Source organism: Pelophylax lessonae (genome assembly GCF_965119305.1).
Source record: "Pelophylax lessonae genome assembly, chromosome: 7".
Classification (NCBI taxonomy): domain Eukaryota; kingdom Metazoa; phylum Chordata; class Amphibia; order Anura; family Ranidae; genus Pelophylax; species Pelophylax lessonae.
Genome location: NC_138774.1, coordinates 189,935,646 through 190,224,003, shown reverse-complemented (window position 1 = coordinate 190,224,003; position 288,358 = coordinate 189,935,646). Strand labels below are relative to the sequence as shown.

At 43.6% G+C, this 288,358-nt stretch overlaps 2 protein-coding genes across 3 annotated transcripts in view; one reads left to right on the top strand and one right to left on the bottom strand.

Moving 5' to 3' along the window:
• The first annotated feature begins 63,509 nt into the window (after window positions 1–63,509).
• On the top strand, window positions 63,510–207,649 carry ADAMTSL2 (ADAMTS like 2). Its single transcript, XM_082262776.1, has 20 exons — window positions 63,510–63,962; window positions 64,086–64,190; window positions 87,368–87,486; window positions 93,650–93,792; window positions 96,776–96,851; window positions 98,081–98,183; window positions 98,889–99,034; window positions 99,137–99,260; window positions 102,415–102,495; window positions 103,076–103,251; window positions 106,604–106,934; window positions 108,835–109,204; window positions 144,920–145,023; window positions 151,313–151,439; window positions 155,951–156,164; window positions 168,750–168,905; window positions 172,913–173,083; window positions 173,929–174,105; window positions 203,539–203,683; window positions 205,800–207,649. Exons 3-20 carry the CDS (start codon window positions 87,370–87,372, stop codon window positions 205,916–205,918), a joined length of 2,880 nt encoding a protein of 959 aa, XP_082118902.1. The 5' UTR covers window positions 63,510–63,962; window positions 64,086–64,190; window positions 87,368–87,369; the 3' UTR covers window positions 205,919–207,649.
• Window positions 207,650–219,294: 11,645 nt separating this feature from the next.
• Window positions 219,295–288,358, bottom strand: part of FAM163B (family with sequence similarity 163 member B) — a 163,894-nt gene continuing 94,830 nt past the window's right edge. For both annotated transcript variants that reach the window (XM_082262779.1, XM_082262780.1), the window contains exons 2-3: window positions 233,256–233,371; window positions 219,295–220,042 (exon numbers count right to left, since the gene is read on the bottom strand). In XM_082262779.1, the coding sequence (XP_082118905.1) occupies window positions 219,659–220,042; window positions 233,256–233,348 (477 nt within the window). In that variant the 5' untranslated portion in view covers window positions 233,349–233,371 and the 3' untranslated portion in view covers window positions 219,295–219,658. The remainder of the gene's footprint in view (window positions 220,043–233,255; window positions 233,372–288,358) is intronic.

The window sequence follows — 288,358 nt, the reverse complement described above, 5'->3', positions numbered from 1 at the left end:
TGATCCTGCCAGCTGCACTCTCCATTACAAACTACTTCCAGCCGTGTGCAGTCTGCAACTACCACAGCACTCCTGGGTCCTAGTGCTCACCTCCTCTGGTGTTCACCTGCAGAGATATATTCCTACCATCAACCCTCATCTGGGGCACAGCTGGCAATCCCTGCTACTTTGGGCTTCGTGCTTCCTGTTACCACCTTCAGGGACACCAAGCACTCAGCCGCAAGGAGAGCCCTCTCGGCATTTCGGCTTCAGGACCAGGTACGTGACAGTACCAGTCAGCCATAAAATGTCTGAAGCCGACAGAGGTGCGTCTCCGCTAGAGGCTTTGTGCCAACAAGTTACAGCCCTCACACAAGCCGTACAGAATTTACAAGAAGGCTATATGCAACTAGAAGGTCGCCTGCACAGCATACCCTCTACGTCCTTTTCTGCTTGCCAGAATACCGCACATGAGGTCTCTGCTCCAGCCTCTGCTGTTTTTGAACGCACCGCTGTCATACCCACAGTAGTGGTACCTCCACCTGAACCAAGGGTCCCCATACCCGAACGTTTCTCCGGGGACCGAAGAAAATTCAGAGCGTTTAAAAATGCTTGTCAGTTATACCTAGCTCTGCAGCCACGGACTTTCTCCCTTGAAACTGTCAAAGTCGGTTTCATCATCTCCTTGCTGACAGAAGAACCTCAATCCTGGGCCCATCATCTTATGGAACAAAGTAACCCAGTCCTAGACTCAGTTTCAGCCTTTTTTGAAGCCATGGCACAGCTGTATGATGACCCCCAGCGAATGGCTTCGGCCGAAGCGGCCCTGCACACACTCCAGCAAGGGAATCGGCCTGTAGAGGACTATACGGTTGAATTCCGCAAATGGTCAGCAGATACAGACTGGAATGAAGCCGCACTCAAGTACCAGTTCCGGCTTGGTCTGTCCGAGGCGCTCAAAGATGAACTGGCCCGGGTGGAAGCTCCCACTACCCTTGAACGCCTTATACAGTTGGCTATACAGCTTGACCGCCGATTACGGGAGCGGCGCTTTGAACGGACTCAATCTTACAAACCTCCAGTAACCACCACTACACCCATGCAATTCGGCCTGTTGCGGCCTTCCCTGACCCCTGAAGAGAGGATCCGCCGGCGGCAAGCCAACCTTTGTCTATACTGTGGCGGTACGGGACATTTCCTTCGAAACTGCCCTGTGAGACCCAGTAAGTTCCTGTCCTCTCGTCCCACATATGCCTCGGTCGCTGGATCCTCCCCCGCTCATATCATCTTGCCTGTCTCACTGCAAGTGGCAGAAGGGGAAGTCAAATTCCGAGCCATTGTTGATTCAGGCGCCTGCAGTTGTTTTCTGGATCTTACATTAGCTAAGAAATTACAGATTCCACTTAGACCTAAAAGACTGAGTCTTACTGTTCACCTGGCAGACGGCACCATTCCCAAGTCGGGGCCCATTACCCAAGAGACTGAACCAATTCTAATGATTACTGACTCTGGACATCAAGAGTTCCTATGTTTCGATGTCCTCTACTCCCCCTTGTTTCCGGTAATACTCGGCCTTCCCTGGTTGAGGGCCCATAATCCCAAGATTGACTGGTCTAAAGGGGAGATCATGTTCCCTTCAGCCTACTGCCAGCAGCATTGTTTCGCTCCTGAACCATTGGACTCTCCCAGCTGCCTGACCGTTCAGGCAGTCTCAGATATCGGTCAGTATGTGCCTACTAGCTATCATGACTTCCTGGATGTGTTCGATAAGAAGAAAGCTGATGTGTTGCCACCTCATCGCTCTTATGACTGTCCTATTGAACTACTTCCAGGTGCAGAAATTCCTTTTGGTCGGATTTTTCCATTATCAGAAATAGAGCTGGAGGCTCTACGACTCTACATAAACGAGAATCTGGAAAAAGGATTTATCCGTCCATCCTCTTCCCCTGCAGGAGCAGGAATCTTCTTTGTTCAAAAGAAGGATCATACACTCAGACCTTGTGTAGATTACAGGGAATTGAATAAAATTACGGTCAAGAACCGCTACCCGCTACCTCTCATACCAGAACTGTTTCAACGATTTCGAGCTGCTCGAGTTTTCACTAAACTGGATCTACGAGGTGCATACAATTTAGTCCGAATTAGAGAAGGCGACGAGTGGAAAACGGCCTTCCGAACCCGTTTTGGACATTTTGAATACCTTGTGATGCCTTTTGGACTTTGCAATGCCCCAGCCACTTTCCAACACCTTGTAAATGACATCTTTAGAGAATTTCTGGATTACTTCCTTATAGTCTATCTTGATGATATTCTCATTTTCTCTGCATCTCTTGAATTGCATCGTGTGCACGTAAAGAAAGTCTTGTCTACCCTCAGGAAACATGGACTCTACGCCAAGGCAGAGAAATGCGAATTTGAGAGACAAACCATCCAGTTCCTAGGATTGATCATATCCACTGATGGTATCGCTATGGACCCCCAAAAGGTGTCTTCCATCCTGGAATGGCCTGCCCCAGTGGATAAAAAAGGAATCCAAAGATTTGTGGGGTTCGCCAACTTTTACAGGAGATTTATTAAAGGGTTCTCATCCATTATTGCTCCCATTACCCAGCTCACACGTCAACATTCCCGATTTCAGTGGTCCCAGGAAGCCCAGGCGGCCTTCAATAAACTGAAAGCTCTTTTCACCTCCGCTCCAATACTTCGGCACCCAGACCCTGCTCTGCCTTATGTCTTGGAGGTTGATGCCTCCGAGGTCGCCACTGGGGCAATCTTGTCACAACGTATGGGGCCTAAAGCCTTGCTCCATCCGGTAGCTTTTTTTTCTCGGAAGCTGAGTCAAGCAGAAAGGAATTATGATGTCGGTGATCGGGAGCTACTGGCTATCAAAACAGCCTTAGAAGAATGGCGATATCTTTTGGAAGGAGCTGCCCATCCAGTGATGATATTTACAGATCACAAGAATCTGGAATATCTTAGGACTGCTAAACGCCTTAGGCCTCGGCAAGCACGGTGGGCTTTGTTCTTCTCCCGATTTAATTTTCATATCACCTACAGGCCAGGGTCAAAAAACGGCAAGGCCGATGCACTTTCACGAATGTTTCCAGAGACCCCTGAAATAGCCTCCTCCAGTACCATCCTTTCACCACAAAACTTTTTGTTGTTGCAACCTGATTTAAAATCAGCCATCCAGCAAGCTTCCACTCAGTGTCCGGAGTCTGAAGTTTGTTCCTTGAAAAAACAAGACAATTTTTTCTGGCAAAATAACAAGATCTTCGTTCCACAAGAAGCAAGGACCCTAGTCCTGAAGGCATGTCATGACCATCAATTAGCGGGTCATTTCGGGGTACACAAGACCATTGAGCTCATTCAACGATCTTTTTGGTGGCCAGGCCTGAATCAGGACTGTAAGGATTATGTTGGCTCCTGTACTACGTGCCTTCGTAATAAGGGAAGTAACACCAGAGCCTGGGGCCTGCTAAGGCCGTTACCAATTCCTGATTTGCCCTGGAAGATGTTGTCAATGGACTTTATAGTGGACCTGCCTCCGGTTGAGGGATTCACATCCATCTTTGTAGTCATTGATCGATTATCTAAGATGTCGCATTTTGTGCCTATGGTGGGCACACCTTCAGCCACAGACACGGCTCAGGCTTTTATTAAAGAAGTAGTGAGACTTCACGGCTTGCCCAAAAGCATTGTATCAGACAGAGGTGTGCAATTTACCTCCAAATTCTGGAGAACCCTTTGCAAAGCTTTAAATATTGATGTCTGCTTGTCCTCAGCCTACCACCCACAAAGCAATGGTCAGACAGAGAGGACCAACCAGACCTTAGAGCAGTATCTTCGGTGTTTCTCCACCTTTTCACAGGACAACTGGGTATCTCTGCTCCCCTGTGCTGAATTTGCCTACAATAACTCAGTGCACGCGGCCACCAACCAAACCCCATTCTGGGCTAACTATGGCTTTCATCCATGCTTTTTTCCAGATTCTCTGCCAGAAACTGATGTGCCCGCAGTACAAGATAGATTAACCTCCATCTTTACGAATTACCAGACCCTGCAGGAGGCAATACAAAAGGCCCAGGATGACTATAAAAGGAATTATGATAAGAAGAGAAGGGAGAACCCGGCCTTCAAGGTTGGTGACAGAGTGTGGCTGTCTACGGCCAACCTAAAACTCCCCTGTCCTTCTCGTAAGCTGGGACCAAGGTTCATCGGACCTTTCGGAATTAAAAGAATCATCAATCCTGTGGCTTTCGAACTTTCTCTTCCGCAATCTTACAAAATTCACCCAGTCTTCCATGTGTCTCTTCTTAAACCTGCTGTTCCAGATCGTTTCCCAGGAAGGGAGAACCCACCGCCACCTCCAATTACTATTGGCGAGGAAACTGAATTTGAGGTGGAAGCAATACTGGATTGCAGAAAGCGAGGAAGACATATTCAGTATCTTGTTAAGTGGAAGGGATATCCACCTGAGGAAAATTCATGGGAGCCTGAGGTAAATATTCATGCCCCCAGGTTACTGCAAGAATTCTTCAACAGAAACCCTGAGAAGGTGTCACGTTTGGGCATCCGGAGGCTGCCCATAAGGGGGGGGCACTGTCAGGGAACTAGCCGCATGAATACGCACGCACGTATTGCAAACGCACGTCCGCTAGGGCGAAGACGTGTGCGTGCTGGCCCACAAAGTGGATGTCCAATCCCAGCACCCTCTGGCCTTTAAAAGGATATCTGTGGCACATGAACATTGCTGACTGGTCTTCAGCTTCCTGTTTCCTGTTTCCTGCTTCCTGTGTTTGTTGCTGCTTCTGATCACCTGTTGACAACCCGGCTTGTTCTTGGATTCCTCTTGTCTCGCTCCCAGCTCTGACCTCGGATTGTTCACGGATCTTCTCTTGTCATCTGCCCTGTGTATGACCCCGGCTTGCCTAACCACGACTCTGCTATCTGATCTGCTGACCTCTGGCTTACTGACCTCTGCTTCTGTCCCCGACTACGCCTTTGGCTGTGCCTTGTCTGCTGTGATCTGCTTGGTGCCCACCTGCTGTACCCAGCCTGCAGAACCTGCTTCCAGTACTTACCTGTTGATCCTGCCAGCTGCACTCTCCATTACAAACTACTTCCAGCCGTGTGCAGTCTGCAACTACCACAGCACTCCTGGGTCCTAGTGCTCACCTCCTCTGGTGTTCACCTGCAGAGATATATTCCTACCATCAACCCTCATCTGGGGCACAGCTGGCAATCCCTGCTACTTTGGGCTTCGTGCTTCCTGTTACCACCTTCAGGGACACCAAGCACTCAGCCGCAAGGAGAGCCCTCTCGGCATTTCGGCTTCAGGACCAGGTACGTGACAGCGGGTCACCACTTGAGAATGGCAGAAGGACCCAGTGTTCCAGAAGCTCTTTAGGGAATAATTGCTAGAGCTGCTTCTAGCTTTGCAGCTGTTTAGTATACTGCAAGTTTCAGTTACTCCTTGTCTGATCTTTCGGCTGATTGCCTATTATGCTAAATACCTCCCCAAAGTCCTGATTTCTTTGGGTCTGTCCTGGTATTTGAACTAAATCCAGTGGTCCTTCAGACTTTTGGACACCAGGTGCTAAACGCTCGCTTCAGCACCCAACATAGATATCAAACCTCCCACCATCATGTTGTATGCACAGGGAAAACAGATGTAGAGCTACTGTATGTGTAGCTAAAGAAATGTATATAGATGCCTGTGTGTTATGTGATATACATAATTTCAAGCAAGGTGCATCCATAAAGGTAAAAAAATCACATATAATAAATAATAACAATCAAACAAAATCCAATGAGTGAAAATATACACAATGATGTGCTCAAATGTATATCCAGCAAATAATGTGATTATCCAACCAAGTGCTGAGTGCACATGCAACAGTGCAACAATAATGCTGTGAATATCCAACAAAGTGATAAATCCACGTATGCCAGTGCCAGAAAAAAGTTGTAATATATAAAATATGAATAAAAAGATGCCAATAAATAAATAAAAAAAAGTTAAATGTTAATGTCCTGTGGGGTGTATTTGGTGAATCCCTTCACCAATAGATGACCAGAGGTGTGTAATGGTCATCTTCGTTAATGTGCCACCAACCCAGTGCTCACTAGCCTCTGACCTCTCTTTTTCTTGTGGTAAGCCTCTTTAAATAAGCGGGATTCTTTGGGGAGTCCTGGATACAGGTTTCCCATGTGATACAGCTCCTGCCACTATGTGGTCATTATTTACACTGTTCCATCCATAATATCTCTTGGGTGTGGGGATAGAAATAATGCTCTCATGCTCTCATGGTGTAGTAATTTCAATAGTTTATTAAAAAAGAAGCATAAAAAGACTCACATGTCAAATCTTAATGATCGGCAATGTTACAAGCATTTGGGCCATGTGGGTGTGGACGTCACTTCCGCTTCCGGATATGTTCCATCTCTGCCCTATGCGTTACGTCACGTGCTTCGTGACTTTTTCAGGGGATGAAGGAGGAAGTATTGTAGGATCACAGAGTGGCAGGAGCTGTATTGCATTGGGATATCTGTATCCAGGACTCCCCAAAGAATCCAGCTTATTTAAAGAGGCTTACCACCTGAAAAAGAGAAGTGAGAGGCTAGTGAGCACTGGGTTGGTGGCACATTAACAAAGACGACCATCACACACCTCTGGTCATCTATTGGTGAAGGGATTCACAGAATACACCCCACAGGACATTCACATTTACCTTTTTTTATTTATTTATTTGTTGGCATCTTTTTATTCATATTTTATATATTGACATTCTTTTCTGGCACTGGCATACGTGGATTTATCACTTTGTTGGATATTCACATCATTATTGTGCACTCAGCACTTGGTTGGATAATCACATTATTTGCTAACAAGTTGGATACATCATTTGAGCACATCATTGTGTATATTTTCACTCATTGAATTTTGTTTGATTGGTATTATTTATTATATGTGATTTTTTTACCTTTTATGGATGCACCTAGCTTGAATTGATGTGTATCACATAACATACAGGCATCTATATACATTTCATTGCTCTTAGTCCCACCCCACACTATAAAAATATTCTTCCCATTGAGGCCATTTGCAGTGTGATATTAGCGTGGAGAGAGAACAGAGGGCTCTGTTCAATGCTACTAGCGAGTTAGTGTGCTAAATGGTACTATTGTCATTCTTTTGGGAGTGTAGAGTGTCAGTTTAGTGCCAATTAAGTTATAGTGCAGTGTGAGTGTAGTCTGACCATTTTTACTTTAGTGTCACATTAGTGTGAATCTAGTGATAGTACAGTGTGAAAGTAGTGTGACTGTTCATTTTTACTTTAATGTCATTTTTTTTTTTGTCAGGGCAGGTTTCCTGCAGTATATTTCAGTGCGTTACTGTATGTTTACTGCAGTATATTGCAGTTCGTTATTGCATGTTTACTGCAGTATATTGCATTATTTTACTGCACATTTAATGCAGTATATTTCAGTGCATTATTGCACGTTTACTGCAGTATATTTCAGTGCGTTAGTGCACGTTTAATACATTATATTTCAGTGCGTTATTTCAGGTTTACTGCAGTATATTGCAGTGGAATCATGCATGTTTCACACAGTATATTTCAGTACATTATTGCAGGTTATCTACAGTATACAGTATTGCACTGAGTTGGTGCACTTTAACGCAGTATATTTCAGTGCGTTATTGCAGGTTTACTGCAGTATATTGCAGTGCGTTAGTGCACGTTTAACGCAGTATATTTCAGTGCATTATTGCAGGTTTACCACAGTATCTTGCACTGCTTTGATGCATGTTTAATGCAGTATATTTCTGTGCATTAGTGCACATTTAATGAAGTATATTTCAGTGCGATACTTCACTTTTCACGCAGTATTTTTCAGTGCGTTGGTGCACATTTACCGCAGTATATTGCAGTGTGTTTTTGCACGTTTAATCCAGTATATTTCAAATTTTTCATTAACCACTTTACCACCGGAGGATTTTGCTGTCTTCCGTCCAGGCCACTTTTTGTGATTCGGCGCTGTGCGACTTTAACTGACAATTGCGCGGTCGTGCGACGCCATACCCAAACGAACTTTACGTTCCTTTTTTTCCCACAAACAGAGCTTTCTTTTGGTGGTATTTGATCACCAGTGCGCTTTTTACTTTTTGTGCTATAAACAAAAAAAGAGCGTTTATTTTGAAAAAATAACAATATTTTTAACATTTTTTTATATGAAATTCCCCCCAATTTGTTTTCTGCTACCTATGTTTGGTAAAAAAAATCATGATAAGCGTATTTTGATTGGTTTGCGCAAAAGTTATTGCGTTTACTAACTACGGGAAAGATTTCTGTCATTTTTGGTGTTTTTTTTTTTAACGCGTAATGGCGGTGATCTGCGATTTTTTTTGTGGGACTGCAACATTGCGGCGGACAGATCGGACCCTTGACTGACATTTTTGACACTTTTGGGGGTACCAGTGACATTACTGCAGTAATCAGTGCTATACATATGCACTGTTACTGTAAAAATGACACTGGCAGTGAAGGGGTTAATTTTATTGAAGAGGGAGGGGTTAATGTATGCCTGGTGCTTACTGACGTGTGGGGGGGGGGTGACTGAGTGACAGAAGGACAGATCGGATGTTCAGCTATGCTGAACACTCCGATCTGTCAGTCCCTGTCACTTAGGAGATCCGCCCGCTGTGTTTACACAGGCGGGCGGATCTCCTCACTCGATTCCCCGACGATCGGGGCAGAGCAGCGGCGATCGCCGCTGCTCCTCCCCTGGCCCGACTCCTGCTGTGAATGAAAACACAGGGGGCCTACAGGGGGAGGAGTCCAGCGATGTAGGTCTACGTCGCTGGACGGGAACGAGCCACTTTGCCACAGTACGCTCCATGTGAGCGGTCGGCAAGTGGTTAAGAGTACCTCTATAGGGTTATGGTGTGAAGGCACCACCGACACTCAAATCCCAATTTTTCTACTACTGTTTGACAGGTTCATATCATTTAAATTTTTGACAGTATATTTCAGTGCATTACTGCACGTTTAACGCAGTAAATTGCAGTGCGTTATTGCACGTTTCCCGCAGAATATCGTAGTGTGTTACTGCAGGTTTAACGCAGTATATTTCAGTGCATTATTGCAGGTTTACCGCAGTATATTTCAGTGCATTAATGCACATCTAACACAGTATATTTCAGTACATTAATGCACATCTAACATAGTATATTTCAGTGCGTTATTGCAGATTTAACACAGTATAGTTCAGTGCGTTGGTGCACGTTTACCGCACTATATTGCAGTGTTACTGCATGGTTAATGCAGTATATTTCAGTGCGTTATTGAACATTTACCCCAGTATATTGCAGTGCGTTACTGCGCGTTTAACGCAGTTTATTTCAGTGCATTATTGAAGCTTGACCGCAGTATATTGCAGTGTGTTAGTGCACGTTTAACACAGTATATTTCAGTGCAGTATGTTTCAGTGTGTAAGTGCATTTTTACTACAGTATATTGCAGTGTCAGTGCAGTTTTACTGCAGTATATTGTAGTGTGTCGGTGGAGTGTGTCTGTGTAGTGAGTACTCCTTAAAGTGCACCAAACACCACTTTCCATTGATTAAAGTGCATCCCGGTACACATTCCCCATTTTTACTGTATTACATTTTGTTATTGAGCTCCCCCCTCATGTGTGGTAGGCCAACAAGGAAAGGCAGACATTCCCATGGCATTGTGAGGGGGCCAGCAGCGTCTGTGTCCACAGACAAAGGTGGACGTGGTCTTACCTAAGGCAGGGCATTATTTCCTCTGTTTAGTGATGTTGCCTGTGCTATCCAGCCACAGCATGCAGATGAGGTGGTGTACTAGCTTACTAAACCATCTTCATACTTCTCATCCTCCACTACCCAAGCAGAGACTAGTGCGCAGTCCACCGCAGCTGCCATAGCAACTTATTCTGCCTCCTTATCCACCACCAACACCCAAAGCCAAATTTTTCTGCCACTGTTTAACAGGTGCATATCATTTAAATTTTTGACCTGTTACTTCTATCCAAAGTCTGTGAAAAAGACACCAGAATTTATCCCAAAAAACTCTAATCTTGTACACCTACATGTACACTTACATTCTCCAGTGCCTATGCGGCACCCTCTAAATTGTGGCCCCATCATACAGACTGGCTCCCCAAGTGTTGTTTACAAAGTATAGAAAGCTTGCAGAAAAATGTCATTTTTTTGCCTTTATAAATGTCATTATTCCTGCAGCAGGTTCTATACAGGGTACAGATGTGCCACTTTACAGGTAGACTAAGGGGACCCCCCCCCCCCCAGGCACTATATTTAAAGACATTTTTAATTTTTATTGTTATTTCTCATTGTTATGGTTTCATTTTAACCATCAGTAAATCACTGCTAATTTAAAAATTATGTTTTTTATAAACTTTGTGTTCATTGATACATGTCCCCCAGGGAAGTACCCGGACCCCCATACCCTTTGTGTGCCCAATTACTTGCATATAAACCTTCAAAATTGGTTGTTCCAGTTTGGGTCCCATAGACTTCAATGGGGTTCGTTATTTGGTTCCGAGCCTTTGCAATGTTCAAAAGTTCTGCCGCGAACCAAATGGGGGGTTGTTCGGCCCATGTCTACTGGTAAGTCTCTGTCTATATGGGCCACATGGCACCACAACACTGTTTGTTAAAATTTTACTCTGGAGCACAGAGTCTGTTTCGGTTTTGGAATACAGCACTGAGTGGATTTGCAGCACTGCAATAAATTCATGGACACAAATATTGGAGCTTTTTAACTTGTTGGGAGTTGTAAACAACATTGTATTTGAAAGCTTTATTGAATGTATTAATGGTATGTACATGATGTAATGTCTGAATATTTGGGAAGTGAAAATAAGAAAAAAAACATTGGTTATTGTCTAGGCTTTTTATTGTTTTTGGGCTATAGCACTGCCAATCACGTTGATGACATTGCAGCATTAAACATAAAAAAATAATAACAAATTATTGATAAACTGTAAAAAATAATTATAAAAAAAAAACAGCTAAAAGGGCTCACTCTCACTTTTTCTCTGTAGAGCAATCCAAGTTCAGATCTCTTTTCACAGAGTATTGCACAGTTTTAAACAATAACTCACCCTAGCTCCACCGCACTGTGGGAAGATAAAGAGCTAAGTGTCGGTGCTCAGGCAAACCAAATGTTATATGAATAAAGCCGGCACACGAAAAGGCTTCTTCCAAGTAAAATTCTTTATTCCAACATGGATAGCGGTGACAACATGCCAAAACCTGACGCGCTTCGGCTTTACGCCTTCCTCATAGCATCATCATGCCGGCTTTATTCATATAACATTGCACAGTTTTAACCCCCTAAATGATGGAATACAGCACCGCAATTGCATGCAATGTGCATGGTTGTCAGTGGTGTCGGGAGGCGGGGCTGACCCGGGCTATAGCCCCGAGTGGGCCCCCAAAAAGTCTTGGGTCTCGTATCGCACATTGGGAATTTTTAGTCCCAAGGACTGGGGTTGGTTGAGAACTCTGGCGGCTTTTATCTGTGACTGCAGTGGGGTCAATCCTGGGGAGCCCGGGCACCAAACCTCAAGTGCCAGAGTCCTCCCCTCCCTCCTCCTCTCCTTGTTTTACGTCACACACAGCGGGAATCTCCCACTGTGTCATGGAGCTTAGATCTAAAAACGTTTGGCAGCCGCTGTAACAAAGTCCTGCCTCCTAGACCAGCTCCTGTGATAGACGGAACACTGATCCAATTAATTCAGTGTGCGTGTTTCATAGGATCCAGCCTAGGAGGCGGGACTTTGTTACAGTGGCCATCGGGATATTCAAATCCAAGACCTGACCGTGACACAGCGGGAGATCGCCGCTCTGTGTGTGATCCATCTAGGTACTGGTAGACTGCATTGGTGGGCACTGGTAGGCTGCACTGATGGTGGGCACTGGTAGGCTGCATTAATGGGCACCTGTAGGCTGCATTGATGGGCACTGGTAGGCTGTATTGGTGGGCACCGGTAGGCTGTATTGGTGGGCACCGGTAGGCTGCATTGGTGGGCACTGGTAGGCTGCATTGATGGGCACTGTTAGGCTGCATTGGTGGGCACTATGAGGCTGCATTTGGTGGGCACTTGTAGGATGCATTTGATGGACACTGATGAGGCTATATTGATGGGCACTGGTAGGCTGCATCTCATGGGCACTGATGAGGCTGCATTGATGGGCTCTGGTAGGCTACATTTGATGGGCACTGATGAGGCTGCATTTGATGGGCACTGGTGAGGCTGCATTAATGCATTGATCTCTTGTATCATGTCTGCAGTCTCTGATCATATGTTGTGTCATGTCCTCAGTCTCTGACCATCTGTTGTGTTATGTCTGCAGTCGCTGACAATCTCCTGTATCATGTCTGCAGTCTCTGACCATCTCTTGTATCCTGTCTGCAGTCTCTGTCATCTCCTGTACCATGTCCACAGCCTCTAACCATTTCTTGTATCTTGTCCGCAACCTCTGACTATCTCCTGTTACATCATGTCTGCAGTCTCTGAGGGGGAGCCTGGAGAGGAGTCAAGAGTAGGAGTACTGTCGGATCTGTGTGGACTGTGGAGAGGAGGATAAAACCAGAGCCACCAAAATGGAGCTGTCTGACTGAGCCCTGCATGATACACCTGAAAGGAGGTCAGTGACAGCGCAACTAGGCCAGTCTGGGGGGGGTCACTGATGTAAGGGGGAATGAATACATTAATGTAAGGGGGCACTGATGTAAAGGTTTCCCCTTATAGCCGTAACCCCCCCCCCCTTACCTTAGTGTATTATTTTTGCTGGAGGTGGTCTCTTGTCACCAGAGTGGGGGCATTGGGTGGAGCTTGGCCTGGACTTACTTTAAAATGTGGGAGGGGTGATCAAATTTACGTTTGGGCTGAAGCCCCTGGTCTTTTTCCCACCTGGCAACATCCCTGGTTGTGAAACAGTTACAGTGAGGCCCCATTCACTGGAATTGGTTTTGTTCAGCGGGCAGTAATGTCTGATTAGCACAAAAGGGGTATAATTCCTGCTGTGGCAAATGTACACCCCTGGTTGCTACTTTCCCAGGTAAATTGAGTTTTGTGTGTGTGTGTGTGTGTGTGTGTGGGGGGGGGGGGGGGGGGGGTCAAGCCACAAGTTACTTATTTTTATTCTTTTATTAAAAAGTCACTGGCAATACTACACTACTGGATCTTCTTTGCATATACTGTTAGCTTTTTTATGCATGAGCTGCAGAATATGGAAATGTGACCTGGGTGCTGATGACCTGTTGCCTATATGATTAAAGCACTTTTGACCAACTTTATTATTTTAATGTGTCCACCACATCAAAGGAGGAGACCCCCGTGGGTGATACTCTTTGGTGGCAGTCCATGTTGAAAGATTTTTGATACTGTCAAATTATTACCTTCCTTCACATGAACTTTATTGGTGTTCCTTTTTTTCTTTTTTGTTTGGACACTTATAATCCAATTGGAACTGTTTTCACGTTTTTTTAAATTAAAACCTAATTACAGTACATGATATTTGGGATTGTTTTCACGTTTTTTGCTTTTTTTCTGCTTATGATTTATGATGATTGTGTAATTTTTGAGCTTTGTTATGCATATGCACATTTGAGTCTACATTTGGTAATTTATATTAATAAGCTCTTCACAGTTAGTAGGTATAAAAAGTGTGGGTCGCTGTGGGGTTTAACTGCCCCAAACCTTATGTGTGAACGAGCCCTCCCCCACAGCCACAAGTATACATGGGCCCTTGCGCACTTACCACACCAGTGCAGCCAATTACAGTGGCCCTAAGCACTTCCACACTAGTCACAATGTCAGCATTAGGCCTCAATAACACAGGGCCTATCAATGCACACCCAGTGCAAGGGCCATGTTTACCCATGCATAGGTGTTCCCTGCATCCTGTGCTGGCAGTTCCATTCATGTCTATTGGGATACAGTGGCTGCACAGACACATCCACTGCTCCCAATCTGACATCCTTGAGGTGCAAGGCCTGAGCACAGACAGATTGAAAGCAGCAGCTGTGTCCTCCGAAGCAAATGGCTGGTACTCAGTTTTGAAGTTCACACCTCCCCTTCGCCCGCAGCCTTATGGGACACATCACAGGTCCGAGAAGACTTCGGAACCATCCACAAAACGCACCAGGACTCATGCATGCTGGGTGTTTCAACTTTCCTGGAGCTCCAGGGCCTCTAAAAATGTGACAGTCAGTCAGGAAGTTAGATGTGTAGTTTAAGCTCCTAAAAAGCTTGGATTTTGGACCTCTTTATGCGGTTAGTCCCACACGTATCCACATACTCGGATGGGGGGTGTCAGTATGCAGAATTTTTTTAGGTGTAATTTCAATCATGCCTGTGTTGTTTGTGAGAAATAACTTATAATGATTTTTTTTTTTTAATTTCTTCATTTTCCAAAAAACCGTGGCAAAAAATTACAAATTCAAAAGCTGACCAATTTTCAAATTACTGTATATACCATAATTTGTAGACTCTATAAGTTTCACAAAGACTTTATAATTGTGGGTCATTTTTTTACCACTGAAATGTAACAGAATATATTTTGGCCTACTTTTATGAAGCTCAGGCTCAGGTAAGAAAAAGAGGGGGGTCGGGGGGGTCTGGGGGGGTGCTGGAGCACAGACGGCTTTTTGCATTAAGGTGAAAAACCTTGAGGCTTTGCAACCACTTTAATTCACTAGGACTGTGAACCTCAAACACATAGACACCCAAATGTCATCCCTTATTACCAGCAAAAGAACATAGTTACATAGTTATAACAAAAGAACTGCAGCGCTAAAGACAGTGCATACCGTACTTACATCATGTGACAAAAATGAACTTAATAAAATAAAATTCCAAACACTGTGCCTTACTTCTCATGAGTAGGTGCAATAAAACCCAGTGTGGGCAATAGTGAATATATAAATACTCCCAGTGCTAATAAATATGTGAAAATAAAATATACTCCACTAATAAAATTATATAGGTATTGCGGTAAATCAAACATTATATCTAAGAATTTGCTAAAGTCAACAGTATCATCAGCAGTAATCACCATGGGTTTTCAAAAGGACATTCTTGTCAGACCAATCTGTTAACATTCTAAGAGGAGGTGAGCTGTGAGCTAGATACGGGGAGACCTGTGGATGTGCTGTATCTGGGTTTTGCTAAGGCATTTGATACAGTCCCCCACAAACGATTCATTTACAAAATAAGGTCTGCAGGCTTAGACCACAAGGTTTGCTCTTGGATAGAAAATCGGTTAAAGGGGCGTGTCCAAAGGGTGGTAATAAATAATGTGTACTCCGACAGGTCTGGAGTGATAAGTGGGGTGCCCCAAGGCTCAGTCCTGGGACCAATTTTGTTCAATCCATTCATAAATAGCATAGAGGATGGGATTGTTAGCGCAATCTCAATTTTTGCAGATGATACAAAATTAAACAGGGCAATAACTTCACATCATGATGCAGAAATCTTACAGAATGACATGAACAAAATAACAGAGGGGGCAACTACATGGCAAATGAGGGGGAGAAGTGTAAGGTATTGCACTTGTATACAAAAATTATCCTCAGCCAGAGCCCCCTATAGGGGGAGGTGCCACATCCCAGGAGAGCAAATACAGCAAAAGAAAGGGGTTCCCCTAAGGGGTTGGGACTTTTAAGGCACTCAGAGTAGTATGAAACAAGTATAGATATAAAGTTTTTTTTAAAAAATGTCAAAATTGTATTAAATTTAATAAAATTTTGACATTTTTAAAAAAAACTTTATATCTATACTTGTTTCATACTACTCTGAGTGCCTTAAAAGGTATTGATTGCACTTGGGGACTAAAAACATAAACGCAATATACGCATTAGGGGGGAACCTCTGGGGGAATCAAGAATGGAGAAAGATCTGGAAGTCTTAATAGAAGATAGACCAGTGGCGTAGCGTGGGTTGTCAGCACCCGGGGCAAGGCAAGTAATTTGCGCCCCCTAACCCGCGGGATTTTAGCACTCGAGTCTCTTCCACTAGATTAGTTAAAGAAACCCTTACCCCCTAAGCACATGTATTGTTTGTTATGAAAATACTGATGTAATTAAAGTAAAATGCATCTAAATACAAGTTTGAATGACCAGCGTGCCCCCTTTCAATGCAGAGAGACCAGCGTGTCCCCTTTTAATGTAGAATGACCAGCGTGCCCCCTTTCAATGCAGAGAGACCAGCTTGCCCCCATACAATGCAGAGAGACCAGCGCGCCCCCTTTCAATGCAGAATGACCATCGTGCCCCCTTTCAATGCAGAATGACCAGCGTGCCCCCTTTCAATGCAGAGAGACCAGTGTGCCCCTTTTAATGCAGAATGACCAGCGTGCCCCCATTCAATGCAGAGAGACCAGCGTGCCCCCATTCAATGCAGAATGACCAGCGTGCCCCCATTCAATGCAGAGAGAACAGCGTGCCCCCTTTCAATGCAGAATAACCAGCGTGCCCCCATTCAATGCAGAGAGACCAGCGTGCCCCCTTTCAATGCAGAATGACCAGCATGCCCCCTTTCAATGCAGAGTGACCAGCGTGCCCCCTTTCAATGCAGAATGACCAGCGTGCCCCCTTTCAATGCAGAGTGACCAGCGTGCCCCCTTTCAATGCGGAGAGACCAGCGTGCCCCTTTTCAATGCAGAGAGACCAGCGTGCCCCCTTTCAATAGAGAGAGACCAGCATGCCCCCTTTCAATGCAGAGTGACCAGCGTGCCCCCTTTCAATGCAGAATGACCAGTGTGCCCCCTTTCAATGCAGAGAGATCAGCGTGCCCCTTTTCAATGCAGAGAGACCAGCGTGCCCCCTTTCACTACAGAGAGACCAGCGATCCCCCTTTCAATGCAGAGTGACCAGCGTGCCCCCTTTCAATGCAGAATGACCAGTGTGCCCCCTTTCAATGCAGAGAGACCAGCGTGCCCCCTTTCAATGCGGAGAGACCAGCGTGCCCCCATTCAATGCAAAGAGACCAGTGTGCCCCCTTTCAATGCAGAGAGACCAGCGTGCCCCCTTTCAATGCAGAGTGACCAGCATGCCCCCTTTCAATGCAGAGTGACCAGCGTGCTCCCTTTCAATGCAGAGTGACCAGCGTGCCCCTTTTCAATGCAGAGTGACCAGCGTGCCCCTTTTCAATGCAGAGTGAACAGCGTGCCCCCTTTTAATGCAGACAGACCAGCGTGCCCCCTTCAATGCAAAGAGACTTACCTGCAGCGGCGGCTTCTCCTCAGTTCCCCGCGTTTCCTAGAGTCCTCCCCCCTCCTCCTTTCGGCCAATCAGGAACGGGTCTTGGACCCGCTTCCTGATTGGCCAGGAGGAGGATCCATGTGACCATAGCGAATTTTCATTCGCTATTGTCACACAATGGGTGGGCTCGGGGCGCACTGCTCTGCGCCCCGGGTCACCCTTTTTTGAAGCCTATTAGAGCGTCTCTAAAAAACCCACTGTGTGACAGCGCCAGGCTGCTGACTCACTCACTGCTAAACTGACTGAGCAGTGAGGAGAGGTGGCATTGGCAGGGCTTAGTTTGCAACGCCACCCCACCCTACACCAATGGACAGGTGAGGCACAGTCCAGCCCCTCCCCGCCCCGCCATTTTCAGCCATAGGGCGGCCGCACTGGACATCTCCCAGCCTAAAGACGGAGGCAGCCACAGACAGTGTGTGAACTGTGTATGTCATAGTCAGATAGACAGAGTGACACTGCGGATGCGCCCCCCCAGATGTTGCGCCCGGTGCGGCCCGCCCCCCCTGCACCCCCCACGCTACGCCACTGAGATAGACTAAGCAATAGCATGCAATGTCAAGCTGCAGCTGCCAAAGCTGGCAGAATATTGGCATGCATTAGCAAGGGGATAATTCCAGAGATAAATCTATAATCCTACCACTTTATAAAACACTGGTCCGGCCAAACCTGGAGTATTCTGTCCAGTTCTGGTCGCCAATACTCAGAAAGGATGTGCTGTAACTGGAAAGAGTCCAAAGAAGGGCAACTAAGCTAATCACGGGATTGGAGGACCTAAATTATGAGGAGCGTTTACAAGCGCTCAATTTATTCTCCCTAGAGAAGAGACGTCTAAGAGGGGACATAGTGATTTACAAATACCTCAACGGTGATCTCAGCACAGAAAAAAACTATTCAGTCACAAGGAGTGCAATAGAACAGGAGCCATTCAATGCGATTATAGGAGAAGCGTATTAACCTCAGGCTATGCAAAGGGTTTTTTTACAGTAAAGGCAAGAAGTGGTGGTAACTGCTGGGAGTATGGCTACTTTTAAAAGACTCTTGGACATACATCTCCAAGATCAAAACATTCAGGGGTATGGGATATGATTACGTCCACACACGCCTACACAGGTTAACCCGGATGGACTATTGTCTGTATTCAACCTCAACTACTATATAACTTTGTATGAAAAAGTCCATCTGGCTCAACCAATAAAAATAAAAAAAAAAACTGTAAAAAAAACCCCAACCATACAATCCTATATTCACAATCCTATACCCGCAGTTGATCCGCAACACCAGGTAAAAAAGGTCAAAGTAGTAAGCTTTTTGTTTTGCTGTCCATTTGGTGCATCTTTTTGCCTAAAATGGGACTTATTGGCACATTTATCTAAGTATTTTTAGTGGTAGATATGTATTAAACAAGCACAGCACACTTTTTTTTATAATACATATTGATTGGTTGAGCATTGTTTCACCTGCACAATAGCTTTAGCTTTTTGGTTTTTCTTTCTTTATTAATCTACTCATCTCATGACTAACTACAAAAGCAAATATATAGAAGAACAAGTATGAAGAATGTGAACATCATACCAAAATGGTATTTACTGGACTGGGAATGCAAGAATGAGAAAGCATATCAAATTTGTAAAAAAGATTGCTATTTTGATACAAAATATGTCCTCACTAAAAATACACTTTAAAGAGTAGCCTAATTAAAGGGATGGGATGCAGTAAGGAGAAAGGGTCAAGTTATGCATCATAGGTCAAATGCATGGGTGTTGACAGTAAAAAAAAAAAAAAATTAGTTTGTGCACTAGGCTCACAACACTGAAAAATATCATATTTTTTCTTAAATAGCAGCGAAGGCTATTAAAGCTGTTCCATGAAAAATATATGGTTTTCCTTTTTAGACATGGGTGATTTTGGACATTTTTTCTTTCACAATTTCTAGGTAAAAAAAAATCATTATTTAGCCTGTTCCGCAAAATGTATTTCAGTCAGTGGGGAAGGTGACATGCTGGTGCTGTTTGTGGGCTTTAAATGACTTTAAATGGTGGAGTGTATTTTTTATTTGTGGTTTGAGTGTGTTTTCCTTTTGTTGTGCATTTCGTTGATTTTTTTTTTTTTTAGAATATAGAAAAAACATGAAAAAATAGCAACTTCTGCACTTTTAACAGCGGGGACATAAAATTATTTTAATTTTTTTATTATTATCTTTATTATTGCCTTTATTAAAATGAATGAATGGGCTTTGCACATAAAATAATTTCTGTCCAATGAGACATGTACAGTAAATCATTAGATTTTGACCTAGAACCTTATTATGGACTTCTTTTATCAATAGTCTAGAACAGGTATTCCCAAACTACGGCCATGCAGCTGTTGCAGAAGTACACATACCATGAGGCATTGTAAAACACTGACATTCACATACATGACTAGGCATGATGGGAATTGTAGTTCCTGAACAACTGGACCGTAGTTTGGCAATCCCTGGTCTAAAATGTAAACACAGAACATTCATTAGACTTCAATGAAAATGCTTGTAAATGCTTCAATCAAGCCTCTGTGAGCATTTTGTTTAGACCTATTTTAGGCCTTTTTTAGCCTTGTAAGAACTGGTCTCCTCCCCTTAGTGCTTTCCATTGGCTAAAGCAAAAATGCTTGAAGCTTCAATACACATGTAAAATTACAAAACCTAGTACAAACGGAGTGGGCAGCCCGTGTGTATGGCAGCCAATCTGACAAAAACTGGCTCCCAATCGGCCACTGGCTGAGAGCGCTGACCAGGGTGTTCTGCTGGGGGGGGGGGGGGGGGGGCCGTCTCCTTATCAGAATATAATAGCACAGCAGGGGAGATCACTGTGCTAATTTCAGATTGTTAAAGCGGTAATAAACTGCAGTTGGTGAAAAAAATAACAAAAAAATCCCTGCAAGGAAATGTCATAATGTGGTAGGATGCATCACATAATAGCACATTATGAGAAACTCACCTTCTAACGAAGCCCTCCAGTTCCGCTCTGTCACCGTCTATCTTTCAGGGTTTGCAGCTACTGGCTATATGAGTGGCTGGTGGAGCCATGACGTCACTGCCAATTATGGCACAGGCTCTTCGTTTCACATGTGGATTATTTTAATTCAACTGTGCAGGTCACTTTTACCACTCCCAATTGTACCATATGGTTGTCTTTGGCTATTCAATCATCATTTTAAACTTTTTTTTTTTCTTACTGATTTTTTTTACCTTTTCACCATTTATTTTTAATAGTGCACATCACCACCCATTTACACTCCTTTTACACTCACAACACATTTACTATGTACTATTTGATTACTGTATGTATCAATGTAATGGATTTGTATACTTCGGCCAACTGTTTGGCATTATGACACCTTTTCCCAGTTTCATTGCTGGCATATATTTAATAAACTTGTACTATGTTTTTATTACTGGTTAAGTGCCGCTTCATCTAAAGTCCCATTGGGCAAAACTCTGCAATAGTGTGTACGATTTTTTAGGGTGTCACCACTCTGGATAGAGGAACAATAGAGACACCTTTGGACAACAGCCATTGTCAGTCTGGGAATAGGGTATTGTTTGATGCACTAGGAACATTTTTATAAACTTGACTAATAAATTAAAGCCGAGCTCCAGTTAGCACTTTTTAATCAGTTACAGTTACAATATTTTTTTTCAGCAGTATTTTTGTACAATTCATATAGGTTTCATAGGAGTCTATGCAATAGGGCTGACTTACTAAAGGAAAAGAGAATGTTCATTTAACAAATAAAGGGAAGTTGTTAATCGACCCCATTGTCTTAGAAAATCATCTTTTTCATAACTGGAGTTCAGCAACCATACAGATTGCACTAACAGCAACAATAGCCGAAAGAGCGTGTGTCACAAATCTTTACAGATTTACACTTTAAAAATACTGTATATTGTACATCCACAATTGTCCCTGCCCCCAAGGAGCTTACAATACATACACATACAAGGGTCAATTTAGACAGAAGCCAATTAACCTACTAGCTTGTCTTTGGGATGTTATATGTTCATGAACATTAAGTGCAGGAGGACAGTAAAATCTAATCAGCTTAACTATACAATGGTTACTAAAAATTCATGAAAGTATACCTCCAATTTCATCAGAACCTCAAACATACTATTGTAAGGGGTTGAATGTCCGCCCAGAAAATAAAGACATTCGTTTTGTCTCACAGATGTATCCAAAAGTCCAGTTGCTGCATGAAAGCTTTATTTTGTCTCCGAAACGGCTCCCGAAACAACATCTGGATAAAATATTCCCCGTACAGTGATCAAAGTCCCTGGACGTTGTTTGTGAATGAAATCGCTGCATTGTCATGTTCTGTTCAGCATGTCACGGGTCACCTGACATACGTGTGGGATATGGATAACTCCTGCGTGAGCAAATCGAAGAACTGCCGCCAAATCACACATTTCCGAGAAATCAAACCTGGAATCTTCCGACACATTAATGTTAAAAAATGTGGCCTGTTCATTGACAATTCAGATTCCATTTATAATCGTCCATTTAGAAAAACACGATAGCTCCAGTCCAATTACTCATTAGCTACATGACATAAAACACTTCAGTAAGCCCACATTTTGTATGATATAAGACTCTGTTCTTTCTTTACAAGCTTTTCCCTACAGCTTCCAGGCTGGCAAATTTGAGGCTACATACACCCCCCTCTTACTATGTCCTTGAGGCCCTTGAGGTATTTTTTCAATTAGTGACATAAAAAACACAAGGAAAACGTTTAATCCAATGAGCACCCATAACTCTCAGTTTGCAAAATATGCTGGGTGGTCTAACAAGGAAGCCCAACTCTTGTCTTCTTGCTTGTTGGCTGCCTGTGTAGAACTGACTAGGGCAGGTGGTCTTGCTACTGCTGGAAAAAAAGGAAGGGGTGTTTTCCACCTCTATGAGTAATTCAGGTGTTTGTGTAAACTGATCCCCCCAAACTTCAGAGTTATTTTGAAGGTTTGGTTTATGAACTTGAATAAAAACTGATGTTCTGCTCGGAACATGCCACCTGCTGGCTGCAGTGATAAATATGAAACCGCTATATTGGTCATTTCATATTTGCCTGATTTTTACCCTATAAAAAACAAATTAAATAATATCATTTAAAACAATTTTGTATTTCTGAAATTGAAGCCGAACTCCAGTCAACAGGACTGATCCCACACTGCAAGGGTAAATTGTCCATTTAGGTCTAGGGAAACAATAAAGAAAATTGTATTTACCTGATCCTCCCAGCTGCTAGGCCAGTCCCTGCAGCATCTTCTTCCCCACATTCCAGGGGTCTAGGATCCTGACGTTATCAAGACCAAAGCATCAAATCGTCCATGGCCGCTGATAGAGCGGGACCACCAGTCCTCCTGTAGGCGGCCTGGGCACACAGGGGGGCCCCAACAGCATGGGGAATTGGTGCTGTTGGGCGGAGGTGCAATTACAGAAGGAAGCCCTCTCTGCAGCAGCTGAAAGACAGTTTCTTCCCCTCCTGCCAGCTTTCAGCTACTGCAGGGAGAGACACAGACACAGGGCATCATTCCTGTAATTGTTTCTCTGACACCCATCAACCCCCTCCCCTGTTCTACCAGCTCCTAAATCCCTCCCCTTGTGCCCCCTATCACTTTAAAGCCCCCCCCCCCCCGCTTCCCTGTCCTGTAAAAAAAAAAAAAAAATTGCAATTAAATTTGTAGGCATTTTTAACTTTTAAAAAATGTAGAAAAACAATTAAAAAGGGCTGATTCACCCAGGTTCTCTGTTATGTTTGTGTCTGCTAATAATGAATGATTTTAGTGTATTTTTAGTGAAAATATTGTCTTGACATATTCAGGGGGGCCCAGCCAGGTAGGCTGTATGGGGCCCTGTGATTTCTAACAGCAGCCCTGCCTGCAATAAACGTGATGAAATCAGATGACAGTCCACAACTGGAGCTTCTGGGAGCTCTGTCTACCAGTAGAGCTGAGGATAAGGTAAGGAAACCTTTTTCTTCTCTCCCTTAGACAAAATGAGAAAATAATGGGCACTGCCCCACTGCAAGGGATCGTTTTTCATTTTCCTGGAGTTGGGCTTTAACTACTTCAATATGGGCACTTTTACCCCCTTCCTGTCCAGGACCATTTTCAGCTTTCAGCGCTGTCACGCTTTAAATGACAATTGCGTGGTAATGCAACACTGTACCTATAAGGAAATGTTATCAATTTTTTCACACAGATAGAGCTTTCTTTTAGTGGTATTTAATCACCACTGGGTTTTTTATTTTTTGCTGAATAAACAAAAAAAACAGGAAATTTTGAAAAAAAAAAAGAAAAAAACAGTTGTTCTTCACTTTTTCTAAAATTTTGTAAATAAATACTCTTCATAAACTTAGGTCAAAATGTATTCTGCTACATTTCTTTGGTAAAAATAACCCAAATCAGTGTATATTATTTAGTCGGTAGGAAAGTTATAGAGTACACAAAGTATTGAACACATCACCATTTTACTAGGTAAATATATTTCTAAAGGTGCTATTGACATAAAATTTTCACCACATGTCGGTAACAACCCATGCAATCCATACATAGAAAACCAAAAAAAATCAGTTCTGAAATTAGGGTATGTGTAAGAAATGGAATGACACAGGAAAAAAGTATTGAACACACTAACTGAAAATTATTTAATACTTCGTACTAAATCTGTTGTTGGTAATGACAGCTTTAAGACGCCTCCTGTATGGAAAAAGTAGTCCCATGCATTACTCAGGTGTGATTTTGGCCTATTTTTTCACACAGTCTTTAAATCTTGAAGGTTCCATGGGCCTCTTCAATGAACTCTGATCTTTAGTTCTTTACATACATTTTCTATTGGATTCAAGTCAAGTGATTGGCTCCGCCATTCTAGCAGCTTTATTTTCCTTCTTTGAAACCAATTGAGAGTTTCCTTGGCTTTGTGTTTGGGATCATTGTCTTGCTAAAATGTCCACTGTTGTTTCATCTGGGTAGATGACAGCAGATTTTTATCAAGAATTGTGACAGGAAGTCAGGTAAATCTGGGAATGTAGTCACTGAGAGGAGACACATTCCCACCTGCTTTGAAAAGTTCACTAATTATTATAGGGTGTCGGCTGCCAAAGGCAGCAGGAAGGTGTAAAGAAGTTGAAAGGCCTTCAGCTGTTCAGAATGAGGAGAGCAAGGCCTCTATAATTTGTCCAGAGAAAATCTATTGAGTGCTGCCTCCTGTCGCCGTGTGGGCTGGGAGAGGAAGGCAGACAAACGGCTGCATCCTGACGCCATGTGGGTAGAGGACAGTCCTGTGTGCCCCCTGAAAGCTGAGTGAGCATGGGGAAGACCTCCTGAAGCGGTGTGCGCTCAGGAGGGTAAAAACGAGTGAAGACGTCTCAAAGGTGAGAAGACGAAGTGTTTCTGTGTGAAAGAAAACAAAGGGACATGTTCAATGGACAATGTTTGTGCTGTGTGAAAAGCAAACAAATGGACATCTGAGTGTCTGCTGTAGGATCAGCAGTGTCGGCCCAACAGTAGGTTGGGAAGACTTCTTAGGCAGGTTCCAGCTGTGAGAAGGTAGCCGCCCACAGAGGCAAGGATTTATTTTGTTTTATTTTATTTTGATGTCTTGCTGCATACAGCCTGGTGAAGAAATTGACCTAATAAACCAAACTATTGTTTTCAACCACTCCTCGGCTATCTCCCTGTGTGCCGACCCCCCCCCCCAAAGGGGTCACCCATACGCCTACCACCGAGCTAATCCCTCACATATGGTGGAGGTATGCAGTGGGCATAAGCAGAGATCCCTGCAAGGAAGTGCAAATGTTTGATGAACTTTATCTGGTGCATGAGATTGCACAATCTATGTGTGCAGGAGAGAAGATCCTGACAGAAAAAAAAAAAAAAAACGTGTTTTAAAGAGACAGGGGTCTCAAAATTTTTTGATGAACTTTGTTGTGTCTGGTGCAAGTGACTGCACAAACTGTGTGCGCAGGAAAAGAGATCTTGCAAGAGAGAGAACAACTACATGTGTTAAAGAGACAGTGGTCTGAAAATTTTTGCTGGACTGTGAAAAATTTGTTTGTGGAGTTATTGAAGATGGGGCGATCCAAACGCCTGAAAAATGCAAAGATAGATGAAATGAGAGACCGGATTCTATGGATGGAGGGGATGCTACCATTTGAACCAGCCCCATCCATGCCTAAAGAGAGTCTACTAAAGAGGAAGGTTGTTGTCCCTAGCAACACTGATGAAACTGCTATGGAGACGCAGTGTGCTCAGATGAAAAGTAAGCTCAAAATGGAGGAGATGTTGAAACAACTGATTATATCAAATACAGCTCAACAGCAGGCAAATGCAGCTCAACAGCAGGCAAATGCGGATTTTCAGCGGAGCTTTGCAGCTCAACAAAAGGCTCATCAAGAGAGCATGGCAGGCTGGAAACAGAGACGCCAGCAGCCAATGGAGGCCATCGGTTTGGAGGAAACCGAGTATGTGTGCAGGGCTGAGTTGGATGCCTTGCAACGGAAAATGGAAGAAAAGGAACAAGCCTTGGAATTGCTTAAAATGGAGCATAGAAACTTGCAGGAAACAAATGAACTACTCAAGTCTCATGTGTTACAGTGGGAAGAATCCACTGCTCTTCTTTTGGTCGAGTTGCAAAAACGCAGAGAGACTATAATGGAGAAAGATACCATCCTCATGGAAAAGGAAAGTGAAATTCAGACTTTGCAGAAGCAAAGTATGGCTGATATGTTGGAGTTGCGTAATCAGCTGGAAAAAAGTCTTCAGTCTTTGGGAGCTACAAAAATAGACCTGCAGGAGTCGCAGGAACAGAATGTTGCTCTGAAAGCGACATTGTCTCTCAGCGACAAAGAGAAAAGTGAAAGAGAGGCTAAATTACTGAGTACTGTGTATGAGCTCACTACTTTGAGCAATGTGGTAGATGAATGGCGTGCGGACTGTGAAAGTTGGAAAGGGGAAGCCCAACGTGTCCAGCAGCAGTTAAAGGAGAAAGAAGCCTGTGTGGCAGAATTGCATTCTTATTCCCAGATGCTAGCCAATGAGGTGAAGGCTCTTATGCAGGGAAAAGGAGATTGTGAACATAAGAGGGAAAAAGTAGAGGCACAGCTTCTGGAATCGCAAGTCAAGGTGTCAGAAGGTGACCGATTGTGTGCTAAGCTGTCAGAGAAGGCAAACCGACTGCAGGTTGAGTTGGACAATGTTACAAATCAGCTTTCTCAAGCAGACAGAAAATCTAGAGAAATTGCGGAAGATTTTTCTATCTTGGAATCGCAGCTGCAAGACACGCAGGAACTCTTACAGGAAGAGAGGTGTCAAAGGCTAAGTTTTAGCACAAAGCTCAAACAAATGGAAGATGAGAAAAATGGCTTCCTGGAACAATTAAAAGAGGAGGCGGAAGCAAAGAAAAACCTATCAGAGCAAGTCGCAACATTGCAAGCTCAGATAGCGGATATGAAAAAACGCATGGAAGAAAGCGTTGGTTCATTACAGTGTGTTGAAGATGTGAAAAAGAAGTTTGATCAGATGCTTGGTGAAGAGAAGACTGTGTCTGCAAAATATGCAGAAGAACGCGCCCGTGCAGAAACGGAGGTGCGTGATAACGAGAGCAAAGCCCTGTTCTTGGCTCGCTCTTTGGAGGAAGCTCTAGAGTGTAAGGCTGAACTAGAAAGTGTTGACAAACAGCTGCGTACAGAAATTGAAGAATTGGTCAGCTCCAAGGATGATGTTGTGAAAAGAGTTCAGGAGCTAGAAAAGTCTAAGCGAGCCTTAGAACAGCAAGTAGAAGAGATGAAGATTCCGTTGCAGGAACTGGAAGAGGAATTCCAGGCAACAGAGGATCTGTCCCAAAGAGGGGATAGTGTGCCTGATGCAGTTTTTAAAAGGATCAGAGTTTTGGGGTCTGTCCTGAGTGAGCCTCAGAAATGTGATGACATGTGGCTTGAATCACCCCTGTGGAATAAACCGTTCCTTCAAAAACTTCAGCAAACAAAGGAGCTGAGTAAGAAATGTGATGATTTCTCAGTTCAGGCTGAAAACCTAGTGGGGAAAACTAAGGCTGTTGGTGAAAACGTGAAGAATAAGTGCCTTTCAGGGAGTGTTTCCAAAATGGAACTGGTGAAAGACGGGTGGCAGAAGTTTGATCGTGATCTTGAGATGCATTCCATGTGGAATTCAGATAGAGAAAAAGAACTAGGTGACCTTGAGCGGTCAAATAGTTCAGCAGAAAGTGCATTGAAGAAACCTGTAAAAGAATGTGTTGCAGTTCCATGCTTCTTCACTGATGCAGAGAGGAGGTCTATAATGGATACCACCCAGATCGCTGGGTTCAACTGTGTTGTTGCCTTTGACCCCTATGTTGGTGGAAGGAAAGTTGATGATGTTCTGGTTGGCTTCTTCTGTGAAGAGTTTGGCAAGAAATATAAACTGAATATCAAATCAAATAGTAGGCCTTTACTGCGACTCGCTCAGGAGGGCGAAAAGTTTAAGAAGTTGATGAGTGCAAATGCTTCAGATCTGCCTATGAATATGAAATGTTTGGTGAATGATATTGATATCTCTGGGAAAAGGAACAGGGGTCACTTTGAAGAAATGTGTGACAGCCTGTTGTCTCAATTGGAAAATCCTCTGCACAGCATCTTAGAGCAAGCAAAGCTCAAGAAGGAAGATCATTCCCTTTTACAACAAAAAGTCAATGATTGTGTACAGCTGTATGGAGAGGCAACTCAAGTCACAGAGGGATGTCAAGAGTCCCTACTTGGAACAAAGCTTAGTGAAGCAAAGGTTCTCAAAGTTTTGTGGAAAACATTTATGGATTGCAGAGAGAGGCGTCTTAAGAATGTTGAAGACATTAAGACTAGCCCAATTGAGTTGCCTATGGATCACGGTCCTCCATGGTGGATTGGACAGACGGTTATGAGGGACAAGCTGTCTGACATTTATGAGAAAGCTGTCAATGAAGATGACAGAAACGAGAAGGAGCAAAATGATGCCAAAAATGCAGTTGAAGAATGTGTATATGAGATGAGAGACAAACTGTGTGGCATTTATGAGAAATCCGTCAATGAAGATGACAAAACAGTTTCATCCGGAAGCTTGAGGATAATAGGAGGCTTATCAGTGAGTCAGCAGTGCCTGACACATGCGTGCCTGGAAATATGTGTCCCAACCCTAGGGTTGAAACAAGAGGGGGGGGTATGTGACAGGAAGTCAGGTAAATCTGGGAATGTAGTCACTGAGAGGAGACACATTCCCACCTGCTTTGAAAAGTTCACTAATTATTATAGGGTGTCGGCTGCCAAAGGCAGCAGGAAGGTGTAAAGAAGTTGAAAGGCCTTCAGCTGTTCAGAATGAGGAGAGCAAGGCCTCTATAATTTGTCCAGAGAAAATCTATTGAGTGCTGCCTCCTGTCGCCGTGTGGGCTGGGAGAGGAAGGCAGACAAACGGCTGCATCCTGACGCCATGTGGGTAGAGGACAGTCCTGTGTGCCCCCTGAAAGCTGAGTGAGCATGGGGAAGACCTCCTGAAGCGGTGTGCGCTCAGGAGGGTAAAAACAAGTGAAGACGTCTCAAAGGTGAGAAGACGAAGTGTTTCTGTGTGAAAGAAAACAAAGGGACATGTTCAATGGACAATGTTTGTGCTGTGTGAAAAGCAAACAAATGGACATCTGAGTGTCTGCTGTAGGATCAGCAGTGTCGGCCCAACAGTAGGTTGGGAAGACTTCTTAGGCAGGTTCCAGCTGTGAGAAGGTAGCCGCCCACAGAGGCAAGGATTTATTTTGTTTTATTTTATTTTGATGTTTTGCTGCATACAGCCTGGTGAAGAAATTGACCTAATAAACCAAACTATTGTTTTCAACCACTCCTCGGCTATCTCCCTGTGTGCCGACCCCCCCCCCCAAAGGGGTCACCCATACGCCTACCACCGAGCTAATCCCTCACAGAATGTATTGGTACATTTTTCCATTCATCCTTTCTTCAATGATATGAAGTTTGCTGGTACCATATGAAAAACAGCCCTACACCATGATGTTCCCACCTTTAAACTTCACTGGTGTTTTCAGGGTGATGTGCAGTGCCATTTGACCTCCAAACATGGTATATATTATGGCATCCAAAGAGTTCAATTTTGGTCTCATCTGAACAGACTACAGTATATTCTCCCAGTATTTCACAGGCTTGTCTAAATGTTGTGCAGCAAATGTTAAACAAGCTTCAACATACTTTTTCTTCAGCAATTGAGTCTTATGTGGTGAGCATGCATACAGGCCATGGCAGTTGAGTGCAATTAATATTGTTTTCTTTGAAACAATTGTACCTGATAATTTCAGGTCTTTCTGAAGCTCTCCACAAGTGGATCTTGGTTCTTGGACAACTCTTCTGATAATTATTTTCACTCCTCTGTCAGAAATCTAGGGAGGAGCACCTGGTCATGGCCAGTTTATGGTGAAAATTATGTTCTTTCCACTTCCAGATTATGGACCCAACAGTGCTCACTGGAACATTCAGATGTTTAGAAATCCTTCTATAACCAATGTCATCACTATGTTTTACAACAATAAAGTTGCGAAGGCCTTGAGATAACTCATGAGATGTTTCTTGTGTGACAATTGGTAATGAAATACCTTTTTAAAGGCCATCAGTTGAGACTGAACCAGCTGATATTAATTTGCACTGACGAGGGGCACGATTGTGTTCTTATTACTGATAGATTTCAGCTGGTGTCTTGGCTTTCTATGCCCTTTTGCACCTCCCTTCCTTCATGTGTTCAATACTCTTTCCCTGTGTCATTACATTTTTTTATACATAACCTAATTTCTGAACGTATTTGTTTTGGTTTCTTTGTATGTATGGATTCCATGGGTTGTTACTGACCATGTGGTGAAAATTTCATGTCAATGGCACCTTTAGAAATGCACTATATTGTCGAAAGTATTGGGATGCCTGCCTTTACATGCACATGAAATTTAATGGCATTCCAGTCTTCGTCTGTAGGGTTCAATATTGAGTTGGCACACCCTTTGCAGCTATAACAGCTTCAACTCTTCTGAGAAGGCTGTCCACAAGGTTTAGGAGTGTGTCTATGGGAATGTTTGACCATTCTTTCAGAAGCGCATTTGTGAGGTCAGTCACTGATGTTTGACGAGAAGGCCTGGCTCGCAGTCTCCATTCTAATTCATCCCAAAGTTATTCTATCGGGTTGTTGTCAGGCCAGTCAAGTTCCTGCATCCCAAACTCACTCGTCCATGTCTTTAGGGACCTTGCTTTGTGCACTGGTGTGCAGTCATATTGGAACAGGAAGTGCCATCCCCAAACTGTTCCCACAAAGTTGGGAGCATGAAATTGTCCAAAATGTCTCGGTATGCTGACACCTTAAGAGTTCCCTTCACTGGAACTAAGGGGCCAAGCCCAATCCCTGAAAAACAACCCCACACCATAATTCCCCCTCCACCAAATGATTTGGACCAGTGCACAAAGCAAGGTCCATAAAGACATGGATGAGCGAGTTTGAGGTGGAGGAACTTGACTGGCCTGCACAGAGTCCTGACCTCAACCCGATACAACACTTTTGGGATAAATTAGAGCGGAACTCTGGTGGACACAGCCGGTGACAGATCGCACTGCCCGAGAAGTGCATTCAAGGAGGACGTCATATGACATCCTCACAGAACAGTGTTTCCGCTGGCCATCATTTTACTATAGAACGGACGGGATGGTGTTAAAGTATATCTAAAGTCAACACATTTTTTGTTCTGAATAGAGTAGGGAAGCCTTAGAAATTCTGTTACCTTTTAAAATTGCTGTCTGTGTCCCCATCGGGGAGAATCACCCTCAAGGCAAAGCCCAAAATATTACAGTTGTCACCAGAAAAGGAGGTAAGGGAAAATGTTTCAAATGGGACACCAGTTCTAATGACAACAGTGTTATGGGAAATTTTTCCTAAAGGCATTGTACACTTTCAAATGTTTATGTTGCTTTCAATCTGTATTAAACTCAATTTTTTATTTATTTTGCATGTGCCTCCTGTAGGTTTATGCCATGATATGCACCACATATTAGCACATTATGGCAGACTTACCTGTCATAATGTGCCCTCCAGAGCTTTGCAGTCACCTCTCCCGCTGGTCTTGGAGCTTCCATCTTCGTCCGGCATTCCTTCTGGGTTTCATGTGTTTAGCCATTTGATTGGCCAGGCCGGCATGAAGTCATTTCCGCACAGGAGTCGCATCACTACAGCACAGCCCAGATCGGGTGCTTTAAATATACGCTGAGCTGCAAAAATGTGGTTCAGTGTATATGACAGCTGACAGGCAGGGCGGAGCACTCTTGACAGAAGAGACTGATAGGATCTGCTTATTAGTAAATTTGAGAGTTGAATACTGCTTTAATACTTAGATATTATTGTAGTTATTTTCCTTGTGCTGTTTGTTTGCCCTACCTTGTAATAATAAGCTCATGTGCTGTGCCTGTATTTTGTAGCGTCATGACTGATCAATTAACTTATGTCCATATATCAATCCACCCAGCTTGGCCCTAGGGACAGGCAACTTATTTTTTTGGATCACACATTCACCAGTGCATACCTCTTCATTTTCTCTGTGTTGTATCACAAATGTGGGAGTGCTAATGTGAAGAAAATGCATATCTTCCCTTAATTGCTCTGCCTGCTTGTGGCTGTGTTAAATCTAATTTGTTTAGCTCTCACCTGCAAAAGTGCTAGAGTTAGAGACCCAGGGATTGTGAGATATATAGTTTCTTCACAGGAAATGCCAATTCTTCAGACCAAAGACAGAGATTGTGCATTTAACCTTTTTTTTTTTTTACTAAGCCTAAATACAGCCTATTAATTGTAACGTGCCTATGCACACAGGCGCGTAAACAAGCGACGTGCATTTTTCAGTAAAAAAAATAGAAACATTTTTTGGTCAGTATTTATGCCTCATGCATGTTTACATATTGTACAGAACAAGAACGCAAAATCGAGCAAACGTATATACGCGGAAACGTGCGTAAATACGCGAAAATACATTTTAACCACTTGCCGACCGCTCACATGGGTACTACTGCGACAAAGTGGTTTGTTATCGTCCAGTGACGTAGACCTATGTCACTGGAATCCTCCCCTTTGTGGGCGGCATCATTCACTTCCGCGTACGCTGCCGGCGTGCGTTCCACAGTGGTTAACAGGAAATGACGTTGTGCGATGCTCCGCTGCCCGGAAGTGCGTCATTCACTTCCGCGTACGCTGCCGGCGTGCGTTCCACGGTTATTCACTTCCGCGTACGCTGCTTCCGGGCAGACGCACTTCCGGAAGACGCACTTCCGGGCAGCGGAGCATCGCACGACGTCATTTCCTGTTAACCACCGTGGAACGCACGCCGGCAGCGTACGCGGAAGTGAATGACACCGATGTAGATGTAACCAATGCTCCTAATAATCCAACGCTTGTGAGTAGTATTCTGTGTGATATTTTTAATAAATTACCTACGGGCTTCACTATTATGGCTCCTTTTCTCCTTTATAACATATGGTCGTGATTAAGTGGAAAGGAGTTGAGCTAAAGGCATCCTAAAGAGGCTGTGCTGGATCCATCCATCTGTCCAGGGGATATTGTATGAGCTTAAGGCTTTCCTTTTTTCTCTATTTGGTGAGTGCATCCCCATAGGGGGCCTTCTTCCTGAGAGCACCTGGGCACTTTTTGTGGAATATTTGAGCACTTTTCAGCACCTTAGTTCCTCTGAGGGAACCATCTTTTGGACTGCACTTTATTCATAATTTTTGTTTGCACCAATATATTTGATTGTTTAATGGACATTTAATTGCACTTCACTTATGCACTTTATTTTGGATGAATTTTTATCTATTTTTTAACACATTGTGCACTTTATGTATTATTGTACTGTATACACTGATTGTTGATTTTACCTGCTAGCGCTGCCTTTTATGAATTTTAAAATTTTTTCAAAATTGTCACTTTTTTTTGTTTTATAGCGCAAAAAGTAAAAATCGCACAGGCGATCAAATACCACCAAAAGAAAGCTCTATTTGTGGGGAAAAAAGGACATAAATTTAATTTGGGTACAACATCGCACGACTGCGCAACTGTCTGTTAAAGTAACACAGTGCCGAATCGCAAAATATGGCCTGGTCAGGAATGTTGTAAAATCTTCCGGTCTTAAAGCGGTTAAAAATACGCTCATTGAGAATTTTTTTGTCAAAGACATGTAGCTAAATACATTTTGGCCTAAATATATGACAAAAATTGAATATATTGGATATTTTTTAACTGTCAAAGTAGAAAAATATTGTTGGGAAAAAAGGATGTAAATTTTGTTTGGGAACGGCGTTGCATGACCGCGCAATTGTCAGTTAAAGTCGCACAGTGCCAAATCGCAAAAAGTGGCCTGGACGTAAGACAGCAAAATCCTCCGGTGGTAAAGTGGTTAAAAAAAGTCAGAAAAAGTAGATGCTCAAACAGGAGTATCATGTGCAAGAGGCCATACAGTGAAGACTTGGTTTACAGAGCATTGAAAGCCAAAACCGTAGAAGTTTTGCAGTTATCAAAATGCCAGGTAGAGATATTGGAACAACGTACAAATATGGTACATCCAAAGAAACAAGGAGAACAAAAGGGTAAGGATAGGTAAGGAAGCAGGAGAGAAAAATATGGCATCACAAGGGAAAGTGAGAATTGTGGGGTAGGGGTTAGGGGGAAAAGCAAGGTTAACATAGGGTTAACATCAGGCCTGCACCCCCTTAAAAGCCCACTCAGGCTAGGCCACACAAAGGAAGTTATTTGACATTGTAGAGAGTGGAGTGTAGGAGAGGGAATTGACACTGCTAAAACCCCAAAGTAATGTAGTATCTTGGGGAAGTACAGTATCTCACAAAAATATTGTATTATGTGACAACACTGAAGAAATGACACTTTGCTACAATGTAAAGTAGTGAGTGTACAGCTAAGTGAATACCTAGGTAAGGGAAAGAGGTTGTTCGCCATTGGAAATTAAAGTTTTGCCAAATCTGGGAGAGGGACGCTTGTGGAAGGATAAGATTCAATGTCTTTAATTTATTTTCATTGACCTGCAGGTCTGAGATTTGCACATATTTAGATAAGGTGGACATGTGGGTAGAACTCCATAGGGAAGAAGTAAAGGGAAAAGTAATTGTGGGGGTTTGCTATAGACCACCCAACGAAAGGGAGGAGGTAGAGCTGGAATTTATATCACTGTTGGGTAAAGTGGCAAAACTGGGATCAGTCATCATATTGGGGACTTCAATTATCCCGACATTGACTGGGAAGAGGGGACTACACACTCACAGAAGGCCCGTCTATTCTTGTAAACCTTACAGGACAACTACATGTCTCAGTTGGTGGATTCTCCTACTAGAGAAAATGTTGTGCGGGATCTATTGATCACTAATGACCCAGACCTAATCTCGGAGGTAGGAGTCCAGGACAACCTGGGCTCTAGCGATCACAGGATGATCACATTTAGCGTAAATAACAATATAACAAGGCAAGTGGGGAACATAAGAACCCTAAACTTCAGAAGGGCAAACTTTCTCAAATTGTGCTCAATGATGGAAAGGGTAAACTGGGACCAAACCCTAGGAACACTGACCACAGAGGAAAAATAGGAATGCTTTAGGAACATATTAAACAAATGCATCTCGCAGTGCATTCCTATGGGAAATAAATTTAGAAGAGACAAAGCGAAACTTGGCTGGCTAAACCGTAATGTTAAAAAACTTATTAGGGGAAAAAAAATCAGAGGGCACATTATCGGCTTTTCGATCAATACAAGGAGGCAAATAAGAAAAGTAAATACGAAATCAAAATGGCTAAAATCAACTTTGAGAGACAAATAGCGGAGGATAGTAAAAAGAACCCAAAGAAATTCTTTAAATATATCAACAGCAAAAAAACGAGGGCAGCGCATATTGCACGTATAATTAATGATGATGGGAGGATGGTTACAGAGGTCACTGAAAAAGCAACAGTGCTGAATGCTTTTTTCTCGTCAGTCTTTACACAGGAAAAGGAGGGGTACACTGGCCATGACTGTATGGTTAGCAGTAATTCACAGGACTTGCCGCTATGGCTAACAGAGGGTAAAATCAGGGAAAGGCTGGATAAAATTAACACATATAAATCACCAGGCCCGGATGGTGTACATCCGAGAGTACTCAAAAACTTAGTAAGGCTATATCTAGACCACTGTTCCTGATCTTTGCTGACAGTATTATGACAGGAAATGTTCCAGGGGATTGGAGGAAAGCTAACGTGATACCGATATTCAAAAAAGGGCAGAGGCATGTCCCAGGAAATTATAGGCCTGTCAGTCTGACATCGATAGTATGTAAACTTCTGGAGGGGATGATAAGGGACTATATCGTAGAGTTTGCTAAAGACAACATCATCAGCAGTAATCAGCACGGGTTTACAAATGGGCGTTCTTGTCAAACCAATCTCTTAACGTTCTACGAGGAGGTGAGCTGTGAGCTAGATAGGGGAGACCAGTGGATGTGGTGTACCTGGATTTCGCTAAGGCATTTGATACAGTTCCCCACAAGCGCTTAATTTATTAAATAAGGTCTGCAGGCATCAACCGCAAGGTTTGCTCTTGGATACGGAACTGGCTAAAAGGGCGTGTCCAATGGGTGGTAATAAATAGCACATACTCAGACTGGTCTGAGGTGGTAAGTGGGGTCCCCCAAGGCTCAGTCCTGGGACCAACCTTGTTCAATTTATTCATAACTAGCATTGAGGACGGGATCAGTCGTTCTATATCAGTTTTTGCAGATGACACAAAATTGGGCAGGGCAATAACTGCACAGCATGAAGCAGATATCCTACAGAATGACCTCGACACAATAACAGAGTGGGCAACATAATGGCAAATGTTTAATGTGGAGAAGTGTAAGGTTTTGCACTTGGGACTAAAAACATAAAAGCACAATACACTTTAGGGGGGGAACCTTTGGGGGAATCAAAAATGGAGAAGGATCTGGGAGTCTTGGTAGAAGATAGACTAAGCAATAGCATGCAATGTCAAGCGGCAGCTGCCAAAGCCAGAAGAATATTAGCATGCATAAAGAAAGTGATGTATTCCAGAGATAAAACTATAATCCTTCCACTTTATAAAACTCTGGTCCAACCACATCTGGAGTATTCTGTCCAGTTCTGGTCGCCAGTCCTCAGGAGGGATGTGTTGGAGCTGGAGAGAGTCCAGAGAAGGGCAACTACTGTAAAATAACTAGGGGATTGGAGGACCTTAATTATGAAGAGCGTCTTGAATCGCTTGATTTATTCACCCTGGAGAAGAGACGCCTGAGAGGGGACATGATAGCAATTTATAAATATCTCAATGGTGATCTCAGCATAGAAAAAAAGCTATTCAGTTGAAAGGATTGCATGAGGACTCAAGGGCATACAATGCGATTAGAGGAGAAGCGTTTTAACCTCAGGCAACGTGGGGGGTTTCTTTACTGTTAGGGCTACAAGATTGTGGAATTCTCTACCACAAGAGGTGGTTTCTGCGGGAAGTATGGTTACTTTCAAAAGACTCATAGACGTACATCTCAAGGATCAGAACATTCAGGGGTATGATAGATGATTACGGCCACACACACCTACACAGGTTGAACTGGATGGACTATTGTCTTTATTCAACCTCACCTACTATGTAACTATGTAACTATGATAGTTGGGAAGGAAATGCGTGGGTCAGTTACAGTACCTACATAATAATGCAATTGTTGTTTTTTATTATTATACAGGATATGTATAGCTACAACAGTTTACGCAGCACTTTACAACATAGGGAAAGACAGAACTATTACAATACAATTTGATACATTAGGAATCAGAGGGCCCTGCTCATTAGAGCTTACAATCTAAGACATTTTCTTCAGCGAACAAGCCAAGTTGGCTGTGGGTATCAGCCCTTTTCTAAATTTAAAGTGGTATATGCAGACAGAGCAAAGCCACAAACATTTTAGAGACCATGGCAACCCTGGCTGGATATGATTGTTTCTCTGTGTCCTTGAATAGTGTGTAGCAGGTTTTCCAGGCCTGTGGCCTGATGTGGGTCTGCCATTGTTACCGGTTACCTTTCCAGCCCGTGTGAGCTGCGGCCCTGGATGTAGAGACTGAGACATGGACAACTCTGGCATCTTGGTTTTGTTGGTTTATTGTAGATAAAGGGGATGGGAGAAGGGAATGAGTGGGATACTCCTCTAGGCTTCAACTATGTACACTTGGGACTTGGTTCCTGAAAAATGCCTGTTGGCGCTTCCTTGACGCCAGCCTGCACCAGCCAATGCTCACTAAAGCCCCATACACACGTACCGATTGTCGGCCGTAAATATTCGGCCGCCGACCGATCGGCCAATTGTAGGCTTGTTAGTATGATGCTTCCGACAGCCGACAGCGCATTTTCGGCCGAACAGAATCTGTCGTGCAGACTTTAAAATATTTGTTGGCCATCACCAGAACGGCCGATTGTTCGCCAGTCAGTACAGATTTCGTCCGACAGACAGCAGATTAGCAAGACTGGGCATGCTCAGAAAAGAAAAAAGACAAGGAAAGTTAACCATCACATGACATCACTTCTGCAGTCGGCTGTTGTTGACCAACAAAATTCGTGTGCAGTCTTTTGCAGTTTTCAACAGACACGACAGCCCTGGACAAAAGACGGCCGATCGTTCGGCCGACGATCAGTACGTGTGTACGGGGCTTTATTCTGCAAATACTCTGTAGCTTAATAGAAGTGCTGAATCCTTGACTCAAAGTCCAAAAGATCCAGGACTGTGAAATTATAGAGCCACCGACACTGTTACACTGCAACAAGTCACTGAATACTTCCCTCCCGCCTTGCTCTGGCTTGAGGTAGCATATTGTAGAACTCTAAATCCCAACTGGCACACTCTGTACAATTCAGGGCCCAATAGAAGGTGCCCCCTTTAACCTTGAACCTTGAATTATTCGGGATTCACTGTCTATGCACTCCCCTCTGTAACTTCAGTGTCCTCAACCTAGGTACCCCCTTTCCACTAGCTGGCACTGGATCCCAGAACCTCTTTCGCAGTGGTCCCCTTTAACTCTGGCAAACCCCCAGGGGCAATCCTCAGTACTCACAACCTGTGTAGGCTTTCCTGGGACTGGAGCCCTCTCTCTCTCTGCAGGTTCTCGGCACACCAGATCCCCTCAGCTTAACTCAGCACTCTCTGGATTCTCAGGCTACACCTCGAGACATCTTCTTTCCTCAGACAGGAGAAGAGACAGCCGCACTCTCCATCCTGGGACCCTGCTCCCGCCAAAGACATTGTGTCATGTGCTACCCCCAAACTTATACCCACTCCCAGAATCCTTTCCAGCACAATCTGCCTTCTGGGTTAGTTACAAGCCTGGATGTGTCCCCTGACTGGGTTTCCTCCACGGCCCTATGAGAAACCTCTCAAAGGAGCCAGTGGGGAGACTCCCCCCTTCAGCAGGCACACCTGGAAACCATGACACCCTGACTAAATAAATCGCAGCCCTGCTGTTAGGCAGACAAGGCCCACTATACCTTTACCTAGCACCTACCCGTAGGGTGCTACAAGTGTTTAAGCAATATTGATGGGGCTGGGGGAAAGTGTGTTGTTATGGACTGTGTGTTGGAGCAAGTGTCAAAGTATGCATATTTTATATTATTACTGTATATGTAAAAAAAAAAAAATGTTTCTTTGTATTGTTGTGTTAAAGCGAATATGCAAGGTTAAAAAAAAAAAAGTGCAAAATGTATATAATATTTTTTTTAAATACAAGCTGGAATTCCGCTATAATGAACAAATGTGGTTGCCCCTAAATACATGTAGTGCTCAACCCCAAATCAGTCAGTGTGTTGATTGGATTGTTCTGTCTTGCTCCAACAGGGACCCACCCAACGAACCCAAGACTCACTGACACACCTTGTGAATTTTATAGGGCTTTAATAACATATGAAATAATGCCCTGAGGAAGGGAACTGGTTAAAACAATTGCAGCGGTAATATAAATAATAGAAATATTCCACACTGCCATCTAACTCCAATAGTTAACTTTCAGGTGCTGCAACCAATAAATATGTTCCCACATAAAAGTGCACATTTTTTAAATTTGATATTAAATGTGTTTTGTTTTAAATGTGATAATATTTAAGCTTCACAATTAGGCAGCGCAACCACACATTATTTTTTATAATTACAGCAGTAATATAACCCAGTAACAGGGACAGTAAACAGGCAGTGTAAATTTGACAGGTGTACAGACAGGTATACAGAGGAACCATAAATGAGCAGGACTACAATATGGACCATAAAAATTACCACAAGGGCTAGGTTTGGGCTAAACTACAGGCCAGTAGTATTAATCCCAGTCCACCTGGTGTTGGACAGATGGTTCAAGGCAAAACCAAAGGGGCAGCATTTTCCCACTGAACAGTCAAACAGCAAAAGTCAATGACCAAAAGGCCTCTCACTGCTGAAATTGTTCTCTGACTCTAAGGCAGACCAGTGAAGGTCAGCGAAAGGTCTTCTTTCATTCTGGTGTCCTGCAACGATTCCAGGCCATCCTCTCCTTGAAGGTCAGGTACAGCCACAGACTTTCACTTAAACACAGTTGCAGTCCCTCACCAGATCATCCACAGTCTTTTATTGGATTGGCCACAGTCTCTCACCAGGTCCCAACACATGGCATGCAGGTCCCAATCACAGGCTTTCAATGGAAAAAGCCAATCGAACAGGCAGCCCAGCAAAGATCACAGAAACAGTCCCCCAGAAGTCTTTGCACACAGGTTTCCTGAAAACTGAAGGCTCCTCCAGCATCTGAGGACACAGCAGGCACTACCATGTTCTCAATGGTAGCAGTCTGTGTTCTGTCTCTGCAGTATCTGCCGTTAACTCAGCAGCAGTGACCTTGTTATGTTCTGTAAGACTCTCCCCAAGTTTAGGCTTGCTCTCTCATTCAAGTACTCTTGACAAGTGTCTCTCTCAAGGACTACACTCCTAAGCAGCTTTTCACGTACCTGATCCGAGGCCGAGATGCAGAGAGGGCTCCCCTTGCGGCTGAGTGCGGCACACCCCTGGGGTTGAGACAGAGAGTGTAGCGCCCACAGAAGCACCGGTTGCCGGCAGGGTCCTGATGGTAGACAGGCAGAGTGCTGGGCAGGAATAGACCGGACAGTCCAAGGAGGAACCAGGAACAACCAGGCAGTAGGTGTAAGACCGTCCGGGGGTCAAACACAGGGCTCGGCAGGAAGCTGCAACAGGTGCAAGCCAAAGGTATAGCAGGAAGGCCAGAAGCAGACAAGTCCGTGGGAAAGCCAAGATCAGGTACTGGAGGGCAGGTAGACAGGAAGCAAGTCCGTGAGCCAAGTCGAGATCACATAACGGGAGAGCCAAACTGGAGCAGGGATGGTCAGACGAAGCCGAGGGTCAAAGCCAGGAGAGAGAGCAGACAGGTCAGGAACAAGCCGGGCCAAACTGGAATCCAGGAAGTAGCAATGCTCAGGAAACAGGAAGAGCTGAAGACAATCCAGCAATCTGATGGGCTGAGCAGAGTCCTTTTATAGGCCAGTGAATTAGTCTATGGCCTGAGTCCATTGCGGCCATGGGAAGTACTGGCAAAGTTGCCAGTTGCAGCACAGCCATTTCACTGATAATGAGTCTATGGCCTGAGTCCATTGCGGCCATGGGAAGTACTGGCAAAGTTGCCAGTTGCAGCACAGCCATTTCACTGATAATGAGTCTATGGCCTGAGTCCATTGCGGCCATTGGAAGTACTGGCAGAGTTGCCAGTTGCAGCATGGCCGTTTCTCTGACAGTGCCCCCCCTCCCAATGGGCAGTCTCCAGATGCCCAGCCAGGCCAAGCTTCCCGGGAATCTCCTGTGGAATTCCTGTACCAGCCTGGGGGCATGCAGGTTACTAGCGGGTTCCCAGGAATTGTCTTCGGGGGGGTAACCTTTCCATTTAATAAGATACTGAGTTTGCCTCTCTTTCTTTCGGCAATCAACTTCAAATTCCGTCTCCCCTTTGATCGAGACAGGAGGTGGAGGTAGCTCGTCTCTCCCAGGAAATGGACTGGGGACAACTGGTTTGAGCAAGGAGATGTGGAAAACTGGGTGTACCTTAAAGGAGTCGGGAAGTGGCAGCTCAAAAGCCACAGGATTGATCACCCTCTTGACTTCAAACGGACCGATGAACCTTGGCCCGAGCTTCCTGGATGGGAATGAGAGTTTAAAGTTCAAGGCTGACAGCCAGACTTTGTCTCCAATCTTGAGATTCGGACCCTTCTTTCTTTTACAGTCATGAAACCGTTTATAGTCCTCTTGGGCCTTACGCATGGCTTCCTGTAGGGTTTGATAGTTGGTTTGAATGAAGCTGATCCAATCTTGGACAGCAGGAACTGATGCTTCCGGAAGGGTGTTAGGCAGAAAGGAGGGATGAAATCCATAATTTGCCCAGAAAGGGGACTGGTTGGTGGATGCATGCAGAGAATTGTTGTAAGTAAATTCCGCACAGGGGAGGAGCGAGACCCAGTCGTCTTGGGAACAGGTGCAAAAACATTGTAAGAATTGTTCTAGAATTTGATTAGTCCTCTCTGTTTGCCCATTGCTCTGAGGATGGTATGCAGAAGAAAGAGAAACGTCAATGGACAGGGATTTACAGAGATCCCTCCAGAACCTGAAGGTAAATTGCACTCCTCTATCTGAGATAATGTTGTTGTCTGGAAGACCATGTAGCCTGACTATCTCCCTTATGAATATGTTGGCTGTGTCCAGGGCTGAAGGTGTGCCAACCATGGGTAGAAAATGGGCCATTTTGGAAAGGCGATCCACTACCACCAATATGGTGGAAAATCCTTCTGAAGGGGGTAGTTCAACAATAAAGTCCATAGATGTCTTTTTCCAGGGTTGCTCAGGAATGGGAAGTGGTCTTAGCAAACCCCAAGTCTTGGTACTTGACCCCTTGTTACGTTGGCAGATGGTACAAGAGCCGATGTAATCCTTGCAATCCTGCCCAAGGTTGGGCCAACAAAAAGAGTGTTGGATAAGCTCCGAGGTCTTCCGTACCCCAAAATGCCCAGCAAGTTTACTGTCATGAAATATTTTAAGAACTTGAGGTCTTACTTGGGGAGGGACAAAGATTTTATCCTGATGCCACAGCAACCCTTCCTGTTTTTTCAGGGAGGGTACTTCAGGATCCAAGCAAAGGGCTGAGGCCTGTCGGATTGCCATCATCAGGTCAGGCTGGATAAGGAGAAAATTATGGGCAGAAAGGATGGTATCAGGTTCTGATGTTTCTGGGGTATCTGGAAACATCCGGGAGAGAGCATCTGCTTTCCCATTCTTGGAGCCAGGTCGATAAGAAATATGGAAGTTAAACCTGGAGAAAAACAGCGCCCATCGGGCTTGTCTGGGTCTCAAAGTTTGGCAGTCCTGAGGTACTCCAAGTTTTTGTGGTCCGTGAAGATCATAATAGGATGGGTGGCTCCTTCCAATAGATATCTCCACTCTTCTAGTGCAAATTTAATGGCCAACAGTTCTCGGTCGCCAACGTCATAATTCTTCTCCGGAGGTGACATTTTCCTAGAAAAGAGGGCCACAGGATGGAGGAGAGATTTGGGCCCTTGATGTTGCGACAGGATTGCCCCGGTGGCCACTTCCGAGGCATCGACCTCCAACACATAGGGCAGAGCCAGATCAGGGTGTTGTAGGATGGGTGCAGAAATAAATAGCTGTATAAGTTTGTCAAATGCCAATTGGGCTTCCTGAGACCACAGAAAGCGTGATGAAAGATGATGGAAGAAAATTTTTTCACAAAACACCTGTAAAAATTACCAAAGCCCACGAATCTCTGAACACCTTTCTTGTCACAAAGAGCAGGCCAATCTAGGATTGCTTTCACTTTTTGTGGGTCCATTGCAATCCCATCGGTGGAAATAATGAGTCCCAAAAACCAAATGGACCCCTTTTCAAAGTCACACTTCTCCGCCTTGGCATAGAGTCCGTGTTTTCTCAAGGTAGAAAGGACTTTTTTAACATGAACCCGATGGAGTTCCAGTGAGGCAGAAAAAATGAGGATATTGTCAAGGTATACGATGACGAAGTGGTCAAGAAACTCCCGAAAGATATCATTTACCAGGTGCTGGAATGTGGCTGGGGCATTACACAGGCCGAAGGGCATGACAAGGTATTCATAATGTCCAAAACGAGTTCTGAATGCGGTCTTCCACTCATCTCCCTCCCGTATCCGGACAAGGTTATAAGCTCCCCGCAGATCTAACTTGGTAAAGAGCTGGGCGGTCCGGAACCTCTGGAAGAGTTCAGGGACAAGGGGGAGTGGATACCGGTTTTTAATAGTGACCTTATTCAGCTCTCTATAGTCCACACAGGGTCTCAAGGTGCCATCTTTCTTTTCCACAAAGAATATACCAGCACCTGCAGGAGAAGAAGATGGGCGAATAAACCCCTTTTTCAAATTCTCATCGATATAGACCCGTAGGGCCTCCAGTTCCTTTTCAGAAAGGGGGAATATCCTTCCAAACGGGATCTCGGCTCCAGGAAGCATTTCTATAGGGCAACCGTAAGGCCGATGGGGAGGAAGGACCTCGGCTTTTTTCTTGTCAAAGACGTCCCTGAAGTCCTGGTAAGCAGGTGGGATATCCAGGAGTGGCTCAGGTGTTGGTTGAACAGACAAGCAACTAGCAGGCCCACTAGGTCTTTGAGGGAAGCAATGCTGCTGACAGTAGGCAGAAGGAAAGGTGAGTTCCTTCTTGGCCCAATCGATTTGGGGGTTATGGGCTTGCAGCCAAGGAAGTCCCAGGATGACGGGAAACATGGGGGAACAAAGGGCATCAAAACGGATGAATTCCTGATGACCGAAGTCTGCTGTGGTGAGGATGGGTCCAGTCTCTAGGATAACTGGTCCGGAACTGGGTATGAACCCATCGCCGAGATGGACCTCGAGCCTTTGTGTCTTAGGGATAAGAGGAATATGGAGTCTCTTGGCCAAAGAAATGTCCAGAAAACAGCTGCAGGCCCCAGAGTCAACGATGGCTCGAAGTTGGACCTCCCCTTCCGCCACCTGTAAGGAGACCGGGAGAATAAGGTGAGAGAGCGAAAGTCCAGAAACTCAGCAGTTAAATGGGGGCTGAGAATAGGGCTTACTGGGTCTCACGGGGCAGTTCCGAAGAAAATGTCCAGCCCCGCCGCAGTAGAGGCATAGATTGGCTTGCCGACGTCGTAGTCTCTCATCAGGATCACCTTCAGATGCTGCCATGGGGGAAGAGACCGGAGGTGCAGGTGGAGCAGAAGAGATCTTGAGAAGCATCCAGGTAGGCCGGAATGTTTGGAGACGCTCCGAGCATCGCTCCCGCAGACGTCTATCAAGTTGAATGGCGAGTTGTATGAGACCCTCAAGGGTAGTGGGGGTCTCCACTCGAGCCAACTCATCTTTTAATGTCTCAGAAAGTCCTTGGCAAAACTGATACTTGTGGGCAGCCTCGTTCCAATCAGTGTCAGCAGACCATTTACGGAATTCAACCGTGTAGTCCTCCACTGGGCGCTTGCCCTGTAGCAGGGTGTGTAGGGTGACCTCTGCGGTGGCCTGCGCTGGGGATCGTTGTAAAGCTGAGCCATAGCCTCAAAGAATGTGTCCACAGAGTCCAGAACAGGGCTCTTCTGTTCCATTAAGTTATGAGCCCAGGTTTGGGGTTCTTCAGACAGCAAAGAGATGATGAACCCCACTTTCACAGAGTCCAGAGAAAAGGTCCGGGGTTGCAAGGCCAAGTATAGCAAGCAGGCGTTCTTAAAGGCCCTGAACTTCTTTCGATATCCAAAAAATCGCTCTGGCGTGGGTACTCGTGGTTCAGGAGGCGGGACTAGCATGGAATAGGCGGAGCTATTGTGTCCTTGTGGTAACGGGGATGAAGAGGTGCTGGCAGGCGATTGATTGGAGTCTGTAGGAGGCGAAACGGCCAGGTGTTGCAGGCGACCTTCCAACTGGAAATAACCCTCCTGGAGTCTTTGCACTGCAAGAGTGAGGGCGGTGACTTTCTGGCACAAAGCCTCAATTGGGGAAGCACCTCTGTCGGCCTCTGACATGGCTGGGTTGTACTGTCACGTACCTGATCCGAGGCCGAGATGCAGAGAGGGCTCCCCTTGCGGCTGAGTGCGGCACACCCCTGGGGTTGAGACAGAGGGTGTAGCGCCCACAGAAGCACTGGTTGCCGGCAGGTTCCTGATGGTAGACAGGCGGACTGTAGCAGAGTGCTGGGCAGGAATAGACCGGACAGTCCAAGGAGAAACCAGGAACAACCAGGCAGTAGGTGTAGGACCGGGCCGGGGGTCCCATTGCGGCCATGGGAAGTACTGGCGGAGTTGCCAGTTGCAGCATGGCCGTTTCTCTGACACAGCTCCTGTCAGTCTCCGAGTTTGGTGGGCAGGGCTTTAACCACAGCACCATCCAGTGATTGTCCTCTCTCTAGGCTCATAGAGTCACACAGTCCAACTGTGGCAGGTGAGAGGAAAAAAGACTTGGTTGTCACACTCTGAAGCCCGAGTTGACAGGCATCTGCCCCTTAAAGGCCGCCAGCGGGGCTTTGTAAATATATACTTGCAAACTACACATAGAAGAAAGATTTTTCATACATTAACACAAAATGATAAGGTTACTTAGATTAGGCTGATATCTTTTTCACATACACTATGTTTATTACAAATTAAAAGGATCATACTTCCCCTTTAGGTCAAGAGGTAAATCAGAGTGCCTCTTTAAATTTTTCTTTTTAAATTTACACCAGCAATTTGCAATTAATGATACTCTTCCTGGATGTTATTGTAAACGAACTTTCAGTCTTTCAGATCTTTCAGAAACCCAATATCATACTAACTAACTAAAAAGAAAATAAAAATATATATTTTTTGTCAGACATATATTTTAATATTGAATAATTGTATTTAGTACCTCCAGGGGAAGATTTAGTCCCCTCTTCATGTGTTCTACAGAGGTAAAAAGACTGCAGTTTACAGACCTCAATAGCTCAAGCTGCAATCTACATACAGAACTGAGTGACTTCTCGCTTATCAGACAGCTCAGTTCAACGTTTCAATCAAATCGTTTTTAATATGAGTCTGACATGGTTTACAAAAAGAAACCAACATTTTTATCCCCCCCTCCTCCCCAAAAAAAGGGAAATCTTTCCACACATTTAACAATTTCTCCAATAGCGGGGACGCCCACACAAAAAAACAATTAGTTATAAGCAGATGCTGGTAGAAATGAAAGTGGTTGTAAAGGCTAAAGGTTTTTACCTTAATACATTCTCTGCATTAGGGTAGAAAAAAACATTCCAAGATTAGCTCCCTCTTCCACCCAGCCCTCCCTAACTACTTACCTGATCCAGCACTGTGCCCTAGAGCAGCAATTCTGCTCTCTCTCTCCCTCTCCCACTGAACATAAGGACAGCCATTTGTCCCATAATTTATTGAACTTAGCTGGACAGCTACCCTTGGTGTATATTATGTTTTTCCTCGTCAAAGTATTATTTATTGCCTATCATCACATAAAGTGAGTTGGGGGTAAGGGGGCAATCCACTTTTGTGCAATAAGTTATGGGTCAGGAAAAGGCAGCAATGTACTGGCACTTGTAAAATTGAAGGAATTAGCTTCTCATATGAAAAGACACATTGAAAACAATATTTATCGTGGATAAAACTTTAATGCAAAATGTCTGTAGTGTAGAACTCTTTGTCTCTAGAGCATGTGCATAAGGGTACCTAGAGATTGTCCACACTCAAGTACCTGATGCATATGGTCGATGACCAAACTGGAGCAACTTCTGGGGTGTGAAGCATGACCTATGAAGTATGGAAAGCTGCATTAATTTTTGAGAAGGTAATCGCAAAATAAAAAGAAAAGACTCCAGAATTTTGGACCAATGCTCATCTGTCAGTTCCCCCAAGCCTTCGACCTATTGTGATTTCCATGGAAGCTCTATTATAGACTCTAAAGCTGCCACGTGAATACTAGCATATGAATTGAAAAGTAGACCTTTTGTGGAATTTTCAATTTTATTCTATAAAGTAAAGGGGCAGTATCCCACACCAAAGGGGTGATTCTGAACAGTGTAGACAAAGCATGTCTTAGCTGTAAGTACTGGTAGAAAGTTGGATTAGGCAGGGAGTATTTAAGACACTGAAAAGATATCAGCATAGTAGTGTTGCACAACTGAGCCAATCTAGTAATACCGTGACTCCTCCAACTGCCAAAAATTTTTTGCTGGATGAAAATTATCCCATAAAAGTATAAATAGTAAATCCAGTACAGTATAGTTTAGTAGCGACCATTACCCACAGTTTCAACAGTAAGAATTGATTCAGACACTTTGGGACAGCTCGAAGCAACCAGCCACCAATGCTTCAATATGAGTGGAGTACTGGTTATTAACTTTGATATATTAGAGTTCACTCCCTCAAGAGTAGCATAGCCCATTAGATGTTGCAATTGAGGTGCTGGGTAGTAACTCCAAGAATGGGGTAATGCCAAACTACCTATATCTTTTGGCAGCTGTAGCTTACAAAGGTGCATTCTAGCTTGTCCCCTTTTCCATACCACGTCCTAAAAGAGTGTGTCTATTTTCCTGAACCATGTACCTGTAATCCACACTGGAGAATTTTGTAATATGTACAAGAGTTAGGGAATCCAAATCATCTTAATTATATTACACAGCTACAATTTTTAGAATATATATAATAAAGATTAAAAAACAAGTCAAATTGTCCTCAAATCTGAACTTTTTGGACTGTTTTTTCAATATTTTGTAAGGCTACTTCATATGACATACCACAAGCCCCTAAAATTGCTCTTTTATCGATACTACTAGGATCTGTTTCCTGAATTAAGAAGGGTCTGCTTCGCTTTTTCTTGTTGTCAAGTTATACTACATGTTTGAAAGTCTGCGACAAGCCCTACAATTGATGAGTGGGCTAAGGAATTATATCATATCATGAATATGGAAGATTTGACAGCCCAGTTGCATGAAAGAACTGAGACCCATTTTGAAACCTTGTGTTCTTGGTTGTTATATATGGACTCTAACAATTTGAAATCATATCTGTAGCCTGCACCTGGCTGTCATAGGCTCTGATTATTGTTTGTCATGCATGCAGGCTGCCAGACGCGGACTCAGAATCCAGCGTCTCTTCTTACCGTGACTTCTTCCTTTTTATCTTTCTTTTTTTTTCTTTCTCCTTCTGGATCTTCTTCACTTCTTGTTGGTTTGTTTTTCCCCCCAAGTCATGCATTCTTTATGATATTGTTTACTGTTTTGGGGAATGAAACTACTCACCCAAGTAGTTAGATGGTTACTAGGGATAGACCGATATGGTTTTTTCAGGGCCCATACCGATATTTTGGTCACAACATATATGAGCTTATATTTTGTACATCCTATGTCAGGGTCCGAGACTAGTCTTCTCTTCCTCCAACCATTAGGTGGTGATGCTCATGTAAGGGTAAAATGATGTCACATAGCATAATTCCTTTTACAAATGTTTTTGAATATGCCAGAATATGAGCACTATTTGGAATATCGGCCAGTTCCGGGGCCGTTACAGGTATATCGGCAAAAGTGAATATCAGCCCTCCGATAATCGGATCCCTAATGGGTCCACCTATTCAGTGCCAATTTGCTATATATGGTATTTCATTATATATGTTCTTTTATGGCATTGTACATGTTTTGTATATATCAGATACCCACGGCCAATAGTTGGATTGTATATGTTATCCTTATGCACAGCTCTTTACTGTTTCTATCCTTTGTACGTATTGGTGAATAAAAATATTTGAAACGCAAAAAAAAAAACAAAAACAAGTATCTATATATAGATAAAAAGTGTATATATAGACAGATGTATGACAGTAGTCATACGTAGAAACATAAAAACTTTATACATAAAAAACACTGACTCCCAATACAATTATAGTTTTACTTTAACCCTTTCTTTTATTGAAAAGTACAGCTCCGTAACCTGCCTGTAATGATTACTAAAACTGTGTTCTGTCCGCGCATTATTCTCCGCTAGGAAATTATAATGAGGGGAAATTATACCATTTGGCAGCTCTGAATAGGTTTCTTGTTTGAGAAAGGCAATCCCTAATAAAGACGGGGAAAAGACTTTAGTTGGTTTGAACTTCTCATTCTGACCCAATTCATTTCTTCCACATTTTAATTTTATTAAATCTCTTTGTCCATTTTCACTATTGATTTTTCAAGGATAAAAAGGGGGCCTGTTGGTAAAAAGTGAAAGTAGCTATGCCTCTCTCTCTCTTTTTTTTTTTTAAATAAACATTTCTGATTTTTCAGTTTTTATAACACTGCTTCAAAAATATTCCAGTAAAATTGGTTTTGCAGACAGATTTTAACAGTTTATATAGACTTCCCACTCTTTCACTAAAAGATTTTGAGAGAATTTGTCAATTCTATTAAGCCAGGAAGCTGCAGGAGGCACTTTTTTTTTTGCTTTAGTTTTTACTGTCTGCTTTTCTCCATTTTGGTTTTATACTTTAGTTTGGCAATTCCACTTTCAGTTGCTGCTTCTAACCAGAGAAAACAATCAATTCATTGAGAACGTGTTGATCATTGATTATCAGACTCAGACAGTGTAAAGCAGGGTCCACAAATAAATTAAACCTTTATTGGAGGCTGCCATGGTCTCCTTCTGGTTGATTGGCTGTTATGCTGATTCTATTGCTTCAGTACTGACCTGGAATGAGTATGCAGGAAAGTCAGTAAAATGTCACAACAACCATTTGTTCTGGTTTAGTTAATGTATTGAAGCCATAGAGGGATGGATGGACCCCTGGGCTCCTTCCCAGTTTGCGTCCCCCCCCCCGTCTTGGTGGTCTATTGCAGCCTAGGCTGGGGTGGACATACCTTTTTAGGTTACATGGGGTTCTGCAGGGGCGATAGGGGTGGGGGAGGAGTGTGCTTCCAGCAACCGAACAATCGTTCCTTGGGAGGGAAATGGGCTTGGTGGGGGCACCTGCCAGGGCCACCCTTCCTGTTGGGGTCTTTTTTGTGCTTCGTGGTTCCCCCTGCGGCCCCCGGGAGCTGTGTGGTGCCGCACGGGGCCACCATTTTCTTGTAGCCTTATGTGCTACAGATCGGTGGTCATGTTTATTGCAAATAGCGGCAGCCATGTTTTTGGAGTCAGATAGGCAGTGATTCAGCGGTCAGCCTCTAGTGCTGATACGGCGATATTACTCTTCCTGATCGCCGCATGGTGTGCAGATAGTCGGGCTGTGAGTACCTGACCGATGGCGGTGAGTGCCTTTGTGGGGCTTTCTCTCCCTCTTCCTGCTGTTGCAGTGATAGTGCTCTGTGCTGGGCCTTGTAGTGCCACAGCGTAGTGGGGTGTCCTTTTTGCAGTGTTTTACACTACTTTTTGGGGCTTCCCCTCTTCATTCATGGAGTCCATGGAGCATGTTTAACCACCTGCCCCCCCTCTCAGAGGATGCTGGGCCCTCTGGGGCCTAACAACTATCTGCACTGATGGCAGTACTGGAGTCCTTGATGTCCAAAGTAGATTTGGTCTTGGGCAAGCGCCCTCGCCTTCACCTGCTTCTTCTGTCTTCTCAGATCCAGAGTCTGATTCGGCTGCCACGGACGCAAGTTACCCTTCGGGGTCTGCGTCCACGCACCCTGCGTACTCAGATAGTGAGGATGATTCCTCTGGCCCTCCTGCTGATGTGAGGAAGGTGGTTCAGGCTGTCGCTTATGGAACCAGGTGTGGAGCTGGGCTGCAGAGGATCCAGTGTGCTGACCAGTGGAGCTGTTGGGCAGAAAACTTTGGGAAAAACACTATAGTAAGTACTGAGGGATCTGCTCAAGGGTCTTTCTAGGAAAGGAGACCACTCAAGAGAAGTCAGGGGATCAAGGAACCGGCTCACACAGATTGTTACAGGAAAGGGCGTGCAAAGTAGTTAACTCTGAAGATTAGGGACAAAGGGGGTGCCAGGAAGGGCCCTGAAGTTGTTCAGCAGTACAGTCTACCTCAGAGTACAGCTTACCTCAGGATACAGTTTACCTCAGGAAGCTTTATCACTTCATTCACAGCCAAGGGAAAAGTGAAGCAGCGACCAAGCCATGACTAGCTATATTCAGCATTACTCAGCATCATACAGCGTTAATCAGCGCTATTCAGCTCTATTGAAGTTGTCCCAGCCTACTGTGCATAGTTCTTTAAGTTGGAGTATCCGACTCATTCCCTTCTCCTATCCCAGATCCAAATAAAACCTAAAAAACCAAGATACTGGACTGCTTCTTGTCTGAGGTAAAACACTTGGAAAAATGCCAGACTGTTCTGTTGTTGCTACTGGTAACCCAGTGGGAACCCACACGCAGCAGCTCCCATGAGAGTAGTGCTACAGGTGTAATAACTGAAAGGGAAGGGAGCGCTTCTGGTTGAGGCTATCTTGTAAAGTAACAGATGATTTGTATTAATAAATGGTAATGCGGAAGTAAGTGGGGATATCATAAGTAAAGCTCCAGTCCAGGAAAAATCTAAGTTAATCCAGTTTATTAATAAAAAAGATAAAACATCAATAGGACAATGTCACTTGTAAGGGTGTTAGGCTGAGCCCGTGTAATTGCCCCACTGCTGTTAGATCTTGTGTAGCCATAACCCCATAGAAAGCAGAGATCCGCACCTTAGCTGGAGGGATGATCCGGACAGTGGATGTTCCATATGACCCGGAAGATGGAGCGATGCAGTGTGCATCTACATGCGGCTGAATGAAAACAGTGGCGGCGCAGGCGATGACGTCAATCACCCTCGCTCAAGGAACAGACTCAGACGGACATCCCCTTCAGTGTAGAAGCAAACGGTTCCATCAACATGACGACATGTTTCACGCTCCGCGCTTTGTCAAAGTCAGGACCTGGAGGTCCGGTCTCTGGAAGAGTCCAGGCTACTGATCAATGTACTGGAGCTCTGAGCAATCTGACTTTGTCTGGATCATTGGACAAATAGTCTCCAGGGGTGTCCTGTACAGATTCAAGCGGACAATGCCAAAGGGGGCACATGATGTGTCCTGGTGGCTCGGGAAGTAGCCAGCATTCTAAGGGGGGCAGAGCGATTCATTTCAGCCCTCTCTGCTGTACATAGTTTGGTCATCCTAGTAGCCAGGTCTAGGCCCTGACGGTTTTCTTTCAACAAGCGTTGACCACAAACTCATTGGTGCATACCTTTCAACAGGGCGTAAGTAGCTTGATTCCCCCAGTGCGGTCTCCATTGGCACCGTGGGACCTCAATTTGGTGTTGTCAGTTCTCCAAAACCCTCCCTATTAGGGAGATTCCAACCTTACGTTGTCTCAGAAGGTGGCCTTTTTGGTAGCCATTACTTCTGCGTGCAGGGTGTCTGAACTGCTGTCTTGTCTACCTTACCTGGTGGTTCACAGAGTTAAGGTGGTTCTTCATCCATGTCTGTCGTTTCTTCCACAGGTCATCCCTGATTTTTATCTGAATGAAGACATTGTGTTGCCCTCCCTGTGCCCCAACCCTAAGCATCTAAACAAGCAGACTGTGGTTCAGGCTTATTCTTTTAAGGGTCAGGTTTCTCCTTTTTCTGTCAAGGTGCACTCTACTCGGGCGTTTAGTGCCTCCTGGGCCTTCCCCCAACAAGCGTCAGTGATGCAAGTTTGCAAGGCAGCCACCTGGTCGTCTGTACACACATTCACTGAGTTTTATAAAGTGGACGTGTTGGCATCTGCGGATTCATCCTTTGGCCGAAAATTTTTGCAGGCTGCTGTTTAGAGGACTTGTCCTCTTTGAGGGTGTTTTATTTTCAGGTGAGCTCCAGTTGTTGACATTTGACCTCCAAGTTACCTATTGGTTGGGTTTAGCCTTGAGGAAGTTGTTTTGTTCTGCTGTTCCCCTTCCCCCCCCCCCTCATGTTTGACACTGCTTTGGGATGTCCCTATGGTCAAGAAGATGAAGTATTGTGTCCGTCAATGAACGAAAGAGAAAATTGGATTTTTGACTTACCATAAAATCCATTTCTCTGATGTTCATTGACGGACACAGTGCCCGCCTCTCTATGGAGTTGGGTTTGTTTCTTTTGACACTGCTTGTTACAAAACTGAAGCCCTATAGCAGGAAGTGGAAGTATACCCCCAGGAACTGCCCCATAGGCGTGCTCAAGCTTTGTTCTCTGCCTAGTTTCCTACTCCTGTAGGGGGCAGTATAGCCCTACGGTCAAGAAGATAAAGTGCTGTGTTTGTCAATGAACAGCAGAGAAATTTTACAGTCAAAAATCCAATTTTTATAACATCAGCATTGTAAATCAGAAAGCAATAGTTATTTTTGACAATCCAATATAACCTTAATTGGAAAATCTCCTTTCATGTTGTGAGTCCTCCCTGTCTGCTGGCCGTCCCTTTCCTTAACTTCCTGGATTCCCTGCATGCTTTTTAGCTTCTCCTCTGTAATTTGCATTTAATTTCTAAAAACCACATATCCCATGGACCGGTACCTAACTGACTTCAAGCAGTGATTTCTGTACTGAATCCACCTCCTGAAACTCCTCCTCTGGACACCTCTGTTGTTCAGAAGACAGGCCCTGTGCTTGTTCACAAATTTCAAGATCATCCACAGTAATAAGAACAGGCTATAAATACGTGAAAATCAATGTGAAAATGAAAATATGATTTTACATTTTGACCATAGATACACGGTAAAGCCTCTAAGTTTGGGGGGGGGGGGGGTTCCATCTAGGAGACCGGGTTGAAATCTGCTTTTAGACAACTGTCATTGGAACAGGCATCCCCACTGGAAGATCTCTTCTGACATCGTCTTCTGATGACACCTGTAAAATTTTGAATTTCTCATCACTTTCTGTCCTGGGGACGATGGTCCCTAGGACAAATAGAAAGGGTGAATCTCCCCAGTGTGGACTTTGGCAACAATAGAAACTTAGGTTATATATATATAATTTATTCTAATAATTAAAGAGACACTGATGCTGTTAGGTAATGTTTCTGCTTTATAAAAAATACTACACATTTTTTAAAATTTCACCCAAAACCCTAACCCACAGCAAAAAAAAAACAAATAAAATAATAGTAATTTGTCACATCCCTTGGAGGAACCAATGAGTAGAATTATAAACTCAAATAATAGAATTATAAAATCAAATATTACAATAATATCCTGAAATTGTATCTGATTATATCATATTAGCGTATCATGTTTTGGTGGTGTGTTGTATTAGAAATTTTCAGAGAAGTACAGGAGTATTTTTAGCTTATGATTGGTCATTCTGGAGAAAGTGATACCCTGATGGTGAATCTAATCATAATGGTAGAAGGAAGGATGTGACATCCTGGTGGGGAGTGTAATCAGAAAGGTAGAAAAAAGATCAAGAGAAGAGTATTTTCTACCATACTGAAGGTCATGCTGGAGAGTCCTGTATTACAGTGTTGAGGGTAAGCAGATCGTTGTAGAGATATGTCAAGAGCAGAGAATTTGTTCCTGTGTAGAAGAAAAGGTCAGAGGTTGTGATATCTCATAGTAAGTGAAGTCAGAACGGTAAAGAGGAGGTCAGAAGGGGAGTTGTTTTCTATCTCATTGTAAGATTCCGGTACCCTTAATCACCACTTTCTCTGTAATGCGTCCCACCTTTCTCTTCAGGTGGTAAGCATATACCTTTAAGAACGATGATGTCACTGCTGAGCGCCGCAGAGCCGCTATTTCAACCGCCGGCGGTCTCACTCACATTGTTCGTTCAACCTGCCTTGTTATCCACATGCTTTCAAGCCTGTCTCTCGATCGGAACCTCCAGCTATTCCCTTTACCTGGAGCAGACCGGAACCTCGCTACTGATCCCTGTATCTCGCTACCGGATCATTCCTTATCTACTGGACCTCTCTAAACGACTAACATTACAAGTGATAAGTACCCCGCAGGGGAACCCTCCATAACCTTATTGCACTATCTACCTATGCACATTAAGGACAGTTACTACCTATCCATACTATCCTATCATCTGCACTGTTACATAGATTGCTAGCTCTTGAGCCTACTACCATCTATCATCTGCACTGCTGCATAGATTGCTAGCTCTCCTGTCTACTACTATCTATCCTTGCACTGGGTTAGTCTATCCTGTATTTGTCATCTGCTGTCCTCACCACCTGTTAGCATACTCGATACTAACCTATCTGCATTCCTAAATACCATCTTGAACTCTCCTATACAAACCTGAGTGATTACCATCCTTGTCACTGTTCACACCTGTCCCTTCAGCACATCACCTTCATACAATCATATACATCCTATCACTCCAGGAACATCTCATTGAGTGTGTATATATCTGTATGTTGAAGCTGACAGGCCCACGGTGATGAGTCCGGGAGAGTTGGATCTGGTATTCAACACATCTCTACATGACTCCTGAGTGGAGATTTTGCAGCTGCAAATCCAGCCTATACTAAAAACGCAGGAGCGTTACAGATTGAACGAACCTTAAAAATGGATTCAGCAGAATTACCCACTCGAGTGACACAATTAACACAACAAGTAAAAGCGTTAATACTTGCTCTGACTGACGTACAAGAAAAGAATCAGACTCTGACACAGCAGGTAACCCAGCTCTCACGGCTTACTGCTGTTCAGCCTCCTGAACCTAAAATAAACCCTCCTCTAGTGTTTACAGGTGATCGGAAAAAATTTAGTGAATTCAAAAACGCATGTCAATTGCTTTTTTTGTTAAAACCTCGTACATACCCCACTGATCAAATAAAAGTCTGTACCGTTATTTCATACTTGACGGGTGATCCACGGGCCTGGGCAGACTCTCTCTGAGAATAATGATCAGATTCTCAACACCTATTCCTTATTCCTAGCGGAACTCGCTAGTTTATACGGTGACCCCAATAGGCAGAGTACTGCTGATATTCAGTTGAGGGCCTTAAAACTAGGAAGGAGACCTGTAGAAGACTTTGTATCTGAGTTCAAAAGATGGACCCTTGATTCAGGGTGGAATGACACATCTTTGCGAACTCAATTCAGACTCGGGTTATCAGAAGCTGTTAAAGACGAGCTCGCCCGAGCGGATTTACCTGGCACCTTGGAGGCCTTGATACAACTTAGTATCAACATCGACAGACGACTGCGAGAAAGAAGGGCTGAAAAGATGGGAATGCCATTGTCTAGTCCTTCTCAGATTTCGGCCGTTGACCCTACTCCCATGGATGTAGGAACCATACGCCCACCTTTAACGACTACTGAACGAGCTAGAAGAACATCCAGAAATCTCTGCATGTACTGCGCATGCTCGGATCATTTGATAAGCACCTGTCCCCTTGTCCGCAAAAAAGAGGGTGAGTGTTCACATGTCTTGCTGGGAGGATTAACGACTTCCTTTTCTAACCCCTATCTTTTTGTTCATTTAATATTACAGTGGGACCAAACTAGGATCACCACCAAGGCTATGGTCGACACTGGATCTTGTGGAAACTAAATTGATACACGCTTTGTTACCTTAAATAAAATACCTATTATTTCAAAATCTAAGCCTGTTTCTGTTAGTTTCATTAATGGTATTCCACTGTCTTCTGGTCCAATCACCAACCAGACACAGGCACTCCTTGCCACTACCAACGAATCACATGTGGAGACCATCACCTTTGACATACTATCCTCACCCCATTTTCCTATTATTTTGGGACTTCCCTGGTTACACACACACCAACCAATCATAGATTGGAAAAAACGGACTTTGGTTTTCCCTTCTCACTATTGTGAGAATACGTGTAACCTCCCATCTTATGGGAAGATTCTGTCTGTGGTGTCAGATGAAATTGCACCACTATGCTATCAGGATCTGTCCGAAGTGTTCCTTGAGAAAAATGCTCAAGTGTTGCCTCCCCATAGGGATTACGATTGCACTATCGATCTACTCCCTAACAGCAAATTGCCTTTCGGTCATGTTTATCCCCTTTCACAGGATGAACTTTCTCATCTCAAGGAATACTTGGATGAGAATTTGACAAAAGGGTTCATTAGACCCTCTACTTCTTCCACTGCTGCAGGACTTTTCTTTGTCCGCAATAAGGATTCCAGTCTCAGGCCTATTATCGATTATAGGCAATTAAACACGATTACGATAAAGGATCGCTATCCTTTGCCGCTCATCGCTGAACTTATTGAACAGGTGCGTGGGGCTACTTATTTCACCAAATTAGACCTGAAAGGGGCATACAACCTAATCCGAATCCGTGACGGGGATGAGTGGAAAACAGCATTCAGAACCAGATACGGACTATTTGAATACCTTGTGATGCCATTCGGGCTATGTAATGCTCCCGCAGCTTTCCAAAGATTCATAAACGACATCTTTAGAGACTTACTTGATGTCTGTGTTGTAGTATACCTAGACGATATACTTATTTATTCTCGATCTATGCCTGAACACATAAAACATGTAAGACTTGTGTTGTCCAGACTGCTCTCACACAGACTATATGTGAAATTAAAAAAATGTCTATTTCATAAAGAAGAAATATTATTTCTAGGATACTTCATATCCAAAACTGGAATTAAGATGGATATGAGTAAGATATCCTGTATTCTAGACTGGCCTATACCAACAACTCGTAAGGCCCTACAGCGATTCCTTGGATTCTCGAACTTCTATAGGAAGTTCATCAAGAACTTTTCCGCTATTGTGAGACCTCTCACACAACTGACAAGTATAAAAAAAACATTCAAATGGTCAGAAGAAGCAAATCAAGCTTTCTGCTTGTTAAAATCAAACTTTACTTCTGCTCCCATACTACGCCATCCAGACCCATCCCTCCAATATATTCTAGAGGTAGATGCGTCAAATATGGCAGTAGGAGCAGTTCTCTCCCAACGACCAACAAACACTTCATCACTCCACCCAGTTGCTTTCTTTTCAAAATCACTAAGCAGCCCAGAGGTGAATTACCCAGTGGGTGAAAAGGAGTTGCTTGCCATAAAACTGGCACTGGAGAATTGGCGACATCTGCTCGAAGGTACCCAGTTATCAATACTCATATATACAGATCATAAAATCCTTCAATACCTCCAGACTAACAAGACTCTCTCCCACCGGCAGGTACGATGGTCATTATTCTTTTTAAGATTTAATTTCCTAGTGACCTACACGCCTGCAGACAAAAATAAAAAAGCGGATGCGCTATCACGATTAACCGAAGATAACTGCGCCGAAATCCCTTCCATTCCCATAATACCCTATGAACGCATTATTGGTGTTGTCCGTTCCTTGAAGGAAGAGATTTTGCACAGTATAAGAATGGATTCACCTCCACCACAACTAAGTACTGATGCAGAAGGCTTCCTCTATTACAATGACAAACTCTACATACCCCCTACTATGCGCACCAAGATCTTGGAGTTATCGCATGATGTGCCCATGGCAGGACATATGGGTATAACGAAAACCTTTAATTTGCTCACCAGGCAGTTTTGGTGGCCTGATATGAAGACATCTGTACAAAAATTTGTTTCTTCATGTGACATCTGTGCAAGGTCCAAAATTGACACTACAAAACCATCTGGACTACTTTGTAGTCTACCAATACCCCAGGTTCCATGGGAAGTTGTGTCCTTAGATTTCATAGTAGAACTACCACCCTCTAAAGGATTTAATACCATCCTAGTGTCAGTGGACCACTTGACAAAGATGGCACATTTCATTGCTATCCGTAGACTACCTTCATCTAAACAAACAGCGGAACTACTGATGAAACATGTGTTTAAGTTGCATGGAATTCCAAAAACTCTTTTGTCCGACCGTGGTTCACAATTCATCTCTAAATTTTGGCAAGCACTTTGTCAAATTTTACGCATTGAGCGAAAGCTCACTTCTCCCTACCATCCTCAGCCCAACGGACAGACTGAAAGAGTCAACCAGTGCATTGAGCAATATCTACGTTGCTACACATCATACTTGCAGGATGATTGGGTGGATCTCCTTCCTCTAGCAGAATTTGCTTACAACAACGCAACCCACAGTACTACGAAGCAAAGTCCGTTCTACTTGAACTATGGGTTTCATCCCACTCTTCTTCCACCACGCATCCTGCCATCGAGTAACCCAGTAGCCTCGGATTACCTTACCCAAATAAAAGACTCTTTGGGTTTACTCAATACCACTATATCACACGCTCACAGTCAACAAAAAAAGTACTACGACCTTCGTAGAAGACCTTCTCCTCAGTATGCAATTGGGGACCTTGTTTGGCTATCGACAAAGAACTTAAGATTAAAAATCCCTAGCAAGAAGCTTGGACCTTTATTTTTGGGACCCTTCCCAATTAAAAAACTTATCGGAAAAGCTGCAGTACAGCTCACCCTACCAGCAGATCTCAAGATCCATCCCATCTTCCATGTGTCGCTAATGAAGCCCCATGTTCCTAACCAAGGAATAAGGCCTACCATCTTGCCTCCACCTCCAATACAAGTTGAAGGCGGAGAAGAGTATGAGATCAAGGAAATTTTGGATTCTCACATCCATAGAGGAAGACTCCAGTATCTCATAAGATGGAAGAACTATGGACCCCAAGACGACACCTGGCTAGATACCTCTGATATTCATGCGCCTAGACTTATACGGAACTTTCACTCGAAACACCCAGAGAAACCTGTCCTATAGGCCTTCCGGAGCCGGCCTTAAGGGGGGGGTACTGTAAGATTCCGGTACCTCCGGTACCCTTAATCACCACTTTCTCTGTAATGCGTCCCACCTTTCTCTTCAGGTGGTACGCATATACCTTTAAGAACGATGATGTCACTGCTGAGCGCCGCAGAGCGGCTATTTCAACCGCCGGCGGTCTCACTCACATTGTTCGTTCAACCTGCCTTGTTATCCACATGCTTTCAAGCCTGTCTCTCTATCGGAACCTCCAGCTATTCCCTTTACCTGGAGCAGACTGGAACCTCGCTACTGATCCCTGTATCTCGCTACCGGATCATTCCTTATCTACTGGACCTCTCTAAACTACTAACATTACAAGTGATAAGTACCCCGCAGGGGAACCCTCCATTACCTTATTGCACTATCTACCTATGCACATTAAGGACAGTTACTACCTATCCATACTATCCTATCATCTGCACTGTTACATAGATTGCTAGCTCTTGAGCCTACTACCATCTATCATCTGCACTGCTGCATAGATTGCTAGCTCTCCTGTCTACTACTATCTATCCTTGCACTGGGTTAGTCTATCCTGTATTTGTCATCTGCTGTCCTCACCACCTGTTAGCATACTCGATACTAACCTATCTGCATTCCTAAATACCATCTTGAACTCTCCTATACAAACCTATCAAGTGATTACCATCCTTGTCACTGTTCACACCTGTCCCTTCAGCACATCACCTTCATACTATCATATACATCCTATAACTCCAGGAACATCTCATTGAGTGTGTATATATCTGTATGTTGAAGCTGACAGGCCCACGGTGATGAGTCCTGGAGAGTTGGATCTGGTATTCAACACATCTCTACATGACTACTGAGTGGAGATTTTGCAGCTGCAAATCCAGCCTATACTAAAAACGCAGGAGCGTTACACTCATGGAGGGTCATGATGGATGCTCATGTTGGACATGTTGAAGGGTGTAATATCCAGGAGTGTAATCAGGCAGGGAGAAATAAGGACAGGAGTAAAAACATAAAATTTTTAACTAGCCCCTAATGGGACTTTGTCGGCAACCACACAGATTACGTAAAAAGATCTGTGTGAATTTACAAATAACAGAGGAAACATGGATGGTCAGAGAAGATAATAATCCTTATAGGGTAAAGAGAAGGACCCCTTTGAGGGTTGATGAATGGGTGATGCCATTGTCCTTCTTTGGCTCTGTTGGATGTGGGCTTGCCTTCTTCCCTTCTGCACCATGAGTCCACCTGTTGGATGTTTCCGAGCACCCTAGATCAAGTCACAGTTGCATATGGCTGTGGTACACCCTGATGAAGAACATGGTAAAATTTCAGTTCGAAACATGTTGGATAATGCCAGTTGAAAGTTTACTGTGGAAATCACCTCTCTGACAGCAAATGACAACTGGTTGTACCACTAAACATCAAGTGTGCTTATGTGATGTAGATCCCCTGTTATTTGTATGACATATTTCTCCAACAAAAAACTGCTTTTAAAATGCCACAAGTCTTGTGGTGTTTCATGATGTGATTTATTAAAAAAAAAGATACTAAGTTTGTACTTTTTTAAATAAATGTTTATCTTCTTGTATAATGGGTGTTCTTGCAGAGAAAGTCCCATTAGAGGCTAGGTAAAAATTTAACATTTATGTAACAGGGATGGTGGCAACCAATACCTGCATTTGAAGTGGTATAACATTTTTTTGTATAAGGACAACAGGAGCAAAGTATTTTATACCTAATGGAAGGTCAGGTTGGAAGGTGTAATATCCCTATGGTGAGTCTAATAAAAAAGGTAGAGAGAAGTCAAGAGCAGAGTATTTTCCACCTTTTAGAAGGTTAGGTTAAAAGGTGATATATTCCTGCGGTGAGTGTAATCCAATGGGTAGAGCACATGTTGGGGGAAGAGTAATTGCTACCTTATAGAGGGTCATGTTGGAAAGTGAGATGTTCTGGGGGTGAGTGTAGTCAGAAAGGTAGAGGCAAAGTTGGGAATAGCGTATGTTCTACCTTACAGAGGCTCATGTTGGAAAGTGAGATGTTCTGGTGGTAAGTGTAGTCAGAAAGGTAGAGGGAAAGTTGAGAATAGCATATTTTCTACCTTACAGATGGTCATGTTGCAAAGTGAGATTTCCTGTTGGTGAGTGTAGTCAAAAAGGTAGAGGTAAAGTTGAAAATAGCGTATTTTCTACCTTACAAAGGGTCATGTTGGAAAGTAAGGTGTCCTGGTGGTGAGTGTAGTCAGAAAGGTAGAGGGAAAGTCGAGAATAGCATATTTTCCACCTTACATAGAGTCATGTTGGAAAGTGAGCTGTCCTGGTGGTGAGTAGTCAGAAAGGTAGAGGGAAAGTTGAAAATAGCGTATTTTCTACCTTACAAAGGTTCATGTTGGAAAGTGAGGTGAACTGGTGCTGAGTGTAGGCAGAAAGGTAGAGGGAAAGTCGAGAATAGCGTATTTTCTACCTTACAAAGGGTCGTATTGGAAAGTAAGGTGTCCTGGTGATGAGTGTAGTCAGAAAGGTAGAGGGAAAGTCTAGAATAGCATATTTTCCACCTTACAGAGGGTCATGTTGGAAAGTGAGGTGTCCTGGTGGTGAGTGAAGTCAGAAAGGTAGAGGGAAAGTTGGAAATAGCGTATTTTCTACCTTACAAAGGGTCATGTTGGAAAGTAAGGTGTCCTGGTGGTGAGTGTAGTCAGAAAGGTAGAGGGAAAGTCGAGAATAGCCTATTTTTCACCTTACATAGAGTCATGTTGGAAAGTGAGCTGTCCTGGTGGTGAGTAGTCAGAAAGGTAGAGGGAAAGTTGAAAATAGCGTATTTTCTACCTTACAAAGGTTCATGTTGGAAAGTGAGGTGAACTGGTGCTGAGTGTAGTCAGAAAGGTAGAGGGAAAGTCGAGAATAGCGTATTTTCTACCTTACAAAGGGTCGTATTGGAAAGTAAGGTGTCCTGGTGGTGAGTGTAGTCATAAAGGTAGAGGGAAAGTTGAAAATAGCATATTTTCCACCTTACAGAGGGTCATGTTGGAAAGTGAGCTGTCCTGGTGGTGAGTGTAGTCATAAAGGTAGAGGGAAAGTTGGGAATAACGTATTTTCCACCTTACAGAGTGTCATGTTGGAGGGCGTGATATCTCAGAGGTAGGTGTAATGAAAAAGGTGTAGAGAAGGTCAGGAGAAAAGAAGACTTTTTTCTACCTTATGTTTTATAATGCCTTGTTGCTATAGTTAACATCTTACAGTTCCAAATGACCAATTTATTTTTTGCTCCAAAGAATAGATAGTATTTCAGCCCGTGAGTATGGTTACAGTAACAATTTTGAAATCTTTGACACGTCTGTAAGAATCTATTAATCAGCTAGTAATACTTTTTCAAGTCCAGGTGAAAACTAAAGGGTAGTGATGAATATTTAAACTTCTCAGTTAAAAGTTTTTATTTTTTTTGATACACATTTCCAGAAAGTCTGCAAAATGCCTCGACTGCTGGAAGTCCTGGTAGTGGTTAATGCTTTTGTTTATAGGTGACGTCAAAGCTGACAGCAAGACAGACTTAAACAAAAAGATAAAGACACCACAAGCAATAGGAAGAGAGGGGATGTTCAGCTGGGATGGAGGGTGAAAGGAAAGGGATGGAGGGGAGGGTGTTTTTTTTTTTTTTCTTCTTTTTTAGAAAAGGGAGGGGAGCACTCATGGAAGGAGGAGGGGGTTATTATAGAGACTAAATGATTGCAAAAAAAAATGATGAAGGAGGAGAAAGGACAGGAGGCTGTAGTGAGTGTCTGAAGTGTGAATTCCTGACAGCAGCTATAAAACCTGCCACAGGCAACCGGCAGCAGCAGTGACCGCAACCGCCAGGAGAGAAGACAGTCACTCAGGGACAAACAGACAGAGCAAGGTAGTTAAAGGGGCAGACCCTGTCACAGTTCAGTTCATTAAAGTTCTACTAAGGTCTGTGTGTCATCAGGATAACATTGAATTGTAGATTTTGCCATTCATTTTCATATTTTATACCCTTCAGACAGCTGGGACTTGCTGTGTCGCCTTCCGTCAATCATTCTGGTTGTCCACTGCATCACCGGATCGATACCTCTGTAACCTGGGATACTCTTCAGAACACTGTCAGGTAAGGTACTCACTGAAAATAAAAAATGAATATTAATATGTTCTAATTATTATTATTCTTTGATTGTAAAGCTGAATGACCATAGTCACACTTGTATAGTATGATACAGCAGTTCAGTGATTATGTGCAAAGTGCAGTAAGCCACGGAAACCAACCAAATTTGGCTTTACTGACGTCAGTGCAAGGATGAGTTCTGAATGGTTGTTATAGATAACTGCACTCTGCACGATGCTTTTTGCCTTTATGAAGCCAGCCTGTATGCTTTCTAGTTATCGGAATCATTGTAAATTTAGGTAAATCGTTTCAGGCAAAGCTTTCAGAACAAAACGCAAAAATGAAGTTTAGCTTCCAGAAAATATTCAACATTTCACAGGTTGGTGTGGAATGTGATATTTTGGAAGTGACACAAGTTTTCCTTGTACTGCGGTCTGGATCGGATCTGTCTAGTGCGTCCCAGCTTGTAATGCTACGCTTAGGTGCCAGCATTTTCCAGTCATTTCCAGGGACACTTTGCTGCATAGACGAAACATACATCCAAGTACAGCTTTATCAGGGTGATAAGCTCTGTTCTTCCCTGGTATGACATAACAATGCAGAGCAAGAGTGTAAACCAATATTTGTATGTATTTTATTTTTTTGCTTTTCAATAAATGCTGACCCAAAACTGTACACAGCCACAAAATTCATAAATCAACCACAAAAAGCCCTGGTCAGCTCACCATGATTCCTACAGCACAGAATCATGAGGCAAGAAACTCAGCCAGGGGCTCTGTGAAATGCCCGCAAAGAGCTCATTGACACGTACTTCGATCTCTGAAGAACAATCCGTGTTTGGATTGCTCTTCAGAGAGCATTTGACAGGCAGTGAGAAGACGTTGCAATGCACTTAGTTGTGGGGTGCATGCAGAGCGACCCCATTCACTTGACTAGATAGGGGATATTATTCTTGGTGTGGTTGCGACATGTGTGCACCCCCAGCCACTGCCTCTGCAACTAAAGGAGTTGGTGGCAAAAGTGCAGCTCAGCCTTGAGGTTTAACAGCCCCCCAACTCTACGCACAAATGAACCCTAACTCTCAATATTAAATACAATTCTGAAGGTAGGTAGACCTAAGCTAGCCAAACAATAAGTGAATTATGTCCAGTTCCTAATTAAATGGTCAAAATTTGATCACTGTGTGGCTCTATTGGAATCATTTGACTTGACATCCTTTAATTGAGAAATTGAAGGAGACAGGTAAAACAGTACCTGTATCCAATCAAATGCAGACACTATTTGGGGTAATCTGACAGCCAACATCACCAAATGTCAGAATACAATAGCCACAGTGGGAGATTCAACCATATGCATTGTTTAACATGAATGGAGAAATCTGTTTGATTTCTTTTGTTCAGTACGAAAGCTGAACAATATAAATCTATCAGTGTGTGGCCAGCTTAAGTGGACTTTTTAACTTTGCCACAGATGCAATGTTTCTTAGAGAGCATTAACATTTCACATAGTTAGTGTTTTATCAATTAAAAGACATTCATCATCAGTACCACTTGTGGTGTTCTCTATGATGGGTGTCATTTTTAGTACTCTGTATGTATGGATACTGCACAGTAGCACTTTTCTCTTTGTGTACACTTTGTTTGATCCTCAATATCTGGTTTTATTCTGTATGTATGGATAGTGCACAGAAACACCTCACCTATTCTGTATTTTGGGTGTAATATTCAGTATCTGTTTTATGATGTGTGCATGGATACTGCATATTACCTCTTGTTCTGTATGTCAGGTGTAATTCTCAATATCTTTTTTTATTCTGTATGTATGTATTGTGTACATCTCTTCATATACTGGGTGGAATTCTCAGTCTCCACCCTTATTAGGCATGTAAGGATGGTGCATAGCACCACTTCTCTTGCCCTGTATGCTGGGTGTACTTTTCAGTATCTGTTCTTTACTCTTCTTGTGTGGAACTGTACAGGTCAGTACCACTTCTCTTGTTGTGTATATAAGGTGTAAATCTCAGTATGTTTTCTTATTTATTATGTCTGGACTCTGCACAGTAGCACTTTTTTTGTTCTATATACTTGGTGTAATTCTCAGTATCTGTTCTTGTTCTGTATGTAGGTACACTGTACAGTAGCACTTTTATTGTTCTGTATGATCGTCAGTTTATGTTCATATTCTGTAAATACAGTTCTGTATGCTTTGTGTAATTCTCTGTATGACTGTTTTTTTCACATGGATGGCCAGGGGGCAGTAAACACAGGTGGTTGACCCTTAGTTTTACTGCCCCCAACCGCCCCCCTAAAAGCGGACATGGTGCCGCTTTGCTGAGAACATATTGCCGCCACAATGCTTTGCATCGCAATCTGGCAATTCTAAAGCTACATGCCAAGTTTGACAGCCTGTCAGACTCTCCCATGTAAGTAAATGCTAATTCTCAATATAAGTTCCTTTTCTATATACAAGGATATTGCATAGTAACACTTGTTTAGTTCTATATGCATGTTGTTATTTTTAATATCTGTTCCTATTCTACAAATGTGGAGACTGCACAGTATCCTTTCTTTTATTCTGTTCGTTGATAATATCTCAGAATTGTTTCCTATTCCATATGTATGAATGCTTTACATTATCACATGTCTTGTACTGTATAGTCATTCTTATTTGGGATGAATAGATGCTGCATATACCACTACTCTTATTTTGTATTGCTGGGTGTAATTCTTAGTATTTGCTCATAGGTATGCACAGCCTATTGTATTAGGGTGTGAACCCCAAAGCTCAAACTCAGAGCAACAGAGGCAGTGGCTAGGGGTGTACACATGTCATGGCCGTGGTGCTATGCTTGGCAGTTATGGCAAAAATGAGAGTGAAAAGCACATGTGAATGAGTCTTTAATTTTTTTTAAATGATCTTTTAAAATTGTCTTTTTTTTACGTTTTTTGATTTTTATTTATTTTTTTAATTGTTTTAAGTTTTTTTATAATTTTATTTATTTTTTACATATGTTTTAGTTTTTTACATTTTTTTTCAAATTCTTTATTTATTTTTAAAAAAAATTTTAACTGCCCTTTTGGGGGCTTTGGTGAAATATCAGGGTTCTAAACAGACCCCTGATGTTTTACATTTGAAACTGAGAAAGGGACTGAGGACAGGATGGAGGTGCAGATGCTAGAACTGATTCTCCTGCAGCTCAGCCAGAGGGAGGGAGAGGAGGAGAAGCTTGCAGTGCTGCTGGAGGAGGTACAAGAGGATTGGTATCTGCAATAAGTCAGTACAGCTGGTCCTCCTGGTCAGCAGGTGCCCGGGCCCTCCTTTTGAATGAATAGAATATGGGCCCTGTATAGGAGGACATGCTGTATTGCCTTATCATCGGCCCTGGCACACGGGGTGATTTAGGTGTGACCAGGCACATCCGACACACCTTCTGTGCAAGCCTATGTATCTGCTCATGCTCTGTATGTGTGCGCACTTCTCCCCTAAGAGCCACTGATTAGGATAGGTCCTCTGTTCTTTGCCTCAAACTTTTCCTAAAACCTCAGCCCCTCTAACATACTAGGTGGGTTGTATAAACATACAATATCACAGTAAATTATTGAAAATAATAATTAGTACCCAGTTTTAGAGCTATATCAAATAAAACAGGCACCTAACCAGGTAGCAAAAGCAAACTTATTATATTGTAACCCAACATGGTTGGTAACCAGGCAAGCATAAAATAGATTAACAGTGGTGATAACACTTTTTAGCATAAGGACCAGGCGCAAGATGACATTTGGCATCCAGATCAACATAAACAGTATCAAGACCACCTCAAGTGCTGCAGTAAGCAGTAGTAAAGTTTATTCTACCAAGTGCTGGAACTATACTGTGCATTTATGGTCCAAAAGCTAGTCCAAGACTGACTGGGTATGCACGGTCCAAAAGTAAAGGGGAATGGTAGAGGAGGTAGGGAGCAAGGACCTGCACCACTGCCACCGAGAGACTGGGGCATCCACTCACCTTCTGTTTCCCACCGCTGCTCACCAGAGGCCTTCATGGAGAGACAGAGGGAGCCCTCCTTCTACAGAAAGAAGTCACATCAGCATCCTGGGGACTGGTGAGAGGGCTATTTTTCTATTGCTGCTGATACTGCTAGCAGGGACTGAACCACTGAGAGCAGGAAACCAAGTGTACCCAATCCATACTGCACACTATACCCCACTTTTTCCGAACCTAGACTGCACCTATGCCAATCTTTACCAAGGTAAAATGAATCTTTACCACATCTGAACCATATCAATCTTGCACCTGTGTTGTGACTATACCGTACCTATACTGTACCTGTACTGCATGCAGATTAACTGGGACTGTTGTTAAAGCAGAACTGCACCCAATAGGGGAAGTTCTGCCCCCCCCCCACTTCCCATTTGGCACATATTTTTTGGGGAGGAGTGGGTACCTGGTTTTGACAGGTACCCGCTCCCCCACTTCCGGTCAGATCGCCATGGCAATCTGAGACCCTCTAACATACTAGGTGCATTGTGCAAACATACAATATCACAGGAAATCTGTGAAAATAATAATTAGTACTGTACCCAGTAGTAGTAGTAGTGCTATATCAAAGAAAACAGGCACCTAACCAGGTAGCAAAGGCAAACTTATTATATTGTAACCCAATATGGTTGGTAACTAGACAAGCATAAAATAGATTAACAATGGTGATAACACTTTTTAGCATAAGGACCAGGCGTAAAATGACATTTGGCATCCAGATCAACATTACCAGTAGCAAGGCCACCTCAAGTGCTGCAGTGAGCAGTAGTAAAGTTTAATCTACCGAGTGCTGGAACTATACTGTGCATTTATGGAGATAATGCTAGTCCAAGATTGACTGGGAATGTGATGGTAGAGGAGGTAGGGAGCAAGGAAACAAAAGGGACTTGCAGACTAAATATTACCAGAGGGGCAGGGGTTTTGAGATTTTCTTCTGCTGTTTATCGTTTAAGCCCTTTCAGAGCTTTGGTGCACTTAAAGAGGTGCTTCAGTCATATTTTGAAAAACTGTACCTGCTGACTTTTAATAAATAGACACCCACCTGTTCCAGGATCTAGCGGTGACCTCACCTAGCTGGTTTCTTTATCTGGCTTCAGCCGCCAATGCTGGCATACTAAATGTAGGCAGCTGGCTGTGACAGCTTGCAGCTTTACAGCTGCCTGCTCACTGCACATGCGTGAGCCATCTGATTGATCCCACAGCTTTCTGGGACCTGTGACATATCCCAGAAGGCTGTGGGGGAAGGAGGGGAGATTGCCATGGCGATCTGACCGGAAGTGGGGGAGCGGGTACCTGTCAAAACCAGGTACCCACTCCTCCCCAAAAAATATGTGCCAAATGGGAAGTGGGGGGGGGGGGAGCAGAACTTCCCCAATTGGGTGCAGTTCTGCTTTAACAACAGTCTCAGTTAATCTGTAAAGATTGGCATAGGTGCAGTCTAGGTTTGGAAAAAGTGGGGTATATTGTGCAGTATGGATTGCGTACACTTGGTTTCCTGCTCCCAGTGGTTCAGTCCCTGCTAGCAGTATCAGAAATAGTAAAATAGCCCTCTCACCAGTCCCCGGGATGCTGTGGTGACCTCTTTCTGTCTCTTCACAAAGGCCTCTGGTGAGCAGCGGTGGGAAACAGAGGGTGAGTGGAAGCTCCAGTCTCTCGGTGGCAGCGGCGCAGGTGCTGTGATGTGGGTGGTGCTGCGCTTCCCCCAGGTGTCCTCACTCAGTCTCAGGCTTGGATCTCCAGGGGTATGGTCTCCCGCTGGCAGGCAAAAATTCAGACAGAGGTGCTCTCTCCAACTCTCTCTGTGCCAAAAGGAAGAACTTTTCCGGGCAGTTTCATAAAAAATTATTCCTCCACAACTCCCACTGCACAATGCCTATGTAACGTTCATGCGTTTTTGTTTGTGGATGGATTTACAGCTGCAGAATTATTACACTCAGTAGCCTTGTAGAGAATCTGTTGAACAACATATCCAACTCTCAGGACTTCATCACCGTGTACAGCCTGTTATATACTATATATATATTAATAGATGTTTAGTGGAGGGATAGAGTATATGAGGATATATAGATGAGAGACAGGCTATTGTATGGTGAGCACTAGAAGTAGTATTAGGAGAGTTGCAGGTGATGGTAAAGCAGATAGGTTCTGATGTCAAGTATAGTGCAGATGGTAAGAGGACACAGATGGAGTATACTTAGACAGAGTAACCTAGTGCAAGGATAGTTGAAGGTAGTCCCAAGAGCTAACAGTCTATGCAGATGATAGTGAATAGATAGATACAGATAGTCTTGGTAATTGCAGTAGATGACAGTAGGAGATTTGTTAGCAAGAATCCCCTGCGGGGTACTTATCACTTAGATAGGTTTAGGAATAACAGTGTCCATTGGAGAGGGGTGATCCCGTAGCGAGATACGGATCACGAGCGAGGTTTCCGGCTTCAGTTCAGCAAGGGAGGTATGTCAGCAGCTCCGACTTCTCAGGCGTAGGTGCGATGAACATGTGGGTTTGAACGAGCGATGAGTGAGAGCAAACCGGCGATTGAAATAGCCGCTCATAGCGGCGCTCGGCAATGATGTCATCCGGTCTTAAAGGTATATGCGTCCCTTGTTACACAAGATGGGACGCAATTAGGAGAGGAGAAATATGGAGACAAGGGTACCAGAGGTACCGGAACATTACAGCCTATTGGTATGTGTGATGTAAGGAGTCTGTTCATCCCATTATATGCCTGCTGTGTCAAACTACAACTCCCAGGATTCTCAGCGCTCTGCATAGACATGTATGGGCTTGATTAGCTTTACCTCTCACCCTGCTGGCTGCAGGAGAAAAGTGCAGCATAACATCAGTGGCTCAGTAGAGGGAGAGAAGAATAAAGGCAATGTCTTCTTTTCCATATTGCTGTACACATGGCTACATGTATGTATGTATGGATGGATGCGGCTCAGTAGCTCTTTTTCTATATGCAGTAACCACTTCTCTTGTTAAGTATGATGGTTGTAATTGTCAAAATCTGTTCTTATTTTTAAAGTAAAGACACTGCACAATAACTCAACTCTTGTTCTATATATTAGGTGTCATTCTCAGTTCCTGTTCTTAATCTGTATGTATGGACACTGCACAGTAACACTTCTCTATTTCTGTATATTGGTTGTAATTTTCAGTATCTGTTTATATTCTGTATGCATGGTTGCTGCTCAGTAGCACTTCTCTTGTTCTGTATATTAAATGTAATTCTCAGTATCTGTTCTTTTTGTGTGTTTACAGATACCGCACAACCTCTCCTGTTATTATTACCCGTTTTCTGAGTATGGGTTTATTAGTACCTTTCTGGTTTGTGTACTGCATTACTATATTTCTTTAACATTTATTTAAAGGAAAACTCTTGTAAAATAACAAGTAGGACCGATATAGCCATGAGCCTCACTACATGTTTTATAGAATGGGTTATTTTACGTTACATTCATTGCATTTGCAGATTTTTACATCCTCTGAACCAATCTAGTCTTATGTTGTATATAGTGTAATCTGTATTGCTGGCCCTAATGAACATCCTAATAATGCACCCAATGAAGCTTGTAGCATCACAGTGCCTGCACTGGATAGTAGTTTTAAAGTTATTCCCTGGCCAGAAATAAGCGTGAGTCATTCTACGGAGAGACGATTACAGCATTGTTTGCAGTCATTAAATCACATGAACCTTCGCTGCTGACATAATATGTGGTCCTGGCTCTCAGGAACTGCGTGTGTCAGTCTGTCGAAACATTGGCTGCGTCTGCCACCTGGGGGGGCCTGAAAAAAGTCATAATTGGTATTTGGCCCCTTTTCATATAGAAAAAATGTTATTTCAACAGTTCAGCTTCCATATAAAATACATTCTGGAAAATTTCTTCCCTTGTTTTCACCTGTTATTAATACATACGGTAGTTACTTAGGTTCAAACATGGCATATCTGGTTCAACAAGAAGACTTAATTAAATAAAGAGAAATAAAAACACCTTGCATCTTGAAATCTGACACCTCCAAAAGATCAAAAGAATGGCAGAAAATTTGAGTGTTCTTCAGTTTGCTCTAACAGGGAAAAAAGCCCTGAAGGTAATTGATACTCCCTGTCTCATTATTCTACATTGTTATTTATAAGTATTCGTAGTCCCTTAGGTTTTGCACATTTTAGAAACAAAATAATTACTTTTTTAAAGCAAATGAATGGGTTGACTAGAGCCAGCTCCTTTGGAAGACTATTCCACAATGTTACAGCTTTTACAGTAAAGACCCCTTTCAGTATAGGTCCTAATACACCACAAAAAGCACACAGAATCTTTCACATCAGTCCACAAAAGCCTACAGGATCACCTTCATTCACACTTTGCAGAGCCAATTTAGGATAAAGCCTATAATGAAAACGTGAGCTTAGAGGCTGCCATTGCTAATCTCTTTCTGATATGGTGCACAGCATCCTTTGTATCTCCTCCTGCCCATACCCTTGCTTTAGAGCCATGCACAGCTTCATGCTGAAAGTCGCATTGTAACACAATAGGTAATCAGCCAAATGATCAGAAAGAGAATGTAACTTATAGTTTACTAAACAGGTTCAAAGTCAGAATCAACAATGCAAAACAGAGTCAGAAGGCAAAAAACATGCATACACTACAGAATAATACAAAACAGATTACAAAAGCTGCACAGACATAGACTCTTCACAGCAATGTCTCTGTGGCTCAATCAGAGAAACCGCACAGAACACAAACAGGTTTTTACAGTTGTCTTCTTAAACTGCATTCCTGTCAGTGAACACTGAAACTGCAGTACTCTGGTAGCAATTAGGGAGGGCTTCCCCACAGTAGTTGCGTCTTTTGCAGAAGCTGTGTGCTATTAGCCTCTGGCTTAGCTTCCTGCACGCTGGTTCTGACAATAGAGGGCCACCCACCTGGCTTGTAGATCACTTGCCCAGCTACCTCTGCGTCATCAGGTGTCACCTCTCTAAGGTGCTGAGGGAGGTAATCAGAGAAATATACAGTATCTCACAAAAGTGAGTACACCCCTCACATTTTTATAAATATTTTATTATATCTTTTCATGTGACAACACTGAAGAAATTACACTTTGCTGCAATGTGAGTGTACAGCTTGTATAACAGTGTAAATTTGCTTTCCCCTTAAAATAACTCAACAAACAGCCATTAATATCTAAACCGCTCTCAACAAAAGTGAGTACAACCCTATGTGAGAATTTAAAAATTGGGCCCAAAGTGTCAATATTTTGTGTGGTCACCATTTTTTCCAGCACTGCCTTAACCCTCTTGGGCATGGAGTTCACAAGAGCTTTACAGGTTGCCACTGGAGTCCTCTTCTATTCCTCCATGACGACATCACAGAGCTGGTGGATGTTAGAGACCTTGCGCTTCTCCACCTTCCACCATGCTATGGGAAGCGGCGTTTCCAAACCATATTCACATTAGCTCTTCAAGTTAGTGCCAGTGAAACACTTTTTCATGTAAGTGTATTTTATTTACCTCTGTGAAATTATTTTAATAAACGGCAGTAAAAGCGGGTGGTGCCTGTAGTCCCGCCCACTGTGACCGACTGCCTCTACACTTTGTAATTCCCGCCTTGGACCTGTCTTTGGAGGAGCATGGAGCGGAGAACACGAAAGGTAGCAGTGCTGCTGCTGAGAAGCTGAGTCTCCCTCTTTCCCTTTAAGCTTGCTGCCTGAGAGACTGACACCACTTACCGCTGCTGTGCTGCCATAGGGGTAAGTGAGACTGTGGCAACTGGCAAAGTTTTTCACTAAACACTGGGATAGTGGGTTACCATTTTCAACTGCACGTTTGGTACTGACAGTCCAGCCTGGCTCTGTCAGCCATGTTGTGGTGCTGACTGCAGAGCTAGAGGGCTGAGGGTTTACCAGGCACAACATGGCTGCTAGAGCCAGGCTGGACTGTTTGCTAGCCTCAGTGCCCTGGCCCTTTTTTGATTGTGTTATAAAGGCATTAATAAGCTTCGGTTCACACTAGGATGTGATGTAGAAAACCTGTAACGTGTGTCCTGCACAAGGCTGCCTTTAACGCAGGGCAAAAGGGATAACTGCCCTGGACTCAGCCCCAGTCCTTGTTGTGGGGTGTAAAGCAGCTGCCCTTTGAGCCTGCACTGCCTGTAAAAAAGATGACAGCCAAATGCTAATGGAGCAGAGTTGGACTTGAGCTGTCTGGCGGCAGGGCAGGCCTGGGAAGATGCGTGCCTGGCTCTCTCTAACCTCATCCTTAATCTCCCGGCTTGGTGCTCCATCATCTCTCCCAAGTCCCAACCAACCACAGCCTGACATTTCCTCCTTATCCCCCTAACAAACGTTCACCCAGCCCCCTAACAACCAGAGCTGTGATCAGTGGGGAGGAGAGGGAGGGACCGCTCTTCCCTCTTCTGTACAGCCCATGCTGAAAGTCTGGGACCGGTCCTCATTGTCCGTGTCACACAGTAAGTAAAGGAAGTGTGGTGTGGGGGCACTGACAGCACCTTTTATGGTGATCAGGAAGGATCATTGTGAGTGTTCAGCAGACAATGTACAGGGATAGGAGATCAGACAGTACATGGAGCAGTGCAGTCTCTGACCATCTCTTGTACTATGTCTGCAGTCTCTGACCATCTCCTGTAGAATGTATTCATTCTCTTATTATCTCCTATAGTATGTCTTCATTCTCTGACCATCTCCTGTAGTATGTCTGCAGTCTTTGACCATCTCCTGTAGTATGTCTTCATTCTCTGACCATCTCCTGTAGTATGTCTGCAGTCTTTGACCATCTCCTGTAGCAGGTCTTCATTCTCTGACCATCTCCTGTAGTATGTCTGCAGTCTTTGACCATCTCCTGTAGTATGTCTTCATTCTCTGACCATGTCCTGTAGAATGTCTGCAGTCTTTGACCATCTCCTGTAGTATGTCTTCATTCTCTGACCATCTCCTGTAGTATGTCTGCAGTCTCTGACCATCTCCTGTAGTATGTCTTCATTCTCTGACCATCTCCTGTAGTATGTCTGCAGTCTCTGACCATCTCCTGCAGTATGTCTTCATTCTCTGACCATGTCCTCTAGTATGTCTGCAGTCTTTGACCATCTCCTGTAGCAGGTCTTCATTCTCTGACCATCTCCTGTAGTATGTCTGCAGTCTTTGACCATCTCCTGTAGTATGTCTGCAGTCTTTGACCATCTCCTGTAGTATGTTTGCAGTCTCTGACCATCTCCTGTAGTATGTCTTCATTCTCTGACCATCTCCTGTAGTATGTCTGCAGTCTTTGACCATCTCCTGTAGTATGTCTTCATTCTCTGACCATGTCCTGTAGTATGTCTGCAGTCTTTGACCATCTCCTGTAGTATGTCTGGCACTAAATCAGTGTTTTTCAACCTTTTTTCAGTCAAGGTACCCTTTAAAAATGATGGACAGTCTTGAGGCACCCCATTCTAAAATGTAAAAACTATTCTAATTGTTTTACATAATGCAGCAACATCCACATGTAGGACACCTAACATTAGAGGTACGGTATTTTATTCTTCCAAAGCCCACTTCTGCAAACTGGTACTGACTAGTATTCAAGTGTTTCTCTTCTCCCTCAGTTTTTCTCCATCACTCAGCTAATGTGACCCCAATGCTGATGGAGAGGGGCAGGGGAGGGCCAAACAAGGATGCTATGCAAGCAACTGACATCCTCCTTATCAACTGATGATGCCTTTGGCCGTTAGGACGCCATCAGCTAGAAGATTGTAAGGTTGCACAGTGAAAACCTGTGGCTTTATGTACCTAAAAGGAACGCTTTATCCATACGCCGGCTCCCCCCCCCCCCCCTTTCACCACTTGGTACTTGATGCTGAACCCCCCAGGACAAAAAATTATCTATGGCCCTGCACAAAGTGTCAGAAGAGTTGTTCAGCAACACACAGCTTTTGTCTTGAACAAGGTGAACCGTTTGTAGACACCCCAGTGTCCCGTTTCCACATGAACTCTATCTGCCACAGACCGAGTCCATTACAATATAACATGATATGAATCATGGTGGACATTATTCTGCAGTACAGTATGCCATCCCTCAGAACAAGACAGGACCACTCACTCAGCAGATTGTTGGTTTTTGGCAGTAGCTTTGATTTTTCCCTAGAACTGAGCCAACACTGTAACTGTATTGCCAGTCATGGGGGAAATGGGGCAACCACTGTATGCTCTCTCCATGTCTTTGCCAAGTTATACTATTCAGGTACATGGATAAAGTTCACCTGGTCACACTCTACAAGTCAAGTCAGGGATTTTTCTCTCTTCAGCTTCTTCATCCAAATTTTCAGTTTTTGGATTGGAAGTCGTTCACTTTGTCACCCTACTGCTTGACTACTGACAGTAGGTTATTCTAGTTAACAGCTTTCACTTTTTCGTTGGGCAGTTTCTATAGAGATGGCACAACTTGACATACCCAGCATGGGGAAATTGCCCTTGCTCCTCAGAGGAGTATTCCTTTCTGCATCTCATTGCAAGTATCTTTGATTAGAGCCAAGAAATGCCTTCTGTATTTTTATGCAAAATGGATTCTGCCACTCTCTGCCAGGCCAGAATGGGCCCTGAGGTCCTCTAATGTTACCATTTGGCTATACACCACTTCTAAGTGGTTAACTATCTTGTCAATGAAAGCCTGGTCTTTCACTTGGAGGTGCAGGATTGACCTTTTTGCTTCCCTTTATAAGGCATTAATGGCCAGTTCTGCCTGCTGAGTAGTTGGGATCTGGTATGATTGGATTAGTTCCTGTAATCTCATGGCCCTGTCACCCAAGACCTTACCTGGACCTGTGTACTTGGGTCATTTTTCAGCAAGAGTTTTGCCAGAAATAAGGCAGGGCAATACTGCAGGTGCCCTAGGTAGCATTAGATAGCTGGGCAAGTGAGTCTGAGGCCCGGTGAGAGGCTCTCCACTATCCGAACAAGTGTGCAGGCAGCTGGGCCAGAGACTTAGAGCACACAGCTTCACCAAAAGACTTAGCTATGGTGGGTAGCCCCTCCCGATTGCTACCAGAGTATTTTAGTCCCAGTGGACTAGTGCTTCATCCTCTGGCCTGGGATTCCGTCCAGCTGTTTGCCTGTGTTTCTAGAGATAACGCAAACTCCACTGAAAGGGATGCTGTTTATGGGGACAATTACAAGTAGCTGTGTACTTTAGTGCTTTACTGAAATCCCAAATTGCTAGATATAAACTGGGCCTTAAACTACCTGAAAGCATACCTACTGATAAGCAGCTGTGATTTTATCACTGTCATCCATCGTCTGCTCCTGCAAGATTAACTCCTATGGTTGCCAGCAGTCGTCAAAACCTTAAAATAAGCAGCCTATGTGTTCCCTAGTTCCAGCCCCACCTCCTTCTTTAGGTTCACAGTAGCCCCACCCACACACTCTTGAAAACCAGAGTGCATAGCACAGGGTCATGTGAAAAGAGGCTGCAATCCCACTAAAAGATGATGTGGATTATAACATTTTCATCATAAAGTTAAACTGATTTCACTGTCTGTGTTTTCTGGACAACCTTCCTCTGTCTAAGACCACCCTAGATGTTCCTTGTAATGACATCACTCATGTACAGACATCCAGAACGATCTACATTATCCAGTCCATTGCAAGATTTGGACAGGTTTGTACTAGTCGATCAGAGACTCTTCCAGAACATTCTCTAGCTCATCTGAGACGAGATCGCCACCTCAACAGCCCTGCAACAATATATTGTTAACAACGTTAAATAGTCATCCTTTTTATAGGTCCCATCGCCGCCGGTTAATTTGTGCGTCTCGCGTTCCTCCAGCCGCGGTTTCCAGCCAGCTCCCTTTTAAACTCAGTCTGATTTGCCCTCCTCGCTCTCCTCTCCTGCAAAGTTCATGTCAGACGTCGCACTAAGCAGTGTTTCTTGGCTCATTCCCAGCTATGTCTGGAAGACTTAATGAAAAGCAAGTGTGGGGGAGACACTAAGACACCTGTCCTTTCTGCGGCCGGCCAAAACTTCTAGGCTCAGCTTCATCAATGAATTAGTATACTCCTCCAACAATCCTTTAGGGAAAAGCGGCTACGGGGGAAGGACATGGAGGTAAAACAAACCCCGAATCTGCACAGCTTGTAATGTTTGGACATTTTGGAGGGGGCTACAAGAGAGTCTTTGTTAATGCTTAAAGGAAAACTCCACTTTCACTACAAAAATTACTATATTACTTGATGTTATTAAAATGACTAATCTGTTTCAATGTGCTAAGGTTGTGACTTTCTGCAACTGCCAAAAACTTGACATATAGGCTGCCGTGGCAAACTGGAGGTGTTCCCTATAAGTGTACGGCCCACCCCCAGAAAGATCATTTTCTGTTTGTGTGATTGGCTCACTGCTTTTCCCAGAACTCTGGTAACATTTTAGCCATCTTCTGCTATGTCCTTATCTGCATACTTATTTAGAGCATTGAAGCCAGAGAATCAGCATGACAGGCAGCTAGCATTTTCAAAGAGCACAGCTTCGCCTCCACCTATAGTGCTGTACTACTTCCCACTGACAACAGAAGGGCCGGTAGTGTGAGGAGAGCGGCCATCTTCATGGCAACACTGCTAATGAGGGGTCCCTTTACCATTCAAGATAAGGAACTTAGGAGATGTGAAGTTATGTTGATCTAACATCATTTATGAATCAAGTGTGACGGACCTGGTGGCAGCCATCATTGGAGATACCGCTTATACTGGGTTTCCATATATGATCTATGCCCGTTTGACCTTTCCTAACCGAGGGTCAAACGTTCCGGTAAGGAGACTACTTTACTAGAACACGTGGTTTCTCCAAGATTTGGGATTTCAGTTGTATGGTGTCGGAATTCTTCCTTTTTCTTTCACTCATCACTGACCCTTAAGCACCTGGTCTCATGGACCCTGCATGCGCACGATGCTCTGGTGTTTCCTCCGGTGTTTGGGGCTCTCTCAGCAGTGGAGGGAATTTTGCTTCCCTGGGGACCTGCACGGCTCTCTGGCATGCACCACCATAATCAATGCGAATGTTTGATGTTGTGTTGTTTCTAATATTTTTCTTTTTTGTGTTTTTTGCCTCGTATAGCAATATGACCATCACTATACTGTATGCTATGCCCCTGAAGAAGCCCCTGTGGTGAAACATGTCGGGCGGGCGCTGAATATTGCCATAGTGGATGAACTCACAGCTTATTCACTTTTGAGCAACTATCAGCCACTTGATATGGTCCTATATATGTATATGCAGTCACTCATGTGATATATTTCATTGTCCATAGACATATTTGGTTTCTGTATGTTCTTGTATGTTCTCTATGTAAACCAACATTCATCCTAAAAAAATTTTCAATAAGATGAATTTTTTAATGTTTTTGAATAAAATCTATAATATTTTATATATTTTTTCTGTCTTTACTAAATTTTTCTAATTGGTACCGTAAAAAGTCCCATTCAAATTGGTGTATCCAAGCCCTCCTTTTCTCTCGTGTATACGAGAGCTCTGTGATTTCAGAGCTTCACTTATATTTAAGTACGGGGATGTTGGTACCAGATATTTTAAGCATATCTATAACGAACTCACTTTAAGACACACCTTAAACTCATACAAATGATCAGTGTTGATGGGGGAATCCTGTTCACAGTGCTATAGTGTTCTTGTGGCAGGGAGCCAGCAGGACACAATAATTACTACTAGCGGCTAGTAATTGCATTTAAATAAATCCAACAGGCTAGTTGTACTCAAGTTGATTGATGGATCGACCTAGGTGCAACTAGCCTGCCCATAGATAGATTGAATCTCGGTTGGTCTCCTTTGAACTGGCTGAGATTCGGTCCATCTATGGCCGGCTTTAGGCATTTATTGATCAACAGAATGCATACAAAAGTCCCAGGAGAGAGATCCTCCCTTACTTCTTGTCAAAGCACTGAGTCAGCGAATGTGCTGAAATCTCCTTGGTGGGGTCACAGACAGCGATTAAAACTTGACTTAGGTCCTAACCCCTCCTCACTCTATCCAAAACGTTCTGTCTGGTGTTTCGCTTAACATTTTATTTTAGAAAGGTTGTTGTATTCTTTTTTGACTTTGCGAGGCGATTAAAGGGTGGAGGCTCCATGCCACCTGATGAAGATGACATCTGCGCACTTGTTTGGAAAGGCAACAAGTGGAAGTGTGCTTGTCCCAGGACGCCACCTCCTCACTGAACAGCATCTGTCTTACAGTGAGGGGTGGGGTGTAACAGTCAGATACATTTCCTAGTCCAACACGCTGTGGCCAGGAGATAAATTTGAAGGCTCCTTAGAGAGTCAAAGCAGCAGATTTCTGCACATCTGCACCCAGGATGTATTAGTTTACAAGAAGCTTCTGTTCACCATTGATGGTCCAGTTGTTTAATAAAAATATTGGTTCTATGTTTGTTATTGTTTTTTTTTTTTTTTTCCGGAAGCCTTGTTTATTTTTTTACCTTGTAATTAAATGTGTGCAGGGTTAAGTGCCGGTTCACATTTGGGTGATGCGGGAACGCTGCGAATATACAGCATGTTCCCGCATCGCATCCGCACCCCTGGCAGTTCACACTGCCATATGCGATAGGCTGGGGGTGTCAATTAAAAGTTAACGACACCCCCAGATCAGATCGCATATCGCAGTACGATCTGAAAGTTCGCACAGAATCGGATCGCACTAGTGTGAACCACCATGTGATCTGATTCTGCTGTGGACCAAAAAAAGGGTCCTGTGCGTGTTTTTGTGCGATTGCGGTGCAAATTCAGCCATACAGCCATACAAACCGCACAGAGATCGCATGTAATTTAAAGAGCAGTGCGCTCCGAATTACATGCGATCTCTGTGATCGCACTAATGTGAACCGGCACTTAACCCTGCACACATTTACAGAAAGAATTCCAGAACTCGTTTTAAAGCAGACCTAACATCGGATATGTTTGTGTAGATTAATATAAATCTGTGTGCAGCCTATGGACATTCATGTGTTTACATATTTCTAACAAGCAGGAATAGAGTTTCAAACCAGGCCCCTGCGCTATCACAGCAGAAGTAAGGAAATGACGAAATAATTGGGAAAAACAGAAGGAGAGCTGCAGCTCCTAGTTCAGCCTAACCAAGAAACTGAGTATATAGCAAAAATAGTAAGGTAATGGAGCTGCGCTTGTCCAGTGGGTGTATAACAAAAATTGTTTATACAATTGTCACTGTAAAGTGATAATAATGCAAAGAAATGATTGAATCATATAAAAATATAATATGGCTGAAGTGCTGTGGGTAATCCAAGATAGCAATAGTGTGCTTACAAATATAAAGTGACTACAGTGCCAATACTGTGAGTGGTGACAGTGGTGAAAAATATAATATGGCTGAAGTGCTGTGGGTAATCCAAGATAGCAATAGTGTGCTTACAAATATAAAGTGACTACAGTGCCAATACTGTGAGTGGTGACAGACTATGTGACACCACAAGAAATCAATAAAGAATATTTAAAATCTTGATAATGCAGGATCATATGTTGAAAGCAATAAAGCAGTCCATAAGTAAAATGAATAAACAAGATAATGTGTCTTCAGTGCCAATATTGTGAATGGTGACTGGGTGACACCAATAATTAATAAGAAAAATCTAGTAAATCATACAAGGCCATATACTGAAAGCAATAAGACAGTCCGTAAGAAATAAATATTGAATGTATGAATCACACCATAAAAGTATATGAACGCGAGTAAAAAGCGAGATCTTGTGAGTGGTAATCCCGCTGGGAGTACAGGTGAACTAATCAGGAGGAGCCCTATACCCGGAAATGACGTTACGAACGGAACTCGATCTCCATAGCGTTTGTTTTGTGGTTTATGCTGAATGAAATTCTACTAAATGTAAGTGCATATCTACGTACATGGAAATAAAAGTATAGAATTACTGCACCATGATAGTCCTTTGTTTTTGAGCCAAACAAGGAGGATAGCACAAGGAAAGTGGACCGAATCGGTCATTGGTGGATAGAAGTCCAGGAAATTTCAACCTAAGGGGAATCCATATCGGTGACCCATAACGAATAGAGTCTAAAGAGAACAACATCTACCCATATTCTTGAAATATACCAGAGGCTTATTTTTCTTGCTTTTAAGGTGAGAGTTTGGCACACATAGAGGTGACACACAAGGTGGAGGAATCAAGTCACTTTACCCACACTAAGCACGTCCACAAAGAGAAAGGATTGTAATTTTATTTTGGAACACCTTGGACTCTTTCTTTGGAAACGATTTTAATATATATATATATGAACTTCTACTGTATTTATTTCTTTTTTTCACTTATTGGAATCACTCTTTAAGATTTATAAGGTGATTATAGGAGTCACGTAGCACTTTAGATGAGCACCTATATATGTCCAATTTTTTATCGATCGACTTGTTGACTGTATCTACTTTTTTAAGAATATTTATGGTATTGATGGAATATTTATTTATTGAGTTGTTGCAATAATCGCTGCCAGCACACTTGGACATCGAATAGACACACATCGATCGAGGTTTCACATATCTGTATATCTAGGAAGCACATTGCACTTTGATTCACTTATCTAAATTAAGCACCATTCCCAACTACAAAGCACATTTTCAACACTTTAGCACTCAGCACTTTTTTCAAAACCGGATTTATTGACACACACTCATCATCATTTAATACACACTCATCGATTAACTCTAGAGAAATACAAACATCCAGCCCCTGAAGTGCACCACTACCCCCATTACAATAATCAGGGGGGTTACTTTAACACCAACAGTGAAATAAGGATGCCATTCTTCCGGGTGTACTACACCCTTACCTTACTGCTGTAAGATTACAGCATAAAAGAGGGGAGGCCTCCTGACACTCCAGTAATCATCCAGGGGGGGATGGTTTTGAGGGTGCCGTAGTACCTTTAAGGATACCGCTTGTGGCAGGGATTCCTGGTGATCCTATATCCTTCCAGGGGGGGCGTCATGGTATCCTAGGAACACTCCCGGTAGGATGCGGAGCAGAAAAGAGAGGCTCTTCTTGTGTAGTATTTTGGTAAAGTTTATTAAAACAAAATAGTAACTTACATTTAGACCCAGTTCACACTGGGGCGACCTGTCAGGCGACAGGTCGCCTGCCATAGAGAGGCTGTGGACCCGTTCTAATAGGAGCGACACAAGTCGCTCCGACTTAGAAAAAGGGTCCGGAGCTTCTTTGGGGCGACCCGGAGCGACCTGCATAGACTTCAATGTTATGAAGTCCGTGTTGGCCGCCTCCGAGGTCGCGGTGCGAGCAGCGCGCCGCGACCTATGAGGTCGCCCCGGCAAGTCGGATCGCCCCAGTGTGAACGGGGCCTTAGGTAGACTTTCAACGGTGTGGAAATACCGAGGCTCTAGGTCCGAGCCGCCTGTGATGCCGCACTTCTGAGTTTGCCTTACATCTTGACGCGTATCGCCACGGTCACGGGACTTCTTCAGGAGATGAGAGTTTCAAACCAGCCTTCCTTGATCTATGTGGCTGTGGGCACTGTGGAGCAATTCATCTTCAAAACTTATAGCTAAAGCATTGTTCTTCAAGTTGGTTCTTTGAGAAGCTCAGCTCCTCCCTCTTAGAAGACCTGTTCTGTGTTTACATTAAAGATTAGAATGCTGTTTATACTTACACGTCCGGACAATAGGTCCCTAAGAATCCTCCCACTTCCCACTCCTTCCCCAAACCACCTTGAATATTTCCCAGTCTCGGTATTGCAAGCTTAAAGATGACTAAACTAAATCTGCAATCTGCAATCAACCCCCCCCCCCATTTTATTTTCTTCCCTTTCCTTCTTCGCCAATCAAACCTGGGAATATTGAGTCCTAAGATGCAACACTTTTTGTACCTCAACTCGAGCCGGAACAAGGTCATCTAGTGCCCAGGGAAAAGATGCCAAACTGTACCCCCTCCTCTTCCGTTAGGGTTAGCAGTGATGTCACGGTCACTACTCCTGTCAGCCTTGTAACAGAAGAAACTGGCACAGGGCGCCCCCATCCATACAATAAACTTTTGCACCAAGGGCAACTCCACCTCTTTCCCATCCCTTGTCCCGGCCCTGCCTGGGCCCATCCAATCAGGGTTGCTAAAGGTACTGGGCAGGGAGATGATGGATGGTTAGGGTTAACAGTGATGAATGGCTAAGTCTAGCAGTGATGTTGCTGTCTCCACACCTATCAGCCCTGTAACAGAAGCAACTGGAACAGGACGCCCCCATCCCTACAATAAACTGTTGCACCAAGGGCAGCTTCTCCTCCTGCCCACCCCTTGTCCCGGCCCTGCCTGGGCCCAGCCAATCAAGGTGGCCAAAGGTACGGGGCAGGGAGAAGATGTATGGTTAGAGTTAGCAGTGATGGATGGTTAGGAATAGCAGTAATGTTGCTGTCACCACTTCTGTCAGCCTTGAAACAGAAGCAACTGGCACAGGGCGCCCCCATAATTACAATAAACCATTGCATCCAGGGCAGCCGCCCTTCCTGACAACCTCTTATCCCGGCCCTGACCTCAACTACTGAATTACCATATGTACTTAAAGTGGTTCCAAAGGTAAAACGTTTTTTTACCTTATTCATTTCCCTGCATTAGGTTAAAACATTTTAGCATTTGCTGTGGAATAACCCCCCCCCCCCTTTCCCAAACACTTACCTGAGTCTTATATCTGTGCTTGGCTGCATCTGGTCTCTCCTCTATCCCCATTCACACAGGCTTATCCTATTCCTCTACCTTTATTCTGCTAGCTTCCAACAATGTTTTTGGTTTATGTCACTACCAACCCCCAAGGCCTTATTTTTCTGCACTTGTATGACAGGTGCATACAATTTAAATGTCGTATGTCATTTTTAACAGCAGGCCCTGTCCCTTTGCCCTGCTAACTGTGAGGGCTCACGGTGTTCAGGCACCACCAACACCAAAGGCCAATTTTTGGCACCTGTGTAGTACATGCAATTTCAAATTTGCATGGAATTATTACCAGCAGGTCCCATTCCTGCACCCAGCAAAAGTAACTGCAAGGCCTTGGTTACGGTGTTAAGGCACCACCTACGGCAAAGGCCCAATTTTTGGTACTGGTATAGCACATGCAATTTCAAATTTGTATGGAATTCTTACCAGCAGGTCCCATTCCTGCACCCAGCAAGAGTAACTGCAAGGCCCTGGTTACGGTGTTCAGGCACCAACTACGGCAAAGACCCAATTTTTGGCACTTGTATAGCACATGTAATTTCAAATTTGTATGCAATTCTTACCAGCAGGCCCCTTCCTGCACCCAGCAAGAGTAACTGCGAGGCCTTGGTTACGGTGTTCAGGCACCACCAACGGCAAAGGCCCAATTTTTGGAACTTGTATAGCACATGCAATTTCAAATTTGCATGCAATTCTTACCAGCAGGTCCTATTCCTACACCCAGCAAGAGTAACTGCGAGGCCTTGGTTACGGTGTTCAGGCACCACCAACCGCAAAGGCCCAATTTTTGGCACCTAAATGACAAGTACATGCGATTTCAAATTTGTATGGATTTTTTAGCAGCAGGGCCCGTTCCTGCGCCCAGCAAGAGTAACTGCGAGGGGTTACGGTGTTCAGGCACCACCAACAAACAAGGCCCAATTTTTCTGCACCCGTATGACAAGTACATGCAATTTGAAATTTGTATGTATATTTATATATGACATTTTTTGCTTTAGAAATGCCAGTATAGCTGCAGCAGGCTACATACATCGTAGAAATGCTCTACTTTACAGGCACATTCAGGGGACCTCCAGGCACGATATTTGAAGGAATTTTTCATTTTTATAGTTTCACTTTAATCCTCATTAAAATCAGTAAATCACTGCTCCTTTAAAAACGATTGTTTTCATTGCTACATGTTCCCCAGGTCAGGACCCGGACCCCCATACACTTTTTTGGGCAATAACTTGCATTTAAGCCTTCAAAATTAGGCTGTTTGATTTTTGAGGCTCGAGTCCCATAGACTTCAATGGGGTTTGTTTGTTCGAACAAACTTTTCCTCTGTTCGCAAAGTTCTGATGCGAATCGAACCGGGGTGTTCGGCTCATCACTTTGTATCTGTTTACTCAATGAAAATATATGAACTGTACATGTTACAATCTGACTGTATAGTATCTATAAAATATCCCTTATATTTACCAAATCCGTGTTATATGAGGACCTAGCTAAACTATCCAATAATTTTTTTTCCACTTAGGCGAAGCACTGCACTAAATAGTTGATTGTACAATCAGACATGTATGGTGGGGACTTATTGGAGAGGCAGTAGGCTAGTTAAAGGGTAACTCCACTTTCGTGGGGAATAAAATCAGTAAATAAAAAAAAAATAATATAGCATATACAATTGCGACACAAATCATATTGTAATTGAATGTTATTAAAAATTACCTTTCCTTTTAATCTGCAGCTGTTGTAATTTTCTGAAAATGCAATGCAATATGGCTACCTAGAGCTGTTCTGTACACAGAATGTATACTGACCACACCCCAGAAACATAATTTCCTGCTTGCGTGATTGGCTCACCAATTTTCCCAGACGTCTGCCTAAGATACAAGTCAGATTTCTGGCATCCCCTGCAATAAAAATTTAATTTTTGGTGAGATACTCCCAATAGGAACATGTCTAAAGGGATGCAGGCCCAGCAGCTTTTCCTCATTAGTGCCCTGCAGCTGCCACAGCTGATAGATAATTATGAAACCGCTCCCATTAAACCTACTCAGCACAGAGGCACAGATGAACAAACAATGATTTCTTCAGAATAACAAAAGGTAGGAATCTGCAACAAAGTTTGTTAAAATCCTTTTAATGTACAGAGAACACCCAGAGGAGAATGTTTTTTTTCTCAATAAAAGTGGAGTTACGCTTTAAAGCAGCAGGGGGATGGAGATTCTGTGAAATCCAGGTTACAAACTGATGTGTGCTATATGGGCTGATAGGTAATACTTTTTTAGCCATTAAATTGAAATGACATTGCATCATTAAATGACAAGAAGATCAAGTTTAAATAGTGTAATGATTTATTAATAAAACTGAAATATTTAAAAATATGAAGCCTGCCTGACAGTCCTAAAAGAATTGCTTTTTGTCTCTGTCTTCTAGAAATGAGCATTACCCCAGTAAACAGACAGCTATTCCTATTTATTATCCGGAAAAACCTGAACCAGGGGTTGATACCTCTGCTTATGATATTGGGAAATGTCACTTTCTCTATAACGCAGGTAAGCACTTGTCTCCACAATCAATTAGTGCAGCACCGATGTCTTTATTGAGCACATAGGAAGTATCGAAGGTGCATACAGCTCCTCAGTGGGTGGGGCATAAGCTATTACCCTTGTTGTCCTCCCCTGAGGGGATTTTGATTCATACTATGCTAGGGAGAGATTATTAAAAAGAATATACTGTAAATATATATATATATATATATACTGTACATACTACAGTGCATCTAGAAAGTATTCACAGGGCTTCACGTTTTCTACATTTTGTTATGTTACAGCCTTATTCCAAAATGGAATAAATTCATTATTTCCCTCAAAATTCTACAAATAATACCCCATAATGACAATGTGAAAGAAATTTGTTTGAAATCTTTGCACATTTATTTAAAATTAAAAATTAAAAAAAAAAGTATCACAGCCTTTGCCATGACACTCATAATTAAGCTCAGGTGCTTCCTGTTTCCACTGATCCTCCTGGAGATGTTTCTACAACTTGATTGGAGTCCACCTATGGTAAATTCAGGTAATTGGACATGATTTGGAAAGGCACACGCCTGTCTATATAAAGGTCCCACAGTTAAAAGTGCATGTCAGAGCACAAACCAAGCCATGAAGTCCAAGGAATTGTCTGTAAACCCCAGAGACATTATTATATTGAGATTTGGGGAAGGGTACAGAAAAATATATGCAGCATTGAAGGTCCCAATGAGCACAGTGGCCTCCATCATCCATAAATAGAAGAAGTTTGGAACCACCAGGACTCTTCCTAGAGCGTGCCGTCCCGTCAAACTGAGCGATCGGGGGAGAAGGTCCTTAGTCAGGGAGGTGACCAAGAACCCGATGGTCACTCTGACAGGGCTTCAGCGTTTCTCTGTGGAGAGAGGAGAACCTTACAGAAGAACAACCATCTCTGCAGCACTTCACCAATCAGGCCTGTATGGTAGAGGGGCCAGACGGAAGCTAGTAAAAGGCACATGACAGCCCGTCTGGAGTTTGCCAAAAGGCACTTGAAGGACTCTCTGACCATAAGAAACAAAATTATCTGGTCTGATAAAACAAAGATTAAACTCTTTGGCCTGAATGGCAAGCATCATGTCTGGAGGAAACCAGGCACCGCTCATCACCTGACCAATACCATCCCTACAGTGAAGCATGATGGTGGCAGCATCATGCTGTGGGGATGTTTTTCAGTGGCAGGAACTGGGAGACTAGTCAGGATTGAGGAAAAGATTAATGCGGCAATGAAAAGAGTCATCCTTGATGAAAACCTGGTCTAGAGCGCTTTAGACCTCAGTCTGGGACGAAGGTTCATCTACCAACAGGACAGCAAACCTAAGCACACAGCCAAGATAACAAAGGAGTGCCTATAGGACACTTCTGTGAATATCCTTGAGTGGCCCAGCCAGAGCCCAGACTTGAACCCGATTGAACATCTCTGGAGAGCTCTGAAAATGCCTGTGTCAAAAATAGGTGTGTCAAACTTGTAGCATCATACTCAAAAAGACTTAAGGCTGTAATTGGTGCCAAAGGTGCTTCAACAATGTATTGAGCAAAGGCTATGAATACTTGTGTACATGGTATTTTTTCATTTTTTATTTTAAATAAATTTGCAAAGGTTTCAAACAAACTTCTTTCACGTTGTCATTATGGGGGTATTAAAAAAAGGTTTTGTTACGGTGTCCTTTGGGCAGGGCCAGGATGCCGACAGACACCGTAACATAACGAAATCTACACTCCGGGTTCGTAACTAAAGCCAGAAGGCGTAACATACACGTGAATACCCTAGTGTCGGGCAGACACAATGAAATGTTAGTGTATCTTAAACATGTCTTAAATAAATTGTTTTAATGCAAAATTACGCTATGGATGCCTTTCTTTCTCTTTCATACCTTACCTTGTATATTTCTGAGTCGTAATATTTATGGATTAAATGGGAAAATCCATCTTGGGATTTTAAACCAATCTGTTGTAAAATATTTATATTGTTTGAGGCATGATTGCTGGTTTATAATTTTACCAGCTCCCTATCTGGGGAATTAATTTAGGAAAAACATGGTGGAAAGAGCACAGCTGGGTGATTTCTCACGAGTGAATACAGTGAATAGATCATCGAGTAAACCACATATTGTCTTCAGCACTTTTTGGCACTTTTGGGTCTTTATTCATATATAACTGATTTTATTTCTTCTACCTTTCGTAATACATATTTTTATTATATGAACTTAATATTTAATGATTTATATGAAATAATTATTTTTTTGCACTTTTGCAGTGTATATCACACAAAAAATTACTTCCTAATTCTGATTTTTCATAAACCGCACTGTGAATGAGAAATCGCTATTTACTTTTTTTGCACAGTGTATAATACACCAATTACTATTTTTCATATTTTTATATATTTTATATATATTTTATATATTTTTTATATATTTTATGTATTTTTTTATTTTATTCATTGCATGTATTGATATTTTGTATCGGTGGTAATTGTGATTTTCTATATCATTTGGTCAACCTAAGGGGAATACAAACATGCGCTGATTATTTATGATAAAAAAAATTATGGGGGTATTGTTTGTAGAATTTTGAGGAAAATAATGAATTGAATCCATTTTGGAATAAGGCTGTAACATAACAAAATGTGGAAAAAGTGAAGCGCTGTGAATACTTTCTGGATGCACTTTATATACAGTATCTCACAAAAGTGAGTACAACCCTCACATTTTTGTAAATATTTTATTATATCTTTTCATGTGACAACGCTGAAGAAATTACACTTTGCTACAATGTAAAGTAGTGAGTGTACAGCTTGTATAAGGCCCCGTTCACACTGGGGAGATCCGACTTCCTGGGGCGACCTCCGAGGTCGCGGTGCCAGCAGCGCGCCGCGACCTCGGAGCGGCCGGCACGGACTTCATAACATTGAAGTCTATGACGGTCACTCCGGGTCGCCCCAAAGAAGCTCCGGACCCTTTTTCTAAGTCGGAGCGACTTGTGTCGCTCCTATTAGAACGGGTCCGCAGCTTCTCTATGGAAGGCGACCTGTGAGGCGACCAGGTCGCCTCACAGGTCTCCCCAGTGTGAACGGGGACTAACAGTGAAAATTTGTTGTCCCCTCAAAATAACTCAACATATTAATGTCTAAACCGCTGGCAACAAAAGTGAGTACACCCTTTTTTTTTTCCAAAATCACCCTTTAGTCAAAATGTCCAAATTGGGCCCAAAGTGTCAATATTTTGTGTGGCCACCATTATTTTCCAGCACAGACTTAACCCTCTTGGGCATGGAGTTTACCAGAGCTTCACAGGTTGCCACTGAAGTCCTCTTCCACTCCTCCATGACCACATCATGGAGCTGGTGGATGTTAGAGACCTTGCCCTTCTCCACCTTCCATTTGAGCATGCCCCACAGATGCTCAATAAGGTTTAGGTCTGGAGACATGCTTGGCCAGTCCATCACCTTTACCCTCAGCTTCTTTAGCAAGGCAGGGGTTGTCTTGGAGGTGTGTTTGGGGTCGTTATCATGTTGGAATACTGCCCTGAGGCCCAGTCCCAGAAGGGAGGGGGATCATGCTCTGCTTCAGTATGTCACAGTACATGTTGGCATTCATGGTTCCCTCAATGAACTGTAGATCCCCAGTGCCGGCAGCACTCATGCAGTGCCAGACCATGACATTGCCACAACCATGCTTGACTGTAGGCAAGACACACATGTCTTTGTACTCCTCAGTCCTCACCTGGTTGCTGCCACACACGCTTGACACCATCTGAATCCAATAGGTTTATTTTGGTCTCATTAGACCACAGGACATGGTTCCAGTAATCCATGTCCTTAGTCTGCTTGTCTTCAGCAAACTGTTTGTGGGCTTTCTTGTGCATCATCTTAAGAAGAGGCTTCCTACTGGGATGACAGCCATGCAGACCAATTTGATTCAGTGTGCGGCGTATGGTCTAAGCACTGACAGGCTGTCCCCCAACCCCTTCAACCTCTGCAGCAATGCTGGCAGCACTCATACGTCTATTTCCCAAAGACAAACTCTGGATATGACGCCGAGCATGTGCACTCAACTGCGAGGCCTGTTCTGAGTGGAACCTGTCCTGTTAAACCGCTGTATGATCTTGGCCTTGGTCTTCTTATAGGTTAGGCCATCTTTATGTAGAGCAACAATTCTTTATTTTCAGATCTTTAGAGAGTTATTTGCCATGAGGTGCCATGTTGAACTTCCAGTAACCAATATGAGAGAGTAAAAGTAATAACACCAAATTGAACACACATGCTCCCCATTCACATCTGAGACCTTGTAACACTAATGAGTCACATGACACCAGGGAGTGAAAATGGCTAATTGGGCCCAGTTTAGTCATTTCCACTTAGGGTGTACTCACTTTTGTTGCCAGCAGTTTAGACATTAATGGCTGTGTGTTGAGTTATTTTGAGGGGACAGCACATTTTTCACTGTTATACAAGCTGTACACTCACTACTTTACTAAAAGCAAAGTGTAATTTCTTCAGTGTTGTCACATGAAAAGATATAATAAAATATTTACAAAAATGTGAGGGGTGTGCTCACTTTTGTGAGATACTGTGTGTGTATGTATATATATATATATTATACAGTGTATGTATATATATATATATATATATATACACACACACATACACTATATTGTCAAAAGTATTGGGACGCCTGCCTTTACACGCACATGAACTTTGATGGCATCCCAGTCTTAGTCTGTAGGGTTCAATATTGAGCTGGCGCAGCCTTTCCAGCTATAACAGCTTCAACTTTTCTTGGAAGGCTGTCCACAAGGTTTAGGTGTGTGTCTTTGGGAATGTTTGACCATTCTTTCAGCAGCGCATTTGTGAAGTCAGGCACTAATGTTGGATGAGAAGGCCTTGCTCGCAGTCTGCATTCTAATTCATCCCAAAGGTGTTCAATTGGGTTGAGGTGAGGACTCTGTGTGGGCCAGTCAAGTTCCTCCACCCCAAACTCGCTCAACTATGTCTTTATGGACCTTGCTTTATGCACTGGTCCAAATCATTTGGTGGAGGGAGGATTATGGTGTGGGGTTGTTTTTCAGGGGTTGGGCTTGGCCCCTTAGTTCCAGTGAAGGGAACTCTTATAGCTTCAGCATACCAAGACAGACATTTTGAACAATTTCATGCTCCCAACTTTGTAGGAATAGTTTGGGGATGGATCCCTCCAACATGATTACGCAGCAGTGCACAAACAAGGTCCATAAAGACATGGATGAGCGAGTTTGGGGTCGAGGAATTTAACTGGCCTGCACAGAGTCCTGACCTCAACCCGATAGAACACCTTTGGGATGAATTAGAGTGCAGACTCTGAGCCAGGCCTTCTCGTTCAACATCAGTGCCTGACCTCACAAATGCGCTTCTGGAAGAATGATCAGACATTCCCATAGACACACTCCTAAACCTTGTGGACAGCCTTCCCAGAAGAGTTAAAGCCGTTTTTGCTGCAAAGAGTGGGCCAACTCAATATTGACCCCTACGGACTAAGACTGGGATGCCATTAAAGTCCATGTGCTTGTAAAGGCAGGTGTCCAAATACTTTTGACAATATAGTGTATATTGGTTTGGCTTTTTTTTTTTAAACTCCTGGACCATTTTTTGGGATACTTGTTACCATGGTGTGGCAAGGCTCATTTTTGAAGTATGAGCGAACACTTATACTTGCCAACATCCTACATAGTGTAGTAAGGCCATTTTATAAAGATTTGTAAAATCTTGCTTTGATTTCACTGCATATTAAAAAAAAAAAAAAGCACAAAAACAATTACGCAATTTTGATGAAAAAGTAAAGAAAAATGTGCAAAGTTCTAAAAAGTATTAACATTACCTTCAGCATGCAAACCGTTTAAATTGAGTTTGCATATTTCCTTATGTTACGGTGGTTTCTTCCTATCATTTAAAAATGTAGCGAGAGGTTGATTGGAATCAGATGGAATGGCCCCAGAGCTTGGTAGAGATAATATACTTTGAGTTCCTCCTTGGAGGGAGAGTGGTACAGATGGCTCTGCTCTATGTACTGCATAAAAACCAAATACAGGAAATCAACCACAACTATTACCTAACCATAGTGATTCAAGTTATTATTGTGTTTTCTTCCCAAAACTTGGACGTGAACAACACACAGGACATAACTCAGACGTCCAACAGCTTGGAAGAAGGGGCTGATGTGACAACCTTCTGGTGGGGGGAGTGGACCAAGTGGACTGCATGTACCCGCACCTGCGGCGGAGGAGTGAAGTCTCAGGAGAGGCACTGCCTCCGACAGAGGTGGGGCAGCTGAATGCACATTGTTATCCACTGTACGTAGTCCAAAGCAGAAATATCCAGCAGCAACAATTATACTATTCAAGAGTTAGCAAGTCATGTCTCTTCCCATAATCTTATAATGGAGATTTCACTGAAACAATGTAATGATGTAGTAATGACTTTTTAACGTTCACAATGACATTGCAGAGTAATCATCCGTAGAAAAGCAGCACTTATGCTGACTTCTTTTTTAATTTTCGCACACTGTATTAGAAAGTTAGTATTTGGTCAGGAATTAGTGCACTGCATTATGTTTTAGCCCTCTTTTCTTGTCATCTGATTCCCTTTTTTCATAAGTAAATGATACACTATATTGGTAAAAGTATTGGGATGCCTGCCTTTATACGCAGATGAACTTTAATGTCGTCCCAGTCTTAGTCTGTAGGGTTCAATATTGAGTTGGCCCATCATTTGCAGCTATAACAGCTTCAACTCTTCTGGGAAGGCTGTCCACAAGGTTTAGGAGTGTGTCTATGGGAATGTTTGAACATTCTTCCATAAGCGCATTTGTGAGGTCAGGCACTGAAGTTGTAAGAGAAGGCCTGGCTCGCAGTCTGCACTCTAATTCATCCCAAACGTGTTCTATTGGGTTGAGGTCAGGACTCTGTGCAGGCCAGTCAAGTTCCACCACCCCAAACTCGCTCTTCCATGTCTTTATGGACCTTGCTTTGTGCTCTGGTCCAAATCATATGATGTGGGGTTGTTTTTAAGGGGTTGGGCTTGGCCCCTTAGTTCCAGTGAAGGGAACTCTTAACCACTTGCCGACTGCCGCACGACTATTTGTGACGGCAGTCAGCCCCTCACAGGCAGAGTGACGTAGATCTACGTCGCTAGCCTGTGAGGGTCTAGGGCGCGAGCGTGCGCCCCCAGAGGCGCGCTCCCGCTCCCGCGTGGTCACGGACCCCCCCGCACGTGTGACCGGCGGACCCGATGTCCGCCCGTCACTCGGCGATCGTCGGTGCAGAGGGAGAAAGGCAGGCGGCTAGTGTAAACAAGCCGCCTGTCATTCTTCCCTGTGTAGAAACAGTGATCACATGGTTCTACTATGTAGGACCGTTGATCACTGTTTCTACAGCTCAAGCCACAGCCAATCACAGTTAGAATCACGCCCCTAGGGACACACACAGTCCCTCCCTCTCAAATAAAGTTAACCCCTTCACTACCAGTGTCATTTTGCAGTAACAGTGCATATGTATAGCACTGATTACTGCAGTAATGTCCCTGGTAACCCCAAAAGTGTCAAAAATGTCAGTCAAGGGTCCGATCTGTCCGCCGCAATGTCGCAGTACCGCAAAAAAAATCGCAGATCGCCGCCATTACGCGTTAAAAAAAACAACAAAAATGACAAAAATCTTTCCCTTTGTTAGTAAACGCGATAACTTTTGCGCAAACCAATCAAAATACGCTTTTTGCGATTTTGTTTTACCAAACATATGTAGCATAAAACAAATTGGCTGAAAATGTTAAAAAATTTTGATTTTTACATTTTTTTTTGGGGGGAATTTCATATTAAAAAATGTGAAAAATATTGCTATTTTTGCAAAATTGACGCTCTTTTTTTGTTTATAGCGCATGATCAAAAAATCACACATGTGATCAAATACCACCAAAAGAAAGCTCTATTTGTGGGAAAAAAAGGACGTCAAATTCGTTTAGGTACAGTGTTGCACGACTGCGCAATTGTCCGTTAAAGTCACGCAGTGCCGAATCGCAAAATAGGCCCTGGTCAGGAAGGGGGTAAAATCTTCAGGGGCTTAAGTGGTTAAGGCGTCAGCATACCAGACATTTTGGACAATTTCATGCTCCCAACTTTGTGGGAACAGTTTGGGGATGGCCCCTTACTGTTCCAACATGACTGCGGACCAGTGCGCAAAGCAAGGTTCATAAAGACATGGATGAGCGAGTTTGTGGTGGAGGAACTTGACTGGCCTGCACAGAGTCCTGATCTCAATCCGATAGAACACCTTTGGGTGTATGACATGTCATCAGTGACATCAATGTGTAATTTTGACTTCCAGCCCTTAGTGCCTGAAACTGTTAGGTGGTTGGAGGGAGAGGAGGTGGAAGACAGGGAGAGTATGAAACTAATAAGGTGGTGATCAGAGAGTGGAAGAGGTTTGTTGGAGAGGTTGCATGGAGTGCATAGATAGGAGAGAACAAGGTCAAGGGTGTTGCCAGTGGAGTGTGTAGGAGCCTGTATCCATTGCTTCAGGTCAAGGGATGAGGTTAGACTGAGAAGTTTAGAAGCAGCATTAGTATTAGCATTAACAGGGATGTTGAAGTCACCAAGAATGATTGTGGGGATTTCAGAAGAGAGAAAGTTGGGTAGCCAGGCAGAGAAGTCACCAAGGAAGGTTGATACTGAAGCTTGTTTGTTTTTTATCTATCTAGCAATCATCAAACCTTTTTTAGTTTTGGATGTGAGTGAGGATGTTCTAGAACTCCTGTCGGGTTTTAAATGCTGTCTGTCTCCCTGCTGGAGAAATTCGTTTTCTCTATCTGTACTGGTAAACATATCACCAGGACTGAAAGTGATGGGAAATCTAAAATTGGCACTGTTTATGAACTCCTGTCACCTGTTCTGGTGACAGTTGTCTTAAAAAAGATTTCCCCTCCTCACTTCCTGTGAAGGGAAATCTGCAAAAAGCACCCCATTCTCCATCCAAAACGTATAGAATATTTTAGACAAAATTACTTTAAAACCATTGATTTCCCTTTTTTTAATGTAGCTTATTGCAGTTTTTGTTTTTGGGTTGTCAGTCATTTTAGGCTTTATGAGACTTACCAGAGTCTCTCTACACGGTCCTTGTAGCACTACATAGGAAGCTGGAAAAATGTCTTTCTTTTATTTTGAGTCCTGGGATAGGATAGAGACAACATATGCATAAGGGGGTTTTCTATAAAGGATCTTAGAAAAAATTGCTACCATTTTTTTTTATTTCAGGAGAAAACTGCTGAGTGGCCTTGGAAGTAAAAACTGTACAGGAACCTCCAAGAGATTCCACCTTTGTAAGGTGCAGGTAAGGGGGTCATAACAAGCTCAGCGGATGAACAGAGACTACCTTAAAGGATAAGTTCACATTTAATAGAAAAAAAATAAATGCACAATTTTTTGCAGGTAAAAAAATGTGCATTTTTTTTGGAGCCTGTAAAGCATTGCAACAACAATCACCAGATCGCTGGTGCCATGCAGTTCTCCAGCAGATCTGCCAGTGTATCTGTGTGCACGTACATCCCGTATGGGCAAGCAGATACAATCTGACAGGAAGAGAGAATGAACTACCATGGCGCTCCACAGCACAGGCTGCTGGACCTTGTCGTTTTCCATTCACAGGACACTGTGAATGAGTGACGTGGCTGGGACAGCTAGCAGGGGGCAGAAGATCCCCACTAGCTGTCATATAGAGGAACTGGGGAGTACCAAGGGCTGGTTCATTCGTAACATGTTACAGGGTACACCCTGAATATGGGTATAGCATATAACATGTTACGAAAGGTGAAATTATCCTTTAAAGCACAAAGGGAATGTTCCCAACCTAAAGAGAACCTATATTGTTGTCATCATAATTACTTCTGTGTGATATATCTAAGGATGACTTTTGGAGCTCACCATCTAGGCAGAGAACCTTCTTGGGACCTTACGGCTGCTAATCTTTTACTAGCTTGACATCATGCTAACATATGCCATCTCCCAGGCCCTTAGGGCCCTTTCACACACGGAGTTCTTCAGGAGGACTCCTTTTTCTCAGCGGGGGATAGATCCGCTGATCCCCCCGCTGAGCAGGAGGATGACAGCTGTTCTCCGTGCTGTGTGCAGAGACACAGCTGTCAGGTCCCCATGCATCTCTATGGGGGAATCGGATGGCAACGGACCATCTGTCCGTTCTCATCCGATCTCATCCGATCCGCTGGACGGATGGAAAATATGGTTTCGGGTCGGATGTCAGCGGACATGTCTCCGCTGACATTCGATGCCCCATAGAGATGCATGGGGTGACCGCTCAGATCCGCCAAAAAAACTGACAGGCGGATATGAACGGTCCGCCTGTGTGAAAGGGGCCTTAGTATGGATGACAGCATCAATTAACAGATCCTGTAGTGCTGTAAGAGGAATGTAAGTAACTACTGGGCTATTTGGCAGTGTTATGCATGCTCAAAAGCTGGAAGACAATGCATGCTATATTGACACAAGATCAGTTTAAATGAATCTAACAAAGCCTTTTTGGTTATGAATATTTTTCTATTTCAGGAATGTCCATCCAACAGCCGCAGTTTTCGGGAAGAGCAGTGTACATCGTTCAATTCGCACATATACAATGGCAAAACTTACCAGTGGAAACCACTATACCCTGGTAAGCAGCATTAATGATGGGATTGGCAGGATGAAAACACTAGATTTTGCTTCCCCTGTTCACACTGTGAGGAGGGGCCCTAAAGACACACTTCTTTTAAATCTTCTTAAATCAGTAAATATTAGCTTATGGTTGTGCTAAAGCAAATGTCTAAAATTAAAAGGCAGGTCCACCCAAAAAGTGATAATTTGGTTATAAGTGGAGTCTTACACACTCCAATGGCAGCATCTTTCCACTATAATTCCCAAAATGATAAGTCTCAGGAGAGAGGCTTTGCCTGAGAGTAGTGCCGGGACAATGTCACCTAGAAACCAGGGCGAATATGCCAAACTGTGATCCCCCCACCAAGATGCATGAGCATTATGTGTCGATAAACCCCCCCCCCCCCCCCGAAAAAAAACTGAGCCTAAATATGCATGATTACCCTCCTAAGCATAAATTCCCCCTTTTCCCAGTACAAATCGACCCCCTGCTGAAATCCCCCTCCCAGAATGCAACTTTGTCCCCCTAATCCCTCCCCCCCTAAAAGTTCCTCTCCAAGTACACATCCTCTACCCCCACTCCAAATCCTCCCTCCCAGCACAAATCCCCCCCATCTCCCCTCCTAGCACAAATCCCTCCCCCAAATGTCCCCCCCCTAGCACATACACCCCTCAAACAGCCCAGCGTCTTCTATAGTTCACATGGGTTTTTGGTGCCTCCTAGATGACTACGTGCACATCTCCAGCAAACCTTGTGATCTGCAGTGCACCACCATAGACGGTCAGAGACAGCTGATGGTCCAAGCCAGGGATGGAACATCCTGCAAGTACAGTGACTTCCGAGGGGTTTGTGTTTCTGGAAAATGTGAGGTTTGTGGAGACATTACTGTAGATTTGAAGACGTTCTTGGCAACTTTGGACACTTACCTCTCCTCTGTCTTTTCCTGACTGCTTTTCTCTCTTCCTCCGCAGCCGATAGGATGTGACGGGGTCTTGTTCTCCACCCACACCCTGGATAAGTGCGGCGTTTGTCAGGGAGATGGAAGTAGTTGCGTTCACATCACTGGGAACTACAGAAAAGGAACATCCCATCTTGGTAAATGCTTAGAGTCTTCCACCCTGTAGAATAAGTTTCTTCTCTCTGAGCAAAATGGATGCTCTTAGCATAGCCAACCAACAAAAAACTAATTTTAATACTTTTATGTTAGTATGGGGAAATGTGGTTGTTCTGAGGAAGAGCAACCGCTCTTCCTTCTGAGCTTAGTTTTTTCAATTTTAAGTAGTTTTAAAATATAAGAGCGTAAACCACAATCGGCTTTGGAGCGAAAGTGTAATATTAGAACTTAAATATATATATTATAGATTAGGAATAAATGAGAAATTCAGATATAGAAATAGAGAAAGACAAAAATTGAGGTAGGGGTATTTGTCTCTGTAACGGAAGTGTAAGTGGGACAGAACGCACATGGAGAGCAGGAGTGCCAACAAAGTCTTTTATTGAACGGTAGAGGGTAGGCTCACAAAGAAAGGGGCCAAAACAAAGGTGCCCAGGGTCAGACCCAACGTGGGTAGGACAGAGTTCCAGATAACAGGGGTAGTCCATAACAGGGGGCTCCTGATAGAACGGGCAAAGTCCTGGCCAGTGAGGGATTGGGACACACACGGGTCCGGACAAACAATCAGGTGACACAGTCCAGGCAGAGTTCTGGTAGGCCCAGGGTTAATCCACTCACCAGGAGGCAGGTACAGGATTAATCCACACTTAGGGTTGGAGGCAGGTACAGGGTAAATTCACACTTCAGGTTGCAGGCAGGGACAAGGTAAATCCACACTCAGGGTTGCAGACAAATACAGGGTAAATTCACACTTCAGGTTGCAGGCAGGTACAGGGTAAATCCACACTCAGGGTTGCAGACGGGTACAGGGTAAATTCACACTTCAGGTTTCAGGCAGGTACAGGGTAAATCCACTCCTGAGGATTGGCAGGTAGAATTGAAGAGGCCCGCGGGAACCAATAGGAAAGTCTGTAATCTAGCCGCAGTCTAGAGACACACAGTCTGACAAACCGCAGAGCAGACACAGGTGGAAATCTCCTTCCAGGACCCTGCTCCACTATCTAAGAATGGAGCTGCACTCATGCTGGTGGCCAGGTAACCCCCAGCCTGGCGCCGAGTTGCCTCGGCAACCAGCCCCGCCCCCCCTCTGCTCCAGCCCACACAAGGAGTGTGTCCTTTGTTCCCAGCGAGGAATCATACTTTTCGGTGCATGGCTGGGGAGGAAAGCACAGTGGGGGGGGGGGGAATCCCTTGCTGGGGAAGAGGGAAAAGTCCTGGGAGTGCAGGGAAGAGAAAAATTAGGGGGAGGAAAAAAGTAGGGCCTGTGACAGTCACTTAGCATGTAGCACTTGAGTCTTCATCCTCTATTGTCCTTTCCGATACTCCCTGATTTGTTGAACTTTTCAGATTAGATGTACTCAGAGTTACCAAGCAGGCAGATAAATAAGAACATTTATAGAACCTAATTTACCTAAAAAATGATTTGTTATTGTGTTCAGTCAGTCTTGTGATCAAAGCACTTCTTTTGGACTATACAGCGAGGTCCTGGACTTTCACTGCAGTAGCAGAACAACTTAGCAAGAACACCCTTTCCCCCTAGCCTGCTGATTGGACAGTGAAGGAGCAGCATCACTTTGATGAGCTCACCCCCCTTTTTACTATATGCACTGCATCAGTGCTGTCACCCCCTCTGTCAGTCAAGGGCTATTGTGTATGGAATTCCAGGAGTCAGGAATCACTGAAAAGTCAGTTACATTGAAAATAAATTTTAATGTTGTTTATTTATTTATTTTCTTTATAAAAACATTGTTGTAAATCTGCCTAGGGTTTAAGCACAAAAGTGGAAATTATACCAATTGGGGTTTTTTCACACGGCCGTTCAGTTTTTTTGTTCCGCTCCGGTGCTTTTTTTTTTTCACGGAGCGAATGACATTTGTGTCATCCGCTCCGTATGTCCGCATATCATCCCATCCGTTTGCGGATGATATACGGACATAATGTACTGTATGTCTATGGGCATTGCGGATGTCAGTGGATGACACCGCTGACATCCGATTTTGCATCCGTTCCGTTTTTAAACGGAACAAAAATAGGGTTCTGTTCCGTTCCAAAAAACGGAACAGAACCGAAAGGATGAAAATCGGATGTCAGCGGATGGTCATCCGCTGACATCCGCAATCCCATTGACATACATTATGTCCTTATATCATCCGCAAAAAAATAGCATGATTTGTGGACATGCGGAACGCCCTTGTGAAAGGGCCCATTATGCTTCTATACATGGGCTTTGTTTGCAAATGCTGAGTCGAACCAGCAGTCATCCACCACACTGTAAAATTAAAATTATCCACGTGGATTGAAAACTGCTGATCTGCATGTGAAGCCTGCTTCATACGCAAGTCAAGGGAGGTAAAAGAAAGCACATCTACATGAGCGTCAAATCTGGCCATACACAAAACAAACTTCAACTGGTTCCAGATGAACAAAATGCGCAAATGGGTTGCCCTGTTGGCACCCTCTAATATCCTTTGTGTGAAAATTCAAAGGAGTTGCTAGAAAATTGTTGAACAAACAGCACCCGCATCCAATCGAATTCTGGGACTTTTCAGGACTTTCGTCAGTCAGCGGTGCTAGAATACAGTAGCCCACCCAAGAAATTTGTCCATCCACGCTGTTTAGTGTGGATGAAGGAAGCTGTTATATTTCTTTTGTTCAATCTGCGGGCTGAACAAATTAACCTTTTAAGGCCAACTTTAGGTTGTCAGACATTTTTGCAACCATGTGGCCTAAATATAAAAAAAAAAAAAAAAACAAGGAAGAGCAATGCATTGCTCTGCCCCTTCTTGTAGCAAAATGTTATTTCTGGATCTGGATTTATAAACATACAATCGTGTAAATGCAGCTCTTTGTTTTTGTGATCCACAAGGCCCATAATGTCAGTTTGAGGATTGTTCTGCCTATCTGACTGCATTCAATTTACCTCTGTTCCTTTTGCATTCTCTGTTATCCAATACATTGGCCATTATAGAAAAAGGTTAACCATTGTAAGTATCTGATTTAGTTGTAAGCCACAAGCCTTCTGTTTCATCTTCATCTACTGCTTTACATTTCTGGCCTTAGAATAATAGCACAGCTTCCTGGCACTGTGAAACTCACACTGGTTTGATTCATCTTCTGACATGTTCTCATCTACAGGGTATGCCCTGGTCACCCACATCCCAGTTGGTGCGAGAGACATTCAGATAGTGGAGAGGAAGAAATCTGCAGATGTTCTGGGTGGGTGATGTGTATCTTCATGTTGTCTGTCTATCACAGTATACTGCTAGTTGTCTTCTAAGTCTGTTACAGACCATATGTTTAACTCACAAACTTAATACCTTGAGAACTGTTAGCACAAAACTTTGCCCCAGGTCCGTTCACACCCAGGACAACCAGAATACTTGAAGATATTAAGGCTTGAATTGTGAGAAAGGAGCTGATACCTCACCTATAGCGTTCTAGGAAGCGATGGAGCCCCTTTAATTTTTTTATTCTATCTCCCAGGATCTATATAGATGTGTTCTATACTCTATACCACTGTTGTGATCATTTTGAGGGGTTCCTCACAATTTTGTTTTAATTTTATGTTACTTAATGGAGAATGTAATGGAAGGAGCTGGAACATACAAAGGTAGCCTGAAAGATGGACAAAAATAGTATTTAAGGAATAGAGGAGGAATGACTTGATATACCAAACTTCACCTATACCTAAAATATCACTTTTTGGTGGAGTGGTCCATTAAAACATTTTTTCCAAATGACAGTGCCACTAAAAGTGCATCTATGTACCAAGTTGATCTTTGTCTGTGTTCTCAAGCTGTTGCAGATGATTCCGGATACTACTATTTCAATGGAAACTTTAAGGTTGACAGCCCAAAAAACTTTAACATTGCCGGAACTGTATTCAAATACCGCAGGCCCATGGATGTGTATGAGACAGGAATAGAATATATCGTGGCTCAAGGACCAACCAACCGGGGCCTGAACATCATGGTAAGTTCCACCACTTTCCAACATCTGCAGCTGAGTGCAGCAAAGACTTCTAATGCTTGACTACCAGAGGACTGTTTTGTCTGTGAAGAGGACTTGTCACTTGTGAAATCTGAATAAACAGAGCCAAGTCATAGAACACAAAAAAATGGAATATACTTTTACTGACTGCAAAAAGGTATTTGGCCTGGTCTTGACTGAGAGTAGGGCCAATATAATGTATTAAATGGGGATGTAGGGAAAAAATGGGGAGGGAAGGGGACTGGGGGAAAGAAGGGGGAATGGGACTTTAAATGAGACTCGTGCAATAGAGTCTCCATCCCTGATATGATAAACATAGGATAATGGGAACACAGTGTTCAGAACTAAAAACGTGGGACTTTGTATGAGGTGTGGCCAGTGTACACATAATGATATAATGGTAATACATATACATCTGCTGGTAAGCATAAAAGCATATGATTAATCATCACGTGTTTATTGACATGTTCTAAAGCACTTTACATCGGTAAAATGGGTAAACATTAAATCAAAGGGGGGTATACAATATACAAAAAAGGTATAATGATAAGACCATAATAAATGATAAAAACATTGACAGAATAGACTAACAAGACATAGGTTGTAGATATAAATGGTAGTTGGATGCATGTTGAAAATTGGCAATCAGTTGAATGGCCTTTAGGGCTCAACGCGTTTCGTGAAAGGAATTTCACTTCATCAGGAGCAGGCACATTTTGGTTTAAAAGGATAGGAGGCTGTTGGCCACCCAGGAATGCGTCCATGAAGGGAACTGAGGGGGCGGATGCTCCGCACAAGGCCAAAGCGCCAGGTCCACACACAATGCATGAAAATCCATTATGCCATATCCATAATCCAATATAAACTGCTCAGCCTATACGCTCTGTCCTGACTCTCTGTTCTTTGATGGTCTGGTATACCTGATTAATGTTCCCTGGCTTCATCTCTAGGCAGAAGAAATGTTGCCTCTGTCATCTTTCTTTGTTCAGAATGACTGCCCCAGTGGGTCACACTGTAGTAATACATTTTCAAAAAAGTATTTCTTTAAGATATGTTTCAAGCCAAGAATATTGGCAATTTATATATGATAGAACTATTTTTTTAAGGAAAACTCCTGCTTACATCAAGCTATCCTCCAACAGTACAGAAGAGTTACAGCCACCTTGTGCGCAGTTAAAGTATAACTAAAGACAAAACTTTTTTTTTTTTTTCGTTTTGCATAGAGGGGAGATGGATTAGAACACCTGCCAATTTTCTATTGCTGTCTGTGTCCCCATTAGGGAGATTCGCCCTCTCTATTTGTCCTGTTTACCATTATCGGTGAAAGTAGAAGAACATTTTGGGTTGGCCCCAGAAAAGTAATAGAGGGGAAATCTTTCAATGGGGACACTACTTCTGATTAACTGGGGGTCCCCAAGAGATTACCTTAATTTGCCGGGATTACCTCTCACTTCCGGTTTGGCTATGGGACAAGAAGTGAAGGCAAATCTCCCCAATGAAACAAAGATGGCAAAAATAAACCTTACAGGGGTTATAATAAACCTTGCTTACGCTATCCAAAATGGAAAAAAAAAGTTTTGCCTATAAATCTACTTTAAGTCGAAAATGCAGGATAAATTGCACACCTGGCACACAATTGCTATTCTTGACCTCTCCATCTGTAAGTATTGCTACTGAAAGTTACCACTTTAGTCAGATGAGTTATGTTTTTAGGTGAGATGTGCCATGGTGATGAGGACTCGGTAAACCCTCTGGATACAGACAGAAAAGACTTTGGTGTGGCTCTGCTGTCAACTCACTCACAAGTGGCCAGAAAAGAGAGATTAAATATAGGGAGCTGTATTCTTCATGGAGGAAGACTTTTGTCTGTTAATTATTGAGAGGAATTTGAATACATTTATAAATGGTGGAAACTCCTCTTAAAGCCAAACTCCAAAAGAAATATTTTTTTTTAGCGTTGGATATACTTAAGGCAGAGATAACACTTTTGTCAAGTTTTATTGATATCTGTGACCCCCATTGGGAAGATTTTACTTCACCCCCTCCCCAGATAAATTCTAGGCATGGTATTTTTTTACATAGTTACATTGGCCCACTTGGACCAATGTAACTACGTATATACCACATATACAGTACTGTATTTATAGCGCCAAAATAAATAAAATGCTATGTAAACAATTAACAAAATAAATAATAATATATACTCACTTTATATTTTTATGGTTATTTACAGAACCATATTTATTTATATAATTATTTATAAGACACTAACTATTTACTATTATTTATTTATTTAATTGTTCACATAGCTTTTATCAAGTTTGGTGCTAAAAAAATGTTTATATACAGTATTTTGTTTAGGAATTTCCTGTATAATTCCTTTTGTTAGCAGCCATCTTTTGAATTTTTTCACTGAGCGCAGGCTGGTTTATATATATATATATATATATATATATATATATATATATATATATATATATTAGGAATATGTATATACCATACCTGGCCAATGTCCCTGGAAGCTTGAAATCACTGAAGTACTTCGGTGATCTCCACTTGTTTCTGGGTCCTGTGCCGAATGTCTGCTTGATGCATGTGAATACAGTAGGTAAGCCGCTTGGCACGGGTGCCATTTTCAGAATGCTTTGCGTTTTCTGAGTGAATGCAAAGCATTCTCTGATTGAATGACGTGGATGTGATGGAGAGTGTAATGTCACTGCCCCACATCTCCACCTCACCCAATCAGAGAATGCTTTGCATTAATTTAGAAAATGCAAAGCATTTTCCAAATGGAGCCCATACTGAGCGGCTGACCTCCTATATTCACAAGACATCAGGCCGGCATCTCAACATGGGACCCAGGAGCAAGTGGAGATCACTGAAGTAACCAAGTGATTTCCAGCTTCCAGAGGCAATGACCAGGTGTGATATATTCATAGTTATATTTGTTCAAGCTGAATCAATATACCTATGTAAAATATAAAATGCCTGGAATTCTTCTTTAATCACGAATGTGATGGTCAGAAGCAAGCATAATGAGATGTCAGTACTTATCGTGGATAGAAATTCAGCTTCAGAAGCTGCTGCAATACATTGTGGGATGTGGTAGAGGGTGGGACATGGCTGACCTCAAACTTGCTGCAAAGTTGTTATTTGCATTTTAGATGTGGCCTGGGTTTGGAGGCTTTTGGAGAATGATGGATCTGAATCATCACAAGCCAAGGGTATGCGTGGGCACATTATAGTGCTGGCTACTGCATACTAATGTTGGTTTATGTGGTATTTTCTAACTGCAGGTTCATGACAAGAAGCAAACACTTGTCTCACTTTGCAGGTCTGGAACCAAAATGGAAAGAACCCCTCCATCACTTTCCAGTACACTCTCCTACGAAGGCCGCATTCACGAATTACGCAGCCTGTGTATTACCCGTTCCCCGAATCGGAAAGTGAAGAGAGCAAAGAGCTGGAAGAGGATCTGACATCTGGAAACACTAGCTATATTGCTAACCTCCAAAGAGGGCGACCAAAAGGAGAGGCACCTGGTTTAGGACGGCAGACCTCATTGGAAGGATTCAATTCTGCCGGAGGACCACAGACAAATGAAGTATATGAAGGGGGGGAAACAATGGATTGTGATCAAAAGACAAAATGCAAAGCCATAAAAGGTAGCTTTAGAGCATGTTTATTCCACAGCAAAAGTCACTGAATATTGTAATGTGCCCATTTTTTGTCAATTATCTCAATAGTGGCTGTCTGTGCTTCGAAAAAATATCAAGGTCCTCACTGCTGAGATTAAAGGATAAACCAACTAGCACATGTACTGTTTTTAGTCAGCGCAAGTAGGCTGTCATTGAACTTGGGGAACTGTGCAGCACCATTTGCCTGTCTATTAATGGGAAGCAGCCTGCATATGTAATGAGCAACTATTGTGGTTCACATATATTTAAACACTAATATATAATAAAACGTATAATTAAACACTATTAACAGAAAAAACACAATAAGATTATGTTAACCTTAATAAAACCTAGAATGCAGTTCAGATTGGCCATTCCCCACCCCATTTATATGTTAACAGTGATCATGTGACCAAATGTCTAAGGTTTTTGTGGCCAAGTGAAGGAAGCTATGAGCTGTATGTTCTTCAAGAAAGGCAAGTATTTTTAGCCTTTCTTGTGATAATGTGGTTCTAAAGGCAGATGTTTTTTTATCTTAATGTATTCTATGGATTAAGATAAAAAACCTTCTGTGTGCAGCATCCCCCCTTAGCCACCCAATCCTTACCTGAGCCCCATCTCAATCCAGTGACGTTGCACGAGAGCATCGGTTGTCCAGGACTCTCCCTCCTGATACCTACTGTCAATCAAAGTCAGTGAGGGGGCAGGGCCAAGCCGCATCTCCGTGTCTTAATTGGCACACAGAGCAAATGCTCAGCTCAAGTGCCCCCATAGCAAGCTGCTTGCAGTGGGGCCATTTGTCTGAAGGGAGGGGCCAGGAGCACCAGTGAGGGACCCGATAAGAGGTAAGTATAACATGTTTGTTATTTTTAAACAAAAAAAACCCAAGACTTTAATATCACTTTAAATTATCCCAGAGGCCTACTTTAGTTAGACTAAAATAAAAAATTTAAAATTAAACATTTTTTGCAAAGTATGATGACAAAAATGTTAGTTTCCTAGCTGTTAAACTGCTCTTCTGGCATAAATACTTTAAGTTAGAACAAAAGAGAGGGGAAGGGAGGGAGACAGCGCAACCACTCTGATATATGAAGTTCCAGCAAGGTTTAATTGTAAAGAAAAGTTATAAGTGAATGCTCAAAAAAGTATAAAAACCACACATAATGAAGCAGATGGTGAGTCTTTGGTGGAGGCACAGACCTAAAAAGGTGCAGGTAGATGGATAGATGATGAGCTGCTGCAGGCACAAAGTCCTGACTCCTGATCTCTATGCCGCTGACTATTAGTAGGAGGCTGAGATGAGGAAGAGGAAGGTCCCTCGAATCGTGTCCTGTGACCCTGGACTCCAGGTGGACATTACCATCCATCCACTATTGACTCCGGGAACAAGGAAGCCGCAGCATTACACATGCTAGCTGAGCTGCCATTACCCTACTAACAGTCAGCGGCACAGAGATCTGGACTTTGTGCCTGCAGTAGATCATCATCTATCCATCTAGCTGCACCTTTTTTGGAATGTGTCTACACCACAGGCTCACCCTTTCCCGGGACTTCATTATGTGCAATTTTTATACGTTTTTATTCACTTTTAACTTTTCTTTGCAATTAAACCTTGTTGTTTTTTTAATGGTTTATTTTTCAGTTTCATCATTTACATTTCCCATGAGTGGTTGAGTGCTGATAGCCTAGCACCTTTCCTGGCATTGGGGACATTTTTAAGTTGGTGTTAAATTCGAACAAGGATGCTTGTGGTGACTTATGACTTTAGGTCAATGACAGTAGCCAAAGGATCAGCATAACAAGCCTTTCAGGTCAACAATTGCAGCCTTTAGTAAAGGTTTGTTATAAATGACTTTTTAATATCACCTTTCCTATTTCGTCTTTGCAGATATAAACACAAATCAAACAACTTATATGACAGATGACGTAGATCATGATGCCATCCCCCGATTTACCTCAAAGGAGTTCTTGTCTGGAAATGCCATTATGAAGAAGTTCTCTGGCAAGAGCTCAGACTCCAGAGAGCCTTTCCAAAGCTTGAACAGAAGTGTCATTTTCTCTCAAGGGGAACCTCTAAATTCTGTGGAACCCAATCTGGAAAATCTGTATGTCGACTATGATGACAATGATGAGACTGCTCCATTCGACCTAAATGTCACCTTCCTGGAGCTTAGCATTGACCGCACTATGAACACATCAGCTGAAACCCAGCTAAGCAACACAACCGTCATTGCGACCAACAGAACTCAGAAAGGGAGGTAAGACAGCCTTAGATTCCATAAAATTCCAAGATTCCAATATAGTATTTTGAAGTTTTGAGCCACCAATAAAATCTCCTTATTCTTTTTTATTTTATTTGATTTGCAGTATTCTAAGCAACCACCAGCTGCCAGTCAACCAGCCACAGGCCAGCAGAGTTCCTATGTTCCCAGGGGCCAGCTACATGGCTGGCATTCTTCAGCTTTAGTTAGGTGCGCTGTGTTTCAAACTGTGCCAATGAATGCCTTAAGTTTTAAAGTACAGCCATTCCTTGTGTGCCTGGTATCACAGGAGCAAATATAAATCCTAAACAAAATTTTTCTTGTGGCACCTTGGCTTATAATATTAGTCCATCTAACATTCTACAGTTTTTTGTGTGTTTTTTGACCTTTGCCTTATTACAATTCTGTCTATGAGCTACACTAAATTATTTACAAACTACACCCTTAGCAATTACAGGTAGACATGATATCAATTGGCAAAGCAAGTCCAACCCAATTTGCAATGACTGTAATTTTGTGTATTAAATCTATATTTATTAGAAGTATTTTTTCAAACACTGACATGTAACTGTAAATTGGAGCTGTGGTAGGTCCTTTTTCTTGGCTTCTAGAAAGAAACACAGTGCAGGGAAGGTATGTCGGAGCTTCAACTTGGCACTGAAGTCATTACTTGCATGCGAAGAACAGTTAGGAAAAACATTTTCACTAGCACTTTGCAGCATCCGCATTTAGCTAGTTAGGTTGTTATCATATGTATAAAGAAAACCTGTCATAATTAAGACTCCCGTCCACTGTTGATGGGTTGCATCTCAAGACTTTTAAAACCAGTTCTCATGAATGAGAGCTGTGATTGCATCTGGTATCAGCTTTCTTTACAGGTTCTTTTTAACTATACAACAGTTCTACTTTTATTTTCTGTAAAGCATCTTTTTTTAAACCATGTTAATATACTTGAGCTAAATTGATAGACATTAGAGAGAGAATAAATGTAACTAAGGGAAAGGATGAAGGATGGGGGACAGAAAAACATGACACAAGAACACAAGAACGAAGCAAGCAGACAGAGAAAGAGTGAATGGCGAGATCAAGAGGGAAAGCAAGAAGAGAAAGTGGGGTGGGGGAGAGAGAGAGGGAGATAAAGGTGGAGAAAGGGAGATAAGATGGAGGTGGGGATGGTGAGCGGGAATAAGAGGGAGGTGAAAATGGAGAGAGTGAGGATAAGGCAGGATAGATTGAGATATGATGGAGGGGGAAGTGAGAGAGGGAGTTAAAGATGAAAGGGGGGATGGAGAGAGAGGGAGACAAGGTAATTGGAGGGGGATAAAGATTGGATTAGGGAAATAGGATGAAGGGGAGAAGAGAGACAAAGATAAAGATAGAGGGACAAAAAGGAGAAAAGGGGAAATAAGGATGGAATTAAGATGGAGGGGGAAGAGAGAGCGGGAGATAAAAATAGAGGCAGGGTTTTGGAAAGAAATCAAGTTAAAGATGGGGAGGGGGAGATAAGATGGTGAGGGGAGATAGAGAGAGGGCGCGAGATAAAGATTGGAGGAGTGAAATAGAAATTGGAGGCATTTGGATGGAGAGAGGTTTTTTTTTGGGGTGGGGGGGTAAATATGGAGCGGGTTGGAGGGGAGATTAGATGGAGCGGATTAAGAGGGGGGGGGTAACGTAGGGGGGAGATGGATAGAGAGGGAGATAAGATGGAGGGAGGAGGAGATAAAGATACAGTGTCTTGAAAAAGTACTCATTACCCTTGAAAATTATCCACATTTTGTCATGTTACAACCAAAAACATAAATGTATTTTATTGGGATTTTATGTGGGAGACCAACACAAAGTGGTACATAATTGTGAAGTGGAAGGAAAATTATAAATTGATAAATAAATGGATAAATAAATATGTGAAAAGTGTGGCGTGCATTTGTATTCAGACCCCCCCCCCGAGTCAATATTTTGTAGAACCACCTTTTGTTGCAATGACAGCTACAAGTCTTTTTGGGTATGTTTCTACCAGCTTTGAACATCTAGATAGTGACATTTTTGCCCATTCTTCTTTGCAAAATAGCTCAGGCTCTGTCAGATTGGATGGAGAACATCTATGAACAGCAATTTTCAAGTCTTGCCACAGGTTCTCAATGGGATTTAGGTCTGGACTTTGACTGGGCCATTCTAACACATGAATATGTTTTGATCTAAACCATTCCATTGTAACTCTGGCTGTATGTTTAGGGTCGTTGTCCTGCTGGGAGGTGAACCTCCACCCCCGTCTCAAGTCGTTTGTGTACTCTAACAGATTTTCTTCTAAGATTGACCTGTATGTGGCTCCTTCCATCTTCCCATAAACTCTGACCAGCTTCCCTGTCCCTGCTGAAGAAAAGCATCCCCACATCTTGATACTGCCACCACCATGTTTCACAGTGGGGATGGTGTGTTCAGGGTGATGTGCTGTGTTAGTTTTCCACCCCTCATAGCATTTTTCTTTTAGGCCAAAAAGTTCAATTTTGGTCTCATCTGACACCTTCTTCCACATATTTACTGTGTCTCCCACATGGTTTCTCACATACTGAAAACAGGACTTCTGATGACTTTCTTTCAACAATGTTCCTTGGCCCTCATGATGCTGTTTATTCACTAAGGTTCTCTAACAATTCTCAGAGGGCTTCACAGAACAGCTGTATTTACACTGAGATTAAATTAAACACAGGTGGAAATTATTTACTAATTAGGTGACTTCTAAAGACAATTGGTTCCACCAGATTTTAGTTAGGGGTATCAGAGTAAAGGGGACTGGATACAAATGCATGCCACACTCATCAGATATTTATTTGAAAAAATGTTGAAAACCATTTATCATTTTCTTTCCACTTCACAATTATGTGCCACTTTGTGTTGGTCTATCACATAAAAATCCCAATAAAATGAATTTACATTTTTGGTTGTAACATGACAAAATGTGGAAAATTTCAAGGGGTGTGAATACTTTTTCAAGGCACTGTAGAAGAAGGAGAGGTGGAGACAAAGGGAGATAAAGATGGGAGACGGGATAAAAAGGGGGGAGATGAAGACATAGAGAGAGACAGAGAGAAAAAGAAAGGAAGAAAGAGAGAGAAGAGGGGGGAGGGTAAGAGAGGAAACGAGGAAGAGAGAGAGACAGAGAAAGGGAAAGAAAGAGAGCTCCTTGTCATTCCTCTCTGCTTCCCGCAGCCCGTTTAATAGCAGATCATTCTTTTCAGCAGTTACAAAGAGACGTGTGTCTAGAGAGACAGTCTAGACAGGACATTATTAGCCTGGAGTTTAAATAGTATGTTGAGTTTCTTGTGGAATGCAAAGCAAAGGTGTGCTCTACAGAACGTCTAACTTACTTTTTTATATGTATAAATCTGTAGACTAATTCATAAAGCATCAATAACATAAAAAAAGGAAATAAAATCGAATTGCCTCAGGCATAATAATGTAAACCTCTTATCAAATTGTTGTACTCAGGCAATGCGGCATATGAAAGAAATGTACTTTGGTCAAATACACTGCCTGGCCAACAAAAAAGGTCACACACTCTAATATTTTGTTGGCTTTGATTACGGCACACATTTGCTGTGGCATTGTTTCGATAATCTTCTGCAATGTCACAAGATTTATTTCCATCCAGTGTTGCATTAATTTTTCACCAAGATCTTGTATTGATGATGGGAGAGTCGGACCACTGTGCAAAGCCTTCTCCAGCAGATCCCAAAGATTCTCAATGGGATTAGGTTCTGGACTCTGTGGTGGCCAATCCATGTGTGAAAATGATGTCTCATGCTCCCTGAACCCCTCTTTCACAATTTGAGCCCAATGAATCCTGGCATTGTCATCTTGGAATATGCCCGTGCCATCAAGGAAAAACAAATCCATTGATGGAATAACCTGGTCATTCAGTATATTCAGGTAGTCAGCTGACCTCATTCTTTGGGCACATGCAGTAACTATCCAATAAGATAGCTACTGCATGCTTAGTTTAGTTATTGCTTAGTTAATTCCAGGTGGCGACTTTTTTTTTGCCCAGGCAGTGAGGCAGTGTATAAGTCTTTGGGAAAATAAATCGCCATCAGCAGCCATTACTTTCATTATTGCTTTAAGCAGCCACAGCAAGATTATAATAAGCTTTGGAAAGAGAAAAGCAATTTTAAATAACATCAAGTTACAAAGGACTTGTGTAACAAGTCTAATATATCGCATACATATTTTTTATGAAAAAAAAAAAAAATGTTACAACTAAAGGCAAAACTTTTTTTTTAGATTTGGATAGAATGGTGAGGGGATGGTACCCTGGTCAGGTTTTTATAGCTGTCTGTGCCCCTGTTAGGGAGATTATTTTCTTTAATTCTACTGATTACCAATGACACTGGAAATGAAAGTGAGGATAAATCCCAAATTTTGAGTCGTCACCAAAACAGGAATAGAGTTCCAGTGACAACTAAGTCTGAGGCCAGGTTCACACTGGTACGGCAAAACTGTTGTACAACTGTCAATCCAAATTTGCCCTGCGACATCGGTCCTACTTCCATTCCACTTGAATGGACAGGATGTGATTTTGCCCCGACTTTGAGATAGTCTGACTTGTCCTTTGACCAATCAAAACAATCCCAGCATGACATAAATTCCTTTTCCTGCTGCTGTAATGATCATGTTGGATGTCACAAGTCGGAGGGTTAGGACGAGGATCCGACTTTGATCCGACTTCAGTGATATTGAATGGGTTTAAAACGGACCAAAGTAGTGCAGGAACCTTTTTTTACCAGCCGCTGCCTGTATACGGAGGCAGGTCGGCAGGTTTCAGCGAATCGTCGTACCTGTACGGTGGTTCGCGGGAGCGATCCTGGGGCGTGCGCGTGCCCACTTGCCAGCGGGAAGCTGATCTATGGGGCCAGCGCCTGCTGGGCACCCACGATCGCTCCCTGTGAAGAGAGAACGGCGGTCTGTTGTAAACACAGCAGACCGTTGTTCTCTCAGGAATCAATGCAGAGACCCTGTGTTTCTCCTATTTAGGAACAGAGGTCTCTTTATTGATTTCACAAGCCCATCCCCCCACACTTAGAAAATAAAAAGGGTGTTTAACCCTTTGATTGCCCCTGGGTTAACCCCTTTCCTGCCAGTGTCATTAGTACAGTAACAGTGCATATTTGTAGCACTGATTAGTGTAGTAATGTCACTGGTCCCCCCCAAAAGTGTCAAAAATGTCAGTTAGGAGTCCGATCTGGGATTTTTTTTTACCAAAAATATGTAGCAGAATACAAATTGGCATAAAATGTTAAAAAATTAGATTTTTAAATGTTTTTTTTGGGTAATGTTATATAGCAGAAAGTGAAAAATTTTGTTTTTGTTCAGAACTGTGGATTTGTTTGTTTATAGTGCAAAAAATAAAAATGGCAGAGGTGATCAAATACCACCAAAAGAAAGCTTTATTTGTGGGGAAAATAGGACATCAATTTTATTTGGGTACAGCGTTGCATGATTGTGCAATTGTCCATTAAATTAACGCAGTGCCGAATCGCAAAAAATGGCCTGGTCATTAAGGGGGCAAATCTTCTGGTCCAGAAGTAATTAATATGGCTCTCATAAGGAACCATGGATTTGTAAACGTCATGGGACATATGCTCCCAAAGTCGGAGCGTATGTCACACCAGTGTGAACCAGGCCTGAGAGGTGATTTCCCTCACATTGGAGAGATACTGTCCTTTCTGTTGAATCCACAGGACAGGAAGTAAAGGCAAATCTTTAAACACAGACAGATTTAAAAAAAAAACTGACTGTGGTTTTTACTCTTACCTACTCTATCCAAAATGAAATCAAAACTTCTGGCTTTAGATATACTTTAAATAACATTAAGCACCTAAGACTCGGTCCACACTAGCGCGACTTGTCAGGCGACTTGTCAGCCTGACAAGTCGCGCTCCCTCGCGGCCCATTGACCGCTACAGGACCCGTTCTAATAGGAGCGACACAAGTCGCTCCGACTTAGAAAAAGGGTCCTGTACTACTTCGGGGGCGACCTGGAGCGACTTGCATAGACTTCCATTATGTGAAGTCCATGCAAGTTGCTCCGAAGTCGTGGTGCATGGCATTGCACAAGTCGCCCCCGAAGTAGTACAGAGTCGTGTCGCCTTAGTGTGAACCGACTCTAAATGAGCACTTTGCAAACAAAGCTGTAAGGTGATACAGAATGGATTACTTATTGGGAATCAATTGTTACTGGCATACGTACTCTTGAATAAAAACACCCTCCATTTCAGCAGTATTAGATTTGGACAGTGACAAGGACTACTGAGATCTTGCTAGTGTGTGAGAAATAACGCAGGTATATTTGCTTCCAATCCCATGGGAGGGAAGAAATTGGCAGAGACCGATAGCATGAAAGCCCACATTAAGCAAGAGTTGTCATGTTTTTGTTTTATTTGTCACATAGTTAAACTGGCGTTGGCTGTAGCTTGGAGATAATTTAGAGAACACCTGTTTAATGGGAGAATGAGAGTAAGCGTATTTTTAGTTATAATTGTAGCATTGATTTCTGAGATTCACATTGTAAATTTCTTTCTTTTCTATATTTTCACAATTGTATTTAACATATAGATTTGTCATTTCTCCCCCTAGTGGTTACATCTGTAGATGAGGGATTTGGAATAGCATCCTTGTTTGAAATAAACTGGTGGGGTGGGTGAAATTTTCTTAGCTGCTATAGGGATCTTTCACACGGAGTGGACCGCATTGCGATCCGCTCCGGCACTTTTTTTTTTCACGGAGCGGATGACACTTGTGTCATCCGCTCCGTATGTCCGCATATTATCCCATCCGTTTGCGGATGATATACGGACATAATGTATGTCTATGGGCACAAAACGGAACAAAACTGAAAGGACAAAAATCGGATGTCAGCGGATGACCATCCACTGACATCTGCAATGCCATTGACATACATTATGTCCATATATCATCCACAAAAAAATAGGATGATATACGGACATGCGGAACGCCCGTGTGAAAAGGCCCATAGGAGGACCAAATGAGCATCAGTAAGTCAAGTAAGCAGGATGGGGAGTGGCTAGATATCAGGACACTTGGCTGACAATTACATTTGAAAGAGTCCATGTTTTAGGTGTCTTGGGGTGCTCTGCAGGGAAGCAGAGGAGACATGCAGGCACCTGCAGTTTTCTACTATTTACAATAAGACCAGTTAGGAATCGTTTCACAAAAAAAGTCACTTTAAAGCCCAGCTCCAGGAATATAAAAATTCTCCCTTGCAGTCCTGCGCTGCAAGGATCACCTGCTTGCTTATTCTAGGGAAAGTAAAAGCACTTTTACCATAGCTCTCAACTGTCCCTGATTTCGAGGGACTGTCCCTGATTTGGAACAAAGTCCCTCTGTCCCTCTTTCCTACTCATTTGTACCTCATTTTGGTCTGATCTATATACAGTAATTGTATATAAAATGCACTTTTTATCTTTCAAAAAGTGTTTCCTAGTGCTAAACCTCTTATTTGCTACATTTGTCAATTCCAAAAGCCAATATAAAGGAATAGTAGTGGTTAAAAAAAAAGCACTTGTGGGTTTAACTAATCTTTTTTTCCATACAATTCTCCTTTAAAGGGTAGTGGCAGTGGATGTGTCCTATGCCTACAGATTTTTGCTAATAGGTGTCTCTGGTTCCCACCTCAAACAGTTGGGAGGTGTGCTTTTATGTACTCGATCCTCTGCTCCCAAAGCAAATGGTGCTCCCTTAGGCCAGTAATGGTGAACCTTGGCACCCCAGATGTTTTGGAACAACATTTCCCATGATGCTAAACTACACTGCAGAATGCATGAGCATAATGGGAAATGTAGTTTCAGAACATCTGGGCTGCCAAGGTTTGCCATCACTGCCCTATGCTTTGGTGGTGGACTATCCCTCTGCATCATCCCATTCCATGCAGAGCTATGAACCTTGCTTTGGTCCTGATGAGGTCAGAACCTTTAATGGAGTATGGGGGAGAAGATGCTGTGGGGACCACTGTAGCAGTGTGGAGGAAGAGAGAAGCAGTAAAACAGATTCTTGTTGCCCCGGAGACCTAAACAAGCAGTTAACCACTGCAGCACCACTGCTAGGAAGAATGGTTTAAGTTTCATGCAGTTCAGCATTAAGGGCTGCTCAAATAAGACCAATTTGTGTTCTAGTGTATTGTTTTAAGTCCAGTCAGCCCTGACCCACAGACTTTCACTTAGTGAGGAGCAGTAAAATACAGTCATTATATAGGAAAGGAAGCCAAGCCTCAATATGCAATAAGCAAATATGGCTGTCCCCAATGTGCATACAGTATATACTGTATTATTACACTGTACTCAGAATCAAGGTTAGCGCACATTGATAACATTGACATTGGGCTGATTACATTCAGATATATTTAAAAAAAAAGTGAAAAAAAAGTTCTACTTTAAACTGTCCCCGGGAGCCGTCTGCTGCTGGAAACCGAATCTGTGCCAAATCAGACCGGCACAGCTCCACTGAGAAGGAAAACTTAAAACCACACACTGCCCGCTCATTTATATTTCAAAATAAATAGGATTCCATTTCTTTTAATGATAGACTCTGTACAGCAGTGCTTATTTAAGAGGCCGAGCGCGCCGTGCAGGGAAACGCGGTTTCTCCCTACGAAGGTTTATAGGAGAACCAAAGTCAGGCAGCGTAAGTAATAATTTTCTGACGCACGTAAAGTTGGGCTCCATATTACAGAGACCTGCCGGGCAGCCTTCGCCAGGGATTAGATGCTGCCGTGTCTGTGTCCTTTTCATTTGCCCACACCAAACCACACAGAGAAAATAACAGCCCAAACGTTTAACCTGAGAGGCGCAGACATGGAAAGAGCTGTTTGTGGGTACCTGAAACCTGCAATAAAGTTACAGGAACATTGATTAAATGGAGACTTTTTTTTTTTTTTTTTAAGCACTATAACAAACCTTTGCACTTGGTTAGATGGGCGCTTAAGCAGGGAGATTGGCACAAAGCAGCTATGTTATCTGTCATCACAAATATCTGTGGCATTGAGCCAGGATAGGAGGGTGCAGTCTACCCAAAACTAGTACTTCAGTTCATGGTAAATTATGGAAACACCCTAACAGCTTCTTTTGTCTCATGGGCACTCTGCTGGTTAGTTCCCGTGTCTGAATACCTGATGTGGTCATCCTCATGATGGGCCCCCACTATCCTTTTTTTTTTTTTCATTATGGAGAATATAACAGGGAAAGCTGGAACACCCTAAAGTGGGTGGGAACACTCTGAATTTCCAAGTGACAAGGAGCCAGGGGGCCAGGAGGAGCAAACGCCAGGGTCTGACTCAGCTCAGTAAGGCTCCAACTATAGCTAAGACATCAATTACAGGTGGTATGGATAAAAAAACTGCGCTAACCCTGTAATGGAAATGTGAAATACTGCCACTTATGGTGATTAAATGGCGAAATATATCTTACCGTGCAAAGTTGAAATAGCAAACTGTGAAGGTATTTCTACCTTGTGCTATAAAAATTATATTAAATAATAAACATTCATAAATACCATCAATGTGCTACTCAATTAATAAAGTGCAAGGAATTAGCAATATAGTGCCACAAAGTATTGTAAAGTGCCTTCATAAAGTGTATTGTGCAATAGTATTGATGAGAACCTTGATAATTAAATCAATAGATAAAGTGCAATATAAACCAGCAAAAAAATGTCACAAAAATATTCACATAAAAAATATATATTCACATAAAAGAAGTTCATATAGTCCGTAGTGCTGATACTAGACAGTGCAAACAGTGCAAAACCACAATCCTTCAGTGCAGCTATAGTAAGTGCCAGTGCAGGTGCATACGTATGCAATAGTGGTGTGACCCTCCGCTTCACCTTGGTGACAAATGGTAAGATATCCCACTTACCAGATGGAATGGATTCCGGTTGGCATACGCCAGCAGGAATCTGTACAGGCTTAATCACGGTGGTTCCGGTTCCCTGGTGGTAGATGAGGGTCCACAGCCTGTACCTGGATGTTCTCAGGATGTAGAAGAACGAAGGCTTCTCATAGTGTAGGCGGTTAAAAATCTCCTTTTATTAAAAAAAACTTACGCAAATAGCAAAGTACAAACGTTGCATAAAATATATACTGGTGCCCTTTGCAGACTAGGGTGCCTCACGGCTGTTACCGGTGTCTGCTCGTGTAATTCACGCCGTACCCAGAAGTGGGGAAGACGGCGTGTGGTTCAAGTGAGGGCCCAGATCGAGGCAGCGTGCGTTGCAACTTGACGCGTTTCTTCATAGAAATGACGTTGTCAGAAGTTCCGACTGGTGATCAGAAAGGCAATCAAAGGGTTAACTGTGTGTCTAACAAGTGTATGTGTGCTGATTTTACTCACAGGATCTGGCTGCCTTTTCTCCCTGAACTCAGAGTTGAAGGAAAAGAAACAGACAGATCGCTGTTCTGTGTTCACTGTGATTGTAACCACAGAACTCTGTGCTCTGATTGGCCACAGCCGATCAGCAGGTATGCAGCAAAAATCATTGGCTGTAATCTGCTGAAAAAATCATGCTGTGTCCAATCGCAGCACAGATCAGCAGGGGGCCTACGCACATGTGCCCAGAAAACAAGAAGTGGATCGTGACCTACCCGTACGTTGCTGGGCCTAGCTGTGCCACTAGCAGTAAATGTACTGTGAGCGTGCAGCAAGTGGTGAATCAGGTAATTCCAGGTGTATCAAAGCAAAGGTGTGCAGATTTTACATTTCTTTAAAAAGCAGGCAGAGTGTGCCCTGCAAACATGTGTCAGAGTCAGATCCTTGCTCACTGTGTGGAAGCAGTGGTCTCTCTGCAGTGGTCCAATACACTCCCTGCTAGGTCAGAACTGTAGTTCAGCAATAAGCAAAGTTTATGCTCCCTAATACTTTGAGAGCTCTAATTCTAATTCAGTAAAGGGCGTGTTAGATCTTTGCAGACAAACTAGCATGTTGGCAGGTGATAGGCTTTTCTACTCAGACTGTGACTGCTTTCCAGAGAAAGCTGGCAGTAAGACATTAACTACTTGCCGACCGCCGCAAGTAAATTTACTGCGGCGGTCAGCCCCGGCCAGGCAGAGTAATTAACGTCACTCGCCTGTCACTCCTTTAAGAGCCAATAGCAGGCGAGCGCGCGCCTGCTGAGGCGCGCGCCCGCCTCGGCTCGTTCACAGAGGAGTGCGGACCCGATGTCCGCCGGTCACAGTACAATCGCCGGTACAGCGGGAGAAAGACAGAGCGGCTTATGTAAACAAGCCGCCTGTCATTCTCCCCTGTGTAAAAATGAAGATCAGACGGTTCTACTATGTAGAACAGTTGATCTTTGTTTTTACACTAGGAGACCTGTCCCTGCACAGTAAGAATCACGCCCCTAGAACACACTTAACCCCTCCCTGTCCAATACAGTTAACCCCTTCCCTGCCAGTGTCATTTTTGCAGTAACAGTGCATATGTATAGCACTGATTACTGCAGTAATGTCACTGGTACCCCCAAAAGTGTCAAAAATGTCAGTCAAGGGTCCGATCTGTCCGCCGCAATGTCGCAGTACCGCAAAAAAATCGCAGATCGCCGCCATTACTCGTTAAAAAAAAAACACCAAAAATGACAAAAATGTTTCCCTTTGTTAGTAAACGCGATAACTTTTGCCCAAACCAATCAAAATACGCTTTTTGCGATTTTTTTTACCAAACATATGTAGCGTAAAACAATTTGGCCGAAAATGTTAAAAAATTTAGATTTTTACATTTTTTTGGGGGGGAATTTCATATAAAAAAAAGTGAAAAATATTGTTATTTTTGCAAAAATTACGCTCTTTTTTTGTTTATAGCGCATGATCAAAAAATCGCACAGGTGATCAAATACCACCAAAAGAAAGCTCTGTTTGTGGGAAAAAAAGGCCGTCAAATTCGTTTGGGTACAGCGTCGCACGACCGCGCAATTGTCCGTTAAAGTCACGCAGTAAAAAATCGCAAAAAACCCCCTGGTCAGGAAGGGGGTAAAATCTTCCGGGGCTTAAGTGGTTAAGCACTTTTTGTTTTGATGCACCTGGGATATATGGTATGGAGCTGATTTAAGAGGTATTTAACCCAAAACCAAACATTTATTATTTTGCAACTTACGAATTCTAAGATGTAATGGCTGCATTCGTTTTCTTTAATTTTCTTCCTTTAAATTATTTTTGCACGGTGGTTCGGCTAGTAAGTCCCGATTCACACTATAGCGATGTCAGACATCGCATGTGATTTGCTCTGAAAATCACATGCGATGCAAATTCACTGCCTAGTACTACTCCTGTAGATGGCGCATAACCCAATGGTCAAGAAGCATAGCTGCTGCTTCTGTCAATGGACTCAGAAAAAAGGATTTTACGGTAAGTTCTTACAAAAATCCAGTTTTCACATGTATTAAAATGTATAGATGCCAAAATGCATCTTCTCATACATTGCACATATTCCCAAAACCAATGAATTGTGGTTATAAAGTAAGTACTATAAAATTGGTTCCTCAGAGGCCAACGTGTTTCGCTATGCTATAACCTTTTGGCTTCCTCAGGGTTTGGGGCACCAAAATAGTACTATCTACAACTAGAGAGCGAATCATTAGTATCTAACACACTATATGTCTTTATACATCATATAATTACAAAATAATTCACACAGAGCAAGCACAATTCTGTGTTAGTGTATATACATACAACACCCACCTTAAGACTAACCACATAGGTGCAGGCTACCACGGAAGGGCGCTGGGGTGTTCTGGGAGAGGCAGAGGCATCGTCACAGCTGTGATATGCGCAGTGGGCTACCGGGTGGAGAGGAGCGCTCATATATGCTGCATGACCATCGATTGACTTGATGGTAAATAGCCCTATGGTGTTAGATTACCATGATTGTACAGGGAGAAGAACTCCCCCTAGGGTACAGCATAGGAGCGCACCAAGCACCCATGTCAGGCAGCCATATTGCATCCATAGTGGCACAAGAGTGGGTGTCATAATCCATTATCATTACATAGACAAATCCAAATCACAGTAATCTCTATTCAATTATGAGCAAATGTAAACAACATGATATGTAACCTACATATACCCCTAATATTCTGGCAAATAGATAGTAGAATATTATTATATAACCTGTTGCATGTATCCACAATATCGTACTACCATTGTTTTCTAAGGCCCAAAGGAACCCAAGGATATTTTAAACAACTAGAATTTATGGCAGCATATACATGCATGTATGGCCATATTCATATAGGAATAGGAAAGAAATAAAAAGAGAAAGTAAGAAAAAAAAAAAAAAACAACAGGGATTGTCGTACCCACATAGATGTTATCTTATAGGAAGGGCTTAAAGCTTAATACATCGTTCAAGCCTGGTGGTGTTGTGGCTCTAAGGTTGTATATCCATTTTGCTTCCTTACGTAAAACTTGGGGGTCTATATCCCCCCTCTTGGATCCTCGAAAATTGTTTCCAAAACTGTCAATTTGATTACAGTTTCATCAAAATGATGTCGTATTCCGACATGTCCCCCAATAGGGGTGTTTATTTGGCCATTTTGAATGTATGAGATGTGGTCTGATATCCTTTTCCATAGGGGTCTGATTGTTTTCCCTATGTAAAAGGCTCCACATATACAAAGCATAATATAGACTACCCCTCTTGTTTGACAGGTGATCTGATGATGTATGCGTCTCACTCTGTCATTGGGTAATCTGAAGGAGGACCCTTCAAGAATCCTGGGGCAGAATGAGCAACTCCCACATCTAAACAGACCGTCTTGTTCAATGGTCCGTGGTCTCAGATAGTGGCTAGCCACAAGTCGGTCTCGGAGAGAGGTAGATCGTCTGAACACTATCTCTGGATCATCACCAATGTATTTACATAATATGGGGTCATTTTATAGACTCCAATTTTTTTGTATTATCTTTCTAACTAGTCTATGTTGATTGGAATAGGTAGTAATAAATCTTGTTGTGTCCCCATCCTTTTTATCCTCTTGTTTTTTCTTGAATAACAGATTGTGTCTGGTTTTTGTTTTGGCCCTATTATATGCCTTCCTTAATATTGTTCTACTATAGCCTCTAACCAGCAGACAATCCTGTAGTTTTTTATGCTTCATTATTAAACATCTCATCCATAGAGCAATTTTGTCTCAATATCAAGTATTGAGAGTATGGAATGCTTTTAATCAGGGGTTGTGGATGTGCACTTTCAGCATGTAGGATCGTGTTCCCTGCTGTCGGTTTCCTAAATAGGGTAGTCCCTACTGATCCATCCTGTTGGATAATTATTGTCGTATCCAGAAAATCAAACTTCTCTTTATTGTAGGACATTGTGAGTTTGAGATTATAATTTTTCACCTCTGGTTTCGTAAGGAATATCTGAAAATCGTGACTCAAGTCAGACCATAAGAGGAGTACATCGTCGTAGGTGGTCAAGGTACAGCGGGAGGCCCTCATTGGCAAATAATTCATGTTATCCAACCCCCCCAGGTGCAGGTTCGCATAGGTAGGGGTACAACAAGTGCCCATAGCTACTCCCTGCACCTGGAGGAAATGGGAACCATCAAAAGTGAACATCGTGTTCCAAAATATACCTCAAAAGATCGAGGATACATTTTTTATATGTATCACAGTTTGGTCCTCTTTCGCATGGGAATTTAGCTACCGTCTTAATGCCTGTTTCATGTGGTATTGATTAATACAGTGCCTCGATATCTAATGCCACCAATAGGCATCCTGATGGAAGGACAATGCCTTCTAAAGCTCTTAATAAGTCAGGAGTGTCTTGGACATAATCCCGTCACATGTGGGCGTAGATAGTGTTTATTTTCATCCAACAGCTGCATCAAGTCCTTTAGGGATCAAAAATCTCGAACCGAGAAATCTTTCCATGAATCAGTCATATTTTTGTCCTTAACCTTTTTCTGTCTTTTCTTATCAAAAATATATTTATATGTCAATCGTCGTGAAAACAAGTTGAGATCTTCAATTATATCAAAGTGTTCATTAGTTGTATTAGTTTTGGGACAGAAGCTCAGTTCACGACATAGGATTTCTACTTCGTCTGGTCTGGGGAAAGTGTATAAGATGATAAGTTAATTACTTCAAGTTGGGAATTGTCATTATCCAGTGGTCTAAATTGCCCGCTTTGTTCATGTGTTCCTTCAGACTCTCTTCTAAAAAAGAAGAGTTGTCGTTCGTTGTGAGTTCTTTAGGTTTTGTGCTATTATTTTTGTTTTACAGGACTGCACCTGCCATAGTTGGTATTATCATTTTAGTGATCATCAGTGAATCTGTAAGTGTAGCTTTAGGTAAAATTTGTGTTGCTACTGCAGCAGCTCCTCTAGTGATAGTATTAAGTGTGTTACTGATTCTTGGTATACATAATTGGATACATAATTAAGTTTTTATATGTGATAGGATCTATCCGGTCAGCCTCTCCCTTTACACCCCAGCACCCTTCGGGGGTAGCCTGCACCTATGTGGTTAGTCTTAAGGTGGGTGTTGTATGTATATACATTAAAGCGGAGTTCCGGGCACAAAATCGATATTTTTTTTTTGTGCCCGTCCGCTAGTTCTGCATCACCTGAAAAGGAATTGGATAGTTAGGTTTTTTTTTTTTTTTAAACTCACCTTGTAATTGAAGATCGTAAATACTCACCTCAGGGTACTTCCTCCCTCAGCGCCGCGGCTCCGCTGTCACTTCCTGTCTCGCGATGATTCCTGGGAGCTGAACGTCATCGCTCCCAGGAATCAATGCGACGGCACAGGCCCCGCTCGTCACTTCCGGGCCTCGCCGCATTCCCCTGCTAAACAGCTTCTGGGCATGCCCAGAAGCTGTTTAGGAATGCGGCGCCGCACTGGAAGCGACGAGAGGGGCCGGTGCAGGCGCATTCTGGGAGAAGAAGACGCGGAAGAAGACGCCGAAGAGGACCGCGCCGGCTTCAGCTGCCCACAAGAGAGATGGAAACGCTGTGGAAGAAATTTTATAAGTAAGTATTTCTTCTAAAAGGTAAGTGCGAACCGGGACAGATCAGAGGCTAGCCATTGTGGAATGTACTAGCCCTGACTGTCCCGGGGGTATGTTTGTTAAAAAATTACTTCTGTGCCCGGAACTCCGCTTTAACATAGAATTGTGGTTGCTCTGTGTGAATTATGTTGTAATTATATGATGTATTAAGACATATAGTGTGATAGATACTAATGATTTGCTCTCTTGTTGTAGATAGTATATTTTGGTTCCCCAAGCCTTGAGGAAGCAGAAAGGTTATAGCAAAACGCGTTGGCCTCTGAGGAACCAATTGTATAGTACTTGCTTTATAACCAAAATTCATCATTTTTGGGAATATGTGCAATGTATGAGAAGATGTATGTTGGCATCTATACTTTCTCTTTTATCCACCGACAGATGTAGCTGCTGCTTTAAATCATAGACGGATGGGTAATAAGCCCCTCCCATTAGGAGTGACCAGGTAGAGCCAAACGCTTTGACACGCCCAGGGGGGGCGAGGTCTCTGGGTTATTACCCCTGGCCTCACCGTTGCATCTTCAGTTTTAGCTGCCTGGTCTTAGGAGTGGCCAAACAGCTCCCTGCTGGGACCTTTTTGTCCTAGCTCTGTTTTAAACATCTTAAAGGGAACCTTTTTTATTTTATTAAATTTTTTGTTGCTGCTGACTCCAGTTCCTGTGGAATGCCGGCTGGGTTTTGGACTGGATATATATGAGAGCCTTACGGTCTCCCAGTTTGTGCCAGCAAGCACTTGCAGACAGTAGCTGCGCGCTGGGTCTCCATAGCAACTATAGTCCCACGGACGGGGACTGGCCTGCGGGTGAGACACCCCGCCGGGACGCACACAGCCGACAGCGTGCTCACTGCAGTGCAGAGACAGTCTGTCAGGATGGACGCCCACCCTCAGCAGCGTGGTCCGGTAAGTGCAGTCCCCCTGTCTGGCCTGGGGCAGACGTGGGCTCCTCTATAGGTGAGTAGGACCCTCGGGTACCCATACCTCCTACCACCTTCCTCAACTGTGAGGGGTCACCTGGGAACTTCCCCCTCCTACCCTGACCTCTCCCTACCCTGGGCTCCGGACCCCCGGGACACTTTTAGTGGGGGGTCCCCTCTGTAAGTTTCCTCAGGTGCTATACCGGGTAGTGGACAGTGGGGGGGCCTCAGAGTGGGGTACATGGTTGCACCTGATACCGCTACCTTGGGGGGGTTTTATCCGCCGGGATGACCCCCAGCAGGGTCCCCGGGCCATTTACTAGAGTAGGCCTCACTAGGCCGGAGGTCACGTGCTCATCGGCGTGAAGCTGCCCTTTTGTTGTGGCCTGCAGCCTAAACAGGCCTCAGCAGCCTGCCTGGGTATCCCTATCACTGTAATGCTGGTGGCCATTTTCCTGGAGCTGGAGACAAAACTGCACAGGAGCTTCTGGCTCTTGTTGGCGGGGGCGTTTCCTTTTACCTTCTCTTCTCCTTGCTGTGTTCTCCATGTGGTAACTACTCTAGAGGAGTTTAATTACCCTGGCCTTCACCTTTTCATCTTCAGAGGGTTTAGGGCCTTTAGGGGGCTTAGGATTATCCCACGGAGCCGCGCTGCATGCATCACGATCGCCTCTTAAAGGCGCAGTGCACACCGGTAGCGGTGGAATTGCTGGGGCCTGTGGTGCCTTTGTAACCTCACTTAGCCTCAGGGGCGTTAATATTTGGCGTTTGGGCGTGGATTGCTCCCTCTTAGGCCATTGCTCCTGTTTTCAGGAGAAGCTTCTGTTTAACCCCTTGCGGTGCAGGTTCCGGTGTTTCCCCGTTTCCCTGTCTGCTCTTACATTCTTACTGTGCAATAGTCTGGATAGTCTGGATGTTCTTCCGCTCGCAGCCAGAGCATCAGTGGTAAGTGTGCTCATCAGACGCGCAATCTGGCTAAAGTCCTGGTCAGCCGACCAGGCTTCTAAGAAGCTTTTGGCGGATCTTCCCTTTCAGGGTGATCACCTTTTTGGTTCCTCCTTGGATGACTTGATCAAGACTGGGGAAAAGAGCACACTCCTTCCTCACTCGACTAAGGGTAAGCGAGGTCCTTCCTTTACAGTCCAGAAGCGTCTTTTTCGTGCGACCTTGTCACAGAAAACCAAACAGACTTCGGGCAGAAAAGGATCCAGGAAACAGTGGGCTGGTAAGCCGAAATCCTCTGCCCCCAGCACCTCCAAGCAGACCCCTTCTGTCTGAAGGGGCGCCCCCACCCACTTCAGGGGTGGGGTGGATGTCTCTATTTCTTCATGGATCTTTGGACCTCACTGTTGAACGATAGGTGGATCCACAAGGTAATTCAGTTCGGGTACAAAATAGAGTTTTGTTCCCGTCCGCCAGACAGATTTTTTCCCTCCAATCTTCAGCTGTCCCCAGACCGCCTTGCGGGGCTGCAGGAAGCGATTCGGAATATGCTGTCACAAGGCGTGGTTGTACCAGTTCCTTATCAGGAACGCTTTTGAGGGTTCTATTCAAACCTGTTTACGGTTCCAGAGAAGGAGGGCAAATTGCGTCCAATCTTGGACCTGAAAATTCTGAACCGCTTTGTGCGCGTCCAGAAATTTTGCATGGAGTCCCTGTGGTCAGTGGTGGCGTTCTTGCATCAAGGGGACCTGCTGGCCTTGATTGATATCAAGTATGCCTATCTCCATGTCCCTATTTGCCAGGGTCATCAACGATTCCTCCGCTTCGCGGTTGGCAAGGACCATTTTCAATTTGTGGCATTACCTTTTGGTCTCTCCTCTGCTCCCAGGGCCTTCATCAAGGTGTTAGCCCCTATCCTGGCTCTGCCACGAAGGAGAGGAATAGCGATTCTGGGGTACCTGGACGATCTTCTTCTCTGAGTGGGAATTTGAAGGTGACCATTCACACTCTTAAGCAGTTTGGTTGGAATCTCAACCTCCAGAAATCTGCCCTGGTTCCAACAACCAGACTGGAGTATCTAGGGATGATCCTGGATTCAGCTTCGGCAAAGATATTTCTACCTCCTGTGAAGTTATAGAAGTTAAGGGAAGCAATTCTGTCGCTGCTGCCTTGCACCTGGTGTCTCTCAGGTCATCTATGCAGGTGCTGGGCCTGATGGTGTCCTCCTTCTAGGCCGTACCATATGCTCAGGCCCACATGAGACTTTTGCAACAGGAGATCCTTGTCAAATGGGACAAGGATCCTCTATCCCTGGACAGTCTGATTCATTTGAGTCGGAGATCCAAGGACTCCCTGAATTGGTGGCTCAGCTCTCCGAATCTTCTCCACGGGAAATCCTTCCTTCCAGTATTCTAGACGGTGGTGACAACAGATGTCTGTCTGACCGGTTGGGTTGGGGGGGGGGGTGCTGGGCACCCTGACTGTTCAAGGGACCTGGACTTTGGAAGAGTCCAAGCTACCTATCAACATTTTGGAACTGAGAGCAATCAAGTTCAGCCTGTTCCACTGGACGGACAATCTCAAGGGGTGTTTTGTCCGAGTCCAGTCCGACAATGTCACGGCCGTGGCATATGTCAATCATCAAGGGGGCGCCAGGAGTGCCCTGGCGGCTCTGGAGATAGCCGAGATCCTGTGCTGGGCAGAGGACTACATCCCAGCCCTATCCGCCGTGTACATTCCCGGCGTAGACAATTGGCAGGCAGACTACCTGAGTCGTCAAACCCTGGATCAGGGAGAGTGGTCTCTGCATCCACAGGTGTTCCACCAGCTGTGTCTCCTGGGAGGAACCCGGGATGTGGACCTGTTCGCCTCCAGACAAAACAGGAACGTTTCAAAGTTTGTGGCTCGGTCCAGAGATCCTCTGGCTGACGCAGTAGACGCCCTGGTGGCTCCCTGGAGCCAGTACGGGCTAATTTATGCGTTTCCCCCTACTGAAACTTTTATCTTGCCTGCTACGCAGGGTCGAGTTGGAGGGGATTCCGGTAATTCTTTTGGCTCCCGATTGGCCCCGGAGATCCTGGTACGCCAACGTGATTCGGCTGAAGGTCGCAGGTCCGTGGACTCTTCCTCTGGAGGAAGATCTTCTATCCTGCTTTATAGTCGCTGGCTTTAACTACTTGGCTGTTGAGAGCAAGGTGTTAAAGGACGGGTCTGTCCGAGTCTGTGATCCCTACTTTACTCAAGGCTAGGAAGTCCACTTCTTGGAAGATTTATCATTGTACATGGAAAGCGTACATTGTTTGGTGCGAATCGCTGAAGCTGCATCCTAGATCCTTTGCTATCAGCAGGATCCTGACCTTTGTACAGAAAGGGGTTGACCAATGTTTGGCGTTGGGCACTCTTAAGTGTCAGATCTCGGCCTTGGCTGTGTACTTCCAATGCCCTTTGGCTATGCACTCTTTGATTCGTACGTTTCTTCAGGGGTTTTGCCATTTGGCCCCCCAGGAGGTCTCCGTTACCTCCTTGGGACCTTAATTTGGTTCTATTGGTTCTTCAGAAATCTCCTTTCGAGAACATAAGAAACATTTCCTTGCTCGCTTTGTCGCAGGAAGTTGCCTTTTTGGTGGCCATCACCTCTGCGCGCAGAGTTTCTGAACTAGCAGCGCTATCTTGCCGCTCTCATTATCTGGTAATACACAGGAATAAGGTAGTGTTATGGCCTAATCCATCGTTTCTTCCTAAAGTGGTTTCAGACTTCTGAACGAAGACAGTGATCCCGTCACTCTGTCTGAAACCTTCACATCCTAAGGAAATTGCCTTGCATTGCTTGGATGTGGTTCGGGCGAAATGTGTGTATCTGGAGACTACTGAGTCCTTTCGTAAGTCGAACTCTCTGTTTGTGAGTACGGATGGACCCGTAAGGGTCAGGCTGCATCTGCGACGACCATCTCTTGATGGATCAGACAGTGGTGAAGGCGTATTCTCTTAAGGGCAAGGTTCCTCCTTTCTCTGTCACGGCTCACTCTACGCAGGCGTTGAGTGCCTCTTGGGCTTTCCGCCATCAGGCGTCAGTGTTGCAGGTTTGCAAGGTGGCCACTTGGTTGTCTGTACATACGTTCACCAAGTTTTACAGAGTGGATGTGTTAGCATCCTCGGATGCGTCCTTTGGCCGCAAAGATTTGCAGGCCGCCATTTAAGCAGCAGTCTACTTTTCCTTCTCCTTTATGGTTTTGCTACAATTGAGCCCCAGTTGTTTCTTGTTGGGCTCCATGTTATATAGTTGGCTATGTTAGCCGTGGGAATTGCATTCTTTTTGTCCTTTTCCCACCCCTCAGTGGTTACTGCTTTTGGACGTTCCATCTGTCTATGATTTAAAGCAGCAGCTATGTCCGTCGGTGGACGAAAGAGAAAATTGGATTTTTTACTTACCGTAAAATCCATTTCTCTGAGTCCACTGACGGACGTAGCTCCCACCCCTCTTTTCTCTGAAGAGTTGGGTTTTGGTTATTATTCACTGCAACTAAACTGAAGATGCAACGGTGAGGCCAGGGATAATAACCCAGGGACCCCGCCCCCCTGGGCGTGTCAAAGCCTTTTGCTCTACCTGGTCACTCCTAGTGGGAGGGGCTTATTACCCATCTGTCTATGATTTAAAGCAGCAGCTATGTCCGTCGGTGGACTCAGAGAAATTGATTTTACGGTAAGTAAAAAATCCCCTTTTTTAATACATGTTAATATTTATATAATATTTTTGAGTACTCTTTTCTGGCCTGTGTAGTCTGACATACTCTTATGCTGTCTTTTACAATTTATTGCATTTGTTAAAACTAAAATGAGTTTTAGTGTGTTTTTTACTGAAATTTTGCATTTCCTAGACCTTTGCAGTGATCTTGTGTTACATAAAAAATTGGAATTACTACTATTTTATTCTCTAGGGTGTCTGCTTTCAGAAAATATATAATGTTTGGGGTTTTTGTAATCTTCAGGCCTAAAATGATTTGGCAGTGAAAAGGTTAAACTGAAAGTTCACTTGGTCTTTAAAAGCATCTCTAGGGATTAGCAGCCTATATAGGAGTTAGAAAGTAAGGGAGTCTATTCGTCAGATTTGTTTCATCATTGTTATTATTGTGAAGATTTATTTTATTGCCTTATGAGAACAATCCTCTGGTCATGAGACAAACGGATACGGGCCAAATCTTGCAGTTCGATAATCCATAATGCACGCTGAAAATTGCATACATTAGCAGATTTTGTATATTTGGCATGTATATATTCTGCTCAATTCCTCATAAATCTCTTCCACTGAATTTACAAGTTAAATATCTGTTGAGCAAATCTCAGGTGCAAGGAGCGTTATTCTCAGGAGAGCGGAGGATTACACTTTGCTACAAATTCTCGTCTTCAAGTCAGGCAGCCAAAATAGCATTGAATTCCAGGCTCGGCCAGTTTGCCAAAAGTGTTTTTCTTTCTTATTTTTTTTTTTTTTCTCTGTCCTTTTCTCTTTTTGGCACTGAAATTGTAGTAAAACACTGCGGGATCATTCAACAGAGAATGAATCTTCTCAAAGAATATTCTGCCGAAAGTGTAGGACGCCCACCCAGAGAGGTCAGAAGACACATGAAAGGACTTCACCGCCATGATTATCCCCCAGACAGACGGACAACAAACGTCCTGTTGCTTTCACTTAACACTCAAGTTTTCCTGTTCCCACATTTTTAGCTCTCTGACGTGACTGCTGCTGCTCTATTCTCATTATTGTCTGGTTACATTTAATTTTCCTTCCCTTATTATGTGACTCTTTACTTTGCTGTGCCTACTTTTTCAGATGGGTGATCTGAACAGGCATGGACACCCTACATGTTTAAAAAAAATGACAACTGCAAACACCTTAGTAGCCTGTAACTGCTGGTTTTGAACAATGCAGCTCACAGCAGCCTCAGGAGGCAAGCACAGTTTGGCATTTGTGCCCCCATTTGATGATTACTTGACTGATAGTTAAACCATGTAGCTCTCCTGAAGACTGTGCAGTATAACTGGGCTTCCGCACACCCAGCTACTCCTAAATCCTACCAGCAGCTGGTTGGGAGTTTTTCCCTGTGATTAGTTTCATAGGCGGCTCTCTAATTAGGCAAATTAGGCGGTCGCCTAAGGCCTCGCACCTACAGGGGCCTCACAACCAGTGGCGGAGTGACAACATTTAGAAGGGCGCAGTCAGGAAAATCTCCCAAATAAAAGATTGTTTTAAATTCTCGGATATAAAAGTTGCAGCAGTGTGCTGCAGTCCCTTCACTGCGACTGTCAGGTGTCTGTTGTCCGCTGGCACTTACCCTGCCATCTCTGCCTGGGGATTGGCCGTCTGATCATGTAATCCTAAGATGTGGAGGAATCGCAGGGCGTGTACCTGCATCAGTAGGCAGTGACTGCCCGGTCAGCTCACTCTGCTATCATTGGTTGTTGCTCTGGGAGGAGAGCTCTGCTCTGGCCCAGGAACATACAGGTAACCAGGCCCGACTTGTCACTCTGCAGGCTGGTCATAGATTTGTGGTGTCTACTATGCAAAGGGGGTGAGTAGCCCCAGGGAAGTTGGAAGAGTCTTAGAATGGTTGGTGGAGGAGGAGGAGAAGAAGAAGGCCCTGGGTGGCTGGGGGAGGAGAGGGTGGCTGGAAGAGAAGGAGAGGGTTCCTGGGTGGCTAGGGGAAAAGGAGAGGGTCCCTGGGTGGCTAGGGGGAAAGGAGAGGGTCCCTGGGTGGCTAGGGGAAAAGGAGAGGGCCCCTGGGTGGCTAGGGGAAAGGGAGAGGGCCCCTGGGTGGCTAGGGGAAAGAGAGAGGGCCCCTGGGTGGCTAGGGGAAGAGGAGAGGGCCCCTGGGTGGCTGAAGGAGAAGGAGAGGGCACCTGGGTGGCTAAGGGAGGAGGGGGCCCCTGGGTGGCTGAAGGAGAGGGCCTCTGGGTGGCTGGGAAAGTAGGAGAGGGCCCCTGGGTGGCTGAGGGAGGAGGAGCGGGCCCCTGGGTGGCTGAGGGAGGAGGAGCGGGCCCCTGGGTGGCTGAGGGAGGAGGAGATGGCCTCTGGGTGGCTGGGGGAGAAGGAGATGGCCCCCCTGGGTGGCTGGGGGAGGAGATGGCCCCTGGGTGGCTGGGGGAGAAGGAGAGGGCCCCTGGGTGGCTGGGGGAGAAGGAGAGTGCCCCTGGGTGGCTGGGGGAGAAGGACAGGGCCCCTGGAGAAGGAGAGGGACCCTGGGTGGCTGGAGGAGGAGAAGGAGAGGGACCCTGGGTGGCTGGGGGAGAAGGAAAAGGCCCCTGGGTGGCTGGGGGAGGAGGAGAGGCCCCCCGTGATGCCAGAGTCAGTTGCCAGGGAAGAGAGTGGAGCTGAGCCAGTCCTGCATATCTGACATCAAAGCCAAACATGGTGGAGCTGGAGCCCTTTGCCCTACACTATGACAGCACCTGAGGTGGAAGGTGAGGGGTAGCGGGGCTGTGACATTATATAGCATATGGGCTCTGTACATTATTGGTAGTTTTGGTTGGAGTTGTCCTTTAGATGTTTAACTCTGTTGTTCCCCCCCCCCAGCTATGAGGGGAGGGACTAAGGAATGACAGCCCACTATGCTGGGACTTATAGTGCCCTAGAATGTGGAGGACTGAGGAATCCTCAGTCCCTTTACAGAGGGCACTACAAGTTCCAGAATAGCAGGCTGCCATGCCTTAGTCCCCATAGAGGGCACTACAAGTCTTAGCATAGCAGGCAGTAGTTCCTCAGTCCCCTACAGAGAGCAGTACGAGTCCAAGCATAGCAGGCTTCCATTTCTCAGGGAGGAATGGCAGTGCACTATACTGGAATTTACAGTCACCTCTGTGGAGACTCAGGTATGGCAGGCTTCTGCAGTGGGACTTGTCGTGCCCTAAACTGTGGCAGATTGAGGAAGGGAAGTGTAAGGGGGTCTCTGGAAACTCTGATGCAAGGGGGAGCTTTGGTGACCACAGAGTTCCCTTCTACACCAGAGTCCCCTCAAATCAGGGTTCCCAGAACTCTCCTTACATCAGAGTCTCCAGCATTCCCCCTTAAATTGGGGTTCCCAGAACTCCCCTTACTTCAGAGTCTTCAAAGTTCCCTCTTACAGTGTAAGGGGGAAACTCTGGAGACTCTGATGTAAAGGGGACTCTATGAAATTTGATTTAAGAGGGGGACTCTAATGTAAAGAGGAATTCTGTGGACTCTGATGTAAGGAGGAGATGCTGGGGGGAATCTGATTTAAAGGAGAACTCTTATGTAAGGGGGGACACTGAACTCTGATGTAAGGAGGGACTCAGGGAACCATGACCTATAGGGAAATGCTGGGGACTGTGATGTATGCAATTTATACAGTTAATTTTTATTGCTTGAATTATTTTTTCCATTTTGGGCGTGAGTGGGGCCTCATGTCCAAGTTTTGCCTTAGGCCTCACAAAGCCTAGAGCCGCCTCTGATTAGTTTCAACTCTTAATTCTGGTAATGGAATACGTTTTGAAAATTTCAATTACAGAAACACTTTACACTATCACTAACTAGCCAATTTTACAGCGATCTGAGTCACTCAGAGATTGCGTTTGTGCAGTATGTCATGCCACAACAAGCTCTCCAGCCATATTAGTACGACATTGCCTTTATGAAATAACTAGAAATCACCAAAGGAGAGCAATTTGTAGCAGTGAGCGTAATGATGAAGCACAAGTTTGACCTGTAGCTGCCAAACTAACAAATCAACCATAAAGATACATGTAACAGAACTAAATTACTCGGCATGTAGAGCCTGAGAATAAATGCAGTTTTCACTTTTTACAATATAATTAACATCCTGGGAAATTATAATACAGCTAGATTTCTTACAAGACATTTGTAGTAGGGCAGGGGTCATTGGGTGTTAGCCACGTCCTCCATACTTCCCTTCTTGTGGGGCACCAAGCAAGGGTTACATGAGAGGCCTGCCCCGGGGTGGGTTCTTCTGTGCTATGCTAGGCACTTTGGATAGGGTCACTGCCTTACACATTGGGTACCTTTAGGCTCCTTTCACACTTGTGCAACCTAAAAGTTGCACGATTTTGACTGGTCTTGAAGCAATGCCTGTGTAATCTTGATGTCTATGGACCTCAAAACGCATCAAAGTCAGACCAAAGTAGTGCAGAGACTACTTTGAAGTTGCTGTGACTCAAAATATGAATGGTACTCATTGGAAATCTTGGAGTACGACTTGTCAAGCGACTTTGCAGTCCCAAGTTGCAGGACACGTTGCACAAGTGTAAAAGGGGTCTAACTTGAACAGTCTACTGAATTCTAGTAGGCTCTCATTGTAATAATACACCACTACTAATGCTGATCCATTTAGGAGGGACGCAGAGCCAATGCCCTGTCCACCTGTCTAGCTTACCACCGCTATGGAGCCTCACCATGCACCTAGTGTGGACTCAGTGCGCGTGCTTTACTTAACTCTTCCTCTTCTGCACCTGTGTTCAGGCTGAAGACCTTTGTGGTGCCGATCTGCTCCTGTTGCTATAGGAGACGGATCTGTTCATGGAGATAGGGCTGACATCAACTCCCTCTGCAAGAGGCTATCCCATCTGCCACATGTACACGCTTACAACAGGCTGCTAGAGAAACCTTTTGTTACCCTTGGTAACCACCTGTGTCTTCACACTGTGTTAACTCTTACACTGATGTCTTCATACCCCAATGTGCTCAGTTGACCCGAGCTGGAGACTGTGTGCCAGTTACTTGCATCACACCCCTTGAGTAACTTCAGACCAGGCAAGGCAAAGTTTTCAAAAGCTTTACTTAAATATCGTGGCATGACAGCAACACAAAGGCAAAAGTCCTTCTCTAAACTAATCCCTAACTCAGGCTTGTGGCTGCCCCAGCATACCTGCACAGGATACAGTCCATATTTGTTAGTAGTAGGTCTGCAGGTCCTATCAATCCACCTAAGCTATTTAAGGATCCTGAGGCCAGATGTTCCTTAGTCGGTACTGCGGTCCCGGCATTTCAGCAGTCTAGAATGACAGAGTCCGGCAACAGTGACAACAGCAACCACAGACTTTCAGTAACCTCTTTGCACGCTCATTAACTCTGGCTCCCTTTTGGGTCTAGACCCCTGTCCCTTTTATAATACACAGGACCAAGGGGTCGGAGCCAGAAAAGCCAAGAAAAAGACTCGGGAACATAGTTAACACTAACCTTTCCGACTGGGGTAGCATAAAACTGTACATACCTACAAACTCATTAAGGAATTCCTTCTAAACAGGATTTATTCCGGGTTGCTCTACCTCTATCAACCTACGTAGGCTCTTTATCAATATGCAGGGTTTTTTCGGCTTTGGATACTCACAAGGCCTTCAACGGTTGAATGGCTGTATTTACAGGAAGTACTAGCAAAGTTTGGTTTTGGCGACAAGCCTAGTACCAGAGTCTGAGTGAATCGTTTTATTTCTAAGTCTTTCCCTATCACGAGAGGAACAAGACAGGGGTGTCCTCTGTCACCGTTGCTTTTTGCATTAGAGCCCTTGGCCGAGTTGATAAGATTATGTTCCTCCGTTACTGGCCTGGTAATTGGTGGCATAGAGGAAAAGGTGTCTCTCTATGCGGATGACATGCTCATATATTTAGCTGATCCTCAATCCTCTCTTGATCATTTACTAAGTGTCATCCAGGGTTTTGGTCACTACTCAGGATTCTGAGTCAACTGGGAAAAATCCCTCCTGTTTCAATTATATTATATATGTTTTCAAAATAACTTACAAACCAAGCACTAAACCAGTGCGGGCTTGACAGGTTTCTCAGATGAACCTCCGTTAGGCTGGCTAACCAGTGGTGTCCATGTGAAGGCTCCACCCCCCCATACGCGTTACGTCACATCAAGACTTTGTCAGTAGGGGACCCCTACTGACGAAATATTTGATGTGACATAACGCGTATGAGGGCGGAGCCTACGCACGGACACGACTACTTGGCCAGCCCAATGGAGGTTCGTCTGAGAAACCTGTCAAGCCCGCACTGGTTTAGTGCTTCGTTTGTAAGTTATTTTCTTTGCATCCTTATGCTTAATAAACATATATACAGAGAGCACTAGAGGGTGTTTTTTATATCCCTATATATATCGTGGAGCGGTTTTCAAAATACATATCTTGGAGCAAGAGAAAGAAGGAGAGGAGTGAGCAGTATCCCTTATTGATACCCCCAGAGGGGAAAAGCTTTATTTGACTCATTGGTAAAACATGAGTCAAATGCTAAGGTGAGCAGCTTGAGAGCACAGGTGGAAGAACACACCAGCACCTTATTTATGTGGATTTTTTACACCAGCACTTTATTGTTTATATTTGCACGGCATGGGGGAATCTCACTGAAGAGAATTGTCCTGTGGCTCATGTTTATATGGACTTTTTCTTTATATTTATACATTTATTTTTCCAGCTTTTTATCTATTTATCACCATTATTTTTGGTGTTGCACAGTAATATATTAATTGAATAATATTGATTGGCATTCATTACGCACAGATTGGATATATTAATACCATTAAGCTTTTGGCGCTGCATTTATTTGAGTTTAAATGCTGTATTCTCCCCTAATGCTCCACTGTGGAATAATCAGTGTTTGCAGTTATACAAAAGAACCGACAGCGCCTTTTGGTTCAAAAAGAGAGTGGACTGTTTGTCGAAAATACCTTCCACTCCTTTGCGGAATTTCGCAGAGACTTTAATCTTCTTCCCACATCTTACCATATCTCCAACTACGACATACCACTGCGGCACAGTTCGGTCTCTGGGACATCCTCATCCAAGTCTCCCCCTTAGAGCGACTCTTAACTGACCCCTCTCATTCTAAACTAATATCTACATACTGTACATCTCTGTTACATTCCTCAACTGACCGACTCAATTGCACAGAACTCAATTGCGCTCAGATATACCAGATATACCAGATCTAACAGAGAAAATTTGGCAGGAAATCCTCCCGATACAGGTCCCTGCAGTTATTTCAGCTAGAGATGCCCTCTCCGGTGTGGTCTAGATGTTCCTTAGAGGAGGGCACATTCTATCGTATGATGTGTGAATGTCAGCCACTAAGAGCCTTTTGGTCGGAAGTCACTCCTTTCATTATCTCTGTTACCCAAGTACCCAATATCTGTAACCCTGTCTCTTCTCTTTGGATATATTGACGATGATTCTCTTTCTAAAAACACCCAACTCCAGACCCCCCCCCCCCACTATAACCTTCTGGATTACTCTTATTAATCAATCACTTCCATTATACAAATTATTGTACGAGGCTAGAGGCTGCCCCCGTAAATTTCATAAAATTTGGAATTCATGGGTGAGCTCGGACTGCACTATACCATCCAATAGTCATTACCCAACCATATGGACCAAGTGGAAATCTTTCTTTTACCATCATTTGACTAATTATACCTTAATATGATACTGTCTTTTGATACCTTAACTTCTCCTATTTATAGCTATGATCGAATGTAAGATATATGTTTAGTACTTTCTTAGACTTATTTACACTGAATGGACGTACTGTACTGCACACAATGGTATTTGAGAGCTGTTTGCTCTATTTCCCTTTGTTTATGTTATTTTGTACATTTTACTTTATGCGCAATAAAGTTACCCTAAAAAAAAAAAAAAAGGAATGCCTTCTACTGCCAGGGAGAGAACAGCACAAATATAGGGGACTCACTGTGTGGGAATTGAGGTTTGGAGATTGCTAAAAGAATAGTTATTGATTTGATTTGGTCAATCTGCAGAGGTCAGCAGTGTTCTCTGACTGCGATTGTCCTCATATTTTCCTGTTAAGAGAAGCTAATTTTAAACTAGTCTTGGCATCAATAAGTCAATCTATCCTTTCACGTTAATCCACAAGATAATATAATGTCTTTTTCAAGAATTATATCACCCATGTACCGAGACGGCAGTCGTCCTCTTTTTCCAGCTGCGTTACCATGTTTATCTCCTCTGGCTGATCATGTTCTTTTTGGGAGTATGCCATCTACTGTACATTAATAGAGAATTCTGCTTTGGAGTACGAACACCTCCAACATCACCAGGCAGCAAATATAAAATGCGCTGAGTTCACTGAAAGAGCGCTTGAGTGTAATGGCTTCTCTCTGTCCTGTATGGGCCTTCAGTGACCCCCTCAACATTCTGCTAGTCACTAAATAACCCCTATTTATTGCAGCAGGTGAACCTTGAGTTTCAATGCTTGTTTGCATTGAGCTGCACAAGACTGACCTTAGCCAGAGGTTTTATGAAGGTGCAGATTGAGAGACTTTTTTTTATCCCATCTTTCTCTGTTTTCTGACCTCATTATGTGACATCCTGAATCTTGCCGTTAGTCTCCAAGGCAACACATTGCCAAGGTTTTCTGCAATCCAAACACTGGGCTCATTTACAAAAGCTGTGACATTTTTTTAAAGTGAACAGTTTCAATTGTGGAAAAATCCCTAGCTTTGTTAAAATTTTTTACGTTTTTTTACGTTTTGAAGCTAAAAAAAAAGTTGTCTTCACCTTGTGGGTTTAGCAAGTTTTGGTTTAGCAAGCTTGCCTAAGCACTGCAAATAAGTTCAGCGTAGTCAACCCTCCAAGGGTAGCCATGGATTAGGCAAATAACTCGCCAAATGCGGTAGTCAGGGAGATAATCTACTTATTCTCAAGCTTCTTCTGATTCCTTAGTTAAAGATCATTTTCGAATACAGCGGGTATAAGTGTTGTGTAACGGAAGCTGGGCTTCATGTCTTCTAAGTGTACAGATAACCAAGTGGTGGGTGAGCACTTGCACTCCTAAACTCCTAAACCCACGCCTGCCCAGACAAAGGTTGGTCCTCTAGACCTACCAGGACACTATTGACATCCTCACTAATTAACCCCTTGGAACTTGCCAATAACCCAGTACTTCCTGAAAGACTCCCAGCCTGGCCTAACCGGCACCTCCAACTAGTCTTTCTCATACCTGCTTAAGGACTTATGGCAATATGCACCATCCGCTTTTCAGAGGACATCCCTATCCTTAGGTTAGAAGCCCAAAAAATGAAAGCTTTTTAACTGTCTACTAAACCAATTGATTTACATACAGTCATCCCAGAGGCGATGGCACATTCCTTGGGGTTGTAATCAATAAAGACAGCAATAAGGGGGAGAGCAGGGGCAAGGAGCTCATGCAAAGGGAATGCTAATAGTTTCTAAAGTTCTGCACATTTCTTCCCCTGCAACCCTCCTAAGGAGAAGTTCCAAGGGATATATCCTCACAGACTACATCCCTGCTCTGACTTGGTCCTTCATACACTTCCCATGGTGTTTTCTGCCAAGACTATTTATATCTGAAGCCTACTTTTCAAAATGCCCCACCAAAGCATAGCTCTACCCCACTATCTGTGGTCCCACTTACTACTACCTTGGGAGCCTAGTGGCTACAAAGGATACTACACTGCCTACTCACTCCAAGGTGTCCCTGAGAATACCCTCACAGCAAACAATGGTGACACCTTATGGCCAGATTGGGGGACTACAACAGACACTCCTGTACCCCCACCCTACATAAGTGCATGAATCTTTTTTTTTAGCTGTCCATTATCGCTTGCACAGAGGAGAAGTAGGGATAGCACTGTGAACCAGGCACCAGCAGTCTGTGCTTTCATTCTAATACTGCTGTCTTGCTAAGAGAAGAAACAGGTAGAGTGGAGATCTTATAGGTTTGGTGATGCTACTTTATTGTCCTAATTGGCTGGCTGAGGGTGAGTTAGTGGCTGAGCTTAATTGCTTAAATTTAGCAGGAAAGATGGGGGCCACTGACCTGACTGTCTTTGTCTAATAGGGAGGGCTAAATCACAAGACTAGCAGAATTCAAACTCTTTTGGTTGGCAAGACAGTTAGCATATACAAACATCACTTTTGAATTTAGCTTTTGCCCTGACATTTTGGTTTTGCCTTCAAAAGCACCATGCCCATTTGTTAAGGCACCATCAGAATCCATAAGTCACTATTGAAGGGTATCTGTCCCTCATCCTCCCCACTCCATTCACATAAACAGGCACACTTGACTGAACTGAGCATGCGTGTTTATGCAAAGTACAATGGCCCTAAACACAATGGCAAGGTCAGATGGTGCCTGGGTCTATGGTCACATTGAGCAGTAGAGGCTGGTATTGCTGTGAGGATGCATAGAATACCATGGCAACCACTGGAAAAGGTAACTAATATTAACTGTTCATGTTTTACAGGATCAGGGCTAATTTAAGAATTGGATGGAAAGAAGTTACCCATAGTTACCAAACAGATGTTTACCTTTATAGTACAAATATAATCTAAAGCTGATGTTAGCATCATGTTCTTTTCCCTCTGTGTTTATAAGGTTGCATACTAGCATTTTAAAGAGAGCAAAGAACTATATTTTTTATTATTAAAGCCATTTTTCAGAAGAAAATGGTTAGAAAATCTGTCAGGTGTTCTTTTATTACAGGTATTTATATAGCTCTGAAGATTTACACAACACTTTACATATTGTACATTCACCTCAATCCCTGACCTCAAGGAACCTACAATCTAAGGACCCTATCATAATTGCATACATATACTAGGGCCAACTAGCGACAACTATAACATTTTGGATTTCTCATCACTTTCTGTCCAGCCAGGTGACACCAGGACACCACACTTTGACACTCCTTCCCCAAATTGGCCTAATGTTCCTTTGATGGTTCTCATTTTTTCCCCAAAAATTGTTGACTGAAAATTCATGCATATAACTCATAATGATTCTATAAAGAAGTCAAATTGTAAAAGTCTTTAAAATCCAAACAAAATTGCACTTTGTTTTGCCAACTAGATAAAAGTTTTTTTTTTATATATATATAGGTCAGATTTGGTATATGTGGTATTTGTTTTTTGTTTGTTCGCCTTGTTGTTGGTACATTGAAAGAATGTGTAGAACCAGATTTCACCTGTCACTGAACATCAATAAATGGCCATTTCTGCTTTTGGAAATGCCCTTTAAAAAAAAAAAAGCATCCTCTATCCCTGTACCTGTATAATGGCGCTCCCTCCACGGGCTCCCACAATTTTTGCTGGAGGCCAGCACTGGAGAAATCGGGATTCCACAAAGGAAACGTAACGCAATTTCAAACTCCCATCTCCGACTGCATCCGCTGAGGGGCTTTGAACCTGTGTTACGAAATGGTGATAGGTAGGTGAGGGGGAGGGAAGGATGGGAGGCGGGGCAGACAGAACGCTCCACTGCTCTAAACTTTTAAAGATAGGTCCTCCCTTTGTGGAGGCCCGATTCCTTCAGGGCTTCCATCCAGCACAAAAAGGGGTCCCGTGGACTGGCCCCATTATACAGGTACAGGGAAGGGGGTGCATTTTTAAAGGACATCTTCCAGATGTGAAAAAGTCCTTTAAAATATTCACTTTATTAATCGATTACCAGCGGGGAAAGGAACAGACCACTGTCAGTGCTGAGCCATGGTATTCATTCTAGCCAGGACGGTGTCACTTTTGTCCCTGTATGAATAAAACGATGAGAAAGTGAGAAAAGAATCGCTATTTTTGTTATATTCTATGTCTATACTGGGTAGTTTTTATCCCAATTCTCTTTTTCTAGACAGTGGAAGCTCTGCTTCTAACCACCCAGGGGATTCTACTTGGGGAAAAGGACAGGTATGTTGTGAAAAAAAACAAACACCTAAATCACTTGTCCATTATATTTATGTGCACATGTACAAAGCAAACAATGGTTCTGCCAGAGGCTTGATTAACAGCCACAGGGCACTGGTATACTGGTATATGGATATTGGAGCTATTAAATATCTCCAAAAATCAAATTGTTCTATTCTTTGCTAATTATAAACTTTTACCTTTTTAGTATTTGCAAAATAACTGGGGGATAAGAAAAGGGAAACTTTATTCTGTACAACAGGGCTGCTAACATGGCTACAGAATTCAGGAGCGAGTCAGTCCAGCAGTCAGTTACGGACCATGTTCTTCAGTTGAAGACACTAGAAGAGACATTAGGGGGTTATTTAATAAATGCTGGAGGGTGCAAAATCTGGTGCATCTCTGCATGGAAAGCAGTCAGCTTCTAGGTTTTATTGCCAAAGCTTAAAGTGGTTGTAAACCTCAGACATTAAAAATGAGCAATGCATATACCTCTATAGCAGTGATGGCGAACCTTGGCACCCCAGATGTTTTGGAACTACATTTCCCATGATGCTCAACTATGCTGCAGATTGCATGAGCACTATGCTGCAGATTGCATGAGCATCATGGGAAATGTAGTTCCAAAACATCCGGGGTGCCAAGGTTCGACATCACTGCTCCATAGTGTGTACTTGTCTCAATTAAGAGCTCTAAGTGTCACTTTTGTCTGCTGCTTCATTTCCCTGCTATCAACATGAATCACTTCTGACAAGTTTTCCTGACACCAAGAGAAAAATTGTGACCAGGGAGGGATCTCCAAATGATTGACAGCCTCAGCTCTGTTCCTGTGTGCTGTGTTAAGGGGCGTGTGTCTCTTCCCTCCAATCAGCATTCAGAACCCTCCTCACTTAGCTCTGCAGAGTGTGACTTCAGCTCTTAATCCCCCCACCCCTTTTTTCTGCACTCGCAGACAAACTTTATAGTTCAGCACCTTGAATGGATGTAGATAAGACTGCAGATAAACAGGTGCAACTTATGTAGGAGGATTTGGTTCATCTCTGTGTATCACCAGAGGCCAGTGACTTCACTGGGTATATGTGAGGGGTTACAACCACTTTAACTGAATAAGCTGAAGTTAGAAGCTGATTGGCTTGAGTAAACCAGTATTAATAAATATCCCCCTAAGTATTAAAGCGTAACTACAACTACAAAAATGTTTTTTGTTTTGTTTTATTTCAGTGTTATTTAGAGTGGGGAAGGGTTAGATCCTCTGTCAGGTTTACATTGGGGAGATTATTTCCCTATTTCCTGACCTGGTGGCTATGCAGAAAGTGAAAGGAAATCTTCCCAGCAAGGACAAGGAAATAAAATAGAGGTTCGAACTCTATGACAGCCTACTAAAAAATGTTTTATTTCTGTCTGTGAGATTCTGTTACATCCCAGTCACAATGGAAGAGCGAGTGAATCTCCCCAGCAGGGAAACAGACAGCCATAAAGACCTGGCAGATGTTCTAGCATTTCCCCACTCTATCCAAAACAATTTGGCAACTGTTGCACTTTAAAAAGTTTTTTCTAAAGGTTTGCCACCAGCTATAATTGTGGGACACATTAGCTATCTGCCTCATTGGATTTACTTGGCCCTACAGAAAGGGATGTGAGCACAAAGCTGGTGAATGGAAGTAGCAACCCCAGCATGGCCCTGTGATCTCCCGGGCCTGGGCACATTTGTACTTTCTGTCAGTAATGAGAACCAGCCATTTTTTAGCAAACCTAAAGAGCACACCACATCTGTTTAACCATGACCTAAAGTGCATATAAACAGGACCAGTGTCGATCTCATGCTGCTTCTGAGGCAGAGACACAATTGGCATTTGTCTCCCAAACCCCACAAATAAGCATTATGTCAATTCTTTGACTTTTCATTGACATGTCTGCAAGTTTAGAGTCTCCCTTTGGGTCCCATAGAGTAACAGCACTGTGTATCCTTGAGGCATGTTAACACGTGACTGGTTCTCTTTAAGCCCTAGAGTATTGTGCAGCAGTAACAGGTTTCTTTCAGCGTCTGTCTTGTAAAACTACTATAGCAGTGGCAGTCCAGGTGCTTATTTATTCCTATTCTGTCTGTCAATAGAAAAGGCCCAAAATTGCAGAGGAAGGTACAGGGGATCAGCGCGGTGGACATGTACCGTTGGAAATTGTCTTCACATGAGCCATGCAGTGCCACTTGCACTACAGGTTAGTCAAGAATGTTTATTTAATCCAGTGCATCATAAGGGCCCTACTGTGGATGGGTGGATAGCACCATGCCCAGTGAGCTACTAGTAAATATATCTCCACAATGGTGATGCTGCTGTTCTTTTCCAACTTGGCGAGTGCTTCTGTCCATGCCCCTGCAGCTGATCATCAGTCCATCCAGAATGCTGTTACCTGCTATTCTCTCATGCTTCTTCAGCACTGATCGAGCTGTTTTTACAAGTCCCTCCATGTTAGTGTGCTACACATTATTTGGTGTTTTTATTTGGGTGTAACCTGGTGCCCTGCCATTCTTTTCCTTTGTATCTCCACAATGGTAACTCTGTTGTTCTTCCTCCTCCCTTCTATCAGATACCGAGGAGCCACACCCACTGTATGCCAGATTTCACTTATCAGCTGTCACGGTCTAAACCCTTTGAGTCTTGTACAGATTTTAAGAAGGGCATCCAAGCCAAGCAAGGATCCCCTTAAAAATCCATACCAGACCCTTAATCTGAGCATGCAGACTAGCTGGCTAGGAAAAGGGGAATGGAGCATGCAACCTCCCCCCCCCCAAGTCCTTTATTAAAAAATAAATATCCCCCCCCCCCCAAATGTCCCTCATTACAAATCCATCCTCATTTACTTAGTTGTGCAGATCAACATCAATCATGGTGCCCAACAGCTGACAACCAACCAAAAGAAAAACAAAGACACCACACAGACACACTCTACTTGTCACCCGCCAAATGGAAACTTTGGTGGATGACAGCTATCATATATGTAAGTGGTTCTATCATGCTTTCATATATATATATAAATAGAAGCATGATGGTACTCCCAAAGACAGGGTGGGCTGACATTTCCCTTCAGGGTGTACATTACTTCAGCAATAGTCAGATGTTAACAGATGGGTACCAGTCAGTTTAACAAAAAGGAGTTTCATGCTCACAGTAAAAAAAGGTAGGGAGTTCAGAGCCCCCATTACTGGCCTGTAGACCTAATCGCACAAATAGAAGACACGCCAGTACAAAAAAGAGCCTTTAATTTGATTACAGCAATCTGTACCTTCTTAATAGCAGCCATCTCCATTAGCAGTCAAATCTTTCCCAGAAGCAGTAGTGGTCTTGATGATCCTATCTTGATGCTTCCCTAGGCTCTAAACAAGTTCCTTTGCCAGAACCTAATGTGGCAGAGTGAACTCTGATACTTCATCTCAGAGATCATCTGTTCCTTTCCTGTCCTCAGCCAGGTTCCCAGATGAGGGAGCCTCCAGCACCAGGACTCACTGGACAGGCAGACTACTTCTGCTGCAAGCACATGTACAGGCCTCGGGTTTCAGACCTAATCACTCAGCTGCTCTTGATACACTGACCCGATGATGTCACTGGTTGGTAAGGACTCAGTGTTGCCTGCAGTCACAGGCATCCTTAACAACCATTGACCATGAAAAGCTGTCATGTATAATGCCGGTAGTATTACTGCTATTATACATAACGTCTGGCACCCACCTAACATGTAAATGTTCATTTAAATGCCCAAACTTGTGTTTGGACTGAACCTTGAGCTCATCCTTAAGGCTGGGCTGGGCTGCGCCTGCGCACCTAGCTGTACAGTATGTACATTTAGAGCAGTATGTGCCCAGGGATGAATACTCAAAACGCAATCAATCTGCATTCCAGGCATTTGTCTCTGGGTGTATACTGCCCTAAATGAAAGTACTGCTGAGTGCAGCACCCAACCCCTTCCAGCCGCAACACCTTTCAAGACTCTTATCCCCTTGCATCCAAATGTTGGATCCTCATGCACCAGAGCTAAATGTCCAGTGTGCATGGGGCCTTCAAGGTTACAGGAGCTCCTTCCAACTATCTTGGACCTGTTCTTGTTCCAATGAAAGCTGCTCATTAGCCTCAGTATTTTACATTTTTTCACAAAAATTAAAAAACAGACAGTGGAAAAAAGTTGAATAAAAAATTTTAACCGCCAGTACATAAATAACAATCAAGTACAAAGAACACTAAATGAAAAACCCTCTAAATAAAAGGGATCAAAGAGTAGAATGTTTTCCTTTTTATAGGCAAATTTATTCTGAGCAGACGAGAAAGATACGTAAAATTGAGAGTTTACTCTATGGTGAAATTTAGCAAAAATGGTAATTTCACACTGAAATCAATTTCACTAAAATCACTCCTCTCATCCTTATTGGACAGTTCCATTCCATAGAGATTCGCACATCACCTGTTGGCAGCCAGCATATGCCCTGTGTAAGAATGAGCCCGGTTTCCTCTGGCAGGAGGGCACAGACTGAGAATCCAGACAAGGTTCTTTCTGTGGCTGAGGGACAGCCTTCCTGTGCCATGTCCCCTTCCTCTCCTCCAGAGAATTATACTGTATGAAATGTCAGCTCATTAGTGGGACTTTCCATCCAGGTTAATGTCTGCCTTATCCCACTGTGCCTGGCTCTGGATTCTTAATATACATACTGTTACAAATACTATTCTCAGTCATAAGTCAGATGTCCACAGTCACTTGTCTGAACACAGGCACTAAGGGAATCAGTAAGAGTTTGCTATTTTATCATTCCCGACACTCTGCAAAAAGAAAGAATTGGGTGGACGGGGGTATCTACAGATGTAATTTTATCAACCACATATATACATATATATATATATATATATATATATATATATATATACAGTATCTCACAACCCTCACATTTTTGTAAATATTTTATTATATCTTTTCATGTGACAACACTAAAGAAATTACACTTTGCTACAATGTAAAGTAGTGAGTGTACAGCTTGTATAACAGTGTAAATTTGCTGTTCCCTCAAAATAACTCAACGCACAGCTATTAATGTCTAAACCGCTGGCAACAAAAGTGAGTACACCCCTAAGTGACAATGTCCAAATTGGGCCCAATTAGCTATTTTCCCTCCCCGGTGTCATGTGACTCATTAGTGTTACAAGGTGTGAATGGGGAGAAAATGTGTTAAATTTGGTCTTATCGTTCTCACTCTCTCATACTGGTCACTGGAGGTTCAACATGGCACCTCATGGCTAAGAACTCTCTGAGGATCTGAAAAAAAGAATTGTTGCTCTACATAAAGATGGCCTAGGCTATAAGAAGATTGGCAAGACCCTAAAACTGAGCTGCAGCATGGTGGCCAAGACCATACAGCGGTTTAACAGGACAGGTTCCACTCAGAACAGGCCTTACCATGGTCGACCAAAGAAGTTGAGTGCACTTGCTCAGGGTCATATCCAGAGGTTGTCTTTGGGAAATAGATGTATGAGTGCTGCCAGCATTGCTGCAGAGGTTGAAGGGGTGGGGGGGTCAGCCTGTCAGTGTTCAGACCATGTAGTAGACTATTCGTCTCCGGCTGCTGTATGAATAATCTACACACACAGGATCCACCTAGATTGTTTCTGTGAAACTGTATCTATGCCTGAGTTCTTAGTGTCGGGATGAAATGTGAGTAACCATTTTATTAAATAAAAGATTTATGAGCGTACGGAATCACGCTATGTTGGCTTATCCTCTCTCCTACACATATGACATGTCTGAATTCATATGGCTGTTTGTCTGAGGAGGATCCAGTGAAGTGGGATATCAACCTGCACATTTAAATAGCTCTACTGTTTGTTTATAATCTTACCAGCTACTCCATCTGGTGAGTCAGTTTGGGGGTGACTTGTGAAAGCAGCACAAAGGGTGCTTCACGGCACACATTGTCTCTGAAGATTTATCACAGTTTATACTTTCCGCACAATTTTCTTGTTGCACCTTTTTGGACTTTTCTTGGACTTTTATGGATTACTAATGATTTACAAATATTTTATTTATGGAATTTTTTGTATGATTTCAGCATTGATCCTATTATGAATTGTTGTTAATTTGCACAAATTACTACACAGAATTTATTCAGTGTGTTTGCACAGACTAGCACACAGAATTTGGCTAGCATACTTTGCACATCCATTAGATATGCATATTTAATCACCAGTTTGGATGATCACATATATAGAAGTTATGAATATTTAATTAATTAATTTAGCAAAGTTCGCTTTTTTCTTCAGTAATACTATTTATTATGTAATATATAGATTATCAATTGATTATGCACATATCAATTTATGATATTTATTTTCAGTACTTTTTGTCCCGATTTTTTAATTTGTTGCGTATCCTGTTGCTGCATCCACTTGCAGTTAATTGGCAGCAATTGTACACTTATTTGTTCTTGAGACGGCCCTAGATTTCCCTGGCGCTAGATCCAAAGAATTTTAATATTAGTTGACTGAAGAAGCCTGTAATGCACAGTGCTCTAGACGGTGGTCAGAGGAGGCTTGTAACACACAGTGCTCTGAACGGTCATCTGAGGAGGCCTCTAATGCACAAAGTGCTCTGGAGGGTCATCTAAAGAGACCTGTAATGGCGCACACACAGTGCTCTGGAAAGTTATGTAAGGGGGGCATGTAGTGGCGCACACAGTGCTCTAGACGGTTGTCCAAGGAGGCATGTAATGGCACAAACAGTGCTCTGGACAGTCGTCTGAAGAGGAGCCTGCAAATGCTGCTCAGTACTCTGGCTGGTTGTCTGAGGAGAAGCCTTTGAATGTTGCACAGTGCTCTGGACAGTCGTCTGAGGAAGCCTGTAATGCACAGTGCTTTGGACAGTTGTCGGAGGAACCCTCTAATGCACAGTGCTCTAGACAGTTGACTGAGGAGGCCTGTCATGCACGGTGCTTAGAACAGTCGTCTGAGGAGGCCTGTAATGCACACAGTTCTCTGGACAGTCGTCTAAAGAGGCCTGTAATGGCACAAACACAGTGCTCTGGACTATTGTCTTGAGGAGGCATGTAATGGCGCACACATTGCTCTGAACGGTCATCTGAGGAGGAGCCTGTAAATGCTGCACAGTGCTCTGGACAGTCGTCTGAGGAGGAGGCCTGTGAATGCTGCACAGTGCTTTGGATGGTTGTCTGAAGAGGCCTGTAATGTAGTGCTAGCACGCCACGCCTCTAAGCATGCTATGGTCGTTACCTTGCTTATTGGTAGGGGAAAAATTTGCAGACGAAGCTCCAAGGAAAGCAGAAGTTCACATGGGTAAACAACCCTCCCTCACATTTTTGCTCTGTTTGCGTTCATTGATGGAAATTTGAATTGATTTTCGTTTAGTTTTCGCCACTGGAAACAATGTTTTAGTTTTAGTTTTATTGGTTTTTATTGCAATAAAAGATATTGTAGGACTACAACAAGTAGAGCTGTCAAAGAATGTCAGGAACAAGATTGCAGACCTGCACAAGGCTGGAATGGGCTACAAGACCATCAGCAAGAAGCTTGGTGAGAGGGTGAACACTGTTGGAGGGATTATTTGCAAATGGAAGAAATACAAAATACCCATCAATCGCCCTCAGTCTGGAGCTCCATGCAAGATTTCACCTCATGGGGTAAGGATGATCATGGAAGGAGCTTGTGAATGATCTCAAGGCAGTTGGGACCACAGTCACCAAAACAAACCATTGTTACAATATGCTGCTATGGATTAAAATTCTGCAGCACCTGCAAGGTTTCCCTCCTCAAGAAGGCACATGTATAGGCCCATGGAATGGCCTAGGCAGTCTCCAGACCTTATTTCTCTAGAACATTTTTGGAAGGAGCTAAAACTTCGAGTTGCCAGGCAACAGCCAATAAACCCTAGGGATTTAGCGAAGATCTGTAAAGAAGAGTGGCCCAAAATACCTCCTGATATGTGTGCAAACCTGGTCACCAACTACAATAAAGGTCTCACCTCTGTGCTTGCCAACAAGGGTTTCTCCATCAAGTACTAAGTCATGTTTTGTTTGGGGATCAAATACTTATTTTTCTCACTGAACTGCAACTCAATTTATAACATTTGTATCATGGTTTTTTTTTTTGTTTTGTTTTGTTTTTTTAGTTGATATTCTGTCTTTATCATTTAAAATATACCTATGATAAAAATGATAGACCCTTTATTTTTTTGTAAGTGGGCAAACTTACAAAATCTACAGGGTATCAAATAATTATTTTCCCCACTGTATTTTGTAGTGCATAGTAATATTTGCTTATTGCAAATGGTTGAAATTATGCTATCAGGTGGGATGTCAAATGAGGCAGACTTGGTCTTTTTGCTGCCATCACTCTTCTATGTTTCTATTGTCAGTTTTTGTTCTTGTGTGCCAGGTACTCTTTATAGATTACATTCTACAGAACACATATCTAGCCCATGTAACGGTTTGTTATGTTGATTTATTGTCCCTGGACAGGAGTGATGTCAACTTATGCCATGTGTGTTCGATATGACGCGGTGGAAGTAGATGACTCATACTGTGACGCTCTGACTCGCCCTGAGCCAGTCCACGAATTCTGCGCAGGAAGGGAGTGCCAGCCAAGGTACACTCTGTAGTAAACATAGAAGATTACTATGACTGCCACGTCCCAGAACTGATCTCTCTGCCAAGATCTGCCAAAACTTCAAATAGTCTTTGTAACACTCTTACTTTAAACAGTCTGTAAATAGATGCACTGTGCAGACTGAACTCTTAGGCCCCTTTCACATGGGCCGATCCGTTTTCACAGACTCCGCTAGCTCAGCGGGGGATTGCTCCGTTGATCCCTGCTGAGCAGGCGGATGACAGGTCCATCTCTGCTCACTGTGCAGAGATGGACCTGTCAGAGTCCCGCTCTCCACTATGGGGAGAGCGAATGAAAAAGGACAGCATGTCTGTTTTCATCCGATCCGACCCACTCGATGGATGGTTAACGTATTTCCTATACGTCTGTTTTTAGCGGATCTTATCGGATGCCAGGCGGGTGTCAGCGGACACATGTCTGCTGACATCCACCTTCCTATAGAGTAGAATGGCTAGCCCGATCAGGTCTGCCTGAAAAACGGACAGGCGAACTTGAAGGGTCTGATCGTGTGAAAGAGGCCATACAGCTAAGTTTGTCATGGTTTTCTGTACAGCACAGTGTACATTAAAACGGGGACATTACAGGGGACATTAGAATGTAAGCTCCTCTTGTGCAGAGGCTGATTTGACTAGTTCAGTGTTTTCTGTACATCACTGCTAAAGATGCCAGAGCTATGTAAAGTATAATAATAGTGTGTGTCTGCAGTGGGGACGTTAGTACATTAGATCTTATGGCTCAGAATCATGTAACTGGCTTAGTGTTCCCTGTAAAGCATTGCAGAATCTGTCAGAGCTATATAAAAAAATGAATTATAGTAATAAAAGTGTATGACTGTGGTGGGACCTTGGAGTGTAAGCTCCTCTGGTGCAGAGACGGATTCTTGTAGCTCAGTGTTTTCTGTACACCACTGTCAAGGCTATCTAAAGGTAAAATATTAATAATAGTGTGTGACTGCTGTGAGGTCATTAGAGTGTATGCTCTTCTGGTTCAGACTGATGTAAGTGGCTTAGTGTTCCCTGTACAGCATTGTGGAATATGTTGGAGCTATATATGCATGGCTTTTTTTCTGCAGGAACGTGGGGGAACTCAGTTCCGGCACCTCCAGCACTGAATGTATGTAACGGCAAGGGGTTGGAGAGTCTATTTATGCTGGCTACTAGGGGATCTACTGTTGTTGTTGGAGGGGATATATTGTTACTAGGGAGGTCCATTGTTGCCCTGGGGAGTCCATTGTTGCCTGGGGGAGGGGGTCTTATGTGGCTGAGTAGTCAGTTGTTGCTGGGAGTGATCTACTCGTATGGAAAAGGTCCATTGATACTGGCTACTTGGAGATCTGTTGTCGCTGCTAGGGGTCTATTGTTGCTGTGTGGATCTATTGTTGTTGGGGTGGTATTTTTTGTGGGGGGGGCATTGTGGTTGGGGAGTCTATTGTTGTCAGGGCTCTATCGTTGTGGGGGGGGGGGGGGTCTATTGCTGCTGGGGGTTCTGTGGTTGCTGAGGGGGCAACTATTGTTGCTGGCTGCAGGGATCTATTTTAATGCTTTTCTTGTTATCGCTATCATACTCATTACACATTTCTTACCACAACAAAATTATACTTGGCTCTGTATTCTAAAAGGGACAGTCCTGGAAGGTGGTTAGAATGTGGAAGCAAATGACAGTGATTGAAGGTAGGTGGGGGATAGACAAGGGGAGACTTAGGGTGACCAACATACCACCCCCCTTCCCCTGACGGATGAAAGAACGGCAAGCAGGCAGGCAAAACAATACACCATATCCCCCCCCCCCGAACCGCCTGCCTCCTTACCTCCTTCCTCCTGTCTGAGCCAGGGAGTGCTGGATGGCTGAGCCGCTGTGCGTCTCCTCCCTCTTCCTAGCAAGTGGCCAGTTAAATCGCTTCTCCTGTTGGCCAATCGGGAAAGGGGTCTCACAACCCTCTTCCTGATTGGCTGGGAGGAGAATCAGTGTGACAATAGTGAATATTTATTTGCTATTGCCATACAATTGGGTGGGCTCAGAGCGCAGTGCTCTGCGCTCCGTGCCCACCCTTTTTTGAAGCCTATTCTAGCCTCTGGCTCAAATCACGTACTTCAAAAAAAAAAAATCCCCTATTGGAATCCATGCCTCCGGTGCCCTGCATGCCGCTAATGGATGGGCTGCCACTGTTTCAGTGTATCCTTTGCAGAATTTCAGAATGACAAATTAGAATTAAAGGGTTAGTTCACCCAGAAGTAATTTTATATATGGGAATCTGTTGATTTTATATGTCTTGATTACTTCACAAAGAGACTTCCCTGCCATAATTATCGACTCTCTTTTTGTCCTACTGGGAGTTTGGGGTGTTCCCACTTACCTTTATGTGTTGCACCTTCTCCTTTTCCATTCTCCATAATAAAAAAAAAATATCCAACAGAAAGAAAATGGGTACAGCAGGTTTGCACGCTCAGGAGCTGAAGTGCACAGATCTCACCAATGGAGTCCCTGAGCGATCAAAGAAAATTTCATACTGTTCTCAACTCTCCAACAAACATCTACCAGACAATAAAATATCAAATGTGGTCTTTTCATGAAACACATAGGTGTAATTTTTTTTATGCTGTTGAAAAACTATACTTTATTTATATAACATATACAGTGCATCCTGAAAGTCCTCACAGCGCTTCACTTTTTCCATATTTTGTTATGTTACAGCCTTATTTCAAAAAGGATAACATTTATTATTTTCCTCTTAATTCTACAAATAATACCCCATAATGACAATGTGAAAGAGGTTTGTTTGAAATCTTTGCAAATGTATTCAATTCAATTGAAAAAAATCACATATACATAAGTATTCACAGCCTTTGCCATGACACTCAAAATTGAGCTCAATGCATCCTGTTTCCACTCATCATCCTTGAGATGTTTCTACAACTTGGTGGGAGTCCACCTGTGGTAAATCCAGTTGATTGGACATGATTTGGAAAGGCACACACCTGTGTATATAAGGTCCCACAGTTAACAGTGCATGTCAAAGCACTATGAAGTCCAAGAAATTGCCTGTCGACCTCCACGACAGGATTGTATGGAGGCACAGATCTGGGGAAATGTACAGAAAAATGTCTGCAGCATTGAAGGTCCCAATGAACACAGTGGCCTCCATCATCTATACATGGAAGACGTTTGGAACCACCAGGACTCTTCCTAGAACAGGCAAAACTGAGCGAAAAGGGGAGAAGGGCCTTAGTCAGGGAGGTGACCAAGAAACCAATGGACACTCTGACAGCTCCAGCATTTCTCTGTGGAGAGGTGAGAACCTTCCAAAAGAACAACCATCTCTGCAGCACTCAACTAATCGGGCCTGTATGGTAGAGTAGCCAGACAGAAGCCACTCCTCAGTAAAAGGCACATTAAAGCCTGCCTGAAGTTTGCCAAAAAGCACCTGACTGACTCTTAGATCATAAAAAACAAAATTATCTGGTCTGATGAAACAAAAATTGAACTCTGTGGCCTAAATGGCAAGTGTCATATCTGGAGGAAACCAGGCACCGCTCATCACCTGGCCAATACCATCCATTTTTCAGCGGCAGGAACTGGGAGACTAGTCAGGATCGAGGGAAAGATGAATGCAGCAATGAACAGAGACATCTTTTATGAAAACCTGTTCCAGAGTACTCTGGACCTCAGACTGGGTTGAAGGTTCATCTTCTTACAGGACAATGACCCTAAACACGCAGCCAAGATAACAAAGGAGTGGCTACAGGGAAACTCTGTGAATGTCCTTGAGTGACCCAACCAGAGCCCAGACTCAAAAAAAACATCTCTGGAGAGGTCTGAAAATGGCTGTGCATCAACACTCCCAATTCAAAAAAGAATGGGAGAAACTGCCCAAAAATTGGTGTTCCAAGCTTGTAGCATCATACTCATAAAGGCTTGAGGTTGTAATTGGTGCCAAAGGTCATTAAACAAAGTATTGAGCAAAGGTTATGAATACATGAGATTGTATGAGATTTTTTTTGTTTTCTATTTTTAATAGATTTCAAATGATTTCAAACAGACGTCTTTTACGTTGTTATTATAGGGTATTGTTTGTAGAATTCTGAGGAAAATAATGAATTTAATCAATTTTGGAATAAGGCTGTAACATAACAAATGTGGAAAAACACATCACCCGCCATGCACCATCAATGTCCTGAACAAAAGTCCCACAGAATAGTCTGTTCAGCACACCAAATTGTGTGATGGCCATCTGTATTAAAAAGTCTCTGAGTTCTGGTTCCAAGGCCCTGTGCAAAGGGGTAATACCAGAAAACATGCAGAGCAGTTTCCTCATTGATGATGCAAAAGGGGCAGTGCCTGTATTTGTACGGGTGTCTAGCATGCATAAATGTCCTAATTGGCAACCCCCCTTGTCAATGTGAAACACATGGATTTATTGTTCTTGGTAAATGTGTACAATCGCTGCAATCCTTTTCATTTGCAAAAATGTGATCTAGAAGATTTTCTCCTAGGTGGGAGACGAGCAGTTGGAGTGAATGTTCTCGGACCTGCGGAGAAGGGTACCAGTTCCGAATCGTGCGGTGCTGGAAGATGATCTCACCTGGATTTGACAGCTCTGTGTACAGCGATCTATGTGATTCTGCAGACATCACCAAGCCAGACGAGAGGAAAGTATGCAGGAACCCAGCATGTGGACCACAATGGGAAATGTCTGAGTGGTCGGAGGTATGTATCTGGCTTCTGTGACCAGAAAAGAACAGCATTCATTTCCTTTCAGGGTTGCTTAGCACAAGCAGGGAATTGAAAATTACTCTGGAAAATTCTGTGCATAAATTTCTGTTTTTTCCAACATGTGTTTATTTATTCAAATTAGGGCTGGGTTTATATATATATATGCGAATTTGATGCGTTTTTAATTGCATCCTATTCACATAACATGTCAATTTAACTGACTCTTAGTGGAGCCTGTTCACGCGTTTAGAGCGGTCCTGTGCGTTTTTGGGTCTGGTTCAAGTGCGAATTTAGGCAAAAATTTACACCTGAATCGGTGAACAGAAATACACCGAACTGCAAACCGCAGCTGAACATGTGTGAACCAAGCCTAAAGGAATCCATGCTATTGTTGACCTTCCCATCTGAAAATGCTCATAGCCTATCTACTCCTGGCTTCAATATTTTCTGAAACAATGAAACCTTTATGAAGATTACTCACTAAAATCCATCTTTGATTGTTCTTTTTTGTTTTAAAGTACAGCAATTGTCCCATATTTGCTGGTAAAGTTTTACAAATGTATCTGTTATCAATATAGCCTTTGAGTACACACAAGACCAGGTGTCCCTGTTATAACAGGATCATTTCTGGCTCATAGAAGTCCCTAACTGTCCCTGGAAATGAAGGTCTGTACTTGCCAAGTGTTCACACTAAATAGTTTTCTTGTCTGCAGCGGATGGCAAGCCTATTGCTGTAAATGGACAGGCAAGCTGGAAAGTTAAATAGCTCTACGAGTTATTACTAAATTCCGAATGAACGCAGGGGATATGCCTACTGTGAGTTGTATATGCTTAAAAAGAAAATTTGTAGCTTGGCTTATGCAAAACCTGACAATTCAGACTTTAGCTATTTTTACTTTTGTAGCCCTGCCCTCTTGAGGGTGGCTGAATCTCTCACCTTTTCAGGTTCCCTGGGTTATCGATAGCAACTGCATGCAGAATCTTAACACTTCTGCTTTCTGGCTCAGTCAATGAACAGTCTAGGGGTTGTTATTTTTATTATTTTATTTGATATGTGGATAGGAGAAGGGATGAGTAGGATACTCCAACACTTGAACTATTTACGATGCTGAGGACTTCCCTCTGAGAATGCGGCAAGGCAACAGCTTTATCCTGCTACTAGATGAATCTGAGGTAATGATCTTTAGCACTTATCTTCAGGGCACTCACCTAGTACCCTCTTTCTATCCACCAGCTGACACCCGTCCTCTGACTACTCTATTCCGGAGTGGCCCCCTTCCTGGTCAGGCCCGTAGACACGATCCCCTGTACTCACGTTACTGCTTTTCAGGTTCTCCAGTGTCTCAACTCCTCCTAGTCAGCTCTCCTGGACCTCTGGGTTCAGCTCCACACTTCTGGCTCACCAGGCCGACTGCCTGTGACCATACACCAACTGCTGCAGAAGAGGAGGCAGCCGCCATCCTCCTTCCGGGACTCTGCTCACCACCAGCCAAAGACCCACGAGCACATGTGCTCCTGGCTTTTTATACTACACCCCACAATGCACTGAGACAGCAGTCTGTGCCAATCACTGGGGCTGTATCAAAGCCTGTTTTACCATTGGCCAGGTTTCCTACACTGTCCAATGTGCCTCCTTCCAGACCACATGAATCACACACTGAGCACATTGAGTAGACCTAACTCACAGATCCTGCTCCCTGTTACCCTGTTAAGCAGAGAGAAATATAGAATTTAACTTCTGCTCCTCTGATAGGCAGACAGAGCCAAAAACTATACTCACTCTCTAGCACCTACCTAGGAGGGTGCTAGACTTTTAAAGAGGAGCTCCAGCCCCCCCCCCCCCCAAAAAAAAAAAAAAAACAAATACTGTAGCTGCTGACTTTTAGTGTAAGGACACTTACTTATCCCTGGATCCAGCGATGTACTCACAAGCGCCGATTCTTCAATCGGCTTCGGGTGCAGGCGCCGGCATCTGAAGTAAGGGAAACATGAAGTGATGCCTTTAGGCTTCACAGCCTGTTTCTTATTACCTATACGTGACGTGCGCTGCGCCTTATGAATGGTCCTGTAATATTCTGGGACTTGTGATGTGTCTAACAGCCTACAAGAGAAGGAGCGAGGGCTGAGCTTGCAGTTAAGTTCAGTGCAGGAATCTTACCTGGAAGTGGTAGCAGGTACCTGTCAAAACCAGGTACTGGCTCCCCCACAAAAAGTGACAAATCTGAAAGCTGAGGGTGCAAACAAGCAGAACGTCCCCTTTTGGATGGAGCTCCACTTTAGGGTTAACATGTAAAAACCTAGATTTGCTATACCTTTGAGTCTGACTATTTATCTTAGTAGTCCATTTGAAGCCTAATAGTGGCTAACTTGCCAACTGCACAACATTGCAAACTGTCTCTCAGCTTCTGAGTGTACATAATATTAAGTAACAGGGCCTCACAATCTTTTACATTCTTCTTAAAGGACAACTTTAAATTCATAAGGTTATCCTTCAAATGACTCCCCCCCCCCCCCCTTCGAAATGTTATATATACCTGTCCACACTCCTGGCGAATCCACAGCTGGAAATGTAGCCAGTTAGCAAGGCAACAACTGTCAGCATGCAGGTGACCTTTAACCCCTGGCTCTCAAACCAAAGAGTCATCATTAAAGTAAGTACAACTAAATACTATCCAAACTGGATCTTATATAGGTAATACTGCTTGATCAGATTTCTGCAAAAGCCTGGTTCTCAGTAGGCATGGCTTTATATCTAATAGGTTCTGCTTTTGCATCGTAAAACAGGTGGACCATAAGGGCCCCCCTAAACAGTCTTATTGATTTAAATCATTCTCCTAGACCTTTGCACTACTTAGTTGTACAAAAAATTATAAGAAATCGCACAGAGATTGTGCAATTAGGTTGTACCATGTGTGGCCAGCCTAATATTTAAAAATTATGTCGAAAAAGGACTACATAAAAAAAATAATACATTACTGTATGGCCAGTCAGGTAGGCCTGTGCAGTACCTGTTGGTAATCCAAGTACCGTTTTACATGTATGCGATGCGGGAACCCTGCGAATCCACTACGGTTTCCCGCATTGCATTCAACTCTCAGGCAGTTCACACTGCCATATGCGAATCGCTGGGGGTGTCAATACTAAGTTAACGACACCCCCAGGTAAGTTTGCATATCGCAGTGCGAACTATCAATTCGGACATGAATCAGATCGCGTAAGTGTGAACACCCATGCTATCCGATTCTGGTGTGGACCCAAAAAAGGGTCCTGTACAAGTTGTGTCCGAATACGATGCGAATGCGCATCGCACAGACATCGCATGTGATTTTCAGAGCAGTGCGCTCCGAATCACATGCGATGCCTGTCATCGCACATATGTGAACCAGGACTTAACCACTTGCCGATCGCCGCAAGTACATATACTGCGGCGGTCAGCCCCTCACAGGCAAAGTGACGAATGGGTACGTCACTAGCCTGTGAGGCTCTGGGGAGCGAGCGCGCGCCGCCGGAGGCGCGCTCCCGCTCGGTTACGGACCCCCCAGCGTGTGTGCCCGGCGGACCCGATGTCCGTCGGGCACTCGCTATCGTCCGTGACAGCGGGAGAAAGGCAGGCGGCTGATGTAAACAAGCCGCCTGTCATTCTCCCCTGTGTAAGAACAGTGATCATACAGTTCTACTATGTAGGACCGTTGATCACTGTTCCTAAACCTCAAGCCACAGCCAATCACAGTAAGAATCACGCCCCTAGGTACACACACCACCCCACCCTCTCAAATAAAGTTAACCCCTTCACTACCAGTGTCATTTTACCAAAATACGCTTTTTGCGATTTTTTTTTTTACCAAACATATGTAGCATAAAACAAATTGGCCTAAAATGTTAAAAAATTTTGATTTTTACGTTTTTTTTTTGGAATTTCATATAAAAAGATGTGAAAAATATTGTTATTTTTGCAAAATTGTCGCTCTTTTTTTGTTTATAGCGCATAATCAAAAAACTGCACAGGTGATCAAATACCACCAAAAGAAAGCTCTGTTTGTGAGAAAAAAAGGACGCCAGATTCGTTTAGGTACAGCGTCGCACGACCGCGCAATTGTCGGTTAAAGTCACGCAGTGCCGAATCGCAAAATACCCCCTGGTCAGGAAGGGGGTAAAATCTTCCAGGGCTTAAGTGGTTAAAGAGGTTCTACAATCAGACTGTAATATTTGTTGCCAGTCTAAGAGCCCCCAAATCTTAGACTCTCAATTTGTAAATATTATCTCTCAGCTCTGAGTTTGGAATTCCAGCACACTGCTGAATGCACAAAATTCATGTTCTGGCCTCCTGCAGTCATTTTGCAGCTTATGTACGATTATTAACCTGCCTAATCTGCATTAATACAGAGACAACACTGAGCTTCCTAATGATTCATCCACAAAGCAGCAGACCAGGTTTGGGTTTGCTGGAACGTGTAGTTCAGAACAGATTTAGGAAGCTGCAATTCAATAAAAAGGTTGTTTCTAGTTTGCTTTATTCCCATTTCATGCATACACAATTATGTTACAAAAAGGCAGCTAAGACACTGTAAATCTAACAACGTTGTTATTTTCAGTGCCAAGTCTGCTGTTCAGACCAAAGGGAACACTTATTAATTGCTGTGGGCCCCCTGGTAACTGTGGCTTTGCATGTCCCCAGAGTGTGCTGCTCACCCTGTAGTTCTGTGCAGGTGACCGCAGCTTTTGATCCATCCCAGGTGCAGCTGTGTGCACCCCCAGCAAGGAATGAAGCCTTTGATGAAGCCACTGGGCACCATTACTGCCTATACTAATCTCATTTAGATCTGTGTCTGCAGCCAAGTGCCAGTTGGCAGAGCATAAAACAGCCTAACTCAGAGGGATCAGAAAAGCATGAAAGGGCCTGCGATGTGAAATGCGTCAGTCACACACTACCCTGCTGCAAACTGATAGGCTGTCTCTTGCTGGTGTTGCTTTATCAAATGCCACAAGCTGATGTTTCATTCCGCAGGAGGAAGCGAGACTGATAGTTTGGGAAGTAGGCAGTGTTTGGCCAGAAATCCTTTTGTTGAGGAGAAGAGTGATTAACTACTGAAAATCCAAACTATGGCACTCTTTCATACATTTTTCATACATTTACAGTAGCCATGGGAAAACTTTAGTTATGGTAGAACTACAAAGCCAGGATTGCTTGTGATAACGAGGTTTAAAAAGCATGGGCGTCCTTATCTTACATGAAACGAAGAGCCATGTTGTTTATCCTTACTGCATACAAGCTTGATGTTTTCTTACAAAAGAGAAAAAACATAAATGAATGAACTCATATAGAGATGGATGACACTTCCTGTATCGGTGACACTGGACTTTCACAGCTTTATTTTCTCCAACTCTGGCCTCTTGTCCTTTCATTCTGAAATACTCTGAGGACCTTGCTCCTTCCGCTGTCTAACTCTACTCTCCTGAAATACTCTGTGTTGTGGGGGGCTCTTCTCCTTCTAACTCTCCTCTCCTGAAATTCTCTGTGTTGTGGGGGGATCTTCTCCTAACTCTCCTCTCCTGAAATACTCTGTGTTGTGGGGGGCTCTTCTTCTAACTCTCCTCTCCTGAAATACTCTGTGTTGTGGGGGGCTCTTCTTCTAACTCTCCTTTCCTGAAAAACTCTGTGCTGTGGGGGACTCTTCTCCTTCTTCTAACTCTCCTCTCCTGAAAAACTCTGTGCTGTGGATGACTCTGCTCCTTCTTCTAACTCTCCTCTCCTGAAAAACTCTGTGCTGTGGATGACTCTGCTCCTTCTTCTAACTCTCCTCTCCTGAAAATTTCTGTGCTGTTGGGGGACTCTGCTCCTTCTTCTAACTCTCCTCTCCTGAAAAACTCTGTGCTGTGGATGACTCTGCTCCTTCTTCTAACTCTCCTCTCCTGAAAAACTCTGTGCTGTGGATGACTCTACTCCTTCTTCTAACTCTCCTCTCCTGAAATTCTCTGTGCTGTGGGGGGACTCTGCTCCTTCTTCTAACTCTCCTCTCCTGAAAAACTCTGTGCAATGCATGACTCTGCTCCTTCTTCTAACTATCCTCTCCTGAAATACTCCGTGCTGTGGGGGACTCTTCTCCTTCTTCTAACTCTCCTCTCCTGAAAAACTTTGTGCTGTGGATGACTCTGCTCCTTCTTCTAACTCTCAACTTCTGAAATACTCTGTGCTGTGGGGGGACTTTGCTCCTTTTCCTAACTCTCCTCTCCTGAAATACTCTGTGCTGTGGATGACTCTGCTCCTTTTCCTAACTCTCCTCTCCTGAAATACTCTGTGTTGTGGGAGGACTCTGCTCCTTCTTCTAACTCTCCTCTCCTGAAAAGCTCTGTGCTGTGGGGGACTCTGCTCCCTCTTCTAACTCTCCTCTCCTGAAAAACTATGTGCTGTGGATTAGGGATAGGCCGATATATCGGCGGCCAATATGCACTTTCCCTGATATATTGGTATTGGCCCCGGAACTGGCCGATATTGCCGATATTTTTGTGACATCATTCTGCTTTCTTAGGCCGCCTCAATCGCATTGGACAGCCTCGTCTGGAGCCGGGACTAGACCCGCGGGAGTGTATCACAGCCATACACCCACCCACAGCAGCCCGGTGTTGGCCAGCCACCCACATCCACAGGCCCTGTACCAGCCAGCCACCCACAGGCCCTGTACCAGCCAGCCAGCCACCCACAGGCCCTGTACCAGCCAGCCACCCACATCCACAGGCCCTGTACCAGCCAGCCACAGGCACTGTACCAGCGAGCCAGCCAGCCACCCACAGGCCCTGTACCTGCCAGCGACAGGCACTGTACCAGCCAGCCACCCACCCACAGACACTGTACCAGCCAGCCACTCATCAAAGGGGGCCAGACAGCCATGCACCCACCACAGGGTGAAAGACAGCCAGCCACCCACAGACAGGGTGCCAGCAAGCCAGCCATTAAGCATTAAACAAAATTAACATGTTCAGATTTGTATCAAAATACCGTATCGGTCTATCCCTACTGTAGACAGGGGAATTTTCCTGAAATACTCTGTGCTATGGACGACTCTATTCCTTTTTCTAACTCCCCTCTCCTGAAATACTCTATGCTGTGGGGGACTCTGCTCCTTCTTCTAATTTCCCTCTCCTAAAATACTTTGTGCTTTGGAGGACTCTGCTCCTTCCTCGAACTCTCCTCTCCTTAAATACTCTGTGCTGTGAGTGACTCTTCTCCTTCTTCTAATTCCCCTCTCCTGAAATACTCTGTGCTGTGGGGGACTTTGCTCCTTCCTCTAACTCTCCTCTCCTGAAATGCTTTGTGCTTTGGAGGACTCTGCTCCTTCCTCGAACTCTCCTCTCCTTAAATACTCTGTGCTGTGAGTGACTCTTCTCCTTCTTCTAATTCCCCTCTCCTTAAATACTCTTTGCTGTGTGGGACTATCCTCCTTCCTCTAACTCTCCTCTCCCTAAATACAAAGTGCTGTGGGGGACTTTGCTCCTTCCTCTAACTCTCCTCTCCTGAAATGCTCTGTGCTGCAGGGAACTCTGCCCTTTCTGCTATTACTCTCCTCTCCTGAAATACTCTGTACTGTGGGGGACTCTGATTCTTCCTCTAATGTTTTTCTCCTGAAATACTCTGTACTGTGAGGGACTCTGCTCCTTCTAACTCTCCTCTCCTGAAATATTATGTGCTGTGGATGACTCTGTTCCTTCTAACTTTTCTCTCCTGAAATACTCTGTGCTGTGGGGGACTCTGCCCCTTCTTCTAACCCTCCTCTCCTGAAATACTCCTTGTTGTGGGGGACTCTGCCCTTTCTTCTAACCCTCCTCTCCTGAAATACTCCTTGTTGTGGGGGACTCTGCTCCTTCCTCTAACTCTCCTCTCCTGAAATACCCCTTGTTGTGGGGGACTCTGCTCCTTCTTCTAACTCTCTCTCCTCAAATACTCTGTGCTGTGGGGACTCTGCTCTTTCCTCTAACTCTCCTCTCCTGAAATGCTCTGTGCTGTGGGGGACTGTGCCCCTTCTGCTATTACTATCATCTGCTGAAATACTCTGTACTGTGGAGGACTCTGCTCCTTCTTCTATCTCCCATCTCCTGACATACTCTGTGCTTGAAAAAAAATGGTTGTGTGTTGGCAGAGTTACCCATTAGCTCCTGCTGGGACTTGTAGTTCACCTGCACCTGTAAGCAGCAGCTTGCGATGTGTGGTCTCCAGACTGAACCTGTCAGTGTTCATGTCTCGGTTCTTGCATATAGCACTATGAAGTGCCAGTCTCGCTCTCTCGAGCAGCTATGCCCCCTTGGCATTGCTGTCTGTTCCTTTTAAAAGTATAGCCATAAAAGTGATAGTTTTGCATTTTCAGTATGCTCCACGCACTGAACTATATAAATAAGGCCCCCTCACACCTTAAACCAGATGTCTTGGCAGACAGGACTTGTGCTCTGATCAGCTGTCTTCTCGTCTGGAGACAAAGTGTGCCTGTAGGTAATTTTAGCCAGGAATGTAGTCTGGATGTACAGGCCGGCCCGCACATGGGACACCATGATTGCAGGTAATAAGGACCTCCGCTGCGAACCCAACTTAATTCTCCCACTGAGCTCATCTTTTTCGAGGATCCCACTCTGTTAGTCATGGCATGAGAACATTACAAGGCACTGTTTGTGTCTGAAGTGGCCACATAATAGAACTTTCCATTGTCATTAAAGCTATACTCCGCATAGACATGAGAAGTTTACACTGACATTTTAATTCTGGCTTCCATCTTCTGCAACCTGCTGCCCAGCTCTTTTAATACTTTTGACTGCCAGTGTTATTCTCTAAATAACCTCAAGCTAATCGGCTCCTAATTGACCAATCGCGAAGAGGCAGCCTTGTCATTTGTGAAGAGGCACGAGTCATATTCTAATTAGAGATCGACCGATTATCGGCAAAGCCGATATATCGAGGGCCGATATGCACTTTCCCCGATATATCGGAATCGGCCACTAAGGTGACCGATATTGCCGATATTTCGGGAATGTGCTTGTACTGGAGTGATGCCTGCTAAACGCATCACCCCAGTACCGGCATCCATAGCCGACTTGTAATGACAACCGATGCGGCTGAGAAGCCTCTCAGCTGTTATTACAAGGAGCAGGAGGGGACGCCTCCCCCCCCTCCCACCGCCTTCCGCGGCTCGTCTGGGTCTCCCATCCCACCGGGAGACCCGGGCAACCAGCCTGCATGGCCGCCGAAGACCCGATCAAAGCCGCATTCGGCTCTGATCGGGTTTCCATGCAAAAACCCGGAAGTGATGTCATGAGTGACATCACTTCCAGGTACTGTCTGGCGCCAGATTTAAAAAAATTACAGCATTCAAAACAGCCAAACTTGGCGTTTTGAATGCTTTTAAGTGCAGAGGAGGGGTCCACCAGAGTACCTGTAAATTGAAAAAAAAAAAGTTTTAAGTGTACAAAAATATCGGCCGATACCGATAATAATAATAATTCAGAAGTACTCTGTATTTCCTATTGCTTCCTTACGATAAGTATAAGCATTTGGTGGGAACACCAATAAACCAAACCTGCATGAGCAAACCACAGGTTCAGTTTGAAGCAGAACTATACTTAGCTAGGCAGGGCCAACATTCTTTGGCCAGGTCCTTCCAGGTTCAGGATTTTTAGTCATCTGGATAGGCTGAGTTGGGATAACCTAACATCCACACACGTGAAGGAGTTAAGTCATTCTGACATAGGCCAGAATTGTGCATTTATTGCACATGCATTAAAACTGGCTATACACCAGCAGATTTTCAAACATTCATATAAAAATTTGTAAAAACAATCGTGTGAAAATCATCAGTACATTCAATGACTTGACAAAGTTATTTAACAGTACATTACAAATGTGTTTGCTTTCAGAATTACATTTTTAGACTTTTCCAAATGAAAACCACATTCACTGTTAGAAATGTATAACTTCGAGAAAAAAAATTCATCCTGCTCGTTTGAATTTTCTCGTACGTCGATGACCATCCATTTGACCCTACTAACCAAAAGGAAATCGAACAAATGTTCCTAAAAAATTTAACAATACTGTCGAGCATGTTTTGCTTCTGCTCCTTGATAGCTACTGGTCTTATTCCTGCATCCTGGTCTTTGGTGTGATGCATTCTTCCTTTTTTCCCATCCACTTGCAAGGTGATTGATGTAGCCAGTCTCTGGGTGGAGACCAAACCTGATTTAAGCCAGTCAAGCCTGTAGTCTCATGTTTGTGATAGCATTTGTAACTTGTGCACCAAACTCCCTGCTTGTCTGCCCTGCCTGCTAGTTTGGATTCACTTGTTTATAACCTCGGCTTGGAAGAAGTCGGACTATTCTCTGAACTCTGCCTGCTTTTTGACTACAGATTTAACCCTGACTATTCTGAACCATGCTTGCCTTGTACCTAGATTGTCATTGAATCACTCTATGTGTCTGCCAACCGCAAGTGCCTGTTTGCTGTGCTCAATTCGCGCCTGCCCCAGCGTGGTGGCCAGGCACTATAGCATTGTGTATAAGTGTCTAACCACCAGTGTTATGGGTTGGAGTGACAATTCCAAACAAAATTCTACCTGAGAATGGACAGCTTGAAGCGGTGATCCAGTAATTTTTGTGTTTAACAAAAGTCAGCAGCTAAAAAAGGGTAGCTTCTGACTTTTAATAAACACACACCCAACTGTCACACGATCCAGCGATGTGACCTTGAGCCTGGTGCGCACTGCGCATGTGCGAGCCACACTGCGCCTCTCGATGGTTAGACAATATTCTGGGACTTGTGACGTGTCTCAGAAGATTGCAGGGAGGGATGGGGAAGAGAACGTCCACTCAGATCTTCTAGGTGACCCGAGCGTAAGTGGGAGCGGGCCCCTTTCAAAACTAGGTACCTGCTCCCCCCTAGAAAAAATTGCATGCCAAATGTGACAAAGAAGGTGGGGAAGAATGCTTAAAGCGGTACTTCCTCTTTTGGGTGGAGCTCCGCTTTAGGCAAAGTATGTCTGTTCTGCAATAAAAAAAAAACCTGTGCCTGGTCGCCCTTTTTAATTTTTTCCTAGGTCAACCCTAAAAAGAACCGGCAGGAAAAATATAAGAACTTCCTTTTTTATTACCGAGCGTCCAGGTGGCTATTCCTAAATCCTAAATCCGTGCAACACCTAATTATACTAATGAAATACACATAAGGCAGCTGTTTTACCTGCCAAATGATTTTTATTTCTGTCTAGCCAGTCCTGATATTTACCTAGCTCTGCCAAACAGCATAATCCTGTCTGGCCTGGAGAGTGGACCTGACTTTACTCTGCTACAGTAAGGTATACCTACAGGTCTCGTCTCTCCCCCAGCCTGTGATTGGACAGTAAAAAGAGAAGCAGTGGACTGGCATGCTTATCTCTTGGTAATTCTGTTTTATCCTCTTCTCAGCATGTCTCTTATTAGCACATGAGCACTGCAGCACAACTGATTGGCTCCCTGTGCTGCTTCTTCCTTTCTGAGTCTCAGCTCTGCTGTACAGGGACTGCAAGGGTATGATACCAGGTCAATTTTTATTGAAAACAAAAAATACATTGAATGATGTATTATTGAATACAAAGATACGTGACTATTATATATACCCTAGAATTCAGCTTTAACCTGACAAAGAAAGCTACACACCTGAAACAAACATCTTCCTGCTGCAGGTTGCAGGTTTTTCTTTTACTTATTTCCACACAGCTGATGATGGTCGTCTGTAAATAAATGAACAGTTACTTTCTATCATCTATGCTCTACCTATGATTTTAGAAGCCTGTCTCTTCCCTGGCTAAGAAGTCTGGAGGACCTACTTTATATAGTACTTGATCATAAGCCTCTTGCATTGTTTATTATTATTTAAACATCTCTCCCAGCTGATTACATTAGTCTCCTGAATTCATTTCCATGTGGCATGGCAACCTGTTCCTCAGAAGATACCGATGTTCATTCAGCAGGTCAATTATTTTATACTATAGTTTATTCCTAAACCCCACTAGTTTATAGGATGCAAGCGCTTCATAAGCGTCTTTGATGTCTCATATTTATGCGTAGGTTTGCGTACGTTTGTTGCACAGTTTTCAAGCTCTTTTAAAGAATAATAAATGCATGATAAAGTGCAGATATGTCTTATCAGTGCTTGATGTATGCACATTTATGCTGAGCAGTGTGCAAAATTTAATTTAAAATCAGATGATTGCTTTAAAAATGAGGAGAACCTCCAACACAAACAGCAAAGCTTTACCAGGTACCCGAGTTGGTTCTGGTCAATGGATGTATCCTTCAGTAAAGCAAAGTGACTACATGGCACCAGCTCAGTGCTTTATAAAAGTAGGGAACCAAGGGAAGAAAGGAGAGTGAGCAGCCATGATGGTTTACCATAGGCTGTTGAGCAGAACACGAGATCCTTCCAAGGCCCAGAAATGCTTCCCTAAATTGTGGCTGTACAGGACAGGTGTCTTATTTTTAAATAAAGTTATTATTGCGCATTAGTTATTGTAAGCAGATTACTGATAAGAGCAGTCTGAGATTTGTTTACTCACAATTGCAACTTTTTTCTAGTGTACAGCAAAATGCGGTGAGCGGAGTATTGTCACAAGGGATGTGCGCTGTTCAGAAGATGAGAAGCTGTGCGATCCTAACACCAAGCCACCATCGGAGGAAGAATGTACTGGACCACCATGTGATCGCCAGTGGACTGTGTCAGACTGGGGGCCTGTAAGTATCCCTCTGCATATATTGTGTCCAGCTGTTTAGGAGTGAGGCCTTTTGGGAAGGGCAGAAACACAAAGTACTGTTTGAAACCTAGCCATTGTGGGACAGGAAGAGACATAAAACACTGCAGGAAAATCTCTACATTCAGGGGGCCAGAGACAAAAGTACTGCAGGAAAATCTCACCATTGCTGCTCAGCAACTTCTATTAAGTTGTAACTTCATGTGGGCAATTTGATACTAATTCCATATAAGTTTTATCTTGTGTTAAGTCCTGATGTAGCCTCCAAAACGCATTGGCCGGTTATAAATAACTTTTTTTTTAACAACAATTTAAATTACCTTTTGAACACATCTCTTTTTGGTCTGTTTCTTCTCCCTGTATTTATATGGTTTGCGCTACTGTTGGGTGCCCATCAAGGGAAGCCTTGCTGTGTTTGGGCTGCCTTGCAAGAGCTATTGAGTTTTTTTGAAGTTTTCCTTCATTTGAGTACACTTGCAAGTCTAAAAGTTCCCAGCGCTTCTTTGGATTTGTGGTTCTAGAGATCATTGTGGGAGAGACTGATTAAATTGGGGAAATATGACTATTGTGAGTGGAGGGAGACGACACAAAATACTGCAAGGATCTCTCACCATTGTGGGAGGGGCAAGGACACAATGTACTGCAGGGAAATCTCACTGTGGTGGGGGAGAGAGAATATATTACCATTGCAGGAAGAAAAGGCAAAAAATGACGGGCAAATCTCATAATTTTGGGATAGGGAGGGGCAGGTACACAAAGTACTCCAGGAAAATATGACCATTTTGGGAAATGTTGGGATGCAAACTACTGCAGGGAAATCTCAGCTTTACTCTTGTGATTGAGACACAAACTACTGCAGGAAAATTCCAGCCTGCAAATGCAGCTCAAAGCTCCTTTGTATGTTTACCAAGCTGATCTTAGCTTTCTAAAAAAAAAAAGGTAAGTCTTTAATGTATGCTATATCAAACCTTTTTTATTGCTTCCTCATTTTATTAATTTGTTAATATATTAACACATTCAGAAACCATCAAATAAGCATTTATTCAATAAATTATGATTTTGACTGTAATTAAAATTGTCATTTGAATAAAATGAAAAGATGGCACACATATTAAAAATTGTAAAGCTGATATGTATGTGGTGGGGATTTGGACATTGTTCTTACATCGTTCTTCGTTCTTTCGCCACATTTACTACAGTTAGAGAAAAAACAAACAGTGATCAAACGGAGGCGCTATCTTCTCCTCCAGCAACAGAGCCTGGCCATTTACCCATCGAGTGAATCACGGCGTACCACCGAGAATCCATTAGCTCCAGACAGCCCATGTTCTCCTCTGGTAAAACCACAGCGGCCCATTAAAAGATTTCACAATCTACAAATAATCCAATTATCTTCAAGCGAAATGCAACTCCTTAATCTTTTCTGTGGGCATCTAACCGGCATTGCTAGGCAACAGTTTCTAGAGCAACCTCCTATTTTTAGTGGTAGTTAAAGGGAAACGCCACCATTTTGTCCCAATAAAACAAAAAATATAGATGTAAGCCATGTGCTCAGACATCATTTTTAAATGTAAACTTTTTCAGAAAATCTCCTCAGGCTTTTTATCATTTTAACTCTTTACAGGATCTCCAAAGTACAGTTTTGTAAGAGGTATAAATACAATAATAATGTGACCCTTATACTTCTGTGCACCCAACCCCCTCACTTTGCTGCTAGTACCCAAAGAAAATGCACAATAAAATAGTGCCATGCTATCCCACCCTACAACATTAAATGCATATATTTATGTGGTGTGAACTAACTTAATGCAATTAATCATATAAACCTATAGCATAGCTAGTGATAACATTATACATAACATATATAAATGAATAAAATCTTCAAGAGTGCAAACAAACTTCTTTTATAAAGTGCTATAAACCAAAGCTTATAAAAGGTCTTTGTGTGCTCCACACAATTGTGCAAATAAAGTCTTCGTTGTTACAATTTGTACCTTCTGATGTCTAGTAACAATTCTCCAAAAAATATCAGCTCCAATAGCAACTAAAGTAAAACCATGCTCAAAATTCGCCCTTCAGTGATCACTCTCAACCCTATTAGACAAAGAATCTCTCTCTATGATGGACCTCATACAGCAGGGGTGTCCAAACTATGACCCTCCAGCTGTTCAGGAACTACAATTCCCATGAGGCATTGTAAATCTCTGACATTCACAGACATAACTAGGCATGACGGGAATTGTAGTTCCTGAACAGCTGGAAGGCCATAGTTTGGCCATACAGTATGATCCAGATTGCACCTAAATCTCCATCATCATCTTAGCATCTCATAAGGCAAACACACAAGAACAGCCCATATTGCCTTCAATTAAAATAAACTTCTCTAACGTCTATAAAAAAATGATGCACTATAACCAGAGTTTTTGTTTTTTTTCAGCAGAAACTTGGTGGAACTCTACCAACTCTGGGCTCAGGTCCTCTGTTCCTTGCTCACTACTATCACTTGTAAACACAGAAGTCTGGCTTCTGTGTTTACAAGTGACATCTTGCCTCCCACCGGCTCCCACAGATCTTTTCTCCTGAGCGCCTCCCACTTAGTGCAGAATGGGGACAAGGGAGATTCAGGTGCTCGGGGTGCAGTGCAGATGCCGACACCCCCATTGGATGATCTCTCTCCAAATGAGAGAGGCAGAGCCACCAACAGTGTGTGGGGAGGTACTAGAGGCGGCTGGCTGCTTCAGCTTAATACAGCAACAAAAGTAAGACATGTGGAAGATGGTGGAGCTTTTAAGGAGGGTGAAGGAGGCAGTCAAGGGGAGTTGCATGCAGAGAGGTGAGAGCTGAAGAGGGGTGGAAGTGAGATGTGGATGGGGGATGCAGAGGTAAGTAGCTGTGGAAGAAGGCTGAGCTCTTCACTTTGTGTGTAGCGCACCCTTGAACTCTGCACTTTGTATGTAGTGCACCCTTAAACTCTGCACTCTGTATATAGTGCACCCTTGAACTCTGCACTATGATCATAGCGCACCCCCAAACTCTGTGTGTAAACCCCACCCCCAACTCTGTACGTTTCGGTAAAAAACTGCATGCAGGCAATAAAGTTTGTATTCTGCAATAAATGCTTTAGTTGTACTTTATTTTGTAGTGTAGGGTGGTATAAGGCTGCACTATATTTTGAGACTGTTTTGAGGCTCCTGTGACCTGCTGTGAGTATGGCTGGCAGGAACCAGCAGCGGGTGGGGATTCTAGTCGCTAAAATGATAACAACAACTGACTCTCTTTATCTCAACTGTTTTTGAGCAAGGAGCCTGAGTGCACTGCATTATACACAGATAGTCAATAGAAGGACAATTCTTCATATAAATTACACTCATTAAAATATAGAACAGCAAGTAAACATAAAAAAAATGGTTACCTTTCAGTATGTCGATATACAGTATATATTTAGATTGTATGTAAGTGTGGCCAGTGTAAGACTGCTACCCAGATAGCAAGCAACTGAGCTGCAGGTTTGAAAATGACTTGCTATACTATTGCTAGACTTGCCACACTTCACAAGTTTGTTGCACAATTGCAGCAAGTCCACATTGCATGACTCCAGATCAACTTTCTTTGCAAACATTCTGCAAGTCTGCTGCAAGTTCTGGTTCAGTTATGCTGTGCAATAGGCATCCCACCACAGGGGGCACTGTGGCAGTATTTTCATGCTGTAGACTTCCAGAGCTCTTGCTGTAGACTCCCCACTGCAACTTTGCTCTTGTTAGAGACTTGCTAGGCAAACTTGCTACAAATTGGAAAAGTGTCAACTAGAACTTGTGCTCCAAGTGCTCTGAAAGTGTACAACTTGCCAATGAAAATGTGCAGCAAGTTAACAGACTTACAATTCAACACAAAAGTGTGTCCACTGGCAAGTTATCCTTGCTATCTGGGTATATGGATAAGACATGAGATGTGTATGAGACTCACACTTCTCCACCTATCTTATTCCCACAGTGCAGCGGATCCTGCAGCCAGGGGAAGATGATCCGACATGTCTACTGCAAAACCAGCGATGGACGAGTGGTTCCAGAGTCTCAGTGCAACCTCGAGACCAAGCCCCTGGCTATTCATCCCTGCGGGGACAAGAACTGCCCCCCGCAATGGCTAAACCAGGACTGGGAGCGGGTAAGGCACACCACATACCCTCCAGAACTCCCATTGCACATTTTGCTTCTATCCCGTAAGCCTGTTACTGAACAGCAGGTGAAACCTGCTAAACATTTTATCTCTCACACACCGATGATAAACTAGTTTTGCTGGCCATAATTGACCTTTATACCTTTAGAATCAGACACTGGGTCTCTGGGTTAAGACTCAACTTATACATTACTTATACCTTACAAATCAGCTTTACATAGACTGCACAGTAGCTGTTGAGTCAGCATTGTGTTTTTAAATCTATTCTCGTCATAATGGCTGACAATCCATGTTTGCCCCCCAAAAAGCAATACAGTTTGCCTTCTGAGTATAGAATAACATAAAACCAGTTGCAGACTGATTTCCCTCTCAATGCAATTCTGTGCTTTTCTAACGCAGGACAAAGCAACAGTTCACTTTAATAGCGGCCTCACAAGCTGACCCTACTCCTCTTACCTTCCTTACCTCACCATTGCTCTGTGGTGACAGAAACCTGGTGTCAACTCAGAGTCACAAACTTATACACCTCTCTTCTCACTCTCACATGACAGCACTGAATGCTTGAGCGGCCAATTACAAAGCCCCAGCACTGTCACATTGGTAGAAAGTGAGTGAGTCACCTGCTCTCCTATACCTGGAAGTACTGTGCACATCACTTCATTTACTCAAGTAAAAAAAGCTGCTGAGGGCCAGCATTTAAGTGAACATGTGGGGGCTTTGCCCTCAATTGGAAATATAAAGTCTAGGTTTACATACAACGGTAAAGTTTCCCTTCATTAGTAATTTTAATAACACTTTCAACATTTTTTTATTCTCTCTTTTGATCCCAATAGTGTAACACGACCTGTGGCAGGGGGTCCAAGCAGCGAGTTGTCCAGTGCCTGGAGGTGGCCAACGGCAAAGTTAAAACTCGCAATCCATCAGACTGCGACGCTGCCAAAAAGCCAGCTGAGGAGAGCACCTGCTTCGAACGGCCGTGTTTCAAGTGGTATACCACCCCTTGGTCTGAGGTAGGAGACTCTGACCTTTCCTACCCTGAGGCAAAAACATGTTCAGGTCGCACACATCTCTAGGGATTAGGTGCACACACTGGTTGCTCGGCTGCCAAAAGATGATTAGATTTGGTCTGTTGGTGCCAGACAAAGATTTACTGCATAACCAGTGCCTAGCCAGGCCACCCCAAGGGACTTTAGCTGCCAAGAACCAGACACTGTGCTGCTTGTATTTTGGGATGTGTTATTAACCACTTATGATTTGTGTTATTTGTATAATTGTTTCAGAATTACAGAAAGCCTCTAGAAAAAGCTGATTTTTTTAATTTACAGTAGTTTATGAAATCATTAAATGCAACTTGTTAATAAGGTTTTCTCTTATCAATTAAATGGGAGCATGCTAATATGCTGCCCAACCGGTACCGGGCACCCTCAGCTATTTTGATCCTGTGACCTTCTCTTTACATTATATCCTGCTGAATGACAGCACAGCTTACAAAAAGCAATACGGGGAAGATTTTTTATTGCAAAGGTTGGATCTTTATTTTTCTGGTTTGGCTTGGGATAGCTGGCATGTTCATGGAAAATATGGATTTTTCCAACAGCTTACCTGTAAAATCCATTTCTTGGAGTACATCACAGGACACAGAGCAATATTCATTAACATATGGGTTATACGCCACCTATAGGTGAATGGACACTGGCAACCAATCAGACAGGAAGTCCCCCTATATAACCCCTCCTAAACAGGAAGTACCTGATTTTTGTAGTAAGCAATAAACATCCTATACAAGATGGGAGGGACCTCTGTGTCCCGTGATGTACTCCAAGAAATGGATTTTACAGGTAAGCTGTAGGAAAAATCCATATTTCTTTATCGTACATCACGGGACACGGAGCCATATTCATTACAATATGGGATGTCCCATAGCAATACTCTTGAGGGGAGGGGGACACCATAAATACTGCCAATAGACCACAAAAGATCTACATAGCTGCCTGCAGAACACTGCGGCCAAATTCAGACTCCTTCTGGGTCCTAACATACACTCAATAGAATCTAGTGAACGTATGCACCGACGACCAAGTCGCAGCCTTGCAAATCTGAGCCATAGAAGCTTGATGGTGAACTGCCAAAGAGGCACCTACTCTTCTGCGAGAGTGTGCCTTTACCGGAAAAGGTGGAATCTTCCCTTTCAAACCATATGCCTGGATAATAACCCGGCGAATCCATTGAGAAATCGTAGACTTAGATGCTGCCTGCCCTTTCCTGGGCCCTTCTGGCAGCACGAACAAAAGGTCAGTCTTTCAATTCTGAGCTGACCATTTCAAGTAAATCTTAAATGCACATACTACATCAAGGCAATGTAATAACCTTTTCTCCGTTGTTTGAGGATTTGGAAAAAAGGAAGGCAGTATAATGTCCTGATTCAAATGAAAAGCGGACACTGCCTTGGGCAAAAAACCTGGGTGTGGACGTAGAATCACCCTATCTTGATGTAAAATCAAGAATGGCTCTTTACAAGAAAGAGCTGCTAGTTCTGATACTCTTCTAGCTGAAGTTATCACAATCATAAAGACCAATTTTCGGGTCAAAAGAACCAGGGGAATATGCCCCATGGGCACAAAAGGCTGTACCTGTAAAACTGCCAGCCCCAAATTTAGATCCCAAGGACACAATGGTGGCTTCACTGGTGGAAGCATACGTAACATTCATTGAACGAAGGTTTGAACCAAGGAATGTGAAGCGATTGGTCTCTGGAAAAAAAAAACGGACAAGGCTGAAATATGACCCTTAATAGTGCCTAAGGCTAATTTCAAATCTACTCCTACTTGCAAGAAGGCTAGAATTCTTCCGATGATATTTGCGGGGATGCCATTTCCTAGCATCACACCAGGTAATGTAAGATTTCCAGACTCTGTATTAAATGCCTCTAGAGACTGGTTTCCTAGCATTTATCAGGGTAGAGACTGCAGGGCCAGATATACCCTGCTCTTACAAAATCAAGGCTTCAATAGTCAAGCCATCAATTTTAGAGAATGTAAAGCAGGGTGGAATATCGGACCTTGAGAGAGCAAGTCTGGACGTAGTGGAAGAATCCTACGCCTTGCCACTGCCAATTTTTGAATTTGTGCATACCAAAACCTCCTTGGCCATGCTGGATCTACCAGGATTACTGGTTTGCCCTCTACCTGGATTCTGCGTAGCAGACACAGCAGCAGCAGCTGAAATGGAGGAAAGGCATAGATCAGGGAAAACTCCTCCCAAGGAGTCACCAAGGCATCTACTCCAACTGCAAGTGGATCCCTGGTCCTGGAGACAAATCTCTTTAACTTGTTGTTGAACCTGGATGCCAATAGATCTACATCTGGGACCCCTCATCATTGGCAGATCAATGCAAAGATCTCAGGGTGTAGGGGCCATTCCCCTGGAAATATCTGTTGACGACTCAGAAAGTCTACCTGCCAATTTTCTTTTCCTGAAATGAAAACCGCTGATAGGCAGGGAACACATTTTTCTGCCCAGGATAGGATGATATCCACCTCCTTCTGGGCTGACTGACTTTTGGTGCCTCCCTGATGGTTTAGATAAGCCACAGCTGTGGCATTGTACCCTGACAGGGTAACCTTGAAGTCTGGCGTCAAGTACTTTAAAGCCCATCTTCTCTAATAACCTCATGCAAAGACGTACAGAAGGATGCTTTCTCCTTCTTACGGAACAAACCAGATCCTTCAGGTCTGTGAACTTTCTTGATGGCAAGAACACCTTTGCCCATCTTGTGTCCACAAGGAAACCCAGATATTCCAGACGCTGGGCCAGCTGTAATGCTGACTTTGCCAAGTTCAGAATCCAACCCAGACATTCTAAGAATTGAACTGTCTGGAACACATTCCAGCTTAGAGCCAAAGCCAATCAATCTATTAGTAATAGATTGTCTAGATATTCTATCACTGATATCCCTTGAGACTTTAGAGCATCCAATACTGGAGCTTGGAGCCGTGGCCAACCTGAAGGGCAGAGCCACAAACTGAAAATTACGGTTTTCTACTGCAGAGCATAAAAACTTTTGATAGGCCTGAAAAACAGGCACGTGAAGGTATGCATCCTTGATGTCTATGGATGCTAGAAATTCCTCTCCCCGCAGGGAGGCCATGACTGAGCGAATTGACACCATTCGGAAAGAACAAATGTTTAGAAACTGGTTCAGAGCTTTGAGATACAGAATAGGTCTCACGTCTCCGTTTGGCTTGGGGGCTACGAAAAAAATGTTTGAGTAAAAACCCCCTGCTCCGGAACCTCTGTAATCACTCTTTGGGACCTTAAATGGTCCAGAGCCAGAAAGAGAGATCTTCTTTTTAGAGTATCTGCAGGTATGTTTGACTTTACAAACCGAGGATCTGGGAACACCCGAAATTCCAGTTTGTATCCCGGCGAGATAGTGGAAATAACTCAATTATTTCTACCCAGACCTCAGAGAACAATAGCAGAGTGAGTGGGGGCGCCCCTTCACAAGGTAGGTTTAGAGCTAGACTTAGTAGGTCTCTGGGTTTCTTCTGCCCTCGCCCTGAAGGCATGGTTCTAGATCCAGAAGGCTGGGGCCGTTGCAACTGTCTGGCATTAAAAGCACTGGGAGTCTGAGTGCTGAGAATCTTAAAGGAAGGACGTTTGCCCCCCCCCCTCCCCAAAATCTTTTGGATATATTTATCCAGATCATCACCAAATAGGCTTTCTCCATGAAAGGGAAAGCTAGCCAGCAATTTTTTACACGGTAATTCCGCAGACCAGCTTTTTAGCCATAGGATTCTGCGCATATGCACTGTCAAAAGAGCAAACCGTGACATTTGCTGTATGGCGACTTTAAGAGCATCCATTACAAACCATAAAGTGTGAGGAAGATCTGTCAAATCTTCCACAGACTGTCCTTGAGAAAGAAACCGTCCTGGAAACTTGTTTAATACGGTCTTTTAAAGACTGACAAACTCCTATAGCTGCCACTGCTGGTTGAATCTCAGACTCTGCAACAGCAAAGTAGGTTTTAGCAAAGATTCTAACTTCTTATAAGCTAGATCTTTAAATCCTCTGCATTATCCACAGGACAAGTTAAACTTTTGTTAACAGAAGAAATGGCAGCATCCACAGTAGGTATACCCCATTTTCTTATGAACTTTTCGTCCATAGGATACAATAGAGAAAATCTTTTGGGAGGAACAAAAATCCTATCAGGATGATCTCAATCAGCATACATTACCTGCTCCAAGAGCAGATGTAAGGGAAAAGCCTGAGGACTATGAGGAGGGTGCAATCAGCCCAGAGAAGAAAAAGAAACTTCAGACATCTCTAAGGGACATAATTTGTATCCAGACCAGACCATTACCAACTCTGGGATTGAGCGGCCGAGTATGACTCCCCAGAAGTGAAAACCTCAGCCTGACCTTCTATAGGGTAATTTACAGCTACTTCTTCCACATCCCCTGCCCAATCCTGCACTAAATCAGGGGGTGGCTCAGGTGAGGGGGGTCTATCACGTTTCCACCCTCCTTGCGACGCTGCAATCATGCCAGCAATCTTACCCTCAAGGCTGGCCAACGCAGATGCCAAATCGTCCTTAGTGACGTAGACTGCGACAGAAGCACTAGATGTGGCTACTATGCCCGACAACCGTAATGGCTCAGATTGGCTAGTCGCCTCTGGCCCTACAGGGGAGGTAAACACAGAGGAAGTATGGCTAGGATCTTCAAGACCTGATGGCAGCACCACAGTGCCCCTTCCAACTGCCCCCCACTCCTCTTTCGGGAGGACATTGCTCTTAGGCAATACAAACTTGAAGTACTAGGTGTAGTGTACTCAAGACTTGTGCCAAGCTATACAGCTTATCACACAGCACTGATTATCCCAAGTAACAGAACTTGTCCATGGCTGTAAACATACACCACAGTGACTGACGTAACCCAGCTTCTGCTGCTCTGTGTCCCTTCCAGCTTCTGACAGAGGCTTGCGTGCTGGAAACACTTCCTTAAGAAATCGCGCTGTTTGCGCTTGTACTGCATATGCAGGGTGTGCTACGTGCACACCACATTCTCGTGCACGCCATGACACTCCCCTCCTGGCTCCATGTGCGCGCTTGTGCTTAAATTGCGAATATTCACGCGCACGTGGACGATCCTTCGCCCACAGACACGCCACTGAAGGTGCTGCCTGATATCGAGCTTTCTGAGGAGACAAATGCGTGGGCGCTTTCGCGCCAAGGTGAAAATCTGCACGCCAAACAACATGGAGTGTGAGCAGTTTAAGCAAACAAAGTGTGTTTTGTCAGAGCTTATACACCTTTCAGGTGATCAACACAGGGTGAAAGCAACTTCAACCACTTTCAGACCGGAGGATTTTGCTGCTCAATGACCAGGCCACTTATTTCAACTTGGCACTGCGTTTCCACAAATAGAGCTTTCTTTTGGTGGTATTTGATCACCTCTGCACTTTTATTTTTTTTGCGATAAAAAAAGAGCGAAAATCTTAAAAAGAAAATGATAAAAGATTAAAATCAGCGCTCGATTTCCTAAACCGGTGGACCAGAGAGAGTGTAATAATAACTTACTCTAAAATATAAGGTAATGTCACAATCGTGATCAGAAAACGATGTAAAAAAACTACTGTAATGAATATTCAATGCTAATACAGAATGTCCCAAACATCAAATGGGGACAAGGAAAGGTTAAATCCAATGAGAATGTGTAATCATAAAAGTGGACCAAATATCCAGTAAGAATATATAAACAACAACATAAAGAATCAATAAAGATGATAATAATAAATTGTGACAATTATCCAAAGTGAATGTAATGAATAAATCAATAAAAAAATATTAAATTATCATGCAAATATATACGCAATAAAAAGGTGCTGAAGTGCGTGATATGCAAATGTAATAAAAAGTGCTGCAGTGCGTGATGGATACAATAAATAGATAATAATACACTGAGAAAAAAGTCCATGCGCAAATGAAATGTGCAACAAACTATGTGCTATTAATCCAAGTGATTCTTGTGACTTTTTCTTAATATTCCAGTGACTCTTGTGTTTTTTTTCCGTACAGTGACAATAATGTGCTGTTAAGCGTGACCTTATCCAAAATTAGGTGCAATGGCCGCTCACCTCCATTGACACTCAAACAAGCGTTTTGGTGCAATATATCACCATGTGGGGCATCAGGGTTTTCTCCACAGTAAGGGGCTTTTAGGTGTTCACAGGTCCCTCAATCCTTGGGATGGTACTGTCAGAGGTGTAATGCTCACTCTCCTCCTGTGGAATGGTGGTGGATCTGGGATCTGATGTTCCTCCTAAGACACTCGCTCATCCAAAGGTAGTAATAAAAGGGGGGCTCTCATAAAGTAGTAAAATTAATAATTTATTGTGGAAAGTAATAAAACACTTACAGTTAGGCAAATAACAGCAAACCGCAAACAAACAAACCGCCGATGCGGTACACTCCGATACTTCCGGTCTCGGCCATAGACCGGAAGTGATGTCACTCGACTCCTCTCCTATCCTTTTATCAGTTCATTAAGTATTTGGTGACACTACTAAATTAGTTGCTGATTTTGGTGTTCACTATCTACATATCCCCGTTACATCTACCCCATTGGTAGAGCATAGGCCTTTTATCTTTATTTTTTAAAAAAATATAATTTTCTACTTTGTCTTTTAAAAAATGTCCAATATACTCAATTTTGTCATATATTTTGGCCAAAATGTATTTAGCTACATGTCTTTGACAAAAAAATCTCAATAAACATATTTTTATTGGTTTGCGCAAAAGTTATAGCATCTACAAACTATGGTGTAAATACTGGACCCCCAAATTACCACTTTTTGGAAAGAAGACATCCTAAGGAATGTCCTGAGAGGCATGCTGAGCTCATTGAATATAAAAAAATTTTGTCACAGGTGCTTGAAAAATTACTAATTTTTTTCACACAAAGTTGTCATTGAAATTATATATTGCTCACGCATGCCATGGGTATATGTGTAATTACACCCCAAAATATATTCTGCTGCTTCTCCTGAGTACAGGGATACCACATGTGTGAGACTTTTTGGGAGTCTAGCTGTGTACGGGACCCCGAAAACCAATCACCACCTTCAGAATTTCAAAGGGCCTAAATTTCTCATTGCACTTTCTCACTGCCTATTACGGTTTAGGAGGCCCTGAAATGTCAACATACCACAAAACCCCCCAAAATGACCCCATTTTGGAAAGTAGTCACCCCAAGCTGTTTGCTGAGAGGCATGGTGAGTCCATGGAATATTTTATATTTTGCCACAAGTTTTGGGATAATTACATTTTTTTTCTAATTTTTTTTTAACACAAAGTTGGCACTAAAAGATAGATTTCTCACACATGACATGGGTATACAGTCAGATACATAAATATTGGGACATCGACACAATTCTAATCTTTTTGGCTCTATACACCACCACAATGGATTTGAAATGAAACAAACAAGATGTGCTTTAACTGCAGACTTTCAGCTTTAATTTGAGGGTATTTACATCCAAATCAGGTGAACGGTGCAGGAATTACAACAGTTTGTATATGTGCCTCACACTTTTTAAGGGACCAAAAGTAATGGGACAGATTAACAATCATAAATCAAACATTTGACTTTTTAATACTTGGTTGCAAATCCTTTGCAGTCAATTACAGCCTGAAGTCTGGAACGCATAGACATCACCAGACGCTGGGTTTCATCCCTGGTGATGCTCTTCCAGGCCTCTACTGCAACTGTCTTCAGTTCCTTAAACACAAAATTAAGCAGCGCTGGCACTCAAGTAATATATTATATTAAACTGCTTGTTTGCCAATTAAATAACACTCTAATAATATGTGCTCAATAGTGTAAAAATCCTCATAAAAACTTCATAATAAAACTAAATTGGTAAAACGCAATCTAGGTGATATTCTAGTGAAATATATAAAAGAAGTCCATACAATAAATTAATTATACAATAGTGTCCTTATAGTGATCCAAAGGTAAAGTGCTCCAGTGCTGTTATACAATAAGGTGCTCCAAACGTGATAGGTGCCCCTCTCGGTTCCCCACTCACCAACTCGACAATAATTGGAAGCCTTGATAATATTGCACATAAGCCCTTGGCACCAGGATCTTTATAAAAGATTCTCCATACGCCTTTCAGTATATAACCATGGGTCCGCTTGCGCATCCACCATTAGAAATAAAAAAGGCCGAACATAGTGAAGTATGTAAATACAGTTTAATCTCGCTGCAAAGTCAAATACATACTCACAGCTAAGAGATAGTAAATGGGCATGTACAAAAAACCTCGTGGTTACGCCGCTCGGCGTGCGTTCCACGGGCAGGAAGTAGCCAACCGGAAATGACGTGCCGCTCCGTGCGTGGCAGGAAATACGTCAACGCGTTTCGCCGTAAGTTCCGGCGTTTTCAAAGACAAGATTCTTTGAAAACGCCGGAACTTACGGCGAAACACGTTGACATTTTCCTATATTATTCTTTATATATTTTTCACATCATTTAGAGATATAAGTGATTGATTCACCAGAGCATCCATAAGCGCGGGTATAAATTCGTTTTTTCCACATGTCTTCAGTTCCTGCTTGTTCTTGGGGCATTTTCCCATCAGTTTTGTCTTCAGCAAGTGAAATGCATGCTCAATCGGATTCAGGTCAGGTGATTGAGTTGGCCATTGCATAACATTACACTTCTTTCCCTTAAAAAACTCTTTGGTTGCTTTCGCAGTATGCTTCGGGTCATTGTCCATCTGCACTGTGAAGCGCCGTCCATTGAGCTCTGAAGCATTTAGCGGAATATGAGCAGATAATATTGCCCGAACCACTTCAGAATTAATCCTGCTGCTTTTGTCAGCAGTCACATCATCAATAAATACAAGAGAACCAGTTCCATTGGCAGCCATACATGCCCACGCCATGACACTACCACCACCATAATTCACTGATGAGGTGGTATGCTTTGGATCATGAGCAGTTCCTTTCCTTCTCCATACTCTTCTCTTCCCATCACTCTGGTACAAGTTGATCTTGGTCTCATCTGTCCATAGGATGTTGTTCCAGAACTGTGAAGGCTTTTTTAAATGTTGTTTGGCAAACTTTAATCTGGCCTTCCTGTTTTTGAGGCTCATCAATGGTTTACATCTTGTGGTGAACACTCTGTATTCACTCTGGTGAAGTCTTCTCTTGATTGTTGACTTTGACACACATACACCTACCTCCTGGAGAGTGTTCTTGATCTGGTCAACTGTTGTGACGGGTGTGTTTTTCACCAGGGAAAGAATTCTTCGGTCATCCACTACAGTTGTTTTCCAGGTCTTTTGGTGTTGCTGAGCTCACCAGTGTGTTCTTTCTTTTTAAGGATATTCCAAACAGTTGATTTGGCCACACCTAATGTTTTTGCTATCTCTCTGATGGGTTTGTTTTGTTTTTTTCAGCCTAATGATGGCTTGCTTCACTGATAGTGACAGCTCTTTGGGTCTCATATTGAGAGTTGACAGCAACAGATTCCAAATGCAAATAGCACACTTGTAATTAATTCTGGACCTTTTATTTGCTCCTTGTAAATGGGATAATGATGGAATAATACACACCTGGCCATGGAACAGCTGAGCAGCCAATTGTCCCATTACTTTTGGTCCCTTAAAAAGAGGGAGGCACATATACAAACTGTTGTAATTCCTACACCGTTCACCTGATTTGTATGTAAATACCCTCAAATTAAAGGTAAAAGTCTGTGGCGATGTCCCAATATTTATGGACCACACTGTACGTGGAATGACACCCCAAAATACATTCTGCTTCTCTTGAGTAGAGGGATACCACATGTGTGAGACTTTTTGGGAGCCTAACTGTGTACGGGACCCCGAAAACCAATCTCCACCTTCAGGTTTTCTAATGTGTAAATTGCTTATTTTACTTCCACACTACCTGTCACAGTTTCGGAGGCTCTGAAATTCAAGATAGCACAAAACCCCCCCAAATGACTCCATTTTGAAAACCTGAAGGTGGTGATTGGCTTTCAGGGTCCCGTACACAGTTAGGCTCCAAAAATGTCTCACACATGTGTTATCCCTGTACTCAGGAGAAGCAGCAGAATGTATTTTGGGGTGTCATTTCACATATACCCTTGGCATGCGTGAGCAATATATAATTTAGTGACAACTTTGTGTAAAAAAAAAACAAAAAAAACAAATTGTCACCTTCCTGAAACTTAGGGCAAAATAAAAATTCTCCATGGACTCAATATGCCTCTCAGCAAATAGCTTTGGGTGTCTACTTTCCAAAAAGGGGTAATTTGGGGGGTGTTTGAACTGTCCTGGCATTTTATGCTCAATCTTAGCCACACATCACCCACTCTTCTAACCACTTGAAAATCAAGCCTTTTCTGTGACTTTTTGTTTACGTGAAAATTATTATTTTTTTTTTTTACTAGAAAATTACTTTGAACCCCCAAGTTATATATTTTAAAGCAGAGGCCCTACAGAACAAAATGGTTGATGTTGCAAATTTTTTTTTTGTCACACAGTATATGCGCACAGATTTTCCAAATTTTTTTTTAAATTTAATGCACAAATACACTATACAATTCCTAATCGTTTGGTAAAATTTAAAAGATGATCTTATGCCAAGTACATAGATACAAAACATGACATGCTTTAAAATTGCACACGCCTGTGCAGCGGCAACAAACTATGTACATTTTTAAAAGCCTTTAAAAGTCTTTACAGGTTACCTTTTTGGACTTACAGAGGAGGTCTACTGCAAGAATTACTGCCCTCGACCTGGCATTCGCGAAGATACCTCACATGCATGCTGCAATTGTGGTTTACATATGACACTAGATCAACGCTTGCGAGCGCCTTTGTGCGCAAGGACGGGGGGGACAGGGGGGCTTGATTTTTTTTATTTTGCTTTTTTATGTTATTTTGACACCTTTCCTTTTAATTTTTTTTTTTTTAATAATTTTTATTGTTATCACAGTGAATTTAAACATCCCTATGATAGCAATCTGTAGTGAAAGGTACTCTTTTTTTTAAAAAAATGGGTTCTGTTAGACTCTAGATCTCTCCAAATCTGCAGGCATCATCCTAGTATAACCCCTCCAAGCCCAGCAACGTACCAGTACATTGATAGTCCTTGTTTGGCATATATTGTAGGTTTTTTTTTTTCATGCAGCCTATGGGCTGAATGAAAAAAAGAGAACCTTACAAAAATCTCCCCCAGAAAATGTGTAGTACACCCATCATTAGCCGCCCAAAACATCCATACCCACTTTCTAATGATGGGTATACATGACAAATTCCATATATACCTATTTTTTTAAGTGCGGTGGTGAAATCACCTCCTACAGCACTGCCATCAGAGATTTCCATATGTGTCAGAATATATAAAATCAGTGTGGCAGCTGGTGAGTGTACCTGCAAGGAAAACTGGTTAACAATAGAATAGAAATAAAAGATTACATTGGTACCTGAAAAGTAAAAAATGGTTACCAATGAAAAACAGTAACAAAGTACAGTAAAAGTAAAGTAGGAAGAGTAGAAGTAGAAGAGCAGAGTAAGAACAGAAAAATAACTCAAATGACAACTATTTTTGGCTTTTTTTATTTTATAATTTTTTTGTAACTATTTTTTCTTCAACTCAACAGCAATATTCCAGCTTAGGGTCTCTCAAAATGACGATAGCCATTGAACATCTTTTGAGACCCTGTGTTAGCGTGCCTTAGACTGTGTCGTGCTGTACCCTACGCTAATACTCCACTAGTGTGTGGTAGCGACGGAAACATTCCCCGATGCAGAGACCAGGTTGGTCAGGAGAATCGGGACAATAAGTGCGGGTGTCACGCCTAAATCCACGCTTACTACAGATACAACATCTTCTTTGGGGGTTTCTTTTGGTAGGGGTACACGGGAGGACATGTGAAAAATGCCTCTCATGCAGTCAGCTCACTGCATCTGGTAGGGGAAGTTGGGCAGGAGCACCTCCTGGATACAGGTAGGCTATGATGATCTCTTCCTGGAATTCTAGGAAGGATCCAGTTCGTTCTGACGCTTTGTATAGCACAAAAGCGTTCAGCATAGCCAATTGGAATAAATAAAGAGACACTTTTTTGTACCAGCATCTGGCTTTACGGCCAACTAAGTACGGTGCCAAAAGATGGACGTTGAGGTCCACCCCTCCCATATTAAGGTTATATTCATGGACACAGAGGGGCTTCTCCAAAACACCAGTTGCCACCAGTGGCTGGTCGTAAAGTGGTTAAACAAACCAGGTGTGCTTTGACATAGCTGATACACCTACTGTTTTGCACAGGGAGCAAAAATGTTTAAACAAGGTGTGCTTTGACGTAGCTAATACACCTACTGTCTCTTGTAGAGACCAACATGGCACACGGTATCTGTTATCTTTAAAGGGAACAGTGCATAAAAATATTTTTACAAATATTTTTTAATTGGACTTACCAGTCCCGCTGCAGGACTCTGTAACAAGAATCCAAACTTCACCCATCACGGTGAGTTTCTGCCCCTTGCCGACCTTCAAGGACTGGGTCCCCTTGCTTTTGAGGGGCCACTCCCTTGGACCTGTAGAGCACCCTATCAGAGTGCCTTTGGGGTTTGGTTTACCAAGGGTCTGGATCCCAGGGTCCAGTGCCTGAAAAGGACAACATTACAGGCAAAACCTCTTATCTCCTTTCCCTAGGCTCAGGTACCATCCTTTTGGTCTTTGTCTTTTTTTGGATGGATCTGATTGCTAGCCCCTTAGATTCAGAGATCTTTGGTCAGGGTTTTTAGCATAATCTTCTTTCTTGAAAAAAACATAAAAACAAAAGTGGAGAGTTTCTCCACCGTTACCATCACCTTTTAACTAGGGTTGAGCGAACACGGACTGTATTATTCGTGTTCGTACCGAATAATTGGATTTTTTTTACCCGAACACGGACACGGACACTTTACTGTATATTCGGGTAAAAATCCGTGTTCGGTCGTTTTATTTCCGGGTTTTGCATGCTTTGGCGCGCTTTTCATGGCGGGCTTTCAACAGCCAATCAACAAGCGTTTTTAACTGGTGTGCCTTAAGCCATCCCAGCCATGCCTACAAATGTATCAGTAGCTGTGATTGGCCGTCTGAAGCATGTGACCAAGTCTTTATAAGTTCGAGGCAGCGCCGATACGGCGTCATTCTGCTGCTTAGATCAGGGAGAGAGCACACATCAAAGTGCTGGCTGCTGATTAGGGACAGACAGGAAAAAAAAAACATTTGTGTCCGGATAGAATTGAGGGACAGGTCGGAGTGTGTTAGGCAGGGCGAGTTGTAGGCATTTTAGGGAGAGAGTCTGCTGATTTTTAGGGAAAGTGTGTTCTACAAACTACAATCGACATTGCTGTGTGGGGTGGGGTTTGCAGTCACCCGATCTACGATCTCTTATCAATCCTGTTAGGGATAGAGTCTGCTGATTTTTAGGGAAAGTGTGTTCTACAAACTACAATCGATATTGCTGTGTGGGGTGGGGTCTGCACTGAGTCCCGATCTACGATCTTATCAATCCTGTTAGGGATAGAGTCTGCTGATTTTTAGGGAAAGTGTGTTCTACAAACTACAATCGATATTGCTGTGTGGTGTGGGATAGGAGATAGGCAGGAGTCAGTGATCCACATCCATTTTGCTGTGTGTGGGCTGCAGTGAACACAATCTTTTTGGGGTGCAGTGAACACAATCTTTTTGGGGTGCAGTGAACACAATCTTTGTGGGGTACAGTGAACACAATCTTTGTGGGGTGCAGTGAACACAATCTTTTTGGGGTGCAGTGAACAAAATCCTTTTGGGGTGCAGTGAACACAATCTTTGTGGGGTGCAGTGAACACAATCTTTTTGGGGTGCAGTGAACACAATCTTTGTGGGGTACAGTGAACACAATCTTTTTGGGGTGCAGTGAACACAATCTTTGTGGGGTACAGTGAACACAATCTTTGTGGGGTGCAGTGAACACAATCTTTGTGGGGTACAGTGAACACAATCTCATACTTCTGAAGATTTGAGGGTGCTGCCTGTTCCATACTCCCCCTACTCCTCATCCATCCTTTTAGGGGTACAAACAATAGTAATTGGGGCCTAGTGTGGTTGTGTACGTGTGAGATACATACACTTTTTTGGATCATATTTTCTATTCTGCTATCTAATCAAAAACCTTTGGGGATCAGTTAAATTGGGGGATAGTCTGTGTTGGTATGTGTGAGAGAGATCCACCTTTCCTAGTTTTTGGGGTTCATCTCATACTTCTGAAGATTTGAGGGTGCTGCCTGTTCCATACTCCCCCTACTCCTCATCCATCCTTTTAGGGGTACAAACAATAGTAATTGGGGCCTAGTGTGGTTGTGTACGTGTGAGATACATACACTTTTTTGGATCATATTTTCTATTCCGCTATTTAATCAAAAACCTTTGGGGATCAGTTAAATTGGGGGATAGTCTGTGTTGGTACGTGTGAGATCCACCTTTCCAAGTTTTTGGGGTTCTTCTCATACTTCTGAAGATTTGAGGGTGCTGCCTGTTCCATACTCCCCCTACTCCTCATCCATCCTTTTAGGGGTACAAACAATAGTAATTGGGGCCTAGTGTGGTTGTGTACGTGTGAGATACATACACTTTTTTTGATCATATTTTCTATTCCGCTATTTAATCAAAAACCTTTGGGGATCAGTTAAATTGGGAAATAGTCTGTGTTGGTACGTGTGAGATCCACCTTTCCAAGTTTTTGGGGTTCATCTCATACTTCTGAAGATTTGAGGGTGCTGCCTGTTCCATACTCCCCCTACTCCTCATCCAGCCTTTTAGGGGTACAAACAATAGTAATTGGGGCCTAGTGTGGTTGTGTACGTGTGAGATACATACACTTTTTTGGATCATATTTTCTATTCCGCTATTTAATCAAAAACCTTTGGGGATCAGTTAAATTGGGGGATAGTCTGTGTTGGTACGTGTGAGATCCACCTTTCCAAGTTTTTGGGGTTCATCTCATACTTCTGAAGATTTGAGGGTGCTGCCTGTTCCATACTCCCCCTACTCCTCATCCATCCTTTTAGGGGTACAAACAATAGTAATTGGGGCCTAGTGTGGTTGTGTACGTGTGAGATACATACACTTTTTTGGATCATATTTTCTATTCCGCTATTTAATCAAAAACCTTTGGGGATCAGTTAAATTGGGGGATAGTCTGTGTTGGTACGTGTGAGATCCACCTTTCCAAGTTTTTGGGGTTCATCTCATACTTCTGAAGATTTGAGGGTGCTGCCTGTTCCATACTCCCCCTACTCCTCATCTAGCCTTTTAGGGGTACAAACAATAGTAATTGGGGCCTAGTGTGGTTGTGTACGTGTGAGATACATACACTTTTTTGGATCATATTTTCTATTCTGCTATTTAATCAAAAACCTTTGGGGATCAGTTAAATTGGGGGATAGTCTGTGTTGGTACGTGTGAGATCCACCTTTCCAAGTTTTTGGGGTTCATCTCATACTTCTGAAGATTTGAGGTTGCTGCCTGTTCCATACTCCCCCTACTCCTCATCCAGCCTTTTAGGGGTACAAACAATAGTAATTGGGGCCTAGTGTGGTTGTGTACGTGTGAGATACATACACTTTTTTGGATCATATTTTCTATTCCGCTATTTTCTTAAAAACCTTTGGGGATCAGTTAAATTGGGGGATAGTCTGTGTTGGTACGTGTGAGATCCACCTTTCCAAGTTTTTGGGGTTCATCTCATACTTCTGAAGATTTGAGGGTGCTGCCTGTTCCATACTCCCCCTACTCCTCATCCATCCTTTTAGGGGTACAAACAATAGTAATTGGGGCCTAGTGTGGTTGTGTACGTGTGAGATACATACACTTTTTTTGATCATATTTTCTATTCCGCTATTTAATCAAAAACCTTTGGGGATCAGTTAAATTGGGGGATAGTCTGTGTTGGTACGTGTGAGATCCACCTTTCCAAGTTTTTGGGGTTCATCTCGTACTTCTGAAGATTTGAGGGTGCTGCCTGTTCCATACTCCCCCCTACTCCTCATCCAGCCTTTTAGGGGTACAAACAATAGTAATTGGGGCCTAGTGTGGTTGTGTACGTGTGAGATACATACACTTTTTTGGATCATATTTTCTATTCCGTTATTTAATCAAAAACCTTTGGGGATCAGTTAAATTGGGGGATAGTCTGTGTTGGTACGTGTGAGATCCACCTTTCCAAGTTTCTGGGGTTCATCTCATACTTCTGAAGATTTGAGGGTGCTGCCTGTTCCATACTCCCCCCTACTCCTCATCCAGCCTTTTAGGGGTACAAACAATAGTAATTGGGGCCTAGTGTGGTTGTGTACGTGTGAGATACATACACTTATTTGGATCATATTTTCTATTCCGCTATTTAATCAAAAACCTTTGGGGATCAGTTAAATTGGGGGATAGTCTGTGTTGGTACATGGAATGAAGGTCATGCAGGTGACCTGAGTAGTTTGGAGGAAGAGGCGGTGGTTGCACAGAGCCACCAGCAATTGGGGCCTAGTGTGGTTGTGTACGTGTGAGATACATACACTTTTTTGGATCATATTTTCTATTCCGCTATTTAATCAAAAACCTTTGGGGATCAGTTAAATTGGGGGATAGTCTGTGTTGGTACGTGTGAGATCCACCTTTCCAAGTTTTTGGGGTTCATCTCATACTTCTGAAGATTTGAGGGTGCTGCCTGTTCCATACTCCCCCTACTCCTCATCCAGCCTTTTAGGGGTACAAACAATAGTAATTGGGGCCTAGTGTGGTTGTGTACGTGTGAGATACATACACTTTTTTGGATCATATTTTCTATTCCGCTATTTAATCAAAAACCTTTGGGGATCAGTTAAATTGGGGGATAGTCTGTGTTGGTACGTGTGAGATCCACCTTTCCAAGTTTTTGGGGTTCATCTCATACTTCTGAAGATTTGAGGGTGCTGCCTGTTCCATACTCCCCCTACTCCTCATCCATCCTTTTAGGGGTACAAACAATAGTAATTGGGGCCTAGTGTGGTTGTGTACGTGTGAGATACATACACTTTTTTGGATCATATTTTCTATTCCGCTATTTAATCAAAAACCTTTGGGGATCAGTTAAATTGGGGGATAGTCTGTGTTGGTACGTGTGAGATCCACCTTTCCAAGTTTTTGGGGTTCATCTCATACTTCTGAAGATTTGAGGGTGCTGCCTGTTCCATACTCCCCCTACTCCTCATCCATCCTTTTAGGGGTACAAACAATAGTAATTGGGGCCTAGTGTGGTTGTGTACGTGTGAGATACATACACTTTTTTGATCATATTTTCTATTCCGCTATTTAATCAAAAACCTTTGGGGATCAGTTAAATTGGGGGATAGTCTGTGTTGGTACGTGTGAGATCCACCTTTCCAAGTTTTTGGGGTTCATCTCATACTTCTGAAGATTTGAGGGTGCTGCCTGTTCCATACTCCCCCTACTCCTCATCCATCCTTTTAGGGGTACAAACAATAGTAATTGGGGCCTAGTGTGGTTGTGTACGTGTGAGATACATACACTTTTTTGGATCATATTTTCTATTCCGCTATTTAATCAAAAACCTTTGGGGATCAGTTAAATTGGGGGATAGTCTGTGTTGGTACGTGTGAGATCCACCTTTCCAAGTTTTTGGGGTTCAGCTCATACTTCTGAAGATTTGAGGGTGCTGCCTGTTCCATACTCCCCCTACTCCTCATCCAGCCTTTTAGGGGTACAAACAATAGTAATTGGGGCCTAGTGTGGTTGTGTACGTGTGAGATACATACACTTTTTTGGATCATATTTTCTATTCTGCTATTTAATCAAAAACCTTTGGGGATCAGTTAAATTGGGGGATAGTCTGTGTTGGTACGTGTGAGATCCACCTTTCCAAGTTTTTGGGGTTCATCTCATACTTCTGAAGATTTGAGGGTGCTGCCTGTTCCATACTCCCCCTACTCCTCATCCATCCTTTTAGGGGTACAAACAATAGTAATTGGGGCCTAGTGTGGTTGTGTACGTGTGAGATACATACACTTTTTTGGATCATATTTTCTATTCCGCTATTTAATCAAAAACCTTTGGGGATCAGTTAAATTGGGGGATAGTCTGTGTTGGTACGTGTGAGATCCACCTTTCCAAGTTTTTGGGGTTCATCTCATACTTCTGAAGATTTGAGGGTGCTGCCTGTTCCATACTCCCCCTACTCCTCATCCAGCCTTTTAGGGGTACAAACAAAAGTAATTGGGGCCTAGTGTGGTTGTGTACGTGTGAGATACATACACTTTTTTGGATCATATTTTCTATTCCGCTATTTAATCAAAAACCTTTGGGGATCAGTTAAATTGGGGATAGTCTGTGTTGGTACGTGTGAGATCCACCTTTCCAAGTTTTTGGGGTTCATCTCATACTTCTGAAGATTTGAGGGTGCTGCCTGTTCCATACTCCCTCTACTCCTCATCCATCCTTTTAGGGGTACAAACAATAGTAATTGGGGCCTAGTGTGGTTGTGTACGTGTGAGATACATACACTTTTTTGGATCATATTTTCTATTCCGCTATTTAATCAAAAACCTTTGGGGATCAGTTAAATTGGGGGATAGTCTGTGTTGGTACGTGTGAGATCCACCTTTCCAAGTTTTTGTGGTTCAACTCATACTTCTGAAGATTTGAGGGTGCTGCCTGTTCCATACTCCCCCTACTCCTCATCCAGCCTTTTAGGGGTACAAACAATAGTAATTGGGGCCTAGTGTGGTTGTGTACGTGTGAGATACATACACTTTTTTGGATCATATTTTCGATTCCGCTATTTAATCAAAAACCTTTGGGGATCAGTTAAATTGGGGGATAGTCTGTGTTGGTACGTGTGGGAGAGATCCACCTTTCCAAGTTTTAGGGATTCATCTCATACTTCTGAAGATTTGAGGGTGCTGCCTGTTCCATACTCCCCCCTACTCCTCATCCAGCCTTTTAGGGGTACAAACAATAGTAATTGGGGCCTAGTGTGGTTGTGTACGTGTGATATACATACACTTTTTTTGATTATATTTTCTATTCAGCTATTTAATCAAAAACCTTTGGGGATCAGTTAAATTGGGGGATAGTCTGTGTTGGTACGTGTGAGATCCACCTTTCCAAGTTTTTGGGGTTCATCTCATACTTCTGAAGATTTGAGGGTGCTGCCTGTTTCATACTCCCCCTACTCCTCATCCATCCTTTTAGGGGTACAAACAATAGTAATTGGGGCCTAGTGTGGTTGTGTACGTGTGAGATATATACACTTATTTGGATCATATTTTCTATTCCGCTATTTAATCAAAAACCTTTGGGGATCAGTTAAATTGGGGGATAGTCTGTGTTGGTACGTGTGAGATCCACCTTTCCAAGTTTTTGGGGTTCATCTCATACTTCTGAAGATTTGAGGGTACTGCCTGTTCCATACTCCCCCCTACTCCTCATCCAGCCTTTTAGGGGTACAAACAATAGTAATTGGGGCCTAGTGTGGTTGTGTACGTGTGATATACATACACTTTTTTTGATCATATTTTCTATTCCGCTATTTAATCAAAAACCTTTGGGGATCAGTTAAATTGGGGGATAGTCTGTGTTGGTACGTGTGAGATCCACCTTTCCAAGTTTTTGGGGTTCATCTCATACTTCTGAAGATTTGAGGGTGCTGCCTGTTCCATACTCCCTCTACTCCTCATCCATCCTTTTAGGGGTACAAACAATAGTAATTGGGGCCTAGTGTGGTTGTGTACGTGTGAGATACATACACTTTTTTGGATCATATTTTCTATTCCGCTATTTAATCAAAAACCTTTGGGGATCAGTTAAATTGGGGGATAGTCTGTGTTGGTACGTGTGAGATCCACCTTTCCAAGTTTTTGGGGTTCATCTCATACTTCTGAAGATTTGAGGGTGCTGCCTGTTCCATACTCCCCCTACTCCTCATCCAGCCTTTTAGGGGTACAAACAATAGTAATTGGGGCCTAGTGTGGTTGTGTACGTGTGAGATACATACACTTTTTTGGATCATATTTTCTATTCTGCTATTTAATCAAAAACCTTTGGGGATCAGTTAAATTGGGGGATAGTCTGTGTTGGTACGTGTGAGATCCACCTTTCCAAGTTTTTGGGGTTCATCTCATACTTCTGAAGATTTGAGGGTACTGCCTGTTCCATACTCCCCCCTACTCCTCATCCAGCCTTTTAGGGGTACAAACAATAGTAATTGGGGCCTAGTGTGGTTGTGTACGTGTGATATACATACACTTTTTTTGATCATATTTTCTATTCCGCTATTTAATCAAAAACCTTTGGGGATCAGTTAAATTGGGGGATAGTCTGTGTTGGTACGTGTGAGATCCACCTTTCCAAGTTTTTGGGGTTCATCTCATACTTCTGAAGATTTGAGGGTGCTGCCTGTTCCATACTCCCCCTACTCCTCATCCATCCTTTTAGGGGTACAAACAATAGTAATTGGGGCCTAGTGTGGTTGTGTACGTGTGATATACATACACTTTTTTTTGGATCATATTTTCAATTCCGCTATTTAATCAAAACCTTTGGGTATAAACAATTAAATTGTGTGATAGTCTGTGTCGGTACGTGTGAGATACACCTTTCCAATTTTTGGGGCGCATCTCATACTGCCGAGGATTTGAGGGTGCTTCAGTCTGCCTCCTGCCTGTTCCGAACTCCTCCTACTCCTCATCCTGCCTTTAGGGTAGAAAAAATTGTAATCGGGGCCTAGTTGGTGTTTGTACGTGTGAGATACACCGTTTTGTAAAATTTGTCCTATTCCGCTATTCAATATACACCCTGTTTGAGTGTAAAAAATTAAATTGCGGGATAGTCTGTACCGGTACATGTCAGATACACCTTTTTAAATTTGTTTGGCGCATCTCCTTCTACCGCCGAGGATTGCAGGGCGCTTCAGTTTGCCTCCTGTTCCCAACTCCTCCTCCTCCTCTTCCTCATCCTGCCTTTAGGGTACAAAAAATTGTAATCGGGGCCTAGTTGGTGTTTGTACGTGTGAGATACACCATTTTGTAAAATTTGTCCTATTCCGCTATTCAATATACACCCTGTTTGAGTGTAAAAAATTAAATTGCGGGATAGTCTGTACCGGTACATGTGAGATACACCTTTTTAAATTGGTTTGGCGCATCTCCTTCTACCGCTGAGGATTGCAGGGCGCTTCAGTTTGCCTCCTGTTCCCAACTCCTCCTACTCCTCTTCCTCATCCTGCCTTTAGGGTACAAAAAATTTTAATCGGGGCCTAGTTGGTGTCTGTACGTGTGAGATACACCGTTTTGTAAAATTTGTCCTATTCCGCTATTCAATATACACCCTGTTTGAGTGTAAAAAATTAAATTGCGGGATAGTCTGTACCGGTACATGTGAGATACACCTTTTTAAATTGGTTTGGCACATCTCCTTCTACCGCCGAGGATTGCAGGGCGCTTCAGTTTGCCTCCTGTTCCCAACTCCTCCTACTCCTCTTCCTCATCCTGCCTTTAGGGTACAAAAAATTGTAATCGGGGCCTAGTTGGTGTTTGTACGTGTGAGATACACCGTTTTGTAAAATTTGTCCTATTCCGCTATTCAATATACACCCTGTTTGAGTGTAAAAAATTAAATTACGGCATAGTCTGTATCGGTACGTGTGAGATACACCTTTTAAATTTGTTTGGCGCATCTCCTTCCACCGCCAAGGATTGCAGGGCGCTTCAGTTTGCCTCCTGTTCCCAACTCCTCCTACTCCTCTTCCTCATCCTCCCTTTAGGGTACAAAAAATTTGAATCCGGGCCTAGTCTGTGTTTGTACGTGTGAGATACACCGTTTTTTTATCCTTTTTCCTATTCCGCTATTCAATATACACCCTTTTGGGGTAAAAAACATTAAATTGCGGCATAGTTTGCATATTTGACTGTGAGATACACCCATGCGATACTGTTGTTGTTTTGTTCCGCTATTCAATAAACACCTTTCTAGGGCAAGATCATAAATTACAGAAATATGAGGAGACCGTCAAATAGGGGCCGTGGCCTGGGTCGTGGTGCTGCTGGTAGAGCTCCTGTTGCAAGGAGAGGACGTGGTCGATCTGTGCCAGCTACACGCACAAGTGAAACACCTTCCACAAGTGTGAGTAGGCGACAGAACCTGCATCAGTATTTGGTAGGGCATCATGCGCCTCTAGACGTAATGAGGCCTGAAGAAGTACAGGCGATAGTAGATTGGGTTGCTGACAGTGCCTCCGGTTCCTTCACATTGTCTCCCACCCAGTCTACTGCAGAAAGGTCAGATTTGGCACCTGCAGCCAATGTCCAACCGTCTTTCACCACACCTCCTTGGAAATCAGGCAAGCAGTCTGAGCCCCAATCCATACAGCAGTCTCTTCTTCTTTTTGAAGAATCTGTCAGCAGGGTTTCCCAGGGCCATCCACCTAGCCCTGCCCCAGAAGTTGAAGAGATTGAGTGCAGCGATGCCCAACCACTTATTTCTCAAGATGAGTACATGCAAGGACCATCACAGCACGTCTCCGATGATGACGAAACGCAGGTGCCAACTGCTGTGGCGTTCAGCATTGTGGAGACCGACAAGGAGGGCAGGGGTGAAGACTGGGTGGAAGATGATGTGGAGGACGATGAGGTCCTCGACCCCACATGGAATGAAGGTCATGCAGGTGACCTGAGTAGTTTGGAGGAAGAGGCGGTGGTCGCACAGAGCCACCAGCACAGCAGAAGAGGGAGCAGGGTGCAGAAGCGGAGCGGCCGTGCCCTAGACACTACGCCCGCTACTGCCCAACGCAGCAAGGGAACGAGCGCACCAAAGTCAGCTCAAAGGAGTTCTCTAGCGTGGAAGTTCTGTAGAAAATGTGCTGATGACAGGACACGAGTGGTTTGCACCCTGTGCAATCAGAGCCTGAAGCGAGGCATAAACCTTCTCAACCTGAGCACAACCTGCATGATCAGGCATCTAAGTGCAAAGCACGAGCTGCAGTGGAGTAGACACCTTCAAAACCAAGAAACGTCTCTGGCTCATCCTGCTTCCTCTTCTGCTGCAGTCTCGGCCGCTCCAGCCACATCTGTAGTGATACCGGCACCTGCCACCCCGCAAACAGAGGATCTGTCAGCAACACCACCACCTGGGTCACCAACCATCTCCACAATGTCCCGTGGAAGCGTTCAGCTTTCCATCTCCCAAACACTTGAGAGGAAGAGGAAGTACCCCCCTACCCACCCGCGATCCCTGGCCCTGAATGCCAGCATTTCAAAATTCTTGGCCTTTGAAATGCTGTCATTCCGTCTGGTGGAGACGCACAGTTTTAAAAACCTTATGTCGGTGGCTGTCCCACAGTACGTCGTGCCCAGCCGCCACTACTTTTCCAGGCAAGCCATCCCTTCCCTGCACAACCAAGTGGGGGAAAAAATTAGGTGTGCACTGCGCAACGCCATCTCTGGCAAGGTCCACCTAACTACCGATACGTGGACCAGTAAGCACGGTCAGGGGCGTTATATCTCCCTAACGGCACACTGGGTAAATGCAGTGGCGGATGGACCTGAGGCGGATAGCAATTTGGCGCATGTCCTTCCACCACCGAGGATTGCAGGGCGCTTCAGTTTGCCTCCTGTTCCTAACTCCTCCTACTCCGCTTCCTCATCCTCTACCGCCTCCTCATCCGGACAGCGTAACACCTTCACCACCAACTTCAGCACGGCCAGGGGTAAACGACAGCAGGCAGTTTTACAACTTGCCTGTTTGGGGGACAAACCACACACCGCGCAGGAGTTGTGGAGGAGCATGGAACAGCGGACAAATGAGTGGTTGCTGCCAGCGAGCCTCAAGCCCGGCCTGGTGGTGTGCGATAACGGGCGAAATCTCATAGCAGCTCTGGGCCTAGCCGGTTTGACGCACATCCCTTGCCTGGCGCATGTGCTGAATTTGGTGGTGCAGAGGTTCCTTAAAAACTACCCCGATATGTCAGAGCTGCTGCAGAAAGTGCGGGCCGTCTGTGCGCACTTTCGGCGTTCTCACCTTGCTGCTGCTCGCCTGTCAGCGCTGCAGCGTAACTTCGGCCTTTCCGCTCACCGCCTCATATGTGACGTGCCCACAAGGTGGAACTCCACCTTGCACATGCTGCAAAGACTGTGCGAGCAGCAGCAGGCCATAGTGGAGTTTCAGCTGCAGCACGCACGCGTGAGTCGCTCTGCGGAACAGCACCACTTCACCACCAATAACTGGGCCTCCATGCGAGACCTGTGTGCCTTGTTGCGCTGTTTTGAGTACTCCACCAACATGGCCAGTGCCGATGACGCCGTTCTCAGCTTAACTATCCCACTTCTATGCCTCCTTGAAAAAACAATTCGGGCGATGATGGAAGAGGATGTGGCACAGGATGAGGAGGAGGAGGATGAGGAGGTAACATTTCCAAGGCTTTCAGGGCAGTCATTCGCAAGGGGCTCCGAGGGTGGGTTCCTGCACACACAAACGCCAGGGACACAATTGTCCAGCAGGGGCACAGTTCTGGAGGATGAGGAGGATGAGGAGCTGGAGGAGGAGATGGAACCATGTTCACAGCAGGGTGGCACCCAGGCCAGCTCATGGCCATCACTGGTGCGTGGCTGGGGGGATACAGAGGACACGGACGATACACCTCCCACAGAGGACAGCCTTTCGTTGCCTCTGGGCAGCCTGGCACACATGAGCGATTACATGCTGCAGTGTCTCCACAACGACCGCCGAGTTGCCCACATTCTAACTTGTGCTGATTACTGGGTGGCCACGCTGCTGGATCCCCGTTACAAGGACAACGTACCGTCCTTAATTCACTCACTGGAGCGCGATCGCAAGATGCGTGAGTACAAGCGCACGCTGGTAGACGCCATGCTGCTGGCATTCCCACCTGACAGCGGGGCCACAGTGGAAGCACAAGGCAGAGGAGGAGGAGGAGGACGCCAACGCAACCAGGGCACCGCCAGCACCTCAGAAGGCAGGGTTAGCATGGCCGAAATGTGGAAAAGCTTTGTCAGCACGCCACAACAAACAGCAGCACCAGCGGCTCAGATGGAACGTCTTAGCAGAAGGCAGCATTTTACCAACATGGTGGAGCAGTATGTGTGCACACGCCTAGACGTACTGAATGAGGGGTCTGCCCCCTTCAACTTCTGGGTCTCCAAGTTGGGCACATGGCCTGAGCTTGCCCTTTACGCCTTGGAGGTGCTGGCGTGCCCTGCAGCCAGTGTATTATCTGAACGGGTATTTAGCACGGCTGGGGGCGTTATCACAGACAAGCGCAGCCGCCTGTCCAGAGACAATGTGGACAAGCTCACGTTCATTAAAATGAACCAGGCATGGATCCCACGGGACTTTTCCGTACCTTGTGCAGAATAGCGATGGATACCGACCTTACCCACCCATTGTTCCATTTTTGCTCTTTCTCACTCTTTTGGGGTGTACCCTCATTTAAAATTTGTGAAAAGAAGCAGTGTTGGCTACCTCGTCCTCCTCCTCAGGGCCAGATTAACGTAGGGGCTATTGGAGCTGCAGCTCCAGGCCCCTACCTTTTATATAGGCCCCGGGTTGGCCATATTCACTGTTACCGCTCTTCTGTCACTTGTAAACACAGAAGTCTGGCTTCTATGCTCGCTTCCCCAGGCAGCTCCCTCAGAACCTCCCCACACAGCACGAAGGCCGGACAAGGAGGGACAGTTGCCGATGCATGGATGTGTTTATGGGCTTCAGAGACAGCATCCCATGTTGAATTAGGCATGCATGGCTGCACCCTTCCTCCTCTGGGTGCATGCCAAGGCACGGCCCTTAAGGCCCTTCAAAATCCTCAGCACCAAGCCCATGATGCTCTTAATCCAGCCCTGGTCCTCCTCCACCGCCGCTTCCACCTACACCGCCCATAGGTGTGCGCAGCCTATTGCATTAGGGTGTGCACCCCAAAGTTGAAATACACATGCATGTGTTTGCCTACATGTACATGGCCCCGATACATTACTCTCCCTGCTGGCAAAGAGAAATAGAGCAGAGCAGGTCCGAGGGAGATCTTTCCCATCTCCTCACTGGCAAACAGAGCGATAATGCTAATGTGCCCTAGGTGATTAGGGTGTGCCCAGGCACACCCGGCACACCCTGTGCGCACGCCTATGACACCACCACATCCACCACCACCTCAACCTCCCTCCTACTCCATATGGGCCTCGTCCTTCAGAGATGAAGAACATTGTTTTATTTTTCTGTTTTTTTTGTTGTTTTAAGTTATTTCCCTATCCACATTTGTTTGCAGAGCACTTGCCATGCTCTTAATTACGTTTTGCTGCCATTTGCAGCACTCTAGCCCTTTCCTTTGGTGTTTTAGAGCCATTTTAGTGCCTGAAAGTTCAGGTCCCCATTGACTTCAATGGGGTTCGGTGTCCGGGAAAAGTTCGGCAAAAGTCCGGGACACGGACCCGGACTTTTTTTAAAGTTCGGCCGAACCCGCCGAACACGGACATCCAGGTGTCCGCTCAACCCTACTTTTAACCACTTGCCAACTGCCTAACGCCGATCTACGTCGGCAGTCAGCCCCTCACAGGCAAAGTGACGTAAGGCTACGTCACTAGCTTGTGAGGGTCTAGGGAGCGAGCGCGCGCCCCCGGAGGCGCGCTCCCGCGTGGTCACGGACCCCCCCGCGTGTGTGACCGGCGGACCCGATGTCCGCCGGTCACTCTGCGATCGGCGGGGGAGAGGGAGAAAGTCAGGCGGCTTGTGTAAACAAGCTGCCTGTCATTCTCCCCTGTGTATGAAGGATGATCATACGGTTCTACTATGTAGAACCGTTGATCACTCTTCATACATCTGAAGCCACAGCCAATCACAGTAGAAAGCACGCCCCTAGGGACACACATAGCCCCTCTCTTTCAAATAAAGTTAACCCCTTCACTACCAGTGTATTTTTACAGTAACAGTGCATATGTATAGCACTGATTACTGTAGAAATGTCACTGGTAACCCCAAAAGTGTCAAAAATGTCAGTCAAGGGTCCGATCTGTCCGCCGCAATGTCGCAGTACCGCAAAAAAAATCGCAGATCGCCGCCATTACGCGTTAAAAAAACAATCAAAATACGCTTTTTGCGATTTTTTTTACCAAACATAGGTAGCATAAAACAAATTGGCTGAAAATGTTAAAAAATTTTGATTTTTACATTTTTTTGGGGGGGAATTTCATATAAAAAAATATTGTTATTTTTGAAAAATTGACGCTCTTTTTTTGTTTATAGCGCATGATCAAAAAATCGCACAGGTGATCAAATACCACCAAAAGAAAGCTCTGTTTGTGGGAAAAAAAGGACGCCAAATTCGTTTAGATACAGCGTCACACGACCGCGCAATTGTCCGTTAAATTCACGCAGTGCCGAATCGCAAAATACCCCCTGGTCGTTTAGCAGCCAAATCCTCCGGGGCTTAAGTGGTTAAGCCACTGGTGAAAAAACGGAGGTACTTCCTGTGTAGGAGGGGTTATATAGAGAGGGACTTTCACCTATAGGTAGCGTTTAACCCATATGGTAATGAATATGGCTCTGTGTCCCGTAATGTACGATAAAGAAAGGTCTTTTTTTTTTGCAGTGTGTTTGACTTACAGAATTGTACCAGCTGTAGGGAACCGCAAGCCCTGGTTGGTTCTGTCTTCTTCCTGCTGGAACTTTTAGTTCATCAATAGATGTTGAAGGGCTGTAGTTGGCGCAGAATCTAGAAAATAGTTTCTACAACGCACACGAAGCAGCCAAGGAACAATTCCGCTCATAGTATAGACACATATGGTGCCTGTAGCCGCTCTTTTGTACTGTGTGTGAGGTGAGACAGAGGCCATCGCTGCTGCAAGTCAAGTCACACTACACCATTGTACCAAAATCCGCAGTGCATGCCGGCATCGGGGAATCTAGCCTGCAGGTGGGTCACTTAGTGGGTCTGCAGAAAACACCTTAGGGAAAGAACACTAATAATGTACATAATCTGCAATATATGAACACAAAGTACTCGCTTTATTATAGGTATGCCCTGTTGGACTCTCAAAACTATCCAATATTCTTGATTTTTATGGGAATTTCTAAAGATTTCTCTTTTACATAAATGTGAATGCTGTGTGATTATCAACCTCAATTTCAAAGAAGTTGGGACGCTGTGTAAAATCTACATAAAACAGAATGTAGTGATTTGCAAATCTCATAAACCCATATTTTATTCACCATAGAAAATAGAAAAGATAACATGTATGACCCAGCGCTTTTGGCAGTTATAATCCTATATCAGGCAAGAATGGGACAACATTCTTCTGCCAAGACTCCGTAAACTTGTCTCCTCAGGTCCCAGACATTTACAGAGTGTTGTTAAAAGAAGAGGGGATGCTACACCATTGTACACATGGCCCTGTCCCAACTTTTTTGAGACATGTTGCTGCCATCAATTTCATAATTACCCTATTTTTTCCCTAAAATAGTAAATTTTCTCAGTTTAAACATTCAATGTGTTTTCTATTGTGAATAAAATATGAGGTTTGCACATCATTGCATTCTTTTTTTTTTATGTAGATTTTAGAAAGCGTCCCAAATTTTTTGGAACTGGGGTTATACCTACTGTTTTGTTACTGTGCATTCATGTTTCAAAACTTTATTTTGTTTACAGTTTGCAGGTGTTTATGAACAAGGAAGCAGCCATATTCGCTCATTACATTACATTAGCTGCCTCCATTTACACTTAGTTGGCCAAAGAAAGAGAGTCTGTTTTCAATACATCACAGCAGACTGATAGTCCTGCATTAGGGAGAGGAACACATATGTACAATCAGGCCTGGTACACATGGCCGATTTTTGCTAGTGCAATTAAGTGCCTAAAATTGCCTGGGATTGCCTATGATTAATTGCTAGTAGTTGCTACAATACAGTAACAATTGAACGCACTATTTCAGAGACGTTTGCTACCATTAGTAGTGAATTGCAAGTACACATTACACTCCTGTATTCCCTATGTGTAGCAATAACTAGTTATTAATCAAAGAATGATCATGGGTGATGCATATGTGCCCAGCCTTACTGTGCAGCATTACTAAGCATGCATATTTAATGATCATATGTGGCTGCCCCCCTGGTCATTATACAATTACACACTTACCACAGAAACAAGGTGTATAAAGATTAACACTCAGATAAGATTATTTACTTTCACATTCACATGCAAAAGATCACATTCACATGCATAAAAAAATTAAAACATTTAAAAATGTGGTTCTCTTTCAAATATTAAGCTCCAGATTTCCAGTGTCAGTAAATAACTATTTTGTAAAACTAAAGAATTACTGCTCACTATATACCTGTGGCATTACAGTGCAGCAAAACGTGTGGAGTTGGAGTCCGGATGCGGGATGTGAAGTGCTTTCAAGGAAGAGACATTGTTCGTGGCTGTGATCTGCTGGTTAAACCGGTTGGGAAGCAGACGTGTGACTTGCAGCCTTGCCCAACAGACCCTCCAGGTAAGAATAAACTCTGACACTAGGTGGCAGCAGTAAGTAACTATTACTAGACAGTGTGCTCTCCCAGCTCTATGGACTTACAGTACCTCACAAAAGTGAGTACACTCCTCAAATTTTTGTAAATATTTTATTATATCTTTTCATGTGACTGAAACATTGAAGAAATTACACTTTGCTACAATGTAAATTAGTGATTGTACAGCTTGCATAACAGTGTAAATTTGCTGTCCCCTCAAAATAACTCAACACCCAGCCATTAATGTCTAAACCGCTTGCAACAAAAGTGAGTACACCCCTAAGTGGAAATGTCCAAATTGGGCCCAAAGTGTCAATATTTTGTGTGCCCACCATTATTTTCCAGCACAGACTTAACCCTCTTGGGCATGGAGTTTACCAGAGCTTCACAGGTTGCCACTGGAGTCCTCTTCCACTCCTCCATGACAACATCACAGCTGGTGGATCTTAGATACCTTGTGCTCCTCGACCTTCCATTTGAGGATGCCCCACAGATGTTAAATAGGGTTTAGGTCTGGGACATGCTTGGTCAGTCCATCACCTTTACCCTTAGCTTTAGCAAGGCAGTGGTCATCTTGGAGGTGTGTTTGGGGTTGTTATCATGTTGGAATACTGCCCTGCGGCCCAGTCTCCAAAGGGAGGGGATCATGCTCTGCTTCAGTATGTCACCGTACATGCTGGCATTAATGGTTCCCTAAATAATTTGTAGATCCCCAGTGCCAGCAGCACTCAAGCACTCCCAGACCATGACACTCCCACCACCATTCTTGATTGTAGGTAAGACACACTTGTCTTTGTACTCCTCACCTGGTTGCCGCCACACACGCTTGACACCATCTGAAGGAAATACGTTTATCTCGGTCTCATCAGACCACAGGTCATGGTTCCAGGAATCCATGTCCTTAGTCTGCTTGTCTTCAGCAAACTGTTTGCAGGCTTTCTTGTGCATCATCTTTAGAAAAGGCTTCCTTCTGGGATGACAGCCATGCAGACCAATTTGATGCAGTGTGTGGCTTTTGGTCAGAGCACTGACAGGCTGACCCCCCCCCACCCCTTCAACCTCTGCAGCAATGCTGGCAGCGCTCATACGTCTATTTCCCAAAGACAACTGCTGAATATGACGCTGAGCACGTGCACTCAACTTCTTTGGTCGTCCTTGGCAAGGCCTGTTCTGAGTGGAAACTGTCCTGTTAAACCGCTGTATGGTCTTGGCCACCGTGCTGCAGCTCAGTTTCAGGGTCTTGACAATCTTCTTATAGCCTAGGCCATCTCTATATAGAGCAACAATTCTTTTTTCAGATCTTCAGAGAGTTCTTTGCCATGAGGTGCCATGTTGAACTTCCAGTGACCAGAAGGAGAGAGAGTGAGAGCGATAACATCAAATTTAACACACCTGCTCCCCATTCTGAGACCTTGTAACACAAACGAGTCACATGACACCGGAGAGGGAAAATGACTAATTGGGCCCAATTTGGACATTTTCACTTAGGGGTGTCCTCACTTTTGTTGCAAGCGGTTTAGACATTAATGGCTGTGTGTTGAGTTATTTTGAAGGGACAGCAAATTTACACTGTTATAGAAGCTGTACACTCACTACTTTACATTGTAGCAAGGTGTCATTTCTTCAGTGTTGTCACATGAAAAGATATAATAAAATATTTACAAAAATGTAAGGGATGTACTCACTTTTGTGAGATACTGTATAAAAGGGGACCTGTCATACACAAACAAAATGGAGCTTCTAGCTTTTTTTGACCATATTAGTGATAACACTGAGACTCAAGGCAATCCTTTGCCTTGTTCCTCAGCAACATTGCTACTCTCTGTCTCTGCTGGAGAAATGTTTAATGCTCATGTGTTTACCACCCGCGTACAAACTTTAGTCATCATCCGGTTATTCAATTTCCAGTAATTTTTTTGGGTGGTGGGAGGATATTGAGCACCTAGAGGGAATTCACACAAACTTAGAGAGAACATCTAAATTTTATTTTCATATTGGATAATGTTAACACTGTAAGAGCCAAGTACAAGAATCGATCAGATAGTGGAGCTGTGTGTATTGTACTCTAATCTGCCCTATTTCTCACTGCTCTTTTTACAGATGACAGTTGTCAGGACCAGGCTGGCACCAACTGTTCCCTGGCCATCAAAGTGAACCTGTGCAGTCACTGGTATTATAGTAAAGCTTGCTGCCGGTCATGCCGTTCTGCACACTCCTAGGGAGTGGCTGCACACACATGAACCCCACACTCTGCAGGAAAAGAGAACATCAACCCATGGATATAATAACTCCAGAGCGTACTCAACTATATACTGCGAACGTTTAAAGGGCAGCTCTGGCCAAAGAGCTGCATACATAACTATATAATGTATATTGTATATATAGACATACAAACATGAAATGTGTACAGCCTGTCAAAGATTGTAAGGATAATACACATACACCACCCCCACCCCTACTTTCTTTACTACAAGCCTTTGCAGTAAGCACGGCATAAGAAAGGTTGACAGCATTTGCACAATACATAGCTTTGGCTACATGTGCACTGAGCACTAAGCAGCCCCCATATTCCATATTTCTATAAGTGGACTTTACTTAAAAAAGAAAGATAAAAGAGAAAAATATAATGAAGCACCTCTTTAATTAATTTATGTATTCTTTTAAAAATCTTTTTTTTTTCAGTCCAGCCAGCATCATGACAAGAAAAATCTCTTTTTAAAGAGCTGCCACACACCAGCTGAAAGCTGAAATCAGGCTTGCGGTACATTGTTGGATGAAAGAGTGTGTTGGCAATGACTGTTGGCTCAGGCAAGAAGTGGGGCAGTGTTACACAGTCTATATTTACAGACTCTAAAATGTGTTCCACTCTTCCTATGCAGTCATGTAATGCAGCCAGGAAACCCAGTAGGGGTGTGGGGGGATGCTATTAAACTGTGCATTTACTTACAATCTGTGGTCAGGTAAAACATTTCTTGAATAGGTCTCTCAGCTATGTATGTTGCTGTTTGCGCTGGAGGTGCCCATGAATCAGCATAACCCAAATTCAATCATTGGACGGTTTTCTACTGTTTTGGGTAGTAATAATGACAGTGGAAATACCGCCATCACATACAAGTAATCTACAGATTTCATTCCTGATGGAAGAAGGAAAAACATTACAATTTACTTACCAAAACCATTTCCTATTATTGGTTTGATCGCTCCACAGTTTGTAGCTTGTCACATTGTTTCTCCATAAAGAGTTTTTACCTTAAACGTCACACAGAGAGAGTTCCATTGGCTTCCATTCTGCAGAGTTTAAACCATGCTGCTTTTTTTTTTCACCTCTGTCTATTTTTAATTTAAGACATCCTGTGTAATTTTATCAGAGACCTTTGGAGCTTCTGCTATTGGCAGTCCTCCGTCGGGCACCTCGACATCTTGGGAAGGAAAGGCCGGTCATAGCAATAAGTGCCTGCCTCACCCAGTTCAATATTTAACGCATTCCCGGTGTGGAAAACAGATACAACTGTAATATGAAGGTGTATACTTTTCCAGTGCTGTATTCATTCATTATTATAATGAACACTATGAACTGTACAGAATATCTTTATTATAGAGAGATAAACCAAAGAGTTGAACCCAGCGGAATGCATCAAGGGGGCAAAATAGCCATTGAATAGTTGTCATGGAAACTCTTATCAGTAAAACTTATACTAGCTGTTCCTTTAGGGTGGTTATTTTGCTATTAAGAGATGAGGGGCAGATTTTTCTTGGCCTTGAATTACCAATCTGCTGTGACTATCATATCATTGCAGAGGTGGAAGTGCTCAGGTAATTTATTCAGAGATGGCAGCACTTTTCCCTTCAATGAATGAAGCAAACTTGCAAATAGAAACTTTTTCCTTCACTTTCATAGGGACATTTACTTGTGGTCATAAACAGTACCTCTATTTTCCACCGGAAAACTGGGAGACATACACAGAAATTGAGCGACTGTCTGCAGGTTAAAAAAATCAGCAATTTTTCTTTTTTACCTACCTGACAAAACTGTAAAACCTACACAACTGAGCATTAGGCATGCCAAAATGAGAATATGTCTCCCAGAAGGCAATGGGTGGGGGAAACAGCCAACAAGCTGGAAAGACTGCTGAGCATTAATGAATGTTTCCACCACTTCTTATCGCCCCCGCAGATCGGGCCTTTTCTATGGCAGAAAATAGGGATCTTCGCCAGTACACCTTTGGCATAGTGCTAATCTTGTCTTTTATCTATGTAAAGCAACAGGCCTGACAGTATGTGAATAAAGGACAAGTTGATTACTATACCAGATATGCTGGTAAAGATCCTTATTTTTCTATGATTGCTTTGTGATGACCATCCACCAATTCACTGCAGCATCCTACATGAACTGTAGGCAAGCCTGTATGGTATGCGATGGACACAATTCAACTTCTCCGTTTTTATAAAAGGGCCTAGAGACAGCTGAGGAAAAAAAAAAAAAAAATACCTCAGAATTATGAGATCATATCTGGGAGTTCTAAAATAAATTAACATTTTGGAATATCTCAGATCTCTGAATTATCGAACAATTCTGAATTACAGTATTTTAGTGGTATCTCCTTACTATAACCGATATTTAAATTTTCTATTGCCGTATTATATACTTCGGGAGAAAAAAAAATTCACAAAAAATTTTGCCTGGGACTAGTTTCATAAATGTCACTCAAAACTTATCAACTGCCACCTTTTAAATGGCAGGAATAGAGGACTTGCAAAATTTGAACTGTTTTTACCTGAACAATGTTCAGTCCAAATACACTGTATTGTTTGCCCTTCTTTAAATGTTCCATGTTTAGTTCACATCTCCACTTTCCCTCCATGATGCATTGTCCTTGGTGACTCAGAAAAACTTAGAAGTGATTGTTAGCATTTACAGGACCTGCACTCTGTAACTCTGCAGAGCAAGCTTTCATGATATAATATATTTGTCTATAAATAAATCACTTAAAGCACATATAATCATGGTTTGTTTGTAACTTCCATGTACATTGTAATAAAACATCGATATTTATAACATCCTTCTTTTATCTTTGTTTCCTTGGCTCGGATGTACTATTGTTACCGACTCAAGTTTTATCACCAGCCGGCGCGGTCCCTATTATTTGTGTCCTGGAGCCTTTCATTAAGTCTGCCGCCGTTTCACAGGCTCTGCGGTGAGGTAGAGAAAATCCCCCCAAATTGTATGAAAGACATTACAAAAACAGCCTTTACAAAATTTCCAAAGAGCAATTTATTTCAATTCATCATTTTTTTTTTCTCAGTTAAGTCCTGAAATCTCTTCAGAACAGAATAACAAATGTGCAATTTTTTTTTTCATTATTATTACTATTATTATTACTGTCGTGAAACATGACTTCTTGCCAAGATGCTGAAATAAATCATATCGAATACAGAATAAAAAGAGAATGTAAAGCAGAAAGCAAGCACTTTCAATGAACAGATGGCAGAGGAGAAAATAATAAAGTGTAATCCCACCCTTCTGAAATTGTGATATGTGTAAGGCAAGGAAGAAAACTATGTGATTTGTAGGTCATTTAATATCTGTCTTACATGGGCTCTTAAAGTAACCACTGTGCTTAACTGAAAATGTTCATTGATTGGCTGTTAAAGAGGGGATGTGAAGACACATTAAAATCTGTGTCTAGTTATGCATTTTGTAAGCACGTCCTACTCTGAACGCTGAACATTTCCTGTTAGGCGCAATACCCACACAAAAGCCAATATAGCAAAGAACTTTTTAAGACATCTATATTTGCAAAATTTGCAACACAACATTACAATACCATATTTACAAGAAGGATGGAGTTACTTTTTAAGAGTGTTGGTACCTTGCAGATAGATTTCTTACAATAGCAGTTTTGTGAGCTGAAACACACAGCAGAACGCAGCTTATAATTCGACTGGGAACCACCAATGCCCTTCAGACCCTCTAAATGTCAATGGCTCCACCAGTTTGTTTATTCACGCTGGCTCAGCATACAAAAAGGCCACTGCTTTTTCCCACAGGCCACAAATGTCACTATAAAAGCCTCAAAACATTTGCACAAATTGTTGAAATCACCAAAGTAGGAAAGAAAAAAAATATATATTTATACATATATGTTAACTTACGTTCCTGAGCAATCAGCAAGTCTGTGATCGAGTTACCTCAAACACAAACTCAATTCATGTATCTTCTTGCGGGCAGGAAGGAAAGATGTACGAGAGTCGGTGCCGTTTTCGCAGTTACTTGGGATGGCAGCGGTAGTAGCAAGTGCCCCAGCGTCAGGTGTCAACTGTAAAAAAGGCCAAATGCAGCTGCGAGTCCCATGTCTCGATGGGTTTTTCCTGTCATTAGTCATTTTAAGTTTCTGTAAGTCCAAAAGGGAATTCTAGAGAGTTCTTCTGACTGCTGTACTCTCTTGACTATATTATTTGTCCCTGGTTCCAAGCCTGCGGTTCTAAGCAATGGTTAATTATGATGCAGTATGTTACAGGAAAAAAAAAAAAAAAACAATAACCGCAATTCCAAAATATTGCCACTAAATTTCAATGATTCTGTCTGAATGGAGTAGAGAAATATACCACCTACCCATAACCACATAGGATGTATTAGTAAGAACAATCTCAATTAAAATTTAAAGTTGTCCTCTGACTTCATGGATCCTTTGAACTGTATGTGCCCACCTGTAACTTTAAAACTGAAAACTATTTTTTTTCAGCTTGTATAGATAAGGGAATGGTTGGAGTTGAGGCAGATTTTTATTGCTGTCTGAATTTCTACTAACAGATTTCTGTTCACTTCCTGTTCTGGTGAATGTTGAAAGAATGGGGAGGTGATGAGAAGTCTCTTCAGTGGGAACACAACAAGGATTGCACATGTTTTAGTGGAGTATACAGTTCCCTGATTCGTGGTCACAGGACAGGTTACCCAGTAGGGTCATATAGAAGCATAAAAAGCCTCACCGAGATTGTAACCCTTTCCCCACTCCATCCAAAACTGGACACAACTGTTTTGCCCGGGGGAATGGTTTTAAAGCAGAAAAACAAAGAAGTGTTACCTGCTTGTTTATGCCTATGGGACAGTGAAAAGCACTTTTACTTACCCAATTCTTCATTCCTGTAGGCTCCTCTGCACTGCTAGATCAGTCCCTGTGGGCTCTTCACCTTTGTACTCTGGCAGTCATAAGACCATAGCCCTTCCCTAGACGCGAGTACGTTGAGGGACAGCCCACTGCCAGGGCATAGGGGAGTACCATTTGTCAGAGGAAATGGAGAGTTGGGTAATTAAAAGTCTTTTTACTGTTTCCTAGACTCAACGTACAGCAGCCAGACTGCAAGAGAGGACTTTTTCATTTTCCGGAGTTTCGCTTTAAAGAATACCTTTCCTGGGTAAAACATGGGCAGCAATTGCTGATGTCTCATTCTGTAAATACTAGTTGCCTGGCTGTCATGCCAACCCTTTAGCTTCAGAAATGACTATATATATATATATATATATATATATATATATATATATATATATATATATATAAATACTTTTATGTCAGAATTTTCTGATATTCATACATTACTGTTGTAAATTAACACACGCATCTCAATGTGCTAAAACAAAAGTGTCCAACTTCCCTAATATTTAAAAATGTATGTTCCCATTTCAGCGTTACAGAGCATTCCGGAAAGTACAACATATATATTTTTCTTTTTTTTAGGAGGCACATAATGTGTTTTTATGCATGTTGATGAGTTGGCAACAGGTATTAACAAGTCTTGGTCTTAAAACCAGTTTGAAAGTATGCATCCATGTGTGTCCAAATGCATGCTAGAATGCAAAGGAAATACACATTGACACACAACAATGCACCTGCTTAGCACTACATAAAAATTCTCTATGCACCCACATAGCCCTAAATAGGGTCTTTGAGTTAGAAAGTACTGGAGTCAGAGGGCCAGTGTAATTGCCAGGCAACTGAAGGAGATCAGCTGGGCAGCTCCCATATTGCTCTCAGAAAAGGTTCACTTTAAGCCACTTCTATGTTTTTTTTAACCATGGCCTGTTTTCCTGAAGATATGTCCATTGTTCTGGCACAGAAAAAAAAAAAGTTGCTCTCTAAATACAATAAAAATCCTATACAGAAAGCAGAGCTGAATCATATCCCAGAACAAAAGACATGAATGCTTTTCCCAAAATAGCAGCTGATAAGACAATAAAATACAGACGGAAGCTGCAAAAGAAAGGGAATGGGTGCAATTAGGTGTTGCATAAGGGCAGGCTCAGGTCATCAGACAATTGTATGGTAGAAACCCCTCTAAGGAGTAAACGGTGATTTATCATTTTGATATTCTCTCCACCTGCTCCAAGGTATACAAATGATTCAGCCGTATTTGTTAATGGAGTACTTAAGCAGATGATTAATACATTTAAAAATATTTTTTGTTTTTAAAAACCAACAAGGTTCTCTATTATTGCTTAGTTTGCCACCACTGTGACTTTGCTGCTGAAAGGCAGAGTCAGTACAAGCCTGTCTTTTTTCCATGGCTCCAATGTTCTTGGGATTTTACCACTTCTGTTGTTTATGGGTCTGAGAGCAAAGCTCAAGGCTGCCACACAGAGGATTGAAGACCCTTGAAGGAACGCATTGAGAAAAGATTTGCCATCTCTGTCTCAGCCGCAGACTGCTGCAAGCTTTCTCCTTGACTGTATGGAGCACATGTAGTGAAAGGATTATGCAGCTCACCAGTCTAGATCACAACTCTGAGTATTTGTGGTTCAGTTGAAAACACAGATTTCTTACTATAAAAGCCTAAATACTTAGTGAAAACCAGCTACCCTAAACTAGACCAAGGCAATTGTTAACTGGGTGTTTAATCTCTTTTGCACCTTGATGACTACTAGATGTAGAAGAAATATTACAAAGTGCATCCAGGAAAGTGCTGCTAAGAATCTGTCTCTCTGCTCCCAGGGGTGCCAAGTTTAATGGCACTCAGATGAATGTGCTTGCTGCATTGTAGTTTCTCCGATTATGGCCAGCTGCATTAACTGAATATAGTTTTTTTGCAATTAAAATGCAGCCGTTAACACCACGGGCACAGCAAATGCAGCTGATTGCATGTCTCTGCCAATAAGCATGAGTGGCATGTAAGTCAGAGAGCAAAATCTTGGCTATGCAATCTTGGAAATGTTCAGCTAATTTTTTTTACCACCTGTCATATTTAGAAGTCTATTGATGGGCAGCCTGGAGGAGAAGAAGACATAGCAGCAAAGGGATCCACAACATTGCCTCCATGGGTTGTATCTCTCACTGTCTAAGGCCTTGTGCATTTATGATTAAATGGGGGGATTGCAACAACACCGTGTCTACAAGTCTTAATCTTCAACTCTTTTTGTCCAAAATTTCACACCAGAATTATCAGCAACAGTAAATAAACACTGGTATTTTATAACTACATTTGGCACTGAAAATTGGAAGTCTCGAACTAGCTTATAGTCCTTATTTAGAACAATATTTGCAAAGGAAAACACGGAAGCTCTCAAATATTAGAAGACTTATCCCAAAACTCAGCATATATATATATATATATATATATATATATATATATATATATATATATATATATATATATAGGAACTGAGTTATGAATTTAGAGGAAGCGTAGCAATGATGCCCATGGCTACTGGACTGCACTGCTGCTGTAGCTTTCAGACCCAGTCAGTAATATGACGCTTGCCTGGCCTAGGAATTCTTTAAAACATCACTCCACTGATAAAAGGCTTCCTTGTAGATACTGGAAAGTTAGATCACCTAACAGTTTCTTATATCTGTCCAGGGTTCAATGGTGAGATCTCTGTGCAGAGTTCCTGGGTCTATATTCTTGTTGCAGCCATTACTACAGGCTTCTGGTCTCTTTGATTGCACTTTTTGTTCATTTAGAGTGTAAAGAAAGCACCAATAATGGTGGAGAAACCTCATGATGGATGGGAATCATGAAACTGAGACTGAGAAAAATAAGAGTCAGTGTAACAAATAGCTGAACAATTTAAACCCAGAATCAGCTTCCTACGAAAGCAAACTATCAGGTAACCCTGATGATCAGTGGAAAGTCACAGTACTTAGCCCTTTAAACCTGATTCTTGACTACTCAGTCACCTGTATGTGTCACTGTCTGCACTTCGTATACAACATCCTACATTATATATGAAGCTGGTAACTGTGAACTGCACAAATGCAGCAATGAGAAACCAGAGACGGAAGCAAAGAAACTGAAAGAAACTGTGGTGCAGAATACCCTTTGCAATATTGCATGCATGTGTAGAGAGAGGAAAGGTAATATAGGGTACTGAAATCATATGTATATTCTTACATTCATGTATCTAGAAACTGTCAAAGCCAAAGAAAAAATAGCAGAAGCTGTTTTCTCCTGAATCAGAAGTGTCAGTGATATCAATAGCCTCTAGTGATTAGATAGACTGTGTTTTCATGGATATGCAGCATCTCAGTCATATCAATAGTCTCTAGTGATTGGACAGGTTGTGTTTTCTTAAGTATGAAGTATCAGTGATGTCACTGGCCTCTATGGATAATTGATCGGCTGCATTCTACTAAATATGAGGCCTCAGTGATGTCACTGGTCTCTAGTGAATGAATAGGCTGTGTTCTCATAAATATAAGATGTCAGTGACGTGGCAGATCTCTAGGGATTGGATAGGCTGGAAACAAGAGGTGTCAGTGATGTCACTGGATTCTACTGAACAGATAGGCTGCCTTCTCTTTCATATGGCATTTCAAATATGTCACCATTGTCTAGTGAATATATAGGCTGCATTCTCTGGGTGATGCCAATGCTCTCTAGTGAGTACATAGACTATGTTCTTATAAATATGAAGTGTCAGAGATATCACTGGTCTTATTCTCACAAATATGAACCCTTTTGGTGATATCACTGGACTCTAGTGAATGGATAGGCTGCATTCTCATGACTATGAGGCTTAAATGATGTCACAGTTCACAAATAAATAGATAGAATGTGTGTTCATGAATGTGAAGTGCTACTGATGTCAATTGTCATTGTCACTTGTCCCCAGTGAATGGATAGACTAGGTTCTGATAAATATGATCAGATTTGTACTGGTTGGCTAGGTGATGTGGACAACTGCCTGCCCGCATCTCATTGGCATGAAAATGACAGCTGATTTCCAGGTTCAGCCTGGAACCCACTTGGAACAAACACAAGCTCATCCCTAATCTCTAGCGGTTGGATAGGCTTTGTCTCAATAAATGAAATGTCACTGATGTCTAGTACATTGCATTCTCAGGAAAATAAAGTGTCAGGGATAGCACTGATCTATAGTGATATTATAGGTTGTGTTCTCAATAATATGAAATATTAGCGCTTTCTGGTCTCTAGGGACTGGATAGGCTGCCCTCTTATGAATATGACTGTCTCAGGGATAACAGTGGTCTCTAGTAAACAGGCTGTGTTCTCATGATGAATATAAAGTGTCAGTGATGTAACGGGTCTCTAGTCTAGTGAATAGACAGGTCACTTTCTCATCAATTTAAAGCACCTCAGTAATGTCCCTGGCCTTTAGTGAATGGATAGCCGGTGTTCACATATATATGAAGCATCACTAGTAAGCAGGAGACACTCCATCTTTTTAAAATGATTGGTTCAGGTCTGGTTAATGGACAGCTGCTTCTGTAGTCCCTCCATTTATCAGCCTGTTTTCCTTTGACAAGTTGCAGCATTCAGTCTTGCACAAACAAACAGGCACGTTTTCTACCACTTAATTAAATTTAAAGGAAAATACATTAGGACAGAGCTTAAATGTCAGGTCTCATTATTCATTTCTAAAGAGACATTATCCTGACACTGCTCATAAATAAGAAATGTCTGCACAGCACTCTCTTCTGTTGCTCATTATAAGGCCATGTATTGCTCAGTAGCAATTTCACTGTTTCCTATGATAATATAAGCACCTAAGGTATCATTTTATTGATGTCTACACCAATCTGTCATTTTAAAATGGCTGAGCAAGCAGCTGCCACTGGTCAATAGAGATGTAAAAAAAAAAAAAAAGTACTTTGTAATCAGGAGTTGTATTACAGAATCACTAGATTATATTGCTAGTTTTGTGGAGAATACAAAAGTCCATTGTTAATAAAACAAATCGCTCTATGGTTTACCAATATGCCATTTTTTCTATAAAGTGGAGAAGGGTTAGAGGGTTAGACCTCCTGTCAAACCTTGATTACTGTCTGTATCCTCAGTGGTGAAAATCCTCCTTACTTACTGTGTTGTCACCTGGACAGGAAGTGGGGGTAAAACTCACCAACAGGAACGCAGACACTGTGGGGTTGATTTACTAAAACTGGAGAGTGTAAAATCTGGTGCAGCTCTGCATATAAACCAATCAGCTTCCACGTTTTATTGTCAAAGCTTAATTAAACAAGCTGAAGTTAGAAGCTGATTGGCTACCATGCACAGCTGCACTAGATTTTGCACTCTACAGTTTTAGTAAATCATCCCTATAATTTGTTCTGCAAAAGTAAATGTATTATTTGGTTGGAGTTGGGCTCATTCTAGCTTAAAGAAGTCAATAAAAACTGTATAATGCACCATTTACAATGTATGTACAGTATGTGGGCACCCTAAAGAAGGGCTGTTGGTGCCTGACTTTAAGAAGATTGGGAGTCACTGGGAAGAAGGCCTGCAATCATTGCCAGCTATGATCTGCTGAGGGTGAGGGTGGCTTCTAATGTGTACATGACCATTACTAACATTTTGGGGGTTCTCTGGGACTGTGGGATATTAGTATAGATGCAGGTTTTCTCATCAGAGTTTTAAATTTGAAAAATGAACTACTAAAATACTAAGACATGGTCTATAGATATTATTCTATGCAAACAGTCCTGTTTTAGAAGTGGAGTCTCACTCATGCAGCCGCATTCTTCATCATATAGAGTCAATTAAAAATCCATAAATAGAGGTGTAAGATGCATCTCCTGTCAATTGCTGCAGTAAGTGTGCAGATAGGAACTCAGAAGCAGAGATTTCCCCTAGAGAAGCCTACTGAAAGAGTTAAAAAAAAAAAAAAAACAACTAGTTCACACCTACCAGAATCTAAATCACCAGTTTTTGTGTCTCAATAAGGGCAAGGTCAACCAAGAACTTTGCATGTACACCAGGGCTGAAAGCTACAGAGCTAGGCTGTGACCCATCCAGTTCACATGTGACCCCGGCCTAGACAAAGTCACCCTTGAAAAAGGTATTCAGCAGCTAAAGATTTTTTTTTTTTTTTGACTTGGGCAAAGAAGTAATTGAAACATTTTAAACAATGCAGATTTAAGTCAAAATGTACTACAATCTCACAATCTGCACAAAATTTACAAAGATCCTACACTTGTTATAAATAGAAACACCCATTATCATTATTTCAAATTGGTTACAGCCACAACATTGTATTAAAGCATAAATTGAAGTAATGTTAGATATAGAGATATATGATTTCACTTTGCTAGTTAACACATCACCCATTTCATATAAAAACACCCCAATATATATATATATATATATATATTGCAAAAGTTGCATTTTGGAACGCTGAGTTATGGCTACAACGGTTCAAGGCAAACAGTCAATTCACTTAACCTGTTGAACACACATACTGGATATAATGATTAATGGGCTAGGATATGTGCAATATGGTTGTTTTTCTGGTGCTAGATGGGGAAAGACTAAACAATATTGCCCCATGTCTGCACTTTTATCTTTTAAACACCTGCAAGCCCACAATGTATCAAAACAAATGTAGAGTCAGAGCAACCATACAGGGGAAAAATAATGCAGGACCTTCTTCCATTAACAGTCCAGTGTAGATGGTGGGAAGGGCAGGGCTGCTGATAAGGCAGTACAACTGGTCCTGTAGTACTGGGCTCAGGCCTCATCAGCTAAACAGGCGGCCAAGTGCAGCGTTATTGTTCATTTTTGCCTAAACAAATACATGGATTTTATTAGACCACACCCCTGGTCCTACTTGCTGACCTGTGCTTAAATTACATTTCCCTGTGCCCCATCAGGTCAACAGAGGGGCCCAGGAGGTCAGAGCAAAGGAGAGAATGTTTTCATTTTTGGGGCATAGGTTGATGAAATCAGTGTGGCACTGTTTACTGCACCTTGGGGGGTGGGTGGGGTGTAAGTGGAGTGGGGGGGGGGGTGGTGCCTGTCAAAAAGCCTGTACGGGGCCTCATGATTTCTGCCGCCTGGGGAAGGGTTGTAATGGGTGCACAGGGGCTAAGTGATTAGTGTTCTTGCCTTCGAGTGCTGAGGTCTTGCCATGAATCCCAAAGACATGAACTGCAAGGAGTTTGTATATTCCCCCACCCCATACATTTCGGTGCTGTTCCACCAACATCTGGCTCTCACCCAAATTAGGTTTCTATGTGTAGGACAGTGGAGGGGACATTAGAGTATAGTTTCCTCTGATGCAAAGACTTAAGCGATTGGTACAATGTTCTCTGTTCAGTGTTGTGGCATATATCAGACCTATATAAATGAATAATAATAATAGTATGTAGCTATGATGGGGACATTACAGAGTAAGCTTCTCTAGTACAGAGACTGATATGAATGGTAAACTGATATATTGTGCATTTCGGAATATGTCAGAGTTGTAATAATCTATAATAATAATAATGGTCTTTGAGGTAATGTTGTGAGGGCATTAGAGTGTAAGTTCCTGTGGCACAGTGAATGATGTGAATAGATCAGTGTTTTCTGTACTGCACTGAACAATATGTTAGAGCTATATGATATTAATAGAGCTATATGATAATATTAATAGCGCATGACTGTGATGAAGATATTAGAGTGTAAGCTCCTTTGGTGGAAAGGATGATATTAATGGATTAGTGTTTTCTGTGCTGCACTCAGCAACATGTTAGAGCTATATGATAATAATAGAGTTATATGATAATATTAATAGCGTGTGACTGTGATGGAGATATTCGAGTGTAAGCTCCTTTGGTGCAGAGGATGATACAAATGGGTTAGTGGTTTCTGAACTGCACTGTGAAATATAACATTGCTAAATATTAATATTAGTGCATGAGACTGGAGCGTAAGCTCCTTCTTTGCATGATTCTCTGCACAAAATCATTAGTTTGTTGCCAATTTTCCATGTTTGGAGACTTTCCCAAGTATGGCGACTTGTAGGTTGATGTGAAATATTCTAACTGATCTCGGAATCCCATCACCCTTTACTTTTTAAATAAAATATATTTTTTCTCTCCCCACCCTTTGCATAAATTCACAGTTGACATTTCAGTCACTGCATCTCCCAATTTCACATACTTTCCTTTGTTCATATCAAAAGCAAACGTGAATACATAGCTCCTTTTTGAAATGCAAAAATCCTCAGTGGAACATTTGCAATAGCTATAGGCTTACAATTGACAAAGAATTCTATGACAATGTTGCAGTTGCACCAAGACTCCAACTCAGCCTGTCACAGTTTTAATTCCCCACTTATATATATATATATATATATATATATATATATATATATAGATTTTTTTTTTTGCTTGACAATAAAGTGACAAATGTTTATATCTACTATATCATATTCAAATACATTCATAGTTTAAAACACTTTGTCGTTCATGTAGCTGAAATAACATCAGGAGTGAAAGGAACATGAAGGCAGGGAGTTGGAAAGTCTTTAAAAAATAAATAGTGTGCTTTAAAGTTGTTTTTTTTTCCTCTTATTTTTGCACAACACGGTTGCACAAGGGAAGGAACGCTGTTGGGTTTTGGGATCTGTTTCACAGAAGTGTTGAGAAATGTTAGAAAGAAGTAGTGCTGAGTGATGCTTAGTGTTACAGACGGGAAGGGCCGAGGAAGTACTAGCGTCACATTGGGTGCTAGCGTCACAACGACCTTCAGACATCGGTGCTGATGCTCCGGCTGCGGGAAAAAGCCTCCCTCATGGCAGAGAGGCGGTTGGGGTTAAGTACCTGTAAATTGGTCAGGTTAACTGGCAGTTCGATCTCTTCCTGGCTGATGGTCTTATAGGTAATGCGTTCGCCTCCATTTCGGACCTCCTCCGGCGGGTGCAGGAGGAAGGCGGGCGGCTCATTGTGCGAGCAGCCCTGGCAAACGCTTCGGCAGTGCTGTTGTTTCTTGTTGTAGGGTGAGGCATAGAGGGAGGGGCCATTGGCCAGGACTACGTTCCGGTTGCAGTGCACCGGTGGAAAGCGGGAATGGACAGCAAAATCTGGTTCTTCCTCATCCTCTTCCGAGTCCTCCTTCTTGCAGCAGTAATACTGATGGAAGCAAACACAACACAATTACACCATTTGTTTTGCTGTAACTCTTAAAGTCCAATTAAACCTTAAAGGGGAGCTCCAGTCACCCCCCAAAAAAATTAAAAGTCAGCAGCTACAAATACTGTAGCTGTTGATTAACCTCCCTGGCAGTATGATTGTTTCCGATTTTAGGTGCTGATAGCAGGACCATTATTTTGCATGTAATTCTTATGGACGAGTAGCCCAAACCAACTATTTACATATGATTTTTTTTTTTTACTGTGCATTCTTCTTTATAACATCTCGGGTATGATAACGTTTGAAACACAAAATCATAAATTATAATATAATAAATAACTATAAATAGGTTAAAGTATGTATATATATATATATATATATATATATATATATATATATATATACACACACACACACACATACGTATACATATATTATATATATATACATATATACAGCTGCAAGAAAAAGTATGTGAACCCTTTGGAATGATATGGATTTTTTGCACAAATTGGTCATAAAATGTGATCTGATCATCATCATCTAAGTCACAACAATAGACAATCACAGTCTGCTTAAACTAATAACACACAAAGAATGAAATTTTGCCATGTTTTTATTGAACACACCATGTAAACATTCACAGTGCAGGTGGAAAAAGTATGTGAACCCCTAGACTAAAGACATCTCCAAGAGCTAATTGGAGTGAGATGTCAGCCAACTGGAGTCCAATCAATGAGATGAAATTGGAGGTGTTGGTTACAGCTGCCCTGCCCTATCAAAAACACACACCAGTTCTGAGTTTGCTTTTTACAAGAAGCATTGCCTGATATGAATTATGCCTCACACAAAAGAGCTCTCAGAAGACCTACGATTAAGAAATGTTGACTTGCATAAAGCTGGAAAGAGTTATAAAAGTATCTCCAAAAACCTTGCTGTTCATCAGTCCACGGTAAGACTAATTGTCTATAAATGGAGAAACTTCAGCACGGATAGGACTGGCCGTCCTGTAAAGATGACTGCAAGAGCACAGCGCAGACTGCTCAATGAGGTGAAGAAGAATCCTAGAGTGTCAGACTTACAAAAGTCACTCGCAAATGCTAACATCCCTGTTAGCGAATCTACAATACGCAAAACACTAAACAAGAATGGATTTCATGGGAGGATGCCACAGAGGAAGCCACTGCTGTCCAAACAAAACATTGCAGCATCGTTTACAGTTTCAAGAGCACCTGGATGTTCCACAGCAGTACTGGCAAAATATTCTGTGGACAGATCAAACCAAAGTTGAGTTGTTTGGAAGAGAAGAAACACACAACACTATGTGTGGCGAAAAAGAGGCACAGCACACCAACATCAAAACCTCATCCCAACTGTGAAGTATGGTGGTGGGGGTATCATGGTTTGGGGCTGCTTTGCTGCGTCGGGGCCTGGACGGATTGCTATCATCGAAGGAAAAATGAATTCCCAAGTTTATCAAGACATTTTGCAGGAGAACTTAAGGCCATTTGTCTACCAGCTGAAGCTCAACAGAAGATGGGTGTTGCAACAGGACAATGACCCAAAGCATAGAAGTAAATCAACAACAGAATGGCTTAAACAGAAGAAAATACGCCTTCTGAAGTGGCCTGACCTCAACCCAATTGAGATGCTGTGGCATGACCTCAAGAAGCGATTCACACCAGACATCCCAAGAATATTGCTGAACTGAAACAGTTCTGTAAAGAGGAATGGTCAAGAATTACTCCTGACCGTTGTGCACGTCTGATCTGCAACTACAGGAAACGTTTGGTTGAAGTTATTGCTGCCAAAGGAGGTTCAACCAGTTATTAAATCCAAGGGTTCACATACTTTTTCCACCTACACTGTGAATGTTTACATGGTGTGTTCAATAAAAACATGGCAACATTTCATTCTTTGTGTGTTATTAGTTGAAGCAGACTGTGAATGTCTATTGTTGTGACTTAGATGATGATGATCAGATCACATTTTATGACCAATTTGTGCAGAAATCCACATCATAACAAAGGGTTCACATACTTTTTCTTGCAGCGGTATATATATATATATATATATATATGTACAGTAAAACTGCAGGAAAGGGCACTGGGGGGCAAACTAATGTCAATTTATTTTATTTAGTAATGTGATCCAATAGGTTTACAATATATCCGTGTGTTTGTTTGTTTTACTATTTGAATTTGCCGCCGGTTCCACCCCCCCCTGCGACGTGACGCTCGCAGGAGACGGAAGCCGGGGCTCACAGCATCGGGCGGAAGATCTGGCCGCCGTATGCTGCAGTGACACATCGCGGGATCCCGGGGACAAGGTAAGTAACCTCTACCAGGATCCAGCAATGCTCCCTGGCGGTACCCCGAGTGTGGCTCGGGGTTACCGCTAATGGCACTGAAATTTCACCGAGCCACACTCGGGTATACCGCCAGGGAGGTTAATAAAAGGATACTTACCTGTCCAGGGATCCAGCAAAGTTGGCAACCCAGTCGATTCTTCAATCGGCTTCAGGTGCAGGCGCCATGCATCTTAGGTAAGGGAAACCGGCAGCAAAGCCTTCCGCCTTCAAACCTGGTTTCTTACTGTGCATGCGTGAGTCGCGCTGTGCTTTCTGAATGGTCCTGCAGTCTGTTGAGACCTGTGTGTCCCAGAAGGCTGCAGGAGGAAGGGCCGGACATCGTCGCAGCGATCTGAGCAGGTAGTGGGAGCAGGTACCTGTCAAAACCAGGTACCTGCTCCCCCCTCATCCCCAAAAAGTGCCAAATGTGACAGTGGAGGGGTACAAACAAGTGGAGATTCCCTTTTTGGGTGCAGCTCCACTTTCAGTTTAAGTGGAACTCCAGGAAAAATTTTTTTTTTTGGAAACAGCAAAATTGATGTTACCTGTAATGACTAGTATCCTGTATCTGGATGGTTAGTGCTTACTGTAAAAAAATGGGATTTTTGACTTACCGTGAAATCCATTTCTCTGATGTTCATTGATGGACACAGCTCCTGATCTTCATAACCATTGGGTTATACTGCCCCCAACAGGAATAGGACACTGGGCAGAAAAATAATCTTGCCACGCCTATGGGCAGTATACTCCCTCTCCCTGCTATAGGTACTCAGTTTAGTTACAAGCAGTGTCAGAAGAATTTCAACTACACAGAGGGGTGGGTCAATGAACATCAGAGAAATGGATTTTACGGTAAGTCAAAAATACCATTTTTCACTTTCGTTCATTAACCACTTACCGCCCGCCCGCCGTCATATGACGGCGGGACGGTGCGGCTATTATCCTGGGCGGACGTCATATGACGTGACCCAGGAAATGCAATGCAGGCGCGCGATCGCGGGCGCGCCGCCGTGCACTGCCGGTGTCGGCGTGTCCCCGGGACACAGCCGGTCACCGGCAGGGGGGAAACAGCCAATAGGCATGGCTGTTTCCCACGTGATCGGCTATGTTGCAATGACATAGCCGATCACAACAGTAGATGCCGGCAGAAGACCGCACATGCGCGATCGGGAGCGCGCAGCGCGGTCATGTCGGTGGCACTGTGTTCCGTAGGAACACAGCTGTCACCGGCAGTAGTAAACAGTCACTGACAGTGACTGTTTACTATGTGATCGGCTGTGAATCCATTCACAGCCGATCACAAAATATAAACAAAGAGCAGTAACTCACTGTTACTAGCTCTTCTCCCCTCATACAGTTTCCAGTGTGAGGAGAGCAGAGCTAGAAATAGTGAGTTACTGCTCTGTACACCTGTCAAAAGTAAAATCACACAAATAAAGGTCCCCCCACACAGTCCTCAGCCCCCCCCCAATGTCACCTGTCACCCAACAGTCACCTCATCAGTGCCCAGAAATTGACACCCATAAGGCTACGTTCACATGTGAGCGCAGCGATCGCGGGCAGAATCACAGCGATTCTGCCCGCGATCCGGAAATCATTGCAAATTGCGGGATGCCTGTGCGTTGCACGTTTTTTGCAATAGCACCCCAAGCACTGTGCGATGTTGCCGCCATTTCCGCCTGCCGAATCGCGGTAACATCGCGCAAACAATGCATGACGCCCAAAAAAGGTACAAGAGTTTCTTTGGGGCGTCATGCGTTGTTTGCGTGATGTTACCTCGATTCGGCAGGTGGAAATCGCAGCAACATCGCACAGCGTTTGGGGTGCTATTGCAAATCACGGGCAACGCACAGGCGTCCCGCAATTTGCAATGATTTCTGGATCACGGGCAGAATCGCAGTGATTCTGCCCGCGATCGCTACGCTCACATGTGAACGTAGCCTAAAGTTCACCGGTCACCAGAGACTGTCATCGGTACCGCCGTGCACCATCGCCTGTCACCTGTCACCCATCAGTGACCATCGCCCGTCACCTGTCACCCCATCAATCACCGTCACCTGTCACCCTATCAGTCATCGTCATCTGTCACCCTATCAATCATCGTCACATGTCACCCCGTCAGTGATTGTCATCTGTCACCCCATCAATCATCGTCACTTGTCACCTCATCAATCATCGTCACCTGTCACCTCATCAATCATCGTCACCTGTCACCCCATCAGTCATCGTCACCTGTCACCCCATCAGTCATTGTCACCTGTCACCCCATCAGTCATTGTCACCTGTCACCCCATCAGTCATTGTCTCCTGTCACCCCATCAGTCATCGTCACCTGTCACCCCATCAGTCATCGTCACCTGTCACCCCATCAGTCATCGTCACCTGTTTGCCATATACATGCAATCACTTACTGACCGACTAACGACTATATGCGTCGGCCATTAAAAGCTAAATACTGGGGTTATGGCAGCAGATAGCCCCCATAACCCCAGTATTTTTTTTGAAACGGCGGGCGGTCGGCTTTCAGATAAGGGTGGTCCCAGTGGCGGATTCGCCGCGAAATTACCCTTACGGTGCAGGGGAAGAGGTGCCCCCCCCCCTCCTGCCGCGTCCCAGATGTTTTCCCAGCTTACCGGACCCACCGGCAGCGGGGAAAACTATCCGGTCCCGGATTCTCAGAGACAGGAAGTCGAGTGAGGGCAAGATGGCCCTCACTCGACTCTATGGTCTTGGAGGACCGGAGGTACGTCAAAAGACGTTGCCTAGCAACCGGTTTAAAGGGCCGTTTTTTTTTTCTTTTTTTTTTCCTCTTTCAACAATTTTTTTTTTTTCTTTTTTAGTGTAGTTGTGAGGTGTGAGGTCTTTTTGACCCCAGATCTCACAATAAAGAGGACCTGTCATGCCTATTTCTATTACAAGGGATGTTTACATTCCTTGCAATAGGAATTAAAAGTGATCAAAACATTTTTTTTTTAAACTGTGTAAAAATAAAAAAATAATAAATAGGAAAAAAAAATAAATTAATTAAAGCGCCCTGTCCCGTTAGCTCGCGCGCAGAAGCAAACGCATACGCAAGTCCCGCCCACATATGTAAACGGTGTTCAAACCATACATGTGAGGTATCGCCGCGATCGTTAGAGCAAGAGCAATAATTTGAGCCCTAGACCTCCTCTGTAACTCTAAGCTAGTAACCTACAGAAATTTTTAAAATGTTGCCTATGGGGATTTTTAAGTACCAATGTTTGGCGCCATTCTGTGAGCATGCGCAATTTTGTAGCATGACATGTTGGGTATCTAATTACTCGGCGTAACATTATCTTTCACATTATGGAAAAAAACTGGGCTAAATTTACTGTTTTCTTATTTTTTAGTTCAAAAAAGTGAATTTTTTTCAAAAAAAAATCGCATTTGGAAGACTGCTGCGCAAATATGGTGTGATAAAAAATATTGCAACGATCTCCATTTTATTCTCTAGGGTCTCTGCTAAAAAAAAATATATATAATGTTTGGGGGTTCCAAGTAGTTTTCTAGCAAAAAAAAAAAAATGATTTTAGCTTGTAAACACCAAGTGTCAAAAATAGGCCCAGTCTTAAAGTGGATAAATGGACAACTTTGTGTAAAGCGCTACTTGGATGTTAGGCCTATGTATGTGGCCAGGCTGTGAAAAAGTGTTACACATGTGGTATCGCCATACTCAGGAGGAATAGCAGAATGTATTTTGGGGTGCAATTTTTGCTATGTACATGCTATGTGTTAAAAATATTGCATAAATGGACAGCTTTGTGTAAAAAAAATGTGTTTTCATTTTCTTTCCACATTTTCCAAAAACTTGTGGAAAAAAATGACATATTCAAAAGACTCATTATGCCTCAAAAATTATACGTTGGGCTGTTTTCTTTCCAAAATGGGGTCATTTTATGGGGGGTTCCATTGTCCTTGTGCTCCAGGGCCTTCAAAAGTACGATAGGTTGTCAGGAAATTATATGTGTAATTTGTGCTCCTAGAATGCCGGACGGTGCTACTTGGATGTTAGGCCTCTGTATGTGGCCAGGCTGTGAAAAAGTCTCACAAATGTGGTATCGCCATACTCAGGAGGAGTAGTAGAATGTGTTTTGGGGTGTAGTTGCAAGTATACATATGCTGTGTGAGAGAAATAACCTGTTAATACGTCAATTTGTAAAAAAAAAAAAAAAATAAATAAAAATCTTCATTTTGCAAAGAGTTGTGGGAAAAAATGACAACTTCAAAAAACTCACAATGCCCCTTATTAAATACCTTGGAATGTCTACTTTCCAAAAAGGGGTCATTTGGGGGGTATTTGTACTTTCCTGACTTTTTAGTGTCTCAAGAAATGAGATAGGCCTTCAGTACATCAGGTGTGGTCAAGTGTGATCAATTTTCAATGAATAGCACCATAGCTTGTGGACTCTATAACTTTCACAAAGACAAAATAATATACACTTATTTGGGTTATTTTTACCAAAAAAAAGTAGCAGTATAAATTTTGGCCAAAATTTGTGAAGAAAAATTACTCATTTGCTAAATTTTATGACAGAAACAAAGAAAAATGCGTTTTTTAAAAAATAAAAAACCCAGTAGTGATTAAATACCATCAAAAGAAAGCTCTATTTGTGTGAAAAAAAGGACGCAAATTTTTTATGGGTACAGTGTTGCATGACTGAGTAATTGTCATTCAAATTGTGAGAGCGCTGAAAGCTGAAAATCAGTCTGGGCAGGAAGGGGGTGAAAGTGCACTGTAGGCAAGTGGTTAAAGGACACAGCTCCTGATCTTCATAACCATTGGGACGTCCCAAAGCAGTGTTAAACATGAGGGGTGGGAGCAGCAAAAAATTCCCCAAGCTAAACAGTAGCCAACCAGGTAGCAGGAGCTCAACCAAAACAACTGAAGCCCATCTGAAAAAAACAATACACCCTCAAAGAGGATCAAGTCCTCTAAATAGCAGCCTGCAAAACCTTGCAGCCAAAAGAAGCATCCGCAGATGCCAACACATCCACTTTACAGAACCTTGTGAAAGTGTGCACCGACAACCAAGTGGCCGTCTTGCAAACCTGCTTCACTGATGCCTGATGACGGAAGGCCCAGGAGGAACTGAGCGCCCGAGTAGAGTGCGCCTTGACAGGGAAAGGAGGAACCTGACCCTTGATGGAATAGGCCTGAATCACCGTCTTTCACCTTACACCTTAGGGTCACCTTAGAATGCTGGCTACCTCTCAAGCCGCCAGGACATTTTTTGTGCCCCCTTGGTGATTGACATAAGCCACGGCCATGGCATTGTCTGATGTAATGTGCACTGGACATCCTTGAAGACGATCCGTCCAATTCCAAGACATTGATCGGTAGCCTGTACTCTTCCAGTGTCCAGATCCCCTGAGAAGAAATTTTGCCGAGGATGCCTCCCCAGTCGGACAAGCTGGCATCCGTGGTGACCACTGTTCAATTCAAGGGGAGGAAGGATTCGCCCGGCTGAAGCGCCGGAGAACGAAGCTACCATATCAGGAAATCCTTCGTTCCCCGGCTCAGCCGGATCTGATTGTTCAGAGACTGCGGAGTCGTGTCCCATTTGACCAGAATCTCCCTTTTATCGGGACCTCGTATGGAACTGTGCAAACGGAATTGCCTCGAAAGTAGACATTATCAGGTCCAGAATCCGCATGCAAGTCCGGAGGGATGACCATCTGCTGTACCGCAGGACATAAAAATGAAGCTTGCAATTTCTGGAGTTTGTCCAGAGGAAGGAGCACTCTGGTTAAGGCCGAGTCTAGAGTCAGACCCAGATAGTCCAGCTTTGTGGACAGAACCAGAGCAGACTTCTTAAAATTCAGAATCCGGCCAAACTCCTGCACAGGTTTTCCACCAGAGCAGTAGGAGACTCAGTTCGCAGAACGAGGTCGTCCAAGTAGCCCAGTATCACGATCCTCTGTTGGCGTAACAATGCTAGTACCGGGTCTAACACTTTTGTGAAGACCCGAGGAGCAGAGGTGAGACCAAAGGGTAATGCCACAAACTGATAATGCTCCTCTCCCACGGCAAAGCAGAGGAAGTGCTGGTGACTAGCACATATTGCAAGGTGAAGGTAAGCATCCTTGATGTCGACAGAAGCAAGAAAATGCCCCTGATGAAGGGATGCCACCACCGTGCGAATGGACTCCATTCTGAACTTCTGCACCTGCACAAAGCAGTTCAGTGCCTTGAGGTCCAGGATTGGATGCACCTTGCCTTCCTTCCTGGGAACTGTAAACAGGTTTAAGTAAAAACTCCAAAAAGGTTCCGATGTCGGAACCGGGACAATCACCTCTTGAGATAACAGATCTTGTACGCCCCAAACAGACCCTGTAAACGATCCAGGGACAGGCACAAGTTGGAAGAAAAGAACCTAATCGGAGAACAAGAGTGAAACTCGATCTTGTAGCTGGACCGAATGACTTAATGGACCCACTTGTCTTGTACCAGGAAAGTTCACGGGCCCGGAAACCAGCGTAGACTTCCCCCCCACCCCGGATACGGGCAAGGGCACACCTTCATGCTGAAGGAGCCTTGTCCGCGGGTCTCGGCTTGCCAGACAAGGTTCGTTTGGATCCTCCAGAGGAGGCCCTGAAAGGCTACGAGCCCTTGTCAGTCGACCTTGAGGAACGAAAAAACTTCTTTTGAGCCGAGACGGAGGGCATATATCTACGATGAGGTTCCTTGCCCTTAGTAGCCTGCGGAAGAAAAGTACTCTTTCCCCCTGTGAGACCTTTAATGATGTCATCCAGGGTAGCCCCAAACAGGCGATCCCCTTGAAAGGGGAGATCAGTCAAGGCCTTTTCAGAAGTCTGGTCCGCAGACCAGCATTTAAGCCAAAAGACATGCCGAAGTACCACTGCCGAAACAGAAAGCCGAGCCACTATGGGAGCCGCATCCAAAGAGGCATCACAGATAAACTGCAGCCCCTGGACCAGCTGGTCCGCCAGCTCAGCAAAGGCAGGGGGGATCTGTTCTCCCTCCAGGTCACAGTGTAAAAGCTTAGCCCACTCGGTCAGAGTTTGCGAAACCAGGGCAATGGTGAATATCGGGCTCAGCCCCAAACCCGCCAGAGTGTACATATTGCGGGCCACAGCCTCCGCCTCTCTGTCAGCTGGATCCTTAAAGGCCCGGGGGCTCTTCAACCGGAATCATGGTTAGCTTGTTCAATCTGGAAACCGGAGGGTCCACCACCGGTGGAACAGTCCACTTCTTTTTAGGGGCTCCTCCCAGGGGTAACGCCTAGTAAATCACTTAGGGACCCCAAGGGGCGCTTTAGTCGTCCCCACTCTTTAGCGACAATTTTGTCAAAAGAGGCCGGGAAAGGAAACACCTTTGCCGCTCTGGATGGCTTGTGAATGCCAAAGGTAACCTGTGCCTCCATTGCAGCTTCGTTCTCCATCTTCAAGGTCTCACATACAGATATGGTTGCAGATGTGGAGAAATCATCCTTGCTGTCTGAGGATTCCAGGCCCTTGGTCGCAGACCCAACAGGGTGACCCACGTCCGCAGCGGCCAAATCAGATTCAGGATGTGATAAGACAGATGAGGCAGGGGAAGGCCGGGGCCCTTTTTGCTAGCCCGTTGCCAGAAAACCACCTCCACCCAGGACACAAAGGACTCCAGGACCACTGTCATTGCATCGATGGATGGTTGGGACCAGGAGGGCCCCGCAGCCTCAGAGAGGGGGTTAGGTGGGGAGATGTGCTCCAAAGACTCCATGAGTCACCGGGGGGGACCCAACAAAAAGTGTAAAATACTGCAAAGGGAAAACCCTTACTGCGCTGGCAGCACCACCCTGTTGCCAGGAACAAGGCACTAAGCGATCCTCAGCAGAGAGGGAGAGAACCCTACCAGACTCACTACCTCGCAGAAACAGGCACCCGCAGCCACCAGGATAAACTGCACTCCACGCGTGGCGATCAGGAAGTTAACAGATCCAAGAGTCAGCATCAGCTCCCACCGCAGAAATCACCGCATACAGGGCTCCACTGTCATGGCCACCGCTATTTTCTATGGCAAACCACCGCAAAATGGCCACTGGACTACACAAACATGGCCACCGTGTAGAGCAAAACACAGGCTACAGCAAAATAGCGGCCCCCGAGCGGCACCACAAAGCTACCAGGAACCCAGGAGGGATCCCTAGGCCTCAAGGACAGGCCCAGGCAGCCCCGACCAAGTACAACCCCCAATGCATAGCCGATCGTCCGGTCACCGGTGGTGCAACCCCCCGCCCCCATCACCAGCATAGCGCCTTGCCCCCACCCGAATAGGTTGACCAGACCACCCACACAGCCCCAGCATAAGTGGGGGGTAGGATGGGGGGCAGATTAAAGGGGGGTGCCTGATGGGAAGGAGGAGAACCCGGGGTCGGACCGTCCCAAGGAGGGGCCCACGTCCACCCCAAAACCCTCCAGGGAGAGAGGGTGGACAGCTACTCACCACACCAGAAACCAGGCGGGCACAGCTCCAGCAGAACCCCTCACTATCTAAATGGGGGGCTGTCGGCCAGGAGGAACACTGTGACTCGGACCGAGACCCGGCCGTATGCGACCTCACAAGACATTTACCTTGGAGGCCAGCCCTCGTCCAGTAGGGCTTGTGGCAGCCGACCTAGCTCGGAGCTGAGGTCTGCGTGCTCTCGCTGGCCAGACTGGGGTGACCGCTGGATCTAGATTATCCAGCCTGTTGCTCAGTCCGGCAGTTGATTGTAGATCTCACAGGGAAAGAAAAAAAAACAGGAAAAAAAATTCTAGTTAAAAAGAAAAAAATTGCCATGACCAGAGATCCAGCAAGGAACGAGGTCCTTACTCCTGACTAGAGAGAAAAAAAACTGAGTACCTATAGCAGGTAGAGGGAGTATAACCCCTGGGACTGCCCAAAGACATAGCCAGATTATTTTTCTGCCTAGTGTCCTACTCCTGTAGGGGGCAGTATAACCCAATGATTATGAAGATCACAAGCTGTGTCTGTCAATGAACGAAAGAGAAAAGACAGTTTAATTAACATCAGATAATGCACACAGCACTCTTCCAAAGCTCTAACTATTAGTTCTGGCTATAGCTCAGTGCAGGGATTGTCTCATTTACTCTCCCTTCCTCCCCCCTCATCCATTCACAAAAAAGCGCTGTTTTTTGTTTACAGGGGGAGGGTAAACAACATTTACAAAATGCCTTGTACTCTGTGAAACAAACAAATTTTTAAGTGAATGGATGAGAGGAGAGGAAGGGGAGCATCAGGGACAGGATCCCTCATTGTTCTGTAGCTGGAACTGTCAGTTGCAGTGCCGGAAGAAGTCCACTACCTGGCTGCAAAATCTTGCATGGGTGAAACTGTCACTTTTACAGTAAGCAGCAAGCCAGACATAACATATATATTTTGCACTATTTCCAAAATGTTTTTGTTTCTGGAGTTCCACTGTAAATTAGCTGTATTCCATAATAATAAAAATAAGAGGTTTGGAAAGTTTTATAGTTTGTCTTCTTTAGAAAGCAGCCACAGCCTGTGTAGAAATGACTGCCCTGTTCCAGCAACTGCAGAGTTGGTCCCTTGCTCCCTATGTAGAAGCAGTGGTCACATTGCAGATCTCTGACATGCTTCCTTCTGAGTCAGAACTATAGCTCTGCAATCAGTAAATCTCAAGCTCCCTGCTCATTGGAAAGCTCTGGCTCTGACCTAGCAGGGGACATGTTGAACCACTGCAAGTAATTGCTTCTCTACAAGGAGCAAGGGACCAACTCTATAGTATGCTGGCAGGGACAGGCTTTTCTACTCAGGCTGAGGCTGCTTTAAAAAAAGGCAAACTGTAGGACATTGAACAACTTTGGTTTTAATGCGTCTGGAATGTTTTTAGCTGATTTAAACTGAAGGTTTAATTGGACTTTAGGTTTAATATTTCTGCTTAGTATACATTATATGTGAGTGAGATGCTATGTTTTGTAAAAAGGATAGTATGAAGCCTCAGGCCAAGTGCATTTAAAGATCATATGACTTCAAGGTTTCTTTATTCATTTGTGAGACTTTAGCAGTGGAAATTACATCACTAATCATCATGGTTTAGCTCACAATCGAAGTTGGTATCTATCTCTCTTAAACATGACTTAAAAAAAAATAACCTGTCAGGTCATAAAGGTTTTTAAGCTAACAATACTCACAATAAATAAGGTGCCTTTGGTAAAGTGATATTTAACCTTCAATTTCAGCAGCTGATTTATTCACTTTCTGAGTATGCAGATATTGTTAATCTTTTATTGTTTGCCTATGCTCCAGTTTACATTTGTACCATGAGCGCTGTTCCAAGTTTCCTGTTGCAGAGTGGCTCCTTTCTCTTGTGGCATTCTTTGAAGCCACCTTTGCATGCAAGAAGTATAGCTGTGTCTCCCGCTTTGTGCATCACTAGAAACCCATAGCCTAGGGTGGCAAGGCACTCTTCTGCCCATCCCTTCTCCCCCTTCCCCTCTCCAAGCTAAAGGACTGTCTGAAAACTATTGTCCACTATTAACTCTTTCCTTTGAAGACTGGAAGTTCAGGGAAATAGCACTGAGAGAGCAGGAGCCAGCAGAATAAAAGGTTGTGTACTGCTTGGGTAAGAATTTTAACAAACTCTACTGGGAAATGGTAATTGTATTGTTCTGAATGTGGGTTTAACATTAACTCCATTTACCATGGATTTAAACGCACTTAACCATTCATCTATCTGATGTGGCCAGCAGAGAGTTAAATGGTGGGATGTTGATTGGCAGGGCAGGGTGTGGCTATTTTGAAATAAACATTTTAATAAAATATTGCTTAATGGCATTTTTTTTTGACTGAAGCACCAGCTTGGTGCAATGTCTTACCTGTAGCCTGCAGTAGCAGAGAACGGCAATAATACACAGAAGGATAACAGTCGCTAATATACCACCGGTGATGACCACAGTCCCGGCTGTCATTCGACCGTCTCTCCATTAACCACCTGCAGGAGAAAAAGGAACAGGCAATGAATACACTGTTACAATACCATAACTATAAGAATGAAAAAAAATGTTTCTTTACGCTAATACAGACAGCGCACATCTGCGGTACTCCGGATAAATATGGTGCATTTATGTAGCACTCTACACAAGCAGATTTTTTTTAGGAAATGGATACTCCAAGCTGTTGAAGTACCACCATCTGGGTAAATATATATAGCTAAATTCCATCTATTAACTCATGGATTAAGACATTCACTTCCACAGCACAGCTGATTAATGTGGAAATTCTAAGGCTCATCTGACACCAGACATGCTGAAATAAACTAGTAGTTAGAAAAGGTTTATTTAAATACTGTATATACACCTTACTGTCAAAAGTATTAGGGGGCCTGACTTTACACACACGTGAACTTTAATGACATCCCAGTCTTAGTCCGTAGGGTTCAATATTGAGTTGGCCCATCCTTTGCAGCTATAACAGCTTCAACTCTTCTGGCAAGGCTGTCCAAAAGGTTTAGGAGTGTGCCTAAGGGAATGTTTGACCATTCTTCCAGAAGCACATGTGAGGTCAGGCACTAATGTTGGACGAGAAGGCCCAGCTTGCAGTTTCCGCTCTAATTTATCCCCAAGCTATTCTATTGGGTTGAGGTAAGGCCAGTCAAGTTCCTCCACCCCAAAGTCGTCATCCATGTCTTTATGGACCTTGCTTTGTGCACTGGTGTGCAGTCATGTTGGAACAGGAAGGGGCCATCCCAACACGGTTCCCACAAAGTTGGGAGCATGAAATTGTCCAACATGTCTTGGTATGCTGATGCCTAAAGAGTTCCCTTCACTGGAAGTAAGGGGCCAAGCCCAACCCCTGAAAAACAACCCAACATCATAACCCCCCCTCCACCAAATGATTTGGCCCAGCTAACTCAATATTTAACCCTACAGACTAACACTGGGATGCCATTAAAGTTCATGTGCGTGTAAAGGCAGGCATCCAAATACTTTTGGTAATATAGTATATGTGTGTATATATGTGTAGATAGATAGATAGATAGATAGATAGATAGATAGATAGATAGATAGATAGATAGATAGATAGATAGATAGATAGATAGATAGATAGATAGATAGATAGATAGATATACATATACATACACAGTATCTCACAAAAGTGAGTACACCCCTCACATTTTTGTAAATATTTTATTTTATTTTTCATGTGACTACACTGAAGAAATGACACTTTGCTACAATGTAAAGTAGTGAGTGTACAGCTTGTATAACATTGTAAGTTTGCAGTACCCTTAAAAAAACGCAACACACAGCCATTAATGTCTAAACCGCTGGCAACAAATGTGAGTACACTCGTGAGTTAAGATGTTCAAATTGGGCCCAAAGTGTCAATATTTTGTGTGACCACAATTATTTTCCAGTACTGCCTTAGCCCTCTTGGACATGGAGTACACCAGAGCATCACAGATTGCCACCGGAGTCTTCTTCCACTCCTCCATGATGACACCACGGAGCTGGTGGATGTTAGAGACCTTGCGTTCCTCCACCTTCTGTTTGAGGATACCCCACAGATGCTCAATAGGTTTTAGGTCTAGAGACATGCTTGGACAGTCCATCACTTTTACCCTCAACTTTTTTAGCAAGGCAGTGATCATCTTGGAGGTGTGTTTGGGGTCGTTATGTTGGAATACTGTCCTGCGGCCCAGTCTCCGAAGGGAGGGGATTATGGTCTGTTTCATTATGTCACAGTACATGTTGGCATTCATGGTTCCCTCAATGAAGTGAAGTTCCCAAGTGTCAGCAGCACTCATGCAGCCCCAGACCATGACACTCCCATCACCATGCTTGACTGTAGGCAATACACACTTGTCTTTGTACTCCTCACCTGGTTGCCGCCGCACATGCTTGACACCATCTGAACCAAATAAGTTTATCTTGGCCTCATCAGACCACAGGACATGTTTCCAGTAATCCATGTCCTTAGTCTGCTTGTCTTCAGCAAACTGTTTGCAGGCTTTCTTGTGCATCATCTTTAGAAGAGGCTTTCTTCTGGGACGACAGCCATGCAGACCAATTTGATGCAGTGTGCAGCGTATGGTCTGAGCACTGACAGGCTGACCCCCCACCCCTTCAACCTCTGCAGCAATGCTGGCAGCGCTCAAATGTCTATAGACAACATCTGGATATGACGCTGAGCCCGTGCACTCAACTTCTTTGGTCAACCATGGCGAGACCTGTTCTGAGTGGAACCTATCCTGTTAAACCGCTATATGGTCTTGGCCACCGTGCTGCAGCTCATTTTCAGGGTCTTGGCAATCTTCTTATAGCCTAGACCATCTTTATGTAGAGCAACAATTCTTTTTTTTCAGATCTTTAGAGAGTTCTTTGCCATGAGGTGCCATGTTGAACTTCCAGTGACCAGCATTATAGAAAAAGTGTGATAACACCAAATTTAACACACCTGCTACCCATTCACACCTGGGACCTTGTAACACTACCGAGTCACATGACACCGGGGAGGGAAAATGGCTAATTGGGCCCAATTTTGACATTTTCACTTAGGGGTGTATTTGCTTTTGTTGCCAGCGGTTTAGACTTTAATAGCGGTATGTTGAGTTATTTTGAGGGGACAGCAAATTAGCACTTTTATACAAGTTGTACACTCACTACTTTACATTGTACCAAAGTGTAATTTCTTCAGTGTTATCACATGAAAAGATATTTCCAAAAATGTGAGGGGTGTACTCACTTTTGTGAGATACTGTGTAAGTATACTAGTTTCACTAAACAGATGCCTATAACAAAATCTTCCTTAAAATATATTCTGTCACATTGTCACATAAGGGCCTAGACCTTACACAGCCCTCAGCCCTACTACTCAAGTAATTAGCTGTAGACTGTTAGGCTTGGTTCACAGCTAAGTAGTTTGCTTTTGATCCGTTTCTGCAGTGCAGTTTGTGTTTTTTGCAAACGCGTTTTTGACACATTTTTTATGATTTTTTTGCATTTCTTATGCTTTTTTTTTCTGACCTGACTTTAACGGACAATTGCGCGGTCGTGCGACGCTGTACCTAAACAAATTTGACGTCCTTTTTTCCCACAAACAGAGCTTTCTTTTGGTGGTATTTGATCACCTGTGCGATTTTTTTATCATGCGCTATAAACAAAAAAAGAGCGACAATTTTGCAAAAATAACAATATTTTTCACATTTTTTTATATGAAATTCCCCAAAAAAAAAATGTAAAAATCAAAATTTTTTAACATTTTCGGCCAATTTGTTTTATGCTACATATGTTTGGTAAAAAAAAAATCGCAAAAAGCGTATTTTGATTAGTTTGCGCAAAAGTTATCGCGTTTACTAACAAAGGGAAAGATTTTTGTCATTTTTGGTGGGTTTTTTTAACGCGTAATGGCGGCGATCTGCGATTTTTTTGCGGTACTGCGACATTGCGGCGGACAGATCGGACCCTTGACTGACATTTTTGACACTTTTGGGGTTACCAGTGACATTACTGCAGTAATCAGTGCTATACATATGCACTGTTACTGCAAAAATGACACTGGCAGGGAAGGGGTTAACTGTATTGGAGAGGGAGGGGTTAAGTGTGTCCTAGGGGCGTGATTCTAACTGTAAAGGGACATGGCTATTGGTGTAAAAACAGAAATCAACGGTCCTACATAGTAGAACCGTCTGATCTCCATTTTTACACCAGGGAGAATGACAGGCGGCTTGTTTACATTAGCTGCCTGCCTTTCTTCCTTCACCGGAGCGATCGTGAGTGACCAGCGGACGATCGGGTCCGCCAGTCACACGCACTGACTTGTCAGTGAACGAGCCGGGGCGGGCGCGCGCCCGCCCGCAATTGGCTCACAAGTCAGTGACAGGCGAGTGATGTACCCCTACGTCACTCTGCCTGGCCTGGGGTGACCGCCGCAGTATATATTCGTGCGGCGGCCGGCAACCGGTTAAAAGATGCAAAACAAAAACCATTGTAAAAACGCACTACATGCTTTTCTGCAACTTCTCCTTGAAGTCGATTGAACTGAAAATGCACCGTTTTGCTTTAAAAAAAAACCCTGACCCTTTCCAAAAACTCAGCAGCTGAAAAAAGCATAGATATGAATGTGTCCCATTGGAAACCATGTTAAATCAACTGTAGTGCGTTTCAGCAAAAAACATTAAAAACTCATAGGTGTGAACCAAGCCTAAATCACTTAAAATCCCCTCTCTCTGAGCATGATGAAAGTGTTTACCTGTTTGGTGGAGAAAGAATGACAGTAAAGTAATTTAAACAGGATAAATACATGAACTGATACCACATAACAAGTTATTGCAGTTATTCTGGAGAAAATGAACCCGTCATTCTATTTTTGGAAGCCCCAGTTATGTGGCATTACAGGTCTGCGTCTGGAAATCTGTTTAATTTCCGTCAGCCTCCAAGATTAAAAAAGATGAATCTCTCTGGCCTTTATCAATATTCTGCAGACGTGAGGAATAATTGTAACAATATATCAATCATGTGCCGGATCACAAGATTAATGATCCATCTTTTCCGATTCCAGAAAATCTCTCAACGGTGGAAAAATAACATTGCCGGGAAAGCCATGTTCTCTGCCCTAAACAAGCTCATTCCACCAGGGAACAAACACATTATTTTCCATATGAAATGCTTTAACCTGGAGCAAGTCAGCCTCCTGTATCAGTGATGGGCAGAAAAGAAAATGCACTTCACATGTAGCATCAGGCAGGAGACATCTGTCCACAGGGAAGGTTTGGGAACTGTTTAGGGATATCATACAGCTACCAGAAGTTCAGACTTTACATGGAGCATACTCATCCTCTGACATGTACTGTAGCCAGAGTCAGCCAGGTACATAGCATTTGTTATTTGAGGTCAGCAATAGCAGCCCCCATATTTCTCTCATGTTAGATGTTTTTATTTTTTATTTAATAAGCTACATAGTTAACTACTGAGTAACATAGATATTCTGTCACTTTGTCCATGTAGGTTCTCTTGATACCCATTACTACGTCCCTTCACCCATGGAAGCACTGAGTCCAATTCCTGTGTTAGCTTTGTGTCAGTCTGTATCAGAGCTTACACAGGGTTTATGACCTCCCTCTTCCTCATGTGGCAGTGCTTGGATCTAGTGATTGGCTGCTCATGTCCCGGCAATGCATCCTGGGAGGCAAGGGAAAAGGTCACATGGTTCCCCATTTGAGGAAATGTATTTGTAAGAGAGGTATCTCTCCTGCAGATAAACACAGTTGCAGGGAACAGCACCAAAAGAACCAGTAGGTGCCCTGAATGAGAACCTGTCATATTGTCCTGAATGGGAAAAGTGACTGATTCCCTTTAAGGAATTTAAATACAGGGAAATATCGGGGATGGATTATAATCACTGTGTTATAGGGCCACTGGGTTCAAGATCATTCAACTTATTTATCAAAGGATGTCAACAGTAGGCTATCCTATAGGCCATCATAAGACAGCAAGACTTTTGGCGAATTTCTCAGTTAGATGTTGCATACTGAAAATGTTAATGTTTGTGTGTATTGGGAGCAAACAGGACACAAAAATAATGTTAATTTCATGCAAAATTCTAGAAAATTTCCAGTTTCTAAATCATTTTTCCGAATAAGACAATCTTTTGAGAAGTCTTTTTTAATAAAAATGCGCACTTTTTTGGCTTCCTTTCACTAGTGAAACCACTATCTTGACTGAGGACTTCTAGCTATGAGTTTAACAAACAAATGATAATTGCACATGCTTGTTCCCACACGTGCTTTAGTAGCTGGTAATGAACTTCAGATATGCGCTACTGAACATGGAGCGATCAGGGGTTTTCCGTCAGGCGCCAGTAACTGTGCCAGGAGCACGCAGGGTGCATGTTCTCGGCACAACGCTGTTTGCACTAATGCACGCAAAATGTTTTTTTTGACTTACCTTAAAATCCATTTCTCTGATGTTCATTGACGTACACAGCTCCTGATTCTTCTTAACCATTGAGTTATACTGCCCCCTACAGGAGTAGGACACTTGGCAGGAAAAAGCTTGACTATGCCTATGGGAAGTCCCAGGGGGTAAACACCCACTCTCAGCTATAGTTTTATAGTAGCCAACTCCACAGAGGGGTGGGTGCTGTGTCTGTCAATGAACATCAGAGAAATGGATTTTACGGTAAGTCAAAAATCCCATTTTCTCTTTCGTTCATTGACGGACACAGCTCCTGATTCTTCTTAACCATTGGGACGTCCCAAAGCACTGTCAAACATGAGGGGTGGGAAAAAGCAGACAAAAATTCCCAAGGCCAACCAGGTAACATGGAGCTCAACCATAAACAACTGGAGCTCAATCATAAACAACTGGAGCTCACCTTAAAAAAACAATACACCCTCTAAGAGGACCAGGTCCTTCAAACAGCAGCCAGTAAAACCTGGTGGCCAAAATCAGCATCCGCAGATGCCAACACATCCACTTTACAAAAAACTGTGTAAAAGTGTGCACTGACGACCAGGTTCACTTCTTGTGCCCTCTTGGTGATTGATATAGACCACGTCTGTGCTGAGGACGCCTTCCCACCCGGACAGGCTGGCATTCATAATAACAATCGTCCAGTACAGGGGGAGAAAGGATTTTCCCTGTCGAAGTGCCATAGAACGAAGCCACCTCTAGAGACCGTGGATCCTGTCCCATTTTACCAGAATCTCTTTAGCAGAGATCTTGTGTGGAACTGTGTAAACAGACCGCGTCGAGGGTGGACCCTGTCAGGCCCAGAACCCGCATGCAAGCCGGAGGGATGACCGTCTGCTGAACAACAGAAGCTGAATTGCCTCCCTTCAAAGTCTGGAGTTTTTCCAGAGGAAGAAACACCCTGCTTAAGGCTGAGTCCCGAGTCAGACCCAGATAGTCCACTTTTTGTTGACAGAACAAAGCAGACTCCTGAAGGTTCAGAATCCAATCAAACTCCCTCAGAGTTCCCAGAGCAATCTCCAGTTGGCCATCAGAGCAGTCGGAGACTCCATTTGCAGAAGATTGTCCAGGTACCCCAGTACCACCATCCCCTGCTGACTCAAACAATGCCAACACCGGGGCCAACACTCTTATGAAGACACGAGGAGTGGAGGCGAAACCAAAGTCACGCCACAAACTGATAATACTCCCTGTCCCTGGCAAAACTGAGGAAGCACTGGTGACTGGCACATATTAGAATCATGTCGATAGAAGCGAGAAGAAATCCCCCTGAGGTAGGGACGCCACTACTGTGTGAATGGACTCCATGCGGAACTTATGTACTCGCACAAAGCAGTTAAGTGCCTTGAGGTCCAGAATTGGGTGTACCTTGCCTTCTTCCCTGGGGACTGTAAAGAGGTTTGAGTAAAAACCCCTGGAAACGTTCCGAAGTCAGAACCGGAACAATCACCCTTGAAGTAACAAGTCTTGCACTGCCCCAAAGAGAAGTGCAGGTTGCAAGGGAAAAACCTTTACGGAGGATAAGACCGAACTCGATCTTGTAGCCTGACTGAATAACTTTGTGGATCCACTTGTCCTGTACCAGGGAGGTCCATGGGTCCGGAAACCAGAGAAGATATCCCACCTCCCAGAAATGCATGCAGATGCAGCCTTGTCTGCAGGTGTGGAGGAGCCCGTTCGTGGCTTGCCAGACCAGGTCCTCTTGGAACCTCTGGTGGAGTCCCTGACTTTTCACCCCTTGTCTTAAGACCCCGAGAGACGAAAAGGCCTCTTATGAGCAGAGGAGAATGGCCCACATCTACGACAGGGCTCCTTGCCATTGGTAGCCTGCGGAAGAAAGAGAAGAGTAATTTTCCCCCTGCGTGACCCTAAACAATGTCATCCAAGGAAGCTCCAAACAGGTGATCCCCTCCAAGGGGGAGAACAGATAAGGCCTACTTAGAAGTCTGGTCTGCACACCAACAGTTCAGCCAGATAATACGCCGAAGAACCACTGCTGATACCGACAGCCTAGAAATCAAAGGAGACGCATCCAAAAAGGCATCACAGATAAACTGTAGCCCCTGAACCAATTGATCCGCCAGCTTCGCAAAGGCAGGGGAAAGTTGTTTCCCCTCCAGGTCCCGGCATAAAAGTTTAGCCCACTCGCTCAGAGTTTGCGACACCAGGGCAATAGTAAATGCCGGCCTAAGTGCCGAACCAGCCACAGTGAACATGTGGCGGGCCAGGGCCTCCGCCCTCCTTTTAGCTGGATCTTTAAAGGCCAAGGACTCCTCAACCGGAATTAACCATTTAAGCCCAGGAAGATTTTACCCCCTTCCTGACCAGGGGGTATTTTGCGATTAGGCACTGCGTGACTTTAACGGACAATTGCGCGGTCGTGCAACGCTGTACCCAAACGAATTTGATGTCCTTTTTTTCCCACAAACTTCTTTTGGTGGTATTTGATCACCTGTGCAATTTTTTGATCATGCACTATAAACAAAAAAAGAGCGACAATTTTGCAAAAATAACAATATTTTTCAAATTTTTTTTATATGAAATTCCCCCCCCAAAAAATGTAAAAATCAAATTTTTTTTTAGTTTTTGGCCAATTTGTTTTCTGCTAAAAAAAATGTTTGGTAAAAAAAAAATCACAATAAGCGTATTTTGATTGGTTTGCGCAAAAGTTATTGCGTTTACTAACTAAGGGAAAGATTTTTGGTGTTTTTTTAATGGCGGCGATCTGTGATTTTTTTTTGCGGGACTGCGACATTGCGGCGGACAGATTGGACCCTTGACTGACATTTTTGACACTTTTGGGGGTACCAGTGACATTACTACAGTAATCAGTGCTATACATATGCACTGTTACTGTAAAAATGACACTGGGAGGGAAGGGGTTAACTTTATTGGAGAGGGAGGGGTTAAGTGTGTCCCTAGGGGCGTGTTTCTAACTGTCATTGGATGTGGCTAGTGGTGAAACAGCACAGATCAACGGTCCTACATAGCAGGACCGAGTGATCTGTGCTTTTACACAGGGGAGAATGACAGGCAGCTTTGTTTACATTAGCCGCCTGCCTTTCTCCCTCTCTACCCGACGATGGAGTGTGACCGGGTCTGCCGGTCACACGCGCCGGCTTCGTCGGCTACGAGCGTGGGCGGGAGCGCACCGGCGGCGCACGCTCGCCCCCTATTTGCTCCCAGGCTAGTGACGTACCAGTACGTCACTTTGCCTGGGAGGGGCTGACCGCCGCCGTATATAGTCGGGCGGCGGTCGGCAAGTGGTTAAGGTATCTTTATTTAACCTTTAAACCAACTAGTCCACTACAGGTGGGACTAACCACCTTTAATACAGTTATCCTCATAAGGACACAGCAAGCAAAATGTGCTTAGGAACCACTGCGTTTTGGACAACCCCACTGTTTTGTGGCAATGTTGTCAATGTAAGCAGAAAAGGGAACACCCTTGCCGCTTTGGAGGGCTTGTGGGTGCCAAAAAAGGGACACACTGACACAAACAGTGCATCCACCAGCGTTTTGAGGAGCAGAGGACTCATCCTCACTATCTGAGCACTCAGGGTGCATGGACGCAGACCCAGGGGGGTCGCTATATACCAAGCCCACCCCAAAAACATAACAATCAGGGGTGGCCGCTACTGCGATCCCGTAAAGGGGATGCCAACCAAGGGCCCACGAATGGACCACCTCCTGGACCCCGCAAAAAACAAGGGGGTCACCCTCCGAGCCCTCCATAGAGGGCATTATAGGAAATAGCCCCCTCAAAGGGGCCGCCCGCCGGGACACGGACGCACAGGCAGGGTACCCTGATGGTCCCGTAGCGCTAAAAGGGGCAGGTGCCCTACACAATAATGGCGGCAAGGCTATCATTCACAAATGAAGCGCCCCCACAGCGCCACCCCTTCAAAAGGAGGCGCCAAGCTGACCAAATGGGCTAGCAGGCCACAAGCAGCGGCCTAAATTTATTTGGAGGCCCAGCCGCAAGTGCACGGCTCCTCAGCCCGGCAAATGCCCAAAAGAAGAGTGGGCACTTGGGCTGCCCCTCAACGGAGGCACCTGACGCGGCCTAGTAGGTTGCAAAGCCGCGGCCTAAATTTTTGTGGTCAGTCAGCCGCTTGGATGGGAGCTAACCACCCAGGGGCAGTGAAGCAGAAGACGGATGCCCAAACAGGAGGCAGTGGTCTCAGCCACCCCGCCTCACAAAGTTTGCAATGACTAGGCCGCAAAGCACGGCCTAAGTTTACAGCCGCATAAGGCACATACCCAGGAATGTTAAACCATCCGCCCAACAGCCGCAGAGAGCCCAGGGGACATCCCTGCCCTAAAAAACAGGTCAGCAGCAATTCCAACAAGCCCCCCCTTAAGAGCAAGTGACATCAGTCAGCTCATATTCTCACCGGGGGGGGTCGAAGGACCCACAGTGACCACCAAAAATTTAGAGGGGCTGGGGGGGAAGGAGGAGCCCACCTCCACCCCAAAACCTTCAGGGGTAGAGGGGGGACAACTACTTACCATACCAGGAACAGGGTGGACACCGCTCCATTGTAATGTGGGTGCTGTCGGCCAGGAGGAAACGCTGCGACTCAGGCCGAAGCCAGTTCGTATGCGCCCTCACGAGACGTTTAACTCGCAGGCCAGCACCCGTCCAGTGTGGGCTATGTCGCGGCCGACCTAGCGGGGAGCTGCGGTCTACACACGCTCGCTGGCCCTAAGGATCTAGATTATCCAGTTCGTTGCCCAGTCCAGGATCTAATTGTAGATCACAGAAACAAAAAATAAAAAGAGAAAAAAATTCAATTTAAAAAGAAAAAAATTGTCAGGACCAGAGATCCCAGCAAGGAACTAGGTCCTTACTCCTGACTAGGCAGAAAAAAACTGAGTGCCTATAGCTGAGAGTCGGTGTATACCCCCTGGGACTGCCCATAGGCATATTCAAGCTTTTTCCTGCCTAGTGTCCTACTCCTGTAGGGGGCAGTATAACCCAATGGTTAAGAAGAATCAGGAGCTGTGTCCGACAATGAACGAAAGAGAAATATGGGGCTTCTTGGCGCCAAGCCCAGTCGCTGAGAGGCTGAATATTTGCATGCGGCCGGCGCCAAGGAGTTAATGTGCCCCAATCATAACATCAGTGTGCTCCCCTCCTTACATCAGTGTGTTCGACGTCCTTACCTTACTGTGCCTCCCTCGTTACATTATTGAGCCCTCACCTTACATCAGTGTGTTCCCCCTCCCTACCTTAGTATGCCCCTCCCAATACATCAGTGTGCCCTCCTTCTTTACATCAGTGTGTTCCTCCCCCTTCCATCAGTGTGTTCCCCTTCTTACATCAGTGTGCCCCCCTCCTTACCTCAGTGTGCCCTTATTCCTTACATCAGTGTGTTCCCCATTCCTACCTCAGTGTGCTCCCCCCTCCTTACATCAATATGTTTCCACTCTTTCCTTAGTGTGTTCCTTCCTTCCCTCATTGTGCTTCCCCCTCCTTACATTTGTGTGCCCTCCCTCCTTACATCAGTGTGCTCCTCCTCCTACACTCAGTGTGCCCCCCTCCTAAAATCAGTGTGTTCCCCATTCTTACCTCAATGTGCCCCCCCATCCTTACATCGGTATGTTCCCCCTCCTTGTATTAATGTGTTCCCCCCTCCTTACCTCAGTATACCCCCCTTCTTAATTCAGTGTTCCCCTCCCTCCTTACCTCAGTTTGCCTCACCGCTTATTCCTTACGTCAGTGTGTTCCCCATTCCTTCCTCAGTATGCACCCCTTCCTTGCCTCAGTGTGCCCCCCCCCTCCTTACATCAGTGTGTAATTCATCCTTACCTCAGTGTGCCCCCATCCTTAGTCCTATGTGCTCCCCATCCTTACATCGGTATGTTCCCCCTCCTTATATCAGTGTGTTTCCCCTCCTTACATCAGTATGCCCCCCTTCTTAATTCAGTGTTCCCTCCCTCCTTACCTCAGTTTGCCTCACTGCTTACATCGGTGACCCCTCCCTTACATTAGTGTGTTCCCTCTCCTTTTCCCAGTGTGGCCCCCTTCCTACATCAGTGAACCCTTACTCCTTACTTCAGTGTGTTCCCCATTCTTTCCTCAGTGTGCACCCCTTCCTTATCTCAGTGTGCCCCCCCCTTACATCAGTGTGTTCCTCATTCTTACCTCAGTGTGCCCCCCTCCTTACTACAATGTGCTCCCCATCCTTACATCGGTATGTTCCCCCTCCTTATATTAGTGCGTTCCCCCTCCTTACATCAGTGTGTCCCCTTATTTCAGTGTTCTCATCCCTCCTTACCTCAGTTTGCCCCATCTCTTACATCAGTGTGTTCCCCCTCCTTTCTTCAGTGTGACCCCTCCCTACCTTAGTGTTCCCTTATTCCTTACCTCAGTGTGTTCCCCATTCCTTCCTCAGTGTGCACCCCTTCCTTACCTCAGTGTGTTCCTGTAATGTTCTGGTACCTTTGGGTACCCTAATTACTCTTTCATAAGTGTATGCGCCCCACCATTCTCTTTTGGTAAGGTGCGCATACACCTTTAAGACTGATGCTGTCATCACTGAGCGCCGGACTGGATGGCTATTTAGATCGCCGGCTCTCACTCACATGTGTTCGTTCAAACTGCTTTGTGCCTTGATGCTAACCTGTCTTGAAGCTCTCATGCTTGCAAGCATACCTCGCTGTCGGAACCACGCTGCGCTGATCCCTGTATCCCGCTACCGGATCATCCGCTCTTGCCGAACCTCTCCTCTGCTACATTGCTATTAGTGATAAGTACCCCACAGGGGAAACCTCTATAACTTTCATACTAAAGCTTACACTATCTAGCTCTGCATACTAAGGACTATTACTACATCTGCATTATCTAAGATTGCTAGCTCTTGAGCCTACTACCACCTGTTCTTGCACTGGGTTGATCTCTCTTGTATGTCCACCTGCTACTCTGTCATCTGCTACCATACATGATTGCTAAACCTATCTGCATCCCATCTGCTACTATCTTACTTTCAAGAACATTTCCTTTCAAGTGTCTGTCATCTACCATCTCTACCCAACCTGTCTCTTCAGCCTATGATCACTGTGTTACTATATACATAAGTCACTCTAGGAAACATCTTATTGAGTGTGTGTATTTACTTGCTGAATTGAGATCATCCACACATGATGAGTCATTGAGAGTTGGGAATGGTGTCTCAGCGTTTCTCTACATGACTACTGAAGTGGAATATTTCTGCAGCTGAAAATCCACATCATACATAAAACGCAGGAGCGTTACAGTTCCTTATCCTAACCTCAGTGTGCCCTCCCTCTCCTTACATAAATATGTTCCCCCTCTCACATTAGTGTGCCCCCCTCCTTACATCAGTGTGTTCCTCATCCTCACCTCAGTGTGCCCTCCCCCTCCTTACATCAATGTGTTTCTACTCTTGTCTTAGTGTGCCCCTCTCCTTCCCTCAGTGTATCTCACCTTCTTACATTTGTGTGCCCTCCCTTCTTACATCAGTGTGCCTCCCCCCCCCCTTACATCAGTGTGTTTCCCATCCTTACCTCAGTGTGCCCTCTCCCTCCTTAGATAAATTATCCTCTTACATTAGTGTGCCCCCTCCTTACATTAGTGTGCCCCCCTTCTTACCTCAGTGTGCCCCCACTGGCATAAATATGTTCACCCTCTTACATTAGTGTCTCCCCCCTCCTTACCTCAGTGTGTCCCCTCCTTACCTCTCTGTGCCCCCCCTCCTTACCTCAATGCGCCTTACATCAGTGTGTTTCCCCTCCTTACATCAGTGTGCCCCCCCCTTACCTCAGTGTTCCCCTCTCCTTTCATCAGTGTGCTCCACCTCTTACATAAGTGAACCCCCCCTTTACACCAGTATGTTCCCCTCTTACATAAGTGTGCCCCCCTCCTTACATCTGTGCATTCTCCCCTCTTACCTCAATGTTCCCCCCTCCGTACACCACCAGTATGTTCCCCCTCCTTACATCATTGTGCCCCCCTCTTTACCTCAGCGTGTCCCCCTTATTACCTCAGTGTGCCCCCCTCATTACATCAGTGTGCTCTCCTCCTTACCTCAGTGTGCACCCTCTTACATAAATATGTTCACCCTCTTACAATAGAGTGCCCCCGTCATTATATCAGTGTGCTCCCCTCCTTACCTCACTGTGCCCCCCATCCTTACCTCACTGGGCCCCCCCATCCTTACTTCAATGTGCCTCTCATCCTTACATCAGTGTGCTCCCCCTCCTTACATCATTTTGTTCCCCCTCCTTACATTAGTGTGCCCCCCTACTTACCTCAGTGCCCCCATCCTCCTTTCATCAGTACCACCTCATACGTAATTACCCCCCCCCACATAAGTGTGCCCCCCTCCTTACATCAGTGCATTCTCCCCTTACCTCAGTGTGTTCCCCCCTCTTACCTCAATGTTCCCCCCCTCCTTACATCAATGTGCCCCCCACTTTACCTCAGTGTGCCCCCTCCCCCTTATTACCTCAGTGTGTCCCCTCCTTATCTCAGTTTGTTCCCCATCTTTACCTCAGTGTGCCCCCCTCATTACATCAGTGTGTTCCCCATCCTTAAATCAAAGCGTTTTCCCTCCTTACATCAGTGTGCCGCCCCCCCCCCCTTCCCTAAGTGTTCCCCTTCTCCTTACATCAGTGTATTCCCCCTCCTTACATCAGTGTGTTCCAACCACCTCTATACCTCAGTGTCCCCCCCCCACCTCTATACCTAAGTGTGTTCCCCCCACCTCTATACCTAAGTGTGTTCCTTCCACCTCTATACCTCAGTGTGTCCCCCCCCTTCCTCTATACCTCAAGTGCGTTCCCACCTCCTCTACCTCAGTGCGCCCCTCCCTCCACTGAGAGCATGTGGACAAACTGCATAATTTCAGGCTTTTTCTGTGTCATCAATCTAGTGTATTATATACAGATCTCTACCTTTTTTTTTTTTTTTTTGCTGCATACATTTTTAAAGGAAAATACTTTAATCACTACAATCTCCACTACTGCAATTATACTGCATTTATTGCTGTAACAGTATGGTACTTGGTCATAGATTAATGGGTTAGGCTACACATTAAAGGGAACATTTGCTTTTGCATCTAAGAAGCAAAGAAAAGCAAAGCAATAGGTTCTCTAAAATGATGCCCCCACTAGCGGCACTTACAATATTTTCACTCCTCCACTCTGTTCACCACCAGAAGCAAAGAAAAATACCTGTACTTATCAGTATGTGGGTGAATGTGACCTAGTGACTGGCTAGTGGTGACACATGGGGGTGGAGAGAAGAGTACCCAGTCCTGTGTAAGCTCTAAGGCTGGTTTACACCTCATGGCAATGCATAGCACATAATGCATGGAAGGTTTTGTGCAGTGCAATGATGTGAATAAATACGCGCTATACAAACAAAAGCCTTTTCTACTGTCTTTGTCTTGGGACTGTGTTGGGCAACGCTCCCCCATGGGGCTGGTGTAAATCATGTGTAGTCATGATTTGGAGCCTAAAGCCTAACTGCAGCTCAAATTATAAAACATAAAAATCAGCATAAGGGACATAAGTTACAATCACTAGGATGCGTCTTTTGCTGATTCATCTTCTGTTAGTGAAAATCTTCCTCTATCCTGTGTCTGCCCCCCCCCCCTGCGCAATCTGCCGGTGCAGCCAGGGTTAGTACAATGAATGGGCTGTCACAGGTTTCATTAGAACCTGACTATGCCCGCTCTTTCCACCCAGTTCTTTCATTCATGGAAGCCATACTACAGCTTCTACGAATAGTACATGATCTATGAAAGGAGGACAGTCAGATGATTGGTAGGTCCTCTCCCTCGTTCAAAGATTGTGTTCTATTCATAGAAGAAGTAGCACGTCTTCTGTCAATGAAATAGCCTGGCTGAAAGGGCGAGCATAGTCCATGATCGCAAAGTAAACAGAATACAGAAAACATGCCACAGAGTAACAATGCATACTACAAATACAACAACATTGGGTTTGTCAAAGGTGGAATAATACTGGCAGGTTACATACATTTTCATATCCTTGTGTAGCACCCTCCTAGTTAGATAGGTGCTAGGTAAAAGCAATGCATCCTGGGATTGATCATAAATATGGAGGGGACATGTGACAGGGCGTCTTTTGGCGGGAGCAAAGTCCCAGGAGGAGGTGGACGGCTGTCTCTCCTCCTGTAGGTGTGAGGAAGGTGGTTCAGGCAGTCGGCCTAATGAACCAGGTGTGTGGAGCTGAGCTGCAAGAGGATCCAGAGTGCTGACAAGTGGAGCTGCTGGCAGAGACTGTTGGGAAAAACTATACAAAAGGGTTTTCTGGACTTTTAATGAGGCACCTGATATAAAACCAAGCACCTCCATCCCTAATTCAAATATATAAGGGGGAAGGTTGAGACTTTGAATGAGACGCACAGACCGGCCAATTGAAATGTAAAGAATATTTATTACAATGATAAAAACATTGCATGTAACAGAAATGGAAAGAAAATTGTTCAATAACAGGCATTGTGGATATGAGCTGGAATTCGTGGGTAAAAATTGCACATATGCGCAAACACATGTATAATGAAAGTGGTCAATACATATTGCTGAATTGCATCAGAGTAGGCCCGACGTGTTTCTGTGGATATGTTCCACTTCATCAGGGGCAAATAATGATGTGTATCTGCAAAAGATATATGTATATAGTACAAAAAATATCAAAAATATGTAATATTGAAAAGGAAGAGGGAAACATCAAACCTAGTCAACTTACAATGCAGCTCAGATCTACTGGTGCATGCTGATACGAGTTGCTGGGTGGGACTGGAAGTACAACTCTCCCAGGACCTGAGGGGGCACATAAAGTGCGGACAAGCAGGACACGGAAATGGCAAAGACTAGAAAAAAGGGATGAATATAAATAAATATAATGAAATGGATATGAAAGAGTGAATAAAAATAAGAATTGAAAATCGTAATCAAGTAAGGGACTAAATAACCGTCAGGTTGGTCTAGTAAAGGAATACAAGAGTATGTGCACGAATTACCAGTGCATAAAGAAGTATATATAATTGATGTGTAGTCTAGATAAAAGCCAGGTCCAAAGAAGGAAGGGATGTGCAAAGTGTGAGAGAATAAAAGTGTGCTAAGACATAGCAAGCAAAAATAAAGCCCAAATGAGCACCCATTTTCTCATTTGGGCTTACTCTGATGCAATTCAGCAATATGTATTGACAACTTTCATTATACATGTGTTTGCGCATATGTGCGATTTTTATCCACGCATTTCAGCTCATATCTACAATGCCTGTTATTTAACAATTTTCTTTCCATTTCTGTTACATGCGATGTTTTTATCATTGTAATAAATATGGTTTACATTTCAATTGGCAGGTCTTTGCGTCTCATTCAAAGTCTCAACCTTCCCCCCCCCCTTATATACTGTTGGGAAAACAGTATCCTGAGTACCAGGAGTTCTGCCTAAGGGTCTGCCTAAGAGAGGGGACCACTCCAGAGAAGTCAGGGAATCAAGGAGCTAGCTCACACAGGAAGTTTATCAGTAAAGGGGGTGCCGTGTAGTCGACCCTGAAGAATAGGAACAAAGGAGGTGCCAGGAAGGGCCCTGAAGTTGTTCAGCAATACAGTGCAGATTACCTCAGAAAGCTCGTTCACTTATACTTCACAGCTAAGGGCAAAGTGAAGCAGCGGCCTAGCCGTGACTAGCGTTACTCAGCATTTTCAAGTCGTCCAAGCAAATTGTGCATAGTTGTATAAGTTGGAGTATCTCACTCATTCCCTTCTCCTATCCAAGTTCCAAATAAAAACACAAAAACCAAAGCTACTGGACTGTTTCCTGACTGAGCTAAAACACTTGGGAAAATGTCAAACTGTCATGTTGTTGCTAATGGTAACCCAGGGGAACCCGTAATCAGCAGCTTCCAAAGGAGTAGTGCTACACTTGAAATAAAACATTGCTGATCATTTTCAAGTTTCGGTAGTCATGTCCATGCTTCCCCTGAGCACACCACAAGTTTTCAGTGGCGGGAGTGAGATGAAAGGATGGAAAAAGATTTTTACTAACATAGGAGGAATCGCAAAAGGGATACATCCTACTGACTGTAAGTTGTGTCCCTTGTGCTGATTTTTCTGTTTGTGATTTTAGCTGCACTTAGGCTATAAGCCCCCGTTCACACTGTTGTGATTGTCATGCGATTTGGCAGTTTCAAATCGAATGACAAACTGCACCCTATTGCCGGCAATGGAATCATTCATATTGCTGCAACTCGTGTTGCAGAAATTATGAAAAAGGTTCCTGCACTATTTACCGATTTCATTGCAACTTGCATAAACTTCTGTTAAATAAAGTCTCAAGCTACAATGAAATCAGCAGTGCAAATCACACTGATGTGCAGCTTTGAAATCACGCTAAAGCTGCACTGGTGTGAACCAGGGCTAAAAAGGGCTTCCTGTCTTCTTTTGCTCCTAGCAGCCAAACAGAGCACCTGAGGAGTGAAAGGGAAAGTTTGTATAAGATCCTGGTGGGCAAAGCACAGTTTCCGTTTAAGGATAGCAGTAATGTTGATAATAATAATCAGTAAGGCTCCGTTAACACGTGCGCAGTTTCTGTGCATTTTTGGTGTGGTGCTTAAAAAAAGAAAAAACTACTGTTTGCATCTTTGATGCACTTTCATAAAAATGCATGTTACAGTGCATCCAGAAAGTATTCACAGCACTTCACTTTTCCACACTTTGTTACAGCCTTATTCCAAAATGGATTAAATTCATTAATTTCCTCAAAATTCTACAAAATGCCCCCGTAATGACAATGTGAAAGATGTTTGTTTGAAATCTTTGAAAATGTATTAAAAATAAAAAAACAAAAACAAAATCCCATGTACATAAGTATTCACAGCCTTTGCTCAATACTTTGTTGAAGCACCTTTGGCACCAATTACAGCCTCAAGTCTTTTTGAGTATGATGTTACAAGGTTCGCACACATTTTTTGGGCAGTTTTTCCCATTCTTCTTTGCAGGACCTCTCAAGCTCCATCAGGTTGAATGGGGAGCGTCAGTGCACAGCCATTATCAGATTTTCCAAAGAGGTTAAATAGGGTTCAAGTCTGGGCTCTGGCTGGGCCACTCAAGGATATTCACAGAGTTTCCCTGTAGCCACACCTTTGTTTTCTTGGCTGTGTGCTTAGGGTCATTGTCCTTTTGGAAGATGAACCTTTGCCCCAGTCTGAAGTCCAGAGCGCTTTGGAGCAGGTTTTCCTCAAGGATGTCTCTGTACATTGCTGCATTAATCTTTCCCTCGATCCTGACTAGTCTCCCAGTTTCTGCCGCTGAAAAACAACACCACAGCATGATGCTGCCACCACCATGCTTCACTGCAGGGATGGTTTTGGCCTGGTGATGAACGGTGCCTGGTTTTCTCCAGACATGACGCTTGCCATTCAGGCCAAAGAGTACAATCTTTGTTTCATCAGACCAGACCATGGTCTGAGAGTCCTTCAGGTGCCTTTTGGCAAACTCCAGGTGGGCTGTCACATGCCTTTTACTGAGTAGTGGCTTCCGTCTGGCAACTCTACCACACAGGCCTGATTAGTGAAGTGCTGCATAGATAGTTGTTCTACTGGAAGGTTCTCCTCTCTCCACAGAGAAATGCTGAAGCCTTTTTAGAATGACCATCGGGTTCTTGGTCACCTCCCTGATTAAGGTCCTTTTCCCCCGATCGCTCAGTTTTGCCAGGCAGACCACTCTAGGAAGAGTCCTGATGGTTCCAAACTTCTTCTATTTATGGATGATGGAGGCCACTGTGCTCATTGGGATCTTCAATGCTGCAGAAATTTTTTGGTACACTTCCCCAGATCTTTGCCTTGATACAATCCTGTCTCGAAGGTCCACAGACATCTCCTTGGACGTCATGGCTTGGTTTGTGCTCTGACATGCACCGTTTACTGTGAGACCTTATACAGACAGGCATGTGCCTTTCTAAATCATGTCCAACCAATGGAATTTATCACAGATGGACTCCAATCAAGTTGTAGAAACATCTTAAGATGATCAGTGGAAACCGGATGCACCTGAGCTCAATTTTGAGTGTCATGGCAAAGGTTGTGTGTTTTTTTTTTTTTTTCATTTTTAAAAAATTTGCAAAAATTACAAACTTCTTTCAAATTTGTCAATTATGGGGTATTGTTTGTAGAATTATGAGGAAAATATTTAATTTAATCTATTTTGGAATAAGGCTGTAACATAACAAAATGTGGAAAAAGAGAAGTGCTGTGAATATTTTCTGAATACACTGTATATAGAGAATGAAAACACAACCAAAACACTCGTAAAATGCAATACACCTAAAACACACTGCACAGATGTTAAATTAGCCTTGTTTAAGTATGATAAATTACTTTTATTGGGTGTGACAACTACAGCCCATGCAATAGAAGTTGTTTATACCAAAAAAGTGTACAATAAGAGGTCTAACTAACAACTTAACAACTCTTGCACCAAAAGCACATACAGTAGCTATTCAGAATCCAAAAATAATACCATGGACACTGGCTTTACATTTACATCTGTCCCCTTGTTCATGAATTTCAGAGAAATGTCTACTAAGATAATGAGATAGCAGGACACAATTGCTTTAATTATATTAGCAAAGTGGATGGATATTTCTGGGAAGGGAAAGCATAAACAGTTCCCCAAAGCATTTCCACTTCAAAACCCTTGACCTCTAAGAGTAAAAGGTCAGAGGTGAAAATGTGCAATTATATAGAAGAGGGCAGTTGAAAAACTTGATAAATAACCGTACCCATAATAGCCAATATCATTACATCTGGGAGCCACCAGGGAATAGTCACTTCCCAAAGCACTATGAGATTATACAGTGGGGAAAATAATTATTTGATCCGCTGCAGATTTTGTAAGTTTGCCCACTTACAAAGAAATGAAGGGTCTATAATTTTTATCATAGGTGTATGTTAAATGGTAGAGTCAGAATATTATCCAAAAATCCAGAAAAAACACATGATACAAATGTTATAAATTAAGTTGCAGTTCAGTAAGTAAAACAAGTATTTGATCCCCAAGCAAAACATGACTTAGTACTTGGTGGAGAAACCCTTGTTGGAAAGCACAGAGGTAAGACGTTTCTTGTAGTTGGTTACCAGGTTTGCACACATCTCAGAGAGGATTTCACTCTTCTTTACAGATCTTCTCTAAATCCTTGAGGTTTAGCAACTCGGTGTTTCAGCTTCCTGTATACATTTTCTATAGGATTAAGGTCTGGAGACTGGCTGGGCCACTCAAGGAACTTAATATGCTTTTTCTTGAGCCACTCCTTTGTTGCCTTGGCGGTGTGTTTTGGGTCATTGTCATCCTGGAAGACATATCCATGACCCATCTTCAGGCTGGGTTCACACTAGTGAACTAGGTTTCCCCGCATCTAATTCACATGACAAGAAAGTGTGCCCAGCTCTCAATGGAGCCGGTTCACACATCTTCGTGGTGGCTGTGGAGCGGATGGCACAGGGGTCCTGTGCATCTTTGGCTGCGTTTCGGCTCTGTTTTCAGGCAAATATATGGGCCTGATTAGTCCCTGAAATGGAGAACAAGGAGGCATCGGATCCCTGCTGTAAGCCGCATTCTTATTAGGTGTGAACCCAACCTCAGTGTTCTGGCTGAGGGAAGAAGGTTCTCATCCAAGATTTTACAATACATGGCCTATCCATTGGCCCATCAATGCGGCGAAGTCAGTCTGTACCTTCGTGCTTGACTGTAGGGATAGTGTTTTTAGGGTCATAGTCAGCATTTTTCTTCATCCGAACAAGGATAGTCAAGTTAATGACAAAGAGCTCAATTTTGGTCTCATCTGACCACAGCACTTTCTCCCAATCCTTCTCTGAATTATTTAGACGTTTATTGGCAAACTTCAGAGACCAAAATTGAGCTCTTTGGCATTACCCCGACTTGTCGTGTTTGGAGAAAGAAAAATGCTGATTAAGACCATCCCTACAGTCAAGCACGGAGGTGGAAACATTATGCTTTGGGGCTGTTTCTCTGCTAAAGGTACAGGCCAACTTTGCCACATTGAGGGGCCAATGAATGGGGCCATGTATTGTAAAATCTTGGATGAGAACCTTCTTCCCTCAGCCAGAACACTGAAGATGGATCGTGAATGGGTCTTCCAGCATGACAATGATCCAAAATATACTGTCAAAGCAACAAAGGAAGGGCTCAAGAAGAAGCACATTAAGGTCATGAAGTGGCCTAGCCAGTCTCCAAACCTTCATCCTATGGAAAATGTATAGAGGGAGCTGAAACTTTGAGTTGCCAAGCAACAGCCAAGAAACTTCAAGAATTTAGAGAAGATCTATAAAGAAAAGTGGGCCAAAATGCCTCCTTTGCTATGTGCAAACCTGGTCACCAACTACAAGAAACGTATTACCTCTGTGCTTGACAACAGGGTTTCTACACCAAGTACTAAGTCGTGTTTTGCTTTGGGATCAAATACTTATTTCACTCACTGAACTGACACTCAATTTTATAACATTTATATTGTGTTTTTTTCTGGATTTTTGGTTGATATTCTATCTCTATCGTTTAAAATACACCTATGATAAAAAATTATAGACCCTTAATTTCTTTGTAAGTGGAAAAACTTGCAAAAACTGCAGAGGATCAAATATTATTTTTCCCACCGTATATAGAAAATCTCATTGATGAGACTGCAGCCTATCTGCTCAATAGAGACCAGCGACATCACAAGAATGCACCTATATAATTACTAGAGACCAGTGATATTACTGACTCCTCACATTTATGACAATGTAGTCTATTCATTTATTAGAAACCAGTGAACCTATCCAATCACTAGAGATCAGTGACATTACCAAGGTGCTTCATATTCATGATAACGCAGCCTACTCCACACTAGAGACCACATTGCTTAATATTCATGGGATCTCGGCCTAATCATTTACTAGAGACCAATGACCTCACCGACACCCCACAGAAATATTTATGAGAATGAAGGCTAGTCATTCACTAGAGACCAGTAAGGTCAACATAACAGTTGTCAACAAAAGGACGTGGAAAATGCTGCAGAGCAGATTTATGTGGAAGAGCTTAGCTTCCACCACATGCAAACTCCAAACACATCGACTAAGTATAATAAATAGCTATATAAACAACACACCTAATAATGAATTTTGGAGCTTTTACATAAGTTTTTCTCTAATGTTCCCCAACTTCCAAGAATTATACAAAACAAAAATCTTATTTGCTGATATTATTTGAATCTTATTTGACGAGCAAACATAAAGCTTAAAAATAAGACATTGCTTCTTTTGGCAGAGGATGTGTCATGCTATAAACCTTTTTGTTCCACCAGCACTAAATCTCCTCGCATTGACAACAGGTTCTCCTGTTTAAATTATGAATTATTTTAATGAGACAAGCGAAGATTGTACATAGGTGGCTTAGGTGGAAGTCCAGATTTGTAAAGGCGGTTCTGTTCTTCATGAACTGTGAAGGTCTTGAAGGACTCTACTGCTGCACAACAAGCCAGCCAGATGACTATTACAACCTGCATTCAACTCACATACACTTTGATTTTCAACATTATGGCGGCTCCCAGCTCCGGAAATCAGGTGAGCATAGAGGTATCTAACCAATTGGAATGCTATAAAAGGGGCACACTTTGAATTGGTGTGTTGGAAAGGGGGATGAAACTAGCCTGACTAGATAAAGGACCAATGTGGGCAATCCCAGCTGCCATATGATTACATAGTCAAGTTGACCTATCTCCTCAGCTCCTAATTTTGTAGCGCTGACTTGGCTTATAACAGCAGTTTAGCAGTAGGAGGTTTTGGAAAAGAGTGATACCTTTAGGTGGTTTTAAAAAGGGGTCCCATTTGAGAGTAGGAGGGCTTCATCCTTTGGTGGATATGTAATAGTGATGCTCATGGGGCACATCTGGTATGGCCAATTTAGCCAATGTCACACAGCCAGTATCTTTACCTAGTATCTGATGGGATCAGAATGCTTAACAAACCACTACACGTAGCTATTAAGTATAAAGAGAAAATAACCCAGTTACATACTGATTAGAATACCTAAATGTATTTTAAATAGTACATCAACATTTTTTTACTATTCTTTTGTAATTTCCTGCACACTAGGCTGCAAATGAATACAACTTTACACCTATGCAATGTGCTGGGGATTTAACAGAGCTTGTTGATTGGAGGAGAGAGCACTTCATCAACAAACTGCTACTCTTTCACTTTCCAATCACAAACCAAGCTCTATTGCTTTGCCTGCATGCTTAGAAAAATAAATGGTCAGAGGCTGGTTATGTTCTGGAAATGTCTAGATTTTAAAACAGAATGACACATTCCAAAGCAGTATTACCATTTTCCACTCAGCCAATACTTCTAAAGCAGTGGTGGTCAACTTTTTTGATAAAGGGGGCCACATGTATTATTCAATGGTCAGAAACTGCAGACATGGTTCAGCAGACAGTCATAGACTGGAGATACATTACATGAGACTGCTAGAGATCATTGCTATTACAGCCCTTTAAAAATCAATGCTTCCACATGTATACTCCCCTACAGTCCCTTAAAAATGTATATACAAAAAACAAAATGGGTTGAACAGCACAAAGACATAATATAATGTGAAAGATATAAACAAAGCCATTAAGTTACCCAGTCTAAAGAATATTTTTTTCTTTAGTGGCTTAGCTTGGGAAAACTGCAGGGTGCCCAAGAGTGCCAAAGAGCCACAAGTGGCCCATGGGCCACAGGTTTGGCACCAGGGTTTTAAAGCCTATGGTATACATTTTGTTAGACATAGTACAGAGAAGGTGACATAGTCACCTGCTGGGACTAACAACACTTACTTGATATTAAGGGCAACCATCAGAGAGACACAAAGTGACACTGAAAGCTGCAGGGAACTCAGGATATAGTGCAGAATGGAAAAATACATCAGCTTCTGGAACGCTGCAGGACACCCTGTGACACCACATCCTGATATACACAGTAATGATACAGATAGAGGCCTTTGCAGAAGATGATCAGTAATTTATTCTTTAGCAGTCTGAACTGATCAACATAGCACAGTTATTACTTACAATACTGCCAACATCGCCATTGTTCTGAAATATTTTCTATGGACTGAGGAGAGGTCTGCAAATACTACAAATCCTCCCTTTTGGCCATAATATTCATTTTACCTGAATAACAGTTACAGTTAACTTTATACTACATTGTATTTTTTTTTCTAGTTTTACAGGTGTGCCTATTCTATGTGAGAAAGCTGGATTGCAACCTTCTGCCACAACAAGTCAACAAAACAGGTGACAGTGAATGAGGTTGGATGACCTTCTTATCAGAAGTATCATCTCTACTTCTACTTAGTGGATTCACTGATGTGAGGGACCCTGGGAAACTCCCTGACTGCCACTGTTAGAACTGGGAAGGAACTTTCCCACTGATTTGATAAATCACTGTCTGGCGGATTTTTTTTCTTTGCCTTCTTCTGGACTGCATGGAATCCAGAAAACTTTAAAAGAATAAGTTGTTTGTAACTGTAATCTCTGAGAATTACATCGGCCTACGTTTCCAGCAGATGCGGCATAACGATACCAACATAAACCCACAACAAATCAGAACTGTACCAAGAAACAGTTCACTGTCTCCCCCTAGTGTCTTGCATTGAGAAAGCAAAGATTAAAACAACTCTAAACTACAATACAGTAGTTAGTTTGCAGTCATAATTCCTGACCTCCATGTGCAAGGCTGTATCACAGAAACTAGTAAAGCCAGAGGATGATCTAATCAGGTTTTCTTTCAAAGAAAAAAACCCACTGACAATTAGAAAACTTTCATGTGTGTACTTTGCAAACATCTATTCCTTTGACTGGATTCTGCTTTTTAATAGGAAGTTCACAGTCCTTGTGTTTTTTTTTTTTTTTTCTCTTCATTTGACCTTGTTTCTGTAACTTTAGAACAATATAACCATTAAACCGGAGTACATTTGTTGTGTGTGGGGAGAGATGGTATTCATACACACACGAGCAGAGGCTATATAAATTAGAAATCTCCCCCTACACGCACACATACACACACACTTGGCCATTCAAGTAAAAATTATATTTTGAACAGCAGCTACATCTGTGAAGCATATCGAGTTGGTTCATGGTAGTAATTCACCGTGTTATAGAAAGAAGCCCAGCTTGTGAGATGATCCTTCCTGATCCGACCCAAAGCCACCAAACTCCTTACAGATATATTTATTTTTGCAGCAGCTGTGTAAATCAGTGGCAGATGTTACTTGTACTCTTACAATTGTGATTTAGTCTTACTTAGTGCCCCTTGTTATACAGTGACAGAGGATGTGACGGGTACTGAGCTTGCTATATTTTTTTATCAGCAAGGTGATGAGGCAAAGTGAGTCTAAGAGTCGGGCGAGGTCTTTGCAAAGTTATTGACACTTTACCATGTATGGTGAAGATGACAGTTCCTCTTTAACATATTGAAAATGGACCGAACCTCTTTTTTCACACAGTCTGCCACAGCATTCAGCGTGTGCAATGCATAATGGTACACTGCACAGCAGGTGCATTGCTTGCTACTATAACTGTGCATTGGCGTGCCATTCTATATTAATGGCACCACAAAGTACCATGGATCATGCATAAACTTTTTATTGCATGTTAGTATGACACAGTATTGACAATATTGTCTAACTGCAAACAAAATATTGTAGAACTACAAGAGGCATGTGCACTGTTAGGCCCCTTTAACACGGGATGAATCAGTTTTGATGGACATTGTTTGCTCAGCGGGGATCACTCCGTTGAGCAGGTGGTTGACAGGTCCATCGTCACTCACTGTGCAGACAGGCCTGTCATAGTACCGCTCACCTCCATGGGGAGATCCCATCCAATCCGACCCATTGGACAGATGGCGAACGGATCGGATGCCAGGCAGGTGTCAGCGCATGTCCGCTGACATCCGCCTCCCCATAGAGGTCAATGGGTGGCCCGATCCGGTCTGCCTGATCCTGATCCTATCTTGTGAAAGGGGCCTTAGTTGAATCTTAGGTGTCCTTTGTGTAGTTCCTCTACAATCCAGCATTTACCCCTTCCCACCGGCCGTACAAATATATGCAGCCTCACAGAAGTGTATCTCTATCCATGAGACCACATATATGTGTATCTCTCTTTGTGCGGAAAGAGCACTGCTCAGCACGCTTCCAGCATAGAGACCGGGCCTTTACTGAGAGTCCCGGTTCTAGTACTAACAATCGGGGGGCCTGGGACTCCCGATTCTAGGTCACCTGATCGCTGTGATAGATTGGTTATCACACTGATCTGTCACTGTGAGCCCGCCCCAGTATTAACTTCCTCTTCTGAATGAAGAGAAAGATGCATTGTATCTTTTTCTTCTTGCAGCAGAGGAAATTATAAACAAACAAAAGCGTGTAAAAAAATGAAAATAAAATAAATAAAAAATAAATTAAAAAGAAATAGCAAAAAAAACACAAGATTAAGGTTTGCCAGGGTTAGTGTTAGGGTCAAGATGACGTTTAAAAGTCAAGGTCTGAGTCAAAGGTCACAGTCAGCATGTTTTAATTATGCTTAAAAAAATATATATATATTGTCAGTGTGTTTAAGGCAGGATTAAAAAAAAAAAAAAAAGAAATAAGCAAAATACTTACTATTGTTTATGGGATGGGCCCTACAAAAAAAAAAAAAAAAAAAAAAAAATGAATATACACATGTGTGGTATCACTGTGATGATCAGGAGCAAGAACATTTACTTTGAGCTGTTCTTTGGTGGTAAATTATGGTTATAACAAAAGAAATACAGCTATTTCTTTTTTTTTACTATTTTGGGCCAGTTTTCCTTTGATACTTTTTTGGGGACGAGTGACACTAATACAGTGATCAGTGCTAAAAAAAAAATATGCACTATCACTGCACTAATGACCATGGCAGGGAAGGGTTAACGTCAGGGGCGATCAAAGGGTTAAATGTGTCCCAAGGGGGTGTTTGCTAACTGTGGGGGGTGCTTTAACTGTGGGAAGACAGAGATCAATGTTCCTGCTTAGCAGAAACACAGGAGCTCTGTCTTCCCTACTAACAGAACGGTGATCTGCCTTGTTTACATAGGCAGACTGCCATTCTGCCTCTGTTGGGTAAGATCGGCAGGTCCCGGCAAACACTGGCTCCAATCACAGTGGGAGCAGGTCGCTGCAGACCCGGAAGTGCAGAACCCCATACCTGTATGGGATTCTGCGCACAAGAGCCGCTGCCCTGCATTAAATGTACGTGGGGCGGTCGTCAAAAGGTGAACAACTCCGGCGCTTTGCTTCTGTGCAGGAGCTTCCTGTAAAATAGACCAGTCGCTGCTGCTCTTTCTCTTTGAGCAGGGTGTCTGGTCTTGTCTCTGCCCCCTCCTGTAGTTTTCTGCAGACAGCCTGTAGTGGGTGGATCCCTCCCTTGGCTCTGCTCTCTGCACAGACTATGTGCAGCACAGTGATGATATCATCGCTACATATACAAGGTAATATATGGGTTTGCAAAGGTGCACATGAAGTGAGTTTATATCCTGTATGGCTATTGAGGGATTTAGTTAAATAAAATAGTTTGTGCCTGTAGCTTTTAGCTTTTCTTTCTGCTGTGCAGTTCTACACAATGGCTTTTCTTCCACACACTGGAAGTCAATGAGTAGGCCAACTCATTGAACACAATGCACTCCTTGCGTGAACAAAATCAATAAATGAAACTATAAAAATACCTTTATCCTGCCTTATTTATTTTCTCTAAACTTATGAACAGTAACCAGAAAAAAATCATAAAGTACTGAGGTCAATATGTCAGCAATGAAGACAGGCAACCAGCATGTTAATTAGGAGAACAGCAATGGAAATTTATTTCATGACTACTGCATACTTTAAAAAGACCTTAAAGCTACATATTTTATTTAAATAACAAACTTACCTGCTTTGTGCAATGGTATTGCACAAAGCATCTCTGAACCTTCTCTTCTGGGGTCCCCCGCCAGCGCTGTCTGCTTCTCCGCTTCTTTGAGTGCCCCCAATGCAAGTCGCTTGCTATGGGGTCACTTGTGTGTGTGTGCGCTCCAAAGCTGGGCTGTGTGCTTCCATAGACACACACACATAGCGCGGCTTTGCCCCACCCCCTGCTCCTCCCCATCAGGATTTGACTGACAGCAGCAGGAGCCAATGGTTCCCGCTGCCCTCAGTAAAACCTGTGAATGCAGGAAGATGAGAGCAGGGCTGCCAGCAGAGACACTGCTTGATCGAGAGTGGTGTTAGATAAGTGTTTTAGGAAAAAGGGGGGGGCACAGACATTGTAAGGTTTTTAACCTTAATGAAGAGAATACACTTTAAGAAGGTAGGCTGTAGGATTGCGGAGTGAGGGCTTGCTCCCTCTAGTGGTGCTTAATCTCAATTTTTATAATTGAAACTTGGAATAGCAAGCATGTACAAAGATTTACCCCCCTTCATTACCAGGCCACTTTTTGTGATACGGCACTGCGTTACTTTAACTGACAATTGCGCGGTTGTGCTCAGACAGAATTGATGTCCTTTTTTATCCCACAAATAGAGCCTGTACCCAAGTACAGGGAGTGCAGAATTATTAGGCAAATGAGTATTTTGACCACATCATCCTCTTTATGCATGTTGTCTTACTCCAAGCTGTATAGGCTCGAAAGCCTACTACCAATTAAGCATATTAGGTGATGTGCTTCTCTGTAATGAGAAGGGGTGTGGTCTAATGACATCAACACCCTATATCAGGTGTGCATAATTATTAGGCAACTTCCTTTCCTTGGGCAAAATGGGTCAAAAGAAGGACTTGACAGGCTCAGAAAAGTCAAAAATAGTGAGATATCTTGCAGAGGGATGCAGCACTCTTAAAATTGCAAAGCTTCTGAAGCGTGATCATCGAACAATCAAGCATTTCATTCAAAATAGTCAACAGGGTCGCAAGAAGCGTGTGGAAAAACCAAGGCGCAAAATAACAGCCCATGAACTGAGAAAAGTCAAGCGTGCAGCTGCCAAGATGCCACTTGCCACCAGTTTGGCCATATTTCAGAGCTGCAACATCACTGGAGTGCCCAAAAGCACAAGGTGTGCAATACTCAGAGACATGGCCAAGGTAAGAAAGGCTGAAAGACGACCACCACTGAACAAGACACACAAGCTGAAACGTCAAGACTGGGCCAAGAAATATCTCAAGACTGATTTTTCAAAGGTTTTATGGACTGATGAAATGAGAGTGAGTCTTGATGGGCCAGATGGATGGGCCCGTGACTGGATTGGTAAAGGGCAGAGAGCTCCAGTCCGACTCAGACGCCAGCAAGGTGGAGGTGGAGTACTGGTTTGGGCTGGTATCATCAAAGATGAGCTTGTGGGGCCTTTTCGGGTTGAGGATGGAGTCAAGCTCAACTCCCAGTCCTACTGCCAGTTTCTGGTACAGGAAGAAGTCTGCATCCTTCAAGAAAAACATGATTTTCATGCAGGACAATGCTCCATTACACGCGTCCAAGTACTCCACAGCGTGGCTGGCAAGAAAGAGTATAAAAGAAGAAAAGCTAATGACATGGCCTCCTTGTTCACCTGATCTGAACCCCATTGAGAACCTGTGGTCCATCATCAAATGTGAGATTTACAAGGAGGGAAAACAGTACACCTCTCTGAACAGTGTCTGGGAGGCTGTGGTTGCTGCTGCACGCAATGTTGATGGTGAACAGATCAAAACACTGACAGAATCCATGGATGGCAGGCTTTTGAGTGTCCTTGCAAAGAAAGGTGGCTATATTGGTCACTGATTTGTTTTTGTTTTGTTTTTGAATGTCAGAAATGTATATTTGTGAATGTTGAGATGTTATATTGGTTTCACTGGTAAAAATAAATAATTGAAATGGGTATACTGTATATTTGATTTTTGTTAAGTTGCCTAATAATTATGCACAGTAATAGTCACATGCACACACAGATATCCCCCTAAAATAGCTAAAACTAAAAACAAACTAAAAACTACTTCCAAAAATAGTCAGCTTTGATATTAATGAGTTTTTTGGGTTCATTGAGAACATGGTTGTTGTTCAATAATAAAATTAATCCTCAAAAATACTCACTTGCCTAATAATTCTGCACTCCCTGTAATGTGATTTTTGACTTACTGTTAAATCCATTTCTCTGATGTTCATTGATGGACAAAGCTCCTTATCTTCTTGACTATTGGGTTATACTGCGTAAACCCAAAGGCGTAAATCAGACGATACTGACTCCAAGGAGCCACTTAGTCATCTGTGGCGTCGGCCACAGGATCCCGAGACCGTGCCACAAACCTCTGTACCTTCCTGTTCCTTCCTTAGATGAGAGGCCAACAGGTCCACCTTGGGAGAACCCCACCGGAGACACAACTGAAGAAACACCTCCGGATGAAGTGACCATTCCCCCTGGTCCAACGCCTGTCGACTGAGGTAATCCGCTTGCCAATTTTCCACCCCTGGAATGTGTACAGCAGAGAGGGCTGGAACTAATCGTTCTGCCCACCTTAGAGTGTCGGCTTCTTCCCGAACCACCAGGACACTTCGTGTGCCCCCTTGGTGATTGACATAGGCCAAAGCGGTGGCATTGTCTGATTGAATTCGTACCGGACACCCCTGAAGACAAATTGTCCAATGATCTAGACAAAGTCTGATCGCTCTGAGTTCCAGTACATTGAGCGACAGTCTGAACTCTTCCAGAGTCCGGACCCCCTGAGCACAATCTGTGCTGAGGACGCCTCCCCACCTGGACAGGCTGGCATACGTGGTGGCAACCATCCAGTACAGGGGGAGAAAGGATTTTCCCTGTCGAAGTGCTGGAGAACAAAGCCACCATATCAGGGACCCTCTTGTACCCCAGCTCAACAGAATCAGATTGTCTAGAAACTGTGAATTCTTGTCCCATTTCACCAGAATCTCTTTTTGCAGAGATCCCATGTGGAACTGTGCAAACAGAACCGCCTCGCCTGCGAGCAGTCGGAGACTCTGCTCGTAGAAGAAGATTGTCCAGGTACCCCAGTACCGCGATCCCAAGCTGACACTTTTGTGAAGACCGGAGGAGCAGAGGCGAGAACAAAGGGTAAGGCCACAAACTGATAACGCTCCTTTCCCCTCGGCAAAGCGGAGGAAGCGCTGGTGACCGGCACATATTTGAGAGTGAAGTGTAGGCGACCTTGATGTCGATAGCAGCGATAAAATTCCCAAAAAACATTCCGAAGTAACCGGGACAATCACCCCTTGAAGTAACAAGTCTTGCACTGCCCCATAGAGACCCGTAAGCGATCTGAGGACAAGCGCAGGTTGGAAGGGAAGAACATCTCTGGAGGATAAGATCAAAACTTGATCTTGTAGCTGGACGAAATTACTTTGTGGACCCACTTGTCCTTTACCAGGGTGGTCCAAGGATCCGGAAACAAGCGAAGACATCCCCCCACCCCAGATGTGGGTGAAGGCGCTCCTTCATGCAGAGGAAGCCTTGTCCGCAGGTCTGGAAGAGCCCGCTCGTGACTTACCAGACCAGGTCCTCCTGTAACCTCCTGGTCCTCTGAATGGCTTAGATCCCTTGCCTTGAGACCCTGAGGGACGAAAAGGCTTCTTATGAGCCGAGAAGAATGGCCCCCGTCTACGATGGGGGTCCTTGCCCTTGGAAGCCTGCGGTAGAAGAGTACTCTTCCCATCTATGAGGCCCCTAATGGAAGCTCCAAACAGGTGATCCCCCACAAATGGAAGATCAGATAAGGCCTTCTTAGAAGTCTGATCCGCAGACCAGCATTTCAGCCAGATAATACGCCAAAGGACCACTGCTGAGACAGACAGTCTGGAAATCAAAGGAGCCGCATCCAAAGAGGCATCACAGACAAACTGTAGCCCCTGGATCAATTGATCCACCAGCTCCGCAAAGGCAGGGGGAAGCTGTTCCCCCTCTAGGTCCCGGTGTAAAAGTTTAGCCCACTCGGTCAGAGTTTGCGACACCAGGGCAATAGTAAATACTGGCCTAAGTGCTGAATTGGCCACAGTGAACATATGGTGGGTCAGAGCCTCCGACCTCTTATGAGCTGGATCTTCAAAGGTCGCAGACTCCTCAACCGGAACTAAGGTGACTTTATTTAACCTGGAAACCGGCGAGTCCATTACAGGTGGGACTGTCCCCTTTTTAAGCAGGGAATCCTCATAAGCATACCACATCGCAAAACGCTTAGGGGCCGCAAAAGTGCGTTCTGGACAACCCCACTGTTTACTGACAATATTATCAAAGTAAGCAGGAAAGGGGAACACCCTTGCCGCCTTGCAGGGCCTGTGGGTGCCAAAAGGGGCAGGGTGGGAAAATGTGCTCCAGGGACTCCATTAGGGCTCTTTCACACCGCCGTTCAGTTTTTTTTTCCGCTCCGGTGCTTTTTTTTTTTTTTTACACGGAGCGTTCCGTATGTACGCATATCATCCCATCCGTTTGCGAATGATATACGGACATAATGTATGTCTATGGGCATTGCGGATGTCAGCGGATGACACCGCTGACATCCGATTTTGCTTCCTTTCCGTTTTTTAGACAGAACAAAAATAGGGTTCTGTTCCGTTCCTAAAAACAGAACAGAACTGAAAGGACAAAAATCGGATGTCAGCGGATGGTCATCCGCTGAGATCCGCAATCCCATAGACATTCGTTATGTCCGTAAATCACCCGCAAACGGATGGGGTGATTTACGGACATACGGAACGTCCGTGTGAAAGAGCCCTTAGAGAAAAGGGGGACCCACCCAAATAAAAAGTGTATACCACTCCTAGGAACACCCCCACCACGCTAGCGGCACCACATGGTCCAGCACAAGGCACTCGCTCTGCTGTAGCAGAGCGAGAGAGAGAAAACACCATAAAAAGACTCACCACCACCGTTTAGGCACCTACAGCACCAGACAAACTGCAAACCATGCGGCGATCAGGAAGAAAAAGATCAAGGAGTCAGCACTAGGGGATAAAGAGGGGCTCCTACCACTGAAATCACTGCCCGTATAGCTTCAAAAACTGAGAAAACCACAAGAAAATGTCCACCGAGGCTACACAAACATGGCCGCCATTCTAAAGCACAAAAGGCTACAAGAAAATTGCGGGCCCACATGGCGACACGTGGCTCCTGAGGGCACAGGAGGGACCCCAGGAGCACCGAACATGATCCCAGCAAGAAGGGGGCCCTGGCAGGAGCCCTCACCAGGTACAGCTGCCACCCAAAGGTCAATCATCCGGTCACCGGTGGCGAGCTCCCCCCACCCTCATTGCCAGATAGACACCCCAGACCGACCTAAAAGTTATGGCCACCCCATGGAAGGGGTGAGGGAGGGTATGGACAGATAGGGGGTAACAAGTCTGCAGAAGACCATTGAGAAGGGGAGGGTCTGCATGGGAAGGAGGGGAACCCGGGAGGAGCCCACGCCAACCCCGAAAACCTCCAGGGTTAAAAGGGGGACAGTTACTAACCATACCAGGAACAGGGAGGGCACCGCTCCTGACACCACCGCTTTTTCAGAATAGGGGGGCTGTTGGCAAGGAGGAACGCTGCGACTCAGGCCAAGGCAAGGTCGTATGCACCCTCGCGAGACGTTTAACTCGCAGCCCAGCCCCCGTCCAGTCGCAAACGACCTAGCACGGAGAAGAGGCCTGCGCGCGCTTGCTGGCCAGACTGGGGGGACCCTCTGGATCTAGATTATCCAGTCCGTCGCCCAGTCCAGCAGTTGATAGTAGATTCTCACAGGAACAAAATAACAAAGATAGGAAAGAAATTCCATATAAAAAGAAAAAAAATGCCAGGACCAGAGATCCTAGCAAGGAACTAGGTCCTTACACCTGACTAGGCAGAAAAAAACTGGGTGCCTATAGCTGAGAGTGGGAGTATACCCCGTGGGACTGTCCCATAGGCGTAGTCAAGCTTTTTCCTGCCTAGTGTCCTACTCCTGTAGGGGACAGTATAACCCAGTGGTCAAGAAGATAAGGAGCTGTGTCTGTCAATGAACGAAAGCGAAAAAAGTTTTTCATTTTTCCATACAAATAGAGTTTTCTTTTGGTGGTATTTGATCACCTCTGCGTTAAAAATTTATTGTGCTATTAAAAAAAAAAAAAAAAAAAATATATATATATATATATATATATATATATATATTTTTTTTTTTTTTACTTTCTGCTATAAAACATTTCCAATAAAAATTAAAAAAATCTAATTATTTCCTAAATTTAGGCCAATATGTATTCTGCTACATGTTTTTGGTAAAAATAATTTCAATAAGTGTATATTGAGTTGTTTACGTGAACGTTATAGCAACTACAAAATATAGGATATATACTGGAATTTTATTTATTTATTTTATACTAGTAATGGCGGCGATCAGTGACTTATAACGGGACTGCGATATTGCGGCGAACAATCAGACACTAACTGACACTTTTGGCACTTTGCAGGAACCAGTGACACCAATATAGTGATCAGTGCTAAAAATATGCACTGTCACTGTACTAATGACACTGGCTGGGAAGGGGTTAACATCTATGGTGATCAAAGGGTTAACTGTGCCTAGCAAGTGTTTGTATGTTTGCTGCTTTTACTAGGGGAAGAGATGGATTTGAGTCTCTGCTTTGCAAGAACAGAGAATTCATCTCTTGTCAGAACGGAACTCTGCCTTGTTTACATAGGCAGAGGTCGCTTCTCAGTTTCTACCCGACGATCGACGGGTGCCAGCGGACATGACGTGACGTGACTTCTTCATCTCCTGGAGAAGTCACGTGACCATGACTATACATGTAGAGACGTATAGGCTGAGTGCGGAAGTGCAGCATCACGGACTGCTTGGGACCCACATCCCCTACTACCTGCTATTGGAAACATTAACTGTAAGCTGCTACTTTATTTTGAATAAAATTACACTAAAATACTACACCAGAGGAAGCTCTCTGTTTGTCCACCCTCACCTGGGAGTGTATAGGAGACTGTGACCCCCCTCGGAAGGCGCAAGGAGTGCAAGGGACCCCGGCTATCAGCTGCATTCCTGCAGCTGTAAGGACACCTATTTGAGCCCTCCTGCATATCAGCCCCCTCTCCCCCCCCCCCCCGGGATGAATATAGGAGTATTGGAAAATCCATCTCTCAATGCTGTAACCTTACAGCAGTAAGGTAAGGGTGTAGCGGACCCAGATGTTTTACATATTGGTTATCTCACTGTTCACTACCTGGTGTTGTAATCACCCACCTGATCCCATCACCAGATTTCACGCCACCGTCACCTTATGAAGTTTTGATGCTGCTACCTACTACTGAATTAACTTTTCTATGGCCAGCATTTCTTGGCGGCTTTTACTACTATTTATTCATGCATTTGATTTGATCTTATTGTCACGCAGCCACCTTACACTGAGTCACCATTTTCACTATATTATGATCTATTTTATGTCATCCATTCATCTTTAATTTGTACTTTGATGTCACTGCTAGTTCTTGGACTGGGACTGTAGTTCCAGTTATATTTTATTCTAATTTTTCTTGCACCTTAATTGCACCTATAGCACTTTACGTTGATACTCCATTCACAACACAGGAGTCACACTTACTTATGGATTTTTTCTACATTATTGCTTATGTGCAGTCTTATCACTGCACCTTTGTTGCACTATTAGCACCTTTATTTCCACCCTGCATACAGCATAGAAGTCACGACTGTTTTATCTACCTATGTATTGTAGTTTACCATTTGATTGATATCTATTTATTTATATATCACGGATAAGCGCAGCTTCAATACTGTACCAATTGCTATATATTCAGTTATCTGTGAAATACTGAAATAGGAGCTGCAGCTATTCCCATTCTTTACATTGCCTTTTCTGATTCTCTTCTCTACTTATTGGTGATAGCACAGGGGCTTTCTCTTATAAACTAATTGGCTTAACCACTTTACCACCGGAGGATTTTCCTGCTAAAAGACCAGGGGGTTTTTTGCGATTTTTTACTGCGTGACTTTAACGGACAATTGCGCGGTCGTGCGACGCTGTACCTAAACGAATTTCACGTCCTTTTTTTCCCACAAACAGAGCTTTCTTTTGGTGGTATTTGATCACCTGTGCGATTTTTTGATCACGCGCTATAAACAAAAAAAGAGCGTAATTTTTGCAAAAACAACAATATTTTTCACTTTTTTTTATATGAAATTCCCCCCAAAAAAAATGTAAAAATCAAAATTTTTTAACATTTTCGGCCAATTTGTTTTACGCTACCTATGTTTGGTAAAAAAAATCGCAAAAAGCGTATTTTGATTGGTTTGCGCAAAAGTTATCGCGTTTACTAACAAAGGGAAAGATTTTTGTCATTTTTGGTGTTTATTTTTTAACGAGTAATGGCGGCGATCTGCGATTTTTTTTGCGGTACTGCGACATTGCGGCGGACAGATCGGACCCTTGACTGACATTTTTGACACTTTTGGGGGTACCAGTGACATTACTGCAGTAATCAGTGCTATATATATGCACTGTTACTGCAAAAATGACACTGGCAGGGAAGGGGTTAACAGTATTGGACAGGGAGGGGTTAAGTGTGTCCTAGGGGCGTGATTCTAACTGTGCAGGGACAGGTCTACTAGTGTAAAAACAAAGGTCAACAGTTCTACATAGTAGAACTGTCTGATCTTCACTTTTACACAGGGAGAATGACAGGCAGCTTGTTTACATAAGCCGCTCTGTCTTTCTCCCGCTGTACCGGCGATCGTAGTGTGACCGGCGGACATCGGGTCCGCTAGTCACACTCCCGCACTCCTCCCTGAACGAGCCGAGGCGGGCGCGCGCCTCAGCGGGCGCGCGCCCGCCCGCTATTGGCTCTAGAAGGAGTGACGGGCGAGCGACGTAGACCTACGTCACTCTGCCTGGCCGGGGCCGACTGCCGCAGTAAATATACTGTGCGCAGTCGGCAAGTGGTTAAGTAGTCTTAATTGGCCCTAGCATGTGTGTAAATATTGCCTATCCTATGGGTTATCGCAACCTGCATGCTGGTCCCAAGTGTTTAGTCTAGGTAAAGGGGTACTGAGTAAAAACCTGTCAACCTACCTCATAAAAAATCTGCCAATAAAATTCTATGGAAATGCTTTCAAGCATATCAGACATGGTGCCCAGTGAGCTAGCCTAAAAAACCACAGAGAGTTGAATAAAACTGAACAGAAATACAGTATACATATAATCATTGATTATGGAAACATAACAGATCTCTCAGATATCACAGTACCTATATTTAACAAATGCATCCTTAATGTGATTCTAAAGTCTTGTTTAGAATATTATACTTACCTGCTCTGTGCAGTGGTTTTGTACAGAGCAGCCTTGATCCTCCTCTTCTTGGGTTCCCGCTAGCGCTCCTGGACCCTTATAAAGTATGAGCTGGAGTTTGGCTTCAATTTTTTAGTGTATCTAAATCTGATCAAAGATCTAACACACCTCTTTCCCAAACTGACAATGCTACTGACCAAAGGTGCCCCGTGTGCTCCCTTATCCAGAATGGGGACACTCTAATACAGGAGGTGTGCTACTGGCCAAATCATCAGGTAAAAACAGAAGGGAAAATAGCCTCAGAAAAGAAACCACATCTAATGGTTGGCAAGCTGCAATATATTCCTTTTTTATTTTCGGTTTTAATACTACTATTATAAGGATAAGTTACAGCAGCAGGAGACCTCACCACCATCCTATTTTATCAGCTAAAAAGAGCGAAATGAGGCTACAGTATGCACGGGGATACCAAATTCAGACAGCTAAAGACTGGAAGAAATTTGGTCTGAATCCCGATTTCTGCAATGACATTAAGATTGTAGGTTCAGATCCTGGTGAACACTGTGTGACTCCTTTGGGGTGAGGTACAGCATGCATGCATCATAGCATGAATATGTGGCCGTAAGAGCCTCCTCAGCACCTTGTTAAATCCAAAAACATTTTAAATATATATATGATCTGATTATTAAAAAACCTGACATAGCTTAGATTGCAAGTCCACCTACTACCTAGCAGAGGGGATAAAGAAAGATGGTCAATAAGCTGGAACAGCTTGCTGAGAATCCTGCTGAATTCTTAATTCCTCCCCCCAGACCAGAAATAGTTTAAAAGCTTTATTACAAGTGGAGAGAGTCCTAAGAGTAAACTTCACACTCGTCTCTCCAGCTCCCATCCAGAATTTGCTCTGCTTCTCCGGCGCTCAATGCTCCCTCTTGTCATATTTGCCATGCCTCAACGAGCGCATCCTTTTTACATTCCCCTCAACGGTACCGTAACTCACCTCTAAGAGCCTGTATATCACCTCTGCCAGGAGGAAATTAACGCTTTACTGGGTCAGAAATGAACATCAATATTACCAATCTTGGGGGCTTATTGGATACATAGGAGGTAAAACCAAATTGTATTGATAATTCAGAGGACCCCTTTAAAAAACACATCTTATCTACAGAAGATAACAAAAAAGGTCAGCCTATGCCTGGTGGGCATGTATCTGTTAAAGCAAGTCTGTCACATAGGAGGATCACAGTCAGGAGCTGCAAGCACACCTTTGTACCTGAACACAAAAGATAATAATTCAAAATGGCCGCCCACAGAAAGTATTATATACATTGTTTTGGACCTGGACAGGTTCCCCAGAAATATGTTTTGACTAATTTGACCTACAAAACCTTGGCACAGGGATTGTAAGGATTCAGTGTAACATGCTTTTGGCTCCAATAAGTAAAGTATTCAGATTTAAAGATTCTTTGGTGTGAAGTTAAAGTTAGGGGGAGGGTTGGCTAAGGACCCATTCAGATCTTTATGTTGTGGTAACATGAGGTCAAATGCATGTTTTACTGTACAGTTTTACCATAACACATGCAGGGTTAAAAATGGATTTTTGTAAAATCTTACCGTAAAATCCTTTTCTCTTAGCTCATTGACAGACGTAGTCCTCGGTGATACACCACCTTCGGGTTATGTTGCCTCCACAGGAGCAGGACTAGACAGGAAATTAAAAAGCTCTGGCCACACCCCAGGGGCAGTCCCAGAGGGTATATCCTCTCTCTCTCTGCCTCAGCAAATCAGTTATGTGAAAAAGCAGTCTTTAGAGATTTTAACCCAACTCAAAAAAACAGAGGGGCGGGGACTACGTCTGTCAATGAGCTAAGAGAAAAGGATTTTACGGTAAGATTTTACAAAAATCCATTTTTCTCTAGCGCTCATTGACAGACGTAGTCCTCGGTGATACACCACCTTCAGGACGTCCCAGAGCAGTATCACAACTGAGGGGTGGGAAAATGGAAATCAAATCCCAATCTAGAAGGCCCAACCGGTGCCAACTAGAAGTTTACAATGCTCATCCTTAATGATGAGACTCAACAAAAAAAGAGAAAACAAATTTTTTTTTTTTTTTTCAAACAGAAAATTCTCCTCAAATTGCGGCCTGCAAAACCTTGCGGCCAAATGAGGCATCCGCCGATGCCGTCACATCAATTTTATAGAATTTTGTAAAGGTATGTACTGACGACCAGGTGGCCGCCTTACATACCTGGACCACTGACGCCTGATGGCGAAAGGCCCAGGAAGTACTGAGCGCTCGAGTGGAGTGCGCCCTAACAGGGAACGGAGGACTCTGACCCTTAATAGAATAAGCCTGTACCACCGTTTGTCTAATCCATTTGGCAATGGTCGCGGCAGATGCAGGCAAACCCTTTCTGGGGCCATCCGTGATCACAAAAAGTGAATCCGTCTTACGGAATGATTCCGTAGCTTTCAGGTATACCCTGATTGCCCGAACCACATCTAAGGAATGCAACGCATGTTCCCGATGATGCTTGGGCTGAGGACACAAGGAAGGTAGTACAATATCTTCATTCAGATGAAAATCTGAAACCACCTTGGGAAGAAAAGATGGCTTAGGATGAAGTACTACCTTATCCCTATGAATCACTAGGTATGGGGACTGGCATGATAATGCAGCCAGTTCTGACACCCTGCGAGCAGAAGTAATAGCCACCAAGAAGGCCACCTTCTGGGATAAAGTAAGCAAGGGAATCTCCCTGATGTTTTCAAAGGGAGGTTTCTGTAGAACCGACAAAACCAAATTAAGATCCCAAGGCGGTAAGGGCGCGCGGACTGGAGGAGCCAGGTGCCGCACCCCCTGGATGAAATTCCGCACCAAGGATTTGGTAGCTAAAGGCTTCTGAAAGAAGATTGCTAATGCTGAAACTTGACCCTTGATGGTGCTCAAGGCTAGCTTCTGCTCAACCCCCTGTTGCAAAAAGGCCAATATTCGAGACACCGAATAGGTACGTGGAGGAAATCCTAAAGATTCGCACCACGCAATATAAGTTTTCCATGTGTGATAATAGACTTTGCTGGAAGTCGCTTTCCTTGCTTTAATAAGGGTAGGAATGACTGAAGCTGACAAACCTCTGTCCTTCAGTACTTGGGTCTCAATGGCCAGGCCATTAAACCCAGCGACTGTAAAGCATGATGGTAAATTGGTCCTTGAGACCACAGACACTCCCTGAGACGAAGTTCCCACGGAACGTCTACGACTAACATGTCCAAGTCGGCCAGGCCGGCTTGAGGAGGCCAGCCTAGAATTTCTAGGACCACTGGCGCTGATTGGATCTGAACCAGGCGTCCCTAGAGGTATCTGGCCCCGACCATCCGAGAAAGTCTGGTCGTTTTCTGTTCCCACACATTTATCAGATACCTGATAGTTATCAGGAAAGGTGATCTTTTCTGGTTGAACCTCAGGGACCGAAGTCACCCGACTAGAGGCTACTTGGCCTATCTGGTCAACCAGATCCGATTCCTGTGAGGTATCGGGACTAATCTTAGGAAAAGGTAAAGGAAAAGATCTATTCAGGGAAAGGTAATTACCGCTTCCTGTAGTACTTAAATGTTGGAAGGGAAGAATCGCACCGGTAGTAGTGGTTGATGCTCGATCTAATGTCCTGAATACCGGTGAAAACGTCCCCCCACCCTGAAACCGGGTGGGGGCGCACCTTCAGGCTGTGTACTCCTTTGCTTCGGGTTTGGCTGGGTTGGTCCTTTGCTTGTCCGACCAGCCCTTCTTGAACCCTCCTGGAGGAGTCTTGCCTTTCCCGCTAGTACCAGCCGGGCGCCCTTTATGGGCGGTAAAGAAAGGTCCTCGCTTGTTGCGAGGTCCCTTAGCTTTAGCAGCCTGTGGCAAAAAAGTGCTCTTGCCCCCAGTGGCATCCTTAATGATTTCATCTAGGTTGGCCCCAAATAGACGATTCCCCTGAAAGGGGAGATTTGTCAAGGTCTTCTTGGAACCTAGGTCAGCTGACCAGCATTTTAACCATAGCACACATCTGAGGATCACCGCTGTCTTAGATGCATACCCTAATAAGGGAGTAGTGTCCAAGGCTGCGTCACAGATAAACTGTAGCCCTTGTATAATCTGTTCCATCAAATCAGATGTCTCCTGGGGAATATCTTTTCCCCTAAGATCTTGGCGTACCATTTTCGCCCATTCCGTAAGTGTCTGGGAAACTAGACCAATAACAATTACTGGTCTAAAAGCTGACCCTATCAGAGAGAAGATGGTGCGGGACTCTGCTTCCATCTTTCGATCCACCGGATCCTTAAAGGACGAAGTGTCCTCCACTGGAATAACCGTGGCTTTATTTAGCCTGGAAATAGGCGGATCCACGACTGGTGGTACCGTCCATTTCTTAATGATGGATTCCTCAAACGGATAGCGTCTAGCAATACGCTTGGAAATAGTAAAGGTACGTTTAGAATGCTCCCATTCTCCTTTAATCTGATTACCGAAACATTTAGGTACAGGAAAAGCCTTCATCGTCTTGATGGGCTTATTAGTACCAAAAGGAATCTCTGTTTCAGTTGCCTCTGCCGGTAAAGCCTCAAGTTTTAAGGTTTCCTGCACTGCCACAACTAGTGCGTCCACCAATGCTTCTTCCTGAATAATAGCAGGAGAAGAAGCGTCCTCCTCACTGTCTGAGGGGGCTTTACCTGGGATAACAGCCCTTGCAGAGGAACCTGCAACTGCCGTGACCACCTCTGAATCTGAGTCAGAGGTGTCAGATGGTATAGGGGTAGGCGGGGGTCGCTTCCTTGACCCCCGTCCCTGACAGGCCGCCTCCACCCGAGCCACCATAGACTCCAAAATTGCTGTAAATGACTCTATACTCTGTGCACCGGCGGGTCCCGTGGCCCCCTCGAGGGAAACAGGTGGGGGAATATGTGTGGCAGGGTCCATGATAACTCCAGTTACTTCCTGGATAATATAATTCAAAAATAAAACTTTTCTTTTTTTTTTTTTTTTTGACCCCCAGCGCCACAAAAAGCCCCTTAGTGTTACCTGCTAGGGATCCCTATCGATCGAGAGAGAGAGAGATAGACCCCCAGGCTCACCACTTGATGCTCAGAGTTTAACTGCAACAGGTTACAGCGCTGTCTTAACAAACAGGAAGTCTTTTGGCTGGCTGCCCAGGAAGAAAGGAGGCGGCTCCGCCCCTCTGTACGCCTTCCGGCGCCTCCCCCAAGCTCCACGAGGTGTTTGGATCACCTCAAACATGGCCGCCCCCATGCTGGAGACACGAGGCTACGCCAAAATGGCGGCTCGTGCGATCCAGCAAAAAAAATGGCGGCGGCCCGTACTGAATAGCGGTGTGCTGCAGGGCACACAACACTCTCACTGAATGGGGATATGGCGTGGTTGGCGGTACCGGCCCTGGCGGACCGCATGGCCGTTCGGGAGGCCTGCTAATAGCTGGAGATCTGATTAGGAAGGCAGTCTACATGTCCGTGGCTTCTGACTGGTAGGTAGCTTATTCTTAACCCATAAGATTCCCAGAATGCCACAGATAACATCTTTAAAACATGTATACAATTAGATTGTTAGCTCCCAAACCAAGCCTCCTGGCTTTTTGCACACATAAAATCACACTCAAAGTAGGAGGATCTGTGTCATGTTGTAGGATAGAAAGGGACTCTATCTTACCATACAGAGAGGGGCCCGCGTTCACCACAAAACCCGTCAGGGGGAAAGGGGGAACATACTACTCACCATACCGGAACCAGGCGGGCACCAACTCCTGACAGTACCCCTCTCCACCGGGGCGGGAGGGCTGTCGACCGATACGGACGCCGTGACTCATGGTCTTTGGCGTTTCAGCGAGACGTTTAACTCGCGTGGACAGTCCTTTAATGGGACTTTGTCGCGGCCGACCCAGCGCGGAGCTATGGCCTGCACGCGCTCGTAGGCTGAACTGGGGTGACCACCGGATCTCAACATCCAGCCCGTCGCCCAGTTCAGCTTTCTTGCTTGAAGATCTCACAGGAACACTGGAGAAAAAAAGCTGTCTAAAAAAAATCCTTTAAGAAAAAATTCTTGCCAGGACCTAAGATCCCAGCAAGGTGTCTAGGTCCTTACTCCTAACTAGACAGAAAATAACTGATTTGCTGAGGCAGAGAGAGAGAGGATATACCCTCTGGGACTGCCCCTGGGGTGTGGCCAGAGCTTTTTAATTTCCTGTCTAGTCCTGCTCCTGTGGAGGCAACATAACCCGAAGGTGGTGTATCACCGAGGACTACGTCTGTCAATGAGCGCTAGAGAAAGTGTCATTAAACCCAGACTATGAAAAACTCTCATTACATGCAATAAAACAGAGTGTGTATACTCACAAGGCCACTAATGCGTTCATTTTGTGTAGAGTGAAATATACCTGGGTAATCCTACCTTCAGCTATCCCTCCCTCCCTTTTCCATGTTCCCACTGCAGCCTGAGGTTTTGTAGATACCAGCTGGTATCCTCTATGGAGCATGCTCAGTATCTGTACCCTTCTAGGCTCCTCATTTCCACCAGTTTGATATCTGTGCAGCCCATGTGATTATAGAGTCACACATGTGAGTGTATACATAGAGGAAAATGACACTCCACTCCCCTACCCTCCCTCCTTCTTCATCTCCTATTGCTAAACACTATGGAGGGTATATAGTATGCTGATTGATTACATTCACTAAGAAACTCACAAAATGCTTAGTTTTAATATATATCAGCATTAAATATACTGTATCAAATGTAATTCTAAAACTGTTTTTTTTTTTAATCATATGACTGGCACAGCACCAATCAGGGCTGGCCAGACAGAGACTCACACTGTAGAGAGTATACATCAGCAAGAATCCCCTTTCAAAGATCATCTGGCCACACAATAGTGCTGCAGGCATAAGGTACTTAGAGCATTTTTAAAACAAAACAAACTACAGTGGCATGATCTACACTATATTACCAAAAGTAATTGGGACACCTACCTTTACAAGCACATGCACTTTAATAGCATCCCAGTCTTAGTCCATAGGGTTCAATATTGAGTTGGCCCACTCTTTGCAGCTATAACAGCTTTAACTCTTCTGGGAATGCTGTCCACAAGGTTTAGGAGTGTGTCTATGGGAATGTTTGATCATTCTTCCAGAAGCACATTTGTGAGGTCAGGCACTGATGTTGGACGACAAGGCTTGGCTTGCAGTCTCCGCTCTAATTTATCCCAAAGGTTTTCTATCAGGTTGGGGTCAGGACTCTGAGCAGGCAAGTTAAGTTCCTCCACCCCAAACTCGCTCACCCATGTCTTTATGGATCTTGCTTTGAGCACTGGTCCAAATCATTTAGTGGAGGGAGGATTATAGTGTGGGGTTGTTTTTCCCCCACCTACACATACCTATCCACACACAGAGTCTGCATGGGGGGTGGTTGGGCTTGGCCCCTTAGCTCCAGTCAAGGGAACTCTTGAGGGGTCAGCATGCCAAGACATTTTGGACAATTTCATGTTTCCAACTTTGTAGAAACAGTTTGGGGTTAGCCATTCCTTTTCCAACATGACTGTGCCGTCTGCTCACCCATGTTTCTAGAGCGATGGAGGACAACTCGGGGGTGGTGGCCTCTCTGGATGCTGAAAAAGCTTTTGATTCTGTAGAATGGCACTACCTCTGGGCTGTCCTTTGTAAATTTGGATTTGGTTCCCACTTTATTGAGTAGATTAGTCTACTCTATAACAAACCCTTCACGCGGGTACGAGCTAACAATTCCCTCTCTTCCCCATTACCCTTGGGGCGGGGTACTAGGCAAGGATGCCCACTCTCCCCTGGCCTCTTTGCGCTGACCATGGAGCCCCTTGCAGCTCAAATCTGGTCTGCGTCTTTGAATACGGGAATCCAGGTGGGGGTGGTGGAAGATAAAATTTTGTTGAATGCGAATGATACATTACTGTTTTTGAGAGATGTCTCTTCCTTCCTACCGGCGGGATTGGAGTTCATAGATGTTTTTGGTTCACACTCGGTGATTAAGGTCAATTGGGGTAAATCTCTCTATTTCCCCCTATGTTTCTCCTGCCCTCACCCGAATATTGACATCCCCTTAGCCTGGGCTACGGAATTTAAGTATTTGGAAGTAAAAGTTAGGAGCGGTTTGTCCTTCTACCTTGATTTGAACCCGCTCCCTCTACCTAAATTATTTTCACAGCAATTCTCTGCCTAAGGAGAACCCTACCCCTAACTCCTGTGAGGCGGGTGAACCTTATTAAGATGGTATACTTACCAAAGTTTCTATTTTTTTTCCCCTTGTGCTTCCAGCATCCTTTGTTGCTCAGTTAAATGAGATCATCTTTTCTTTTGTGTGGGCCGGGAAACAGCCGCGTCTAGACATTTCAACGCTTCAGCTGCCCCTTACACAGGGTGGGTTGTCCCTGTCGAACTTCAAAGCGTATTTTTGGGCGGCTGTCTTGGTGACAGTAAGGTGGTGGTTCTCTCAACCACGTGACAACCACGCAGTTACACTGGACTGGAGGCAGCAATTGTGGGCTCTTATTCCATGCTCAGTAATCTGGTGTTCCGAGGGGTGCAGTCTCATCCTGGGATTACTATTCTGATGTGTACTACTATATTAGTATGGCATAGAGCCAGGGCTCGTTACTGTTCCAATGGGACCTTTCCTCCCCACATTCCCCAATGAGGTAATCCAGCTCTTCCGCACATGAAAACTATTCTGGATCTGCAGGTCTGGGAGACCAAAGGGGTAGTGGGACTTAAACGCATTGTTTTGGATGGCAGGTTACATCCTTTTTCAGACTCAAAACTGCCTATGACTTACCAAATTGGATGTTATTCCACTATTTACCATTACAAATTACGCTATGCCTTCAGGAAACAATTCCCTACGCATTTCACTCTGGGGTCTGACCCTGTGGAACGTCTAATTACCTCTAAGGTGCTAGAAAAAACCTTTGTCATCTTTATACTTTCGTTTGTCCATAGTATGTACTGCTAAACTAACAAGAACTCTCACCAAGTGGCAGGAGAATATCCCTGGGCTCACAGAGGAGAAATGGGAAGACTGTTTATCCTCATACGTGACCACAAGGATCTCTTCTAGAGACCCTTTCCTCCAACTTAAATTCCTACACAGGGCCTATTTCACTCCGCAGGGATTGATGACTATCCCCCCTCTAATCCGGTGTCATGACCTTGGTGTGGTTGCCTGGAGAATCCCTTCCCCATACGGTCTGGTCCTATCCATCCCTCTGTTTGGGCAGCGGTGCTTGCTGACATTAATAAGGTTACTAACTTAACCATCGGATTGGATCCCAAATTGTTGTTATTAAATGTCTTTGATGCCAAACCTATTGGCCATTATGCTAAAATTGTTTGTTTGCTATGCTACTTTTTATGCACGAAGAGAAATTTTTCTTCGTTGGAAAGCTAACACTCCGCCGTTGGTTACCACCTGGCGTACAGTATTGAATTCTGTTGTTCCACTCTATAAGCTCACCTATATTAATAGAAACTGTCCAAGAAAGTTTGACAAAATATGGACAGATTGGATGTATGCTTGGGGCTCTAGGAGATGCTGGCTCTCCTCCTAGACAGGATAATATAATTTTACTATGTTGACTGTGCAAGTTACACCTAATTTGATGGGCCTGGTTGAATTTTTTCCTCCTCCGACTTTTCCCCTTCCCTGGCCTCCTCGCCCCCTCCCCGCCTTTTTCTACTCTCCCACTTTGTCCTTTACCTTGCCTCTCTTATCCTCGCCCCCTCCCCAGCCCCCCCCCCCCCCACCACCTCTTCACCCGCTTTTCCTTATTCATTTTTAATCAGCACGTCGTGTTTTGTTCATTAAGTTATATCCAGTCTTTACCTTGGTGAGCGTAATAACTACCAGGCTTGTTTTACCCTGTATTTCTCATTGTTTGTACATAATGTCCTTGTGTTTTGTACACTGATTGTACCTGTAATTACCCTGAATAAATCTCCACTACACTAAAAAAAAAAAAAAACAACATTATCCTTATTCTTCATAAATAATCCATACACATACATTAATTAATACCCCTTTAGTTTTTTTCTTTAAATTATTTCTGCCTGTGTTTTTCTGCCTCCTTGCAATGTCCATAAGCTCCTGAACCTCTTCTGGAGACAATGGGAAATGAATGTACCCACCCTCTAACACCTGGGTCTCCAAATTTTCTCTAGGGAGGCCAGACCTTGGTCATTGAAAAATGTCCTGGTGGGAAAAGTGGGAGTAAACAATGCCCTATCTTTGGAGTCAGTGAGAGGAATTGAGCACCATTGTTGGGCTTAAAGGGTGGAGAATCATGCCCCATTGATGGCGTCACTGGGAGGAATTGTGCCCCTTTGCTGGTGTCAGTGGGGGGAATCATGCCCCATTGTTGGTGTCACAGGATGAAATATTCCCCCAAGGGTTGGATAAAAGCAAGCAAAGGGCCAAAGTTTAGAGATCACTGCTCTAAAAGGAGGTCAGATCATAAAAGCAAAAATAAATAAAAAGAGATCAATAGAAGGTATTTCTTTGTTCTTTGTGTTCTGTTAAGAACACAACTGTACTTGAATTTGATTGTATTTCTTTTAAAACAAGAGTTTAGTGTCACTTTAAGTGTTAAAGGGTTAAAATTGTTCAAGTGTTCAAGTGTAGCTCTAGCAAAATGTATGTTTGCTTCGGATAGGATGGGAAAGGGTCAGAACCTCTGCTAGGTTTTAAAGGCTGTTGCACTGTTGTCAACAGCACAGGAAGGAAATAGGGATATAGACAGTAATAAAACTGCTTTTTCGGAAAGTACTCAAAGCCTAAAATCTCTGTCAGTTGTTTGTTGCTCTCTGTTCCTCTATCTTCACTGGAGAATTTGTTTCCTTATTGTCACCAAAACTAAACAAAAGGTTTTGGATGGAGGTACATGAGTTTGGATTTGGTAAAAATGAGTGTCAAGTATTAAGATTCAGGGTTAAAGTATATAGTAAATATTCAGGGTAAAGGTTACCATTTAAGGTCCAATTTAGGTTCATAAAGATTAGGGTGTAAGGCAAGGGAAAAATGAACTGTTGCTGTCAGCTTAACAACCGGAGTAAGGTTAGGGGTCCAGACATTTGTAGGGACACTTTTTTTACTTTGTTTTGAAATCTAAAGCTGTGTAACAGAAGCCAATGTGCTATGCTACTTTATCTAGTATGTACACTACTTGCAAGTAACTCATTTTTAACAAACCCCTATTAAACCCCCCCAGATAATACTAAGTCGGCCCATTAGAAAAGTGCTTTCCAGCTACACTTCTGACCCACTTTCCTCGAGCTTTGCATGCTGCTCCATATGGTAGCCTTTCAGCGCATTACGTAACATTTTGGGCCCTCAGGCTCCTCCAACTCATACATTTCCTCTGCTACTTCTTAAAATGCTGCCCAAAATGATGCAAAATGAGCCAGAAAGCCTTCAAAAGGATGTGTCCACACCAACCACGATGGCTGCTCCAACGCTATCAACTTTTGCAAAAAATGGTGTTAACACCAAATAGCGTTTTCAAAATTGACTTTTTTTGTCTAGCATGTTTGTTATAGTACTGGTGTTTTAAGTTTCAAATCAACAAAAGACAATAACAATCTAAAGCCCTGTACATACTGGGCCCTTAGCCATAGCTCCCAACTGTCCCTGGTTTGAAACAAAGTCCCTCTGCCACTCTTTCCTCCTCATTTGTCCCTCATTTTGGTCTGATCTATATAGTTGTATAATAAAATGCACTTTTTAGCTTTAAAAAAGTGTTTCCTAGTGCTAAACTTTTCATCCAATTTCGAAATTGCCGCATTTGTAAATGTCAAAAGCCAGTATAAAAGAATAGAAGTGCTAAAAAAAAAGCACTTGTGGGTTTAACTAATAATTCTTTTTGTATAATTCTCCATTAAGTGGGCATGGCAGAGGGTTTGTCCTGGCAATGCCAACATACTTTTGCGAATCCCTCGTTCCCAACTCAAAAAGTTGGGAGCTATGGCTTAGCCCTGCTCCATGAGGCTCCGGTGTTTTTAAGTTGCGAGTGGAGGGCACAGGTACACCATCCAGCCCCGCTGCTGGAAGACTGTCAAAGTCTATAAGAGGCTGACAGCATCTGCGGCTGGATGGGGCACCTAGCATTACTTATCTTTAGAGCAGTATGTGCCTAGGCAAGAATGCCCAGAACACAGACTGCTTACATTCCAGGCATTCAACCCTGGGCCGCATACCACCCTAAATATGAGTACCGGTAGGTGATTTGTCCAGTCCTGTCCAGCCACAGCAGCTGTCACCCTCTGATCGAGTTTTATAGGGAGCCAGTAGCCGGGCTGGATGGTGCACCTATGCCCTCCACCTGCACCTAACCGCTTGAATCTCAAGCTCTGGGTCTAAACACCCACTGTGCATGGAGCCTTAGTTAGAAAGATAGTGAAACACACTAAGGCCCAAAATGCCAGGGAAACCCAATGCTGCCTCTCTAGCAACACTGCTAAAGTACTAGAAGTCTGCGAAGACCACACAAAGATTTTTTTAATTACACACCAGTGGTTGTTTGTGGAGCTTAAAGTTTTACTAAAACCAGGAGCCTGCATTCACTATATCCGGTCTCCCATAGTACACAGAACATGGCAATGCAATTGTTTTAGTAAATAAAAAATGCTAAATACTAGAGCAATCTTGGGCCTTCTATCAGTGTCTGGTTAAAGCTTGTAGGAGGAGTTTTCATTTTGCTCTGACTGTCCAATGAGGCTGCAGAACCCCTGACCCTCTGTCTGGACAGTGCTGATCAGCCCTGTGCTGAGCACATGCACCCTCCCAAGAAAAAAAATAATCTCTCTATACACACCAAACTGTGAATGTGCAGCTTTCCCCTTGCCTCTGTTCTATCAGGAGATGGTTTGGGGACAGTGGAAGAAGGGGAGGAACAGAGAAGACAGGATCAAACAGTCTTTTTACACAATGCAGAGAATTAACCCCTTAGGTTCCACAGTGAATATAACAAGCATGCTTTACTGCATATACAGACTGATTTTACTGTTGTAGGTTTAGTAACACTTTATGCGGGTTTTCTCTAGGTACTCTGGTTTCCTCCCACAATCCAAAAAAAACATAACAGAAGGTTCACTGGCTTCCCCAAAAGTTTGCATTATTGAGTGCTGTTAGTAAGACTGTAAAGGATACTTTGAAGTTAGATTATTTTGGCCCCATGTTTCCTCTACAGCACTGTAGATTATGTCAATGCTATATAGATGTGTATTGATAATATAAGACTGCCGTGGGGATATTGGAGTGCAAGCTTCTTTCTTGCAGAGACTGAAACAAATGACTCAGTGCTCTATGTTCAGCATTGTGGAATACTATATGTCAGAGCTATATTAACCACTTGACGACCGCCCACAGTATATATACATTATTACTTTGATGTTAATCAATCGGGTTGAGATCAGGACTCTGTGCAGGCCAGTCAAGTTCCTCCACCCCAAACTCGCCAATCCATGTCTTTATGGACCTTGCTTTGTACACCGGTCCGCAGTCATGTTGGAACAGGAAGGGGTCATCCCCAAACTGTTCCCACAAAGTTGGGAGCATGAAAATGTTCAAAATGTCTTGGTATGCTGATGCATTAGGAGTTCCCTTCACTGGAACTAAGAGACCAAGCTCAACTCCTGAAAATCAACCCCTCACCATAATCCTCCCTCCACCAAATGATTTGGACCGTTGAACAAAGCAAGGTCCAAAAAGACATGGATGAGCGACTTTGGGGTGGAGGAACTTGACTGGCCTGCAGAGTCCTGACCTCAACCCGATAGAACACCTTTGGGATGAAATAGAGCAAAGACTGCGAGCCAGGCCTTCTCGTCCAACATCAGTGTCTGACCTCACAAATACGCTTGGGGAAGAATGGTCAAACATTCCCATAGACACACTCCTAAACTTTGTGGACAGCCTTCCCAGAAGAGTTGAGGCTTTTATAGCTGCAAAGGGTGGGCTAACTCAGTATTGAACCCTACGGACTAAGACTGGGATGCCATTAAAGTTCATGTGCGTGTAAAGCAGGTGTCCCAATACTTTTGACAATATAGTGGATAATATTAATAATGATGTGACTGTGGTGGGGGCATTGTAAGTGTAAGCTTCCCTGGTGCAGAGATTGATAGGAACTGATCAATGTTCTCATTACAGCACTGTAAAATATGTCAGAGCTTATGACAATTTATAATAAGGCCTCGTTCACACCGGGCAATTTGATCTATGCTCTGTGCAGGGCCATGTTTACCCACACGGGTGCTCTGTGCATCCCTGTGCAGGCAGTCCCTTTCATGACAATTGGGACACAGCGGCTGCATGAACACAGCTACCACTCCCTGTATGACATCCGTGTGGGTGCATGCAGTTGGCTGTACCCAAACTCATCCTGGGTGCATTCTGTGCACCCGCATAGATGTCACATTGGGAGCAGCGGCTGGCTGTGCAGCCTCTGTGTCCCAACAGACAGTTATGGGACTGGCAGTACAAGGATGAACATAACACTAGTGCATGCCTGTGTTGGTAAAACACAGCCCTGCACGGGGCATGAATAACGTTTTCCTATGTGAACAAGGCCTACAAATAACGGTATGTCACTCTGGTATTTGAGACTTGTATATAAGTTCTATCCAATCTTTAGGAAACCAGACTAACATTTTCAGGGTTCAGTAATCATCATTAGTGCATTCCATGGAGCAGGTGATATTGAGCATATACTTTCCATCTGAGCAACAAAGATTCAAGCAATACTGGTATGGGGGTGGCTAAAAACCGATATAAGATAATGTCGCAATTCAAAATTGCAACCCATGCACTTAGTGGGTATTTTGTAAGGTAAACTTGCCCGTTAAACTCAAACATGTTCTTATTCCCTAAACTGCAAAGTAGAAACATTTACTTGACTTTGCATGCGCAATAGTGCCTGATTTAAATGTGTTTTTAGACACACTGATAGGATAAGAAGTGAATTCCTTTGCAGATAAAGTTTGTGTGCAAACATTTTCAAATACTGGGCTGTATAAATACATTTAAATGTTCTGAAATGCCAGAAAGAATGCAAAAAAAAAAAAAAAACAAATTTGTCCAGGCTAACAGGAGATCCGCAGCTGCTTTTACAGTAGTGCTATGAAGATGCCCATATTTGAACACCCAACACAGGAAAACTTTAAAGCGGTATTAAACCCAAAATGTAATATATTGCAGCAATCATGAGATGTGGTGGCTGCATTCATTTTTTTTTTCTCTCTGTTTTCACCTGGTGATCTGGCCAGTAACACACTTAGTCCCGGTTCACACTAGGGCGACCTGTGAGGCGACCTGGTCGCCTCACAGGTCGCCGTAGGTCGCCTCCCATAGGGAAGCTGCGGACCCGTTCTAATAGGAACGACACAAGTCGCTCCGACTTAGAAAAAAGGTCCGGAGCTTCTTTGGGGCGACCAGGAGGCGACCGCCATAGACTTCAATGTTATGAAGTCCGTGGCGGCCGCTCTGAGGTCGCGGCGCGCTGCTCGCACCGCGACCTCGGAGGTCGCGGTGCGAAGTAGCGTCGCTCGTATGTGAACGGGCACTTATTGTATTAGTAAGACTTAACTTTGGAACACAGGAGGCACAGCAAACAGAAACATTGCCAGTCTCCTCACATGAGCTTTCAGATCCGGTCCGCCTGTCACTTTTTCAGGCCGTCCGGATGCTCCATGCAGCCCTATGGAGCGGCAGATGTCAGTGGTGACATCTCTGCTGACACCCGCTGCTATCCGAACCTGTCTGTGAAATCAGGACAGATGGAAACCCTATTTTCTATCCATCTGGAGGATCAGATAAGATCGGATGAAAACAGACAGGCGGTCCATTCTCATCTGATCTCCCATAGAGGATAGCGGGGCTCTGACAGCTCCGTCTCTGCAAAGTAAGCAGAGATGGAGCTGTCATCTGCCTGCTCAGCGGGGATCGGCGGGTCGAAAGTGGGTGTGAAAGGGGCCTTACACATATTAGCAGATTTAGTTACACTAACAAATCAAAGCCAAATTCCAGCTCAGAGTTTATGATCAGTTACAGCAGTTTTTTTTCTTTTGGGATAAAGGTTTTACACAAATAAATAAAAGTTGCTCATTTTAATCACCTCTGCCAGTGTTAAGTGGTTTATCTCACCCATGTAAACTTACACATTCTGCTGGAGAGCTTGTGCAATTGAAAAACAATAGACTTGCTGGCTGGATCACCAGATGAAAATAGAAGAATGAAATCTTAAAGGAAACTAATGCAGACATCACATCTAAGAATTGGTAAGCTGCTATATAATAAATGTTTGCTTGTGAGTTTTATACTGCCTTAACCACTTTCTGCCCAGCCTATTTTCAAATGATGGCTGGGTGGGACCTTTGTCGTTCCAGGTGGATGTCATATGAAAATAAAAAAATCTTTATAAAAAACATATTTTTTTTTTCACCACCACACCAGTGATATGATAATGCTGTACTGCACTAATGACAATATGTAAAAAAAATAGTTTTTTTTAATTTTTTAATTTTCAAAAAAATTGTGACAAAAAAAAAAAAAATCAGACCATGCCTCTTACTAAATACGTTGGGCTGTT

Coding starts and splice junctions, on each gene's coding strand:
- ADAMTSL2 (XM_082262776.1), top strand. CDS start 87,370: ATGAGCATTACCCCAGTAAACAGACAGCTATTCCTATTTATTATCCGG. Junction 96,852..98,080: donor TCCACCTTTGTAAGGTGCAG/GTAAGGGGGTCA, acceptor TTTCTATTTCAG/GAATGTCCATCCAACAGCCG. Junction 103,252..106,603: donor ACCGGGGCCTGAACATCATG/GTAAGTTCCACC, acceptor CTCACTTTGCAG/GTCTGGAACCAAAATGGAAA.